Genomic DNA, 288,358 nt, shown 5'->3' with positions numbered 1-288,358 from the left:
GGTGCTTGTTACAGCATGTAACTGCTATTGTTAGCAGTTGCTATTGCTATTATTATTGCACGTGATTCGTTTCTCTGAGACTCTATTAGTTGTGGGAGTTCATCAGAGCAACAGCTTGGGGGAAGAAACTGTCCTTGTGTCTGGAGGTTTTAGCGTACAGTGCTCTGTAGCGCCGTCCAGAGGGGAGGAGTTCAAACAGACTGTGTCCTGGGTGTGAGGGTTCTGCAGAGATGCTACCTGCCCGTTTCCTGGTCCTGGACCGGTACAAGTCATCGATAGATGGGGGGTTAGTCCCAATTATCCTCTCTGCAGACCTGATTGTCCACTGCAGTCTGTGCCTGTCCAGTTTGGTGGCTGATCCAAACCAGACAGTGATGGACGTGCAGAGGACAGACTGGATGATGGCAGTGTAGAATGTGACCAGCAGTGACCACTTAATGATATTTTATTTACTGATTTTTTCTGATTTTATCTATTGTTCTTCTTTCTTTTATTTTTATGGTAACATTTTAAATCATGCTTTTTATTTTTTTTATGTGATGTTTTAATGTCTCTGTAAAACACTTTGAATCACCTTGTTGAATTGTGCTTTACAGATAAACTTGCCTTACCTAAGTTTCCTTAAAAAAGTCTACTCTGTCCTTTCTCATAGACAGTATCCGTGTCAACAAAAATAATTAGCACAGGAAAATTAATTCTCAAACATTTCCAAAATTAATAAAAACAAGGAAGAAAATTCAAAACAAAGGTTAAGTCAAGAACAACAGGCCAGAAAACCAAAATCTCAAATCATGTTAATGATTACTATATTCAAAATTGACTTTATTTTGTATTTTGTAATGCTTTTGTTTTGGAATGTCTTGAAATAAATGAAATGTGCACTACTAGTCAAAAGATTGGACACTTTATCATGCATTTGAAGGGGAAAAGTGTGTCCAAATGTTTGACTAGTAGTGCAAGTGCAGTGCACATATACACTTTAAATCAAAAATCAATTTTCTTTACATTCATTAACATCAATCTGATGTTGGTGCTACCAGCAGATGACTTAATTTTATTTTTCTCTTGTCTCCACACTACTCGTCATTTACCTCATCCATTCCTTTATTTTATTGGTCAAAGCATCACCTTTAATCCAATGAGTTCATTAAATGATAAAGAATGGCATTAATGAGCTTTCCTGCCTCTCCTGTCCATTCACAAGGGGGGGGGGGGGGAGAAAGAAAGAAAGAAAGAAAGAAAGAAAGAAAGAAAGAAAGAAAGAAAGAAAGAAAGAAAGAAAGAAAGAAAGAAAGAAAGAAAGAAAGAAAGAAAGAAAGAAAGAAAGAAAGAAAGAAAGAAAGAATGACAAGTAAACCGAGCCAAAGCATAAAATAGGTGCGCAATGAAAGTGAGTCAGCAGAAATAGATGGGGTTTGTGAGGGCATTAAAAAGTTTACTGATATTAACTCTGAGGAGTTAAAAAGTTTGAGTTGAACTAAATCTTATGTATGGCTTCAAAACTGTTCCTGTTATTGTTCATAAATGTCAATCCACGCTTGATGTCCCCACAGCCAGACCATGAAATACTGCAATAGTCTGGATCTAAAGTGATTACAGTCTCATTAATATAAATCCAGTTCTTATTGTCAACACTAATTAGCAAAGTTTGGCAGAACTGTTACAAGGGACAGAGCTTTAAACTTAAGAAAAAGTATGTCTGTAGTGTAAAGTGTCCACAGCTTTTTAATTTGTGTGTGTTGCAAAAGTGCACAGATGACAACTGTGCTTTTTACTGCTTATGTTAACTAATCTAAAACATGTTTACTATAAGTAGGAACAAATATTAAACTTGATGCCTGCCTCAATTACATATACAAATACAATCAGACATGATAACTAAAGGCTCTTAGCAAATTTTACTGTATGGGTGGGATTAAAGATGAGTAAGAAAGGCAGCTGAAAATGTTATGGTGTGCCTGATGTGGTCATGTAACACTCAGAACTTGTGTGGTGATGTGAAACGGTTTTATGACTTTTGAAAAAGGGTAGAAAGTTGGTCATGTTGGTGGAGGAAAAACAGATTCTTGGACTACTACAGCTGTTTTAAGACCATCATCTTTTAAAGCACTGAAAAATAGAGCTCTTGTCAATCTTGCTGTTCTTCATATGTAGTTATGGTGAAAGAAATTATTCTAAGGTCTATTTCAGAATCCAAGGCCTGCGTTGGAATTGGAGGTTTATCTCTTATGTTAAGGATAGCTCTATCTCTTTGAATTTGGGGATATACTTGTGTTCGTGTCATCATGACCTCTGAAGTCCCAAAAGGATCTGTGCTTGACCCTGAAGGCAGTTGTCTATAGAGTCTATACTCTCGATTTTGGTAGCTGTAGAAAGCTGTTTAAGTTAGAATTAAAGATTGATAAACACAATAACACTTCTTCTTTAAAGCTAAAAAAAAATCGAAATAATATTTTTGTTGAATAATGTAATATTTTGAAAAATTCCCACACATTGTCATTTCAAGACTCAACTTTTTCAGTGTATTTTATATGAGAGTCAGTTAATCTTCTCGTGCTTGTCTACAGTTGGTCCAAAATGCTGCCACCAGACTACATGTTCAAAGAGAAGACGACAAATTTCCCTAAAATTAACAGTTTACCATTGGCTTCCTGTGAAGTTGTGAGTTTAAAAAAAAGTGTCTGACTGTTTTGGGGCATTAAATGGTGGCACTGCCGCATATATAATTGACATGCTGTGCAGCTAAAACTGATCAGGGGCCCTCAGATCAATAACAACAGACGGTCTTGGACATTTCACATTCACTCGTCAGTCAGAAAGAGGACCGTGGAATCAGTATCTATGGACCTAGGCACTGGAATGGACTGGTTTGGGTGTATATGTTCTATATACAGTAAATAAAACATACTTTATTACATGATTTCTGTACTAACTGATCTAATTGCAGTTAATTTCTTACTGCATTTTGTGATTTATTTTTTTCTACTGTTCTCTGTATTTGCATGTGTGCTGTGTGTGCATGTTGTGCATGCCCTCTGACGACTGCTGTGTTGAAATTCCCACTTAGAGCATCACAGCCTGTAGAGCTTTCACATGAAGTTTGTTGCTGTCACTTGATGCATCAACAAACACCCCTGCTGCATCAACAGCTCCATCTTTCCATCACACACACAGACACACACACCCACACCCACACACATTACCACATGGGCATGACTCTTCCCTTTCCCTCACTTACATCACCCTTAACTCTCATCACTCTTTCATGCTGGAGTTTGCGGCAATGGCAATATTTTGAGAGATCAAGTGGGACTAAAAAGGGGACAAATGGTTCCGATTATTTTGAAAATCCTCCACAGTCATACTGGATTCAGTGATGATGGGCAGTGGAACATGATGTGCTTAATTTAACAAGAAAACAAAGGAGCTGGCCTGAGGTAACTCCTGTGGCCGCCATGTTTGCGTGCAAACTTCCACTTAGTGTTGATGTTCAAAGCAGTGTAAATGCAGAAGCTGAAGCAAGCCTCTGAGTGTGTGTTAATGTGAAAGCTGATGTGAGTGTTTGTTGGATTGTGTGTATGCCAGGGCTCATATTTTATTGACATAAAGTCCTCAGAGGGCAGCTAAAGCTGGCACTGTGTGTGTCTTCAGAGAGCTGTGTGTTTTGGCTGAGGGGAACTGTAGCAATCACACAGATAAAAACATCACAATACAGAGAACAAGGATACCTCAACACAAGAACAGAGGGGGAATTGGGAGGGGACTTTTTGGAAGACACGGTAAGAGGGCGCAGAAACAGATAGATGCTCACGTACACAAATCCTGAATCTGCAGTACTGTGTGCAAAACCTATCTTTTACAGGGATGCTATTTTAGAACGAAGTACCACAAGTAGACATAAGACTTAAAACCACACAGGCTGAAAGCATGCAATCATCGTAGATCATCAGGGTTGCATCCACACACATACTCACTCATGATGGAAAGGCTCATGCACTTACAACAATGCAAGTTTAGGGACAAAATGAAAAGCTTACAAGTGCAAACATAGCGTTGGCGGTTTATATGCCTTTAATTTTAACTGGGGCTTCTTTGAAGTCTTCTTCAACATGTAATTTGTACTTCGGCTGTGTCATAGGCAAGTGGACCAGGGTAAGTATAGTCACTCACTTGTTGTTGACCTGGCTGATACTCAAAGTAGCAGTGTACTTATTCGCTCTTGATTGACTCCCTATTATGTTGCTGTGGAGTACACAATAATCATACTCAAGCAGATAAAAAGCAAGAACTGAAAATTAAGCTCTGCTTGAAGTATCAATCATTTCAAATTGTATAATAAAGTTTGAGTGTAGAACCACTAGCTCAACAACTTGTTTTGACAAGAGAAAAGAGATCATTCCCCTTGATGTGGACTTCCAAAAACCAGAACTCTGTAACTCTCTGTACACAGTCTCTAATGATAAGTAAGTGTTGAATGTTTTCTATTCCTCCTGAAATCAACCACCAGTTTTTTGCTCTCAGGAGCTGGTTTTGTCTCTGTGCCACACATACAGTTGCTCCTGTCAGTCTCCCCAGTCTCACTACTGTGGTGTCTACAGCAATCTTGATTAAGTTGTGTGTGGAGGGTGTAAAGCAGGGATCCAGAACTGTTCAAATGTAGGAACCCAATCTAGCCCTCTGTGTATATTAAGACAGGAAGTCTTTTATCCAAAGACGTGGAGTGAAGCACACCCAGGTCCAACAGTTTACACACCAGTCTATGGTGGAAGATGGTGCTAAATGCAGAAAAGTAGGTAAGTGAAAAGTAAAAAAAGAAAAAAAAGAAAATATAGATGTCGTTATAAAACTTTAATAAAAAAAAAGTCCTAAAGCCCACAGTCCTAAAATATAATAGGCCAGATTTCAGATAAGAATCTTAGGCCCAGTATCGACTTGTGTGATACGAGAGTAAATTATGGTATAACAAATGCAGTAAGCAATGTTTGCATCTTAGACCTTGGTGGATTCTTGATGATAAACCAGTGATTGAAAAGCTCTTCACATTTAGGGCTGTAATATCTCAGGAAAAGAGCGCCTGTAGAATTTGATGCATGGACGACCTGGTGATATACTTAGGAGACAGGTGATATGTGCAGCAGAACTCTGCACAACTTCTTATCCTTGCAGTGTGCATGAATTGACTATGCTGCTATGCTGTCTCTGAAATAAACCCACTTACTTTTGCAGACAACATAGAAGCTGCATTCTGAGAATCTGAGATGGCGAGAAACATCAGGAAAGCAGGGTCAGACAGGAGGATGAAGCTTTCATGTGTTCTGAGCAGCTTAGCAGTTGTGCTTTGGTTTATGGGACAAAGATGGGCACCATTTTCTCCTTTTGTATAGTTCATCCGTCAGAAGAATGAGCTAGAGGGTATATTTGGAATAAACTAAGTATGAGTAATGTAAGTCAACGTAAAACTTTGAACCTTATCTTTATTTATTTGTACCTTTCCTACACAAGTGTAACGCAAAGTGATTAACAGAATAACCAAGTTTATTCTTAAAAGCTGACAGTGTCAGCACTTTATACCCCGGCTAGCAGCTAGTACCACAGGAAAAGAAGAAACTCTGCCTGCCATTCTGGATTTGGACCCTGGGATCTCTTGGTATTCTGCCCTCCAGGCATTTTTGTTGTTTATAGTGGCAGGTAGCACCCTTTAATGCCTTTTATTTGTTGCATGTGTAGCCCAGGCTTCATAAGCTGTAGAATAATTAAAAGAAAAAAAGAGTAAAAGTCTGTTTATTTAGACTGAATGAGTGTATGAGAGGGATAGCTGGCATTTACAGGGTTAACTGCACCACGCAGGGCAGACAGCAGTGCGTCATGACGTCACGGCCAATCGCGTTGCAGCCCGGGAAGAGAAGCTCGCGCTGTCCGGCTGTATGAGGAACGTTCTGCCTGAAAACTTATCCAAAGTGTTTAAAACAAAGTGAAATGATCAGAATCCACCGCGAGTTGAACCCACAGAGTTCACGGGTGATGATACAAGCTCGGCGGTGAGTTTATTGTGCATTTTGACGGAGTTAGCGTCGAGCAAAAGTGGGTTAGCCACCAGTGCTAATTTAGCTGCTAAATGCTAAGCTACCGTGTGAATGTATGGACGAGAGAATGTGTGTGTGGTTCGTGAACACCGTGTATCGGCTGTGCCGCGTGTGTGCCGTGTGTGTGTGTGTATTGTGTGCGTGTAAGGGAAAAAAAGGAGAAATTCATTTTATTTCTTTATTTCATCATTTTACCCAAAGAATTGATGCTAAAACGGTTTAATTTGAGTTATTTGAGGAATTTCATTTGATTTACACTTGATTTACTTCCCAAACCTGCGGTGTGGTAGGACAGTGAGACACACCAAGATTAAAGGGCCCCAACGAAATAAAACCACTGAGCTCATAACAAAGAAAGAAGACCATACAGACTGAACACAACACTATTTTTTATTTTCTTTTATTTTGCGCGCAGTTTTTTATTTTTCTACTTCATTGAAATTGTTGTCATATTGTTCTGTTGTTGACCAACAATACATTTTGAAACTAAAACTTGTGTGAGTGTATTCAATGTTGTTGTTCCATCCTGGGCTCCATGAGCGTTAACTTTAGACTTCTGATAACTAGTCCAAACTGAACGGAAACTGAAACCAAATATTAGCACATGTAACTTTATTAGGCAAACAGGGGTTACACATGCTTTTATTTCGACAACCACATGTCAGAGGCAGAGAAAGGCACATGTTGAGCAAAGCAGATCAGGAAAGTTCTTCCGTCGTCATCCAGCTGTGTGGTGCTGTTGAAAGCATCGTCTGTGAGTTATTTAAGTTGACATGCATTTTGTTCAGGAATATTGAAGAGTATTTTCATGACTTTGTGAAAGAAAAGAATGTTTTATTTCCATTTTAGTGTGTGACTGAAATGTTATTTTATTCGGTAAGGGTAACTTTCAGCCAGTTTGTAAACTAATTTGGATTACCTTTATTAATTATCTCTTGTTTACTGTAATGTAAAGCTGAAAATACCTCTGTACTTTGTTTTTCTTTACTGATTTTAACAATGTATGGCAAACAGTGATTTTACTTTTTTTCTTATGTTACAGTTTCATTCAAATTTTGCATCTGCATGCATCTTGATTCTGCATTAAATTCTGGAGCTGAAGGCTATATCCTGACTCATGTCATTTGTAAATGGAGTTTGGCTTGATGTCTACTTTTAGTCATCATCACACTTAAAGGAGGACAGTGCACTTGGCATGCTTGTAGACTAGAGCAAAGCGTTTTTGTGGGTTTTGTTTATGTGGATCAGTGAGACTGAACATGGGGCAACGCCATCAAGAGCATTATAATGTCAGATTTCCATTTGCCAAGGTCTTGGGTAAAACTTATGAGGCTGAAAGTGTAACAAAATTAAGGGTCAACCACAGTTAAATATCTCCGAGATAGAGCAGCAGCTTCACTAATTTGTTGATATCATGTAGCGTCCCTGATATGAAGATCTTGGTGTCATCAGTATGACAGTAAAATAAATGTCCTAATTTCTGATGATGTTACCTAAAGGAGGCAAGAGAAGGAACCTACTGTCTCTATAAACAATGGGCAGCATTGCTTTGCATAAGGATTCAACGCTGTTTTTCCTGACTAATGTTCAATTTGTACTGGACTAAAAATACCTGTGGACTTACTGTAATTCTACAATTGCAACCCAACATCTGTATTCAGTTTTATACATTTGTGCTGGTTAAGCAAAGTCTGTGTTTTACCATTAATTACAGAAATTGATACCAGAAGCGACGTCAATGCATTGAATATTGAATATTAAACGCATCTGATCAGAGAGCTCAACAGTTAGTTTTCAGTGACTACATGTCACCTTTTGGCAAGTGACAAAATTGGAAAAATAGCGTATAGGCACATGTTTTAAGTTACCACTGAAACGGTGAACTGAACTGCTTTTGTTGAAGCCCTAAAGGTTTTATACTGTCAGAGCAGCTTTAAGCTTGATGAAAGATAAAAAGTTCTTAGCGCATAATACAGCCACACTTGTTATCATCTCATTGTCATTCTTCTGCTGATCTGGGCTTGATTCAAACATTTGAATCAGTTTGTTTATCATCTAAAAATACGATTTTTAGAAATATATCATATCGCGTAATTCAAGCAATAATATTTCTTATTCCATCACCATTTATTAATAACTGACTTTTCCACTCTGGTACTATTTCAGTACTGGCATTTCAATTTAACATTGGACTTGTACAACTGGATCCTACCTGTCTGTTGCAAAAGGAGACCAGGGTCTCACTAACATTCAATCCAAGACTCCTCCTTTAGAGTTCATACTGAAAAGCAGCTACTCTATGGTTGTGACCTTGGTGGGATTGACAATGTCAAGGTGCTGTTGAGGAGATTTAGATTAGTCTCTGAGATCCATGATATTTGCTTGTTTGATAAACCATTGAACCTCATACTATTACTGTTTTATCCTAATAATTTTGCATAAAACGTCTATCCAAGGCATACCAAAAGTAAATTGAAAGCTGTTCTTGAACCGTTTGAAGTACATAGTGTAGATGGCTTTGGTCTCTTTTGAAAGTTAACACTCTGAAGTTTTTTCCCCAACTGTCAGAATCACTGTAAGTGCTACTATTGAGTAATCTAAGTTTGAACACACTGAAATAGAAGGCTTTTATTTCGGCCGGAAATTTGTTTTGTAATCAGATGTCTGCAGATGAGGGTAGCTGTTACTTATTAGCTGGAAAACACAATGGCACCACAGCATGAAGCCTTATATAGTGCAAGTTCAAATTTGATAACAATACCACACAAAATTAGTATTTTATACATGTTTCTGTAAGATTATGTCTAGACCTTTCCAAAAATGGCCACTTGGAGATGCCAAAAAGACACTTGGATAACCATGGGCATAACTCTTGAACCTTTCAACGTACAGTCATAATTTTAGCCTCTAATGAAAGCTGACACTTAGAGGTATCTTATCCCACATCAACATTCACTATCAATATTGCTGAGAAGAAGTTACTGAAAACTTTGCATATAAAAGAGTCAAAACACGGACGCACGTTCCATTCACTGCAGTGATTTCACTTTACGCATGGACTTCCTGGTTGTGGGTTTTATTCCTACCCCCTGAAGTGGCATATTGTTGTTTTCAGTATTTTGGCTATACAATGTGCCAGTGATCAGCACGATTGGTCCAATTGGCTCATTTTTTTTTCATGACAAAAGGGGGACATGCGCTTCATTTGCATACAGGCGCTCATTCGCTATTGTTGCTGTGGAGGGGACAGGGAAGCTCCTATATGGTCGAATGAGTTGTCAATCAAAAGGAGAGGGTACAGACTCCATTTTGAGACCAAGATATCTGGTGTGGAGACGTGCAAAGTGCAGTTACAGCCAACAACACGTTGAACATCCGGCTTATTTCAAATGATGCAGCGGCTGTTTGTGGATATTTACTGGTAGAATAATGTGTTTTGGACTAAATACTTTACTGGATTGGATCGACTGGATTTTTCTGACTGTAACCAGACCAGTTTTGTGGGAATATTTTTGACCGGACGTGTTCTATGAGGCTTCATCTGTAAGTTGCGCAAATGTTTGCTTGTTTGTTTGTGGTGTTTATGTACCAACTGCTATGATTGTATCCTGAAATGGTTTATATCTGTGGAATGACAAGAATCTTAGCTTTCCAAAAATATGTTGCATGAGTACCTCACGTAACATATGAGCTGTGTAAATGACCTAGTTTTGTAAATGATGGACTGATTATGGACTGACGGCCTGCCCGCGGGCCGTCAGAGCAGCAACGGGTGACTTTAAGTTTCAAGTACTGCCATCACTGCCATCACTGTTCATCCAAGGAGGCAGGCTATAACAAACTTGGTTATCTGCTTTTGACCACATCTTGGCTCACGTTGAGAGAGAAATTGACTTCACATCTGCCAGACTTATTGGATGCCAGACCTATTGAGAAAGTGTTAAAGGGAATCTGTGACACTCAACTAATTTAAATTTGTTTGTAAACAAGGGTATCAACCCTAAAGGTACTTAATCTAGACTCTCTGGTAGAAAGTCAAAAGTGAACCAAGCTTAGTACAGAGGCTTCCTTTTAATCTTCTGAAAAGGTGGTTTTACTTTTTTGTGAATTTTCCTTTTACTTTGCTCATGTACCATCCTAGATACAGAACAGAAGACTATGCATGCACTTATGATCTTTTCTCATCATGGTTCTGCTAACTCACATGAGTGGTATGGACTACTCATCACATTGTGGAGATCACAAAGGTCCGTCAAATGGATTGATGGGGGGTGTTTTATTTTTCTGTGGGGGGAAATGAGGGACTGTTTGATTACGAAGTATTTCCTCCCCTTTGGGATGTTTTAATAAAATGACGTTTTGAGCCTCTCCTCCCCTTACATCTGTGATAGCAGCTGGGTGCAGATTCTTCCTGATATAGCTGCCTAATATAATCACATCTAATAGCATTATACACACTATTTACATGCTGGCAGAATAAATTACCTTGCTCCAATCGAATCTGCTCAACCTCCTACAGCTCATCGTGCTACCCACTCCTCTGTATTTTCACTTCACATCTGCTTTTTGAACATCCCACCTTGCTTTCTCCTTTCCTTTTCCTTCTGGTCTTTTCCACTGTATTAAAGGAGACCTATTATGGCATCTAATACCTATTTTAAACAGGCCTTGAATGTCTTAAAAACAAGCTTTTTTTTGCTAAATAAATTAGAAATTCAGCCTATGAGCCATGTCTTCAGCATCCCATTCTCTAACCTCATTCTCTATGTGGGATTCTCAATGGGCGGCGAGGCTATGATAATGAGGCACTGTGCTGATTGGCTGCCTGAATGACGCGTAGAAAATGGCAGAAGCTCCAGCCTGCAGAGTTGTTGTTGTTCCGGCCAGAGTTAGTAGTGGGCGCGTGGTTTCACGCATCGCTCCCGTCGTTACGCAACGACGGGCGCAGAATCTGAAGTAGAAGCCACATCACACTGGATGGCTCATCCGGGCGGCTGTACAGACACTGCAGAATTTGGTTGCTTTCCTCCTTCTCTGAGTTGGCAGGCTGAGGGGAGACCACTTTATATATGTTAAAGCAAGAAAAAACTTGTTTTTCATAATAGGTCCCCTTTAAACTAATCGAACAATGTAAAGATGGAAAATGAAAAACAATTGCGATCTTCATGTGTATCACCCTTGCATCAGCTCATGAGATATACATACACGCACACACACGCACAAACACGCACACACACGCACACACACGCACACACACGCACACACGCGCACACACGCTCGCACACACACACACACACACACACACACACACACACACACACACACACACACACACACACACACACACACACACACACACACTCGTCTTATTTTGCAGGGCTATAACTCCAGCAGGTAACAGGAGTTAGAAGACGAGAGACAAGGCACCCGATATGTATTGGTACTTATAATATGTCTGCACTTGTGTCCATTTGACATTAACTTGAAAAACACACATTTATTATCTATTGACATTATTACTGTCATAGCCAGTGGGACAGACATTTGAAAAGGACCAATCTTTGATAAAACAGGAAAATCTTCTTTTGGATCCATACTCAGAGTTGACAGTTTTGTTTTATCATTCGTGCTTTCTTTGTAAACTTTTGAGAAGCCAGGATATTTAAATAATGAAGGTACCTGTGAGGAGGTGCTCACAGGAGGACAATACATTATTTTAATGATGTAGCTTGTCTCTGCACATACAAAGAAATGTCAACAGTTATGAATCGATTTTGAAAGAATTCCATAATGCACCATTTTACTCAACTCAGTGTTCTGGAGATCCAAAATATTTGTGCATTAACTGATGGCACTGAATCAAAAGTTGAAAGTCAAATGACATTTAAGTAATTAAATTCCTACTTTGCTGCAAAACATCAATGCTAAGGAGTGCAATTTATTGCAAAGAGACAAATGCTTTGGCAGTAATTGATTTATGTCTCAGAGATCTGTGGGCAAAAATGATGTTTACTTTCTTAAATACCCTTTTTATTTGATCAAATAAGTATCACAACAATTTCCCCTGCATTTCACACAATTTTAAATCAGGTACCATACTTTTATAATTTCTACCTGGTATATTATCACCTGATACAGAACATAAATCCAGAACATGAATCCTTAAAAAAGTATTACATCGGAAAATAATGCAGAACATGAGATAACGATGGCTGTTCAAGATAGTTTGAAATTAGTGGCAATTCAACAATTACAGCCGTTGTAAAGTGACTAGAGGCAACTCTTTTTAATTTATCAATTTATCTTTTATGCATAATAATTATTTTTGCCACTTGGGGACAAATAAAGCAGATGATTAGCAAAACACAATCCATTCTGGCCAATAAAAGTATTTTTACTAAAAAGGCCAGGAAGCAGCAAATTCTCAAACTGTAATTATTCTCAATACAAGCCTCATGTCTTGGCACCGGGACCTGACCTTCATCCTGAAGCTCTGTGAACATTTAATTTTCTTCACGTGTATGTGTGCGTGTGTCTGTGTGTGTGTGTGGGTATGTGTGACACAGGAGAGTTGCAAGAAAAGAGATGGATTTAGAAGATGACATGAATGGATGAGGCATGAATGGAGGTCCCAGGGTGTCATAGAGACATGACACCTCATTATTCAAGAATTGGTGTGTGTCTGTGTGTGTATGTATGTGTGTGTGGGTGGTGGAATAAAGGGCAGGGGGCTTCAGGGATGCCAGATGTCTTATGAATTCAACAGGAATAAGCACGCCAACAAACTCATGGCCAAGATGTTTGTTCACACACTGTTCTTCTGTGTGATTCCTAAATATTGCTCCATGGTTTGCTAGGTGTTCACAGCTGTTCTTTCTGGCATCAAATACTTTGATTACCCTGAAATAAAAGCCCCTTTACAGTGTATCTTATATAAATTACAGAAGCCTTGATTTTTGGTTGTATTACTGTTTATTCAAGTGTGCTATACTGAATGTTGAAACCTGGTATACTTCCAGAACCAGCTGTGAAACCATCTGTTATTGTGGAAAAAACGTCTACAAATATTTACTTTACATCAGTTACCAAGGATAGCTTGCAGAATTTCAAGTGGACTGGAGTTATTAAAATTCTCTAAGAATAAAAATCCATACAGAAAATGGATGAATGGATGGGAAATTTGATAAATCTGAAGTGTTTTACATGTTTTAATTTTATTTGACTAAGTATTAAAGCTCCATTTCCACAAAGACATAAGTGCTATGAAGCAGCTTTTTTTCTGTTTTACATTCATGACTTCAGTCCTTTGATGGTCTGGTGGTCTCTGAATTTGTAGCAATACACCGGGGTATTTAATAATTGAGTTCAGCTAAACAACCCTCCAGCCTTTGACACCACTTGACCTCTTGCCTTTTTTTTTCAATTATACTTTAACATTAATAAAGACAGGTTTTGCACACATTGAAAGTGATAAATATGGAGAACACATTCCCCAACCATTACAAAAGGGAAAAAAATACATAAAATATCCTGCACACAAGGTAATGGAGAGGAGATTACGGCCGACAGTTGAACCTGGGATTCAGGAGGAACAATGCGGTTTTCGTCCCGGTCGTGGAACACTGGACCAGCTCTACACCCTCCGCAGGGTGCTCGAGGGTTCATGGGAATTTGCCCAACCAGTCCACATGTGCTTTGTGGATCTGGAGAAGGCATTTGACCGTGTCCCTCGTGACATTCTGTGGGGGGCGCTCAGTGAGTATGGAGTCCGGGGCCCTCTACTAAGGGCTTTCCGGTCTCTGTATGATCGGAGCAGGAGTCTGGTTCGCATTGCCGGCAGTAGGTCAGACTTGTTCCCGGTGCATGTTGGACTCCGGCAGGTCTGCCCTTTGTCACCGGTCCTGTTCATAATTTTTATGGACAAGATTTCTAGGCGTAGCCAGGGGCTGGAGGGGATCCGGTTTGGGAACCACAGGATTTCGTCTCTGCTTTTTGCAGATGACGTCGTCCTGTTGGCTTCATCGGACCGGGACCTTCAGCCTGTGCTGAGGCGGTTTGAGGCCGAGTGTGACGCGGCAGGGATGAGAATCAGCACCTCCAAAACCGAGGCCATGGTTCTCCACCGGAAAAGGGTGGCGTTCCTTCTCCGGGTGGGTGGAGAAGTCCTGCCTCAGGTGGAGGAGTTCAAGTATCTCGGGGTCTTGTTCACGAGTGAGGGAACGATGGAGCGGGAGATTGACAGACGGATCGGTGCAGCATCCGCAGTTATGCGGTCGATGTACCGGACCGTCGTGGTGAAGAAGAGGCTGAGTCGAAAGGCGAAGCTCTCGATTTACCGGTTGTGGCAGGGTGGAGGAGCAGCCACTCAGGAGATTGGGTACAGGTGTATCTAATCAACCTCTCCACCCTGCCTCCCTTCATAAGGAGCAGCTGCACTCCAGAGAGGGGCTGCTGCTGTTGGGAGAAGGTTCTGCTGCGCACGTGTGTCTTGGGTGTGTCTGGTGAAATAAAGAGTTCCTGCACTGAAAACCTGTGTCCTCTGTCCTGTCGGTCGGCCCCCGTAGCACTAGCCCTGCTACACTGGCGACCAACGTGGGGCCCGACGGGATGGAGGAGGGGAGGGGGGGGGGGGGGGGGGTGTAGGCTCGACCGGACAGACCCTGGCGCGAGTTTGACGATGGGGGTGTGTGGCAGGGTGGAGGAGCTGCAGCCACTCAGGCTGATGGGACACGGGTGTGTCCCGTCAGCCTCTCCACCCTGCCTGCCTTATAAGGCAGGGCTGGCCGCGGGTCCCGCCGCCTCGGGAGCCGTCGCTTGGAGGCCCGCAGCCTCTGCCTCCCGGCCTGTCGGCTGCGGCGCCGCCAGCTCCTCCCGCGCTGCTGCAGCGAACCTCAGGCGTGGTGCTGGGGTGGGTCACTCCGCGGCCACAAGCGCTTCCAGCCTCGCCAGCTGCTGCCAGGTCCGCCATGGCATGGGCGAGCGCCTCCAGGGCCCGCTCCGTGCCTCCCTCCTCCATCCTGTCGGGCCCCACGTTGGGTGCCAGTGTAGCACGGCGAGTGCTACGGGGGCCTACCGACAGGATAGACAGGACACGGAGTTTAGTGCAGAACCCTTTTATTTAATCCACCGGAACCTCACACCCAGGACACACGTGCACAAGCACCACGACCAGCAGCAGCTTCCCAGTCCTCCTTGCAGCTTCTCTGTCTCTCCCTTATAAGGCTGGCAGGGTGGAGAGGCTGACGGGCCACACCTGTGTCCCGTCAGCCTGAGTGGCTGCAGCTCCTCCACTCTGCCACACAGGTCAATCTACGCACCTACCCTCACCTATGGTCATGAACTTTGGGTATTGACCGAAAGGACAAGATTGCGGATACAAGTGGCCGAGATGAGTTTCCTCCGCAGGGTGGCTGGACGCTCCCTTAGAGATAGGGTGAGGAATTCGGTCACCCAGGAGGAGCTTGGAGTCGAGCCGCTACTCCTTCACATTGAGAGGAGTCAGCTGAGGTGGATTGGGCATCTGTACCGAATGCCTTCTGGACGCCTCCCTGCAGGGGCGGGTCTAGACTTTTTTTCTTGGGGGGGCAAGCTAGGGGCACAGACTGTGGAAGGGTGGCACACCGGAATGACAATTTTTTTAAATGCCCCATAGTCTTAGATCATAATAAACGGTAGGCTGAGGTATGAATAATAGAACTATTTTATTTACCCAAATAATGCACAAAACAGTGTAGCATCCAGCATTTAGAAATCTTATCTGACTGAGTAAAATGTTTTTGTTTGTTTGTGTGGGTTGATCTGTGCTCCGGAAGAGTATACTGATGTATCTAGTACTAGTAACCTAGTAGTAGTATTAGTTTCAGCAAGATAAACACTTGTGTTTCATAGGTATCTAGGTATCTTATGTATGTATGTTAACTTACAGAGACGGAAACAACCAACTGAGTTTAATTATGAATGACTTTTATTTTTTTGACTTCAATTTTAAAATCATACAATCACAGATAGTTTGTGTATATTATTTACAGGATTATGACAGCTGAATACGCCTGTTTTGGTGTTGATTGGCGAAGCGTTCAACAAAAGCATCCAAGTTCAACGACCTTGCCCTCCTCCTCTCAATACTAAGCACTCCAATATTGCTAAGCCTGTCATCATTCATTGTTGTTCTCAAATGATTTTTTATCAGCTTAAGCGCTGAGAAGCTGCGCTCGCAACTGGCACTGCTAACAGGCAAAGCTATAGCTATCCGACACAAGTGAAAAAGCTGATGAAAAACCTCTTTGTATGTGTAGCAGGGTGGATGCTACGGGGGCCCGACCGAAGGATGGAGAGGACACAGCGTTTCGTGCAGACCCTTCTTTATTACTCACAGTTTCACCAAAATCACCACACAGTGCACAAGCATGGCACAGCAGCAGCTTCTCAGTCTCCCACCTCCCCAGCTGCAGTCTCCCAGTCCTTATCAAGGCTGGCAGAGTGGAGAGGCTGATGGGACACACCTGTTTCCCATCCACCTGAGTGGCTGCAGCTACTCCACTCTGCCACACACCCCCAACGACAAACTCGAGCCGGGGTCCCTCCGGCCGAGCATACTCCCCCCCCCGCCCCCTCGGAGCGGGAGAGGAACCCTCCGGGCTTCCCGGTCGGGGGGTCGTCCCCGGCGTCGGCCTGAGCAATGGAACGGTCGGGGTGGTCGCCCCCGGCGTCGGCCCGACCAGCGCAACGGTCGGGGGGGGGCGACCCCGGCGTCGGCCCGGTCGCCGTGGACAATGCTCTCCTGGCCGGGCCCGTGGTGGCCTCGGGCCACACGGTGCGCCCCGGACCGCCTCCTCCGTGGCGTAGTCCTGCGCCAGCTGCCGGTCCGCCTCCGGGACCGTCTCCTCCTCCTCCTCCGCAACGCAGCCCTGCTCTGGCTGGTGGTCCGCCTCAGTCCCCGCCGTCGCTGACGGCGGCTGCGCCTCCGCAGCCGCCTCCCCAGCCAACTCCGCCTCCGTCTCCCCCTCCGTCTCCGCCGCTGACTCCATCCCCGGAGCCGTCGCCTGGCGGCCCGCAGCTTCTGCCTCACGGCCTCTCAGCTGCGGCGCCACCAGCGCTGCCGCGGCGAACCTCAGGCGGGGTGCAGGGATGGGTCGCTCCGCGGGTCCCGTCGCCTCGGGAGCCGTCGCTTGGCGGCCCGCAGCTTCTGCCTCCCGGCCTCTCAGCTGCGGCGCCGCCAGCTCCTCCCGCGTTGCTGCGGCGGCCCTCAGACGGGGTGCAGGGGCGGTGGGTCGCCCCGCGGCCACCAGGGCTTCTATGGCGGCCAGCTGCCGCTCGCCCTGGTCCCGGAAGGCAGCCGCCATGCCCGCCATGGCCCGGGCGAGCGCGTCCAGGGCCCGCTCCGTGCCTCTCTCTTCCATTCTTCGGGCCCCACGTTGGGCGCCAGATGTAGCAGGGTGGATGCTACGGGGGCCCGACCGAAGGATGGAGAGGACACGGCGTTTCGTGCAGACCCTTCTTTATTACTCACAGTTTCACCAAAATCACCACACAGTGCACAAGCATGGCACAGTAGCAGCTTCTCAGTCTCCCACCTCCCCAGCTGCAGTCTCCCAGTCCTTATCAAGGCTGGCAGAGTGGAGAGGCTGATGGGACACACCTGTTTCCCATCCACCTGAGTGGCTGCAGCTACTCCACTCTGCCACAGTATGGTTCAAGAAAAGATGTTAAATCCAGGATACTGGATAGTTCAGTCCCACACTGTGCCTTTCTCTGAATGACCTTCTTTGCCTGATACAGCTCATGTTTTAGGTCCTCAACATCACAGTCAAAAAGACAGGCAAGACGCAAAACTGTTTTCTCTTCTAAAAAGCTTTCACCCTTGGGGTTAAGTGCCTGTATACCCCTCATTATATCACAGTTATTTTTGCTGAACCGTCTCTGAAGTTCTGCATTCAAATGATCCAGGATGGGGTAAAATACATCAATCTTGAACTTATCTTTGTCCCCTTCCTTGCATCTACGTTGACCAACAGTGGATTCTACAAGATACTCACTAAGTCTGGAGCTCCCTCTTTGTTTACTTTTCTCAACAGCCTCAACTGCAACATTACATTTCTTTGCAGTCTCCACAGTTTGCTGCCAAAGATCATCAAAACAAGATCCAGCTCTACAGTCCTCTAAAGTCTCCTGCAGGGCATGTATTAAGTCCACAGCCCTTGCAAGGTCAAGCGATGGTGCTTGAAGCATGTCAGAGGCACACTTAGCATCACCGAGAATCTTTCTGAATACTGCCAGTGTTGCAATAAACGTCAGGTCTATCTGGATGAGTAGTCCCCGTGCTTCCACAGATCTCTCACCACTCTTCTCTACATCTATCTCATGCAGAACACGCAAGACAGCTGGCAGTCTGTCCATGAGATTTTTGCAGGCATGGTACCGACATGCCCACCTTGTGTCACTCAGTCTCTGTAGCTCTCTGGGTGCATCTTTGTACATGTCCCTCTGAACTGACAACCACTTTTCATGAACATAAGATCCGGACATATACACATACAATTTTTGCAGCAATGCAAAAAAACAATCAACTTCAGGCACTGCTTTCACTGAATCAACAATGACGAGGTTGAGACAATGTGCGTTGCAGTGAACATAAAAGGCATGTTTAGCCTCTGCTTTGATCCTTGCTGCAACCCCATTGCATCTCCCTGACATCACCGCTGCCCCATCATAACCTTGACCTACAAGATTAGACTTGTAATCAAGGCCATATCTTTCCAGACACTGTATTATTTTCTGACTGAGTCCTGCTGCATCTAATTCACTGGCTCTCTGGAAATCTAAAAAGCTCTCATGAACTGCACCATTATAATAGTACCTCAGTACTAATGACAGTTGCTCACTTTTCTTAAGATCTTTTGTTTCATCTGCAATAACAGAAAAAACCTCACTTTCTTTCACTTCCTGTATGATGGATTCCCGGACCATATCTGACAGGCATTCCAAAATTTCATTCTGGATTGTGTTACTGAGATACTTGGCATTGCCTGATGCATTCATTTTTTTTGCAATCAGTGGATTGTGTCTTGCAATCAGTTCAATCAGTTCTAGGAAATTTCCTTTGTTTTGTGAGCCTTCAGTTTCGATGTGTCCCCTTTGAGCAATGTTCTGCATGGCTGTAAGACGAAGCACTTCAGCAATTGTTTTTATGTACGTCCGGTTTTCCTCAACTTTTTTTTGTAGGCTTGGTCCAAAGCATCTCGTATAGAAGAATCTCTGAGAATATTTTTTTTGTATTCACTCCAGGCAAACATTGCATTAACATGCCCTTCTGATTTCTCATGCCATTTAAACCCCCCATCTTTGTACATGGCCTTTTTCCAATTGGAGTAACCTCCCTGTGCTGTAAAGGGTGTTTCAGGGGTGTTGGGCAAGCTAAAGTGTCTACATGCAAAGCAATATGCAGAGTCACAACTTTGTGAGTACTCCAACCATGTGAAGTGCGTGAACCATGAGTGGTTGAAGGCTCTTTTTCTGTCCCCCTGCACAGTCCGTGGATACACCCTCAGGACAGGCTGTGTCGGTCCGTCTGCTGGACACCGGGATATGTCTTGGAGAGAAGGGGAACAAGAAATACAATTTTAAACTATGCATAATACATGGCTTTTCATTTATAAAACACAATGTAGAATTCAGTGGTACTGAATTCAAAACCAATCAAAAGCTTGGTCTCCTGTTGAAGTAATGCACTAGACTTGATCATCTTTCTGAAATCTTAAAGCAGCACAACGTAACTTTCAGCTTTTCTGAGTTTGGCGGCATCTTGTGGACAAAATCGGTATTGTTTTACCAGAAAGAACACTACGTTTCCCATGAGCACCAGCGCGTACTGCCGGAAAACTCCTGTCCCGTCGCTGCATTTGTTTTGATGAGAGAAGACAGGACGCTTTTCTATTTCACCAAGTGAACAGAAGGAACGCAAAAAAAAGATGTTAAACTGCTGGAAAGGAACTGGAATTTACCGGGATACCTTAAACAAGGAAGCCAGGGAGCGGTATATGGAGAAAATAATGATTATTAACGGTCTGGATCCATATGAAATCCCTAAGAGATCCCTGAATCCCTGAAGAGCCATGTGTTTCAATACATTTGTATAATAGTACAACATACAGTACATGTTTTGTATCCCTCTTACTTCACTTTTCTTTTTTTTTGACTGCTATATTATGTTGAAGAGGCGTGAGCAATATTTTTTTTTCCTCGTGAGATTATTTTTTTCCTCTGCAGCTACAAATAAGAGTTAATATTTTTTCCTCAGCAAACTAGTTTTATCTGAAGATTGGGGTTAATTGCACCGCAGAGAGCTGGCCAGCAACTGCGTTTAGCTGGAGAAGTGGGGAATAAAACCCGTGTTTTGATCCGACGCCCGTCTGTGTGAGTGTTTGTGGTTTAAGGCGGTTTATGGTCCTGCGTTAAATCGACGCAGGCCTACGGCGTAGGGTACGCGGCGACACGCACCGTACGTTGCGCGTCGCCACGTACCCTACGCCGTGGTTCTGCGTCGATTTAACGCAGAACCATAAATCATGCTTTACTGTGTGTTTGGTCGTTACAGCCGCGATCCAAAGCGAGCCGACGGCTCTTTCACTCTTTTACTTTGTTATATCAGATACTTGGCCTGCGTGGTTCTGCCTCCGAGCAGGAAACCGTTGAAAAGTTAAACCATTAGGATCTTTTCCCCACGTCTGTTGTGTGGAGCTGCTGCAGCCACAACACAGCAACAGCTTCTCCTGAGCTCTGCGCTCCACGCCCCGCCCATTTTCGTCTCGACTGCGAATCGGGAAGGAGGGGGAAGTGACGTATGCCGTAAAGCAGTCAAAGTCGTAACGATTTGTAGTTTTTTAGTGTGGCAGGGTTCCTACCATGCTCCTCAAAGTTACATAGTGCCAGTGAAGGTGATACAGACCCCCTCAGACCATGACAGAGGTGTTATTAAACCTGTTGGAAGTTGATGTACCATCACAATGACTCTGGAAATATGATATTAAGGTGGAAAAGTTACGTAGTGTCGCTTTAAAGCAAAAGAGATCAAATACCCAGTTGGTGGGATGGTGTGGGTTGCGAAGTATGGCTAGCCTCTTCAGTGTCACTGCCGCTTCCACCACTACTACAGAGAGTCTCCTGTTGGGTGGTATCTTCATGATATAACTGATCACTAGGGGAAGTGTCTGATCACACAAAGAAATATTCAATTATTGCATCAAGAAGTTATTTAAACACACACTGTTTTCATTTAATTGCTTAGAGCTATCCATTATGACTTAAATATTTAGCCTACCTGCAGAATGCTGAATTGTCGATGATGGGCCCGCAGTCTCATCATTGTGCAAAGTTCCTGGGAAAAGTTGTATCAGTTACTCAAAATGTCAATACAAGTATAACATTAACTGAACTTTTAATACTTATTCAAATGTGATCTATTTTAAAGACATCCTGCTACCTTTCTTGACATTGTGGACATATCTTATTCAGTTCATTTAAACTTCTTATGCTATAGGCCACTTATCTATTCCTTCCTATACGATAGATAGATAGATTCAACTGTCCATTAGCTCATAAAATCAACAACCACACTTCCACTCATCAACAATAAGGCGCATTAAAATAGACATAAAGTAATAAAACAGAATTGAATTAGATTAAATTAAAATTGCCCATTCCACAGTAGTCCAGCCCAATTGTGGCAGAGGTGGTGTGTGAGTTTGAGTGTGACTGATTCAGGATGCAGTGACTGATACCTTGATCACCAGCTTTTTTTTTCTTTATCAAGAAAAAGGTCTCAATGTTTTGTGTCCTTTTCATCCTGCTTTCTTTCACTGTCTCCCCCTATCACTGTCTGCCCCTGAAGAAATCATGCATATTGTTTGGTTAGAAATAATAGTTAAATCAGAAAATCACTTTACTTAAACTGAAACACACAGGATAGGTATCACATGCAATTATATCATCCTCTAATGATATGTTACAGCAGCCCCAAGCTGTCTTGTTTGTACATGTGTATGAAATAAATCTTTTTGAAGACTGAAAACGTGTAATACGTGACGCTAACGTAACGTCCTTTGGTCTAACCTCCATCCGAGAAAAGCCTCGCCTGGACACATGATATTGTATTTTGTCAGCTACACACACACACAGGCTGTGTGTGGACGCCACAACACGGCTGGTTGAGCTAAAAGCTAACGTTAAATGTCTAAAGTTAAACTCCACTCTAGAAAAGCCTCCACACTTGTATTTTGTGAAGTAACTTTTGTTTGAAAGGCGACAGACGCGCTCACACGCATGTTACACACAGTGAGTGTGTCTTATAGTCATTAAGTCTAGCTTGGGGTTGCAGTGACGTTCGTTTTTTCCACATTTACTGGCGCAGGCTAATGCTTCTCATAGACTTCAATTCATTATGCTAAGCTAGAGTACTGTGGTAACTCTATATACACCTTACTTATCAACTTAATTTAAACATTTGCGACTGTTTACTTACCCTTGTTTTCTCCTTTTCTGCAAGACAGAGTTAACGCATCCAGAGTGAATCGTCAATCCTGTATTTTTTTGAATGTCGACTCGGACAAACTGATTGGTAGCTCTGGTGGGGGTGGCCAGGCAGGGTGGCCAATCATATTCCAGGGGTAGCCGGTGCCACCCCCAGCCACCCCGGTGGCCACGCCCCTGCCTCCCTGGTGTTCCAGGCATGTTCCACCGGGAGGAGACCCCGGGGAAGACCCAGGACACGCTGGAGAGACTATGTTTCTCGGCTGGCCTGGGAACGCCTCAGAGTCCCCTCGGAGGAGCTGGAGGAAGTGTCTGGGGTGAAGGAAGTCTGGGCATCTCTGCTGAGGCTGCTGCCCCCGCGACCCGGGAATGGATAAGCAGCGGACGATGGATGGATGGATGGATCCTGCACACATTAAAGGTAGGGTAAGCAATTTTATGATAATTCTAGAACACCTTTTGTAACATTCAGTGGATCCACATAACATTTACCCATCTCTTGAATACACTGTAAAACATAGTCTTCATATAAGGAACTGGCTCCATAGAGTGGGGGCAGGCTTCCCCTCAAATAGTTCTTTTCACTGTGTAAATTCATGGAGGAGGCATGCTTTCTTGGGGGAGCACTTGGGGGACTGGAAGAAGAAAGGAGCTAACTCTTTGTTTTTTTTATTGTTTTTTCAAATATAGTAAATATAGTAATTACAACAGAATTCAGTGATTTGCAAATCTCATAAACACATGTTTATGCCCAATAGGAAATAAACAATAAGTCAGATATTGAAAGTGAGAGATTTTGCAATTTAATAGAAAATATTAGCTCATGTTGACTTGTCTCTGGCTGCATCCCCAAAAAAGTTAGTACAGGGGAAATAAAAGGCTGGAAAAATAACAGGCACAAATCTAAAAACAATAAGGGGATCATTTGACAAATAATCAGGTTAACTGGCAATAGATCAGTGCCATGAATCGGTAAAAAAATGAAAATTTCAGAGCGGCAGACGCCCTTAGAGAGCAAAGGTTCCCCAGTTTTTGACAGTCTACATCAGAAAATTGTGGAATAATTTCAGGAAAGGGTTTAAAGACTTTAAAGATCCCACTATCTAAAGTGTATATCATCAAAAGATTCAGAGAATAAGGAGGAATCCCTATGTACAAAAGACATGAACTGGATGCATCAGATCTTTGGGTCCTAACGTGGTACTGGATTAATAATACTTAATAATACTTTCCCTACTGGAAATACCAGCACAGGCTCAGGAACACTTGCAGGGATCCATGAACACAGTTCCCTCTGTAATATGCAAATGAAGACTGTGGAAAAATTATGCAACAAAATAAGCCATATATGAACACAATCCAGAGACAGCACTGTCTTCCCTGGACCAAAGCTCATTTAAATGCAATGAGGCAATGAAAACTATGGTCAGATGAATCCAAATTTGAAATGCTTTTGAAAACCATGGGGGCTGTGTTATGCACACTACAGAGAATATGGGCACATCCAACTTGTCATCTGTGTTTAGTTCAAAAATCTGCATCAGTCATGGTATCGGGTTGCGATAGTGCCCATCATTTGACTACATAGAAGTTTAAGAGCAACACATCCAGACGTCTCTTTCCAGCAATAAAGTGCTAAACCACTTATCGCATACATCACAACAGAGCGGCCTCGCGGGAGAAGAATCTGGGTGCTGAGCTGGTCTGCATGCAGTCCAGACATTTCACCAATAGAAAACACTTGGCACATCATGACAATTGACCTCTGACAGCAAATGCCCAGGACCACTGAGCGGCTAGAATCATGCCTCAGACGAAAATGAGACAATGTTCCTCACATAAAAGTTCAGGTCACAAGAGAAGGTGTTGGTACACAAAAGTAAACATAGCTCTGTTCCAACTAAATTGAGATGTGTTGCTGATGTCTCAGTTTCAACATCTGATTTGGTGTTCGTGTTTATCGTAGATAAAATATCAGTTAATGAGATTTGGAAATTCTGTTTTTATTTATATTTTAGAGAGAGTCCTAATATCTTAGGTATTTGGGTTGAATCTTATTATTCCGCTTAGGTCACTTTGGTGACCAACAGCTGTGTTTAAGTGCACTTAATGAACAAAATCTGCATTCTCACTTTCTTAAAAGAAACTGGGACTTCGTATGACCAAATGATGAAGTCATTTAGCCTAGAAGACAATGCTACCATATTTTCACTACTTTTTTATAATTAGGGCAATAACCAAATTTCCTTTTCTGAATGCAGTTTTATGATGAAATGCAAGTTTTTCTATGTCCTGAAATCTGTTTCTAATTGACAAACCACAGCACATCAGATGAGCTGACTTGATTCATTATTCATTAACTTTTTGCCAAGAAAACGCCTCCTACCAAGAGTAATTAGAATAAACACACTTGTCTTTCACCTCAAGATATGCATACTTAAACACAAGAGCAACTGTATATGTGCAAGATTCACTGCTTGAACACCGTAGTGTTTCATTGCCCTCTACAGGTTAAAGAAAACAAGAGAAATACTCAAGTAGTTCGTATTTACTATAAGTTGCACTGTGATTTTGCATATTCTATTTTTCAATAAAGATATTTATTAAACACTGGGGGAATGGAGAGTGGTGCTCCTCTGAGGAGTGATCAAAGACCTCTGGCTTACACACAAACACACACATACCCACAAATCCCTGTCCCTTCAAGTCAATTCAGCTTGCCAGACTTGTCTTTTACACATCTCACCGTATGCTCCGCCATCTGGAGATGTTTCCTCCATCCTTTGTTTCCTTCTTTCTTCTCCCTATCCCTGTCTCTCTCTGTATTCTTCAGTGGGAGTGTGAACAGTGTGCTGGGTCTCAGGTGAGTGCCGCCTCCCTCTGCGGGCTTGGCGAATGCCTGTGAGCTGTCCCTCTCTCGTCCTTTTGTAAGCCTCGCCACCCCTCTCTCGGAACATGTTAATTGCTTCTGGAAACCAATCAGTGTTCATTAAACAGGCCCGCATTCAAAACAGCAGATGCTCATTCACAGTGTTGCAATGTTCTTTGTGTTTCTTATGAGAAAGCTGTCTGGAGGACACATATATAATTACTTTCCATTTGTCTTTTTTTCTATTTGGCAAACAAGATTATTATTTTAATAATACAGATATTATCTCGCCATGGCAATCCTCCCACATCAAAATAACAAAATAAATGCTTCTTCTGTTTGCTACCTAATTGCTCTTATCTAAAGACAATTAGCCAGAAGTGTTTGCCGTAGTTCACAAATTAAGAGATACAGAAAATTCCAATGCTTACAACACCCTGAAGATATATGTTACATGATCATCTCTTGTTCCATAATACAGATTTCTTCCTGAATGTTATTTCTATATTAAAATTGTGATTAAAAAAAAAAAGTTTTTAAATGTGTGACACTTTCTATGGCATCATATTTGAAATAGTCATTCGATGATTTAGGTCCTTTTGTGTCTGCTATAATCCAAACCTAATAAGAGCCATTTCCCAGAGGACTAGAATAGTTATGGTTGGAGTTACATTGTACTGTGGTTGTCAGGTCTCCAAACCATGGATAACAGAAACATACTCTATTTGAGATGATTAACCTAAATAAAATATAAAGTGACAATGCATGTGACTCAAATCCTAAATTCTGAGAGAGAAAGCAGTTCATGTCTCTCATGATGATGTTGCGACACTCTTGAAAAACAGATGTTGCATCTCAACGAGTTTCTCCTGGTTAAATAAAGGTAAAAAAAAAAGAAAAAAGAAATGTTTACTCTTATTGGTGAAAATATCTGTGTGTTTAGTACACTATACACGCATGAGGTTTGTTTTATTTGGAGTAGGCATGACTGAGAGGATTCAACCAGGAAGAGGACAATCTTGCTATGTTTTGTTTTCATTTCAGACCCTCATGAACCCATGTTAACACAGAGAATCAATATTCTCAGGAGGGAATTTAACAAGAGAAACCATTTTCTCCCACATTTCCCAAGATATGTGGGAAACTTGGTTTCCAATTATTTGGTCCTCAACTTATTTTAAATTAGTTATCCTGAGCCATCCCTTTGTTTTAGTTTTGCTTGGCCTATGAAGATGTTATTGGTCTACATGTCATTATTCTTAGCATTACCTTTATGTTTTTCTTTTTTTTTTAATTCTTATATCTGGTATTTCTCCTAAATCCTGTCCTCTCAATAATTCAGAATGCTGAGAGTGATACTCAGGGAGTCCAGTTCATCTGGAGGTCTTGTCCTGCTCTTCCTGTTGAAGAGGAGATCTTCATGTCACCCATCCAGCATATTAGAAAAAAACTGAATTAAAGAGGCATTGATTTCCAAAGTTTAACAACTATATTTGCAGGAAATTTGGCAAGGAAATATTGTTCTTCAGTAAAAACAAAAAAGGCTTGCAAGAGGAGAATGCTGGAACACTCAGAAAGATGAACCAGAAGAGGAGATGAAGAGCACAAACGCTATATCCAAGGGGCTGTTTTTGAAACCTTGAGCTATACTAGCCTACTGATTCATACTGATTTAGCTAAACATAATGTACTGTATACGAACTGCACAGCTGCACAAACACAAATAAGTTAACATTTTTGTTTCATGACATTGCATTACAGATGGTAAAAAAATCCTATATGCAACTGAACAGTGTACCTGGCATGATGTATCCTATAATGTGATGTGTTGCTACAGTGGTCCAAAAGTCTGCCATCTAAAACTGGAATCCAGCCTTGAAGACTGCAGTATTATCACTTATATGTTGACACGCTGTATACTCACAATGCAGTTCGCAGTATGAGGTTTTGAAAAATGCTTAAGAGGATTAAAAAAACAGGTGCGATGAATCAGGGGAACATGACTTGGAAAAGATTTGACAAGACAAGAGAGAGACGCAGAAACAAATAAATCAAACCTGAAAAATAAAATACTAATCGTGGTACATTGACTTTAACTAGATAAGAAAAGAAGATTACTTTCTCTGTCCTTGGATGCCTTCTGTTGTGAATAGTCACCATATAAAGTAGATATGAACTGAAAATCATTGTCTTCTTTTATCCTGTTTCACTAAAAAAACAAACAAATAAGATTGGGTTTTAAATGATAATGTCCCACTGAATCTATAGTTTCAGGGATGAAATACAGAATCTAAAATTGGCAGGAAGTGTAAGTATTTGGAACATGTTCGATTAAATATTAACATTTTTTCCCATCAGTATTTTTCATGTTGTAGTGTGTCTGTAGGCTATATGTTTGTATTGCAGTTTTTCCTTAGTAGGCCAAGATAATAGTGAATCAATCCAAAAATGTTGACATATTTCACTCAAATCTATGATGGCACTCTCAATAATGGTACTAATTTACATAGAAAGTTATGCAAAGCAAGAGCTGAACAGTTCTTCATTAATAAACACTTTTAGATGCTTCACTATTATTCGCTGACTATTATACACCCCCCTCAAAGCAGCAGGTATATATGCAACTTTATACTCCTCAGAGTGTCAGAATAATTCATCCCTAGTTGATTCTTTTTTCGACGGCATAAATTTACCATCGGTTGATGAAGAGTTAAACTCTAAACTTGATAATCCCCTAACTTTACCTGAAATTACCGGAGCTATCACAGCTATGCAAAGCGGAAAATCCCCAGGCCCAGACGGATTCTGTGTCGAATTTTTTAAAAAGTTTTCTGCGTTATTGTCTCCACTACTTCTTGGTATGTTCACTGAGTCTTTTGACTGTGGGCACCTTCCAACAACTTTAACCCAGGCTTCTATTTCCTTACTGGCCAAAAAAGATAAGGATCCAACCCTCTGTGAATCTTATAGGCCCTTTTCTCTCCTTAATGTAGATTTTAAGATCCTTGCCAAAGCTCTTGCTCGCCGGTTGGAGACGGTGCTACCCTCTGTAATTTCCACCGATCTGGATTCATTCAGAACCGCAACTCCTTTCATAATGTGCGATGACTTTTCAATGTTATTTATACACCTTCCCGGTCTGGTGCTCAAGAAACAATTGTTTTCTTAGATGCTGAAAAAGCATTCGACTGGGTCGAGTGGACATATCTCTTTACTACAATGCAGAAATTCGTTTTTTCCCCTAGCTTTGTGTCCTGGGTGAAGCTGATGTACTCATCTCCGACAGCCTCTGTCTACTCTAATAATGTTCACTCTCGGTACTTTCAGCTACAACGGGGCACAAGGCAGGGCTGCCCGCTCTCACCCCTTTTATTTGTAATCGCCATTGAACCACTAGCTGTATCCCTACGTCAGTGTCCACACTTTAGCAGTATCACTCGGGACGACACAGAGCATAAGGTTTCATTGTATGCCGAGGATTTACTTCTTTACATCTCCAATCCCACTCTGTCTGTTCCACATATAGTATACTGTATACTGCAGTACCCCCAACGGCCGTCGTGGTGAAGGGTGGCGCTAGAGAGTCTCATTTCTTAAAAGGAGCCTCAAGCTCCTTTGAAAGACTCATTTTCTAAAAATATTTTCCTTTCCTTTGAACAACTTAGACAGAGGTTTAACCTCCCCAGAACTCACTTCTTTCAATGCAGATAAGACACATTGTACAGAAAAAATTCTGTTATTTCCCAAATTTACCTCCAGGCTCTCCAGTTGACCAACTTCTAGATTTGAACCCCACCACCAAGGGCCTAATATCTTCCATCTACACAATGGTTAATTCTATAAACACACAGATGCTGAGGCGAGCCTGGGAGCAGGACTTAGACTTGCGAGGTTGAATGGGATGGAATGACTGATCAAGTTCATGCCTCCTCACCCTGTGCTAGACATGGGCTTATTCAGTTTAAAGTCCTGCACCGACTCCACATTACCAACTCCAAGTTGGCCAGGATTTTCCCAAATGTTGATCCAGCTTGTAATAGATGCAAACACTCCCCATGCACTCTCGCTCACATGTTCTGGTTCTGTCCAGCTCTGGAAACATTTTGGAGGGAAATCTTTAAGTCCTTCACTGAGATTTCCGGTCTTTCTATTGAACCGAACCCACTCATGGCTATATTCCCCCCCCCCCACACACACACACATAGCAGATGGATTAAGGATGTTCTGTTATACATAAAATTAAAAAAGATCAAATTCACACTGAGAAGCTCCCTGGTGAAGTTTCGCAAAATATGGTTCCCCTTTTTAGCTTATTATGATAGACTACATGTATTAATAATAATTCTGAAATGGGTTTAGGACACACCCACACAGGGTTGTGTGCCCCCCCCCCCCCCCCCCTTTCTTTCTTTTTTGCCACAAAAGTCACCAAATTTTGCATGCAGGCCAGGCCTGGCGATAAATTTGATATTTCATGGTTTGCATTAATGGGCGTGGCCTAATGGCTCAACAGCGCCCCCTAGAAAACGTTTCTCTGCTATAACTTTTGAATGGTTTGACAAAGAGAGTCGGGGGTGGTGTCATCGGACTCGGTTTTGAGTCCTTGACCATAATTGGTGAAAATTAACCGCGCCTCTTCTTCTGATAGTTTCTCCCTATTTGCTGCTATAACTTTTGAATGGTTTGACATAAAAAGTCATGGGTGGTGTCATCGGACTCGGTATTGAGTCCTTGACCTTCATTGGCTTGAATTAGCACCGCCCCTTCTTCTGATTGGTTGTCCCTATTTTCTGCTATAACTTTTGAATGGTTTGACAGTCATAGTCGTGGGTGGTGTCATCGGACGCGGTTTTGAGTCTTTGACCTTCATTTGCCTGAATTAGCCCCGCCCCTTCGTCTGATTGGTTGTCCCTATTTTCTGTTAGGCCTATAACTTTTGAATGGTTAGACATAGAGAGTTGTGGGTGGTGTCATCAAACTCGGTTTTGAGTACTTCACCTTCATTGGTGCAAATTAGCCCCGCCCCTTCTTCTGATTGGTCAATATTTCATAGTTACTATTTTCGGCCATTTCTTTTGAATGGTTTGACATAAAGACTCCTGGGGGGTGTCATCGGACATGGTTTTGAATCCCTTGACCATAATTGGTGTGAATTAACGCCACCCCTTCTTCTGATTGGTCGATATTTCATAGTCCCTATTTTCTGCCATAACCTTTGAATGGTTTGACATAAAGAGTCGTGGGTGGTGTCATCAGACTTAGTTTTGAGTCCTTGACCTTAATTGGTGCAAATTGCACACGCGAGGGCCCGTTCATCGCTGCTTGCAGCTTTAATTTGTTTGTTTGTGTTTTTTTTTGTTTTTTTTCCCTCTGCACATCTATATATTATCTCGTACAGCCATGCAATTGCGCAGTGGGTTGGTAATGGGTTGGGGTTTGAAAAATGGCATACTTGATAGGGTTGGTTTTGATATCTGTGTTTTTACCATTTTGTTACTGCCCAAAAATACCAATAACAAGATTATAAAAAAAAACAGCAGGTATAAACCATGTTTGTGCCATTCATAAACAACGGTCAGCGTAGATTGACTCTTTTATTTCAATTTGGGTAAAAAGGGATAACCGAGATCCCCTTTTTGGTCAGTGCTTCACCTCTCCAGCAAATGTCTTATGTGACATGGTATATCTGAGACATGTTGATGAGTGATGTACATCAGTGTCAGTGATCACATGAATTTTGCTTTGGCTCCATTCTTTGTTGAAAAATAAATGCTAGAGCCCCAATGAACAGTTATGACCTGGATATACATGAGTCTGAATCTTTGTTCACCCACATTTAATAGCTTTCATCAACGTCTGGGTCCACTCCATTAATTTTTTGTACCAACGGGCTCATCAACTGACGACGAGACTGCAGTGTGATGAGTGCATCCATGTCCAGGTAGAACACTTTATATTAGAGTGACAGCTGGCACTGACTGACCTTAGTAATCATCAATGTCCGGATGCCCAAAGGGTAGGATTTTTTTCTTTGTGCGCCTTGTTCCTCCACTGCGTGATCACATTGTCCATCAGTGAGGCATAATTATCTTTCAACCCCTCAGGATTGCTGTCCAGATGAACAGGTTGGAACATACACTATCAGTGGTATATTAATAGGTAGACATTATTTCAGATTTTCTTCATTTATTATGCATTCCGGTCTCCAGAGCATGCCCATTTCTCAGTCTCATATTCCATGTCTCCAGGCTCATGATAAATGGCCTGTTTTTTTTCTTCTTCAATTTCCAATGTGAATAGTTGGGCTGTGAATTTTGAAGAGACGCACAAAGACATGCATCTAAGATGAGTATGCCTGTGTTGAAGGTGTTGCAAGCGTTGTAGGTTGAAGATTAGTTTGGTTCTTCAACGCAAAGGTTTAACTTGCTTTTCATTTCCTTTCATTTGCATTGTGTACCTTTTTCACAAAAGGGGGGGAACTTTAGAAAGATGCCCATTTAATTGGGAGTTATTAGGGCCTGAGCACTTACTTACTTACTATTGTATCTGTAGGAGTTCTCTTTTTTATTTTCCTTGTTTTTTTTGTTCTTTTAATTGTAACAAACACACATACAGAGGTTAGTTGGTGATTCTACATTGCGATCAGGCATGAATATGGGTGTGTGTGGTTGTTTGTCTATATATTGCCCTGTGATGGACTGGTAACCTGTCCAGGGTGTACTGCTCTTTTCACCAGAGAGCTAGGATAGGCTCCAGCAGACCCTGAACAGAAAAAAGTGGGTGTAGATGGATGGAAACACAAATGAATGCACTGTCACACAAAGATAAATAAATACTGGCTCTCACGTCATTTATCCAGATCGAGGTCAGCATTTGGCCTTTTCACTATACCTTGAAGCCATAAACACATGGCAAGTCGAGTACAACTTACTTTTCCCCAGAGGAGTAATCAGTAGCACAAAGTCAAAAACATAAAAGACAATAAAATGCAATAACAAAGAGTGATGAAAAGTGGTTGAAAAAAAGACAGTCCATCTGTCAGACTACAAAATCTGTTAAATTGCATTGATTATACATTGTGACTTCTATTTACAACCAAGTAACTCAAGTGGTTCATTATTCTTAACTTTAAAACAACAATCACAGCTAATAGCTCCAACTAGGAATAAAACCTTGCAATGCTGTCTTCTGATTGCAGTTTTCATGCATTACATGTAATCCAAAGGAGATGCCAGCAAACACAATCTGTAAAGACCAACTATCATGACGAGAATTCAAATCATCCATTTAAATAAAAATGTCTTTGTCTCTCTTAGAGGTGCAATGAATATTTAGCTAAGGACCAAAATTCCAATTTTGCTATTACATATCACTGAACCAATATCTCATAAAATGTATTAATCAGTTTCAGCAAATCTTTGACTGCTGTTGGGGTTTTGCATCTTAAGGCAAGGCAAGGCAAGTTTATTTGTATAACACAATTCAACACAAGGTAATTCAAAGTGCTAAATAACAAATAAAATGAAATAAATTGATAAGAAAAGAGGTAAAATAATAAAAAGCACAAGCAAAAGTAAGGGCAGTAGAGTACAGCAGATACATATCTCATTCTAAAAATGGCAAGAATTACTTATCTTAAAAAGAAGAAGAAAAACGGAAGAGAAACAAACATTTTGCAGGTGTTTGTTTAGGTCTTAAGCACAATATGAAACCGTTTGTCTACAGGTTGGATTCATAAATAATACTTATGAAATATCATTAAATCATTTTTATAACAATTGCAGGATAAAGAAATGTTGTACTGTATCAGATGGACAGAAGATTAGTTAATGACCTACTTTCAACCAAAAATACCAATTAAATCCATTAATGATCCTGGTCCAGCGAGATTCATGCCATTCCTTCAAATACCTTATATGTGTCAAATGTAATTTGTTGAATGTGCATTATAGCTTAGCAATCACATTTCTATATTGGTAGTAAAAAAGGCAACTTATTAATATTAATAACATGTTTTTGCATTCTTTGTTTATTTACTTATTTATTTTTAAGCTTTTTTTTTTTTTGGCATTGCACCAGAACATGTCTGCAGGACAATCATTAAAGATGAACTAGCGCCCTCCTCTGGCAACAAGGTAAAAATGTAATGTGGGGAAATGAAATACTGTATCAAGATTTCATTTTAATGTTAAATGCTTATCATTTGTCCCAAAATACACTAATAACAATGTCTGTCAATTATGTAACATAAGAGGAATACATTACTTAGGCAAATTTGAACATGCCTTTGTGACTTAAGCAACTTTAAACCTTCACCAACGATAAAATTCAACAGTAGAGCATACCTGAAAAGCTAATTAGGCATAATGAGGAGGAGGCAAGGGCAGCACGGTGGCTTGGTGGTTAGCACTGTTGCCTCACAGCGAGAAGGTTCCCGGTTCAACTCCCTGACCCCGGTACATGTGGAGTTTGCATGTTCTCCCCGTGCAGTGGGTTCCCTCCCGGTACTCCGGCTTCCTCCCACAGTCCAAAAACATGCATAGTAGGTTAATTGGTGATTATAAATTGTGAGTGTGTCTGGTTGTTTGTATATGTGGCTCTGCGATGGAATGGCGACCTGTCCAAGGTGTAACCCCTGCCTCTCCCTGAAAATTAGCTGGGATAGGCTCCAGCAGACCCCCGTGACCCTGCAAAGGATATAGTGGATGGAGGAGGAGGCATGCAGAGCTCCACACTTATTCCTTCAGCTCTTCTTTGCTGGGTTCTTGACTGATGCCTTGAAGTGACATTAAACATGAACATTATCACTGAAGGTGGTTATTTCTGTGCTTCGGCTTTGTTTTCCCGAGGATTGAGGCAAAAAGGTCTGAGGAAAATATATCGCAACCATGCTGTTTAAGAACTGGTTCCCTGAGTTTAGACCCAAGAGCCTAAAGCCTAAAGGTATGGGGTTAATGCATGTAAGGAGATCTCTAGTGGTTGATGGGATTTTTTTAAGCACACAGCAACTGAGATAATCTTCAGCTTCATGTTTACATGGTGGTACAAACAACGGTGCAGTGGTGGTAAAGGGGTCATGTGACTTTGTGAGGTCAACCAATGCTTCGGAAAGCCCTATTTTAATGTTCAACAAAGAACTCCACTAAAATAATTAAAATAGAGATTAATGAATCCCAGCCATGTCAATAAACAGCTAATGTTGATGTTTCAGCTTGGTGGTTGAAACGCTTGAAATAAAATTGAATTTACGTTGTTTCCACACAGGAGTTAGTAAATGGCTTCAAAGGTTGCATCATATTTAAGTTCCTGATGTCACATATCTTTCTGGTTTTATTTTTTTTTTTTAATGTTCTTTTTTTCATTTTCTTTCCATTTAGAAAACCAATGTAATCTGCAATGTGATATTTGTCTTATTTCTGGCAAGGTGGGATGAAGTTTATCTTTGATTACTTGAGCTCTTTCAAATGATGACCTTTAAGCAAAGACAAACCACTCCAAATGTAATGGTACTTGATGATTACATCCTGGACTTCCAGATTAAAGGGTTGGATTTAGCTGTCAAATATATTATATCCATATATATAAATATTATACAGAGGAACTTAAGAATCACATGACCTCAGATGGCCTATGTAATTTGCTGATCTCTTTGGTATAAATTATGCGATCAGCAGACCACCAAGCAAAATGAATAACATATTTATTGACAAGAACTGAATGAAATAATGAAACTGAGATGGCTGCTATCAAAACTCCTGAAATGCAGCTACTAGCCTTACCACTAGATGTCAGAAACAGTCCATCCACTGTGTAAGGTTGAACACGCATTGGCCTTATTTCCCTCAAGGACTACAACCACCAGCCCAACTTGTTATTCAAGATACCAAATTCCCTTCTAGAAATCAATTCATAGTTTGCATATTTTGAATGTATTTATGTTAATTTCCCAGAGTGACTAAGCTTGCCTGGCAAAGAGAAATACACAATTTGGTTTTTAATATATAATATCTGTGAAGGAAAATTGTGCTTTTTCATGCAGTGAAGTCCTGGTGTGATTAAATCTGGAGGGTAACGCTTGTAAAGGATTATACTGATCAGTCATAGCACGAGGAAAGGATGTTCAAACTGAACACAGTCGCCGGGTGAACTGAACAGCTGTGTTGTGGAAAGCAGCAAAAAGACAAAAAAAACCCAATATTTTCTTATTTAGCATTTTCCTGGAATCTGAGATAGACATATTAAAAGAGCTAAAGGGGTGATAATGTATATGTAATGAATATAAGAAGGATGTTTTTAAAAAAATCCCAAATCAATAATTTCTTGTGATGTTGCCTGCATATAATCACTAGCTATAATGAAAACCAGTTTACAAATAGTTGTGTTGTCTCTTTCCTTTCCAAAAATAAAAAAAGGCTTTTTCAGATTCTGTACAAAACCCGATTCAGCTTTGGTTCCTCCTTTGGACGCACGCTGCCCTGTGACATACTTCATAAACCCCACGTTATAACTAGAAAGCACTGAAACAACAGCTTTATACGCTCACAAAACACACACTCATGCTTATCATGCTGGTGCAGTGGGGAGTCATTTCTAATTCAAGCTTGGCAAAAGCAGACACAGTTGGTAACCACCACAGAAGCAAAATTGCAAACTACCAAATTGTTGTTTGCACAGATAGTAGCAAAGTGTTATAGAAAACCTCCTTTTAAATAAAGAGCATCATTTGGTTCTCTATTTTGAATGGCATACATCAGTTATATGAAATATTCCTTTATAGTGTCACAGCTTTAAACAACAGAACAATATTTGAAAGAGCAAGTGAAAGTGATGAACATTAACATTCTCTGCAGAATTATTGTTTTTAAACGCAGGCTCAAACTATTTAATTTGATTTACATCACATGAAGAATCCAAATACCTCACCGAAGTGGTGACACTTGGCGTGGGAATTTTTCACTTGTGGAAAATGAGGGAGGTATTATACAGTGTATTGTTGGGTGTATCGACGGCTGATGAAATGTGATTCTCTAACCAGAAATGTTGATCTACTGTGTAAGATCTCGATACTGAACACTGAAGAATTTAACAATCTCTATTTTCATAATCAGTCCGTTTTCTTCCATTTTATTTTATTTTGTTCCTCCAATTTACTTCTTTGATCATAAGCACGCTATGAAGATTGAAGTCATCCCATTAGCTTTTCATCAGAATTGATTCTTATATTTGTATTTCCTCACTTACTATGTAACAATGGATAAAATTCAACATTAATAATGTTGAATTTCATCAACATTATAATTGATAATGTTGATAATAATGTTGATTATTTTTAATGTTAATAATCTGGCAAATGTGCCAGAGTTGGCCCAGATAGAATTGTTGTCAGCTGCGTTTCTTTAGCAGAATGTTAAAAAGGAAGTTTCAGCAAGTAAAATTATACCTTCATTTACACATTAATTTTCAATGCTTATATGATGTTCAGCCTCGTGGCGTGCTGCAGCTCATCCCAGTAGTGACACGGTGTGAACCAGTAGACACACTGTACTACATTGTCGAGCATGCCCTACCTTTATAATCTTTAGAATTTTAAATCCTATTAATCTAACCATAGTATATTTCCTACATGAAACAACATTTCAGTCAATACTCCTTCAATCCCACTACTAATTCTTCTTATTTCTATTTAATGCATTTACGCTACTTTTCCATAGCTCCTGACAGAAGGAGCTTCAACATTGCCATGCGTTTTATTCTCATTTCATGTTTCTCTGCTTGTGACAATTCAGTTTCATTCTGTCTCTGATGATTTCACCTTGTCTCATTGTTTTTGAGCCTCTCTCTCTGCTACAGTGACTCTGAAAAGTTCTGCGGGATGAGATTAGTTTTTTCCTTTGTTTTTCATTGTCCCACTGTCATTTTCTTTTGTTGTGCTTGTCTCAGTTTCATCAATTATAACATATCACTGTGGGTCTCTGTCTGATGTGCTGGCATAAAGAATATCCACTGTGCTTCTGAGACATTGGAGGGTCACTACAGGTGATTTTGAACATTACATTGTAGCAAATAACTATTAACATGGGGAAGATATCCTTACCAGTGAGAAAAGCAGCGCTCCTAGAATGTGTGTTCTGTTAAGAGCTTCTCTGTCTTCTGTTTTGGCTCTGCATGTGCAAGTTACTCCATTTTTTTTTCCTTTTCAACTTCAGAGCTTGCTGAGGACTAAGCGATCTTTTAGTGATGAATTATATCACCTAGACTCCAATCCAGACAGCTGAGTTGCCCTCAGGCTGTGATGTGGGCTCAACGGTTCAATACAAATGCCTTAAACAAAGCATGCATTTGTACCACACACTCCAGTATGTTTTTGATGGATCTCACAATGAAGTCAGCAATCCAACCTACAAAAAAATATAAATGACACATTTTGACAGGCAACAAAAAAGCAATATATCCTGACATAACACCAGAGAAAGAGAATCAAGTCATTTATGATCTTCAAACTGAAACATATTTACTCTCCACAGTCACGTCTGTAAGACTCAGTCTAAGCTCGCATCAGGGTAAAATTCAACCCAGATTTCAGAGGATTCTGCACCAAAAACATCTGCTGGAATTCACGCTGTGGGAACACAAGAAGAAGGATTTTTAAATGTCTGGTCATGAGTCAGATATCTTAGTTGAGACAGATGATATGTTGGTGGCTTCAACAAACCAGCATGCCTTGTAAGTGTGGACATCTTATAGCATGAAAAAGGTCCTATATAATGCAACATCAATACATGTCATGCATAAGCCATCTGCCAATCACATTTCTCATTTGTGTTTGTCCTCCCTCTTTCCATTCTTTTACACCAGGGTTCTTCAATTCCAGTCCCAGAGGTCCAGTCTTCTGCATACTGTATTTAGATCCTTGCCAGTTCGAACACACCTGATTCAAATTAATGGCCATTCTCAGCATGTCAAGGTCTGCACAAGTCTGTTAATGACACAGTCATTTGTATCAGGGTGTGCTGAAGCAGGGAAACATCTGAAACATGCTGGACACCGGACCTTGAGGACCATAATTGAAGACCCCTGTTGTTCAGGGCCTTCCCCGTCCCCTTGACTATCAGGAAATGAACGGCAAAGCAAGTTTATTTGTATAGCATGTTTCATGTACAAGAAAGATTCAAAGTGTTTTACATAAAAGGATATATTAAAACGTAAAAGGGTTTAAGAGCAGAAATTAAAGACAGACAGATATAAGTAAAAAGGAATTAAGGTATAAAGGTTGTAGTGCATTATGGTGGATTACTGAAATGCAGCAGTAAATAAAAAGGTTTTCAACCTTGATGTAGCACCATTAACTGTGCCACTGGACCGGTTCTAGGCAAGAATAAAAACCAGAGACCGTTGCTTTATGTAGAAAAGGCAAGCAATTTACTGACTATAAACACACATACAGTGGGGAGAACAAGTATTTGATACACTGCCGATTTTGCAGGTTTTCCCACTTGAAAAGCATGTAGAAGTCTGTTATTTTTATCAGAGGTACTCTTCAACTGTGAGTGACAGAATCTAAAAAAAAATCCAGAAAATCACATTGTATGATTTTTAAGTAATTCATTTGCATTTTATTGCATGACATAAGTATTTCATCACCTGTCAACCAGTAAGACTTCCGGCTCTCACAGACCTGTTAGTTCTTCTTTAAGAAGCCCTCCTGTTCCCCACTCATTACCTGTATTAACTGCACCTGTTTGAACTGGTTACCTGTATAAAAGACACCTGTCCACACACTCAATCAAACAAACTCCAACCTCTCCACAATGGCCAAGACCAGAGAGCTGTGTAAGGACATCAGGGATAAAATTGTAGACCTGCACAAGGCTGGGATGGGCTACAGGACAATAGGCAAGCAGCTTGGTGAGAAGGCAACAACTGTTGGCACAATTATTAGAAAATGGAAGAAGTTCAAGATGACGGTCAATCTCCCTCGGTCTGGGGCTCCATGCAAAATCTCACCTCGTGGGGCATCAATGATCATGAGGAAGGTGAGGGATCAGCCCAGAACTACACGGCAGGACCTAGTCAATGACCTGAAAAGAGCTGGGACCACAGTCTCAAAGAAAACCATTAGTAACACACTACGCCATCATGGATTAAAATCCTGCAGCGCACGCAAGGTCCCCCTGCTCAAGCCAGTGCATGTCAAGGCCCGTCTGAAGTTTGCCAATGAACATCTGGATGATCCAGAGGAGGAATGGGAGAAGGTCATGTGGTCTGATGAGACTAAAATAGAGCTTTTTGGTCTAAACTCCATTCGCCGTGTTTGGAGGAAGAAGAAGGATGAGTACAACCCCAAGAACACCATCCCAACCGTGAAGCATGGAGGTGGAAACATCATTCTTTGGGGATGTTTTTCTGCAAAGGGGACAGGACGACTGCACCGTATTGAGGGGAGGATGGATGGGGCCATGTATCGCGAGATCTTGGCCAACAACCTCCTTCCCTCAGTAAGAGCATTGAAGATGGGTCGTGGCTGGGTCTTCCAGCATGGCAACGACCCGAAACACACAGCCAGGGCAACTAAGGAGTGGCTCCGTAAGAAGCATTTCAAGGTCCTGGAGTGGCCTAGCCAGTCTCCAGACCTGAACCCAATAGAAAATCTTTGGAGGGAGCTGAAAGTCCGTATTGCCCAGCGACAGCCCCGAAACCTGAAGGATCTGGAGAAGATCTGTATGGAGGAGTGGGCCAAAATCCCTGTTGCAGTGTGTGCAAACCTGGTCAAGAACTACAGGAAATGTCTGATCTCTGTAATTGCAAACAAAGGTTTCTGTACCAAATATTAAGTTCTGTTTTTCTGATGTATCAAATACTTATGTCATGCAATAAAATGCAAATGCATTACTTAAAAATCATATAATGTGATTTTCTGGTTTTTGTTTTAGATTCCATCACTCACAGTTGAAGAGTACCTGTGATAAAAAATTACAGACTTCTACATGCTTTTCAAGTGGGAAAACCTGCAAAATCGGCAGTGTATCAAATACTTGTTCTCCCCACTGTAGCTTTCTACTGTCTCTCTGTGTGATATGTGTGAGCTGGGACTGTAAATCAGCTATTTGTTTCTTTAGGTCTTGGATTTCAGACCTGTGATCAAGAGCTGGCTGAGGTAAGCCGCAGTCTTCTTCACTCTGCACATAATCATCTTGATAATGGGAAGACACTCTTGGCTTTGAAACATTGAAGTGCTGTTTCATGCATGATGCTTTGGAAGAACGCTTATCTTCAGCTGTGCGGAGTAACAGGAGAAGGCTGACTGACTGACTAACTTGAGACTTGACAGACTTGACTGATTGACTTGAGACTTGGTTGACTGACTGAATAACTTGAGACATAACTGACTGACTGAGCTCAATGTGAACCTCATTTGAGGAGGATTTTACATTTCAGCCAGGTGTGGCATCCCACCGTTGGTGTCTTGTAATTGTACACTGTTAAGTTAAATCAGGAGGATTTTACATTTCAGCCAGTGTGGCATCCAACATTAATATCTTGGAATTGTACACTGTTAAGTCAAATTAGGGTGCTGACTGTTAATGTGGCAAGAAGGTCATGTTTTATAATTGTAATAAATTGATGATCAATGTGTCAATGTGATCAATTGATGTCAATGTGTCATGAAAATTATTGAAGTATATTTTTTGATTAAACAAATTATTTTTATATAGTTGTATTTCTTAAATGATAAATATTTGTTTGATGAAATATATATATATATATATATATATATATATTTTTTTTTTTTTTTTTTTTTTTTTTTTTTTTTGATTGGATAAAACAAACAATTTCTATTTTGTTGTATTTATTAAATGATAAAAAATTGTTTGATAAAATCTAGATATTTTTGGTTAGATAAAACATACAATTTAAATTAATTGACTTCCTTTAACCAGAAAATATGATTTTGGCCAAGTCTTAAAATATAGTTTCCATGGACATACAAAATACAGTTTGAGACAAGATTTATTTTTTCATTGGCTCAACAATTGGATGAACTAAAAACTTTTTTCAGTGTATGCTTGCTGACATCCTGGCTTGGTCTGGCTCGCCATCTTGAATCTCGTCCGTGGATGTGTGCGCCCGCACATGGCAGACCAATCCTCTCTCCGACCGAGCTTACAAAAGTGCCAAAACACCTGACCGAAAACCGATGTGGCTTAGCTTTCAAAAATCTCTGTCAGCTCCCGACCAAGTTATGGTTTTATGCTATTTTATCGCCCTTTTTTTGGTCAATTAATCACTGCCCGCTTTCTCCGGCTTCCCCTCTGCCCTCTCCCCCGGGTCTCTGCTGCAGCGTCACTCAGGTGCTGCGTCTGTGTTGCTGGTCCCTTAAATGTCAATTTCTGCCAGAAGACTTTTTTTTTTTACCTTGAACATTAAATGATTGTAGGATTAACATTTTGAATTAACTCTGGTGATTACTTTATATTAATGTAGTCCCTTTTAACTTTAAAGCTTATTTATGCAGCTTTTATTCAACTATTTATTCTTATTTTGTCATGGTTGGTCCTCCGGCTTTCAGTACTTTTCCACTCACCTCTCTCCTGCTCACCCCATCTGCCAGCCACACCCGGTAACCCTTTCTTTTACAGTACAGTAATAACCAGGTAATACCATGGTAATTACACTGTAATTATCTAGTAGTACCTTGTATTTACAAGGTAATTACATGGTAACTACCGGGTAATTTATGCAGTAAGTACTAGGTAATTATTACATATTTTCTTGTACCATGTAATTATGTGTATTTACCATGTAATAACATGGTAAATACCCCGTTTTTTAAACTAAACATTACTAGGTAATTACAAATACATTAGATGGGAACTATGAGGGAAATTACAGGTATTTACTAGGTTAATATTGGTAACTACTAATGGGGAAATATCAGGTAATTATTTCTGTACTTAATGAGGAACTACCAGGTAATATTATGGAAACAACACACGCTTTCTTTTACAGTCCAGTTTCACTTCAATTAATGGGTAAAAGCCAGGTAAAAATTTCTGTACTTATTGGGTAAATACTTAGGAAATAGAATTACTGGGCAAGTAACTACAAGGTAAGTACCTGCCAATTGCCAGGTAAAACATGGTAACTATCAGGTTAATTACAAGGTCAATAGAGTCATTTACACCCCTCGGGGGTTCATGCACCAATCCAATACATAAATCAATAATGAATGGGTTAATACCCGGTAGTTATCCATGAAATGTATAGTAAATACAAGGTAACTACATGGTCGTTGAAGTGTAATTAGCTGGTAACTACCTCAAATATAGTTTATAATTTCCTGGTAGAAAAATACTTAGTAATTACCTGGTAATTTCAGAGTAATTACATCGTAAATTGACTGGTAGTTACCAATATTAACCTAGTAAATACCTGTAATTTCCCTCATAGTTCCCATCTATTGTCTTTGTAATTACCTAGTAATGTTTAGTTTAAACAACCAGGTATTTACCATGTTATTACATGGTAAATACACATAATTACATGGTACAAGAAAATACGTAATAATTACCTAGTACTTACTGGGTAAATTACCTGGTAGTTACCATGTAATTACCTTGTAAATACAAGGTACTACTAGGTAATTACAGTGTAATTACCATGGTATTACCTGGTTATTACTGTACTGTAAAAGAAAGGGTTACCCCACATCCACTTCGTCAGTCACTCCATTCACCTGCTCTCCCAGCTGCAGCTCCTCAGCAATCAAGAAGGTATATAAGCTCCACTCTCCTCTTTGCCATGCAAGACTCTCCAGGCTTCTCTGTCCTGACCTCCCGTTGCCGATCCTGCCTTGTCTCGTGATATCCGGTGCCTGACCTTGTCTTCCGAACCTGACACTGATTACTGCCTGATCCTTGTCCTGCATCCCTGTTGTGGGAAATAAAGCAAACCAGACAAGCTACCGCCGTGTGTTCTGTGTGCTGCATTTGGGTCCAAAACCTCACTTTAACCCTCATTTTAACATGGATTATATTGACTTAAAGCAAATAACAGTTTCAGCAGCCCTAATGCACTCTGGGAGTTTGTTCTACAGGTTAGGAGAATTAAAGCTGAAAGCTGCCTCACCATACTGTGTTCTAACTCTGAAAAGAAAGTTACAGAAAGTATGCGTGACCCTGACGACATGAGGGTTCTGGTTGGTTCATAATGGACCAGGGGCCTCATTTATGAAGCTCGCTTATGCACAAAACAGGGCTTGAAAGATGCGCAAGCCACCTTCTACGCAAAGGTTGTGATTTAAAAAGAAAAAACTAACTGAAAAATGTGCGTATCCCTAGCCAACCCTGACCCTCCCGTAGGAACAGTCTTAAGATATGGGGAACTGGCGACGCAGGCGGCGACGTGGTGAAATGAAGCCAGATTCATGTCATACTATTAATGTCATCACATATCAGACTTATAATATAATAGCGCTGATCGTGTCACTCTGTGTTTGAAGCAGAGCGTCAGTCAGGACGCTTTGGTGCTGCTGCTGCTGCCGCAGCCGCGGTGCAGGACACGCCGTGAACCTCCTCGTCACCCACCGCTTCCAACTGTAGAGTGACTGAGGACAGGACAAATGAGTGTCGGGCCACTCTACGGAGCCCCTAAAGGGACTCAGATTTTTTTAAATATATATAATGAGTTTTACGCGCGTGTGAAACCTTTACGCGGGCGCGTAAGCCTAAATTATGGTTCCGCGTTAAAACGACGCAGAGCCTACGCCGTAGGGTACGCGGCGACGCGCACCTACGCCGTAGGCTCTGAGTTGGTGTAACGCAGAACCATAAATCAGCCTTAAAGGTTTCACGCAGGCACGTAAAATTCATTATATATATAAAAAAAAATCTGTGTCCCTTTAGGGGCACCGTACCTCTTGGCCTCCACCTTCAAATCACACCAATTCTTTTTTTTTCTGCACCATCTGTCCGTGGCACTCACGGCGTTTAGCGCAGCAACGACGTGCTGCCACTCACTCGCTTTATTTTATACTATTTATATACTTTTTCTACTTTTACTGTGACCACCAAATCATGTCGTTTTCCTGGCCTCCACCACATCCACAACATCTCGATCTCACTCTCCGTGAAATTTAGTGGCACGGTTGCCTGGCTCGACACGTGTCATTCATCCAGACGCGCAGCAGACACAGGCTGCAGGAAGCCACTGCGCATGCTCAGCAGGCTCAGCCATATGCAAATACAGTCATGAACTACTTTGCATTGCCAATTTATGGTATGAAGTGGGCGTGTAGAGGGCGGGATATGAGGCGAATTCACCTGCGCAACCTTTCAGCTGGACTGTGATTTATAAAGCGAACATTGCGTGCAAGTGTGCGTGCACACGGTTTTATAAATCCGGATTTTATTTTGGTCCAAAAACATTCAGAGATTTAGAAACCAACAGCAGGGTTTTAAAAGCTAGTCTGTGACACACAGGAAGCCAGTGTAAAGATTTAGGAACTAGAGTCATATGGTCCACTCCCCTGGCATTAGTGAGCAGCGTTCAGAACTAACTGCAACTGTGTGATTGATTTTTGATGGAAATGAGGGATTTTTATAGGGGGATCTGTTTGAAAAGCATTACAGTAGTCACGTTTTTTGAAGTCCTGGTGAGACATCAGTCCTTTAATCCTCAATATGTTCTTTAGGTTATAAGAGGCTGACTTGACTACTGTCTAAATTGGGCTGATAAAATTCAAGTCTGAGTCCAGAACCACGCCTAGATTTCTGGCTTGGCTACTGGTTTTTATCTTTACTGCTCGAAGTTGATTGCTAACATTTAATCTTTCTTCTTTGGCTCCAAACCGTATTATTTCTGTTTTGGCTTCATTTAACTGACAATTCTGGCACATTCACTCTTTAATTTGATCAATCCATTTGTATCAATGTTGGAATTGGATAGTCTCCTGGTGAAATGATTATACAGATTTGTATAATCCAATGCAGCACTGAGATCCAGTAAGACCAAGACTGAAATGTTGCCACTATCAGTTTGGAGCGGATGTCATTAAGAACCATTACTAGAACTGTCTCAGTGCTGTGGTGTGCCTGGAAACCTGACTGCAAGACATCGAAACAGTAATTTACTGCCAGAAGGTTATACTGTTGAAAAAAAGCTTTTACTACGATTTTACTAAGAAAGTGGAGGTTTGATATGGGCCTAAAGCTGTTCATGAGTGACCTTTCCAGACGATTCTTTTCAAAAAGTGGCTTAATAATGGTTGTTTTTTGGCACTGAGAAATGCACGGGATGAGAATTTCCACTGAAGAGTCACATGTTCAAATGAAACATATGTAGTGGTGTGATGTTGTTGCGCCATATAATGAATAAGGCAGTGAAGTGCACGCTTTTATTTTGAAGGGCAATGTTTTTGCTGTCATGTTTTCTTTGAGAGCTGTTAATATGCGGGGAGAAAAGGGTATTAGGGTACATGTTCTTGTTAATGTTCATAATGTTCAACACATATATGTCAGCAAATAGGTTCTGAGTAATACCGGAAGTATAGGGAATATTTTATTTTTTCTTAAAGATTTTTTGGGCTCTAGTGGCCCTTTATTGAAGATGCAGACTGGAAAGGGGTAGAGAGAGAATGGGGACGACACGCAGCAAAGGTGCGCAGGCCGGGATTCGAACCTGCGACCGCTGCAGGAGGAGGACTGTAGCCTCAGTATATGAACCGCTGCTTAACCCACTGCGCCACCGAGCGGCCCTTATTTTCTATTTTCTAAACTGCACTTACCGCATGCGTAGGGTTTTGCTTCCTCTTTGCTCCGTGACTTTAACCAGTAAGGTATGCATTTTTGCTGCTCTCAGTAATTTCATTGTTTTAGTAGTAAGAGTGAATTCATGTTACTTAAAATATTTGTAAGGTTGGTGTAGTCATTTTGTTATATCGCAGAACTGTTAAAGTATTACCTGTCATGCATACATTTGTAAGTAGAGGAGAAGTTGTTGCAGTCTGTGAGTGCTGCAAGGCTACGATGTAGATAGTCACGCTAGAGGGTACTGTTGAGTCTGGTTGCTAACGGGAGACATTTTGTGATTTTCCTTATGTTGTTACAGAGCACAGAGAGCGTGCATGAGAAAGTTTGTAAACATTCAATGTTCTTCTCCATAATGCAGGTATGTGAGTTAGGCTAAAGTTATTTTGTACTTTTCTGATAAAAGTTTCTTTAAACTGACTGTCATTTGCATTTGATTTATTTTTGGTTATTCTATGGGGCATAATACCGCTCTTTGCTCAGTGACTTTAACCAGTAATAGCACAGAGAGCGTGCGTGAGAAAGTTTGTAAACATTCAATGTTCTTCTCCATAATGCAGGAGAATCAATTCAGCTGAGACCATTCCAGAGTGTGTAAGTTACTACTGGAAAACAATGCAGAATTAGACCCACTACACATAGTTGTCACAACATTTTTCTTACGTTGAAGGCAGTCACTAAACAGAGCAGCTACTCCCCCTCCTTTCTTATTCTGTATAGATTTACTCATTTACTTGTCTAGGTAGTTGGGAGGGGTTGTTACTAGAACAACTGCTACATGATTATCCTGATTTAACCATGTTTCTGTCAAAACAGACCTGACATTTAAAATAGCTAGTTTCAGTGTTTTATTCTATTTTTTTAATTTCACCTTTATTTAACCAGATAAAAAGACCCATTGAGATCAAGACCTCTTTCACAAGGGTGACCTGGCCAAGGAAGGCAGCAGCACACGTCCACAAATAACTGAGTGTTAACTAACTGAGTTAACACTGATAAATTAGAGTGCATGTTTAGCAAATAAAGTGCAATAGTGGTGACTTCAGTAATATGTAAAACACAACAACTTCAGTAATACTTTAAAATTGAAAAACACAGGCACATGTAGTTTAAAAACACAGGCACTGCCGAAATGATTCCCGTTGTCGTTTTTTTAGAAATGAGTGAAAGGCAAAGTAAAACAAGTTCAGGCAAATCGATACTTGGCCCTCCCCCTCCATGTTTTTATGGCATTAATCACATGCACTCAACACCAGGGGCGGGAGGGGGTCCCACATCACCCGCGTTCCCTCGCTGGCCTGGGATAGGTGGGTCGGGATACGCGGGCCTGGCGGGGCTCGCCGTGCAGCCTGGGGTGCCTTCTGGCGGTGCTGGACCCCCCCGGGGAGGGGGAAACGGTGCGTGATTATGTGTCTGTGTCGGTGAGAATGCGGTGTGGAAGGGTCCTGCCATGGAGGATTTGAGCCTCCATTGGCAGGACAACAAAACTTAATAATTTATCAATATTATATTATACAAAGATGGTTATTATTATTATTATTATTATTATTATTATTATTATTATTATTAGTATTATTATTATGTATAGTATATCTTATTATCAGTATAGGTATCGGATAGGTTAATGGATGAATGAATGGGATGCCTGGGTCTGGGGCCCTCCGTTGTCGGGCCTGCGCGGGTGTCGCCCTGTTGGGGGGCTCCCTCTCTCCGGGCCCGTCTCCGGTCCCCCCCGCTGCCTCCACGGCGGGGCACCCCTCTGGTCTTGGAGGGCCACTTTCGTGGGGGTGGGTGCACCTGCCCGCGTCGGCGGCCAGGGCGGCTTTGTCTCTCCGGGCAGGCTGGCCCCCTGACGGGTGGGGGTCGTTGGCCTGGAGGGTGAGGGCCTCCTGGCCACGTGTCCGGCCCGGACCGGGTGGCCGGGGATTGCCTGGGTCGCGGTCCGACACCGCGGGATCCCTGGCTGCTTCTTCCCGCGCCGTGGGGGCCCCGCCCGCGGGCTCGCAGGCGGTGGGTTGCCTCCCTCCTACTTCTCCCCTCTGTGGGGTTGCTGGTGGCCTGGGTTCCGGGTTCTTCCGTGTCGGCCTCTGGTTTCGTGGGTGGCGGGGTTGCTCACCTCCCTCCCCCACTATAGACACACTTCAGGTGGAGCTTTGTTTGGTTTATTACACACACACACACACACACACACACACACACACACACACACACACACACACACACACACACACACACACACACACACATACACATACACATACACAGCCACACAAACATATACATACACACATACACATAGCCACAAAGACATGTACACACACACGTACGCACACACACACACACACACACACACACACACACACACACACACACACACAAACATATACATACACACATAGCCACAAAGACATGTACACACACACGTACGCACACACACGTACGCACACACACACACACACACACACACACACACACACACACACACACACACACACACACACACACACACACACACACACACACACACACACACACACATACACATACACAGCCACACAAACATATACATACACACATACACATAGCCACAAAGACATGTACACACACACGTACGCACACACATACACACACACACACACACACACACACACACACACACACACACACACACACACACATACACACACACACACGCATGATCATATACATACACTCATACACACACATAGACATACACACTGGCTTGTTCACCTGCATGCTTGCTCTGTAGTTTTTGGGGTTAGGTAGCGGTAGCGGTAGCGGTAGCTTAGCTCAGACTGTGATCAGATCTCAAGATTTGGGTCGATTGCTGTTCGTGTTTTGGTCGGCTCCGTGCCGGTTTCGTGTTTTGTTTGTGGTTTTTTGTTGCAGATTTCCAGTGCTTGACGTGTGTCTCCGTGTGTTCCTGCTTCCTGGATTGGCAGTGGATGTCGTCACCCCCCCCACCCCCCCCCCCCCCACAAAAAAAAAAAATCACTGGGTTTGTATGTGTATATTTATGTATGTGTATGCATATGTATGCGTATATATATGTATATATATTAAATATAGTAATAATGCACATATATATACCTTTGGTTTCTACCGTCATGGTATCAATCATTATTATGTGTGCACACAAGGTTTAAAAAAAAAAAAAAAAAAAAATGAGGAGGGAATGCAGCATTAAAATATACCACAATGTGATGCTGTCATAAAGAAGTCAGTGTAATTAAAAAGATGTCAACGTTACCAAATGTTAATATTAGCTTAATAGCAAGTGCGACATCACTTTCTTTTTAACTTTATGCAGGGGATAATAATAGAAAAGAACTGTCATATTGTAATTTTTAATTCATATCCAAGCCTAAAAACATTTAAAATTTGTATTTGACTCATTACTTTTGATATGTGATTCTGTGTTCATGTGGGCATTCATCTTATCATGACCTAAAGAGTACATGACATTTTGGTGACGTTAAAGGTTTCTTGTCAACTGTATTTATTTGTATTTGCCTGTAAATGGGTGTTAACAAGTGGATAATCTGTCTTCTCCATCTTTCTGTCTCCTACAATGAACACACAGGACTATAACACAGTGCATTCATTTTGACATATTTGAAAAATATCAGCATTGATATTGATTTGTATATAATTAGTGTAACTTTGTGCGTTAGTGCTTTTCTAAATCATAATTCAATGAGCAGTGTTTCACATCAGCCCACCTGTCAATCCATTATCCAATTCATTTTCTCTCATGGAGTAATTCATTGCAATTAATTACTTACAGTCTGGTTCATGTTTAGTTACATGTTGCGTGGGTGTGTGTGTTTGAGTTTGTGTGAGAAAGAGAGACACAGGGTGAGCCTGAGAGAGAGAGATTGCTCCACGGAAGATGCAGATTTGATTTTTTTTCCTATAGGACCTGAGGCATTATTCTATTTCTCATGACATTTCCATCTTCTTTCCCTCCCTTTTACATATCCCCACATCAGGTTAAATGGTGTGTTGTCAACATCTAACATTCCCTTTGTTTACTTCATGGGAATAATCGAAAGAACATTTCCAGAGACACTTAGATTGGCCCTTCATATAGAAATAAAAAAGATTAAAAAACAAGAAAAGAAACCCACCCATACAAGCTGCAAAGTTTAAAAAACCTACAGCACTTTCTACTGTGGGGCTCAATAGTCCTTATTCTTGAATTGCCTCTTTATACAAAGATCTTCTCTTTTTTGGGTCAAGGCATAAACATGGGTTAAACAAATTATTATTTCGTTTATTTCGGCATGTTTATATAGACACATTTCATCTCCAGAACATTATACATTGCATACTCAGCACATGACGAAAAGGGTACGGGAGAAGCTGACGCTTATCAAAGTCCCGCCCCGTTCTATGTAAGATTCATGATCACATCAACAACAGAATTCAGTAAGATACATAGTTTACCACATAGCAATTTGTCTAATTTCATCCTTCACAGTCCAGATAGCATGTATGTTTGTACACGTGTCCAGTCCACTCATCCTGATCACCGTTCCTGTGATTTACTACTGTGTCCACAATGGCATATAGCAATGGAATGACTCAAGCTATGTGGGTCAGACAAAATGCATTGCTGACTGTCACGACACAAAAAACCACTCACAGCAGCTGGGATGACATGCTGATTTGTCTTAACCTTTTGGTTTTTGAACACAAAGAAAACTCCGGCTGCCTTTAGCAAGTTAACAAATCAGTAATGTCATGCTGGACAGCTCCTGTTTCAGGTGTCTCTCCCCAGCCGAACACAACGTGCTCTTCTCTAAAATTTTGACCCCCTTTATCAGTAATCTTACTGACATGGGCAGCTGTGGCACAGCTCAAACTGGAAAGTTCCCTAATTCATACATTCAAAGTTCCCATGTGCCAAAGTGTCGTTGGGCAGAGAACTGAACTCCACATCTCTCTGATCACTACAGTGTTCTCCAAGTGTTTTTCCCAAGCCCAGATAACTAGTTAGGGTTGTGCCAGGATGGACAATCGATGTAAAACCTACGACAAATAATTATGCGGTACACAGTGATTTTCTCCTATAAGGAAAAAGCTTAAAGAAGTTCCTCAGTAATCCCTTTACTGTTTACATTTACTGTTCCTTATATATATCAAAGAACAAATGTAACTGGAATGAACCATTCAGAGGGGCAAATTTAAGCAGGCACACGCACTGCAGAGAGTGCCTGTCTGAAATAACGGGGGTTGTGTCATTTGTTACAAAGTAGCACGTTGGAGTGCCCAAATAAAATTCTGCTGTAATTATTAAGTAATGTAACTAACTGGTAAGTAGTTTATTTAGCAAGTAAAGAGGTTACTGTATCTTTTTCACAATTTGCATTTTATTACCAGAAAAGGAAAAAAAAAAAAAAAAAAAGAAAGGGAATCACAGCATGGGAGATTTTGTATAATTTAAAATTTTGTATAAAAAGCACACGTGGAAGCATTTGTAGGCACACTTCCATTAAAGAAAGAAAAAAGCATTATGGTCCCTAAAGAACGCATATTGCTTTTGAACTGTCACTCAAAAGAATCACAAATAAAAAAGAAAAAACATAAAAAAAATTCTGATGAAACTGGCCTGGACAAATTAGTTTGGTACCTCTAAAATATGATTTTAAGTGATATGATATTAGTGACCTATTAAACTAAAGGGAGTTGTTTAATTAGCATCACAAGTCAGACTGTAATAATGTGTAATCATAGTTAAATGTTGAAAAGTTGTCACTCTGCTGTTTGGTATCAATAGGTGAATTTCCTTACACTTTTTCACAAAACAAAGGACAAACTGAATTTGCAACAAAGGTACTGGTAGCTGTGTTTTACATTGAACTGTGCTTTTCTTTTCATGAGCGTAACTATCTGTATCTCTCTGTATAATACTCTTCTGTATTGTAACTGCTGCTACCACTGTTGGGAACAGTCAACAGAAGATAAACGCAGCAGATGATCATTCAAAGGATTATTCAAAGGAACCCTTATGCAATCCAGTAAAACATAATGATTAAGTAGTGTTATAGTGCAACAGCATTGTATTAATGAAGCCAAAAAGAGCTGGAAACTAGATTTAATGACATAAGATTGACCAACTATGTCACATCCAGTGCTGCTGGAGACATGCAAATACGAAAACTGTTTTCATTACATGTTTGTGATACATTGGATTATCAACATATCTGAAAAGTTATCTTGTGAAAATGGAAAAACTATTTTGGGATATTTGGCAGTTTTTTCCACATTATAAGTGTTTCCATTACAGTTTTTTTATTTTAATATTTAAGTGTTGCACAAATCTAGGGATAACTGGAACTGTACCATGGTGTTCACCACACTGAATCTAGACCAGAGAAAGCAGAAGAAAGAGTTTCTAAGGAGATCAGAAAACAATTTCTAGTCATGCATTTTAAAGGTAAAGGCTATAAGATGTATATAGAAACAACATAAGAGTGAACACACAATGTGTTTGCAACACAGTAGCCTAAGTGTCACTAAGCAGTGAAAAACTGTACTTTAGGCTTGAAGAAGCACCTGTGCCATAAACGAGTTACCAGAGGAAGAAGATGAGCTAATTTACATCGTCAAACATGCAGAAAAACTAAGTTAGGTTAAAAGCGTATAAGACATGAAACTAATAAATATGATTAAGGTACATCAGTTTTTAGAGCTCTAATCAAAAGCTGAGAAATTATTTTAAATGGAAATGTGAACTTGTTACTTTCAAGGAGTGTATTTGGCATCCCTTAGGACACAGGTGTCCAACTGAATCCCAGAAGGGCCGGTGTCCTGCATGTTTTAGATGTTTCTCTGCTTTAACACACCTGATTCTAATTAATGATCGTCACCAACTTGTCATCAAAGTCTGGATAGTTCTGTTGATGACACAGTCACTTGTATCATGGTGTAATGAAGCAGGGAAACATCTAAAACCTGCAGGGACACCGGCCCTCGAGGACTGGAGTCCGACACCGCTGCCTTAGGACATATGGGAGGGTTAGCTAGACGACCGATTAATATGTTCTGTTATGTCTTATTCTGTATTTTAAAAGTTTCACTTGTCAGAAGACTTTCAGACTACTTCTTTGGAGTTTGCATCTATCAGTAGCGCGTTTTTAACTTTTCTTACTAAATGCTTAAAATAATCAGCTCTTCAGTAGCTCTTCTCCATCATCTCCTCCATCCTGCCTTGATGGTGAAATAAACATCAATTGGCCAGAAAGGACCTGGATTTCTGATCAGTAGAGAGGTGAGTCTTCAAAACATGAAACACTCTAGCAGAGCATAAACATCTGCTTATTCCTGAGCAGATTACTCTCATCATCCTTCGTGGATTGCAGCCTTTGTTTGTGCTCGCTTTTTTTCCATTTTGACCCTCATATGCATGCTGTCTTTTTTTATTTTTCTCTGTAACATAATCCAGTTTTGACTTCGCCTCTCAAACTGTTTACACTCTTTTGAAGTGTCAGCATTGTCAATGATATGTCATTTGTCAATCATTTTAAGCAGCTCAGCAGGCAGAAGCAAACACAAACACATTTATGCTTGCATATAAAAATACAGAATTTCAAGATTTCTCTACACAGAAGTAGACCGCACTGCGGTACACAATCCAGCATGACTCACCACAAACTATCACACAATAGCACAGTCTTGGTCCACTCAGCATCAGTAAGTTGCTGCATTTTTGGTTCCCTTGAGACAGGTCTGAATAACAGTGTATTACAGAAAATAGGCCTCTGCGTTATTAACGGTGGTTAATTACCCAGGATGTAATACTGGAAATCATGCGTTATAGAAGGTCACTAGCTAAGTGTTGGAAAATAAAATAAAGTTGCAGACTTTTTATGAGGTTAGAGATTCATTCTTATTCTGCAAGTTACAGTGTTTCACAATGGTATGCTGAGATTTCCAATACGTTACTACAGCCTGTTGTAGCTTTGATTTTATTCTGATAGAGATACATATGGCCACTTCAGGTATTTGTTTTGTCTTTTCTCATATAGAGGACAATGACTGAGTTCTGGAAATGGAAAAAATGCTATACGTAGAATGCAAACAACTGCAAATTCTGCAGCATGTAGAGCCTTACAATTTTAGTTTGCAGGAAAATCTGTGGCATTTTTCATGAACTATGATGACAATTCTTTTTTCAATGTAAAATTGGTGACGTACTTTTTAAAATACACCCTAAATTTCAAAATAAGACTGGAATTGTAAAACTTAGTCCCATCAGGTGTGGTAGTGCTGCAAAAATGGCCGCAGTACATAGGCCACTGTGAAGTTACTGCAAATCACATCACAATCAATGATCCGGGATGAATAAGCTTGTAGTTCTGATAGGAAACCGCAGGGGCATGAGACTGCAGGAGCATGGACTGGACACCAGTATCTCTGTTCATGGACTTCAGACAATATAGATGGACTAAAGACTTAAGAAGAACGGATAGAAGTGGAATAACGCTGCTTGTTGACGACAGGCATGGTATTCCTGGACATTCAACTGTGATAGAGCACATCTGTAGCCCAGATGTTTACATCCATGCCAGCTACTGGGAAAGTTCATCAGCTTTACTCTACAGCTGGTGCTGCATGTGATATTATCGCTACGGTTGTTGCCTGGTGACAAGCGATGCATCATGATTATTTCAACCACACCTACCATCCATTTCACATCTCATGTTATTTTAACCCAGTGCTGGCCAATCCTGGTCCTCGAGGGCTGGTGTCCTGCATGTTTTGGATGTTTCCCTGCGTTGACACACCTGATTCAAATGAATAGTTTTCATCAGTTTGTCATCAAGATTTGCAAAAATCTGTTAAAGACAGTCATTTCTGTCAGGGTGTGTTGAAGCAGGGAAACATCTAATTCATGCAGGACACTGGCCCTGAAGGACCAGGATTGGCCACCCCTGTTTAAAGTTAACTTATCTTTTTTGTTTTCTTGTATACATGCCCAAGTGATTTACACCACAACAACACAATTGCCCTTTGGGAATTGATAAAGTATTGTTCAATTCAATCTATTCAATCAGAATAGTCCCAGCAGTATCATCCTAGAAATGACCTTCTGCTCTGCTCCCGGAAATGTCTTGTGATCTATACGAGTCTGAAGCCATGCCAGACTGCATATCAAATGTTTACCATGGGATCTCAGGTTGGACTAATGATGAAGGAAAAATGCTAAAAAACCAGAATGCAATGCTCCCACTCCCAGGGGGAACAAGCGGTGAGGGTGTTGTCAAAGTTGCCTGCCAGCAGCCCAGCAGGCTGATTTCACATGGTGTGTAAGTCCAGTCCAGAGAATGACATTGAGGCTTGCAACGCAGTAGTCCATCAACATAAAAAAGGTCCTGGTAATTATTCTAATTGACGTTTGGTGTCCCATGGTGTCTTTCCTTTTTTTTTTGGTTTAAGTTGTGATTCTTTGCCCACTTAATTGTTCAAGGACTGTATTCCCTGAATATGAAAAAATATCTGGATTGTTTGCTAATTTGTGGAAATTAGCAAACAGTCCATGCCATGTTGAATCCCATAATACAGTGAACCACTAAAGAGCTTTGCCTTAGCATAGCTGCTTTCATGGTAACATAGCCTACTTATAGTTCCCACTGTAAACTGTGGGACCATTTTGCAATACATACTGTACACTACATTATATGCTATTATATATAGTATGCATGATGCTGTAACAAACTGCCTCCTCCAATACCCAGCTGCCTTAATTTGTAATTAGGGCCTGAGCACTGACAGTGTGAAGGCCCTATAGTATCTGCAGGATTTTTTTTTTCTCGTTTTTTATTTTTATTTTTCCGACGAAATGAGGGCCTTTTTGCCCCCCTAAACATGCCCCAAAAGTCACCCAATTTTGCATGCAAGACAGGCCTGGTGAAAAACTTGATATTTAATGGTTTGCACTAATGAGCGTGGCCTAATGGCTCAACAGCGCCTCAGCCTCAGTTTCTCAGTCAAAAGCGTTACCATGGCGACGATAGACGCCAAAAAGCGCGCCCCCCTTCATCTGATTGGTCCATATTTGATAGTTCCTATTTTCTGCCATAACTTTTGAATGGTTTCACATAAAGAGTCGTGGGTGTTGTCATCGGACTTCGTTTTGAGTCCATAATTGGTGGAAATTGGTGGAAATTGCACGCACGAGGGCCCGTTCATCGCTTGCAGCTTTAATTAGCTGTAGTAATTATACTTAAACTAGAAAAAAAATGCTGTTACAATCTTAATATTTGATGAAGTTTTGAAAAAAAAAAAAAAAAAGGAATAACTATTTTGTAAATGCTGTACATCACGGTTGATCCGTGCTGTTAAATTGTTGATTCTGACACTAATATGTATGAGAACGGCCAATTCCTCTTACTGAGTGGTTGGAAGGAGCAAATGAAAAGAGTTTGGTGCTATAAAAATACGCTTAATGTACCAGTTATGGATGTGTCTTTGTTGGATTAGGCCCCAAACTTCCCGAATCATCTTCCCACGGATCTGCATATGCAGGAGCCTTGCTGTAAACCCCTACAATGTTGCAACTGTCTACAAAGAAACAACACTTGTTCACCCTAAATGGAAAGATATACTATTTTGACTTCAAAGTTAAACTGTGTTTCATCATGTTTTTACAATTTTTCTCTGCAGTCCCCATATATTGTGTCGTGATTGCATTTCATCATATTTTATATAATCTGTTACTTCCTTTAATTAGCTGTCTTCCTCCCTTTGTGTCAGCCGTGGGATTAATGACCGGACACCATGAGAGGATTAAGGTTTAATGGGCCTCTGGGTGTTTACTGTCAAATGGCTTCAGTACACAGATTATCAGTAACAAACAAGCAGTTTTTTGTGGTTTAATTTGTTTTTGTAAGTTTGCATGTGATTCAATAAACCATCAGTATATCCACATAACAATAAGCTGTCATCAGTTTACATAGTAGAACATATTGATCCTGATTGTTTTATTCCAGTCCTGCAGTCTTATAACCTGACAAGGATATGCAGTAACTACTCATTCAGATTACTCCAGAATTTGTTTCTCTTTTTGTCCTGTTGATTAAGAAGTCACCCAGTGTACTCAGATTGCTTCAGCTTGCTCCAATGACTGGATTTATAGGCAGTTGAATCAAAATTAAACATTGTCTGAAACCAAGGACAACAAAGTCAACAGTCCCCATGTTGCTGTTTAAACCATTGTTAAGGCGAGTGCATTATCTTCCAGTCTCGGTCCCATGATAAAAGCTTGGCAACTCAGACAGGGGCCTGCATTGACCATGAAGAGCAACTTTAAAGGCTTTCAGTTTTACTGACCTACATGAGAGAGCAGTCCTGGTGTTTGAAAATTGAAACAGGGAACTAGTAAACCAACATGAATCCTACTTAATTTATCAAACTTTATTAAAACTTATTAATATCTTATCTGAACATAGTTCTAATATGAACTGGTTTGAGTGCGTCAAAAGAACACCACAACGGATTCATTTAAGGAACATTTATTAAAATGCTTAAGCTGGTTATATATGTGCATATACTGTATGTATGAGTGGAGGAGAAAAAGACTTAATAAGGTGATAACTTACAGTATAGGAGAATCTAGACTAATCTGCTGAACATCAGATAAAAAAGGAGGAGATGAAGGGAATAAAGTCAGTTTGCGTTTGTGTTATTTAGACGCTACATCGTCTGTGTCCCGCTGTGCCCCCGTTCACTACTGTTATATGGAGAAGCGGCTCGCAAAAAAAAACCCCTAATATCTTCCGAAGGACTCCAAATGACACCAAACTTGCCTGGGTGAGTATACGACCATAAAAAATGCCAGAAATAAGGTCCAGGTTGTAAAAAAACGAACTTTCCCTTTAATTCCCACAGCGTTGACAACCTCAGGACCCTAGCATTATGCAAGCTCCCAGGCAGTCCAGCAATTATGTTCCAGAACATCCTTTTTCCATCTACCACATCTTGAAGGATTATTGAGTGCCAGCCTTTCTTGTTGAAAGAATTTGTGTGATAGTCCTTTGGTACAATGATAGGTATGTGAGAACCATCAATAGCACCCACGCAATGTTGCATCCCCCACTTACTCTCATTGTAGGCAGCGATTTCTCGCAACCTCCTCTCACCAGGAAAGCGGATTTGTTTTGGCAACAATAACATGTCCACTGCAGCTCAAAAGTCCTGCACACACATCCACACAGTTGTGATGCTGACTCCAAAAAGGTGCCCAATGCTCCGATACTCTGAGCTGGTGAAAAGCTTCCAGAGTGCAACAGCCACTCTCCTTTTTACGGCCACACACTCACGGAAAGTTGTGTCCTGGCACTCCATGACAGGGCGTAGCTTGTTGCAGAGGGAGTTGTTTCATCGGACATCCTGAAGTTCTCTATACACTACTGGCGCGTGAAGCTGGGAACAATAACATCCCACCACTCCGAGATTCGGTTGAACTTCCAGGCTGACGGTTTGCGCTGAAAAAGTTGGTCTAGCACAGCAAGCTGAAACACGCAGCAGATAATTAGGGCCCGAGCACTGACAGTGCAAAGGCCCTATTGTATCTGTAGGAATTTGTGATTTAATGGTTTGCATTAATGGGCGTGGCCTTATGGCTCAACAGCGCCCCCTAGAAAACTTCGTGCCTCAAGCCCCACAATACGGTTTGACGTACATGCACGAAAATCGGTACACCCCTGTATCATTTCCCAACTTAAAGAAAAGTCTTTTGGCGCCATGGACGAAACCGAACAGGAAGTCTGCCATTTTGAATTAATCGTGTAATTTTGGCGCAATTTATGCCATTTCTTCGGCCATTTCTTCGCCCGAACCATAACATGCAGCCAGGTGTGTTATACATCAAAATGTGCGTCTCGATCCTGCAACGATTCACATTACGTTTCTCAGTCAAAAGCGTTACCGTGGCGCGATAGACACCAAAAAGCGCGCCCCCCCTTCATCTGATTGGTCCATATTTGATAGTTCCTACTTTCTGCCATAACTTTTGAATGGTTTGACATAAAGAGTCGTGGGTGGTGTCATCTGACTCGGTTTTGAGTCCTTGACCATAATAATAACCATAATTTATCATCCCATTCTCTCACCTCATTCTCTATGCGGGATTCTGAGTGGGCGGGGAGGCTATGATAATGAGGCACTGTGCTGATTGGCTGCCTGAATGATGTGTAGCAGGGGAGGGCACAAAGCATCGCTCTGGGCAGAAGAGCAGCCGGCTGCGTACACTATTAAACTGTGTCCTAACTGCATGCGATGCGAGCGAGCGTCAGCGACAAAATCAATTCCATTGCTTTATATTCTATTGGACTGTCCTAACTGGCTGCGAGTGACGCAGAGCTGTGCGCCGTTTTAAGCTGAACCTTTGTTGGACGCCCTGCTTCTATTTTCGTCCTGTCGCTCGCGTTGAAAGCGCTGTAGGAAACAGTCATGGATGAGGGATGGCTGATCCAGTTAGTTGAAATGAGAAGTTATCTCTATGATTCCTCCTCATTTCACTACAAAAACCTCAATAAATTGGCAGCTGCTGGAGGGAGATGGACAGAGAGCGTCCGATGTCACGCAATGCGACGCAATAGTCGGACGCTCGCATGCAGTTAGAACACAGTATTAGTTGTGGGCGTGGTTTGCATTTTTGTTACGTAATGAAAGGGAGCAGAATCTGAACGGCTCGTAGAAGCCACATCAGACTGGATGGTTCATCCGGGCAGGCTGTACAGACACTGCAGAATTTAGTTGCTTTCCTCCTCTGAGCTAACAGGCTGAGGGGAGACCTCTTTATATATGTTAAAGCAAGAAAAAATTAGTTTTTCATAATAGGTCCCCTTTAAGTAGACAGTTCCTCCCTGATGTGTGAACTTTTAAAAAGGATTCATGTGGATTCCCTTCTCTAACTCGCTTACTTGAACTTTGCATGGAGGGGTCCTAAGAGTTTTTCAGGGGGTCCAGGACCCCAAAAAGTTTGAGAACCACTGCTCTACTTGAAATTAAATAAAAAAATGAAGAAAATAAAGCTCCTGAATATTACAGCGAACAACCACATATAAGTATATATTTCCCTTTTTTATTGCTGGCTATGAAACTAATCGCCCCAAGGGGAAAATAAAGATATATTTAGATTAAAGGCTGAAAAAGTTGGTCATGGTAGAGTAATATTAAACCAATAACCATTTATAGAATAATTAATGAGTAGTATGCTTCAGTTTACATAATAGGGCCGAGAACCTTAGTTTATGTAGCGATAATATAGTACAATGAAAAATAAGGCATAATTTGTGCATGGATGTTTGTGGGAAAGCATATCTCTAAACTCATGGCGAAACGTAAACGCTTCATGATGCCTTCAGTGATGAAACAAAGACCAGATTGAAAAGAATAACTCAGTGATGACAGGCTGTCCTTGGAGAGGATTGTCTGTGAAGGAGGGATTTTCATCTTTGGCTCCTGTCACACAAATGCATCTGTGGGCGCCCATGCAATACCCAACATGCACTATCCAGAGATAATGAAGATCTGATGACAATTCATATTTACAGTATGTTTATGAAATGCACAGCAGACTGTTGAACAGTTTTGTCTTTCCTAAAATCCATCCAGTCTCTAAATGATCATTAAAAATTAGGTTTAGGAATTTTGCAATACCCCCAGTACTGGCACTCATTACACTTTATCTATTATATAGCACTTTTGCCCACTTTTTATCTAAATGTTGTTGTTTGAATGTTCACTTTTACACCAGATTTGATTTGGGTTTGTGTATAAGGCACGTTTGCATGTTTTTTCTTTGCCGTGATGGGAATTTTTCCATTTCACTGCATCATTGAGGCTGTGACAATAAAAGGCATTTTATTGGCTTTCTTCAAACAGCAAAACTTACTCTGAAGACATTTTTTGCTTCCATTGCTGCGTGACAGCCTTAGAGTGAAAGTGATGGGATGATTTTCAACTGTCATTGCAAATATTTCACTTTGTAGTGCAGGACCCAGTGCCACAGGACAACTTTGACAACTTTTATTGCCAGCTCAGATTCTCCAGAGATATCCAGAAAACACATTAGTACATATACATAATAAATCAGTCTTCGTTTTTTGCAAGGACACGGGTCTGCAGAACCTCTCAGAAATCTATGTTACCAACCATTACACACACCGTAGAGATGTCCATTTGTGCGGCTTTGCGTCTCAACTTGAACATTTATTGATCCATATACATTTAAACATGGTTCAGTTCTGTTTTGTAGGAGGGTCAGATTTCAATTTGATATTCATGGGTTTTTAAATTGTTGGGCCACAGTACTATGTGAACATGAGAAGCCTTATTTTCAACTTTAAGGTCCAACTCTGAGGCCTCACTCTGGGACCAGCCTTTCTTATAGCTGACCGCACGGTTTGAAACAAAGAAAATTAAGGAATGACTCCAAAGCCCAGCGGGCTTTGGAGTTTATTGCCCTTAGAGGTGTCAAAAGGGGGCAGGATGAAGTCACACAAGGACAGTAAGGACAGTGGATTTGTCCGCTGGCCCTGCTGATGTGAAGCGTGTCCCCGCTGGTGGTTAAATAGCAATGGCTTCCTGAACCTCGTCCTCTTTTCTTCCAGGCTTCCAAGCTCTCCGTGAGCTACACATTTAAAAAAAAAAATATTTCACCTTTATTTAACCAGATAAAAGATCCATTGAGATCAAGACCTCTTTTACAAGGTTGACCTGGCCAAGAAAGGCAGCAGCATACGTCCACCAATAACACACAAATAACAGCAATCACAAAATAAACATTAAAATGAGAGTGCAAACTGTTTTAGCAAATAAAGTGCAGTAGTGATGACTTCATGACATGGAGACGAGCAGAGTTACCTGCAAACGTTCCGACTCTTCGACAAAGGGAACGTGGACCATGCGCAACAAGAGGAAGTGTCCAGGCTAGGATGACCAGGAAAGGGTGACAGCCTGGCTGCCAGCGGCGCTGCATCATCTGTCTCCGAGAGACAGAAAGACAGAGAGAGGGAAAAGGGAGTGATACTCCAATACTTTCAGTTACCACTGGGTGGAGGAAAACTCCCCCCGCAGTTTTGAGGAGCGTGCATCCGCTATCTCTCTTGAGGTCTTTCGTGACGTGACGTTATTCGCCATTTTTTTTAGGTCCACATGACCTGGCGTGTTCTGACACACGCATGCACACAGATGAACTCTCTGCCTTTTGCATCTTTTGCGACATCAGCAGTCAACTTGTAAGGACTAATACGAAGACTGCAGTGACCAGACACAAAACGCCTGAACCAATTTTCCTTTTTATATATTTAGGGCCGAGCACTTACAGTGCGAAGGCCCTGCCCTAAGGCCCTTTCTTTCTTATTTTCCTTCTGACGAAAGGAGGGCCTTTTTGCCCCCCTAAACGTGCCCCAAAAGTCACCAAATTTTGCACGCAAGCCAGGCCTGGTGCAAAATTTGATATTTAATGGTTTGCATTAATGGGCGTGGCAAAATGGCTCAACAACACCCCTTAGAAAACTTTGTGCCTCAAGCCCCACAATGCGGTTTGACGTACATGCACGAAAATCGCTACACACCTGTATCAAGCAACTTAAAGAAAAGTCTCTTGGCGCCATGGCCGAAACCGAACAGGAAGTTGGCCATTTTGAATTAATCGCGTAATTTTGGCGCAATTTATGCCATTCCTTCGGCAGTTAATACGGCCCGAACCGTAACGTGCACCCAGGTGTGTTATACATCAAAATGTGCGTCTCCATCCTGCGACGACGCTCAATACTTTTCTCTTTCAAAAGCGTTACCGTGGCGACGCTAGACGCCAAAAAGCGCGCCCCCCCTTCATCTGATTGGTCCATATTTGATAGTTCCCCAAAAGTCACCAAAGTTTGCACGCAAACCAGGCCTGGCGATAAATTTGATATTTCATGGTTTGCATTAATGGGCGTGGAAAGATTGGCTCAACAGCGCCCCCTAGAAAACCTTTCTCTGCCATAACTTTTGAATGGTTTGACATAAAGACTCGTGGGTGGTGTCATTGGACTCGGTATTGAGTACTTGACCATAATTGGTGCAAAGTAGCCCCGCCCCTTCTTCTGATTGGTCAATATTTTCATAGTCCCTATTTTCCGGCATAACTTTTGAATGGTTTGACATAGAAAGTCGTGGGTGGTGTCATTTCTGATATGCTTATGGGGGGCGGTGGCCATGAGTGCGAGGGCCCGTTCATCGCTGCTTGCAGTTTTAATTTTACAATTGAAATGTTCAAAATTACCCTGGTTTGTCTCTGGGTATCCTATCCACACTATCAGTTAAGTGGAATGACATTTTGAGTCTTGTAAGAGGCTTAAAATAGCAATGTATCCTGATTTAGGTCTGTTCCCCTCAGGGCTAACATTAATTGCCATTTTGATGCACACATTCAGTGCGCTCTCAAAATTGCTTCTGTTCTCATCATTTGGGTCTCAAACAAAGGTTTATGCCTCTTACCATCTCATAATAGATAACGATTGTTTTATCTCTTGAACGTTCCTTTAATCTTTATTGAAAAAGAAGTCCTCAAATTTGATCATCTTTGAAAAGAGTTCACACTGCGACTAACTTTCTTAACATTAACACGACCAGTTCAGTTCTGTTCCAATTCTGGTTTGGTAAACATCTCATTTGACTGTAAAAATGTTAAAGACAATGATGCTTTAAAGAACAGAACGCATTCTCTGCTAACGCACTTTAAAAGTAGCAAATTACAAATAAATATAGTTAATTATTGAGTTTATTGTGATCAATTTGTGGCAATGATACTTAATGTCGTACATTGTCAGTCTCGTGAAACTAATTTACAGCTCTCTCTGGCAGCAACTACTATTTTAGTGACGTACATAGTGTCATGCCCCCCGCACCACGGTCAGCATCACCAGCCTTCTGATCAGCAGTCCTGACACTACAACCCCCAGCATTCCTCAGTTCTCCTCATTATGGAAGTCATCTTTGCCCTCATTATCACCCTTTCACCTGTTATCCTGCCTACTAATACCCTGCACAGACCCAGCTCGCCATGTAGTATTGTTTGGTCCACATTATTTGTGAGGTTCAGCTCACACCAACTTACCTGTCTGCGGGCGGCTTTATGCAGTGTTTTCGTTATTAAACCCTACACGTCTGCAATTGCTTTAAAATCTAAAAGACCTAAAAAAGAAGTATACAAAATAGCAGATTTGGTCATACCACCAGAAGTAAAGGTTTTACAATGAAAGTGTGAAAGAAATGGGACACTATATCAGAATGATTAGCCAACAGAACTTAAAGTGCTGCAGAAAAATTGAAGTAAATTGGAAGTGTAAGCTTTATGCTTCAATACTCACCATGATGGTCTTCAGGAACAAATCTCAATAGTGATTTTACGTCAGATCTAGAAGGGAAAAAAAACACAATTCTGTCCATCATTTTGATCATGCCACAAGTCTCAAGTGTATGCATTTAAAAGACTCAATGAATGAGTCTCTTGAGTCTTACAAGCCACAATATGTTTTTTTTCAACTTCATCAATCTATTGGTGATGTGTTTGACATGACTAAGCCATACTGAAGACAAAAGGCAGTTTAAAATGAATAAACAAACACAAGTAATGACATAGCATTATAGTGTCTGTGTCGCAGTTTGTTACTTCCTGTTATATTTTGAGTCCCATGTCTTTGAAGCTCCTGAAGTACACGGACGACACCACCGTCATCGGCCTGATACGGGAGGGAGACGAGTCCGCGTACAGACAGGAGGTGGAACAGCTGGTCCACTGGTGCAGTCAGAACCACCTGGAGCTGAACCCGCTCAAGACCGTGGAGATGACATAAAGCATGTAGCTTTAATTATCATGCATGTAGCTAAAATTATCATCCAATTCTTCGTTTCACCTTGTTAGTCAACTTCGCTCCAACTCATTACCACCAATTTTGAACTTATTTTTGGAATGTATAGTCAATAGACCTCATTTACATAAAATTATACCCAGTACTCGAGTTGTAAAAAAAAAAAATCAGGGGGGATGGTGGATTTTATCATATGGGGACAGATAATTTGTGCTGATTACAAATAATATAATATATTACAAATAATAGCAGTGACCAAAACACCTGCAGAAATACTACAGGAATGACATAGCAGCAGTTAAATGCAGCCTTCTGTAAGCTTTAAATATCCACTGGGCTTACATCAAATACATCAAAACACAACAATAAAAAACAGTTTTCTGAACTTATCAATATGATTCTGTCCTTCACAGGATAAGTAAAATGGATCACTGCAAAACTCAAAATAAGAATATTTGTCCTATTTCTAGTTAAAATGTCTCATTTTAGTAAAAAAAAAAATCTCATTACACTTAAAACAAGACTCATCACTGGAAAAAACAACAATTTTCACCTGTTTCAAGTAGATTTTCACTTGAGTAGAAAAATCTGCCAGTGGAACAAGATTTTTTTGCTTGTAATGAGAAGATAAATCTTGGCACAAACCTGTGAGGCATAAACCTGCCTCACTGGCAGATTTGTCGACTTATTTCAAGTGAAAATTTACTTGAAACAGGTGAAAATTGTCAAAAAGTTATTTTTCTGGTGATGACTCTAAATGTTGAAATAGCAGTAAAACCACATTCATTGATGAAATGACATAAGGGATGGAAAGGGAGCAGTTTTACAGGGGGGATGATTTTGACCGTTTTTATTTCAGGGGGGGTGCCCTCCCCCCTCATCCCCCCTCAACTCGAGTACTGATTATGCCTCATTTTTGAATAAAGATAAGCAGAAATTCTGAATTATTTTGACTATAGTTAATCTCGGAGGCATATAAATAGATGGATTATCACAGACTGGTATATGTGAAAATGAAATGAAATCATTTCAAATGTTTGGACCACCACCCAGCACCAGCTAGTGGTTGGTGGGTCAAATTGAATATCACAGGAGGGGAGAAATTGAATAAAATATCCATAATTCAATGCAAGTAGTGATCATCAATTGTATTTGAAATGAGTGTAACAGCCGCAGTTATATGGAAGAAAATCATATTTGTGATATAAAAGAAAAGTGAACGCGGGTCAATTTGACCAAAAGACCACACTGAACACCGACTCCTGGCCGACTAGCAAAACACCAGTGTGCACGCGGTGTTTCCAACCAGATGGAGGGACAGTGGGGACGGCCAATCACACGTTAGCAAGAAACGGCAGAGCCAGCCGATGAGCTTGTGGGCGGTCTAAAGGGAATGAGCGGCCGTTTTCCGCTTGGTCCTAGTGCTTGACCTGTCTCCATTTAATATAGTGTAACATTGTTTTTGGCAGTAAAAACTGCAGGGGACCAAAACTGCCTTTTGAAAAAGTGCAGGGGACATGTCCCCCCTGTCCCCCCCGAAATTACGTCCGTGATTAAAGCTGCCAGCAGCGATGAACGGGCCCTCGCACCCTTGTGCACGTTCAGGTGTGCTGCAGTGGAAGTGCTTGTATGACTTGCATGTAGATGTATTCAGGCCTGGACATTTAGCGGATGACACCACCCACGACTCTCTATATCAAACCATTCAAAAGTTATGGCAGAAAGTAGGAACTATCAGATATCGACCAATCAGATTAAGGGGTGGGGCTAATTTGCACAAATTATGTCAAACCATTCAAAAGTTATTGCAGAAAATAGAAACTATCATCAGCTTTAACAGCAGAATCAGTTTCAAAATAGGGATAATTCTGCCAGAATAGCAGCAAAGGCTATTATTTCTGCAGAATAATGTTGAAGGCATTTACGAGTTCGGCTTGAGCTCTGGCAAATCAGCCATTGTGACAAAATATGTGCAAGACAACACAAACAACTTCTCTCATCAAAATCAATCAGAATATATTTACATTTAGGTGTCAAGCAGGTGGAAAAGCGACACCTTAAATAAATGCTCACGGCATACTACATAAAACGTATAAAAACATAAAACTACAAAAAGCATAAAACACTAACCATAAAGAAAAACAACAAGAATAAAACGTTAACTGCATAAAGGAAACAAAATCAAAAACAATAAACACGTGGTACAAATTATCTGTGTCTCAAAACAACGTGGCTCAATAAAGATGGCACCGCCCTCATCACACCATGTGCAGTAAGGGAAATGGCGATCACGGTGTTTAAACCGTGATCAACTGGCGAAACGGCGCCACAAAATACACAAACAACAGTAATATGCATACAGTAACTTAACATTAAACACAAATTTAGCTCTGAACCGCTCTAAATTAAACTGATTGCCCAACAACACATAAACCTCTCGCCTCTCCCCCTCCGGATCAGGAAGGACTGCGGGTTTTCCGGATGCTGATCAGGTCTCTGTCGGGGTTTCTCAGTAGCGAGCGGCCGCTCGGCCCCTCTCCTGTTCCTAACTTTGAAATATAAAGACAGTTTTGCAGCGTGCAACAGCCGGGGGCGATTACTCCCGATCACGGAGCCTCTCACGCGGCCTCCAGGCGCGCAGGTCAGTCCACTGTAATCAGTGCCGCTCCCGTTTCATCACCGAGGCGCGGGCTCACGGACGCAGGATGATCTAGCTTCTCGGACTGGTATGGGAACGCCACCGGAGGATCGGGTCCTCCTGGCGAAAGGGACTCAAAACAGAGAAAAGGTTAGTGAGAGAGAGAGAGAGCCGGGAGCGCTGCAGCGCTTCTGGGGCCGCAGCTGCTCGTACGGATCCCCAGGTAGGATCCATGATCCGGGCGCGCCTCGGATCCCCCCCCCCCGACCGGGGAGGGGAGGAGACGTGATCCCGATGGGCTTTTGTCAAGAAGCCAGGAGCTGAAGAGCGAAGCAGCGAAGAGAGAGAGCTGAAGCCAAAAGCGGAGTTTTGTCCACCAAGGTGCGGTGACGTCATCAGCACCTGGCCAGTGATTGGACGTGCGCACTTCAAGCGCCACCTTATTTCACACCTCCAAAGCATGCTGGGCTTTGAACTTCTTACAAAGCGGCCATTTTAGGAGGCATTCAAAGCTGATTTCAGACTGGAGGATTGAGCCAGCTTTAAAGTCGAATTTCACAAATTCACAAAATGTTCATAAGAGTTCAGAGTTCACATGATCACATGACAGTGGTCCAACAATATCGACACGACAAACAAACAAAGAAAGATTTGCGCAGATGACGCAACTTACCCTTGTAGGCTTCTGGAACAGTCCAGGCAAAAATATTACCACAAAAATCGTCTGGTTACATTCAGAAAAGGTCCAGTAGATCCTATTCAGTAAAGTATTTAATCCAAAATACATTATTATACCAGTAAATATCCACAAACAGCCGCTTTTCATGTCGACCGTCGTCGGAGAAGCACATGTTATGTTTACAGGTCTGTAACTCCGTCCTGCACGTTTTCAAACGGGAGACCGCAATGGTAAAATGGAGCGTACACTCTACATTGATTGACAGGTTATCCGGCAATACAAGAGTTTCCTGTACCCTCATAGCGAATGAGCGCCTGTGTTGGGGAGGGACGAGCACGTCCGGCTTTTTGTCATGAGAAAAACGTAGGCAATTGCAGCAATCGCCCAGAAGATGGTGCCATTGTTGAATGCTGAAAACAACGATGTAGACCTTGAGATTGTATGTTCAACGGTTCAAAAGTTATGCCCATGGGACATTATTGTTATAATAAAAATTTTGTGTAAAATACAAATTTTTTGTGGTATTGTTATCAAATTTGAACTTGCACTAGATAAGGCTTCGGCTGTGGTCTCAGTGTGTTTTCAAGCCAATAAGACACAGATTCACTCATCTGCAGACATCTGATTACAAAACAAATTTCCGGCTGAAATAAAAACCTTCTATTTCAGTGTGTTCGAACTGAGATTACGCAATAATAGTAGTAGTTACAGTGATTCTGACAGTTGGGGGAAGAACTTCAGAGTGTTACCTTTCAAAAAAGACCAAAACCTTCTCTGTACTTCAAACGGTTCAAGAACAGCTTTCAATTTACTTTGGGTATGTCTTGGATAGGCTTTTTGGGCGACTTTTACAGGAGTGGGAACAAGTTAGGTATTAGATGGCATAATAGGTCCCCTTTAAGTTAAATTAATAGATCTTCAGGAAGTACCTATCCAGTATTGTCTTATTTTGTCCCTCTATACAATTATTCTTCAGGAGTTTTTGACTGTTACCATAGTTATGATTATAATTATCAGTTTTGTTATCTTTTATTTCTATCATGAGAAGAACAGAAACACATCTCTGCATCACAGCAGTAGAACCAATTAGCTTAAAAGGGCTTTGGCCGTGGACTGACTTCGTACAATGTCAGGAGAGAGTGTATAATTGCATGAGTGTGAGTTGGGAGGTTCCTGTTTGCATTTGTTGTGTGTGTGAGAGAGTGTGTATGTGAGCAGGAGCTATAGTGTTGTGTCAGCACAGATTCATTAACAGATTGCATATACACACGCACACACACACTCAGTCAGTTGCAGTAGCGTACATGTTGGGGTTTTCTCTCATCTGTATGACTCCTCCTCTTTACTCTTCCCACCAACATCATCACACACCTTTTTAACTGCCAAATAAATCAGAATGGAGAACCCGTAATTCTACTCTGAACTGAAACTTTTAAAGCTGAACTAACTAAATTAGTTTAGTACAACCAACATGATTTATATTAACGTTTTAGTGTTACTAATAAATGGTCAAATTACTCTATTTAAGTTGCTATAACTCTTTTCTTTTACTTTCCTTCTACTCAGAAAAGTCTAGGCAAATTGTTGCCTCAATTGTGTTGAGTATTAGCAACATATTTAACTTAAATCAGAATACATTAGACACAGTAATTCCAGTTTTACTGTCAAAATGTATCTAATGTAACCAACTTATATCAATAACCTTTTTTTATTGCAATCAAACAGCAATATCAGATGAAGGACATGGTTGCACATGTGATAATAATAATAATGACTTGGATTTATATAGCGCCCTTCTAGGCACCCAGAGCGCTGTACAGAAATCATTATTCATTCATACACATTCTCACCAGTGGTGGTAAGCTACATTTGTAGCCACAGCTGCCCATGGGCAGACTGACAGAAGCGTGGCTGCCATATCGCGCCAAACGGCCCCTCCGACCACCACCAACATTCATACACATTCACACACACTCACATAAACGCTAAAGCCCTGCCTAAATATTCTGTTTCAGTGCGAAATATGTTAGCACAGTGAGAACTTGAAAAACAATATATATAAATACGCAACATTTCCTGAATTAGTGGACAGCCTAATTTTCCACATATTTAGTACAGCAGTTTATTTTTCAGAAACATTACTTTCGGGCTTGCTTTCAGACAATCCAGCTCAAGACCTTTTTGAAAAAAACTTTAAAAGTGTTTTGTAGTTCCTTCGGTTGGCTGAGATTAAGTGAGTAGATCACAAAATACAGGCTCAGGGTACGTCTTAATCTTCCAGGACTCTGTTTCCCTCAATCACAATCCGTGCGCTGGCTGGATCAGATGTGGCACCTCTGGTTACAATCTTGACCCTTCATTGATGAGATCCCCATCAACCTAGCATAAATAGGGGGCACGGTGGCGCAGCTGGTAGTGTAGCCATCTCACAACAAGAAGGTCCTGGGTTCAATTCCTGATGGAGACCCTGTGGGCGCTGAATGCGTGTTAAGTTCCCCCATGACTTCAGTGCCCACACCCTGGGTGGGGTTGGCGAAAGAGCCTTTCTGTATGGAGTTCACATGTGTGTGGAGTTCTCCCTGTGTTCCCTTGGGTAGCTAATGTGAGCTACCCTCACAAACACATACAACAGTCCTGGGCTATACATGCCCCTCCGGCCGGCCAGAAATAAGGTCCAGGTTATTAAACAAAAAAGAGAAGTCACATTAAAGCTGCAAGCAGCGATGAACGGGCCCTCGCGCGTGCAATTTGCACCAATTATGGTAAAGGACTCAAAACCAAGTCCGATGTCCGATCCAAATGCGACATCCTCCTCAGCCTGCTAACTGCAGCTAACAGCTAGCGCCTTTTAACAACATATTCCTCACCAATGTCAGCTATGTGTCTGCAAACAGGAGGGCTGAAGGTTTGTGTCTGCAGCAGTTCTAGGACCGCAAGTTGAGGCACCTCATACCGACTAATTGCATTTATAAGTTAGCTAAGTTACCTTGAAGACATTAGCTACCTTATAGATAGCTTAAAGCTGAGGACAAAGCAGGCTGCAGATATTTGAATTTTAGTGTTGTGTAACTGGACTGGACTTCACTCCCTACTGTCTCTGCCCTGCTGTTGCTGGTGAAGTCTGGTAGGTAGTTTCTCTGTTTTAATGCATGCACACATGATAGGAAGCTGCACTAACTTACTATTATTATACAGTATTAAGTTTCACTGAATTAACAATTAAATTAATAAATTAAATTAATTAATTAATCCCCTCCTTGAACCGCCACCTTACTGTGGTGGAGGGGTTTGTGTTGCCCGAGTGATCCTAGGAGCTATGTTGTCTGGGGCATTACACCCCTGGTAGGGTCCCCCATGGCAAACAGGTCCTAGGTGACGGGCCAGACTAAGAGCGGTTCACAAGCTAATCATGGTGAAGAAAAAACCAAGGACCATTTTGTCGCCCGGATCGGGGTCACCGGGGCCCCTCCCTGGAGCCAGGCCCAGGGTTGGGGCTCGAAGGCGAGCGCCTGGTAGTCGGGTCTTTGCCCATGGGACCCGGCCGGGCGCAGCCCAAAACGGCGACGTGGGCCCGCCTTCCCGTAGGCCCACCACCCGCAGGAAGGTCCATGAGAGGCTGGTGCATTGTGAACTGGGTAGCGGTTGTGGCGGGGTGCCTTGACGACCCAATCCCTGGAGCAAAACCTTCTCAGTAGGGACATGGAATGTCACCTCGCTGGGGGGGAAGGAGCCGGAGCTTGTGCGTGAGGTTGAGAGATACCGGCTAGAGATAGTCGGGCTCACTTCCACACATAGCTTGGGCTCTGGAACCCAGCTCCTTGAAAAGGGCTGGACCCTCCACTACTCTGGAGTTGCCCAGGGTGAGAGGAGGCGGGCTGGTGTGGGCTTGGTTATAGCCCCCCAGCTCTGTCGCCAGGTGTTGGAGTTCACCCCGGTGAACGAGAGGGTCGCTTCCCTGCGCCTTCGGCTCGGGAAAACGGCCTACCCGATCTGAACCCTAACCGTGCTTTGTTGTTGGACTTCTGTGCTAGCCGCGGTTTGTCCATAACAAACACCATATTCAAGCATAAGGGTGTCCATCAGTGCACGTGGCACCAGGACACCCTAGGCCGAAGGTCAATGATCGACTTTGTTGTCGTTTCATCTGACTTTCGACCGTATGTCTTGGACACTCGGGTGAAGAGAGGGGCAGAGCTGTCAACTGATCACCACCTGGTGGTAAGTTCGATGTGATGGCGGAGGAGGAAGTTGGACAGACCGGGCAGACCCAAACGGATTGTGAGGGTCTGTTGGGAACCTCTGGCTGAGCCCTCTGTCAGGGACGTCATCAACTCTCACCTCCGAGAGAACTTCTCTCGGATCCTGGGGGAGACGGGGGACATTGAGTCCGAGTGGACCATGTTCTCTGCCTCCATTGTCGACGCGGCGGCTCGAAGTTGTGGACGCAAGGTCTCCGGTGCCTGTCTTGGCGGCAATCCTAGAACCCGGTGGTGAACACCAGAAGTAAAGGATGCCGTCAGACTGAAGAAGGAGTCCTACCGGGCTATGTTAGCCTGTGGGACTTCTGACGCAGTAGATAGGCACTGGCAGGCCAAGCAAGCGGATCTCAGCTCGGGCAGTCCTGGAGGCAAAAACTCGGGTCTTGGAGGAGTTTGGTGAGGCCATGGAAGAAGACTTTCGGTCGGTCTCGAGGAAATTCTGGCGGACCGTTCGGCGCCTCAGAAGGGGGAAGCAGTACTCTGCCGGCACCATTTACGGTGCGGGTGGGGAGCTGTTGACCTTGACTTGGTTCCACCGTCGTCGGACGGTGGAAGGAGTACTTCGAGGATCTCCTCAATCCGACTGACATGCCTTCCATTGAGGAAGCAGAGAGGGAGGACTCGGGGACGTGCTCATCCATGAGATCCGGTTTGGGAACCTCAGGATTTCATCTCTGCTTTTTGCGGATGATGTTGTCCTATTGGCTTCATCAGACCGGGAACTTCAGCATGTGCTGGGGCGGTTTGAGGCAGAGTGTGACACGGCAGGGATGAGAATCAGCACCTCCAAGACCGAGGCCATGGTTCTCCACCGGGAAAGGGTGGCGTGCCTTCTCCGGGTGGGTGGAGAAGTCCTGCCTCAGGTGGAGGAGTTCAAGTATCTCGGGGTCTTGTTCACAAGTGAGGGAACGATGGAGCGTGAGACGGACAGATCGGTGCAGCGTCCGCAGTTATGCGGTCGGTGTACTGGACCATCATGGTGAAGAAGGAGCTGAGTCGAAAGGCAAAGCTCTCGATTTACCGGTCAATCTACGCACCTACTTTCACCTATGGTCATGAACTTTGGGTAGTGACCGAAAGGACAAGATTGCGGACACAAGCGGCCGAAATGAGTTTCCTATGCAGGGTGGCTGGACGCTCCCTTAGAGATAGGGTGAGGAGTTCGGTCACCCAGGAGGAGCTTGGAGTCGAGCCGCTACTCCTTCACATTGAGAGGAGTCAGCTGAGGTGGCTTGGGCATCTGTATCTGATGCCTCCTGGACGCCTCCCTAGGGAGGTGTTCCAGGCATGTCCCTTCGGGAGGAGACCCCGGGGAAGACCCAGTACACGCTAGAGAGACTGTGTCTCTCGGCTGGCCTGGGAACGCCTCGGACTCCCCTCGGAAGAGCTGGCGGAAGTGTCTGGGCTGAGGGAAGTCTGGGCATCTCTGCTGAGACTGCTGCCCCCGCGACCCGGTTCCGGATAAGCGGCGGAAAATGGATGGATGGATGGATGGATGGATAAATTAATAATTTTCCTGGTTAAGTGAAGGCAGAAATGCTAAGCCCATTTTGTCCCCCAGTGTTCCTACCTAAATGACAGTCCTGGACATTGCTATCCTCTACCTGCCATCCCCTCTTGTTTTTATTTTTATCAACTCAACAAACAATGGACATGTAACTTTTTTTTGGCATTTTTTATGCTGACAAAGCTCATGTTTTTTAGTCTTACTAAATAACCTCCTGAATACTTTCTTAGAGTGTATGGCAAGAGGTTACTTGTTTGTTGAATTACCCTGTTTGTGAATTGCCCTGGAATCTCTTTCATTGTCAGGCACCATATAGATCAAGTTAAAATTAATTAAATTGAAAAGTTGGATTGCAATGGTCTCGCGTCTCCAGTGTATATCCTGCTGTATTCCCTGTGATACCAGGGCACCACTCCAGGAAAGCCTTGTGATCCTGAATAAGATTGAAACAGGCATCAATAATAGATGGACGAATATTACACCTATTTTTCAAAAGTTGGTGTCATTTCATGAAGCCCTATTTAAAGAGCATATTACAGGTTGGAGACCCCTGTGAATCAATGTGTAGGAAAATAATGTAGGAACTGAATTTTCATTGAAATACGCATAAATATATACTACAGTGACCTCCGGAGTTGTTTTTGTGAGAGTATTTTACTTCCGCATCTGAAAAAGCTGAACCGGGAGTGACGTCACACTGGGCAGCGCGGTGAATTCAACAATAGGAAAAATAATGGATCTTAATGTTAGTTGTGACACTGAAGAGGTTGTGAATGTGTATTCACACCAATATGACTAAGAACCCGTTAGTCCCCCCACGTTCTTTTGATTGACAGCTGAAACTCGCTTTTTAAAAGGCTAATTTATGGGTCCGCGTTACACCAACGCAGACCCTACGGCGTAGGTTACGCGGCGACGCACCGAACGCTGCGTGCGCCGCGTACCCTACACCGTAGGCTACGCCGTCGATTTTACGCGGAACCATAAATCCGCCTTTATTCACTGCAGCACCCGCCCGTGCACTCCTGAAAGAAACTCTGAAAATAACTCCTTAAAAACGGGTGAGTACTTGTAATCTGTCTATGTTTGTACTTTCTAAACAGAAAACAGGCTTATTATCTTCTCTTTTTTTTTTAAAAGCATCCGAAATAGCCGGGTAGCCTATTTTTAAAACCGAATATTTCCCCTCCTTCGTTTATAAAATAATTTGTATCCACATTACATCGTTGTTAAAAAAAAAAAAAACCTTCCACACAGAACCGAAGATCTGCGTTTTCGACCACATTCATAAGCACAGACCTGTAGATCATCTGGTCTTCCAGCCTCCGGGCCGCCTCCGCGGCGCAGTTACCCCGGGATCAGCGCCTCCTCTTCGGGCAACGAGCTCGAGTTCCCCCCGGTGTCCGCCGCGGAGCTGCCGCGTTAATCGACCCAGCCCGGCTGCAGCCCTGCTGCAGCCGGGCTGGGCAGCTTTCCCGGGTCCGGGAGCCGCGTCTCATTCTCGGGTACGAGCTCGACTCCCCGTGTCAGATCCATGGTCCCACCGCGGAGCTGCTGCGTTAAACCGACACAGCAGGGCTGCAGCTGCTGCGCGTCGCCGCGTACCCTACGGCGTAGGCTCCGCGTCGGTGTAACGGTGTCAAGAGCAGAGACCATTTATTTAATAAATAGCTTGGAGAACAGATGGTGGATCATCTGTAGAACTGTAGTAAACAAAGGTCGCACGTTAGACGTCAGAATCAGAGCAGATTTGTTGTTGTTTGGAGCATAATGTGACGTTCGAAAACGCAAAACTCCGGTTGTCTCTGTTTACACCAGGTCTACACGCATCTACATAAACAGAGTTTTCAAAAATCTTCCCTTTGCCCGGAGTTTTTTTAAACATTGGTTTATTTGTGTTTTCATGTGGATGACAGGTCCACACCTAGGAAAATACCTTTGGTTTAGCAGATACCGGCTACGTGTGTACGGGGTCTGGGCAGTCAGATGAGGCAGAGCTGTGGAGATGCTCCCTGGCGTGACGTCATATGACGCGGTGGTCAAAAAAAAAAGCGTTTGTACGAGCTTGGCTAAAATCAGCCACTTTTTCCTCTGAATAAGTGCCCTTATGTCTTGTAAAACATATTAAATCCTACATTAACTTCTCACATAGTCATTTTCACATAAGGTCAGGTATCATTTTTGAAAAAATTCTAACCTGCAATATGCTCTTTAAATAACTGTTACATTGTGATTTGGTCAAAATACCTCAGAGATACAGTACAAGAGTTCCCTTGTAGCAATTGCATTTTACCTCTGTTCACAGCAGCAAGCATTAAGGGTTGTAATGGAAAATTATTGAGCTGAAAGCAATAAATAGTTGCAGGTGCTTTCTCGATGTCTTACCATGCCTTTTGTTAACAGAAATTTCTTGCACAGGGTGCAATGAGTGCACTCCACTCCAAGTCACTCATGGCATCACTTTAATTTTGAGAGTGCAATAAAACATGCTGGTGAGCCAGCTTCATTATTCTCCAGGACAAATTGAGAAAACAAGTAGCTGTGCCAGCAACAAAGTGTGTGGGAATTCTGCATTTCCAGAAATGTCCAAGTAGGGACCATTGAGTATGTTGTCCAGTCCAGTTTTTTTTTTGTTTTTTTTTCAAAATATGCTGCCCTTTTGGGCTTTCTGTAATGTTATCTGTCAATGTAGGTTTCCATTAGTGGGGTCTTCTTTACCAGGAACTCTCCAAAAAAGGCAATTTCTTAGAACTTCTATGGAGCCAAACTCGGGGCTGACCGATATAATATATATAGGGAATGATATCCAACCCTGTACCTATTTGAATTTGAGTCTTTTCTTTTTATTCAACAAGACCGGTACCATGAAAGCAAACACAGCAAACAGAAATAAAAAAACACGTAATACTTCCACGTTGATGTCGTCCAAATTTCCTGTTTGTGCCTACTTGGTTATGTTGGTGTCGAAAGATGATTTTATCCAAACCCAAAACTGTCAAAGAATGATCATGTCACTACCAAAGGTCAGTGTACCCATTATACAGAGACAGAATGCCTGAAAGGAAGAGGTAAGCCTAATGTAAGCCTGCAAAAGTAAAGGTACGGGCCAAATCACCCTCAAAATGACCAATCATGGTCCTCCATCCCTGAAATCTCAAAAGTCAGTTTAAATTGAGTGAAAATAAATCAGCTATAGCAGGTCCATTAAATCTTAACAGCTAAATGAGTGGCATTCTTTCAGACCTTGGTGGTTCCAGTTACAATGAAGGGCTTGTGAGTTTTTGATATATATATCAATCACATCAATAAAAAAAACAAACAAACTTGCTTTCTTCTTGATATGCCCTTTTTAATTTTACTGTACCAGTGTTTGTCTATAGATACAGACGCTTTTCACTCACTACGTAATGCTACAATTCATCACATGGTTGTAATAGTAGCTCTGCAGGTAGAATATAAAATGGACCAAAAAAGACAAACACTTTGATAAAGCTAAATACCAAAGGGAAAAATGAGGTATCCTCACCTCCCTCTCACTTACTGACACCCTGATGATTCTGTGTTGAAACTGTTATAACAAGGAGAGTGTAGGAGCCTTACATGATTCTGTGAGGACATAAAAAAAGTCAGTATCTTTGATTAACAGCCCCGGAAGGCAGAGAGGAGCACTAACTGCCTCCCATATATCGGCTTCCTCCAGCACTCAGCCGGGACATACTTAAACATCACTATACATGAGAAAGCAGTCAACTAAAACAACCATAAAAAGATGACAAGCTGCCAGAGGCAAAGCAAGCAGAAGAGCAGACAAGATAGCCTGAAGGTGGACATACAGAGTGATGGGCACCTAAATGGGTAGGAATGCTGTCAGAATTACTGATATATAAATAGTTTCAATCAGGTTGAAAAGCAATTAGAAATACAATGAAGCAATCATTGTGAGGGAGACTAGAGCATAAACATTTGATATCAAGAGCTATTTAAAAAAAGGTCAAACAATAAAGTACATATGCTATGGGGTATTATTATGCATGTCTCTGTATGATGCGGGTCACTTGGTCATAACTATCAAGCCAGTTCAACTCTATCACCTATCGCCATAATCACTGAGTTATTATGATGGCTTCAGTCACACTTGAGTAGTCTGGGCTGTAGGTGCAGCACAAATCACAGTGTGTAGTTCACTGACTGAAGCATAAAAAAGCTGACAACATAGTTGCATAAATCCAACATGACACTGTGAGTATATACATTGCAGGATACAGAGGTTTTAAGGCAAAGCTATGGATTTAAAACAGGAAAACTGAACAAGCCAGTATAGTAAAGATTTAAGTCTCGACCTCCAACACATTTAAATTATGTTAATAGTAATGTTTTGGTGTGGATCTTCTTTGATCAGTGTTCAAGAAACAAGGTGACTGATTAACAGACTACGGTGCATACTCATGTTGTCTAGAGGCATATCTGAACATCAAAAAGCTACTTTAGGAAAGTTCAGTGCTAAGATCTTGAGTCCTAGATGTTGAATTGAAAGAAAATATCTCTCTTTCTGCCTCATTCACACATTTCAATCACTTTTCTCACACAAATTCTATATAGCACTGTAAACATAGTTCACTTGCATGCACATGTATAGCAATCCCTGCTGAACTAAAGTAACCAAGATATATTTTTAAAATGCCATCCAAACTGTTCGATCTTTTCCTATATTTGGTTTTCCTTTTGGAAATATGCTGTTCATATGTGCATTTGCTGGTATGTAAACTTTTTTTTTGCCACTTAGTGTTGATCTGAAATTACGTTAAAACCCAAACCAGTAGTGTCACAGATGCTGTTTTGTGTTTGCCGTAATACATTAAAGCTTTTGGGGAATTCTTGGATTCACCAAGGTATAAAATCTCTCAGTAACACCCTTTTCAATAGAAAATACAATAAAACATTAAGTCTTGCTGCGCCGCGGTGTCATCTGCAGTTTCTCAGATTTAAATGCAGGAGAGGAAAGAATAAACAACTGAATCAAATCCAGTGGGTTGGATCAAAAATAAAAAGAAATGTTTGCCTTTTTTTAAGCACCTGTGGGATGGTCGATAATTCCGACTTGTTTTTCGCTTCCTTTAATCCAGTGTCATGAAGTGATTTGGGAAAAAGGCACAAGGGAGTTTTCAAATGAGCCAGGGGGATTTGAGCGAAAGCCGAGAACTATGCGTGGGAACATGAGCTCTCCAACAGCTGCAGTAGAATGAAGGACTTTTATTCACGTTAAAATGTAAGTGTCAATTTTATTTGCTTATTTTCACGAAGCGATATCTAGCTCCTCTGTCCCAAAACTAAAGTTGTTTCTCCTGCCTCCGTCAGACAGCTGCATATCGCTTACAGTGGTATGTCACATACCAACAACAATGGGACTAGCTGACAGCGCTACAGTGAACATCTTGGCAGAAACAGCTAAGAAACTTAAGAGAGTAATGATGGATGACAAAAAGACACCAAATAAAAATAAATCTTATCATAATGTTGTCAAAGTGACTTAACCTCTACCTCGATAAAATTGCTAAAAGTCTGTTGGTGCTGCTTTTAACAATTTTACTTCATCTTCTATAGCTGCGTCCTCCTGTTTTGTATTACCATGGGGATGTTAGCTGCTTCAGCTGTCAGTAAAAAAGAGGAAGAGTTCACCTTGGACAGGTGACCAATTCATGATAGGGTGAGACATTCTGTGAACCTATAAAACTGAGTCAATGCATGGGCAATTTCTAAGTCACTGCTTCCAAGACATGGCATCTTCAACCTGCTGGTCTGATCAAGATGTCCAAGATAGCAAGCTTAAAATGAAATTGAAGAGACTGTATATGCATCTTTCCAAGATGGTGTTTTTTTTTTCTCTATACTCTATCGGGCGGCATCATGTTTGAAAAAACAGTGAGGCTGGCCCTTTTATTCTTACTATTTTTCACCTGGTTCATCACCCCAGCGACCACCGAAACAGGAAGTAAACGCTCCATTGTTTACACCCGTGATCAGCTGTTAGCCCTCTGTAGCCAAGGGGAAGCTAACCGGCTACAAGCCCGATGTTCCCCCCGAGCTGAAGAGGAGGAAAAGACGACAACGCTCGGGTGTTATGTGCCGGAAAAAGAAACGCTGCTTCAAGCCCACACTCCCCACCATCATCACCGGGAATGTGAGATCCATCGGGAACAAGATGGATGAGCTAACGGCGCTGGCAGGGCACCAGCGGGAATACCGGGAATGCAGTCTGATGCTTTTCACGGAGACCTGGCTAACAGAGCAAACACCAGACTCTGTCGTCGCTCTGAACGGATTTAATCAGATAAGGGCAGACAGGACACGGGAGAGCGGTAATAGGAAAGGAGGGGGGCTTGCTGTGTTTGTGAACGATAGATGGTGTAACCCTGGGCTCATCACTATCAAGGAGCAACTCTGCAGCGTGGACATTGAGCTGCTAGCCATTAGCATGAGACCACACTACCTGCTGCGGGAACTCTCGCACGTTATCGCGATAACTGCGTATGTCCCGCCCTCTGCTAATGCCGACGCAGCCCGCGATGTCCTGCACAGCAGTGTAAGCAGGCTGCAAACACAGCACCCACACGCCCTCCTCCTTATTACCGGGGACTTTAATCATGCCCCTCCCTCATCCACACTTCCAACTTTCAGCCAGTATGTCACCTGCAGCACCAGAGGAAATAAAACACTGGACCTTTTTTATGCCAACCTTAAGGAGGCATATACATCATCCCCCCTCCCCTCCCCTGGAAGATCTGATCATGATCTGATACACCTTCTCCCCCTGTATCAGCCTCTGGTGCACAGACAACCAGCAGTCACCCACACCAGACAGATCTGGTCTGAAGAGTCTCTGGAGACTATTCAGGACTGTTTTGAGACCACGGTGTGGGATGTGTTCTTTGAGGACTACGGGGACGACATCGACAGTCTCACAAGCTGTGTCACGGACTACATTAACTTTTGTGTAGACTCCACCATACCCACCAAGACAGTTAGAGTGTTTGCAAACAGCAAACCTTGGATCACCCCTGAGATTAAAGACCTGCTCAGGGACAAAAGGAGGTTCTTTAAGTCAGGAGACAGGGACCTGCTGAAGACGGTGCAGAGGGACCTGAGGAAGAAGATCAGGGAGGGGAAGAGCAGCTACAGGAGGAGGATGGAAGACCAACTGCAGCGGGACGACGTCAGCAGGGTCTGGAGGAGCCTGAACACCATCTCAGGACGTAGCAACTCCAGACCGGCGCTGGACAGGGACCAGGAGTGAGTGAATGACCTGAACCAGTTCTTCAACCGGTTTGAACAACCAGACACCCCTCCTACCACCCACCCAGCCCTGCTGCAACTTCCCCCGACTGGAGCCTCTTCTGCTCCGAGGACTCTCACCTCAACCCCCCTCCCTGCTACTCCCCCTCCACAACCCCCCAGCCCACTCTCAACTCCACCGAACCCACCAACCCCCCCCCCTGCAACCCCGCCCAGATCAGGGCGAGTCCGATGACACCACCCACAACTCTATGTAAAACCATTCAAAAGATCCTTCCATCCATCCATTTTCCGCCGCTTATCCGGAACCAGGTCGCGGGCGCAGCAGTCTCAGCAGAGATGCCCAGACTTCCTTTAGCCCAGACACTTCCTCCAGCTCTTATGAGGGGAGTCCGAGGCGTTCCCACGCCAGCCGAGAGACATAGTCTCTCCAGCGTTTCCTGGATCTTCCGCGGGGTCTCCTCCCGGAGGGACATGCCAGGAACCCCTCCCTAGGGAGGTGTCCAGGAGGCATCTGATACAGATGCTCAGGCCACCTCAGCTGACTCCTCTCAATGTGATTGTTTCTCCTGAATCCGAGGTTCAACTATCGGCCGTATTGTCCTTACCAGTACCCTGGCGTAGACGTTCCCGGGGAGGCTGAGAAGTGTGATCCCTCTATAGTTGGAACACACTCTCCGGTCCCCCTTTTTAAAAAGAGGGACCACCACCCCGGTTTGCCACTCCAGCGGTACTGTACCCTTCCTCCATGCAATGTCGCAGAGGCGTGTCGACCAAGACAAACCTACGACATCCAGAGACTTGAGGTACTCAGGGCGAATCTCATCCACCCCCAGTGCCCTGCCACTGAGGAGCTTATGAACTACCTCAGTGACCTCGGCTTGGGTGATGGATGAGCACGTCCCCGAGTCTTCACCCTCTGCTTCTTCAGTGGAAGGCATGTCAGTCGGGTTAAGGAGATCCTCAAAGTATTCCTTCCACCGTCCGACGATATCCCCAGTCGAGGTCAACAGCTCCCCACCCACACCGTGAATGGTGCCGGCAGAGTACTGCTTCCCCCTTCTGAGGCGCCGAACGGTCCGCCAGAATTTCCTCGAGGCTGACCGAAAGTCTTCTTCCATGGCCTCACCGAACTCCTCTCAGACCCAAGTTTTTGCCTCCAGGACTGCCCGAGCTGCGGCTTGCTTGGCCTGCCGGTACCTATCTACTGCATCAGAAGTCCCACAGGCTAACATAGCCCGGTAGGACTCCTTCTTCAGTCTGACGGCATCCTTTACTTCTGGTGTCCACCACCGGGTTCTAGGATTGCCGCCACGACAGGCACCGGAGACCTTGCGTCCACAACTTCGAGCCGCCACGTCGACAATGGAGGCAGAGAATATGGTCCAGTCGGACTCAATGTCCCCCGCCTCCCCTGGGTTCCGAGAGAAGTTCTCTGGGAGGTGAGAGTTGAAGACGTCCCTGAGAGAGGGCTCAGCCAGACGTTCCCAAAAAGACCCTCACAATCCGTTTGGGTCTGCCCGGTCTGTCCAGCCTCCTCCTCTGCCAGGGCATCCAACTTACCACCAGGTGTTGATCAGTTGACAGCTCAGCCCCTCTCTTCACCCGAGTGTCCAAGACATACGGCCGAAAGTCAGATGAAACTACAACAAAGTCGATCATTGACCTTTGGCCTAGGGTGTCCTGGTGCCATGTGCACTGATGGACACCCTTATGCTTGAACATGGTGTTCGTTATAAACAAACCGTGGCTAGCACAGAAGTCCAACAACAAAGCACCGTTGGGGTTCAGATCGGGGAGGCCGTTCCTCCCAATCACGCCTTTCCAGGTATCGCTGTCATTGCCCACCTGAGCGTTGGAGTCCCCCAGTAGAACAATGGAGTCCCCAGTTGGAGCACCATCAAGTACCCCTCCCAGGGACTCCAAGAAGGCCGGGTACTCTGCACTGCTGTTCGGCCCGTAGGCACAAACAACAGTGAGAGACCTTTTCCCGACCCGAAGGCACAGGGAAGCGACCCTCTTGTTCACCGGGGTGAACTCCAACACATGGCGACTGAGCTGAGGGTCTATAAAGCTGAGGGTCTATAAAGAGCGTTCACGCTCTGCTGTCAGCTGTTAACGCCACTGCTCTGCTGTCAGCTGTTCACGCCACTGCTCTGCTGTCAGCTGCAGCAGGAAACCACCAACACTGTTTGTCAGTTTGACAGCTGTTAGCCAGGAAGCTGGGCCCGTGTCTGTAAGTGTCGTCCTAAGCCAGGACCTTTTATGACTGTGATCCCTCCTTTAACTGCTTCGAGTCTACTTAACGCGGCGGGCTACCTAGTGTAGCCCTCGCCGGTACGTTTACATACAGCACCGCTATCCACCTACAGCGGCTCTTAAGAGCCCACATCAATTTACCATTACACTTTTACTGGCCATATTTGTTTCTTATCCCCAGCTCTCTCCACCACCGTGAGTCCACTCACCACATCATCCAGATTTGGGTAAGCTGTAACTGCCGGCGCTGGTTAGCAGGCAAGCTACGCCAGCCAGCCAGCTTGGTAGCATTCCAGCTACTTGGCTAGCTCTGGTTGGACCTCCTCTCGCCCCGTTTCTCCTCCACCTGGTCTGTTCCACTCCATCTGCCTAGACACGGATCTCTTCGTAACCTGGATTTCGCCGTGACCTGGCCTGGTCTCTGGCGGCATCCCTCAGCTCACCATCAGCCGGACTCTTCCACGCTGGGTATGCTCGGCGACAGCCCAGCTGATTGAGGACCCACAACAACGGTCTGGACCCCGAGGTGGCCGCGGCGCCGGCTCAAAAAGGTGGTCACCTTTTCCTCAGCGTCTCCGTCCCTCTGGTTCGTAACACCATGCATCTTTACACTAGATCCCTTACGACCCCCTGGCTCATACTTTTCATCATTTGTCTTCTTGCTGTGGCCCAGTCCCCCTGGAGCTGCAAGTAGACTTTCGGACAGGCCAGCAACAACCATCTATGGTGGTGGCACGCTGGACTTCAGACCGTTGCCTAGAGACGCTTCCACATTCTGGATCTCTTTAAATACTGGACTTCCTAGTCTGACTGTGTCATGCTCTCCACTGTACTCTTTCATACTACTGCATCAATTTACTCTCTCTGCCTCCTGCCTCCCACAACATGTCAATTCCTCTTTGGAACAAAACATCACTATGCGAAAAGCATGCTCTCGCTCTGTTCTTAGGCGCATCATAATCATTCTCATGTTATTTATCTCAGGGAATATACACCCCAACCCGGGCCCAGTTAGTGCTATGCATGCTGTCCCTATCCTGACATTTAATGATTTCTGTGATCGCACATGTATGGGTTTCATGCATATTAACATTCGCAGCCTGCTACCCAAACTCGATCTGTTGAAAACCTGGGTTCACACTGTTACACCTGATGTTCTTGCTATCTCTGAGTGTTGGCTTAAGAAAAACATAGCTAATTCTGACATTTCAATACCAGGTTATAATATTTTTCGCCAGGACAGAGCTACTAAAGGAGGCGGGGTCGCTCTCTACGTTAAAGATCATCTGCAATGCACTGTTTCTCTATCAAAATCTGTTCCTAAGCTACTTGAACTGTCAGTGTTAAAGATCAAATTGTGCAATAACTTCTCTCTCTCAGTTGCTGTCTGCTACAAACCACCCTCTGCCCCACTTTGTTCTCTAACTGTTCTTAGTGAACTTTTGGCCCCTCACATATCTTCTGAGTTCATTTTACTAGGGGACCTGAATTGGGACATGACAAACCCCCCTGGTCTGGTTGTTCAGCAATTTGACGCCCTAAACCTCTACCAAATTATTTCTGAGCCCACCAGATTCAATCTAAAATCTCCCTCATCTGCTACGCTGATTGATGTTATACTCACGAACACCCCCTCTAATTATAAATCTGGTGTCTTCAGTCAAGACCTGAGTGACCACTGTGCTATTGCCTGCACACGCTCCAGCCAAGTCAGTCAAGCGCCCACCTGTTATCGTATCCAAACGTTCCCTGAAGAACTTCGACCCAGAAGCCTTTCTCCATGACTCTGCTGCAGTGAGCTGGGATAAAATGAATTCTCTCCCTACTGTTGAGATGGCCTGGTCCTTTTTCAAATCAACCTTCAGTCAGATTGTTAATAAACACGCCCCTCTTATAAAATTACGGATTAAGAATCGCTTCAGCCCCTGGTTTTCCCGTGATCTTGCTGCCTTAATCCGCCAGAAGAACACCTTGTGGCGAAATGCCCGCTCTTCCCAGTCTCCAGCTGACTGGCTCGCCTTTCGGCAATGCAGAAATAAATGCACTCAGGCCGTCAGAAAAGCCAAAGTCACTCATTTTCTAGATAAATTTGCATCCTGCGGCTCTGACGCCAAGAAGTTTTGGAAAACGGTTAAATGCATGGAAAATAAGCTCACTTCTCCCCACCTTCCCAATGCTTTGACCTTTGATAACACTGTTGTTACTGACAAGTCTCTTATGGCCTCCCTCTTCAATCAGCACTTTGTTAATTCAGCTCATGTTTTCTCTACTAAACCCTCCACTGCTGCTCACTCTCCTCCTCCCCCACCCTCACCCACATCCACCAGCTCTAGCACTTTCTCCTTCAGACCCATTTTGACTTCTGAAGTCTTAGAGAATCTCTCCAAACTAGACTCCAATAAGTCAGTTGGTTCTGATGGGCTCGACCCCAGATTTTTAAAAGCAGCTGCTCCTGCCATTACTGTTCCCATCACACGGCTCTTCAACATGTCTCTGGATCAGTCCACCTTTCCCATAGATTGGAAATCTGCTCTCGTTTTCCCCCTCTTCAAAGGGGGCTCCAGCTCTGACCCCAACTGCTATAGGCCTATCTCCATTCTGCCGTGCCTGGCCAAGGTTTTCGAGAGAAACTGGTCCATAAACAACTCAGCGACTTCCTAACCTCCAACAACATCTTGTCCTCCTTACACTCTGGATTCAGGCCAGGTCATGAATGTACCACTGCTACGCTGAAGGTCCTGGATGACATTGTCTCCTCTCTGGACTCCAAGCAGACCTGCATCGCTGCCTTCATTGATCTTTCCAAGGCCTTTGACTCCGTCACCCATCCCATACTCCTACAGAGGCTCTCCAACATTGGTCTTTCACCCCACTCCTGCAACTGGTTCTCCAGCTATCTAAACCACAGAGTCCAGCAAGTCAAGTCTGAAAACATCATATCAGCCCCTCTTACCATCACCAAAGGGGTGCCTCAGGGTTCTATTCTAGGCCCAACACTATTTTCCATCTACATCAATGACACAACCAGGTTTGCCGGCAACTCAAAAATCCATCTTTATGCCGATGACACCATCCTTTATTCTGAGGGCCCGTCCCTCCAGTCCGCTGCAGCCACACTACAACACAGCCTCACTTCCGTTGAACAGCACTTCCACAGTCTCCAGCTCCTCCTCAACACCAAAAAAACAAAATGCATTGTCTTTGACCGGAAACACACTCCCACCACTGTTCCTAAATTGTTCTGCGCCGACGGCTCTGAACTAGAGTTCGTATCTTGTTACAAATACCTTGGCCTCTGGTTGGACTCATCCCTCTCTTTCTCCACCCACATCAAACACCTACAGTCTAAAGTCAAAGCTCATCTGAGCTTTCTCTACCGGAACAAGGCCTCCTTCACCCGTGCAGCCAAACACACACTCGTCAAAATGACCATTCTGCCCATTTTCGACTACGGTGACACCATTTTATAGAATCGCACCTCACTCTACTCTCAGTAAGCTGGACCCACTCCATCATTCCCCCATCCGTTTTGCAACTGGGGCTCCTTTCACCACTCACCACTGCGACCTCTATAACCTGGTAGACTGGACGTCCCTTCACACCAGACGGCTCCATCACTGGTTTTTTCTTCACCATGATTAGCTTGTGAACCGCTCTTAGTCTGTCCCATCACCTAGGACCTGTTTGCCATGGGAGACCCTACCAGGGGCATAATGCCCCAGACAACATAGCTCCTAGGATCACTCGGGCAACACAAATCCCTCCACCACAGTAAGGTGGCAGTTCAAGGAGGGGCCTTTCAAAAGATATAGCAGAAAATAGGAACCATCTACTATCGACCAATCAGAATAAGGGGCGGGGCTAATTTGTACCAATTAATGCTAAAGACTCAAAACCGAGTCCGGTGACACCACCGACGACTCTTTATGTCAAACCAATAAAAAGTTACGGCAGAAAAAAACAAACTATCAAATATCGACCAATCAGAACAAGGGGCGGGGCTAATTTGCATCAATTATGGTCAAAGATTCAAAACCATGTCCAATGACACCACCCACGAGTCTTTATGTCAAACCATTCAAAAGTTCCATCAATCCGTCGTCCCCCGCTTATCCGTTGCCCGGGTCGCGGGGGCAGCACCCTCAGCAGAGATGCCCAGACTTCCTTCACCCCAGACACTTCCTCCAGCTCCTCCGAGGGGGAGTCCAAGGCATTCCCAGGCCAGCCGAGAGACATAGTCTCTCCAGCGTGTCCTGGGTCTTCGCCGGGGTCTCCTCCCAGTGGGACATGACTGGAATACCTCCCTAGGGAGGCGTCCAGGAGGCATCCGATACAGATGCCCAAGCCACCTCAGCTGACACCTCTCAATGTGAAGGAATAGCTGCTCGACTCCGAGCTCCTCCCGGGTGACCGAATTCCTCACCCTATCTCTAAGGGAGCGTCCAGCCACCCTGGGGGTTTCCTGAGGAAACTCATCTCGGCCGCTTGTATCCGCGATCTTTCAAAAGTTATTGCAGAAAATAGGTACTATCACATATCGACCAATCAGAAGAAGGGGCGGGGCTAACTTGCACCAATTTAGGCGAAGGAGTCAAAACCGAGTCCGATGACACCATCCACGACTCTCTATGTCAAACCATTCAAAAGTTATAGCAGAAAATAGGGACGATCAAATATCAACCAATCAGAAGAAGGGGCGGGGCTAATTCAGGCTAATGAAGGTCAAGTACTCAATATCGAGTCGGATGACACCACCCACATGTCTTTATCACAACCCGTTCAAAAGTTATGGCAGACAATAGGATCTATCAAATATCGATCAGCTATCAGCTACTAGTATCACTTCCTGTTTAACGTTGAAGTTTGACCTGGCGCCACGCCATTTCAGGAAAACTCCGGACTTTTCATCTTCAATGTCTGAAGATGATTCTGAGCAAATTTGAAGTTGGTGTGACAATGGCGAACAATCGGTCATTTCATCCAAGATGGCCAACTCCTGTTGGTGTTAGGGTATTGGTCCAAGAGACTATCTGGTGCGTCTTGACATATTGTACATGTGTAGTGAATTTCATTTTTCTATGTCAATCTGGGGCGATGGGCTCGATTGTATAATTGTATACATTTTCAAAGGGGGGCTACAGAGCCATTTTTCCACGCCCATTAATACACACCATTAAATATCAAATTTTTCGCCATGCCAGGCTGGCGTGCAAAATTTGTTGACTTTTGGGGCACGTTTAGGGGGCAAAAGGCCCTCATTTCGTTGGAAAGAGGAAAAAATATGTAGTATGTCATACCTTTCAAAAGTTATGGCAGAAAATAGGATCTATCAAATATCGACCAATAAGAAGAAGGGGCGGGACTTATTTGCACCAATTATGTTCAAGGACTCAAAACCGAGTCCGATGACACCACTCACGACTCTTTATGTCAAACGTTATGGCAGAAAGTAGGAACTACCAAATATGGACCAATCAGATGAAGGGGGGGGCGCGCTTTTTTTGATGTATAATACACCTGGGTGCACGTTACGGTTCGGGTTGCATCAACGGCCGAAAAAAATGGCATTAATTGCACCACAATTACACAATTAATTCAAAATGGCCGATTTCCTGTTTGGTTTCGTCCATGGCGCCAAGAGACTTTTCTTTAAGGTGCGACATGATACAGGTGTGTACCGATTTCCGTGCATGTACGTCAAACCATATTGTGGGGCTTGAGGCACGAAGTTTTCTAGCGGGCGCTGTTGAGCCATTAGGCCACGCCCATTAATGCAAACCATTAAATATAAAATGATTGGCAAGGCCTGGCTTGCGTGCAAAATTTGGTGACTTTTAGGACACGTTTAGGGGGGCAAAAAGGCCCTCCTTTCGTCGGAAGAAAAACGAGAACGAGAAGGGAACGAGAAAATTCCTACAGAGTCAGTGCTCTGGCCCTAATTATACAGTGTATTGTTTAAATGAAAGCTTTTATACTCTTAAAATCAAACTATATATAAACCAATGCATATATATATATATATATTTTTTTTTTTTTTTTTTTTTTTTCCCGTTTATTCTGCTTCCTTAAATTTTAATGCTGTGTTTTTAAACTGATAAAAACGGTGACTCAATCTCTATGTAATAATTTATTTTTCGAAATCTGTTGAAAACTGTAATGTCTTTGTTTTGGAGGGACGTGTTGTGTATTGGTACAATGGTGTTAAGAACATCACTGTGTTGCAGCAGCATTAATTACAGGAAAAAAACTCTATTCCAACTAGTGTGTCTTACATCACAGAAAGATGATGGGTAGTTAGTTACTGTAAATGTAAAATTACGTATGGCTGTAAAATCCAAAAGCCCATGCCACTTTTCTCCATTTTTGAGCCAGCAAATTATAAAAAAAAATGCTTCTTTAAAATCACAAACCGCTATTCACGTTACAATCAACACTGTTTTATTTTAAGCAACCATATCTAAGCATATTATCAACAAGAAGCCATCTACAGAATCATGTTTTGACTAATAAGTATATGCCATGAATTCTGTTTTAATCAACTATGAAACAAAATGTTTTAATAAAAAAAAAAAAACACTCCTAATAAGTAATCAGTGTCTCAGTGTGGTGTGTCTGTAAATGTGTGCCTATAGGGCTAATTGGAGGACACCATGAAGAATGTGCATGAAATTAATGTTATCAGTTAATAATACTAATGAGATTTAAGCCATAACCGACGATGGTTACAGTTATCAGCCAGAGTGACACTTTCCACCTTCCTCTGCCTCTAGACCAAGGTAACACCACATAAACGCACACCACACGCACCCCCCCACACACACCCCCACCCCACACACACACACACACACACACACACACACACACACACACACACACACACACACACACACAAACTTCCAAAATTTATTTCCAGACATTTTTCACAGGAAGATGGCCGTTTTGATTCCAAACAAAGCATGTAGGCTGCTTGATCATTTACAGCAGCAGTTGTGCAATACTGTATGTCCCAATACACAGCTATACAATCATTCAACGGTTGAGCTGCAATTGAGGCACCAGCACCACCACAAAACTACAACTTACTAAATTGGTACTAAACATATTTTATCTTTCTCTTAAAATTAATTAATGCATATTTAAGACAGAGAGAGATACACGAAACTGTATGAAATGCTCATTGAAGAAACACAAAAGCCTATATTTGATGTATTTATTATCTACTGAAATTAGGGCAGCACGGTGGCTTAGTGGTTAGCACTGTTGCCTCACAGCAAGAAGGTCCCCGGTTCGACTCCCAGGCCCAGCAGGTTCTTTCTGTGTGGAGTTTGCATGTTCTCCCCGTGCTTGCGTGGGTTTTCTCCGGGTACTGCAGCTTCCTCCCACAGTCCAAAAACATGTATATTAGGTTAATTGATGATTCTAAATTGCCCGTAGGTGTGAGCGTGAGTGTGATTGTGTGCATGGTTTGTGTGTCTATATGTGGCCCTGTGATGGACTGGTGACCTGTCCAGGGTGTAACCCCTGCCTCTCACCTAAAATGAGCTGGGATAGGCTCCAGCAGACCCCCGTGACCCCGCAAGGGATAAAGCGGGTAAGATAATGAATGAATGAAAAATTATCTACTGAAATTATATTGGGTAATTTTCATTTTTATTTTCATTTCTATTGTTCAAAAATATTGTTTTGGATTATGAGGTTGGTTCAGAGGCCTCTGAAATCTATGTATAAAATATGATACATATGGCATTATATATAATGACATATGTAACATATTTATGTGTATATGTATATGTATCACTATAGGGTTAACCTTCACGTGATGGACTAAACTGCTGGTTTTTCATGCAATCCTAAATTTGACATTATTTGGGACAATTCTTTTTTTATATATATTTTTATTTCAATTTTTCCCCATTTTTTTATCCATTTTTTTCAATGGATCAATCACTGTTGCCCATAAAGTTGGAATCTTTTTTTTTAGAGACATTTCAGCTTTCAAAATGAATAACTTATTTAAATTAAATTGGGTTTCAAAACTGAGAGAAATGCTAAGAGACCACAGTTGGATACAATAATGGTCATACAGTGACCCTCTGTGACTACCATAGACAGTTGTGAAAGTATTTACTGTATCCTAATATATACATTTATTGCATCACAACTAAGTAATTTTGGCTAGAGTGGCAATTACATAAAAAATTTAGTCTTACGAGACTGGAAAATAAGCCGAATCCTGAAAATCTGACTTAGGTTCAGGTGGCCATGATGAAAGACTGTGAAGTCATATCACCACCAGCTTTTGTATCATCTGATAATTAGGTGGTTGTGGACAAACATATCGGCAAAGTTTGAGGAGACATATGGTGAGAAATGTTATCCTTGGTGACTGAACTGAGTAACAATGCAGAGACGCCTCAACTGCTCAACAATCCTATTTCACCTCTGATTGTCCATCTGACTCTTGATTGAGCTGTCAGTGATCTCAGAAAGAAGATACATGAAACCACTACACCAATGACCCCTGCCTCAGCCGCATGCCATTACAGGAATAGACTTATGAGTCATCATACTTTGAGGTTATGCACGACCGACTGCGATTAGAGAATTCTTATGAATAAGTAAAAACGCATCTTACCTTGTAAGCAAAAGATAAAAATCAAGCTTTTTGACAGAAAATATCAAGATCCATCAAGTCATTGGCTGATTGATAGTGGGTGGCAGTACCGAAGGAGGGGAAGCTGGTCAGGGATAGCATTGTTTTCAACACCCTGATGACTCCAGCTGCTTGGCCAGAGCTCCTACGGGGGTATGTGACAGCATCTGGGGGGTGACATGAGCATCCGTGTGCGTCAAAGCCCCCAAGAAAAGCTCTAATTTGACAGGTGAAAGGAAGTAGCTGTCAACTCTATGTGCATCAGAGGAGAGCCTACACTGTCCAGACTCTCAGTAGAATAACTAGGAGTTGTGTGATAAAATATGACACACACATGGCCATTTCGCGCTTGTCTTGACTCAGCCAGTGGCATCTCTGAGGTACATCTTTATGTCTTTTTGCCAGGACACACAAGTAGCAACTATTTAACATCTTGTGAATGATCAAAACACACCACTATCGGTCCTGCCTCTTTATGTGGCATAAATTGTTACAGTTCTTGTGTTTCAGATACATGGGCCAGACATCGCCATCAAACAGGCCAGGCGGGTCAGGCACTGTGTAGTTCCTTGAGGTACAGGTACCAAAACGGTTACTGTTTAAGGTTAGAAAAGAGTTATCTTACTCGTACACACTTTGAAAAAATAAAGAGCTGCTAAAGGCTCCTTGGCTTTTTACAAAGTGTCACAAGTGGATCCAAATAGTGAGGATAAAATTACATGAATAGAGTAAGTTTGTGCTCATAGGGTAAGGATCCTTACATCTTGAAAAGAAAAGGGTGACAAAATGATCTAGCACAGTGGTTCTCAACTCCGGTCCTCGGGACCCCCTGCCCTGCATGTCTTAGATGTTTCCCTGCATCAACACACCTGATTCTAATTAACAGTCGTCACCAGCTTGTCATCAAAGTCTGGAAAGTTCTGTTGATGACACAGCTCCTTGTATCACGGTGTGCGGAAGCAGGGAAACATCTAAGACATGCAGGGCAGGGGGTCCCGAGGACCGGAGTTGAGAACCACTGATCTAGCAGATAAAACACTGAAAGAATCAAAAAATACAAAAAAAAATCTTGTCCTATTGTGAATTGTGAAAAAAGTATTTCTCCCTTCTTTCTAGACACATTATGAGCTTATGTTAAGCTTTAATATGATGCGCTCAGCTTGTGATGCAAACTGCTGTCTTTAGGACGTTAGATGCCAGAGGGCAAGAGCCGTATTGTGAACAAGGTATTGGAAGTGTCTGCTAAATAGGTAATAACAGCAATCTGCAAGGTCCTATCTGTTTGGGAAATTGTTTTGAAATGAAGAGCTTTGACTCTTGATGAAAAGTGAAGCAACAACTGTACAGTGCTGCTTTTAATTATTGTGTTTGATAGAATCTGTGTGACAGTGGTCTGTCGTTTTATTCAATCTGCCTAGTTTAAAAGAGAACTTTCACCCCATATAAAATCATGTCGTGGTCTTCAACAAATCATGCTTGGCTCAAAACTACACGACAGCTGCTTAATTCAGAGTTGTTGCTCAGTAACAGAACTTCTCACACAGTCTCTGAGGGAGAGTCCAGCCACTCAGCAGAGGTAACTATTTACTGACACTTGTATCTGCAGTCAACATACAGGTACAGCTTTTTCATTTATACCAAACCAATCCACCTGGCAATCCACTCTTCCATTCTTCCTTGACTCATCAATAAGACTCCAAAGTACTTAAGTACATTACTCAAAAAGAAAGGACATTCTCTCCTTTTTCAACTGAGAACCAGGTTGGTCTTAATTGAAAATGGGTCCCTTCATTTTGCCTCGAAATCAAAGTTATGAATAGAAACGTTGACAAAGGGCAGCTTCCTGTGGGTTTACCACCTACAGGGATGGACACACAGGTCAGGTGCAATAAGTTGTGGGCAATGTTGGGCCACTGTCCTATGTGAACATGGGAAGCCTTAATTTGAACTTTAAGGCCCAGCTCTGAGGCCTCATTCTTAGACCAGGCTTGATTTTCTTACAGCTGACCACATGGTTTGGAACAAAGGAACCTCCCTAATGACTCAAAGCCCGAGCAGGATTTGCATTTACGGCCCTTCGGTGATAAGGAATAGCCCCCTCATTGGGCATGGACCCCAAATCGCAGGAGGGGCCGCAGTCGCAGCCTGGGCCCAGCTATAAAGAGCAGGCTCCACCTTCTCTCTTCCTTTTTCTCTTTTCCTCCTCTCTTGCTCCCAAGATCTCTTCTACCTCGGACCTGTCCGCGGTCCCATGGAGTTTTCTGTGAGCTATTAAGAAGGCCACAGCTCCTATTTTAGCATGAAGAGCTACTAGCTATGGGCTGGCCTCCTCCATTATCGTGATTGAAGAAGTGTCTGGTTTCCATGGAATGGCAACCATAGTCTACAGCGCTGCAACGAGTGACCGGCTAACATTCCGAGCCTCAGATGAGCCGAACGAGGGACCCTTGCATGCCTCGATGTGAATGCCTTTGGACCGACCTAGAGCTGAAGGAGGCCCAGCTGCTCTGCCCATGCATTCCCTTCATCCACACTGAGATGAGGAGAGCAGGAGAGAGAGAGAGCCGCTTTATCAGGATCACCTGCGGAGTCTAACCATCCAGCTGTTAACCATGGAATGCTGACCGGCCAGACCAAACTACTTTTTTCTTCAACTACAAAGATCCACGTAAGAGGCGGTTTTGTGTCTGGGCAGAGAAACATAGTTAACACATTTAACTAGTGTAGTTTTGCGTTGTGAGCCGGACCGCTGATCCGTTCACAACTGTGTTTATTATTTTAAGTGTTATTGTTTGTCTACTGTTGCATCTGCGTTGCTGGATGTTGATGACATGTTCTTCCGCAACAGAAAACAAAGCTCTTCCTCATTTTCCAGTTGAATGACCAGAGCGCGCATGTGAAGTTAGTTTCACATTGGTGCATCTTTGTGTGGGAAACATCAGAAGAGCTTGGTAGTGAGAAGTTATTCTAGTTTTTTGGGTTTACTTTTCACCTCTCATCCTCTCCTACTAACTCCCCCCCCCACACACACACTCTTATCTTGGTCATAAAGCCTCCGAGATTGTTTTTCTCACACACACACACACACACACACACACACACACACACACACACACACACACACACACACACACACACACACACACACACACACACACACACACACACACACACACACACACACACACACACACACACACACACACACACACACAATCTGAGGTTTGTGTTAATGTTGAGTTAGTTGTTCTTTATGTGTAGTTTAGGCATCGGAATTCATCCCAAGTGTTGTTTCACTATCTTTTAACACGTGTAAATAAATTCTGATTAATTTGAATGAGATAAGTTGTTTGTGTTTATTTTATACACCCCTCATGCTCTACCCCCACCATGGGGGGTAGAGCTTTCAGCCGCTCTGCCCCTCGCCTCTGGAACAGCCTCCCCCCCGACATCAGGAACATAGACACTCTTCCCACCTTTAAATCACACCTCAAAACCCATCTATTCAGGCAGGCATATGAACATCTGGATTAGACTCTGCTGTCGACAATGTGTTGTATTTTTTTAAACTTGTTTTTTTACTGTTGTCACTGTATTTCTTGCTCTGTCAGGCGACCTTGAGTGTCATGAAAGGCGCCATATAAATAAAATGTATTATTACATATTTGTCACAGCTGCTGGTTGCAAAGGTCTCTGCTCGAACTCCATCCTTCACTGTTACTCTGTAACGCCACCCCTGGCAACAGGCTGGCACGTACGGAATAACAGCTATCTTGAGGCTGATTTTGCTGTTTTAGTTATTATTTTCCTGTAAGTCAGGTGGTGCCCCGTTTTGATTGATTCATTTTGATAAGTATTCTTCTTTATAAATTATTAATAACTATCAAAATATGATTATTAATAACTACTTTAATAACTTCAAGTATCAACCCTCGACTTTTGACAATGGATCTGGGACATGGAACATGCTTTTTTTGTGTGTGTTAAAACATATTTGAAAACATGTCCCAGGGACCCCTAAAAGGAAGTGACATCAATATACATGACAGTAGATATTTCCTGTTTAACTTTGAGTCTTTCATGTCATTCTGGAAGTATTTAGTAGTTTAGAACAGTTTAGAGTCCACCATTTGGTTGCAGCCTACCTGCTTAAATCCTAGGGAGCAGTAAGGGACTACTTATTATTGCCAACATGGTTACATTTTTTTTATTCATTTTTGTTGAATAAATAATGGGTAGGGGAGGATCTGGCTGAAATAACGTGATCCTTCCACGCGCTAAGACCAGAGCATTAGTTGTTTTTATGTTATAGTCCTCTGTCAGACAATCAGGCACTATTTCTCTCTCTCTTTCTCTGACCACTTTCTTTCATTTAATTTCCAAATCAGATTGCAACATACAAGTCAGGTAGTCAAATGAAATTATTCAAACAAAAATAAAACTCATTACATGGCAAGACCTACTTATAACACAAAGTCAAAGAATATTGAAATAATTTTAGTTTTCCTTTTTATATATAACTAAATTGTTTTCCGTTGTAATTAAAGCAGTGAACTGTGATTTTAATTTGTTAATTTACATTAGTGCTACTTATGTAACACCCAACAGCCACTGTGGAAGAAAAAAAATTCTGCCTTTAAAATGACATTTTGAATATCTCTCTAAAAATAACATTCCTATATATATTCTTTAGAATAGGGTTTGGGAAACAAATAAGAAAATATAAAAACATACTTGATATATACTGATGTGCCAAGTCTACAAGACTTTTCTTTTTGAAAAGAAAATTTAAAAGATGTGAAGACGTCACAAGAAAGAAGGAGTGGTTTACTATTGATTCTGGGTAAAAAAAAATGCAATTAGTATTTACTGTAGAGTAGTAATAGTGGTTAGTGTTATTGATAATGATTGGAAGAAATGTAAAACAACTTCTAATCTCTCCATAAAGAATGTCATCTAATACTAGATGCATCATTTTGTTTTTCTGTTCCTTTTTTTGAATGTGGCAAAACTACTCAATTCCCTTAAAATGACATCATCATTTTCTGATCTGCCCCATATTTATTAAGCAAAAGTAAACCAATTCTCATTGTGTGGTGTTAAATACTGCTGTCAAATCCAGTGAGATATACACAAGGTGTGTCTGTTAGTGTAATGCATTGGGCACTGCTATACAAAATATGAAGTGGCAAATTCCTCATGAGTAGATTGGTGAATGATAAATATTAAAACTCTGAGTTCACCACATGTTAAAAAAGCTGCATCCTCGAATTGCCTTTTCCTTCTAATTCCACTGTTCACAACAGTTAGACAGCAGTTTTTAACCGTTATCCTTGCTTAATATTTAGGTACATTAAGGCTGAAAAACTGATTTGAATTTAGCAAGTAATCCTTTTCGTGCGTGCAATTTTCACCAATAAAAGGTCAAGGACTCAAAACTAAGTCTGATGACACCACCCATGACTCTTTATGTCAAACAATTCAAAAGTTATAGCAGAAAATAGGGACTATCAAATATTGACCAATCAGAAGAAGGGGCGGGGCTAATTCAGGCGAATGAAGGTCAAGGACTCAAAACCGAGTCTGATGACACCATCCACGACTTTATGTCAAACCATTCAAAAGTTATGGCAGAAAATAGGAACTATCACACATCGACCAATCAGAAGAAGGGACGGGGCTAATTAAGGCCAATGAAGGTGAAGGACTCAAAACCGAGTCTGATGACACCACCCACAAGTCTTTATGTCAAACCATTGTCACACACCAGGCCAGTTAGTGACAAAGAGGGAGTCCACACATGAGTCACCAAATTCAAAAATGTAATTTATTAAAGCAAAAATTAAATCAAAATAAACCAAAAGTATATGTAGGTTTAAATGTAGAGTGTCAGTCATGTATGCTGTGTGTGGGTGAATGAAGTATGCTGAGTGCAAGTGTTGTATGCAGGAGGAAAGAATACTTAGTTCCCCATTGGCAAGTGGAAACCCAGAACCAAGCCCAAGTCTGGGAGCAGCAAGAGAGAGCAAGAGCAAGCAAGAGAGCCCCTAAATACCCTGGCTCCCACACACACACACACAGGTTAGACCAATTGGGCTGACGAACTGCCACAACTTCCATCCAGGAAGCAGAATGGCCAATCAAGAGGGAGAGGGGCTGGCTGTCACACCCCCCTCCTAAAGAATGTGGTCCCACCACATCATCTTTCCACTCCTCCACCTCTACATCCATCCTCCACTCTCAGCAACCCGGATCCTAGGAGCAAATTAAGAGAGTAGTGAGCAGGCAGAACTGTAAGCAGCAGAATAGACAAACCAGTAAGAACACAAAGCTAAGGCAAACGAGAAAGGGCATGCTATTACATTTTCTGATCCCTTAATATGACGAATATCCAAATGGTATGGCTGCAAAAACAATGCCCACCGCATCAGCCTCTGATTTGGATTTTGAAGCAACCACAAGAAAGTCAGAGGATTATGATCTGTATACACAATCAACAGAGTTAAACCAGATCCCAAATAGACATCAAAATGTTGCAGCGCCCATATCAATGCTAGTGCCTCTTTCTCAATCACAGAATAGTTTAGCTGGTACTTGTTAAACTTCCTAGAGAAGAAGGCCACAGGATTGTCAACCCCATGTTCTCCAGCCTGTAAGAGTACAGCCCCTGCTCCCACATTAGAGGCATCCACCTGCATGGAAAAAACCCCATCCAACCGGGGAGCAGCTAGAACCAGTGCTGCATACAAAAGTGCCTTGACATTCTCAAACGCCAACTACATCTGTATGACCAGACAAATTTTGCCTCTTTTTTTCAAAAGTGCTGTCAGCGGCTCTACCACAGATGAGAAATTTCGACAAAAGCTTCTATAATATCCCACCATCCCTAAAAAGAGCATTAGCTCTTTCTTGGTGGTTGGAGGGGGATACTTTACTATTGCAGCCACTTTATCCTGCAACATACGCACCCGGCCCTGACCGACTACTTAACCCAAATAGGTGACTGTGGCCTTTGCAAATTCACACTTTGCCAAATTAACAGTCAACCCTGCCCAGACCAATTTATCAAACAAAGCACGAATGCGGTGAATGTGTTCAGACCATGTATCACTGTATACTACCACGTCGTCAAGGTACACTGCACAGCCATCCAGCCCCGCCACAACCTGATTCATGAGGCGTTGGAATGTTGCAGGTGCGTTGCGCAGGCCAAATGGCATAACCGTGTACTTTTACAGACAAGAAGGTGTAATAAACGCACAAATTACCTGTGCCCGCTTAGACAGGGGAACCTGCCAGTAACCCTTCATGAGGTCAAATTTACTCACATAAGTGGCAGACCCCACCTGATCTATGCAATCTTCCATGCGTGGAAGAGGAAACGCATCTGGCTTCGTAACGTTATTAACTTTACGAAAGTCAGTACATGGTCTAAAAGTTTTGTCCGGTTTACCGACCAACAAACACGGTGATGCCCAACTCGAAAAACATGGCTCAGCAATATGATTGTCCACCATATATTGAACCTCTTTGTCTAACTGTTTTCGCTTATCTGATGAAACACGATAAAAGCGTTGTTTTATTGGTGCCGCATCGCCAACTTCCACATCATGTTCAATAAGATTCGTACGAGAAGGCACATCTGAAAACAGGGCAGGATAACTTTTAACAAGGGTAATCAATTCAGCACGTTTCTTGTCATCCAAATACGCCAACATGCCATCCAAACTTTGAAGCGACTCTGAATTTTTCAAGCACCCAAAACCTCAGGAGTCGGACTCCCCTCCAGGCTGACTGCTGGAGATGAGCTCAAGGTAACTGCAGACATACAAGCAAAAGTACTAACCACACGTCCCACTTTCCCCTTTTTCCTCTGTCTGACGTGCATAAAAGGGTTTCAGCAAATTCACATGACACAATCTAGTGGTTTTCCTAGCATTTGGAGTGGCAATAATGTAATTCAGGTCTGACACCTGCCGTACCACAGTGTAAGGACCTGAGAATTTTGCCTCAAAAGGAGAAGTCACCATAGGCTGTAAAACCAAAACCTGATCACCAGCCTGAAACTGCTTAGGCTCTGCACGCCGGTCATAGAGAGTTTTCATTTTGTGCTGTGATTTTACCAACTTCTCCCTTGCACTTTCAACTGCCAGAAACAACCTATGCCTGAACCCATTGACATAGTCAAGCAGATTTTGGGGAGATTCTGCTATTTCCCAACTATCTCTCAAGACAGCCATGGGGCCCCGTACCTCATGAGCAAACACCAAATCATTGAGGCTAAAACCTGTGCTCTCCTGAACCACTTCTCTGGCTGCCAACAGGAGCCACGGCAACCCCTCCTCCCAGTCACGCCCCAACTCTGTACAATAAGAGCGGAGCAAAGACTTCAATGTTTGGTGGAAACGCTCTAAAGCGCTTTGCGATTGTGCATGATAAGCCGAAGCTTTATTGTGCTCAAAATGAAGCTGCTGGAGGATTTCTGCAAACATATGGGACGTGAAATTAGAGCCTTGATCGCTCTGAATGATTTTTGGTATCCCAAACACCGAAATGAACTGTGTCAAAGCTTTTACTACTGACTTAGTAGTGATGGTTCCGAGTGGATATGCCACCGGATACCTGGTTACTTGGCACATGACAGTCAACAAATAAGTATGGCCCAGTTTCGAAGGAGGCAACAGCCCGACACAGTCAATAATCAAATGTTCAAAGGGCTGCCCCACCACAGGAATTGGACAAAGTGGAGCCGGTCTGATTGACTGGTTTGGCTTACCGGTTAATTGACATGTGCGACACGTTTTGATATTTGCAGATATATCACGCTTCAAGCGGGGCCAAAAACAGTACCGCAACACCCGGTCATATGTTTTCTTTACCCCCGGATGCCCAGCTACATTATCATGACAGGTTTGCAACATCAAGTCCCGAAACTTACTCGGCACTACGAACTGAAAAATAGGTTCCCCAACCAAAGCTTCTCCATGAGGCACCCATTTACGAAACAATAAGCCCTCCTGAATAAAATATCCGTGTGCAGAACTACTCATCTCCCTAAGTGGAAGCACTTTATCAAACAGTTCCTTTAAGCTTGAATCATTTTTCTGTTCTGTAACCAACTGAGTCCGTGACAGACTTAAACTGCTCAGGCAAAGTCACAGAAACCTCGGCAGTTTCCAACTCTGTCTCCTTGACCATACTCTGCGTATCACGCGCATTGGTCATGGCACGTGTAACGGCACAGGCTGGATACACAATGGAAGCATCCGATACGCTTTCCGACTGACCCTCACTAGGCACTTTCTGAGTGACTATATTAGGAAGAGGACCATCAGACCACACCCGCACTCCCGCAAGACCATTACCCAGAATTATGACCACCTCATCCACAGGCAACTCCTTGCGCACACCCATCTCAACATCTCCATTCACTAAACCTGAGACGAGAGCCAAAGTATGCACAGGCACAGGGAACACCAACATCCCCATCCCCCTGACCAGCACACTGTTTCCTGTGTCAGTTTCAGATGAAAAGGGTAAAACAGACTTGCGCACAAATGAGTCAACAGAGCCGGTATCACAAAGTATCTTTACTGGCACCTGTTCATCACTACCGGTTAAATACACAAAACCGTCAGAAATAAATGACTCATACTCCTTCATGCTCTTCAGCTGCATGGGTTCAACCTGCTGCGCTTCTCCCACTGCAACTGGGCTGAGCGAAATGGCCAAGGCAGCTGGTTTTACTTGTGCATTAGAGAATTTATTTTTTAATTTAAGGAGCGGACACTCCTTTTTCCAATGCCTGCTGCAGAGTACACTGCTTTGAGCGTACTCTGCTCAAAGCAGAGTACGCCTCCTGGGCTCTACCGGTCAGGACGCATTGTAACATTAATGCCTGATCACCCTCAGGCCATTGCCTGGAATCTGCTATTCGCTCAAACAATGCAAAGAATGAATCAGGATCTTTTTCATTGAACTTCGGAAGCAGACGCAAATTGCTGATTATATCAAAAGATGGCACTGATGCACCAGACTGATACCGAGGGCCTTCACCATCAGCTGAACCTGAAAATTTACCCTCTTGAATTAAGCTTAGCTTTCTATGCTGCAATTCCAACTTATCCCTCTCAGTCTTTTGCCTCATCTCTTCCAAAGCCATCTCAGTCTTTTGCCTCATCTCTTCCAAAGCCAGTTCTTTTTGCCATTCATGTTTTTGCTTTAACAACAAAAGTTCCTTTTGTTGCTCAAAACAGTATCTGCAGAAACTGAAGAATGAGTCCCCACACCAGGTTTAAGAATTCCTTTCTCTAACAAACCTGCCTTCACACTGACTTTAACAGACTCCTTTAATTTTCTATCTGCTACCTCAAGCTCATACTTCTCAACAATTAGCAGCAACTGGTCCTTAGTACACTGATCTAATAGTGCTGCTGACGGCAAATCAACAAATTTATCCACTACAGATGCCATGCTACACTATCTACACAAATTGATAAAGAAAAAATAAATAAATCAATACTTTAAATGTTGAAACCACAAAAAAAGTCTGGGGGAAAAATTAGACAAGGGAAAAAGGTTAACCCAAAAGTAATGAACCAAAAGGAGATGGAGATCCCGGCCAAAAAGAACAAAAGAGGGGTAAGTACAGGGCCAGCCACGCAATGGGCCGTCGGACCATGCACTTTCCCCAAAAACAGGTAAATCTATAACCTTAAACAAAACCGACAAAACAGGACTACCGGCAATCTCCAACTCAAACTAAAATAAGAAAACTCTGCCAATATGGACAGAGGAAAACAAACCTTCCCCAAGACCAGTCTCAAAGTTCCAATCCTCACCTTATTTATTGCAACCAAAGCATTACAAACCACAAAAACAAAACGTAAGGACCAGGGCTTGAAATTAGCAGTCGCCACTCGCCATTTGCGACCTAGATTTTGCTGTGGCGACAACATATTTTTGTCTGTCTCGCCACTTGGCGACCTAGTAAAATTATACCACTCCAATCCAGAGGGTGGCGGTAATGCTCATTTTCGTTGGTTGCCAAGCGCCGCTAACGGGTCAGAAGAAGAAAAGTAAACGAGGGAACATAACAACTACAAAACTAAGAAGAAAGAAGCTAAACTAAAGCTAAAGAAGAAGCTAAAGAAAACTAAACTGATCATAGGAAACGACATGTGGAGATATATATCAGGGTGCCAGCCACCACCCAAAAAGACAAATGTGTGTGAGGTCAGGAGGGAGGAGGAGGAGGAGGGGGGAACAGCCTTGAAGGCGAAATGGCGCCTCGGGCTCCCCCGCCGAAATCTAACGTTAAACCCGTGAGGAAGTTTAACCCTAATTGGTACTACAATGAGGCTGGTGGGAAAAGACAGTGGCTCGGTTACAATGATGGAGTCATGTTTTGTAACGTTTGCCGCTCGCACGCCCGGGATCAGAAGAGTCGAGCAAGTGCATTCGTCGTTGGCTGCAAATCAATGAAAGTTGAAAGTATAGTTTCACATGAAAATTCCGCCTGCCACCGAGATTGCGTGGCAGTTTTTAAGGCGAAATCGGTGCCGCTGGAAAATACGCCCACACTACAAGCACTGACTAAGCTTTCGGATGTCAACAGAAAGAAAATGCACTTACTTTTTAACAATGCGCACGCCATCGCGAAGCAAGCTCGACCCTTCACAGATTATGTGTGGATGTGCAGGTAAATTACTTTGTTTACGTTATCTTTCTTGAGTTCATGAGAGTTCATGGAAGGAGGGAAGAGAAAGGACCAGTGCTTTAGAGATGAACTGTCTGAGGACTCTGAAGAGGAGTCTGGACTAGGCTGCAGCAGCAGAAGGCCTGATGTCATGGTAGGAGAGGTAGAACTGCCTGACACTGAGCCTGAGGACGACTGAACAGTGACTCGGCCTTTAGAGAGACACACCTCAGGCCTTTAGACACACACACACACACACACACACACACACACACACACACACACACTATTGTCTAATGGAATGTATTTAATAAATAGTTTGTATATTTGAATCTAATGTACTTCATGCATCTTCTTACTGCTGCATAGGGATTTATACTGTTCTTCCAGAATAGTTGAAAGGTCCTTTTACACAGCACATTTGATTGAGAAGAACGGGATGACTGTTATATGGTACTACTATGACTGCTATATAAGTAGTGATGACGAAATACTCTAGTGAAGCAACTTTTTGGTTTTGGCGAGTAAAAAATCTGTTTGGCGAGTAACTTTTTTTGACCTACTAGCCACTTGGCTAGTAGATCAAAAAGTTAATTTCAAGCCCTGGTAAGGACAAATGCTCTCCTACTCCCAAACTCCACCGACCAAAACCTCCTTCAAAACTGAAAATCAGAAAGAGAATAATCACATGTGGAACTCCCAACACTGGCACCTAACTAATTGGCTTCAACAGGTGCTACCAATAAGCCAATCTGAAACCAAATAACTTCAAATACAACTAAGGCCAAACTAAAATTCCTAACAGGGACACAAACCATATTCCAGCATCAAAAACCAATAGTCAGACCAAAGGACGAGCCCCCATTTTGTCACACACCGGGCCAGTTAGTGACAAAGAGGGAGTCCACACATGAGTCACCAATTAAAAATGTAATTTATTAAAGTAAAAATTAAATCAAAACAAACCAAAAGTATATGTAGGTTTAAATGTAGAGTGTCAGTCATGTATGCTGTGTGTGGGTGAATGAAGTATGCTGAGTGCAAGTGTTGTATGCAGGAGGAAAGAATACTTAGTTCCCCATTGGCAGGTGGAAACCCAGAACCAAGTCTGGGAGCGGCAAGAGCGAGCAAGAGCAAGCCAGATCAAGCAAGCCAAAGACTGCAAGGCTAGAAAGCCCCTAAATACCCTGGCTCCCACACACACACACACAGGTGAAGCCAATTGGGCTGACGACCTGCCACAACTTCCATCCAGGAAGCAGAATGGCCAATCAAGAGGGAGAGGGGCAGGCCGTCACAAGAGTTAAAACATGTCCATGGTTAATAAATGCAATTTAAAAAAAAAAAAAAATTACATTCTTAAAATATTTAAATAAATTCCACAGACTAGAATATGACTTGAATATATTTTTATATATTTCAATATTATTTAATGTTTCATATATATTATAAACCATTATGGCAATGAATTATATGAATGAATTATTATTATATTGAAACACACTTTTGTAAAACATTCCATTAGCCTACAATATCTAATCATATCCTACAGAACTGTCTCAGAAAATTAGGAAATTAGGATATTTTGATAAAGTTCTTTATTTTCTGTAATGCAATTAAAAAAACAAAAATGTCATACATTCTGGATTAATTACAAATCAACTGAAATATTGCAAGCCTTTTATTATTTTAATATTGCTGATTATAGCTTACAGTTTAAGATTAAGATTCACAGAATATTCTAATTTTTTTAGATAGGATATTTGAGTTTTCTTAAGCTGTAAGCCATGATCAGCAATATTAAAATAATAAAATGCTTGCAATATTTCAGTTGATTTGTAATGAATCCAGAATGTATGACATTTTTGTTTTTGTAATTGCATTACAGAAAATCACAATATTCTAATTTTCTGAGACAGTCCTGTAGATGATAGAATGAGCCTCAATTTATTTTTCTAGTTATGCCCATTTAATGTTTCATGTGGCCTATAGTTTCAAAACACAAACCTTTTGAACAATGAGAACAAGTAAAATAAAGCAATGGCATTCAAATTAAAATGACCATGTTAATTAAAATACTGTACCCCCTCCCTCCCCGAATTACAGAAGTCTAGTGCTCCTGGCAGTATCTGTGTATTCCAGCATCAAGCTGTGCATCTGAACGTGTCTTCTAGGGCTGAAACGATTACTCGAATAATTCGAGTAATTCGATTACAAAAAATGATCGAGGAATTTTCTCTGCCTCGAGGAATCGTTTAATTAATTAATTAATTAATTAATTTATTTATTTTTTTCGTTTAATTTCACCAGCTCAAAGCCTCGTATTACGCCCGGACCACATTTAATGCGACACAACACGCTGACGCTGCGCACGTTAAAGGGGGGAGAAAGAGGCGGCGGATATGTTTGTTTTGTAACATGCCGTGCTCAGGCAGTCTGCAATGGCCCAGACGGGAGACACATGATGTAGTTCAGTGCTTAACTTTTATTTTTAATCCACGCTATATTCTTCTGGTCCGTTCTCCTAATGTTCCCCCTCTAAATGTTCCGCGTTAAATCGACGCAGAGTCTACGCCGCTCTCTGGCGAGGGCGGAGAGCGGCGGTCCGGCTGGCGGTGCTGCGCTGACGTGCAGGCTGTCCACGGCTACGCCGCAGTCTACGGCGTAGGGTACGCAGCGATGCGCACCATACTGCGTTGTTGTAACGCGGAACCATAAATCAGCCTTTACCCAGTATATAAACCTCTGTTCCCGCTACAGTTTTAACTAAAAGAAAAGGCAGAAAATGTAAGAAAAAAAAAAGGAAAAACGTAATAAAGCTAACTGGGTAGTTTTCATTTCATTTTATCTCTATAGTCATTCATGGATAAAACAAGCAGCACTGGTGTCTAATGTGCTCCAATACAGCAGGTCTCATAATTTTATTTTGAACACTGCCAAAACTCTAACTTAAAACTTAACTAGAACTTAAAATTTGCTTGACACAAATGAAAGTTCAATTGAAACACGTGGGAAAACACCTAACATTTTAAGTTATGTCTGATATCAGGTGTAATGGCATTTTTAGGTTAGAAATAAGAACATTTCTTGGTAAGATCCTTAGTTTTTTGAGTGAATCAGTGAATATGGTCGACTGGTGTAAGTTCAGGGTTTTTAAATGCACAGCCATGAACCTACTGTATTATATAATTGAGTCTTGATGTCAATTAACATCTAACATCTTATGTACATTTATAATTGCTCTTTAACTAAACAAATATGTTTTATCCGATTACTCGATTAATCGATGGAATTTTCAGTAGAATACTTGATTACTAAAATATTCGATAGCTGCAGCCCTAGTGTCTTCAGCACATCTGGGAATATCTGCAGTCCAAGGCGTTCTAGACTGACCGAGGAAAATGTAGACATTCTTGTTTTCTTGGCTAGGAACCTGAAAAATGAAAAACAGTGATAGCCCGCCAGCCACCCTAGGAGGAATTTTTGCTGCTACAGTATTTTATTTAACATGGTGACTTTAATTTGAATGGCATTGCTCTATTTTACTTGTTCTCACTGTTCTAAAGGTTTGAAAATTTTAATATCCCATGCCAATTATTTATTTTATTCATTGTTATTATTGTTCCCAAAGTCTGCTTTAAAATAAAGGAAAATATTGACATTTGAGAGTATTCCACCTTTTTACAAAAAGTATCGAAAAGTATCGAAATACATATTGGTATCGGTATCGAAACAGAAATTTGGTATTGTGACAACCCTAGCAGGATGATGTTGAAAGATTTAGATGAGGTAGACCTTTTGTATCAAGTAGTTGCTGATTTTTTTCCTAACCTGTTAATCTCTAGGGATTTTGGAGGTCTAATTTTTTTTTAGTTTGCACAGTGGAAAACACCATGATAGCAATGAATATATGCATAAAGATACCATTGCCTGGATTCAGCAACTCATGGACACTAACTGTACCAAGTTACATGAGAATAGCTTAAAGCACATAGATTTTACAAAGGTTTTAGTGTGGATAATACCAGGCAGACTCTCCATTTGGCCACTTGGATACCTATTCATGTCCCAAATGTGTTTCTTACCCTTTTTGAAGCGAATCTGGCTATAAAATACGTTGATTATTTGATTATACATGATTCCGTAAATGTAAAATCTCAATCCAAAAATCACTGCGCTCTGTGCAGGTCTCTCTGTGGGTGCTCCTCTACAGTATGTAATGTGCGTCACCGATTTAAGATGGCTACCGCGCTCCAGAGTTTAAGTGTAATATATTGTTTGAAAGCTTGCGACATGTAAAATGTCAACAAAGTTTAAGTAAATCCCCAAAAGCCACTAGAAGTCAAAAAATGGCCGTGACTGGCATGAAATGACGGCGGATGAAGCAGTTTCACTATTATGAAGGATTAAATCGTGAATTTTGGTCAAATAATGGTGTGTATAGACTGAAAATGACAAAGAAACGGTAAGGAAATAAAATATACTGCTTTTGGTGAGAATAGCTTTGGGATTTGCGGACGTACTGTGCAATGAACATGCAACCTGATGTGTTGTCTGTGAAATGTGAAATTTGACTTTTGGTTTGTTTTGAAATATGCATGAAGTGGTCGGGGGGACGAGAACACAGAAATACAGTAACAGGCAGCTGTAGAGAGAAGATTACGGTCTACGTGCCCACAGCAGCAAGCGTATAACCAGATGTTTTTGCAACTACTGAACATTCTTGTCAGTGTGCCCCGTTCTGGTCAGTCATCAGAAGCAAGCTGGACCAAAACAAACCCACCAACATCAAACCCTGGTGCATAGACCACGTCACTAATGTACTAGCTGACACAGCCTTATGTCCTGCCTTCTCTGATGTCTCCACATCAGCATCACATGCAAACACCATCCTCCCAAGATTAAATTCACTCATTCATTCACTCTACATGATGCAGAGTGGAAAATTAGCCGATTTGCAACTTGTTCCAAGTAATCAATGTTTAACATGCAAATTATTTAATATGGAAGAGTTATGTGTTATTAGTCATAACAAATTACATGACTGCTCAATGTGTTGACATTTTTAAGCTGTTAAGTACCTAATTTTCAAGGATTTTCACCATTTTTTATGAGTTGCAAATTTACATTTTATTATTGCTAAACTGCTCAAATGTTATTTTGTACTGTATTAATAAGTAATCCAAGATAAAGCGTGTTTTAAACTGGTTGTTTCTGAAATATTAATTATGATTATAGAGCAAACATTGACATTTTGAAAATAATTGATAAATCCTTCTGATATTAGACAATTTCCAAGTTTTGGCCTTCATCTTTCTAAAAAAACACTGAAGAATTAACATTCAAACTCACGCTGCTGCATACTGCATTTCTTTTTTTTTTTTACATATATATGAGGGGGATAGGAAGGGGGGTGAGGGCTGGCATCTGCTGCAAGTTTTGAATGAGAGAAACACACAACGGGCACACAAGCCATTGGGATCTGCAAGAGATTAAAACAAACAAACAGAATCGGGAACAGGCAGAGGCACAAACAGCAACCATTACAGGTCTCTAAAACTAAATCAGTACTAGGATACCGCGGTTATCTGTCCCCAAAACTGTGGGGTGAGCATGAAGGTGAGTGAACAGTGGGTATGTCTGTTTAAATGTGTGTGTGCAAGGTGAAAACACCACTGCAGCAAGAGTGGAGGAGGGAGGGCACAACCACGCCACCCAAGAGACCAGAAGTCAACCAGGAAAAAACCTGAGCCCAGGCCACCAGCAGGCGAAAGGCCGGCACCCAGGGGCACGGTGGCACAGCTGGTAGTGTAGCCGTCTCACAGAAAGAAGGGCCTGGGTTCAATTCCCGCCAGGGGCACTGTGGGCGCTGAGCGCATGTTAAGTTCCCCCATGACTTCAGCGCCCACACCCTGGATGGGGATGGCGAAAGGGCCTTTCTGTGTGGAGTTTGCATGTTCTCCCTGTGTTCCCTTGGGTATAATGTGAGCTACCTTCACAAAAACATGCAAACAAACAAACAAAAACATGCACACAGTCCTGGGCTACACTGCCCCCTCTGGCCAGCCGGGGCGCCAGATGGGGTGGGGAGGATCTGGTCGGAATAACGTGATCCTTCCACGCACTACGTCCGGCCGGAGAAGCCCCACCCTGTCTGGTGAAAAGAAGTGGCCTGCTCACTCCTCAGGTTAAGGAGGAGAAGCAAATTAAGGTGTGAAAACATCCTTTGACAGTCAGTGAAGAAAAGTTATTTGTGTAATTTTAGTGTAATTTGTGTAAGTGTAATTTTAACAGTGTTCACTATATAGCATGTAATATGGTGCCAAGAAATAATTGCATCACTCTGTGCCCATATTGAATGGGCTGAGTCAAGAGTGAAACTGAGAATTGTCTTGGTGACAGCAGTGCACTGGTGAATCAAGAAGGAAACGCAACAATGACAAAAATAAATAAATAAAAAATAACCTCAAAATAATCCCATGAAAAATTCAACACAATTTCTGTCAGAGAAAAATGACCCCTGGTATTTCTACCTTCCTGCAGTGAAATTATCCAGGCAATGAGAAATTGTTGGCATTGTAATGAAATGGATAATATAAGCAGAAACGGAAATCGGAGCACAGGTTTTTGTTGTTTTTTTGTTTCTGTTCTCCTCTTGGGGGGGGTTGCAGTCAAACAAATAAAAAATAAAATCCATCAAAACTACACTTATAGGCTAAAAAGACAAAAAAAACAAGTATAATCCATCTCGTTAAACAGTGCCCACATCAATAGTTACAACTTTGCCATTTTAAACCACAAAGTTATAATCAAAGTAGTTTTTCCTGGGCGTAGACACAGAATTGGCAACATCATCAACTTTCTTTGTATCTTTCTTTTACTCTCTCTCACTCATTTCACAATAAAAAAAAACATGCTTCCTTCCCATCTCTGTCTCACACGTATAAACTCAGGCACATAAATAATAACAGCTGTGTTAAGACTGTGGTAATAAATTATAACATCATAAATCTGTTACTTCTTCTTCTGATGGGCCAGGCGCCATATACCTCACATGCATCAACAAATCAGCAAAAAGGTGATCAAACATATGTGAAAGCACACGAGTATCCAGGTATGCTTTTGGTGCTGAACTTGTTGCTGTATTAAAACCAATACCAATAAAAAGGTCCAACTGCCAACGGGGGGGTTGATATGCTATTACATCCAAGGGTCCACTTACCTTTTCCACTGGCACTGCACATGTTTAATAAGTGTGTTCAATATAACTACAATTATTTGTGTGTCATCAGGAAAGCATTGTGTTTTTCTATTATTGTGATTAAGATGAAGACCAAATCAAATTTTTGGACAAATGAATTCAGAAAACCAGTTAATTTCAAGGAATTCACACTGTTTCTTGCGACAGTACTACTCTGATACTGTACTTAAGTACAGAAATGAAAAGCTTCCTTCCACCAGTGTATATAAACTTAACTAGTTGTACTATAAATTATAAGACAAAAAGGACAAATCATACTTTAATACTATTTTAATGGGGGAGGGGCTCATACTATAATATCAAAAGGTATCAGGGACGGACCACAGTCCCCGTACTTATGTAAGGAAATGCTTAGGCAGTCTTTTGTGCTTGTGTAAGTGTTTGGGCCATAGCCATATTGATTGGTTTACAAAAGCTGCATGCTCAGGGTTAGTTGTGTATTTATGTTGCGAGTCTGTCATTCTTTGGCATCTCTCTTAAAATATGCATCTGGGTGGAAAAAAAAAGCTGAGACACTGTACAGATGGATCACATTACACAATGAGAGAGACAAAGAAAAAAGGACTGAATGAGGGGCTGGTAAAGGAGAATAGATTGTAGAGGGTAAGAAAGAAAACAGGGTTTTTGATGAAGGTCCAGATGTAGAATTGATTTCTCTTATTTTAGCTTTTTAGTATGCTAAACACATCGTCAATCACTCATCACTATCCAAAAGCCTTGGCACTCATGGCAGCTCTCTCTCTCTCTTTTTCTCTCTCTCTCCCTCACTTGTCTTTGATGCCAGTTGACTTGGAGATCAGGATGGGACATGAGGAGGAGGTGGGAGGAGCTCACAGTGCAAATGTTGAGTGTGAAGTAAGATTTATATGCTGCGTGAGAAATAGCTTGCATGTTTAACCCTGTGGGTTGCAGAATGCGACTGTTGTGGCAATTCCTGCAAAATGAGAAATGGTGCATTGCTTTGCAGATGACGAGTGACGGGATGTGTCATCATCAAGTGAATTGGGGGTTTTGAGGTGATTTGATCTATAAAGCCTTCATAGCTTGAAAGCAAAGAGATAAATAAAATATTTACGTTGTAGAAAGATATACATTGGCAGACTTGACTTGCAAAATATTGAAAAAACAAATCTATTTCACAGTTTGGTAACAGTTAACCGTTATCAGCCTGTTTACACAGTTGGTGAAGTATGTACCACTTAGGATAAGCAACACTTTATTTTTTCTGCACTGGACTGAGCAATCTAATAAATATTCACAGGCACTCTACATCCCCTGTGTTCCCCAAAATAAACAAGAATGTATATAAGCTGCTCTGGCTGGTCGTCCTAATGAGGCCTTTTTCTTTCTTTTTTTTTTACCTATATACTGAATTGGAAGTGAATCTCTGCATACGTATCTCTGTGCTGCATGTACCAAATTGAAGTGAAGCTCAAATGCTGCTACAATGGCATATAAAAGTTTGGGAACTTTTGGGAATACATTCTGTATGTCAATACCTAATTCAGCAGAAGATGAACTGATCTGCAGAAGTCATGGAGTCAAAGATAACTGAGCTGAAAGCACACTCGCTGCATATACTGGTTGCTGGGATGCACAGGATGTCTCTATCCAGCATGAGCAGGAGAGTTTGTGTGTCAGTTGACAGTGATTCCCCCCAAAAAAAACAAGAGGGACCAGCTCTTGGCAGTAAATATTCCATAATACCTCTAGTCCTATAAACCATCTTGATGCAGGCACATATAAAACACATATCATTTTAGATATTTTTCTGGGTAAATTTATATTTTACTTCATACATTGGCACATTGTCTTTTAATTTGAATTGGCAGGTTAACAATAATCCAAGTCATAAACTAGGGTTAATAGATTAAATAAGATTAAAAAAAAAAAGTTTACTCATTTGTTTCATAACATTCAACTCAATCATGAGAAACTAACATTTAAGCTTCAATACCTTTTTAAAAAAAGTCACATATTGTTTTAAATAATGAAGGACAAGCAGGCACCAATCTATCCTTCATGCTAACATATCTAACATATTCTCTATTATCAAGTTTGTAATTACAGTGGTGTTACACATTGGTGTTACATACGGAAGAGTATTAGGGCCAGGCAGGAGAAAAATAAGAATAATATTTTAGAGGAGGGAGATTTTTTTTCATTATGCACGTCGAAATGTCGAGAAAAAAAGTTGAAATGTCGAGAAAAAATTTGAAATGTCGAGATTAATGTTGAAGTACAATTTCGAGAAAGAAGTCGAAATGTTGAGAAAAAAGTCAAAATGTTGAGAAAAAAGTCAGGATTTTGTGAATAAAGTTGAAATGTTGAGAAAAAAGGCAAAATTTCAACTTTATTCTTGAAATTGTATTTCAACATTGATCTCGACATTCCGACTTTTTTCTCAAAATTGTATTTCAACATTAATCTCGACATCTCGTCTTTTTTATCCAAGTGCACAATAAAAAAAATCTTCCCCTCAAATATTTTTCTCCTGCATGGCCCTAAAACTCTTAGTTACAGTAGTTACAGGACATTTTTGTGCCAGCTTAATTTTTAGCTCCCGGTTCTGCAGATGTGATGCTCTTTGCAGCTGAATGTGACATTTTACAGGCTTAGAGAGGTTTTTACTTTGATACTGTTAGTTCGTCTACGATTTAAAAATAATGCCATTACTTCCAGCGTATAAACCCCACCTCACTGTACTAGTTTTTTGTTCTTCCTCTCTTTTTCCACTGAAACAGTTGTAGTAGAGAAGGGCAGGTTGATCGCCACTTTGTATTGGGATCTTCAATGGGAAACAGTATAATGGGCTAAAGTGAAAAGTTTAGAGTAAATTTAGATTTCCAGAGGGAACTGAAGTGCTCAGATGAGTTCAGTGGTGCTAATCAGCACAAGAACAGACCAGAAAGATTGCATCTTCTTCTTGCCTGACAGCTGTTATTATAACCCTGGAAAAAAAAAAACTTCTGCTGTAGTAATTATGGCCCAATTAAATCCAAAGAATGAAGTGTCAACTGAACATGTTAAAATGCATAATAATAAGAAATAAGAAACAAACAAATAAGAATAAGAGTTACAGGGAGCTAGAAATGGATCAAAGGACACAGACAGCTGTTAACGTTTGGTCGAGTAAAGTAGAATTTTCTGACAGGCTGGAATTTCAATTGGTGCACAGGGGTTTTCAAGTAGCGGTTAAAAAACAATCTAATTACTGTTTGAAGCAGATGTTCTTTCTTTACAACAATACAGAGCCTGTAACAATTTAATGATTAGCGGTGTGGCTTCTGGCGAAACATCTACTCATGTTTAAGGCTCCTTTCATCGTTCGGCAGTAAATAGCTGTCTTTGTCATTTAGTTTTTTTGCCCCGTTATTCTGTTTCTCTCGTTCTTATTATGGATACACAGATTGCTGCGTTGACCAGAATCAAAAGCAAGGCACATAAATCGTGTCAAAGCATGCGCAAGTGGTAACCAAAAGAAAGACCAGCCTTGGCAGTATCACTGACTGGATTTTACAAAGAAGTGGAATTTAGAGGCATGTACCCTACTGCTCACAGTAGTTTTCTATACATTCTAAAGAAATCCTGGTTAAACAACCAGCTCAACTCAAACTGTCAGAGACTCAATGATTTCATAGTTTAATAGTTAGATTATTATCTTCTTTTTAACCACGTGTAGGCTACACTGTTCCTACTTGCTTTAACGTCAAAACAATGTTCATTACAATATGAAAATTACACCAGTGTGTCTCAGTCATGTAGACACAAATCTTAGTTGAAAGTTGAAAGTATGAAAGTAAGCAAATCGCATACAGTTAATTTTGTGCTGTACATAATCAGCTTTAGTGGTATTTATCAAATAATTGGCATAAAGAGTCGTGTGAAGAAGTCGAATTGTACACTGTATCCCAGCTATGTCATGTAAGTAGTGGCTACATTCTCGCCTGTTACCACAGTTAATGCAAATATAAAAATGTCATAAATGTCAAATGTCAAAGATTACTGGCAGTCGGTATGAGCTCAGGATAATAGCAGTTTTAAAAGTGCAGTTCAAAAAGTCACACAGGGAATTATAACTACTGACCTGGGGCCTGAACTGGGGAAATATTCTAAAAGAAATGTAAAAAATATTCTTTAAAAACCATGACTTTCACATTAAGGCTGCTGAAGCTTCACACTTATTGCAATGTACAAACAAATGAACAATGGCAATACAAATATGTAAGGCCCCATGAGAACACTCAAACTGACAAATAATTAGTCAAGAACATACTAGAGCTCTAGAAAGTGTTTACTTATCGATCGGTGATGCTCCAGTGCAATAGCTTTACTTCTACTATTCCACACACACACACACACACACACACACACACACACACACACACACACACACACACACACACTCTATCTACAAATCACATCTCCTCCCTCAGACACGCACATGGTCACTAACAAACCATTTCTTTCTGCCTGGGATGTTATAAACGACAGAGATCAAGACCCCATTTCACTTCACCGGGGATCCCATAAGACTTTCCAATTGCTTGATAAAGCGTCTCGTACTGTAGGTTTTAACTCTCATATCAACTCCAGCTCTCACTTGTTATACTGGCCTATAGGGCAGGCTTGAAGGTTGGAAGTTGGAGATCACATAATTACCACAAAACAAGGGGGCAAGGAAGAGAGCAAAATATGGCATCTATAAACACATAACATACACTCACTCAAAAAGTAAAAAAACTGAAAAATACATTTACAGAGACTAGAGACTCATGAGAGTAAAAGGTAGGCAGAAGCACTTTCTCAGTCAGATACAAGAGATGTCCATGTATAGTCAGGGAATTATTTTTTTTGAATGTGTTGGTCTTATAGTAACTTATGTTATCTATCTTAGGGGTGTCAAGTTAGCATGTTAATTGCAAGTAATTAATTTCAGGCATATTTAGCACTTTATGTTTTTTTAATCGGTTAATCTATTTTTTAATATCTAACTTTACTTTTTCTGTTTGCGAGTTGCCTTTATTATGAAATCTGTGTCTGTCTAGTGGGCTTCTTGTGCTTGAGTTAGGGGTGGAAAACAATGGTCAGTCACACCTTGAAGTGGACTGGCTGTCACTCTGTTTGGGCTTGTTTAGCATAGACTGGTAGGGTCTCATTGTAGCTGGACTGGCATGGGGAGAAAATGGAGGAGCATGTGAAAGTTGTCAGTCCAGTGAAATGGGAACTTACATCTCAAAAACGCCCCGACGACACCATTGATAAAGGTTGATTGCTATGTGTTCTTTGTAAAAAGGACTTAGCTTACCACCGAAGCAGCTCAAGTTTAGCCACATAAACGCAAAGCATCCGGTCACGAGTGCAGCCACAGCTAACGTTAGCAGCAAAGACGTTAGCTATTTATCAAGCCAGAGCAACGCTCTTCCCCAAACTAGACTCGAGGACAGCACCACGCACAAGTGCACGTCTGACAAAGAGACTCGCAAATGTTTTTGCCAAGTGGATGTAAATAGATAGGACTGCATCTATTCAAGTTTGTTAAAAAAAAAAATTACTTCATAAAGCCACTTTTTTTGTTATATATATATCAATGTTTTGATCATCCACAATAATGTAATGAATCTAAAAGGAAACACCTCTAGTTGATGACTTTTCTCAGCAATTTTTAGGTTAGACTAATGTAGCGCCCTCTTTAACCATCCTCTGTTCTAAGGGCGCTCCCCATGCTCACTAACCCCTTTAAATCACACTTCTTGGATAACTAAAAATAATAAGTGATATGGATGTTGATAAACACTATCAGATGCTTCCATTTACATACATTTATTACACACAATAAATGAATATAACAATAAACCCAAAATAATAGTTTTCTTAATAATAAGCCTTTTTAGAAACAGACAGAAATAAACCAATAGACCAGTCCACTTCAATACCGTGTGAGCCGATTACACAAATGGCTCACCTCAGAAATACCTTCTACCAACAGTCTAAACCTAAAGCCGGGACTCTACACTCTTAGAAAGGATGTGTGGGAAAAAAAAAAAAAAAAAAAGGATGTGTTAAAAAATAACACAAAAATTGTGTTGTAATATGTTTAACACATTTTGTGCTGATTTCAACACAAAATGTGTGAAGAAGCCTAAAAAGATTAACATATTTAATATTTTGGACAATTTAACACAATCTGTGTGTTATTTTAAGTGGCTGGAAGCAGGGGTGGATTGGCTAAGGGAGTACCGGGAGTTTTCCCGGTGGGCCGTTCAATAATGGGCCGCCAGTGGCTGCCGTTTTTTTTTTTTTTTTTTTTTGCTTCGTCTTGCCATGATCTGTCACACATCACTCATAGGCCCAGTGACTTGTCTGTCATACCTGGCCGGCCCAATGACAGGCTACAGAGGCCCACCCATTCATGTACTAGACCCCCCCTCGTCCAATCACCTTTAATGATGGGCAATCGTTGTGAGCGGTAGAGAGCGAGAGAGAAAGAAAGAAAGAAACAGCACACAGACAAGCAAAATGGAGAAAAAACTAAAAGGGGGTGAAAAAGTTGAGAGAGAGGGAAAAAGCACTCTCTCATGATGCTGCTACCAGCAAAAACATTGTAACCATGTTTGCTGCGGGGGCCGGCCTGGCCTCCGGGACTTCAGCTGTGCCTGCGGGTCTGTCTCAGCAGCAGGTGATGATGTCGGAGGAGGAGGAGGAGGGTGAAAGTGAGGCTCCCGCTGCCATGGTGGTACAGGAGCAGGAGTTAGGTGCTGGTGATGGCAGGTCAGTGTGTGCTAGCCTAACATGCTGTGGATAAACACTTAATTGCACCGTTAACACCGTTAATTGTCTATTAACGTTACTTGACATAATTGCAAAATCTGCATAGTTTGGTGTGTTAGCCTACAAAATCAAGTTATATAAAGTATTGGAAAATAACTATATTCATATGATTAATTAATAGTTGCTTTTTGTACTATTTTATACTTGAAGTGGTTTGAGCATAGAGATCTGCTAGTTTCACAATTTTTAACCTATAATTACATCCCCCAAATCATGTCACCAGAGTTTTAGTGTTTTAAGTATAAATATGCACCTTTCTTCTGCCCACAGTCCTATTTGTTCATTAAGGACATTGATCTAACAACATACCAAATATGCTTTACATATTTTTTTCAGTCAGTGTTTATGGTTTAATGACTGTTTCACATTATGCAGTTAAAACTAATAAAACACTGATTAACTAATGTTACATAAAACATCTGCATTTATATTTAGGGGGGTCTCCAGAAGTCCTACAATACAATAATATCATATAACATACATATGTCTTTACACAATATTTTTGTGACATTAAATAGATTGCAATATGCTGCAATTTATCTGCAAATTATTTATCAAAATGAAAACTTTAACAATAAGATAGGCTATGTCTGTTCATCTGTTTTCATTTTCATTGATGCACAGTTGTCAAACAAACCTATGCTTATGAAAACTTATGACAAACAACTGTTTGTGTTAAATACAGTAAGAAAAGGTTCATTTCATGTTTAGTAAAATATCAATTGTTAAGTATAGTAGTGTTAATAAGGGCTTGTGTGTTTACGGGGCGAGTTGGCACAGTATCTGCATGCGAAATGTAATGGGCCGTCTGGACCAAAAAGTCCAGGGCCGAATTTTTGTTCCAGTCCAGGCCTGGCTGGAAGGGTGAGCCCTTTCTCCATTGTTCGCCGTTCGCGCCACACAGGGACAAAGAAGACAAAGCAGACAGACATGGAGGCTGCATCACTGGGTGTGCTCCCTAACCCTTCGTTAAAGGGAAAGTTCGTTTTTTTACAACCTGGACCTTATTTCTGGCATTTTTTATGGTTGTATACTCACCCAGAGGTGTTTGGTGTCATTTGGAGTCCTTCGGAAGATATTAGGAGTTTTTTGCAAGCCTCTTCTCCATATAACGGTAGCGCATAGGGCACTCGCGGGACACAGACGATGCAGCGTCTAAATAACACATGATTGCCGCGAAACTCTTCATTTCTTTTATGAATCACTAGATCTGCTTCCAGGACCTGTTGTAACATTGTGGCGCTGTCTGTGTAATAAATAAATCCGTTTGTAAACAAGACCTCTGAACTCATGACGTCATCTCTGTGCGCGCATCGCAGACACAGCTCCGTGTACAGCTGGAGTTCGCTACTGTTAGTTTACTGATAGTTATTTGAAACATGTCTGAATATTTGTCAAATTCTGAGGTTGTGGACGACGACTTTGAATATGATGGACGTCCTTACCGTTTTGAGCCAGAGTATACGGCTGAAGAGCTCACTGAACGGAGGACAGAGTGCACGCACAGAGATGATGTCATGAGTTCAGAGGTCTTGTTTACAAACGGATTTATTTATTTTATTTATTACACAGACAGCGCCACAATGTTACAACAGGTCCTGGAAGCAGATCTAGTGATTCATAAAAGAAATGAAGAGTTTCGCGTTATTTGTTATGTGTTATTTAGACGCTGCATCGTCTGTGTCCCGCGAGTGCCCTATGCGCTACCGTTATATGGAGAAGAGGCTCGCAAAAAACTCCTAATATCTTCCGAAGGACTCCAAATGACACCAAACACCTCTGGGTGAGTATACAACCATAAAAAATGCCAGAAATAAGGTCCAGGTTGTAAAAAAACGAACTTTCCCTTTAAGTAGGCCCTATCCATTAATTTTAATATATTTCATCAAACTGTAAAGTTTGATGAAATAAATTCGGCATGTATATAATCCAACAACTAAATCGTATTTTTAAGAGAATTCATGATAAATGTTACGTTTTGTTTAGCAGGGCTGCTTGTGAGCTAGCTACCACAAGGCAGACTTCCATTGTGGTTTTGAAGTTTATTCCTAGCATATTCCCAAAATTACACTACGTAAAATTCAGTTTGGGACATTAAACAGTCGTTTGTTTAAACTTGGCATGAAACCCGGTGAAGGTTACCCCTCCTATTGTCCTCATTTTCTGAATACAATCCATGTCCTCCGGGTCAAAATTACCTGTCTTCAGTAAACCCCCATTATAAGCACCTTAATTGAATTTTAAACACCAAATTTCTTCTTGCTTGAAGAAACAACTTGTCATTCATCACAAAATGCGTGAATGCTTAAGTTTTCCCTCTTCATTTGTATTTCTATAGGTAAAGAAAAAAATTTGCAAAAGGGAGTTTTGAATGCATTATTATTCATCCCAATGACTCAGTTTCTTTTTTTTCTACAGTGAACAATTTTAGATAATGTACAATACAAAAATCCCATTCAACTAATTAGCACATATAGGGCAGTATGCAAGTGCACAGGCTTTGTAGATGTATTTATTACAACTGCAGGACACAGTATAGTCCTTCTTTTGATGGCAGAACTCACATCTCTTCCTCTTACTTGCCCTAGCTGGGGAAGTTAAATTTCAAGTAAAAAAACATAATTTAAAGGATTTTGGGTTGATTTTTAACACAGTGGCGGGTCATTGTGACCCGAGGACAACAGGAGGGTTAACAATTAACGTTAGATAACTAGCTATGTTTTAGCTAACTTGCACAGCAATTCATTAACATTAACACCGCCATTTTGCTGCAGGTGCACGCGGAGTTTGGATTGGGAAGGGAGAGACTGTTAGATATAAATTACTTATTGGGCATCTAAACCCATTGCGTAAGTCGTATTGTATTTTAACAAACATGCAATACTGTGAATATAGATTTGTATGTCTGTAGGCTATGTGTTGATCATTCAAATTATCAGTAACCAGTAACCTGGGGCTTTATTTGTGAGAGTGAGAGAAGGTACTAACAACTAACAACTTTTCTAGGGGAAACCGTGATGCATTGTAACACAAATATGATGTATTCTGTTACAAGCCTTGTATAGTTTTCCATTTTTTTCTACCCTCAAAATCCTCCATTTTGCTTTCAGTTACCCCTCAAATACTGACAAACTGATGTTGGCTAAAAGCATAACAACAGTCTTCCCATCACTAAAGATCAAGATACAAATAGAGAATGAAGGATTTGTAAGTGCGAACAGATGTCTTTCAGTAGATGACAATTTTGCATAGGAATATTTGCTTAAGCTTATTGACTGACTTGTTATAAAGCCACTGTTAGAGAGTAGTTAAGATTAGATATCTTGGTTTTGGAGGGTAACCACTGTTTTTGATGTGTTTTCGCCATGTTATTCTTCCCTTGATATATTTGATAGATCGAATTGTTTATCTTTATGTTACATTTGAAAATGAAACATGTCTTTGGGTTTAGATTAGATTCAGAGTTAGTAATGTAATTGTCTGTACACAAATGTTTTCACATAATTTTAAGCAAAATTTAGTAGCAGTCAAATGGTCAATATCAAGCAAATTAGTCATTCCTGTGTTCGGTTTTGGAAGGCATATTGTCTGAAATGAGCTCATATTTAAGGAAAGAATAGCATGGGACTCCATAAAAATGGGGGAATTATCCTTAATTAAACAATTTCCTTTGTTTAAATGTGGTCTAGGAGCACTTTTATGATCCAGTGTCCCACTGTGGATTCATTGAGATGAAACTGAGGAACCTACGGAGGGCCCTACATGATGATCAGCGACGGTATTGCAAGCCCAGGAGGTCCAGTGATCCTTCCGGAGTTGGTATAACACTGGAAGTGATTGCAGAAGGGGAAGAAGAGTCCACGGAGGACTGGATAACGGCCACCAAAAGGCTGAGACCATCTCCTGAGAACCTCGCATCTATCAAAATGGGCATGGAGAAAACCTTCACCAACCGAAGGTTCTGGATCACAAGCAAGTCACCAACAGTAGCAGAGATTTTTCAGCAGTACCCTTGCTTTGTAGACCTGCCATGTTTAGTAAGTATTCAGCATATTGTATTGTAGATGCACATCTGGAGTCTAGAAAACAGGCATAAATACACTTTGTACCTATATACATGTACAGAAAATGTACCCATGTACTCAGAAAAGTCTTTGTGTCCCTCACTGTCATCTATAACATATTTTCCTGTTCATCGCCTTTGGAGCAGTTCAAGAGTTTATACTTGGTGACATCACAAATTGGAGTTTTAGTACTTTAGTTTTTAAATTTAGAGGATAGTTTTTCATATTTACTAATATTATGGATTGTATTAAACCATAGGAGTAACATGAATTGTGAAAACGGGCTTAGTTCACCTATTAATATCATTACTGTGTTATCTGCTACTTTTCAGTTTGATGCAGAGTTTGGAAAAATGTTTCCAGGAAAGGAAGACCTCTTCCTTCGGAAATGGGAAGGACATATCGTTCCGAAACTCCTGAAAGTGGCTACGCTTGAAAATGACCTCAATGTCCTGTCAGCTGGTGAGCAGTGGCTGCTTGTCAATAGGGGGCGCCCGGGCGCCGCCCCCATTAAAATTACAGGGGAAAAAAATAAAAAATATAGACACAGTACACATAAATTACGTAATAAAAAGTAATTATCACATCTGTGCATTCATAAAATGTGACAGTGTAGACGCGCGACTGCACCTATCCGTATCCACCCCATGGAGCTGCTGCGATACGTCAACGTCGCCGCCATATTGGATGTGGCAAGACTGCGCTGTAAACTAATACAAGTAAATGGACTTATTTTCATAAAGCGCCTTTCTACAAAGAAATGTACGTTTTACGTCTCATTTATTCATTCACACGTGCACTAATATACTTGGGAAACAGTTAGGCACCAAATATAATATATTAAATTTTCTGAGATGGCAAAAATAAGAACTTTATTGATCCCACATAGGAGTAATTCATGTTATATCAGCTATAGAGAACAAGGTAGTGCCGAAAAACAATATATATCGCCCCTCACAAAAATAAAGAAAATAGAGAAACATATTTTCTCATCAACAAAACAAATTTTACATTTTTCAAATAACAAAATAACATATTTGAACCATTTTTCTGACAATATCTGTCAATATCTCTATATAATAACTGAAAAAATCTGAAAAATGGTTCAAATATGTTATTTTGTTACTTGAAAAATGTAAATATGTTTATGTAAAATATTCTACATGTATATGTATATGTAGTATATGTAGTGATATGTAATAAAAAAAAAAATGTATGTTCAAGTAGAGTTTATAGTTGTGTTGTAATCTCCACTCGCCAGTGCGCCCCCCCCAAAAATTTTTATCACCAGCCGCCACTGCTGGTGAGGAGAGCGATGGTAAGTTACCTTCCATGTATACCAGATACAATGATGTCAATTTATCGTTTTTATTTGCTGGGCCCTAGGCCTGTGCCATTTATTTTTGTTAGACATAGTGTCTGAGGGGAATCCTAGGGCCTCGTGACCATATCATACAATATCAAATTGTGTGATTCTAATTCATATTCCCACTAGGGCTGAATGATTAAAAAAATTCTAATTGTAATTATTTTGACTGATCGGTCAGAGGTGGAATCAGTAATTGTATGTATGACAATTTGTTTTTGCGTTCTGCTCAGAGTTACTTTGCTTCAGAGCCCTTCAGTTGCTCACACGTTATCTACCTCCGACTGCATCAGGGAGGACCAAAGGATGGACCAAATGCAGCGTTAAATCGGCCTTATCTTACATCTTGGACATGAAACCGGTAGGAAAGCTGCCTTTGTCTATGAATGCCCCACATTTTTTTAGGCTGGGTGAAATAGAGATACTTAAATGTAACAATATTAAGGAAATTTTCATCACAGTATATGCTTTGATATGGAAAATCACATTTTGGTAATCCAGTTGATTGTGTGACGACCCCTCCATCCACTAGTTGTCCCTGCCTTTTCTGCTCTGTGTTTTTCCTTTGCAGGAAGCAGGGTGGAGAGGTCGGCTGATTAGCTGATGACCCACACCTGGGCCCGGTGTGGGTCTCTCTTTAAAAGGCTTCACTCCTGCTTGTCTTCTCTCTCTCTCTCTCTCTCTGGTCTGGTCGGGCATGGCCGCTGCTGTTTGGATTTTGGTTGTCCTTTCCACACATTCATACATGCTCACACTACTGATTACTGACTTATCTTAGTTCATTATCTTTTGTTAATAAATTTCCTTTTTGATATACCGTCATCCTCGTCTCGTCTCCCTCCTTGTCGCTGCCTATGAGCCGGGCTGTGACATGTGGGGGCTCGTCCTACTCTGGCTGTGGGGGCTCGTCTAGTTAATTCGGTGACGTCAGATCAGCTGTAGCTGTAGTAAGCGGTGCGCCTCGTTTTTATGAATGAGTTGCGTAGCCGGTTTTGTGTGGAGACGTTTGACTAGCATGGTAAGTCTGTTTGTTTTGGTTTGGGTAAGCAGCCAAGTCTGTTCTGAGGAGATTGTTTTGTGCCAGGCTGTGTTGTGCTGGTGGTGTTTTTTAGGCACTGAGTTTGTGGGGTCCTGTGTGTGCGCAGCTGTATTAAGTCGAAATAGGCATGAACTCTGTGGTGATGCAAGGTGTGATAGTCCAGGTAAATATCAGATTGTTACCAATATTACACAATCGTCTCATACACCATCATGAACCCGCTGGGAAACTGAACCATCCCTGTTTTTTCTTTCAAGGTTACAGTGCAAAGTACTCAACCTACTCTTTCCAAAATGACGCCACCAAGGAAATAGTCCATTTTGAATTGGTCCAGGTAATTCATCTATGCAAAACTAAAATGCATTCTGAAAGAAGACTGCTTTCACTAGGAGAAAAACACCTGTGTATGTACAACTTCTGAATATACATTATGCTCTAGGTGACAGAAGCAACAAGCTCGGTCGCGATGGAGGTGATGGGATTCCAGAGGGGCCTGAACGAGTTGCTGGATTGTGGGGTGGATGTGGCCGTGATGACCACTGACCGATCGCCTTCTATCAGGAAATTACTGAGAGAAGAATATGCCCAAATCCGACACGAGTTTGACCCCTGGCATGTTGTCAAGGGTAAGTTACTGTTGAAAGCCCACAGATTTTATTATCTAACAAACAGCACTGAATTTAATATTGATTTATGGAAAGGGGAAGTAATTTCCAATCCGATTCCTTCATATTATATTTTACTAATTGTTTTATGTGTGCGAGTATTTTCTCAGGTGTCAAGAAGAAAATTGTTGCTGCATCAAACAGGAAGGGCAGCAAAGACCTCCTGCCTTGGCTGAAAGCCATTACTAACCACCTTTATTGGTCCTGTGATTCGTCAGAGGGAGATCAGGAGGTAAGAATCAAATATTTAGAAATTCAAAATGTATAAAATAAAACAATCTCTAAAAACATGCTGTTTTTGTTTTGAAAATTCAGACACTATTCAGGATCAGAATAGGATTTGATTATTCCCACATAACAACTGAAAATAAGAAAAATCTTGTCCATAATCTGCTAGATACATACTGTAAACATAGCTTTACAGTTCTCTATTTCATAATTAGGTTTGAAGAGAAATGTTTGGCTGAGGGTCCATTTTCATCATTTCAGATTTGCATCCGTCGATGGACTTCGGTGCTGCATCACATCAGTGGTGTGCATCGATGGGAAGAAGACGGTGTTGAGTACACCTGCCATCATCAACCTTTGACGGACGAGCAGCAGGAGAGAAAGAAGTGGATTGAACCTGGTTCACCTGCTTTCAACGCCCTCAAAGACATCGTGACAGACAAAAATCTCCTGCGGGATCTGAAGCAGATGGCACTTTTCAAACACACTGGTATGTCCCTTTTTCAGAGTTATAATGTTAATGTTTAATAATTTCTCATTGTTTATTCTAAATGTGTGGAACTGCAATCTGACGCGGTGGGCTTTGAATCACTGCTGTTTTTATCTAGTCTACCTGTTTTGCATAAAGGTGGCGCCCTGGCACAGAAAAAGCTACAGTTCAAATAACTTTACAGTTCACCAGATAATCTAAAATATACTAATCAAATAAACACATATATATATTTATCTGTGGTTGTCTGTCATTCACTAACAGGATCTCTGGAGGCGTATCACTCCTTGGTGCTGAAATACGCTCCGAAAAGATTGCATTTCGGATATGACTCCATGCGCACACAGTCTCTCATTACGCACACAGTTGGCAATAATGGACCACAACGATAATGTAGGCAGACCCCAGGCTACTACTAAAATAGGTAATGTGAGATTGACATAAAATATATAGTGATTGATGTACCTAATTGTGTTATTTGGTTCTCTACAAGCAAGAATACACAAAGCAACTACTGAAGGTTGTTGCAGAAAGCAGCACTGATGCCAGAGACGCACCCAATCACATGAGAGCAATAGATATTTATGATGAGCCACAAAATGATAACAAATGAAGGGCTGCACATTTTTAAAGGCCTCCTTGTGTTCTACTGTCTTCGACAATTGACAAGCTTTATATATCTTTGCAAAACCCTGTTATTAGCTGTAATATATTTCCTGGAATTCAAATAGTTATTCACATAAAAATAATGAAGGTCTTAGCCAATTATATGGTAAACTATAATAAGAAAATGCTTTCGTTTTTTACCCAGGACAACCCCGCTGGAGTTTTCAAATGTATAAAGTCCATGACTTAAAGATATAGAATACAAAGATTAGTAATTGCCGGTGATTACAGCTGGAGGTTCCTGTGAACAGTTTTAGAGGCTTCTCTTTTACTATTGCGGTCTATGGGAAAAAGCTTTCTGGGCTCCATGGGATTTTTTGTTGCAGTACCGCGGCTGGCCACTGGGAAAAATCGGCGTGCTGCGGAGTGGAGACCGGGGGGCTGGAATGTCCCCGGTCGGTCCTCAAGATGGCGCTGACAACAAAAAACGTCACGTGACTGATACCCGAGTTCTTTGTATCTGCACTCGATTGCTGTTCCTCCAGAAGACCCGGATGTCTGGCACAGTATTGAAATTGAATTTCAAGAACTGAATTTGAATTGTGAGAGCTGAATGTAGATTCAGTTTTTCGGAATGTAGATTCAGTTTTTCAATGCAATGATTCAAATTAAACAATACAAATTCAAAGTATGTGATTCAGATTCAGTTTTTTAATGCAATGATTCCAATTAAACAATACAAATTCAAATTATGTGATTCAGATTCAGTTTTTTAATGCAATGATTCAAGTTGAGCAATTCAAATATAAATGATTCAAATTCAGTTTCTAGTGGCACATATTTCTGCCCATAGACAAGGCCCATCTATGTTCAAACAGCGCAGACTTTCCGGAGAGACCTTATGGAGTGCGTACTGCAAAAGAGGGATGATCCAAATGTGCTTTACACAGTGCCTAGCAAGGAGAAGAGACCACATCACAAAAGACTGCTTCAGAACATTGCTCCGGTTCCAAGACCAGACAAAAATGTGTTACTGGCTAGACGCAGCACTCGTTTTGGGCGTTTCTTTAGAGCTAAACCATATTAGCCTCCGTGAATGTGGATGGTGTTTACTGACGGTGCATAATGCCAGAGGAGTGTCTAATGGCTTGTGTAGAATGGGCAACACACTGCAAAAAAATCAGAGGCAATTTGTAAAGACAATCTTCTTTACAACCTGAACGTTTACCTTTTTCTCACTGAGCACTATATGTAGTAAATCCACGTTTTGCATAAGTGCCTCTGATTATTGTGCAGTGTACGTGTCGTTCTAGGAAAATCCATGAGAATATACCAAATAGAAGTAAATTATTATAGTTATTTACTTATGAAGCAAACATATTCAAGGCAAATAAACACTTTTATGCATGTGTGTAGGCTACTTACTCAATCGAAAGTTGCCCGTTCGGTCCTGCAGGCTTTGGCTGGTTCTCCCAGTTTACTTTCGGGACCCGAAAAAAAGTCTTTACCACTGCCCGGTTGATCATGGACGTGAAATCCTCTGTTGTTGTGATGCATTCATTTATGGAAAGATCCAGGCGTGCATCTCCTGGCCTCAAATCCCACTCGGAGCAACAAAGGCATTCCTCCTCTGTTGGCAGAGGCGAACATTGTCCACACGAGCACCACCAGTTACTATCTATTCGTGGACGTGCATGTTGTTCTCTGGCCAGCTGTTCCTCTCTCTGCCTCTGCATCCTCCGTTCAGTGAGCTCTTCAGCCGTATACTCTGGCTCAAAACGTTAAGGACGTCCATCATATTCAAAGCCGTCGTCCACAACCTCAGAATTTGACAAATATTCAGACATGTTTCAAATAACTAACAGTAAATTAACAGTAGCGAACTCCAGCTGTACACAGAGCTGTGTCTGGGATGCGCGCACAGAGATGACGTCATGCAGGTCAGAGGTCTTGTTTACAAACTGATTTCCTTGTTACACACGCAGCCCCGGATGTAGACAACAGGTCTTGGAAGATGCCCAGAAGCAGATCTAGTGACTCATAAAAGAAATGAACGAGTTTCGCGGCAATAATGTGTTATTTAGACGCTGCATCGTCTGTGTCCCGCTGTGCCCCCATTCGCTACCATTATATGGATAAGCGACTCGCACAAAACTCCTAATATCTTCCGAAGGACTCCAAATGACACCAAAATTTTCTGGGTGAGTATACGACCATAAAAAATGCCAGGAATAAGGTCCAGGTTGTAAAAAACGAAACTTTCCCTTTAAACCTAACAGGGACAGAAGCAACAGCGACTTAATATAGCTGCGCACACACAGGACCCCACAAACTCAGTGCCTAAAAAACACCACCAGCACAACACAGCCTGGCACAAAACAATCTCCTCAGAACAGACTTGGCTGCTTACCCAAACCAAAACAAACAGACTTACCATGCTAGTCAAACGTCTCCCAACAAAACCGGCTACGCAACTCATTCATAAAAACGAGGCGCACCGCTTACTACAGCTACAGCTGATCTGACGTCACCGAATTAACTAGACGAGCCCCCACAGCCAGAGTAGGACGAGCCCCCACAGCCAGAGTAGGACGAGCCCCCACATGTCACAGCCCGGCTCATAGGCAGCGACGAGGGGGGAAGAGGAGACGAGGATGACGGTATAACAAAAAGGAAATTTATTAACAAAAGATAATGAACTAAGATAAGTCAGTAATCAGTAGTGTGAGCATGTATGACGAAACGAAACTTTCCCTTTAAGAGCGAATTCCCTTTGGAGTTCGTTTGGGGGGGTGTTAGTGTGGTGTGAAAGTGGCTGGAGCAGTTGTCTCGGGGGCACATCCGCAGCTGCAGGTGAGTCGCCATTTAGTGGTTGCTTTGCCGGACTGACGGGCTTTAGTGCGTAAATACCCACCACCAAACACCTGAAGACTAGGGAGGAGCTTAGCTAGATTCTGGTAAGGCAGTTAGAGGGACGGGGCTACGGTGACGTTTTGGCTGTGAGGGGACTGTTTGAGCTCAGTGTGCTACAAGTTAAGCACTGCAGTCTGGTTTTTTTCGCATTGGTTTGAATAGTCTGTGTTTGGACAGGTAATTGGGCTGGTTGATAACCATGGCTAGTGTGGAGGATTTTTGAAAGCTCCATCAGGGGAGTCTTTGGAGTACTAGACACGTGATCAGTTGTTGAGGATTGCTGACCATTTCAAGTTGGAAGTGAGTGATAAACGGAGTAAGGATAGCATTAAAGCTATTATTAAGGCTAATCTGTCTGATGTGGGTATTATCAATCCTGGTAAATTTCAGGCTGCCGGTCCTGTGGTGGAATCTGTTGTGTCTGGTGATGCTGGGTTAAATTTTGAACAGAGGCGGGAATTGCTTCTGCTGCAGACTGAACTCAGAAGGCTGGAGGTGGAGGCGTGTAGACTGAACTCAGGTGGCGCTGGTGCAGGCCATGCTCTTTCAGCTGCTCCTGTTAGATCAGCCTCTAGTTCTTTTGATGTTGCCAGTAATTTGCGTTTAGTTCCCCAGTTTTGTGAGCGGGATCCAGATACATTTTTTTCGCTGTTTGAGCGTGTTGCTGAGGGTAGAGAGTGGTCAGATTTAGATTGCACACTGCTTTTGCAATGTGTTTTAACTGGTAAAGCGCAGGAAGCCCACTCTGCTCTCTCAGTAGGTGAAAGTAAGGTGTATGCAACTGTCAAGGCTGCTGTGTTGAGGGCATACGAGTTGGTGCCGGAGGCATATCGGCAGAGGTTTCGGACCTGGGAAAAGACTCATGTTGAGTTCGCCAGGGAGCTGGTGACTCATTTCAGCCAGTGGTGTGTTTCCTTGCAGGTCAACACTTTTGATGACCTGTGCGATTTGGTGGTTTTAGAGCAGTTCAAGAACTCTGTTCCCAGTCATATCGCTGTTTATATCAGTGAGCATAAAGTGAAGACTGCTGCTGAGGCTGCTAAACTGGCCGACGAGTATACTCTTACGCACAGGTGTGGCCGGGAGCATTACTCTCGGGATGACCGGGCAAATGGTAAATTTCGTGTGTCAGGTCATGTTAAGGGGGAGGACGAAGTCAGTCCTCGCCTGGGTAACATTAAGCCAGAACGTGTTGTACGGGGTCAGGTACAGTTTGACTCAACCAAAATATGCAATTATTGCAAAGGCAGGGGACATTGGAAAGCTGACTGTCCTAAGCGTGGTGCCCAGGTTAAATCTGCTGCGTTTGCTGCCTCTGTTAAACATGTTGGTCCTGTCATTTCTTCCTCCCAGCAGGTAGCTGCTGGAGTCAAGTGCAGTTTGGATAAGGCAGATGTCTCAGCTTTTGTGTCTGACGGTTGTGTGTCTCTGGTGGGGAGTGATGCCACTGTGCCGGTAAAAATTCGGAGAGATACTGGGGCTGTTGATTCATACATTGTGAGCTCTGTGTTGCCTTTTTCTGAGGAAACTAGTACTGGAGATTATGTTCTGATGCGAGGGATGGGGTTAACGGTGTTGCCGGTTCCATTGCATCATCTATTGTTGAACTGTGGGTTGGTTCGAGGTGAGGTAACCATGGGTGTGCGCCCTGCACTGCCGATTGAGGGTGTGGACATTATTTTAGGTAACAACCTTGCTGGTGTGGGCTGATGGTGTGCCACCTCCACCCATAGTAAAATCTTCACCTGTTGTTACAGGAAAACCAAATGAGAGTGCTCAATGCTTTCCTGAGGTTTTTACAGCCTGTGCAGTGACTCGAGCTATGTGCCGTGCAGAGTCAGAGTCTGAGCCTGAACTTGAGGGTGGGGGACCAGGGGAGAGTGAGTTTTTCTCTGTGGACATCCCTTACTCTTTGTTGTCTGTTTCTCGCAGTGACCTGCTGGTGGAGCAGAGGGCAGATCCCTCTATGAGCCAGTTGTTTGACCGAGTTCTCACTGTTGAGGAGGCTAGGAGCGCGATAAGTGGTTACTTGCTGCAGGATGGATTGTTGGTGAGGAAATGGTTGCTGCATGGGGAAAACTTTGTTGGTGACCCGGTCTGGCAGATTGTTGTTCCTTCCAAGTTCCGCAGTGAGGTGCTGAGGGCTTCTCATGATCAGTCTGGGCACCTGGGAGTCCGCAAAACGTATGATTACATTCTGCGATACTTTTTCTGGCCTCAGTTAAAGAGGGATGTGTCCAGGTACATTAAAACATGTCATATATGACAGGAAAGCCAAATCAGAGTATTAAGCCAGCTCCTCTGTGCCCTATTCCAGCAATAGCGCAGCCATTTGAACATCTGATTATTGACTGTGTTGGTCCTTTACCTCGTTCCAAGTCTGGTAGCAACTATTTGCTTACCGTAATGTGTCAGAGCACAAGGTATCCAGCTGCATATCCATTGCCTACCATTACTGGTAGATCTGTGGTGAAGGCTCTGACGCAGTTCATTTCCAGCTTTGGCATCCCAAAAGTAATTCAGAGTGATCAGGGCTCTAATTTTTCATCTCATCTGTTTGCCCAGGTTCTGAAACAGTTACATGTTGAACATAATCAGGCTTCTGCGTACCATGCTCAGAGCCAAGGGGCTCTGGAAAGATTTCACCAGACCCTGAAGTGTCTGTTGCGTGGCTACTTTGTTGAATTGAATCAGGACTGGGAGCAAGGGCTGCCGTGGCTTCTGTTAGCTGCTCGAGAGGTTGTGCAGGAAAGCACCGGTTTTACCCCAAATGAGCTTGTGTTTGGACACACAGTGCATGGGCCACTCACTCTGTTGCATGATGCTGTGGGGCAATCAGAACCACCCAGTAATTTGATTGACTATGTCAATGGTTTTCGGCACCGATTGTACGTGGCTGGGGAGATGGCTAGGGAGAAGTTAGCCTCTTCCCAGGGGAAAATGAAGCGTCTTTATGACCGCCAAGCTGAGCACTGTCAGTTTAGTCCTGGTGATCAGGTACTTGCATTGTTGCCAATTGCCAGTTCCCCTTTTCAAGCCAAGTTTACTGGCCCGTTTATAGTTTTACGCCAGCTGTCAGACCTAAATTACCTGTTGTCGACACCACGGCGTAGGAAATCAACCCAACTTTGCCATGTAAATTTGCTGAAACCTTATTACACTCGGGAGTCACAGGTCTCTGCATCTAGTGGTGAGGGGCAGAAAGAGTCTGTTAAATCCCTTGCAAAAGAGATCTCGTATATCAATGGGACTTCCTGGTTAAAGAAAGGTTAAATAAAAATAAAAAATAAAAATCGGTGGCTGCTGCTGTCGGAAGTTCTGTGTTTCTATCCGTGCCAGAGGATGATGGGGTTACTCCACCGGATGAGAGTGTGTTGCGTGGCAGGTTAAAGAACTCTGAAACCTTGGAAAATCCGGAGTCTCTGTTTGGTCATCTGTCTGAGGAGAGGGGCACTGAGTTGTCGGCTCTGATTAATGGTTATCTATGTCTGTTTGGTGATGTACCAAGTCGGACGAATTTAATCGAGCATGACATTGATGTGGGGGAGGCGCAGCCAATCCGTCAGCGTTTCTACCGGGTGTCAGAAGAGAAGCGAAAGGTGATGGACAGAGAGATAAAGTACATGCTTAATAATGGCATTGCAGAACCCTCATCATCTAGCTGGGCGTCACCTTGTTTATTGGTAGACAAGTCTGATAAGAGTCCTAGGTTTTGCACAGACTATCGGAAGGTAAACGGGGTCACTAAACCAGATGCTTTTCCACTGCCGCGCATGGAAGATTGCGTCGATCAGGTCGGCTCAGCTCAGTTTGTGAGCAAGTTCGATTTATTGAAGGGTTATTGGCAAGTGTCCACTGTCCAAGAGGGCTAGAGATATTTCAGTGTTCATAACACCTTCTGGTTTATTCTCATATTCAGTGATGAGTTTCGGGTTGTGTAACGCACCGGCAACGTTCCAGCGCCTTATGAACCTGGTTGTGACTGGGCTGGAGGGTTGTGCTGTTTACTTAGATGATGTTGTTATCCACAGTGATACGTGGGAGGAACATCTGGTCCGTATTGAAAAGCTGTTTAACCGTCTAGCTGATGCACACCTGACCGTGAACCTAGCAAAGTGTGAGTTTGCTAAGGCCACCATCACCTACCTGGGTAAGGTAGTGGGGCAGGGAAATGTGCAGGCAGTACAGGCTGAGGTGGCTGCAATCGGGCAGTATCCAGTGCCAGCAACCAAAAAGGAACTTCAGCGCTTTCTGGGTCTTGTGGGGTACTATCGCAGTTTTTGTAAAAACTTTTCGACTGTGGTAGCTCCCCTGACAGATGAAAGCTGAAAGGGAAAACAACATACATCTGGTCACCATCTTGTCAGCGAGCTTTTGATAACGTTAAAGCTATTCTCTGTTCCCCTCCTGTTCTCGCAGCTCCACGCATGGACCGTCCCTTCCAACTGCAGGTAGACGCGAGTGACGTGGGTGCAGGTGCCGTGTTATTACAGAGTGATGATAGTGGTGTTGACCGTCCCGTGAGTTTCTACTCTAAAAAGTTTAACGCGTTCCAGTTGAACTATTCCGTTATCGAAAAAGAGACGCTTGCACTTATCTGGGCTCTTCAGCATTTTGAAGTGTACCTTGATTCTGGCAGTGTTCCTTTGGTGGTCTATACAGACCATAATCCGATAACCTTCTTGCAGTCCGTACAGTGTCCAAACCGCAGATTAATGCGTAGGATTTTGTTTTTGCAAACTTATTGTTTAGATATCCGCCACATTAAAGGAGTTGATAACATTGTGGCTGATGCTCTATCCAGAGCACCTTATTCTTAATCATGTGCCATTTATTGTTTGATCCCTCCGGTCTGTTTTTCCTTTCGCTGTCGTTCTTAAATGCTTTTCCAGGCGCCGGAATTGCTGGGTTGCAGCGTGGGGGTTGGTTTGATTGTAATTGATGAAATGTAATTGATTAATTTCATGTAACTAGTGACGGTGGTTAAGTGTTTCAGTTTTGTGCAATGTAGTTGTGCCATTTCCGGTGTTCCAGTGGGAACCCCGTTTTTATGGGGGGGGGGGGGGTGACGACCCCTCAATCCACTAGTTGTCCCTGCCTTTTCTGCTGCTGTGTTTTTCCTTTGCAGGAAGCAGGGTGGAGAGGTCGGCTGATTAGCTGATGACCCACACCTGGGCCCGGTGTGGGTCTTTCTTTAAAAGGCTTCAATCCTACTTGTCTTCTCTCTCCGGTCTGGTTGGGCACGGCCGCTGCTGTTTGGATTTTGGTTGTCCTTTCCACACATTCATACATGCTCACACTACTGATTACTGACTTATCTTAGTTCATTATCTTTTGTTAATAAATTTCCTTTTTGTTATACCGTCATCCTCGTCTCGTCTCCCTCCTTGTCGCTGCCTATGAGCCGGGCTGTGACATATTGGACTGCATGGTAAGGAGACGTATGATACAGTGCTCAGTGTTTCCCCCACAGGTTGAGAATGTACTTGATGGGATGGGGAGATGGGATGTGTGACATGCAGTGTTTATTGGCTTGGTTCTTTAATTAGGCCCTCCAGAAAAACGCAATTACGCGATCGCATAATTCATTGCATAATCAGCCAAATGGCGCAGATTACGCGGGGATACATTTATTCCTAAAAGGGTGCATATTTCCCACGATGATCGCATATGTCCGCGCTGAATATGCAAATTATGCGGGGCTCGCTTGATTTCACAATAGCCGCACATTTTCGCATAAAGTTTGGAAAAAGGGGGAAGTGTTGTGAGTGACATGTCGGGACGCCCGGTCGCGACTTGCGGGACCCGCCCGGGGACCTCCGCACCCCTCGCAGAAACCACCACCCCCCAAACAGCAGCTCTCACCCGCGGGGGTGAGAGGAAAAAAGGAGTGCCGTCTCAACCTCAGGATCCGCGCTGACCGCGTACCACTGCGCCTGTGAAGGCCGGCGGAGGCGGACGCACGCTCCCATCCACTTGGGGATCTTGTGGAGCGTGGGGGCGGACGCGTGGGGTGACGGAGCTCCGGCTTGCCCCCTCGCCGCCCCGGCGCGCCCGGCAATCACCCGAGCACTGAGCCGCGGGCTGGAGGGAGAGAGACGGCTGGCCTCCGGGCCACCACTGCCCCTCTCCTCTCCACCCGTGCTCTCCTTTTTTTTTTTTCGCCTACGACCTCAGATTAGACGAGACAACCTGCTGAATATGCATATTACTAAGCGGAGGAAAAGAAACTAAACAAGGATTCCCTCAGTAGCAAAGAGGGAAGAGCTCAGCGCCGAATCCGCAACCTCCTGCATATTTCGCATATTTTGTAACTTTCCGCATATTCCACGACTTCCCGCAATTTCCAGCATATTCCGCAATTTCACCGCATAAAAGCACATAAAAAACCTGCACATTTAATCGCATAATCAATGATTTTAGCCCGCAAAATCAAGGATTTTTGCCCGCGTTTTTCTGAAGGGTCTATTTAATAAATAAATAACTATTTTCATTTTCAAAATATATTACAAAAAACACAGATTTTAACTCTACTTTTTGATGAACATGTCAACATTAACTATTTACATACTAAAACACTTTCAAAATATAAGATCAAGCAAAGCAAATAATTTTAGGTAATTAGCTGCTCAGCTACAACACATTAAACAGCTGTAAGCATGCCTGCAACAGTCACTTCGGACCCGTTTGATGCTGGTTTGGTCATTGCTCTTCAACATCCCTGTTGGCAACATGCTGTCTGTTCATGACTTTGCTACAGCAGTTTGTTTACTTTGTATCTGAAAATCTGAATTTATAATAATAATTAAAGCTGCAAGCAGCGATGAACGGGCCCTCGCACTCAAGGGGCGGGGCTAACTCAGGCCAATGAAGGTCAACTACTCAATACAGAGTCTGATGAAACCACCCACGAGTCTTTATGTCAAACCATTCAAAAGTTATGGCAGAGAAAAGTTTTCTAGGGGGCGCTGTTGAGCCATCTTGCCACGCCCATTAATGCAAACCATGAAACATCAAATTTATCGCCAGGCCTGGCTTGCGTGCAAAATTTGGTGACTTTTGGGGAACTATCAAATATGGACCAATCAGATGAAGCACGTTACGGTTCGGGCCGTATTAAAGGAGCCGTCTGTAAGAAATGGCCAAAACTGGTACTGCAGGCACTTTCAAAATACTGTTGAGCGGCGTGTACGCTGTTCGGTTTCGGCCATGGCGCCAAGAGACTTTTCTTGTGTGTACCGATTTTCGTGCATGTACGTCAAACCGTATTGTGGGGCTTGAGGCACAAAGTTTTCTAGGGGGGGCTGTTGAGCCATTTTGCCACGCCCATTAATGCAAACCATTAAATATAACATTTTTCTCCAGGCCTGGCTTGTGTGCAAAATTTGGTGACTTTTGGGGCACGTTTAGGGGGGCAAAAAAGGCCCTCCTTTCGTCAGAAGAAAGAATTTTTTTTAAATAAATAAAATCCTACAGATACAATAGGGCCTTCGCACTGTAAGTGCTCGGGCCGTAATAATTACCATTGCTTTTTGTCATGAATTTTTGTCATGAATTTAGAAATTGTGTATTTGACAAATTGTATATGATTTCTCAGACTGGAACAAGCATCCCCAGCCTTCTAGAGGGATCTTTTGAAGGAGCAGTGGGTCCATCAGCCCAAGCTTGTGTGTTTAGGAGACTCCAGTACAACAGCTCAGTACATCATCGTGGCAAAGAATGACAAAGTTGCCATCCCACTTCAAGATTAGGGTTTGACATGCGCCATAGACAAGTATGGAGCCAAATCAAGGCCAAGTTTTGCTAATTTGAAAATAAAATTGTAATTGAAAAACTAAGATTTGAACCTGAAAATTCAAGTTTTGATCATGAACTTATTTTTTTACAGTTAAAATTTGTTTTTTCAGTTTCAGATCTTTTTATTTCAGTTTCACATCTTTTTTTTCAAGTTTCACATCTTTTTTTCAGTTTCACATCTTTTTTTCAGTTTCAGACTTTTGGCCCTGATTTGGCGTAGGGGGCGTCGCATCAACTGAGAGGGGCGTGGAATCATGAGTGACAGCATAACAGAGAAGGCTAGGGACCTTCCTCAGTCATGTTGCCTTCAGGAAACGTAGGTTGCAGAAGTTATCAGTAGAAGTATGATTCAACACTGTATATACACCATATGTGCGTGATTGGCAGTGGAAAAAACTGATATTAGTGACATATTTCTGTTTAAAAAGCTGTTTTAGACCGTACTTGGCACCAATCGCAGTATAAAAGCAATAAACTATGCCAGACTGTACAGTTCAACAGCCACACTTTAAAGTTTGACATTTCCCACTTCCACATACTACTGTGAACGCATCGCAGTATCGTTTGCGATGGCGTCCGCTCCGCCAGGACAAGCCGCGGGCCCCAGCACTCAGGTAAGAAATATTAGCTACTTTTTCAATAGATGCTCTGGGAAAATATCTTAAAAATTATAATGATGTGTGGCGTGTGTAAATAGGTATATAAAGGGAAAAGACATCTTCGGGAAAGCTGGAGATTAAGCATATAGCTAGCATTAACTAGCTTTATGCTATTAGCTAGTGCAGTGGTTCTCAAATGGGGGTACGCGTACCCCTGGGGGCACGTGAAGGCACTCCAGGGGGTACGTGAGATTTTAAAATACACATATATTTAAAAAGTAGCATCCATGCAAAAATCCTTTAAAAAATAAATATTTCATAAATAACTGAGGAAAATATATGTCTAAATTCATAAAATGAATTTTATCTTCAGGAGTAGGTTATTCAACTTATTATCCTAAAACCCCAGAGTATCCCCCACACCAGGATGGTTCCACCTAACCTGTCAAATGGCTTCACCTGTCAATCACTTGGACCAACGATGGAGTCGTGGTTGAAGCATAGCAGCAATATTTTTATGTTTAATAAATCAGTTACTGATGGCACGGTGGTCTGTTTTAGGTCTTTTTTTTTTACAACCAAAAGTGCTTTGCGCTGGTTAGGGGTACTTGGCTGAAAAACAATTTCACAGGGGGTACATCACTGAAAAAAGGTTTAGGACCACTGAGCTAGAGGTTCTGAGTTTTACACTCCTTACAGTATACAGCTCAGGTATTTGTCTCTAATGTGTATCGTCTTTGTTATCAATATCTGTGTTTGCCAGAATGTCGACTATAACTCGACAGTGGCCGCAGCTGCACAGAGCCTTATAAATGTGCTCTCACAGAACCTCTCTCAGGGACAGCAAGTGCAAGGAAGAAAGCAGGAACAGGGACTGTCTTCTGTAGAACAGGAGATGGCCAGGTTATATATTTTATGAGTTTTATTTTCATGTTAATTTAAATGTAATTTGACTGTTTATGTTTAATATGTATATTTAATATCATGTTTTAAACAAATATATTATTTTTTTTAATTATACAGATCTTTCCCTGGGTTTTTCACAAGGAAAAGTCACTTTGGAATGCGAAAGAATCAGGGTCTAAAGACCTGTGGCACAGCATCTACAAAAACCTGGAGGCCTTTTAGTGTCTTTGTATACCTGTTAAACATCAATTCAGAGATGACCCCAACCTCATCTGAAGAGTTTGAACTTGCCCAGGCAGGACTTGGAAAAAGATATCTCAACTTGTCCAAGGATATGAGCCATGAAGAGGTATTGCATAAAGGAAAACACATTAGTTACAAATTGCACCCAAGTGTTTATAATTGAAGCATCCCACTTTATCTTTGTATTAGTCTTTTCTTTAAACATGTAGACATCACCTAGTCCACCATCACCTATGTTACTGTTTCCTTAGTTCTTCACACTACTACAAAATGAGTATCCTAAGATGCAGGAGGTGACAGGAGGATGGCTACTCTACAAGGCTACAGGTGGAGAAAACTTGTAATATAACATCCATTGTAATGTACTGCCATTCAAATAACTTGCCCAAACAAACAACTGAAATTGTCTAAACAATGTTGCATTTACAGGTGGTCAGGGTAAAAGGAGACTGACTATGATTCCTCCTGATTCTGATGGATACACTGGGACCCTAATTCGCAGTGTTACAGGAACAGGGAAAAGCACCCTGTATATTGTGCCTTTGCAACATATGTTTGACCTGACTCCATTACCTCCAGATGCCATTGAATTCCAAAGTATGCCAAAAGCACAATGCCAAACGTGCAAAGTGAGTTTTCCTTTGCAGATTTTGGCCCTTCATGTTCAGGAGTGCATGGAGTCTCAGTCGGCAGCAGGAGATATTGAGGTAAATGTGGCTATGAAATATATGTGATGTTGTATTGTGCTAGTACAATTTATTTTAGATTTTGATTGTTGTTCATTGAGTTATTGCAGAATATATGTGGGTCATTTGTAATATTTTAGACATGTCAACTTGAGGTCCAGATAGTGTCCGTGACAGCTCCTCCTGTGCACTGTGACACAGAGACATTAGTTGAAGAGGTACAGTACTTAATGTTATTGTATGCACTGTGAAATGCCTACATTTTTGTATGGGACAGTTGTTAATATTCAAACCGTTTTATCTCCATCAGAAGGTTCCGTGTCTTATCTGTTTCTTGAAATTCACACCAGAGTGAGTTCCATGCTAGCGCATGTGGAGAAAGGTATTTGAAAGGGTTTATGTTAATTTTAAATGTATATGTTACTTATAGTATTTATTTTGTTATATTAGTACCAAAACATGTCTCCGTTGTACTTTTTAGAAAGGAATATCTTAGGATGGCAGAGACATCTGCCATGAGCCAGGACAATGTGGAGGAGCAGCTCAAAAGAAAGTACTGTTTCATTCTACAAGGATCTCTACAGAGCTTTTGTAGTCAACATTAGTAGTTCTCATCCGTTAATTTTGAGTTTTGTTTGGCAGTGGTGATGATGTATTGGACACCATTTGTCGAAGAGTTGATGTAGAGAAACAGTTCAACATCCAAATCTCAAGAACAAACATTGTGGAGAGAGGCCTTCTGCAGTGGCAACGTCAAAAAAAAAAAAAAAATCACCCACTGCTACTCTGAAAGTGACCTTCTTTGGGGAGGCAGGAGTGGACACAGGTGCTCTCCGAAAAGAATTTCTCACAGGTAAAACAAAAACGAACATATTTACATTCTCATATTGACTCTTAAGCCCCTTATAAATATAAATCAAGTGAAAATCAGAGTCCATATAAACAGTTTTTGAATGATGTTCTGTACTTTGGTTAAAAGGGCAGCCAACCCAAGATTTATGAAGAAAATTTACACTTTTATCATTAATATATCCTACTTATCGAAGGACCTCTGTCCTTGAGTTGTGTGTTATGCTGTTAATTGTTGTAGTTTTTCTATAACGTAGGCCTATTTAAAAAAAATTTATATAACCCCATTCATTTAGAGTAGTGGCTGTCTTAGACAACCAAATTAAACAACCCCAACTAAAACTATCTGGATGGCTACATAAAAATATGGTTAGACAAAACAAAACAAATATATATATATTATTGTTTTGTGTATGTGACAAACTATTCTGTGTATAGAAATGGTGGCAGGAATTAAGGGTCGTTTCTTTGAGGGACCACAGCATCAGAAGAGCTCACGATACTCTTTGACTGACTTTGACAGTGGCCTCTACAGGTGTGTTTATTTTTATGCAAGTAAGGACAAATTGTCCCTTTTTGGTAAATGTTTTCTAACATATATAATACATTAATGCTCAATTTGTTTAAATAGGACTGTTGGAGAGATTTTGGCTGTTAGTTTGGCTCAAGGTGGCCCAGCTCCTGCCTTTTTCAGCCCATGGAGTTACAGTTACCTCTGTAGTGGGCAGATAAACCCGACAGTTATCAACATTGATGCAGTGGCAGATGTCCAGTTGCGAGAATTAATAAATAGCAGGTATGACCCTATATGATGGAAATGCTGAGTTAATGAAAAAAAGCATTCCTTGTCAAATGATATTGTTATATGTTTATGTTATATGGAATATGGCAACGATGTTCTTCCTGTTTTTTGTTGTTTTTTTTTTTTTTTTTCAATTGTCAGGTTAAGTCGACTGAACATTCAATTGGAGGCCGATCTCAAAACCGAGTCCGATAACACCACCCACGACTCTATGTCAAACCATTCAAAAGTTATAGCAGAAAATAGGGACAACCAATCAGAAGAAGGGGTGGGGCTAATTCAGGCCAATTATGGTCAAGGGATTCAAAACCATTTCCGATGACACCACCCACGAGTCGTTATGTCAAACCATTCAAAAGTTATGGCCGAAAATAGGAACTATGAAATATCGACCAATCAGACTTCCTGTTCGGTTTCGGCCATGGTGCCAAGAGACTTTTCTTTAAGTTGAGACATGATACAGATGTGTACCGATTTTTGTGCATGTACGTCAAACCGTATTGTGGGGCTTGAGGCAAAACCTTTTCTAGGGGGCGCTGTTGAGCCATTTTGCCACGCCCACTGCAAGTGCTCGGGCCCTAAAAAATGTGTCATATAGAAAACAGGGGACATACAGTAAAACTAAAAGGATAAGTAGATATTAAGTAGATCAACATGTGAACAGAACTGATACTATGCTGATGCAAGTAACAACATAGTCAGTTCTTTTGCTTTTTTCAATGTGGTCAAAGAAATAGAAGCCTCATTCAGCCTTTGAACAGTTCACCTATCAAAAGAGGTTATTCAGAGGTCTAACTTTATAATGCATGTTTAATGTAATTATATACAGTGCATTTTTTTTTAATGTTATCTGCTATTTGTATTTGAATAAAATTAGCTCTGTTATCTTTCATTTACTTGATGCTGGTGATTGGAAACCACTTTGAAACATCTGTTTTTATAAATGAGAAAAAGGATAATACTAAAATATTAATATTAAATTATCCTTCCCCAAATTTTAATTACTAGTGTAAAAATACAGTTGTACTTCCAGGTTTCTTTATGATACAAGTTTTGAGGGCTTCCTTTACAGTGTTGTAAAGCAGTTTTAAGCAACGCTTGTCTAAAATCTTTCAAATTAAATGGTGTGAGCATTGTAATTATATGATATAGGAAAACTGGACAATAATAATGAATAATGTTTTTATTTAAAGTAACTAAAAAGTTACTTTTCATAGTAACGCATTATTTTTTGGTCTAAGTAGCTGAGTTACTGAATTACTTTTTAATGAAGTAACTGGTAACGGTAAGTCGTTACTATTTTTCAGTAACTAGCACAACACTGGTGGAGACACGCAGCGCTGCTCCTCAATGCACTAATTCCCTGTCATCACACATATAGGTGCGCTCGGGCACGGCGCAGGAGGATCGGTGTCACGGCTGCCGCACTACGTGACACCGACGCCTTGCTCAGTCCGGTGCCGTCCCCCACCACCTCCAGGAAGCTCCCCACTGCGTAAGAACGCAGTGCAGCCAGTAACTGGACCTCCGGGCTCAGGGCCAAATTGCACCGGGTTTCCCTCCGGATATGTGGAGACACCAACGTGATGAGGCATTGTATCTCAGCCCATGGTAGCCGGTACCTCATCTGGACAGCCCGGTCCGACAGCACGTCCAGGGGATTGAAGTGCTGACGCACAAATGCGTTCATATAGACAGTTCTGCTTCGCGCACGGCGACGCAGTTGATTTGCAGCGAAAATATGCTGTATAGCAGCCATGGTATCTCACACGTGTGATAAATGATAGTTATGATGATTGTTTTATTTGTGCGTAATGCATAAAGCATATACAGGAACACACTTGTTATTCCTTATTTTTCTTTTTTTTCCCTTTGCTGTCACCAATGAATGCTAAACAATATAAATATAAAATATAAAATAGATAAAAATGTGTGCGGGGTGCATTGTTTTAATATCTCATTGCTTGGTGTGATATTGATTTGCCTGACGCGCCTGGATCTGTGAGTCTTTGTTCACTAAGATGGTTGTAAAGACTGGGTCAGCAGCATCTTACATTTCCTTCTTAATGAAAGAGATTCTTAAGCTAAGAGCAACTCTGGGAAACGCGATTTTCTTTCACAGGCTCCTTAAGAAGGTTTGAAAGAAGTTTTTCGCTGTTAAGAGCTACTTAACTGATCTGGGAAACCGGGCCAATGGCTGTAGAGATGTTTTGTAATTGTTGCCCCAGATTTCTGCACAGTATTTAAAATATGGTGAGACCAGGGAACAATAAAGAGTGTGGAGTGATTTCTGATCCAATACCTTTTTAACTTTATTTATAATGGCAATGGTTCTTGATACTTTACTTTGTACATGTTTGATGTGTGATTTCCAGTTGATTTTATCATCTATGATTACTCCCAAACATTTTATTTCATTAACTCTTTCTATTTCAACTCCATCTATTTTTATTATTACCTTAGTATTTAATGTATAATTGCCAAACAACATTATTTTAGTCTTACTCAAATTTAATGATAATCTGTTTCTGTCGAACCATTCTTTCAGTTTGTTCATTTCTATGGTAATATCCTCTTGTAGCTTTTGTAAATTATCCCCGGAACAAAAAATATTAGTGGCGTCTGCAAATAACACAAAATGCAATAACTTAGAGATCTGACATATATCATTGATGTACAAAATGAAAAATGTAGGGCCCAAAACTGATCCCTGGGGTACCCCACATGCAATGTCTAAGCATGGAGAAACACAGTCACCCAATTTCACAAACTGCTGTCTCCCGCATAAATAACTTTTCACCCAATCCAACACTATTCCCCTGACGCCATATTTTTCCAGTTTCTTGATTAGTATTTCACGATTGATCGTATCGAAAGCCTTTTTTAAATCAATGAATATCCCAACGGCATACTGTTTGCGATCTATTGCATTCGTTATTTCTTCTATTGCCTCTATTAGTGGGTCATTCCAGAATTGGAGGACATTTGACGTCCCACCCATGACATTTCAAATAAACTGTGTACAAAATACATAATCATCAAATTTTTGTGTGAGTTTTACTAGTCCTTAGACCAAATCTAAATCATCTGGGAGAAACAATGTTTTGAAAATATTTTTAAAAATACCAAATAAGTTGGGAGTACCCCCTAATATGCCATTTCCCCTTGTCCCAGCCCCTTGGTGACCAAATTGAATATCAGATAAAACTGTTAAAATTACATTTAAATCTACTTTCTTTTGTATTTGTTTGTCCATAGATGTCTGTTGTAGATGTGGAAAGCAATTTTTTCATCAAAAAAATATTTTAAATAAGTATTATTACGAATGGAATCTGTGTCCCACACTTTGGCTGCAATCCTGTTACCTTAAGCTTTTTAGCATGGTAGAAGAAGAAGAAAGGTGTGCGTCACATGACACATTGGAAATTACATCATCAAACACTTTACCTTCAGCATGGGTAGAGCACAGGTATGTCCTCTCTTCTATTTTTTATATTTTTATAACATTGTCAGCCTTGTTTGGATGTCTCAATCTACCACCAAGAACCCTGTTACGCATATTTCCAGTATAATATGAATACTTTAAAAAAAGTTTTTACTTATTTACTTATGTAAGAGTGTTCTCTTGGTAAATGCTAACAGTTAGCTAAATAGCTAGCTTCATCTTTTGAGAAAAAGCTAACATTAGCATGGATTTGCAACCCTGTTAGTGGCAACCCTGTTACTGTGAGGGGCAACCCTGTTGCTGTGATTAGAGTAACAGGATTGCCCTGCAGTAACAGGATTGCAACTCCTCAGTTTACTCAGAATTCAAAACCATTATTCATGGTCCAAATAAATATTTTACACATGGTAAACTAATTGAGTTTAGTCTACATATTTTAAACAATTCAATTGTATTATTTTATTTTTCTTTCAGAGTGATGGTCCACCCCTCAGCGCTGCTGAAAAGCAAAGGCGCTATCGCGCTAGGCGTGATGCTGATCCAGAGAGGAGACAGCAATATTTAGAAAAAGAGAAACAGAAATGGAAGGAAGACTTTAAAATAGGGAAGAAGCTATTGCAAAAAGACCGCACGGAGAGAGCACAGCGTGCCCAGCGAAAGAGATGGAAATAGGCACATGAGAGGTGCAACGCAAGGAAGAAGACGCTCAAAGCATTGAACACCCCTCCTATGAGCCCTGCATCTCCAGTCACACCAGAAAACCCATTGAGGGCCCAATTGCCAGATTCTAGCTCCACCTCTCAATCTGGGACTTCAAGGCAAGGGTACAATAAAGTAAATGAGGAATGCATGTTATTGTAAGCACATTCTGCTAATGGTTGCAATGTTCAATTTGCAACATGTAAACATGTTTTTCTGGCCGTTGAGGGATGATCTCCATTGGTATCCATTTGAGGATATGCTGACAATAATTCCTCCACCAGCAGGGCTGTACAGTGCGACAGTTTTCATCGCATTTGCGAATAAAAATCATCCGGTGCGAAGAGAAATATGTATCCACTCGCATTTGTGCGAGTGAGTTGCGCTGGGGTCATGTTAAAAAAAGTGTGAAAATCATTATGAATGTCTCTTGACCTACATCAGCCTTTCTCAACCGGGGTGTCGCGGCACCCTGGGGTATAGTCAAAAAAATTACCTATTCTGACATTTCATATATAAATACCGTATTTTCGCGACCATACGGCCGGGGCGCCGTGTGGAAAGGCTATTAATACTATTAATACATCCATGATCCGACCGCGCGCGCCGACTGCGCCTCGAAACGCGGACCAAAATCTTACTCCGCTCAGAAGAAAGTAGTACCTTTTTGCGGTCCCGATCACAGGACTCTAGCAGGGTTTTGAGCTCTGAACTTTTAAGTCTGGTGTAGAGTTAAGCCTTACCTTATTAAATTAAACCTTTTTCGGGTCGTGAGTAGGATAAACAGAGGACAACTTCTGCTGAGTTTGAGAGTACTTTACTGTCCGCTCAACAGTGTAGGATTTTAGAACATCAACACAGGAGCTAGTGCTGTATCACTCCGCCCAATCTAAAACATATTAACAACTACAGATAAACTGACTAGTGTAATTATAGTCCCTGATTTACATCAGAATATAAAGAATATATTTATAAAATAATGAACCCTGAATCACCAAAATAACCAAAATAAATCTCCTCTTACACTTATAAGGTGAGCATGAATCAATCTTTTTTATGATGTAAAATTGTATGTATTTATTTATTTATTTAATTTTAGTGGTTAAATTTCTGGAAAAGAAAAAAGTCAAATCATACATGAGAGAAATTATTCAGTTTGTGGCAAAATATTTTCATTGTATGAAACTGAAGATGCATAATGCAAACCTGACCTTTACTTTTAGTTCAGTTTGTGTAAAAAGGTTGGCCTGGCTTTCTCTTTAAAACTTAAACAGTTATAAAGCATTACAAACTGTAACAATAGGGCAAACGCACAGTATTGTTTTGTATTTTGTGTCTTTCAAATAAAAGACAATTTTTTCCAGTCATATGTTCCTCATTCAAGGTTGTTAAAAAAATAATGCTATAATATCGTATCGTTATCGTGACCTCAATATCGTGTATCGTACCGTATCGTGAGATTAGTGTATCGTTACACCCCTACTAACTGTCCATCCGGGTGTGCTAGTAAATTTTTATTTGTGCTACTAAAATTTTTAACTTGCTAGCACCAGTGCTACCATTCAAAAAAGTAAGCGTACAGCCCTGACCAGAGAAGGTCAACTCCCGCCACTTGGCCATTGCAAGCGAAATATGGAATACCCTGGTCAGCCATGAAAAGTAAATCTGAAAATGAGGTGGCAGAAGTTAGCCAAGTGTAAATGTGGATCTGTTGAAAAGCTGTCTGTTTTTGTTTGCAAGTTGAGATAATTGCTGTGGGACGTTCTACCATGACCCCAATGTTTACAGTGCCAATGCACCAATGTGCCAATGTACAGAATGTGTACCATTTGTTGTTGTTTCCAGTTTTGCACTTTTTTCCGCACTTTTTTGGGGGGCTAGAAAAACAAATATTATATTATTTCATGAGAAAAAGAAAATTCAAAGAATTAAAAACATTCAAAGAATATCTTTGTTGTCTTGAGCATTTACTTTACACGTTTATTTAATGATCTATGCTAAAAAATAATGTAGATAGCAAACCAGTTACTTAACCACAACCCTGTTACACTAATTTCAACCCTGTTACCATATAATTTTAATCAAAAATAATAATAAATGGCTTTCTCAGCTTACAAGGGTTTGACCTATTGTCATTTAAGCTCTTTAACCAACAATATGCATGAAGTTGTAGAGCAAATATCTTAAAATACATACTGATATCAGTAAAGTGAAACATGTCCTTATTGAAAAGTTGAGTACAATAGATTTTGAAAGTTTCTTAAATGAATTTAAATCAACTCATATCTGAAATCAAATAGTTATTTAGAGAGAATGTTACTTATTTCACCTAATGGTAAAGGAATTATATACAGGTCTGTAGTTTGTGAATTGATGCTTGTTTCCAGCTTTGTACAGAGGTATGACTTTAGCTATTTTCATTTTTTGAGGGAATGAACCAGTTTGAAATTATAAGTTACAGATGTATGTTAATGGCTTTGAAATTCCCCCAATGACCCTTTTAACTAGTGAGATATTAATATCATTTAAGTCAGTGGACTATTTATTCTTACACTTCTTAACAACACTCAAAATTGAATTTCCATCCACTGCTTGTAGGAATAATGAGTTATGATTCCTCTCTACCACGGATTCATCATATGTACCTGAGTCAGGGATTTCTTTTGCAAGGTCAGGTCCCACACTTACAAAAAACTCATTGAGGCTGTGTGCCACCTCTTTCATGTTATAGTTTTTAATATCCTAATCCATAAAATAGTTAGGCAGACTATTATGTTTAGAGCCCCTATTTATTATATTATTTAATATTTTCCATATTCCTTTAATGTTATTTTTATTATCATCTAATAACCTCTTATAATAATCTTTCTTACTTGCTTTTATAATAGTGGTTAACTTATTTTTATATTGTCCTTAACTAGACACGCTGGGGGGTATTCCAAGAAGGAGGTTTACTGGTTAAACTGGGTACGTTAACCCAGGGTAAATGGTAAACCTGGGTTTTCCGTTCCAAAATGGTCAGGTAAAGTAAGTCACCATGGTAACATAGGCTCTGAACCTAACCTGGTAGGGGCCGGGGGTAGGTTTTATGCCAATTTTGTTCAGGTTTTGTTCAGATAACCCAGTTTTGTTCGGGTATTTAAGTGCTGCGTAACTTGTTACACAATGGCGTTTCCTTTTGATGAAGGTCCCATTATCGATATAGAAGCCCAAATTGTCCGTGCAATTCACCGTGAGAGGGTGATAAGACCAGGGTATGACATTTTGGCTTTCCCCGATGAGTATTTGCAAGAGTGCTACTGTTTTTTCAGCAGAATCCCTGATTTATTTGAGTAAGCTTCTCCATCCATACACTGTAAACCCTAATTTTTTGTAACTGATTACCCAAAAATATTTTAGTGACATTTTTAAATGTTTTAAGTTTATATCAAATAAAAATTACACTTACAGTTGCCTTAAATTATTTTAATATTATCTTTAAAAAAGTAATATTCCACAACTTATAGTTTGAATATACACTCAAAATTTTCAATTTTTTTCAGCTCATAGTCTGTGGGAAATACAGTCACAATTTTCTAAATTCCTCAACTCATAGTCTGTGAGACATACACTCAAAATTCATTCTAAAATCAAATACTGATGCCAGCCCACTACACATATAATCAGCTAATAATGTTAGAAAAAATGAAAGCGACACCACTGTTTAGTGCTGGGCGGTATACCGGTTCATTCCGAATACCGGTGTTTATTTTTCTTATGATATGAATTTTTCATATACCGTAATACCGGTGAGTATGTACAGTAGCGTACACAACGTTGGGAACGCCGGGCGGCGGAACGTAGCGCCGCTGGACACTGTTTGTGAGGGGACTGTTTAGCAGTAGTGATGCACCGATTGTTCGGTAACCGAAATTGTTCGGCAGAAAATGGCAAGAAAAAACACTTTCGGTGTTCGGTGGAATAAGTGGGAAAAAAAACGAACAATTAATAACGGCGTTGTAATATAAGGAAATAGACTGGCCGCTCCCGTACCGGTTGCGCACCACAAACATAAATCGTTGGCCAACCAAAAAGTAACCACATAAGAATTTTACCTAACATTCACCAGGAGGTGGAACCAAAACAACATAATGCTGGGAAATAAAAAAATTTTCAGTTTTTTATGTTCAATAAATATTTTCTACCTTGTCATTTTGTAAAAGATTTTTTTCTTTGAAAGGCATGCCTAATTCAAATGTATTTGATTTATGCCATGGTGAAAAAATTGGCAAAATAAATGAAAAACTGCAAAGAACCATGTCCGGTATTGTTCGGTATTCGGCCAAGTGTTTATTATTATTTTCGGTTTCGGCCACAAATTTTCATTTCGGTGCATCACTATTTAGCAGTTGCATTGTTTACAGCAGACATATGTGGGTGAAGATGGCTGAAAACAAAAGTCCCACAACTGTTCCAGAACATGACACAGGGGAACTTGTTCCGAAAAGAGGAGCCGTGTCGGTTGTGTGGAAATTCTTTGACTTTAAAAAAGACGACGTTCAACAAACAACAATCATCTGCAAGTGTTGTAAAGTTAAAGTTGTAGCCGCGGGAGGCAACACTAGCAACTTGCTCCACGACCTCAGCCGCAAACATGTGATAGAATATCAAGAATGCATGAAGCTGAGATCTGCGTCCACCACGTCTACAGGTAACACTAGAAGTGCGGGAGAAAAGTCAAGTCAGACAACGCTTAAAGTATTTAAGTGTTGTCTGACTGATTCTCTCACTTCATCAGAATCATAAGTGCTGCCACCTCATTGTAAACGGCATCATTTTGTGAGGCCATGCAAACCTGTTATACTAGTGTGGACATTAATGTTTTTCTACAATATTTCCTCTCCATGACAGTAAAATAGGCCATTCTAAGCCAATTTACTGAAGCAATTCCTTTCCAAATCATTAGAAAAATGTGGTTAACACCCGTGCATGAAAAAAAAAATACAGTGATATACCGTGAAACCGATATAATTTTGAAAAATACCGTGATATAAATTTTTGGTCATACCGCCCAGCACTACCACTGTTACAATTCAACCATTTTTAACGTTTAACGTTTGCAATGTATACATTGCAAACGTTACCCATCGTGGGTCTGCCCTCTCTTCGCTGCAAACAATGTGCATCGCTCTCCGTTTTTTTGCATCTGGCAGTTTCCTGTACAGTATTGGAGACGCTGAACGTATCGGGAAAGCAACTGCCTGTCGGCCGGTGCGTAAAGTGTGCCTTGCGCTAAAGTGCTTCATGCACAACTTTATTCGTTTTCCTGGCCACAAACCTACGAGGGTCATTAAGACGGAGGTTCCACCAACTGACAGTTCAGCATTGCTTAGTTTTCTCAAATATGCACGGAAATCTTTGCTGGTGAGATTACATTTAATGAGCATTGGCTATATTGCAGGCTTTCCAAACGTTATTGGATGCATCGATGGGACGCTCGATGGGACGCATGTGCCAATTACAGCACCTCATACGCCTCGAGGAGGACTTGCTGCTCCATTTCTGTGAAATATGTTGCCATTCGTTTAGCCATTTTTTCAGGTTTCGACCCTCGATAGACGATGTCTTTATAAATTCACCAGAAACGCGCACAACTCTAGGTTAACCAACTCTGGGTTAGTTGAGTTAATTCATAACCGGTGTGTTGGAACCAACTGAGCGGGTTTAGTCGTCATGGGTTCAGACAACCTCAAGATGAGACTTTAACTCAGTGTTTGTTAAACCTCCTTCTTGGAATACCCCACTGGTGTGTTAAAAATTAACACATGATGTGTTATTTTTAACACATCTGTTTTGAGAGTGTAGCTTTTTAAAATAAAATTATAAAACCAAAAAAAAACAGTCACAAGTATTGGGCACCCAATTGTGCAACGTTGCAGGCCTGTTTCAATCCTTAATTGAGCTGGTAGTCAGAAGCTCAAGATGGTGGGTGCGTCTCAGCACAGAAGAAAAAAAAAACCCACACAACCTGAAATGGCGTCGTCCCGACACGTGCGGCACCGCATGCTGTGGAGCGGCAAGCCGTAGACAAGTCCTCAGTCCCATAGACACATATACGTAGACGCCGCATCGAGTGGTCTTGCCCGCTGCTGCGATACGTCAACGTTGCCGCCATATTGGATGTGGAAAGACTGCGCTGTAAACTAATACAAGTAAATGGACTTATTTTCATAAAGCGCCTTTCTACAAAGAAATGTACGTTTTACGTCTCATTTATTCATTCACACACGCACTAATATACTTGGGAAACAGTTAGGCACCAAATATAATATATTTAATTTTCTCAGATAGCAAAAATAAGAACTTTATTGATCCCACATAGGAGTAATTCATGTTATATCAGCTATAGAGAACAAGGTACTGCCGAAAAACAATATATATGCCCCCTCACAAAAATAAGAAAAATTGAGAAACATATTTTCTCATCAACAAAACATATTTTAAATTTTTCAAGTAACAAAATAACATAAAAAAGAAAGTCCAGAGTGCTCAGAAGGTTCATCTAAATCAGGGGTAGGCAACTCTGGTCCTCGAGTGCCACTGTCCTGCATGTCTTAGATGCTACCCTGCTTCAGCACACCGTGATAAAAGTACCTGTGTCATCAACAGAATTGTGCAGCCCCGGATGACAAGCTGATGACGATGGTTAATTAGAATCAGGTGTGTTAAAGCAGGGTAGCATCTAAGACATGCAGGACAGTGGCACTCGAGGACCAGGGTTGCCTACCCCTGATCTAAATCATGTGATGAAGGTGCACTTTGGTGTCAAAAAATAAGAAAAATCCAAGGCACTCTTCTTCAAATATAAAAAACCTTTATTTGAAATGGCTATTTCATGTAGAAGATTTTAAAAAGTCATTTTCTACATGAAATAGCCATTTCAAATAAAGGCTTTTTTTATTTTTTAACAAAATAACATATTTTAACCATTTTTCAGACAATAAAATAACATTTTAACCATTTTTCAGACAATAAAATAACATTTGAACCATTTTTCAGACAACAAATAACATTCTTATTTTTGTGAGGGGGGGATATACATTGTTTTTCGGCACTACCTTGTTCTCTATAGCTGATATAACATGAATTACTTCTATGTGGGATCAATAAAGTTCTTATTTTTGCCATCTGAGAAAATTAAATATATTATATTTGGTGCCTAACTGTTTCCCAAGTATATTAGTGCGTGTGTGAATGAATAAATGAGACGTAAAACGTAAATTGCTTTGTAGAAAGGCGCTTTATGAAAATAAGTCATTAGGCCTACTTGTTTACAGCGCAGTCTTGAACATTCAATATGGCGGCGACGTTGACGTACGGCTGAGCGCTCGATGTGGCGTCTATGCTCAGTCCCTGGTGGCGTCTGTGATAAACACTCACCCCGGTCCCCTCAGGTAGGTTGATTTTACAGCTGGGCCACGGGCTTCACCTCGTGGAGTGGCGGGTTGCGCTGCTCGATAATTAATACGAGCTGCACTAACTTCCAGCCGCACTTTTGCTGAGATACTTTTCCAGAGTCCTCGTTAAACGTAGGTCCGATGCTGCGTTGGAGGGCGCCAAAAGACTCACTGTCCGTTCACCTCTTTTACCCGCTCCAACCAACGTGTCTTTGATCCCCAGTCTTTCTTTCTTTATTTTCTCCATCTCGTTTTTCCTCCCGGCCGCTTCTCTCCTCCGCTCTCCTCCGCGTCTCCCCGACACCTTCTCCTGGCTCCGCCCACTTTGATTGCTGATTGGATCCCCACAGGTAAGTTAAACTTAAACTTATTTATATTTTTACATTTACACATCACATTTGTCTTCTTTAACAGTTTTCTTTAACAGACAACAAAGAAAACAAATTAAAACAAATAAACAATTATTTAATAATTGTACCTTTCGCATTGGTCAGCTCATTTTGCTTAACAAAGAAAGATATAAGTACATTTACAGGTATATATATATATATATATATATATATATATATATATATATATATATATATATATATATTTTTTCCCCTCAATAATAAAAACCTTCATTTAAAAACTGCATTTTGTGTTAATTTGTGTAATCTTTGTCTAATATTTCAATTTGTTTGATGATCTGAAACATTTAAAGGGGACATATTATGGCATTTAATGTATATTTTAAAAAGGCCTTGAATGTCTTAAAAACAATCTAAAGCTTGTTTTTTCTACATAAATCAGAAATTCAGCCTGTGAGCCATGTCTATAGTTTTACCGCTTCTAACCCCTTTTTCTGTGCTTCATTCTAAGGGAAGGGGGGGGCATGTTAATGAGGCTCTGTGCTGATTGGCTGCTTGAATGAGGTGTAGCAGGGGAGGAGACAAAGCCTCGCTCCGGGGAGGAGAGCAGCCGGCTGCATGTCCCATGCCAGGGAGCTTCTGCGACAAAATAAAATCCATTGCTTTATTTTTTTTGTATTGACTGTCCTAACCGAGTTTAACGGTTTCAGTGTGGACAGAGAGCGTCCGATGTCACACGTGATAGTCGGACGCTCGCATTCAGTTATACGTGTAAACCGATCTTAAAGCCTGATTTACGGTTCTGCGTTAAATCGACGCGTACCCTACGCCATAGGCTCTGCGTTGGTGAAACGCGGAACCATAAATCAGCCTTTAGTCACCTCGTCTTCACACAAGATTTATAAACAGGTACACCACAGTTCTTTACTCCAATTCCTCAAGACAAATGAATCATGTCAACTGTAAAGAAATCACAACACTGAATTTTCACACATGACAACTTTATTGTTAAAAAATAAAACATACGTTGTATATAAATAACATGTATGCACTATTGCTGGCTCAAGGAAGGACCGTGCGTCTTCTGAAGGTGTCTGAACAGCTTCAGGTGCTTGGAAGATCTGAAATGAACAGAAGAAAAATATATTACGGTACCCGTCGGGGCTCCTCACCGGTCCGGTCCGTGAGCGGCCCTGGAGCTCCGAGCTAAGCTAAATACTTAGCCCATGCAAAGATCATACTTGTAGACAAATATAAATAACATAAAAAAATAACGTCACTTACCGCTGACTCGTGTGCAGTTGCCGGGTCCATACTGTTGGTACTGATCCTTTTATAAGGGTAAATGTCGACGCAAAACCTCATCTTAACTGTCCCCTCGCTGTGGAAACAGCCACCGCTGCTGAACAATGGCTGAAGCTCCAGCCGGCTGAACTGGTTGTGGGCGTGGTTTCAGCAGCGGAGGCCGAACCTCTGCGCCTAGGGTGACGTCACCATAGGCGCAGATTCAGACTGGCTCGTAAAAAAGTCACGTGACCCTGGAAGATTCAGCGGGCGGGGGTACAGACCTTGCAGATTTTCATGGGATTTCATCCTCCCTGTGTTGGCAGGGTGAGGGGAGACCACTTTATATGTGTTAAAACAAGAAAAAACATGTTTTTCATAATAGGTCCCCTTTAAGTGTGACAAACATGCAAAAAAATAAGACATCAGGAAGGGGGCACACTTTGTCACACAACTGTAGCTGTGTCCAACAACTATTTGCTCCACAAGGAGCTCTATGGCAGATTGATGCAGCAGCCCATGACACACCAGGCCTTCCAGGAAATGCTGACAGCGGAGCTCTGTGGAGCACCCTTACATCCAGTCCTTGAGAGCATTCAGCTCATCGCTGTGGCCATTGTTGAGGGAGCATCTGGTGCAAAAAAGGCCACACAGAGGTGCAGGAAGTGCAGGCTGTGTGGAAAGTGCACTCGCTTCATGTGTGAGGCATGTAAAGTGGCTCTGTGTGTCATCGTGGACCTGCTACAAGGCCTATCACAGCCCAACTGTGGAAGAGTAATTTTCAACTTTAAATGCACAATTTCATTAATAATCAATAGTTCAATCAATAGTTAATTAAATGTTTATCTTTTTAGCAATTGTGCCTTTATGTTTATATTATTATATAATTATAAGTATCTTATATCCATCATTGTTCTCCATTGTTCTTGTAGTTTGTTGTGCTGGTCTGCCCCCTCTTTTTCTCTTCTGTGCATGTTTGCCGGCCAGAGCTTCCAGACTGCTAACCTGCAGTCCCCCTCTCTGATCATCCCAATGCTTGCTCCCACCTGTCTGTGTTGATGTCTGGTAGATGCCTGCTGAAATCCTGACCTGCAGTCTCCACCCTCTGACCACATCAGTGTCTGCTGTCTACGTCTACTTGTGTGGTCATCCATGTAGTGCACCAGTTAGCCATTGTGTCTGTCTCTCCTTTCTCTGTTCTTCATTCTCTTTGTCTGTTTTATTTTTTCCCTGCTGTTTGGCTTATGAGGCGGATATACTTGCTGTTAAGCCTCATGTAACTGCCATTGTTTGTTATATTTATGTAATAATTGCTCACGGGTCATGTTCTGGGTCTCTGGAAAGCACCTAGAGACAACTTCTGTTGTATTAGACACTATATGAATGAAATTGAAATGTATATATTTATTCATGGTTGCATGTTTATTCTGGTAATAATATATTATTTCATTTGTCTTCATCTGTTCTGAAGTTTCAGCACACACAATGATTTTATTTTTTGGGTTATTAATTGCATTTTTTGATGAATTAACAATTATATACAAACATTTTTATGGTCAAAGGTATCTGGCACACTTATATATTTGATTGCAGTTTTGTAAATAGTCTATTTTGATTTGCATTTTGTCTTTTTGCAAATGGTCCACAATGTGCATTTTTGTTTTTGTTTGCTCTATAAAAAAAGAGATATATCTAAAAACTAAATAATGAATTTGTCATGGTTTAGGTTTTCTTAGGACCCAAGTGCAGGAGACAGAGGGAGGCTGGAGTCAGGAGTTCTCAGAAACAAAAAGGATTTAATCCATAAAAAGGCAAAAACAAGGCGCTGCAGAGCAGGATCAAAAAACACAAAAACCAGGATCAAGACAAAAACTACAAGGAGACATGGAGGAGAGAACAGTACGGACCGACAGAGCACAAAGGAATGACAAGACAAGATATACTGAGGGGATAACGAGACATGACGAGACACAGGTGCAGACACAATCAGGGCAGATGGGACACAGGCGGGGCAAGACAGAAACTGAAGGCAAACTGGAGGCTGGGGGAATGTCAACCTTGACAGAACCCCCCCCTCAAGGGACAGATCCCAGATGTCCCATACGGCCTACCACCCAGGGCGGGCGGAGGGGGCCTGGAGGAGGGCCCAGGCCAACACACGGCCAACGTTCCGGGGGCCATCCTGGGGACTGTGCAGACCTGCGAGACAGCTCCGGGGGTCGCCCACGAAGCCGGGCAGACCGGCGAGAACGCTCGGGGGGACGTCCACGAGGCCGACCAGACCGGCGAGAACGCTCCGGGGGCCGCCCACGAGGCCTAGGCCTGGGTCTTGACGTGGGTCTCGGCGTGGGGCTTGGCGCGGGTCTCGGCGTGGGGCTTGGCGGTCTTGGCGTGGGGCTCAGCGTGGGGCTTGGCGTGGGGCTTGGCGGTCTTGGCGTGGGGCTTGGCGGTCTCGGCGTGGGGCTTGGCGGTCTCGGCGTGGGGCTTGGCGGTCTCGGCGTGGGGCTTGGCGGTCTTGGCGGGGGGCGTGACAGGGATTCCTGGTGGGACTCGGGAACCTGACGGGACTCGGGAACCTGACGGGGCTGCGGGACCGCCTCAGGAACAGAGGGCTGCGGGACCGCCTCAGGAACAGAGGGCTGCGGGACCGCCTCAGGAACAGAGGGCTGCGGGACCGTCTCAGGAACAGAGGGCTGCGGGACCGCCTCAGGAACAGAGGGCTGCGGGACCGCCTCAGGAACAGAGGGCTGCGGGACCGCCTCAGGAACAGAGGGCTGCGGGACCGCCTCAGGAACAGAGGGCTGCGGGACCGCCTCAGGAACAGAGGGCTGCGGGGCCGCCTCAGGAACAGAGGGCTGCGGGGCCGCCTCAGGAACAGAGGGCTGCGGGGCCGCCTCAGGAACAGAGGGCTGCGGGCCGCCTCAGGAACAGAGGGCTGCGGGGCCGCCTCAGGAACAGAGGGCTGCGGGGCCGCCTCAGGAACAGAGGGCTGCGGGGCCGCCTCAGGAACAGAGGGCTGCGGGGCCGCCTCAGGAACAGAGGGCTGCGGGGCCGCCTCAGGAACAGAGGGCTGCGGGGCCGGCTCAGGAACAGAGGGCTGCGGGGCCGGCTCAGGAACGGGACACGGCTCAGGAACGGGACACGGCTCAGGAACGGGACACGGCTCAGGAACGGGACATGGCTCAGGAACGGGACATGGCTGCGGGGGTGCCCGGGTCCGAGGCGCTGGCTGCGGGGGAGCCCGGGTCCGAGGCGCCGGCTGCGGGGGTACCCGGGTCCTGGGCGCCGGCTGCGGGGGTACCCGGGTCCGTGGCGCTGGCCCCCCCTCGAGGGGCGCTGGCCCCCCCTCAAGGGGCGCCGGCCCCCCCTCAAGGGACAGATCCCAGATGTCCCCAGAGTCCACATCCAGGGCGGGCTGGGGGGGGACACGGGTCCTCGGAGCTGGCTGGGGGGGGACACGAGTCCTCGGAGCCGGCTGGGGGGGGACACGAGTCCTCGGAGCCGGCTGGGGGGGGACACGAGTCCTCGGAGCCGGCTGAGGGGGGTCCGAAACCATCACCGGAGGAGGGGCTGGTGCTTCCGGGACCACCACATGAACGTGGGGAGGTGCATCCGAGACCACCACAGGAATTGGGACAGGTGCAGGAGCCGGAGCCGGAACAGGCTGGGGCTGGCGCTGGCGCTGACGCCGTCGCCGTTGCATCTGCAGGCTCCTGGGCCCACCCAGAGCCAGGCGTGTTCCCCAAAAGGGGTCCCAACACTCACGCACGTTTTTAGCCGCTTCACGGCAGAGGAAGTCCCACATGGTGAGGTACTCTCCCGCTGGGTCCACCTGGTCGGTCCGTTCTGTCATGGTTTAGGTTTTCTTAGGACCCAAGTGCAGGAGACAGAGGGAGGCTGGAGTCAGGAGTTCTCAAAAACAAAAAGGATTTAATCCATAAAAAGGCAAAAACAAGGCGCTGCAGAGCAGGATCAAAAAACACAAAAACCAGGATCAAGACAAAAACTACAAGGAGACATGGAGGAGAGAACCGTACGGACCGACAGAGCACAAAGGAATGAAAAGACAAGATATACTGAGGGGATAACGAGACATGACGAGACACAGGTGCAGACACAATCAGGGCAGATGGGACACAGGCGGGGCAAGACAGAAACTGAAGGCAAACTGGAGGCTAGGGGAATGTCAACCTTGACAGAATTCATTCCAAATAAATTTCATGTGGTTTGAAAAGCTTCTGTGTTACATTTTTCCATTGACAATTTTGAGGGATCTACCTATGGGATTTCTGTATTTAGAATAATATGTGTAAAATAAAAAAAGGATTTACATTTTTTTGGTAGTTATTTGCACTTTTTAGCAATTTATTTAGTTAGTATGGACTTGTAACATACAGATTATTAAAGATTGGCTTATATGGGTTGTTTTGATGCATAGTCAATAAAAATTCTCCATAAAATGGCAGTATCACATGCAAAAATGTAAAAATATGCTTAGGCACTTGTTCTATGGTAGGTCATAAAGGATCAAGCCGCATACTGGCCCACTTAAAGCACTGTTTGTGGCTGCAGTATGTGTGCATGAATTTGTGACTGCACTTTCTAACCAGTTTGAAATGATCTTTTCCAGTAACTTATTTTTATTTCTTTTTAAATAACCTATTTACTGTATATATTTTTCAGCACAATTGGCTGGCCAAAAGAGATGTTATTTGTAATGTTTTAATTTTATAAATTGATAAAAAAAGAGGGCATCCTATCATTCGTAAAATTGAAATGGCAATCAACTTTTTGCTGATTGTCTGGACTTATCTGAGCAGAGTTGTTATCTTCTCCTCTTGAGAGCTCTGCAGATTTAACTCATTGCTATGTATTACCACATTATGTCGTGTATATAAAAAAGTCAACAAGATGTATCTTTTGGTGTTTGTTTTTTTCTCTTCATGCTAATGTTGTGGCACATGCCTGAATTGCCATGGCAATCTGTTGTGTTTACATCAAATGTTAGAGTGAAACAAATTGACATGGAATGCAATCTCTGTAATATTAGAATTGCTTGGTTATTATTTATTTATTAATAGTTTTATGCACCTAGCACTTTGGTTGGTAGGCTGAGCAAACTGACTACACAAAATTACCCACATTTGGAGGATGGCAGATTTCAATTTGTGTCTCCTCATGCCTAGTGATGTAGTGATGAGGTTGTGTCAGCTGTGTTCCACCCACTCTGTCTTTCTTTCAGGTGTTTTCACACCCTGGTCTGCCACTTCTTAAGCTTGGTTAAGAGTAGGCACTAAGCATTCGCTAAAAGCAGCAGTTAATACTGACTTCAAGTCTGAAACGACATCTGAAATGGAGTGTGGCTCAGCTGAAAAAGTAGGAGCAGCAGAGGATTATTTCAGGGTCATTCCAAGTGGAAGTCTGCTGGCATGTGCATTATATTGTCTAAATTTTATATCGCAAACAGTTGAGTGATGGGGAGTCTAAGCAGAGTTCCACTAGTCTTTGTTTCAGCTAGTTTTAATGCAACACCTGAAATAATTATGTTTTGATTGATTTGATCAGAATGAATGTATCATAGGTTAGTATAAAAGGAAACAAGCTAAAATGACTATGATTGACATAAGGTGGGCGCGATCTAGCTGGCTTCCTACGCCTGTTCATTCCATCCATTTGCAACATGGTGCAGTGCAGAGGATAAAGATGCCCCAAAACCACTCTTCAGAAAACGTATGGGTGACATTGCATAGTGTTTATCCAGTAATTATACAGTCTGTGGTTGCTCCATACAAAAAGAATGGAGGTCAACATGTTGTCCTTTTTTGGATAGTGGTACGAATAGAAGGTAGATGGCCTTCTCACTGTGTGTTGATTGACCACACTTTATTCTGCTACACTTTTGTAATTGTGTCGCCTGTGTGGATGACAACTATATGTGCCCACCTTCTTCCTCCTGTCAGCTCTAAGTTCGTCCTGTTCCTTTGTGATCGTGTTCCAGCCTGTCTTAGTTCCAGTGTGTTTTCTCTTCGGACTTGTTTCTGTCCTGAGCCTATTTATTTACCTGCCATTTCCTGAATTACTTTTGCCCGCTGTCTTCTGATCTCGACCCTGATTACCTGCCTGCTATTACAAAAACCTGCCTTTGGGTTTTTCTAATAAACCACTTCAACTTTTATCTCTGATTGTCTGATAGGAGTGCAAAGACTAATTCAAACAATTTGGAATCTGGTGTGAATGTTAAAGATGTACCTGAATCAATACAAAGCTTTAAATCCATGTATATGGCAGTTGATGGCCCAATTATAATCTTTACAAATGGTTGATTAAGGTTTTACAGGAGAGGGTGCACAGTCAATGCAAGATTTGAGAGGAAACCATGAACTATGCACCATGAGGTAGTGTAGTCTGCACATTCCATAAACAGAAAATGTGATGGCCCACAATCAAAATTCTCTACTCAAATGTAATTATTAAAGCAATGGGTATTGCTTGTGGAGTAAAAATAAGTACACCATGTCCTATAACCAACATTGACATGGTTACAATATACCATCACATCTGAAGACTGAAAATCATTGAAATTTATGAGAGCAAAACTACAGTATATGTATACATTTGAGATGTACTAAAAGCTGGCAGTTATTCTCTGTCAAATTTGTGTCAGGCATTTTTATATCAAAATGAACACCTGGTATTTTTTTTACTATGCTTTGATTTATCAAAATGCTTTTGATTATCTAGTCTTTAAAACTATATTTTTGATGGTTTCAAGTAATGTCACATTGTCTTGTTTCCAATTAGAATGTATTCAATTACAAAACCTTAATAGTTGATCTTGATTTGGAATTTTTCTTTTTGCAAATGGTCCACAATGTGTATTTCATTTTCATTTTTGTTTACTCTTTAAAATAAAAGATATATCTCAAAAACTAAAGTATGAATTCATTTCAAATACATTTCCTGTTGTTTGAAAGGCTTCTGTGTTACTTTTTTCCATTGACAATTTTGAGGGATCTACTGTAGCTATGGAATTTTTGTATTTAGAAAAATATGTGTAAAATTAAAAAACGCTTTACATATTTTTGGTAGTTATTTGCACTTTTTAGCAATCAAGTTAGTTAGTTAGTAGTTAGTATGGACTTGTAACATACAGATTATTAAAGATTGGCTTATATGGGTTGTTTTGATGCATAGCCAATAAATATTCTCCATAAAATGGCAGTAGGCTATAGCATGCAAAAATGTAAAAATATGCTTAGTTGGAATTGTTCTATGGTAGGTCATAAAGGGTTAAGTGGGCCGCATACCGGCCCACTTAACTGTTTGTGGCTGCAGTATGTGTGCAGGAATCTGTGACTGCACTTTCTAACTAGTTTGAAATGATCTTTTCCAGTAACATTTTATATTTCTTTTTAAATAACCTAACAACTTATTTACTTTTCCAGCACAATTCACTGTCCAAAAGAGATGTTTTTTGTAATGTTTTAATTTTATAAATTGATAAATAAAGAGTCATCCTGTCATTCGTAAATTTGAAATGGCCATCAACTTTTTGCTGATTGTCTGGACTTATCTGAGCGGAGTTGTTGTCTTCTCCTCTTGAGAGCTCTGCAGATTTAACTCCAGCTATGAATTACCACATTATGTGTAAATAAAAAAGTCAACAAGACGTATCTTTTGGTGTTTGTTTTTTTCTCTTCATGCTAATGTTGTGGCACATGCCTGAATTGCCATGGTAACCTGTTGTGCTGTTGTGTGTTTACATCAAATATTAGAGTGAAACAAATTGACATGGGATGCAATCTCTGTAATATTAAAATTGCTTGGTTATTATTTATTTATTAATGGTTTTATGCACCTAGCACGTTGGTTGGTAGGCTGAGCAAACTGACTACACAAAATTTCCCACATTTGGAGTGTGGCAGATTTCAATTTGTGTCTCCTCATGCCTAGTGATGCCTAATGATGAAGTCATGTCAGCTGTGTTCCACCCACTCTGTCTTTCTTCCAGGTGTTTTCGCACCGTGGTCTGCCACTTCTTAATTTTTTTTTAATTTTCAGCCAGTCTGATTTCAATTTATTAGTGCACTTTAAATAATTGTCCTTTTGCATTACTCAATTTTGATCAAACTTTAGCAATGGAAGAAATCGCTACAGATTTGTCTCTAAAATACTAAAATACTGGTGAACAGAGTTCATGGTGAACTCAGTAATTGCACGGTTCCCAAGTCCTGTAGGTGCAAAACAAGTCAAGCTGCTCACACCTCCACTGTGCTTGACAGTGTGTGGGAGATGGTTCTGCTGTAATGCTGGTTGGTCTTTGCTAAACAGGCCTCTGGCATTAAGCTCAAACAATTCAATTTTGGTTTTGTCTGTTAATAAGACATAATTCCAGACTTACATCTGTCTTGAATGCTTTCCACTTGCCATCAACTGTTCTTATGGAATAATGCTAATTGATGCTGAACAACCGCTCATTCTCTAAAACCAGTGTTGATATCTTGGCATTGTGTTAACAATTCTTCTGACCAGCAAAACATCTTGGATTCTTAGAATTCCACACATAACTATTTTTTTTAACTTAATTTAATATAAGCAAAAATGAGGAAATAAAAGTAGATGTTGCTCATCTGAGGTTACATTGTCGAAGTGTCTGCACGTTTGAAAAATCTATCCATGTCTCAGTGCGCTTATGTACATGTGCGTTAGCAGGGCCCCAAAAGGAAAGTCCACTGTCTATCACACCGATACAATCCGACAGCACGTTCTTCTTCAATGTGCTTATTGGAGCTCAGCCAACACCTGCTCTCTACCTCAGTTAGTACCTTTTCCCCTCTGCCCTTTCTCTCTTCTCCTTCCCCGTCTTCCTCTTGTGGCTCAATTTCTTCCGTTCTCATCTATATTCTCTTTCTTCCTGCTTTCTGCTTTTTCTCTTTTAATTTTTGTATTTATCATTTTGAAAGATAATCTACACGGGTATTTTGAGTGTTTAAACAGGGGAGGAGGAAAAGTGTTTTTTTTGTTTTTCTTTTGTACCCATAATAAGTGAAAAAATACCAAAAGGGACATTTGCACTAAAAGCAGCTGAAACCTGAGAGGAAGTAAACACCAGAAAGTCCCACCAGGGACAAGGCTTTGAATCTTTTTAACACCTTCCCCTTACACCTTTGCAATTTCTCTGGATGTCCCATCAGTTGCTCTTTCCTGTCTACACTTTTAGCGCACTTAGTCCTATTCCTTTTATGGTTGTACATATTTTCCACCCCACACTGGCACCACAGGTTATCTGTAAACAACACAGAACATGATCCCTGAGCAATTATTACATAAACATAACAAAGACAATGGCAGGTAAAAAAAACTCCCCTAGTGGAAGAAAAACCTTAAGGGGGTGAATATACTTGCTGTTCAGAATTGGTACGCGAACACATCATGGCCACCACGCGTATCCTATGTTAATTTGACTCGTCGACAGGCACGTTCTCCAAATACACTGAATGCTTACGCGACCTGCAGTTCTCGCTTTACCTGCGAGTGGCTCTGGTCCAGGTCCGAGAACCAGGTGACCACAAGTGACTTGATGTGGAGGTTGGAAACTTGTGGACTATTTTGAAGAGAGGCTGAGCAGGTGTTATCATCACATTTATGATGTGATATTGCCACTGTACAGTGACAAACATGTGTGTCAAAACAGCGGGTGGCAGATCAACACAGTCCTGGGTGCAGATAGAGTCGTGCTCGTTATGTCCGTGCTCATCAGAAGATGCAGGGCAAACCCAGCGGTGATGATGCTGGTAGGCTGTTTTGCCCACTGGTCAAACGTGCAAGCTGGATACAGAGGTTCTTCAGTCAGCGCTCAGCCAACACCGACATTGCTCCAGATATTTCGGTAAATTAATCTCCTGACGACATGCGCGGGCACGCTCCAAGCTTGTAACTGGCTGCTGCAGCTTGACAGCTCGTCCCCATGAGGTAGCACAGGATGACAACCAACTCTCTGCTGAGGTCTCGGACTCACAGGCATCTAGAACACATCCACGCAGACAAGTGGAGGAAAGCAGTGGGATGATCAGAGGGTGGGACTGCAGTTCCTCAGGTGCTCTGGCCTGCAAACATGCACAAAAGAGAAAAAGAGGGGACAGACCAGAAAAAAACTACAATAACGATGGCCAATTACTTCTAATTGATAAATGAGAAAGGTAGAGAAGAAGAGGAGAGAAGGAGGGGTGACGGACACCGCTCAGTGGATCATGTTGGTGCCCCCCTGCAGCATAGCTCTAAAGAAGCATATCTACAACGAAGCTATATTTTACATAAACTATTATAGTCTTGTCCTATAGCTGCAGCTATGACTACTGGCCCTAACACACTAGAGTTTACACTAACTATAGACTTTACTAAACAGAAACATTTTAAGTTTGGTTTTAAAGATGGAGGTGGTGTCAGCCTCCTTAACCTAGATTGGAAGTTGGTTCCACAGTAATGGTGCAGAAGGCCCGTCCTCCAAATCTACATTTGGATACTCTAGGAACTATGAGTAAACCTGGACTGAGAATGGAGAGCTCTGTTAGGAACATAAGGTACTATCAGGTCTTGCAAATATTGCAGAGCTAAGCAGTTTTGGGCTTTATACGCAAGTAATACAATTTTGAATTGGATTCTGAATTTTACGGGGAGCCAATGGAGTGAAGCTAACACAGGAGAGACTTGGGCTGCGTCCCAATACTCCCCCTCGCCCTCGTTTTCTTCACTAACCCTAACTTTTGCGCGTTCCCGTGAAGGTAGTGGTGTCCCAATTCCTCTTTTCACCTAGGGGGAGGGGGCATAACGAGGGCTAGGGGCTGAGAATAGCCCCTTCAAATCGAGGGATTTCAGATGCTGACTTGGCGAGCGAGGGGGTATGAAAATTTCCCAGAATGCTTTTGCCGTCGGCTCTGCGTCGATTTGACTCGCCGACCAAAGGCAAACAGGCAGACTTGTCTCAGAGAAATACAGAGAAATAATCCTGTGACTCGTCAGATTTGTTTTGGATGTTTCTGATATAATAGTCTTCAGAAACCACAAAGTAATCCAGCTGTTATCTGGGTAATTTACACACTTTCAGATAAAGTTGCGGAAGATCACGCCAGAATAAAGGGATTTATGGTTCCGCGTTACACCAACGCAGAGCCTACGGCGTAGGTTACGTACCCTACGCCGTAGGCTCTGCGTCGATTTAACGCGGACCCAAACTCCGGAGCCGGCAGACAGAGATCTCTAAATTTCGGAGCAAATCTCTTAACAGGCGTAGCTACAACTGTTAGATTTCATCTATTAAACCAACATCTTCCTAAATGATTTATTTCAGCCAGCGTAATTCTCAACAGAGCTGCTCTCTCCCGGGACGACGGAGCAGTTTGACCCGGCGGACACGTCTGTTTTCGGGCTGTGAGCTGAGGCTGCTCCCCGGGGGCAGCGGCTCTTCTCATCTCCGAAAACATCGGGTCAAATTTCTTAACAGCCGTTATTTGGATAAACTGAGCCCCGGTTGCGGATCTTAAGGTTACCTTTATACCTGAAAAAATATTAAAACGTAATAAATTGCCATATTAACAGCGCTACAGCTGAAATTAAAACAGCTTTTGGCTCTCAGCTTCCTGATCAGGTTAGGGATGAAAACGAGGGGGAGTAGGAGAAATGGGACAGGCACCTGGGTCAAGTGCCCTAGATTTCAAGTGCCCTAAAATCTCCCCCTTCTTTTTTAGGGGTTAGGGAAGAAAAGAAGGGCGAGTGGAGAAAAGAAGGGCGAGTGAAGAAAAGTAGGGGGAGTATTGAGATTGGGCCTTGGTCTCTCTTGCTGATTCCTGTCAGCACGCATGAATTAGCTTTTCCGCATCACTCTGCGAGAGCATGTTCCTAATCTTTGCGATATTACTGAGATGGAAAAACGCAATTTTACAAACCTGATTAATATACGGCTTAAACGACAAATCGAAAAAAACACCAAGGTTTCTCACAGTTGCACTGGAACTCATTGCAACACCATGTAATCCCTTCCTAAAATGCTTGGGACCAAAAATAATTAAAGCTGCAAGCAGCGATGAACTGGCCCTCGTGCGTGCAATTTTCACCAATAAAGGTCAAGGACTCAAAACTAAGTCCGATGACACCAGCCATGACTCTTTATGTGAAACCATTCAGCACATTGTCACAGGATTGAGACGCACATTTTGATGTATAACACACCTGGGTGCACGTTACGGTTCCGGTCGCATTAACGGCCGAAGAAATGGCATAAATTGCGCCAAAATTACAAAATGTATTCAAAATGTTCAAAATGGCCGACTTCCTTTTCGGTTTCGGCCATGGCGCCAAGAAACTTTTCTTTAACTTGCGACATGATACAGGTGTGCACCGATTTCCGTGCATGTACGTCAAACCGTATTGTGGGGCTTGAAGCACAAAGTTTTCTAGGGGGCGCTGTTGGCCATTAGGCCACACCCATTAATGCAAACCATTAAATATCAAATTTCTCACCAGGCCTGGCTTGCTTGCAAAATTTGGTGACTTTTGGGGAACTATCAAATATGGACCAATCAGATGAAAGGGGGGCGCGCTTTTTGGCGTCCAGCGTCGCCATGGTAACGCTTTTGACTAAGAAAAGTAATGCGCATTGTTGCAGGATCAAGACGCACATTTTGATGTATAACACACGTTACGGTTTGTTGGGTGCACGTTACGGTTCGGGCGAAGAAGCGGCCGAAGGAATGGCATAAATTGCGCCAAAATTACACGATTAATTCAAAATGGCCGACTTCCTGTTCGGTTTCGGCCATGGCGCCAAGAGACTTTTCTTTAAGATGCAACATGATGATGGTGAATTATAGGATGGTCCTGAACATCTCAAAGACCAAATCTATTGTATTTGGATCACAGCATATGCTCAAGTCAAAGCCCAAACTGTGTCTGCATCTGAGAGATGTGGAAATTGAGCAGGTAGATGAAACAAAATTACTTGGGGTCACACTAGACATTCAATTAACATGGTCCACTCATATTGAAAACATAACTAAGAAAATGGGAGAGGGATTATCGATGATTAGGAGATGTGCTGAATTTTTAACTCCAGCATCAGCTGTCCAGGTCATACAGGCACTAGTGATATCCCACCTTGACTACTGTCCAGCTGTGTGGTCCGGTGCAGCTAAAAAGGACTTGCGTAAATTGCAAATAGTCCAGAATAAAGCAGCTCGCCTTGCTATTAAATCCACTACTAGATCTAATACACTGTTAAATCACCGGAAGCTGTCATGGCTGTTTGTGGAGCAGAGATTAGCTTCTAGTTTGGCTGGATTTTTTAGGAACATTTGTTCAAATAAAAAGCCAGAATGCTTATACAGAAATATTAATTACACTAGTGATAGACACAGACATAACACTAGACATGTTGCAATGGGTCGATTCACAATGCCTAAGCCGAGAACTGAGGCAATGAGGAACACAGTCATGTACAGGGCAATGACTTTCTGGAACTCTTTGCCAGCATGTATTACAGAAATTAACGATAAAAGGCAGTTTAAGAAATGACTGAAGGACTTTCTTATACACAATGAAAATATTGTAATTTAACTTTTAACTTTTTTTATGCTGTAATGAATTGTTCTCTCTTGCAATATTTGTATTTTTATTTTTAATTCAAAAAGGGACATTTTTAATAATAATAATAATACATTTTATTTATATAGCGCTTTTCAGGGCACTCAAAGACGCTTTACATTAAAACAAAACACATAATACAATTCACAATTACACAGGACAGTACAAAAGGACACAACATGAGACAGGACATTAATCACACATTAAAAGCAGTTCTGTAAAGGTGAGTTTTGAGATGGGATTTGAATGCTGGGAGGTCAGTACAGTCACGGATGTTTTTGGGGAGGGAGTTCCAGAGGGTGGGTGCAGCGATGGAGAAGGCCCTGTCGCCCCAGGTCCGGTGCTTGGTTTTGACTGGAAGGGACAGGAGGTTGGCGTCAGAGGAGCGGAGGCTGCGGGAGGGAGTGTAGCGGTGGAGCAGGTCGGTGAGGTAGCAGGGGGCCTGGTTGTGGAGGGCTTTGTGGGTGAGGAGAAGGATTTTGAAGTGGATCCGTTGAGAGATGGGGAGCCAGTGGAGCTTCTGGAGGACTGGGGTGATGTGATCTCTGGAGCGGGTGTGGGTGAGCAGGCGGGCGGCAGAGTTTTGAATATATTGGAGTTTATTGAGGACCTTGGAAGTTGAACCGTAGAGGATGCTGTTGCAGTAGTCGAGTCTTGAGGTGATGAAGGCGTGGATCAAGGTTTCAGCGGTAGAGAAGGAGAGTGATGGACGGAGACGGGCAATATTTTTGAGGTGGAAGAAAGCAGTCCTTGTGATGTGGTTGACATGGTGTTGGAAGGAGAGGTTGTTGTCCAGGATAACTCCGAGGTTGCGGATGTGAGTGGAGGGAGACAGAATGGAGTTGTCCATGGTGAGGGTGAAGTTGTGAGCGGTTTTGGTGAGGGATTTTGGGCCGATGATGAGCATGTCCGATTTGTTGTAGTTGAGTTGGAGGAAGTTCGAGTGCATCCATGACTTGATTTCAGCGAGGCAGTTGGTCAGGGTAGAGTGGGTTGCAGAGGTGAGGGATTTGGTGGAGATGTACAGTTGGACGTCGTCGGCGTAGCAGTGGAAGTGGAGGCGGTGGCGGCGGATGATGTTGCCAAGGGGGAGCATGTAGAGGATGAAGAGTAGAGGACCAAGCACCGAACCCTGGGGGACGCCTTGTGACAGAGGGGCAGTGGAGGAGGAGCAGTTGTTGATGCTGATGAATTGATGTCTGTTGGTGAGATAGGATTTTAACCAGGAGAGGGCGGATCCGGTGATGTAGAGAGATGATTCCAGGCGGGAAAGGAGGATGGTGTGGCTGATGGTGTCGAAGGCTGCTGTGAGGTCCAGGAGAAGGAGAATGCTGAGGTTGCCGGAGTCGGAGGAGAGAAGGAGGTCATTGGTGACTTTGATGAGGGCTGTTTCTGTGCTGTGACGTGAGCGGAAACCAGATTGAAATGTTTCAAACAGATCATTGGAGGTGAGGTGGGTCTTGAGCTGAGTGGCGACGGCACGTTCCAGAATTTTTGACAGGAAAGGGAGGTTGGAAATGGGCCGGAAGTTGTTCATGGTGTCAGGGTTGAGTCCAGGTTTTTTGAGGATGGGGGTGACAGCTGCCAGTTTGAGGGTGTCCGGGACTGATCCAGAGCTGAAGGAGGAGTTGATGATGTTGATGATGAGTGGGGAGATGGCTGGGAGACAGTTTTTTATAAATGTGGATGGGATGGGGTCCAGAGCACAGGAAGAGGTTTTCATGCCCATCATGACAGTTGAAAGAGACGCTGAAGACATGGGAGAGAAGTGAGACAGGGGCTGAGAGGTGGAGGGGGGGGAAACAGGTGGGGAGGTGGAGGGGGTGGAGGAGGTGGTCAGGTTACTGTAGATGGTCTGGATTTTGGATTGAAAAAATGAGAGGAAGTCGTTGCACTTAGAGACAGTGAAGGAGTTGGAGATGTTGTCACTGGGTTTGAGAAGTTTGTTGATTGTGGAGAAGAGAGCCTTTGGGTTGGAGGAGTCGGAATGGATGATGTTGGAGAAGTAGGTGGAGCGAGCTGAGTTGAGGGCATCCTTGTATTGGTGGAGATGATCAGTGTAGGCGAGTTGATGAACAGTTAATCCGGATTTCTTGCAGAGTCGCTCGAGTTGACGTTTACGGGATTTCAGTTTGCGGAGTTCAGGGGTGTACCAGGGTGCTGAGCGTGCGAAAGAGACTGTTTTGGTTTTGATGGGAGCCAGTTGATCAAGACAGGAGGAGAGTGTATGATTGTAGTAATCCACGAGGTCCGAGGGGTTGTCGGGTGACGGGGGAGGGGAGGCGGACATCTGAGTGGCAAGAGAGGCTGAGAGGGCAGAGGGGGAGATGGATCTGATGTTGCGGAAGGATATTTTGCGTGCTTCTTTGGGGCTGGGGATGGGGATGTTGATGTCCATAATGATTGCCAGATGATCAGACACGTGGAGGTTGAGGCTGGAGAGCTGATTTATGGTGAGGCCGGTGGAGCAGACGAGATCGAGGGTGTGGCCGCGGGCGTGAGTGGGGAAGTCGACGTGTTGAGTGAAGTTGAGGCAGTGTAGTAGGTCCAGGAATTCAGCAGCAGGTTTACAGTTAGCATCGTTGATGTGGAAGTTGAAGTCACCCAGGAGGAGAACAGAGGGAGAGATGGAGCAGAGCTGGGTCAGAAAATCCGAGAGATCCGAGAGAAAGGAGGGGTTTGGTTTGGGGGGGCGATAAATGACGGCGGTGACAAGAGGAGTGGGGCCAGGTAGTTTGAAGGCAGCATGCTCAAATGACGGAATGACAGGAATGGGGATGGAGGTTGCTTTAATGTCCTTTCTGTATATTGCTGCAACACCGCCCCCCCGGCCCTCAGCACGAGCTTGTTCCATGTAGGTGAAGTTGGGGGGAGTGGCCTGATTTAGTGAGAAATAGTCCAGGGGTTTGTGCCAGGTTTCTGTTAAACAGAGGAAATCCAGATTATTGTCCGTTATAAATTCATTCAGCAGCAGGCTTTTGTTGTTGAGTGAGCGGGTGTTGAACAGAGCCAGTTTCAGGTGGTGTTGCTTGGTGATTGGCTGAGAGGACTGAGGAAGTGGACGGAGATTGGACAGATTCACATGCTGTTTGTTGTGGTGACGTAACGAAGTTGCAGGACGGCAGGAAGACCAGAAGGAAGGAATGGAGTTTGGCGACGTGAAGTTGTAGGAAAACATGCGTCCTGAGCGGCTGTGTGGAGGATGGTTTTGCCAGAGTGGACCAGGTGTCGGGCGCGGGTGGTGGGCCGCGGCGGAGTGGAGCGGCGGCATGGTCCGGGTCGAGAGCGGTAGCTGGAAGCTAACGAGAGCTAGCGTCGAGGAGCGCTAGCTCCTCGACGCTAGCGACATTCATTTTGTATGTATTTTGTATGATATTTTGAGGACTCCAGGAAGAATAGCTGTTGCCAAGTGTAACAGCTAATGGGGATCCTAAATAAACTAAACTAAACATGATACAGGTGTGCACCGATTTTCGTGCATGTACGTCAAACCGTATTGTGGGGCTTGAGGCACAAAGTTTTATTTGTATGGACCAATCAGATGAAGGGGGGCGCGCTTTTTGGCATCTAGCGTCGCCACGGTAAGGCTTTTGAATGAGAAAAGTAATGTGCATTGTCGGAGGATCGAGACGCACATTTTGATGTATAACACCTGGGTGCACGTTACGGTTCGGGCGAAGAAGCGGCCGAAGAAATGGCATAAATTGCGCCAAAATTACACGATTAATTCAAAATGGCCGAGTTCCTGTTCGGTTTCAGCCATGGCCCCAAGAGACTTTTCTTTAAGATCCGACATGATACAGTTGTGTACCAATTTTCGTGCATGTACGTCAAACCATATTGTGGGGCTTGAGGCACGAAGTTTTTTAGGGGGCGCTGTTGAGCCATTAGGCCACGCCCATTAATGCAAACCATTAAATATCACATTTTTCGCCAGGCCTGGCTTGCGTGCAAAATCTGGTGACTTTTGGGGCACGTTAAGGGTGCCAAAAAGGCCCTCATTTCGTCGGAAAAAGAAAAACGAGAATAAGAAAAACGAGAAAAAGAAAAAAAGAAAACATTTCTACAAAAAAAATAATAAAATTCCTACAGATACAATAGGGCCTTCACACTGTAATTGCTCGGGCCCTAACAAGGAAAATTCCTACAGATACAATAGGGCCTTCGCACTGTCAGTGTTCGGGCCTGAGAATGCTATGACTGGGAACTGTCAAAAACCCACATTTTATTCATAAGATGTTGAAAGCGAGACATTTTACCAGTTTACGAAAAATATTAGCTTATTTTCAATTTGATGGAAGCAAAATATCTCAAATAAGTAAGGATGTGGCTATCAGGATGCATAACAACAGCTACAATAATGTTTCTCAGCATAAGAATGCAGACTTTGAATATCTCATCATCTATAGTGCATAATGTCATCACAAGAGTCAGAGAATTTGGAGGAATCTTTGTGTGGAAACAACTAGGCCAGAAATTGATTTTCAGCCTTGTCCTAGATCTTTGGGCCCTCGGGTGGGATTGCATTAAAAATAGGAATGATAGTGTAATATAAATCACGGCATGGGCTCAGGAACACTTCCAGAAATTACTGTCTGAGAACAGAGTTCACAGTGCAATTCACAATTGCATGTTAAACTTGTATCATGCAATATGTAAACATGAGCCAAAAAACACTGCAATCTTATTTGGGCCAAATATTATTTAAAATGCACTCAAACAAAGTGGAAAACTATGCTGCAAACAAGCAAACTGAAATTTGAAGTACCTTAAATTAGCACTAATTTCATAAGCTTACATCTGTGTTAATATAGGACTACATGTCTTTAGGATAGGTGGCTCGCACACCTGAAAGGAGACATTCTTGCTGAAAGTACACAATTTTTAGAGAAACATATGCTTCCATCCAGATGTGTCTTTCAGGAAAGGTTTGGCAAAAATTCAGCAAGACATTGGTAAAACCAATACTGTATTATTTCGAAAGCATGGCTTTGTCAAAAAAGACTCCTGAACTTGCATGCGTGCTGCCAAAACCAGCAATCAGCAGCTGAGAACTTCAGAATATCATGATGAATATCATCATGATATCATCATGAGACAAAAAAAATGTGACAAAGTAGACCTAAGACTGGGACAACATTTGTCTCCCAAAACGGCAGGAACTGTTCTCTTCAGTTCCCAGATAAACCAAGAGCAGTTGTCATTAAACATAGAGGGTATAATAGACAGTGGTTGATTTTGCCAGTCGACCCTGAGCCGAGCCATGCCAGCTGTGTGGGACGGAATTATCCGCATGTCAGTCAGGTATATCAAATTCCCATACAATGCAGTTGAACAGGCCAACATTAAAGCGCAATTTGCAGCGAGAGCCGGTTTTCCTGATGTAATCGGAGCTATCGACTGCACACACATTGCTATAAAAGCGCCATCACTGGATGAATATGTGTACGTTAACAGGAAGCATTTTCATTCCATTAATGTACAGATTATATGTGATGTGCAAATGCAATTAACAAACATTGTGGCGAGGTGGCCTGGTTCAACACACGATTCATTTATTCTAACTAACAGCATAGTTGGGAACGGACTACAAGCTGGCACCATGTGCGATGGGTGGCTTCTTGGTGAGTAAATAATTCATCCGTTTAATTGTCCTAATATTAATCCCCCAGATGCGCATTGAGCATGTGCGCACCCAAATATCATCCTGTCAGCATCATTACTAGTCAGTGGTTCAAGTTAGTGACTTGCTGTGTTTTGCTGGTCAAACTACAGCTTCGGAGCTTTCTAACAAGCCCCTGATTGTCTCTGTGTGTAAAGTACTTATGTCAATAAACACATGCGTAAAGTTTGAAATGACTATCAGCCTCTCCTTTCCCCCCGCCTGTTTTGGCCACACTTTGGCGGTGGGCAGCCGTCCTCCGGTTCACCTCCACTTTAATGTCTGACCATTTTTTTTTTAGTTCTGCGTGTGTCCGCTGCTCCGACCCCACAGCATTGACCGCCTCACACACACTGTCCCACTCACTCCTCTTGCGTTTACTAGTTATGCCCGAGGACAGCGTGCCAAAAAGGACTCTCTTTCTCGCCTCTACCTCACTGAGGAGCGTCTCCACCTCACATTCAGTGAAATTCCTTTTCTTTCCAGTCTTACTCATCGTTTGTTTTGTCTTATCTGATCGCGCAGAAAGGGGAATCTCACCTGCAGGGCCTATTTAAATACATTTGCATATTTAAATGGGGGTGTGGACAGGGAGGAGTCTGGTACTCCTACATGTGCGCTCAATTCCACGTTGATTGGGATGTACAGAGAGAATGTGCTTGGATTCATGCCTATGCACAGTTTCATACATCTGGATTTTTTTGTGCGTAGGATGTTTTCTGGATTTAAGCGTACGCCATGTTTCAGTAGGAAATCCACGCAAGTCTTTGTGCACGAGGCCCCTGCTGATGCATCAGATCACACCGATCTGGTGGTCCAGGACTAAAGGCCCTGACACACAAAGCCGATAATCGGCCGTCGGTGAGCGTCGGTGCTCGTCTGTTGCTATAGTTTCCCCGGTGTGTCCCGCAAGTCGCCACAGGTCGGCCTCCCGTCAGGAGCTTTTCAGCCGATTCGACATGTTGAATCGGTGTCGGCCGTCGGTCAAACAGCTCACCCTGTGATTGGCTGTTCCTAGAATTTCCCAGAATGCTTTTCGTCATCATTTGCGGACTGAATAAAAAAAAAAACATGGCAGACTTTTCTTATGAATAAAATCAATATTTTGAGTTAGTTTCTGCATAAAAATGCGTTTTGATTACATTTGTAGCGAGAAATAAATATTTTACTTTCATAATATTCACTCAGTGAATGTATATAATCACTCGCTTGTCTTTTTCAAACCGCGGCAGAATAATGGCTGATTTATGGTTCTGCGTTACACCAATGCAGAGCCTACGGCGTAGGTTACGCGGCGACGCACGCCGTACGCCGTACCCTAGGCCGTCTGCAGAAATTGGGCATTATAGAGCCTGTTCAGTTTTCCAGGTGGGCAGCTCCTATTGTTCCAGTATTAAAGGAAGACAAAACAGCGAGGATATGCAGGGACTACAAGATGACAGTGAATCAAGGTTCTACGCAGGAGGAGTATCCGTTGCCACGCGTCGATGACCTTTTCGCGACCCTGTCAGGGGGGAAGCTCTTCACGAAGCTGGACATGAGCCATGCCTACCAACAGTTGCTGCTGGACGAGGAGTCAAAGGAGTTTGTCACCATCAACACATACAAGGGGTTATTCAAGTACAACCGCCTAGTGTTTGGAGTGGCATCCAGCCCTGCCATTTTCCAAAGAACCATGGACACTTTGCCGCAGGGGATTCCTCATGTGGCCGTGTTTCTTGATATCTTGATCACGGGGGCCATGGAGGAAGAGCATCTGGCCAACCTTGAGCAGGTGCTGAAAAAGATGCAGGATGCAGGCCTGCGGTTGAAACGTCGCAAGTGTGTGTTCATGGCACCCAGTATGACCTACCTTGGTCACAAGGTCACAGCAGAGGGGCTTTGGCCCTTGGAGGACAAAGTGCGAGCCATTAAGGAGGCGCCAAGCCCAAAGTCTGTACCTGAACTCAGATAATTTCTTGGTCTAGTGAACTATTATGGCAAGTTCCTGCAGGACCTCTCCCAGGTCCTGACCCCACTGTACAAGCTGCTGCACAACGACACTAAGTGGCAGTGGGGGAAAGATCAGGAGAGAGCATTCAGAGAAGTGAAAGGGCTCCTCCACTCTGAAAAATTGCTTGTTCACTATGACCCAGCCAAAGAGATCACGCTTTCCTGTGATGCCTCGCCCTATGGCGTGGGGGTGGTTCTCTCCCATATGATGGAGGATGGATCTGAGAAGCCTATTGGGTTCGCCTCCCGCACCTTGAATACGGCCGAGAGAGGGTACTCTCGGTTGGACAAGGAGGGGCTGGCCATTGTGTTCGCTGTGAAACGGTTCCATCAGTACCTGTATGGCCATTCATTTACCATCTACACGGACCATAAACGGCTGATGAGTCTGTTCAGCGAGTCTAAATGCATTCCACCGCTGCTCAGCGAGAATACAGTGTTGGGCCCTCACCTTGTCCGCCTACCAGTCCACAGTTGTGTACAGAGCAGGTAAAGATAATTCAAATGCAGATGCACTGAGTAGACTGCCTTTACCTGATACACCTGCTGGTTCATATGTGCCGGCCGAGACTGTGTTTTCCTTGCAGAGAGTGGCGGAGACACCTGTGAAGGCAGCCTAGATCAGACAGTGGACGGACAGAGATCCAGTGCTGTCTCAAGTAAAGACTTTCTTGTTGCAGGGGTGGCCCGGTGCGGTGGAGAGTGAGGCTCTCAAACCCTATGCAAAGCGAAAGACTGAACTGAGTTTGCAAGATGGATGCATTCTGTGGGGGCGCGAGAGTGGTTGTGCCACCCCCAGCTTGTCCACAGATTGTGGAGGAGATTCACGAGACTCACCCAGGGGTGTCTCGGATGAAGAGCTTTGCAAGGTCCTATGTATGGTGGCCGAAAATGGATCTGGAGTTAGAGTACAAGGTTAAATCATGCACACAATGCCAGATCAACCAAAACCTGTCACCACCAGCACCACTACACCCATGGGAGTGGGAGGAATGATGCCTGTACCTGAGAGAAACACCCTGGCAGAGCTGTCTGTGCCCCCTGAACAAAAAGACAATTCTTCTACACATGCACAGACTCCTCTCATGTCCCCATCACCAATCCCTCCAAAACCACCATCACCAGTGACTGTGAGAACACATGTAGTGCGCAAATCACAGCGTGCTCGTAGACCTCCGGACAGACTGGTTCTTTAAGTGTTTATTTAAAAATAAACACTTAAACTGATATAAGTGAATTAAAAATAATTCACTTGTATCAGTTTGGGATGTGTAAATATTAATTATGCACTTGAGTAGACTAAGGAAAATGAAAATGGTTTTTGTTTTGTTTTTGCAGTTTGAGGTTGAAATCTAAGGGTGGAGAAGTGTGGTAGCCTATATGTATTTATGTAAGGGTCTTGCTGTGGGATTTCTATAGGTTGCTATATATGCATCATGTCAGGAGATGGCGCTGTTGGCAGGTGCCTATGGTCTTTTATGGCCAGGTTGAAAAGGCCCACTTCCTCTTCCTGCCAGGAGTGTTAGGCCGTTTTCGAAATCAGAGGCCGTTTTCGAATTCGCATACTGTACTACAAGTATACACTGATTTGGCCAAAGTGTAGTAAGTAGTATGCTGTATGTGAACAGAAGGAAATCTGCAGTGTGCGAAAAATACCCGGATGTTGTACTGATCTGGAAAAAAATCCGCAGCATGCTTCAGACAGCCTACCTCGCTTACAATATCCCAGAATGCAATGCGGCCTCGGCCGGGCAGCGCTTTTTTCTTTTTTTTCTCAAAGCTTTATTGAGAAAACAGCTGCAATCGGACAGTGATGTGATGTGAAGGCAGAAAGGACTAATTGCACCGTGGAGAGGGAGAAGGAGGAATATAAATGTAAGTAACTTTAATATATAACCTTTTTAATTCAATTTAGTGTAAGGACAACGATTAAAAATTGTGGGTTTTTAATAGTATGTTAGGTTTTTGTTAGTTATCTTAGCATGCTTGCTACGTAAATAAAAGTGAACTAAGTGTTATGACAACGTTATATATCGGTAGTTCGTTGTATTTTCATGAAATAACTTTCATTTCTGTGTTTTGACAGAGAATTTGTCCGGGAGCTGAAATAAATAGATGCAGAGAGAGGGTTTGGACAAGGAGGAGAAGATGGAGAGAGAGCTACTCGACAGAGAGGAGAAGATAAATAAAATAAAATTAACTTCAATAGACTGATATGTTCATTTCAATACATTTATTAAAATCCATTTCCATCCCTTATGTCATTTCATCAATGAATTTGGTTTTACTGCTATTTCAACATTTAAGATAAGATAATCCTTTATTAGTCCCACATCGGGGAAATTTGCAAAATATAGCCTGACTGGAATCGAACCCCCATTCGCTGTACGAAAGTCGCTAATCAACCCATTGAGCTATAAGATATACAGCTCTGTTCTGTCTGTGGTATATATATATCCATCTAGTAACAACACGAAGATTTCATCTATTAAACCAACATTTATTTCCTAAATGATTTATTTCAGCCGGCGACAATTCTCCACAGGGCTGCAGGTTTCTCCCCGGGACGAGGCCGTGGGTTGACCCGGCGATCGCGTCTGTTCTCCGGCCGTGAGCTGCTGATGCGGCCGGACCGGCGGCTCTTTTGATCCCCGAAACATCGGATCAAATTTCTACGCCTTACTTTTACGCCTGAATGTTAAAAGATGTTAAAACGTAATAAAGTGGCATATTAACAGCGCTACAGCTGGAATTACAACAGCTTCTAGTCCAGTGTTTCTCAATCCTGGTCCTCCTGCATGTTTTAGATGTTTCCCTGCTTCAGCGCACCGTGATAAAAGTAGGTGTGTCATCAACAGAGTTGTGCAGACCTTGGTGACAGCTAATTAGGACCTTTAATTAGAATCAGGTGTGTTGGTGCAGGGAAACATCTAAAACATGCAGGACAGGGAACACGAGGACCAGGATTGAGAAACACTCTAGTCTGCTTTTAAATCTCATCTTTCGCTGACGTTTTGGTGCGAGATGCATTCTGGGATACACTGTAGCACACTGCTGTGTGAGCGGTCTGCTGGAGCAGCGTACTGAATCCTTCATTCAGTAGGCAGTATTCAGTGCATACTTTGCAGTATGTAGCATGTAGTGCGGTAGTGTCTGAATTCGAAAACGGCCAGACACTACCGCACTACATGCTACATACTGCAAAGTATGCACTGAATACTGCCTACTGAATGAAGGATTCAGTACGCTGCTCCAGCAGACCGTTCACACAGCAGTGTGCTACAGTGTATCCCAGAATGCATCTCGCACCAAAACGTCAGCGAAAGATGAGATTTAAAAGCAGACTAGAGTGCTTCTCAATCCTGGTCCTCGTGGGCCCCTGTCCTGCATGTTTTAGATGTTTCCCTGCACCAACACACCTGATTCTAATTAAAGGTCCTAATTAGCTGTCACCAAGGTCTGCACAACTCTGTTGATGACACACCTACTTTTATCACGGTGTGCTGAAGCAGGGAAACATCTAAAACATGCAGCAGGACCAGGATTGAGAAACACTGGACTAGAAGCTGTTGTAATTCCAGCTGTAGCGCTGTCAATATGCCACTTTATTACGTTTTAACATCTTTTAACATTCAGGCGTAAAAGTAAGGCGTAGAAATTTGATCCGATGTTTCGGGGATCAAAAGAGCCGCCGGTCCGGCCGCATCAGCAGCTCAGGGCCGGAGAACAGACGCGATCGCCGGGTCAACCCACGGCCTCGTCCCGGGGAGAAACCTGCAGCTCTGTGGAGAATTGTCACCGGCTGAAATAAATCATTTAGGAAATAAATGTTGGTTTAATAGATGAAATCTAACAGTTGTAGCTGTCACGTTAGTTTGTCTGAACATAAAGTGAAGCTTCGTGTTGTTACTAATATACCACAGACAGAACAGAGCTGTATATCTTATAGCTCAATGGGTTGATTAGTGACTTTCGTACAGCAAACGGGGGTTCGATTCCAGTCAGGACATATTTTGCAAATTTCCCCGATGTGGGACTAATAAAGGATTATCTTATCTTAAATGTTGAAATAGCAGTAAAACCAAATTCATTGATGAAATGACATAATGGATGGAAATGGATTTTAATAAATGTATTGAAATGAACATATCAGTCTATTGAAGTTCATTTTATTTTATTTATCTTCTCCTCGAGTCGCTCTCTCTCCATCTTCTCCTCCTTGTCCAAACCCTCTCTCTGCATCTATTTATTTCAGCTCCCGGACAAATTCTCTGTCAAAACACAGCAATGAAAGTTATTTCATGAAAATACAACGAACTACCGATATATAACGTTGTCATAACACTTAGTTCACTTTTATTTACGTAGCAAGCACGCTAAGATAACTAACAAAAACCTAACATACTATTAAAAACCCACAATTTTTAATCGTTGTCCTTACACTAAATTGAATTAAAAAGGTTATATATTAAAGTTACTTACATTTATATTCCTCCTTCTCCCTCTCCACGGTGCAACTAGTCCTTTCTGCCTTCACGTCACATCACTGTCCGGTTGCAGCTGTTTTCTCAATAAAGCTTTGAGAAAAAAAAGAAAGAATCGCTGCCCGGCCGAGGCCGCATTGCATTCTGGGATATCGTAGGCGAGGTAGCTGGTTTGAAGCATGCTGCGGATTTTTTTCCAGATCAGTACAACATCCGGGTATTTTTCGCACACTGCAGATTTCCTTCTGTTCACATACAGCATACTACTTACTACACTTTGGCCAAATCAGTGTATACTTGTAGTACAGTATGCGAATTCGAAAACGGCCTTAGAGTATTGCAGCCATCTTGAATGCCACATGTTTTCTGTACTGTTTGTTACTGCAAGTCTTTGAGATAAAGCATCAAAATATGACGAGTGAGTTTTTGGTCCTTTTTCATGTGAAGTTCCCATAGTGACATTCAGCGGGTTACTGCAGAGACCCAGGCTGATCCATTCCAGGCCGACAGTCTACAGCCCAGGAGGGAAAGTTATGTGTGTGGGAAAATTCCTTGCCACTACTATGTAACGGGGGCAGAAATATCAGTACTGGATCACAGTTATTCAAGACCGCTATGCAAGCAACCTGCTGAGCAGGACGGTGGCAAAGTGTATGGGACTGGTCGCAAGAGTCTATGTAATTGACAGTGACTTTACAGGAAATGTGTTTGGAGAGATAGGATTACAGAACTGTGAGCCTGTTAAAATAGAGCTGACAGACGACGCAGTTCCATACAGTGTAAATACACCACCAGTTCCTTTTCCCCTCCTCCCAAAAGTCGAAAAAGAGTTAAAGCGCATGCTCCGCCTGGAGATCATAGAGGATGTCACCGTGCCCACAGACTGGTGTGCACCAATGGTGCCAGCTCCAAAATGTAATAAAGATGAGGTCAGGGTGTGTGTGGATTTAAAACGGCTGAACAAAGGAGTAAAGCGGGAGCGTTTCATCCTGCCCACACTGGACGATATAACACCCAAGCTGGCCGGAGCTGGGATTTTCTCTACCTTAGATGCCTCAAGTGGGTTCTGGCAGATCCCATTGGACCCCAGCTGCCAGAAACTAACCACGTTCATAACTCCCATGGGCAGGTTCGGCTTTAAATGCTTACCATTTGGGATTACTTCACCGTCAGAAATTTTTCAGTGGCTGATGAGCACACTGCTCAAAGGCCTGGAAGGGACTGTTGTTGTGATGGACGACATTCTCGTCTATGGGTCAAGTAAAGAGGAGCACGACCGCCACCTGGATGCAGTGCTACGAACTATCCAAGCGTCAGGCCTAAAGCTCAACAGAGCCAAGTGCCACTTTGGAAAGACTGAACTCCAGTTCTTCGGGCACATCATCAGCGCTGTTGGCATAAAACCAGACAAGAGCAAAGTGGAGGCCATTTCCAAAATGCCCAGCCCCACAAATGTGGAGCAACTTCGCCAGGTGCTTGGACTAATAAACTATGTGGGTAAATTCCTACCTGACCTGTCCACCATTCTGCACCCGCTCACCGATCTACTCAAAAAAGAGACTGCATGGATCTAGGGTGAGCCTCAGGAGCAGGAGTAGCAACAGCTACGCTTGTGGCAGCACCAGCACTGTGTGACTATGACGTGTATGCGGCCAACGGTGGTCAGTGCAGACGCCAGCAGTTATGGCCTGGGTGCTGCGCACCCCCTTCATCTGATTGGTCCATATTTGATTTTTGTGCATGTACGTCAAACCGTATTGTGGGGCTTGAGGCACAAAGTTTTCTAGGGGGCGCTGTTGAGCCATTAGGCCACACCCATTAATGCAAACCATTAAATATCCCATTTTTCACCAGGCCTGGCTTGCGTGCAAAATTTCGTGACTTTTGGGGCACGTTTAGGGGGGGAAAAAGGCCCTCATTTCGTCGGAAGAAGGAAAATAAGGGGTGCATTAAATATCCAATTTTTCGCCAGGCTTGGGTTCCGTGCAAAATTTGATGACTTTTGGGGCACGTTTAGGGGGGCAAAAAGGCCCTTATTTCGTCGGCGAAAAAAACGACGAAAAAAAAAAATTCCTACAGATACAATAGGGCCTTCGCACTGTAAGTGCTCGGGCCCTAATAAGACACAACCATTTCCCAATTTTCAGCCTTTATTGTTGTACCATTTTATTTTTGACCTTACAGCAAAAAAGGAACTATGTACAAAGAATGAGGTGAGAAATTACATCTGATGTTCCCGAATTTGTGCTGTTTATACTCAATTCCATAAGACCATATTAACCCGACCACGATTGTACTTCTTTAGGCAGTGCTGCAGGTACAAAAAAAAGACACTCTAATGCCGTCAGTATTCTGCATGGTAACTGGGTCTCGGGTGACCCTGAACTATCCCTTTGGTTATGCTGCTAAAAGGCCTAAATTGCATCCAAAGAAAAGCAGATGTCCCATGAAGCGCCAGGCACCTTTTGTCATGCTGCACTGGGTTATGTGTATGTATGTGCAGTACTTTTAAATAACTTTGTGTTTCTTTCCCTCATTATTTTTTCATGGCAGGTATTCCAGCTTTGTATTTCTCTTTGTTTGCATCTCTGTCCTCTCACTGCAAAATGGTGATGGATGCCAGCTTTCTAATTGATCTGAATTACTTCAGTTGCCTATAGAAAAAATAATGCAAACACAAAGTACAGCAAATTCTAAACTACTCGTGGTCAGGTCTCATAATCAGTATGGTTGTTTGTCTACTTTTGTAAAATGTAGTATTTATCTGCAACTAAATGTTCTTTTTCTTTTTTTCCCATTGTTAAACTACTCCCTCCACCTTCTCAGAAATTCTGTCTCCTTGTTGTGTCATCCAATTCATCCATGCTTCTATGCACATTAACAGGACCATTTTATGATAATATTAGCAGTCAATAATCAGCAGAGTAAGGCTTGTAAATTGATTACCTGCTTGGCTAAAAAGGAAGTTGTAAAATAATAATTAATTGTATTAAAAAAACAAAAATGACTGTAAGACAAATTGAGCATTAAATGAAATGCATGACTGGATTGAAGCCCAGTGTATTTTCTACTGTTGCTGAAGTTGCAGGAAGGGGATTAAGTGAAGAAAAACCTAAAATGCATGCTCAGTCACACTTTTTGGCCATTTTTTTATAAACCCTTTTCTGGCTAGTCAAACGATGTATACATTTAGCTGACTTACAATTCTGGACTCAATTACGTCTTAACGCTAGAGGTAAGTAATATAAATAAATGTTTAAAATATTTGTTTGAGATGCATAATTTTTTTGCCCACAGTTGCATGGTGCATCAAAATGTTGGGTGATCATTCTCCTACAGGGGATTATGCAAATACAGCATTGTAAAGTTTTAATTTGTCATGACTTTTAAACATGGCCATGTCAAAAATGATAACTTACTAGAGTTGTTTTGTCACTTAAAAGATTTGCTACACTTGTAACCATTTCAAGTACACAGAGAGCATCAATTTCGACCTGTGAAAGGAAATGCATTCATAAGCACTCTGCTGGTTTGTGGATGATTTTCTTGATGATGTACAGTAGAACGTTAAATACACAGGATACTAAAAACACTTAAACCTGCAAAGAGGTTGACTTCTGCTCTAAAGACACTGTTTTGATCTACCACTCAAGTACTACTCAAATCATAAAGGAAAAAACAATTGTAATTGTCATTTTACTGCTCTTTGGATACCGTGTTGGACAGTTCCTCATCTAATCCTGCATGCTCCTTTGGTTGTGCTAGCTTTCCCAGATGCTGTGCGCACAAGGCAGCACTGGAGACTAGATCTATTGTTGCTCACAGATGAGAGCTTTCTCAAATTATATGCATATTAAACATTTTTGCGCATCAACAAAACACCAGATATGTCCAGTAAAACAGTCTGGGAAGCTTTAAAAGCTTATCTAAGAGGGGAACTCATGTTGTTTCCACCATCTAAAAGGGTGTTCACAGAAAAAACAGACAGACAATGCTAATCAAATTTTAAACATAGACCGGCTGTATGTGAATTCACTCTTCCCTGAACTGTACAAGGAATACCTGAAACTCCAAAAAGAATTTTGCTTTCTTTTTTCTCGCCTGGTTGAAAGTCAATTACTTCGTAGTAACTGCATCTACGATGTGCACGGTAAAAAAAAAAAAGGTAAACATCTTGGTAACCAGCTGCATGGGTTGAGAACAAAGCCCATTATTCCTGAAGTGCAGACAGATAATGGAGGTATAACAACCAACCACAAAGCAGTTAATTATAAATTCAACATTTTTTTAATAACTTTTTTTATAAGATTTTTCAATATTTTCTAAGACAAACAACCCCACATATATACCACCCTCCCCGGTTCCCACATACAAAGAAGATAATAGCAATAAAACAGAATATGCAAACAAGGAAATAAAGATAAAATAAAATAAATACATAAATAAAATAAAATAAAATAAAATAATAATAATAATAATAATAATAATAATAATAATAATAATAATAATAATAATAATAAAAACAAAATTTCTTTCTGCAATGTATACACCTTTTATTGCACAACAGCCTCAAGTATTATGGTAAACTTTTTTAATAACCTGAATCTACCATCCTTTTCTCAGGGCTCTGGGGCTTCTGGGGTGTTCGCGGTGACGGCACGGGGGGTGCGCGGGTTGGCGCGGCGGTGGAGGGAGTCATTTCCCAGGTTTCTATGTTTTTTGTCGTAAGTGTGAATGGAAGACTTGTAGGGGCGGATGCCGGCCCACCGGTGTCGATGGTCGGGGTGGCTCCGTCTCTCCGGGCGGACTTGCCTCTCGCTGGGTGGGGGTTGTGGGCCTGGAGGGTGTGGACCTCCTGGCCGCACGATCAGCCTATGCCAGGTGGCTGGTGCTTGGCTGGATCCTGGTCCATCACCATGGGCTTCCTGGCTGCCTCCTCCTATGGTCAGGTGTGCTCCGCCCGGGGCTTCCCTCTGTCGCCGCTGGGAGGGGTTGGGCCTTGCTGGGGGGGGGGTTCCTCCCGCCCTCTTCTGGCCCTCCGTTGGGTGACTGGTGGCCTGGGTTCGGGTTTCTTCCTTGTCAGCTTCTGGTCTCTCGGGTGCCGTGGTTGTGCCCTCCCTCCTCCACTGTAGTTGCAGTTCAGATAAAGCCTGGTTTTCACTTTGCACACACACAGCTACACAGACATACACACCTGCTCACTTCCGCAGTTTTGGGGGACAGATAATAGCAGTAGCCTAGTTTTGATTTAGTCTCAGGGACCTGAAATGGTAGCTGCTTGTGTCTCTACCTGTTCGCCTGTCTGTTTGTTTGTTTTCTCTCCTACAGATTTCAAAGGCTTGTGTACCCGTTGTGCGTTTCCCTGTGTTTTTCTCGTTTCAGACTAGCAGCAGATGTCACCCCTCATCCTCACCTCCCACCCCCCCCCCTTCACATTTAAAAAATAAATAAATAAATAAATATATATATATATATATATATATATATATATATATATATATATATATATATATATATGATATATTAAAATACATATTACAATACATATTAAAAATGCATATATATGCCTTAGGTTTTTACCAACTTGGTATTAACCATTAATATATATGCAGACAAAAAAAATTGAACCCATCCCTCTGTATGTAATATTTGGCATTGCTCCAGATTTTATATATGTATATATATATATATATATATATATATATATATATATATATATATATATATATATATATATATATATATATATATATATATATATATTAGGACTGTCAAAGTTAACACGTTAATAACGCGTTAACTTAACGTCCTCTTAACGCCGACAATTTTTTTAACGCGCGATTAACACGCAGGATAAAAAAAAAAAAAAAAAGGCGCATTACTCCGCGTTCCAAATTATTATGCAAATTGTATTTAAGTGTCATAAAGATTACATTTTTTGTTTTTCAATTAAACTCATGGGTGGTATTGTGTGTCAGGGCTCTTTGATCACTGAAATCAATCTCAGACACCTGTGATAATTAGTCTGCCAGGTGAGCCCAATTAAGGAAAAACTACTTAAGAAGGGGGTTCCACATTATTAAGCAGATCACCATTTCCAAGCAACATGGGAAAGAAAAAAGATCTCTCTGCTGTCGAAAAGCGTGAAATAGTTCAATGCCTTGGACAAGGTATGAAGACCTTAGATATTTCACGAAAACTTAAGCGTGATCATCGTACTGTAAAGAGATTTGTGGCTGATTCAGAGCACACACGGGTTCGTGCAGATAAAGGCACAACGAGGAAGGTTTCTGCCAGACAAAAACATCGGATTAAGAGAGCAGCTGCTAAAATGCCATTACAAAGTAGCAAACAGATATTTGAAGCTGCTGGTGCCTCTGGAGTCCCACGAACATCAAGGTGTAGGATCCTCCAGAGTCTTGCAGTTATGCGTAAACCCTCTATTCGGCCACCCCTAAACAACGCTCACAAGCAGAAACGGCTGCAGTGGGCCCAGGAATACATGAAGACTAATTTTCAAACAGTCTTGTTCACTGATGAGTGCCGTGCAACCTTGGATGGTCCAGATGGATGGAGTAGTGGATGGTTGGTGGACGGCCACCATGTCCCAACAAGGCTGCGACGTCAGCAAGGAGGTGGCGGAGTCATGTTTTGGGCCGGAATCATGGGGAGAGAGCTGGTTGGCCCCTTTAGGGTCCCTGAAGGTGTGAAAATGACATCTGTAAAGTATGTGGAGTTCCTGACTGACCACTTTCTTCCATGGTACAAAAAGAAGAACCGTGCTTTCCGTAGCAAAATCATCTTCATGCATGACAATGCACCATCTCATGCTGCAAGGAATACCTCTGCATCATTGGCTGCTATGGGCATAAAAGGAGAGACTCATGGTGTGGCCCCCATCCTCCCCTGACCTCAACCCTATTGAGAACCTTTGGAGCATCCTCAAGCAAAAGATCTATGAGGGTGGGAGGCAGTTCACATCCAAACAGCAGCTCTGGGAGGCTATTCTGACATCCTGCAAAGAAATTCAAGCAGAAACTCTCCAAAAACTCACAAGGTCAATGGATGCAAGAATTGTGAAGCTGCTATCAAATAAAGGGTCCTATATTAAAATGTAACTTGACCTGTTAAGATGTTTTTGATTGAAATAGCTTTTGATTTCAGTAAATATGACCTCCTAATGCTGTAAATTCTAAAGATGAGCATTTCAGTTCATAACAACCTATAAAATGTTATAAAACTCTGTTGTGCATAATAATTTGGAACAGTGCATTTTAAGTTTTTTATTTTTGAAAAATTCTATTATCATTGGGAGGTTTGTTCAATAACATTCGAATTCATTAAACTAATGGTTGATGACTTGAAAATTATGCTGACTGTCATTTGCATCGACTATTTAGGAAAGTCTGAAAAAAATATCATTTGCATAATAATTTGGAACACAGTGTATATAAGTTCGACGGCACCCGTAGCCTGAGGAAAAGTATGGTGAACTGAAAGATGGAGAATGAAAAGGGACTTTTGAACGGCTAGTTCACTTTCAAAAAGATGCCCAGATGGTTCGCTGGACAAGAATAAAGTTATTTGCATGTACTGTCGATTTGAAATGAATTACCATCGAAGTACGTCGAGTCTCACTTGCATCCAAACACGACCAATGCAGAGAGCGCTGCGCAGCGCAGCCGCCCCCGTCGCCCCCTCGCCTCGTCAAAAGCAGACAACGTGAGGGAAGGAGGTTCCTCACCTGAATACATTAGATGAGCAAAGAGAGATCTGTTCCAAAGAATCTGAAGTATTAGCTAATTATAGCCCAACTGCACTTTGGGGATCAATAAAGTTCTTATTTTTGACATCTCAGAAAATTAAATATATTATATTTGGTGCCTAACTGTTTCCCAAGTATATTAGTGCATGTGTGAATGAATAAATGAGACGTAAAACGTAAATTTCTTTGTAGAAAGGCACTTTATGAAAATAAGTCCATTTACTTGTATTAGTTTACAGCGCAGTCTTGCCACATCCAATATGGCGGCGCCGTTGACGTATCACAGCAGCTCCACGGGAGGATACGGATAGATGTCTATGGCTGTGACTCCGTTTGTATGCGAGTGACAGATGCAGTCGCGTGTCTACACTGTCAGGGTTGTGACTTTGATTGACAGGTCATGAATCAATCAGATTGGATGAAGAATGACAGAAAACACGCTGATTGGCCACGCAGAGAGCTGTGCCCGGAGGAGAACCTTTGAGTAACCAATTAGAATAAGCATGAAGTCAAATGGAAGAAAAGTTTAAGAACATGCAATACACACTCATTTGGCCGGCGCCCCTAGCCATTGAAACCTATGTATTTCGGTCTGCACAAAAAACAACTCTGAATAAACCCAGAATGGGATGTGAAGGCTTGAAAAATTAAGTCAGACACATTTTATGAGTGCACAGATGTGATAATTACTTTTTATTACGTCATTTATGTGTACTGTCTATATTTTTGTTTTCCCTGTAATTTTAATGGGGGCGGCGCCCTAGCGCCCCCTATTGACAAGCCGCCAGTGCTTGTTTTGATCCCACTTAGGAGAAGGGGATATTTTTTGAGCCTTTTATTTTCCTCCATATGAGGTTAGACATAGTTACATTGAAAATTTAACTGACCAATGCACTTATTGTACAATGTTTGTGATTCATATGGTTCATTGTTTTATATCGAGCTGCTTAAAAAAACTAGGAATCTTAAGTTAGTCTTTACAAGTGTAGAGTTGGGCACTACATTGTGTTTGTATTTATGAAGGAATGTTACATTCAGGTCAAAAGATTTTTTTGTGGAAAGTTGAATAAACATTGGCATAAAGCAAGCATATTTGCCCTTTCTATATATATATATATATATATATATATATATATATATATATATATATATATATATATATATATATATATATATATATATATATATATATATATATATATATGTGTGTGTGTGTGTGTGTGTGTGTGTGTGTGTGTGTGTTATTAAGGTGTTAAGGTGTAATGATATCTAAGGAATAAAGTTTGGGTGAAGGTCAGGGTAAAAGTTCTGATAAGGGTTTGTTGAGGTCACAGTAAGAGGCTAGAGAAAGCATTGTGTCAACACTTGTCCCCGAACGGAAAAGCTTAAACACTTATGGCCAGGTGTGCGTGCGTGCGTGCGTGTGTGTGTGTTCAGGCCTGAGAACCCCATTATTTTTCTCTGACCTTGAAACCCAAGTGTTTTGTTGTGTTGTTTCATTCGTTTTGGTTGACAAATGTTGCTCAGTTCTGTGTGGTCATCAATTAAACAAAAAAATGAAGGGAAAAGGTGCATTTGCATGCAAAAGCCATTACAACAAATGTTATGGGAAGATTTATTGACACTAGCTTCAATACTTATTTAATTATCAGAGAATTTTGAACGCAGTCGTGTAAATGTATTGTTTTTTTATGTGATTGATTTTTCGTATGTACACCCTACTAGACAGTAGTGACACAAACCTGATTTAAGCACAAAAAGCACATATCAGTTTAAGATAAGAGTAATGAAAGGTTTTCTTATATATTTTTTAGAATAGTTTTCAGGATAAAATAGTATTCCATTTTTTCACATATTTATGCAATATCCTGAGGTTTTAATAAAATATTTATGACATTTTGTAAGACAGACAGTAGAGCACAGCCAAATTCAGCCATGTATTTACACCCTTTGTTCAGTTAGTGCCAAAATTGTGTACTCAGCATGCAGAATGTATATTCTGCCATATGCTAAAAAATTAAAAAATACCTGGATGGTTTGCCACCCCCAGAACAATGTCAAGTATACAGTGCATGGTGGTAGCGCATTGTGGTGTATGTCATAAGTCACATTTCCATTACACTTTTTCACAAAAGAAAATCAAAAAACGAAAATGACTATCTTTTGCCTTATCTGGGCATAAAAATATATCTATTTTTTCCTCCTGTATTTTGGCATAATTTACTTAAATGAATTGTGGCACTGTGTGATATGGTATGTGTTGATGATTTTTTTCTGTTATTTTCTTGATTGTTTTCCTTTTTTATTTTTTAATATGTCTGGATACATAAAACCTTAAAGCTGAAAGAGGATGTCTTTTCTGTTTCACATGACTCTCATATAGACATTCATTTGCAGGACATTGGTATTTTGCAAGAGGTAAATGGAATTAAAGAAAAAAAAGCTTTTTATTATGCAGTGATAGACAGTGTAAAGTTAAACACGAGTCAAACAAACAATCTCAGTTCCTTTCATTAGTCTGTGTTCTACCTGCAGCTTAAATTTGTGAGCACGGTCTGACAGCAGCGTGCACAGCATAGCAAGCTCGCTTCCCATGGGTCAAACAAGAAGGTTAAACAGGGAAAGGGGAAAAGGAGAGGAGGGAGGTCACCACAGCTTATCATCTTCGCTGGCCCCTCAGGCTTAACAGACTACCCAAACCAGAGACACATACGCATACGCTTCAATACCATGGTAATGACCCATGAGGATACATAATTTAGTGCGACTTATCTCATAGTGTATGCCCATGAACAAAGAAGAAAAGCCTATTTTTCCATCACAATTGGAAACCATTTTGTGTGTTTGCATCCCACTGGCATATGTCTTCATCAACATGTTTATTCATAAACCAGAAGAGAGGGCATGCTGCTCACAGCTTGCCCTCTTTTCAGCTTGTGTTCTAGCACCATATTTATTGACAGCCCCAATAAATGTTTTAATAGTTAATGGTGTTTTTTTAGAGCAGCTGTTTGAAGGAAATAGCACATCTGGCTCCATGACTTTGCTCCATGTTGTTACTTTGATTATGACAGGCAGTCAGAGCCATCATCTCACACACATCAGACTACAACATCAACCAATGATCTGCTCATGTTTAAAGCTGAGGCTGGTCTTTTAAACAAAGCAAACCCTTTTACCCACTCTTGTGAATTGGTGACTACAATGAGGTTAGATAGTCAATGTTAATAGAGGGCATATGAATTACAGAACTTTTTAAAGCTCAATAATGAGTAGATTTCTCTCTCTCTCTCTCTCTCTCTCTCTCTCTCTCTCTCTCTCTCTCTCTCTCTCTCTCTCTCTCTCTCTCTGTATTGGGACCAAGGTCTTTCTCTACCATGTCCATATGAATCATATAACACAGGAAAGAGTCATAGAATGAAATAGCACAACATTTTCTGGCACAGTGTTTTAAAAGGCAAGGTAAATGATTTCTGGATTATGTCAAATCTGTTGACATTTGTAATAAAATACAAAACTACCGTAACTCATTTTTCTGCCTCCTTTCAGTGCTCCCCAAGAAAGCATGCCCCATCATGTACTTTGCTTCTCCAACACTCCTCCAAAAATTAATGTGGACAAGGATGGCCATGAACCCCACCCCTCTCAGTGACTGACTAGAGTACTATTTCTCAGGTACTATCATTTCAGAAAACCTTAAGCACTATGTTTTTGTCTTATATCAAGCAAACTACCTGCACTCTTTTACCCCTTTTCCACCAAACTGGTTCCAGGCTGGTTCTGGGCCAGTGCTGAGTTTGGAACCAGGCTTTTCGTTCCCACTGACAAAGAACTGGCTCTGGGCCAGAAAAACTGGTTCCAAGGTGGCACCAACTCTTTGCTGGGCTAGAGGAAAGAATCGCTTACGTAAGCGAAGGGGGACGAAGTTGTTAAGACCAACGGCAATAGCAAGACTGCGAGATTGCAACATTTTCAAATAAGCGACAAATTAATATGGATACACCAAAGCAGCAGTGGTCTGTTGAGGAGACAACCTGTCTTTTAGCGATATGGTCCACAGAAAGTGCTATATAAAGTCTGTATTAGAGCAAATACGTTGTTGTTTCAACTTTCGCGCCAATGTAAACGCAACAACGTAACTGACATTTGCAGCGATGTAACTGACGTTCGCAGCGATGTAACTGACATTTGCGGTGATGTAATGAAATAGCTCACATCATAGCTCATGAGCTATGAAAAAGCAAACTGGTTTTCAGCTGGTTCGCAAGTTGAACAAGTTGTGAACCAGCACCCACACTGGCCCAGAACCAGCCCTGGAACCGATTTAGTGGAAAAGGGGTATGTTTGGTTCCAGTTTATTGAGCCACGACTGTGTAGTAGGACCATGGGCCTCATCTACAAAAACTGGTACACAACAATCTTGTGTACACCATTTTCCACGCTCACGGATGGGTGTTCAAAAATCAACTTTGCGTGGAATATCTTCATACCGTCGCACATATTTCCAACCTGGTATAAAAACGTGCATACTGTACCTACAAGCAAATTCTATCAGTTGACAGTGCCCAACTATAAAGTAATGAAACTTACTTTATACATCAAAATATGTTCCTCTAGTGTACATAGTCGTACTTAAAGGGGGTTTTAAAAAACATTTGAATAAAAAAAATGCTAACAACGACAGAAAACAATGTGTAACCTAATTTTTCCACATATATTATGCCTCAAAATGGCTACAACAAAAATTAAAAGTAGATTGATACGTTTCTCTGTTTGTGTCACATTAAGATGTTAACAAACAAGAGTGATCGGTGTGAGGCACACAGATGAGATGAACTCTCATTCTCACTAAGAAGAAAACCCAGGAAGAAAAAGTCACATGAGATTAGCTTTGGCACATCTAAAAGAAAGAGGGAGTGTCTCTTCAGGGACCGCACTGACCTGCTGATCCAGGATGATGACTGGATCATCAGCTGATTTATGTTACCAAGAGTATCCATCTGGATAACTGTGCTGAAGTGGTCGCAGCCATGCTCCGGTTCCGAGCGACATGTAAGAGCTGCCCTCAGGTCACACATCTCGCAATCATCCCTGAGCAATGTCATGCCAGCCGGATTAGACAACTAACCGGGATGAAACCCAGATCCTTCAAATATCCCATTACTGTAAGTGAACAGATAAACATTAGAATCAGAATCAGGTTTATTGGCCAAGTCAGGTCAAACAAGACAGGGAATTTGACTCGTTTTTTTTTTGCTTACTGTACAGTAAATGGACAAATGACAACTCTTATTTACATAGATACAATTTAAAATTAAAGCTGCAAGCAGCGATGAACGGGCCCTCGCACTCATGCCCAACGCCCCTCCTTCCAGCCCCCCCCAAAAAGAGAATATTAAAAATACGATAAATGTAAAAAAAAAAAAAAAATTAAACAAGATTTATCTTCTCATTACAAGCAAAAAAATCTTGTTCCACTGGCAGATTTTTCTACTTATTTTAAGTGAAAACAGGTGAACAGGTGAAACAGATGAAAATGGTGTTTTTTTTTTCCAGTTATGAGTCTTGTTTTAAGTGTAATGAGGTTTTTTTTACTAAAATGAGACATTTTAACTAGAAATAAGACAAATATTCTTGTTAAGATTGTGAGTTTTTGCAGTGATCCATTTTACTTATCCTGTGAAGGACAGAGTCATATTGATAAGTTCAGAAAAGTGTTTTTTATTGTTGTGTTTTGATGAATTTGATGTAAGCCCAGTGGATATTTAAAGCTTACAGAAGGCTGCATTTAACTGCTGCTATGTCATTCCTGCAGTATTTCTGCAGGTGTTTTGGTCACTGCTATTATTTGTAATATATTATAATATTTGTAATCAGAACAAATTATCTGTCCCCATATGATAAAATCCATCCCCCCTGATTTTTTTTTACAACTCGAGTACTGGCTGCGGTTCTGTTTAAAGCCGGGCAGACACTGTGCCATTGCCGGCTCGTTTTGAACCAATTTTCCTCTTGTTTCAATCATTAATATGTGTGCAGACAAGGTAAAAAAAAAAAAAAAAAGAAAACTCAAACTCTTTCAGTTCACTGTGTTTTCTAGTAGTTCTTCTAGTTTTCTATTGTTACTTTTAAGTTTACTGTTCCCTTTGTGGTTTTACTGGTTGTAAAGCATGTAGCTTTAATTATCACCCAATTCTGTGTTTCACCTTGTTAGTCAACTTCACTCCAACTCATTACCACCAATTTTACACTTATTTTTGGAATGTATGGTCAATAGACCTCATTTACATAAAATCCTAGCTCATTTTTGAGATAGATAAAGATAAGCCGAAATTCTGAATTTTTTTGACTATAGTTAAACTCAGAGGCATATAAATTGATGGATTATCACAGACGGGTATATGTGAAAATGAAATGAAATCATTTAAAATGTTTGGACCAGCACCAGCCAGTGGTTGGTGGGTCAAATTGAATATCACAAGAGGGGAGAAACTGAATAAAATATCCATAATTCAATGAAAGTAGTGATCAGAGGTGGGTAGTAACGAGTTACATTTACTTGAGTAGATTTGTGAAGGACAAACTGTTCCTCTTACTCCGCTACATTAGGCTACGTTGAGCTGTTACTTTTCTTTTATCCTTTTTATCCGTGTACGCGTCAATCTCATGACATCACTCAGTGATTCTTTGGGAAAAAGGTTTGTTTTTGCATGTTTTGTCACATTTACACAGACTCAAACACACACAGAGTTTCTATGAGTTCATGTTTGTTCTAGTTCTGCTGGTTAAAAAAGAAAAGTACAAAGGCTGGAAATTTTGTGCTACTGGTGCTTAATTTATTTTTTTATTCTGTTATTTTATTATTTATTAAAGTTCTTGAATTTACTTTACGCTTATTTTAATTTAAGCTATTTTTCATTTTTTTATTAATTTTAATTTATTTTATTATTTTATTGATTTTAATTTGCCTGAAGGTGATTATTTTGTACTTTTGTCTTTTTGAATGGGTGTGTTAAAAAAATAAATCAGACGTTACTCAACAGTTACTCAGTACTTGAGTAGTTTTTTCACCAAGTACTTTTTTTACTTTTACTCAAGTAATTATTTGGATGACTACTTTTTACTTCTACTTGAGTCATATTATTCTGAAGTAACAGTACTTTTACTTGAGTACAATTTTTGGCTACTCTACCAGCTCTGGTAGTGATCATCAATTTTATTTGAAATGAGTGTAACAGAGGCAGTTATATGGATGAAAATCATATTTTTGATATAAAAGAAAAGTGAATATGGGTCAATTTGACCAAAAGACCACAGAAGGGTTATCTATTAACATTTCAACATAATCAACTCATCCAAGAGATATTCAGAAGAGCTTCTCTTCTGCAAATGGTACAGTAGATGAGCTGCCATACAAAGGAATTTCCCTTTGGGGATTAATAAAGTAATTCTTATTCTTATTCTTAAAATCCGTCTAGCTGACGTGACCCAGGCAGACCAAACAACAGGCTTCAGCTTGAGCGGCCGTTTTCCGCTTGGTCCTAGTGCTGACCTGTCTCCATTTAATATAGCGTAACATTGTTTTTGGACGGTAAAAACTGCAGGGGACCAAAACTGCCTTTTGAAAAAGTGCAGGATACATGTCCCCCCCCCCATATTACGTCCGTGTATGAACGTACAGTCAGTGTGAGCAGAGACCTGTCGCATCAGAGCATCAGGTCCGTCCCAGCCGGTGTTCTGCCAATTTCTGCTCCCTGCCGAAAAAATGCTACGTTTGGGTTCTGCGCATGCGCACAGTCGATTTTCAAAGTTTGCATCATTTCTTGCACGATGTAAAATGGATAATGGGATGTTGATTATTTGATCCTTCAAAATACACGACCCATGACATGAATGCATTACACTTTGTGAACATTATACGATAAAGAGAAAAAAAAAACAATTTTATGGCTTTATTTGATATTCATTCAGTCATTCGCCTTTATTTAACCAGGCAGGTCATTAAGAACATTCTTATTTACAATGACGGCCTGGCAAGAGACAAGGACCACTTGGGGGTGAAAGGAAGTGGTTTAGGGAGTAAAACACAGTAAAGTTGTGGCTCTACAAAGGTGGAAAACCTTTAGGTAGCATTTTTTGGCAAAGCTGCAGAAATGGGCAGAAACTGGCTCTCGGCTCTGCGCGTGGCCGCGCGCGGCCGCGCGCTCCTGATCGGGATCGCGGATGGAAGCTCAATAATAATATAATAATATAATAAAATAAAATAATTGCAACACGCATTAAAAAACCACAATACAACTTACGTGACGTGACGGCGTGACTCCACATGTTGCAGCAAGTTGCAACAACCCCCCTCCCCCGCCCCGCCCCCGGCAGCTTCCAGGAGCTGCGGCTGCGCGTTCCCGCGGTCTGCGCGCACGCGGCCCGCAGACAGCTTCATGCTTCTAATCCAACTCAAAACATTCATTATAAATCGCCTCTTGCACATACAATGCTCAAATCATATTATTTTCAACAATATTTTTACGAAGTTATAAGTTAATTCGACATTGCATGACAAAGTAAAGATTTATTTCAAAATGAGTTCATATTTTGAATAAAGTCGGTGACAAACTGTCCCAAATATAGAATGGATATCAGAATGGAAGCCTGATTAAATGTATTGATTTTGGGTCAATTTGGACCAAGTATTTGAAAGTTAAAACAACTTTTATGTTCATGGCGAGACACCGAAATTTGACAACCTCTAACAGCGACGCCCTTTGAGAAAAACTTACAGTTTTCTCTGTCAGCCATCGTCAATGTCTTACCTATTTATCTGACCAACTTTGAGATCCATCCGCTCATCTCCCTTTGAGCACAGATGCATACTAGAAGACATGACAATTCCTGGTGCCAACAGGTGGCGCTACAACCGATCCTGAATATTCCACCATAGATGTCTTCAGGCTCAACCTACAATCATGCACATACGTTTTCAACCACATCAAATCATGTATTGCTGAATTACAGCCAATTGGTGTTTCATGGCGAGCCTTAAAAATGACCCCAAACTTCGCCGGATCACTACGGTCAAGCCCTCTGGTGAAAACGTAAAAGCTTCGCAATTTAGCGTCGGCCATGTGTCTAGATTGTACAAACCAAGTTGTGAGCCAATCTGATAAAATCTCTAGGAGGAGTTCGTTAAAGTACGAGGCCTAGAAATGATCAGAATTCATAAAAAATGACATTTTCTGTTCAAAATGCCGGACTTCCTGTGTAACTTAGAGCATGGGTCCAAGAGACTTTTTTGTAGGGCTTTGTCTGATATAATAGACACATAAAGGTCATTGCTGTAAGTCAAACCATATTGTGGGGCTCGTCAAAAACATAAAATAGGTGGCGCTATAGAGCCTAATCCTTTTTGACCCATGCCTGTCGCCCATAAAATACGTAATTTTAAGCGACTCTGGAAGCGTGTGCAAAATTTGGTGAGTTTTTGAGCATTTTAAGGCCTCCAAAAAGGCAATTTATTTATGGCGAGAATAATAATAATAATTAAAGCTGCAAGCAGCGATGAACGGGCCCTCGCACTCATGGCCAACGCCCCTCCTTCCAGCCCCCCCCAAAAAGAGAATATTAAAAATACGATAAATGTAAAAAAAAAATAAAATTAAACAAGATTTATCTTCTCATTACAAGCAAAAAAATCTTGTTCCACTGGCAGATTTTTCTACTTATTTTAAGTGAAAACAGGTGAACAGGTGAAACAGATGAAAATTGTGTTTTTTTTTTCCAGTTATGAGTCTTGTTTTAAGTGTAATGAGGTTTTTTTTTACTAAAATGAGACATTTTCACTAGAAATAAGACAAATATTTTTGTTAAGATTTTGAGTTTTTGCAGTGATCCATGTTACTTATCCTGTGAAAGACAGATGCATATTGATAAGTTCAGAAAAGTGTTTTTTATTGTTGTGTTTTGATGTATTTGATGTAAGCCCAGTGGATATTTAAAGCTTACAGAAGGCTGCATTTAACTGCTGCTATGTCATTCCTGCAGTATTTCTGCAGGTGTTTTGGTCACTGCTATTATTTGTAATATATTATAATATTTGTAATCAGAACAAATTATCTGTCCCCATATGATAAAATCCACCATCCCCCCTGATTTTTTTTTACAACTCGAGTACTGGCTGCGGTTCTGTTTAAAGCCGGGCAGACACTGTGCCATTGCTGGCTCGTTTTGAACCAATTTTCCTCTTGTTTCAATCATTAATATGTGTGCAGACAAGGTAAAAAAAAAAAAAAAAGAAAACTCAAACTCTTTCAGTTCACTGTGTTTTCTAGTAGTTCTTCTAGTTTTCTATTGTTACTTTTAAGTTTACTGTTCCCTTTGTGGTTTTACTGGTTGTAAAGCATGTAGCTTTAATTATCACCCAATTCTGTGTTTCACCTTGTTAGTCAACTTCACTCCAACTCATTACCACCAATTTTACACTTATTTTTGGAATGAATGGTCAATAGACCTCATTTACATAAAATCATAGCTCATTTTTGAGATAGATAAAGATAAGCCGAAATTCTGAATTTTTTTGACTATAGTTAAACTCAGAGGCATATAAATTGATGGATTATCACAGACGGGTATATGTGAAAATGAAATGAAATCATTTAAAATGTTTGGACCACCACCCAGCACCAGCCAGTGGTTGGTGGGTCAAATTGAATATCACAGGAGAGGAGAAATTGAATAAAATATCCATAATTCAATGCAAGTAGTGATCAGAGGAGGGTAGTAACGGGTTACATTTACTCCGTTACATTTACTTGAGTAAGTTTTGGGAAATTTTGTACTTTTAGGAGTAGTTTTGGATAACTGTACTTTTTACTTTTACTTGAGTAGATTTGTGAAGAAGAAACTGTTCCTCTTACTCCGCTACATTAGGCTACGTTGAGCTGTTACTTTTCTTTTATCCTTTTTATCCGTGTACGCGTCAATCTCATGACATCACTGAGTGATTCTTTGGGAAAAAGGTTTGTTTTTGCATGTTTTGTCACATTTACACAGACTCAAACACACACAGAGTTTCTATGAGTTCATGTTTGTTCTAGTTCTGCCTGGTTGAAAAAGAAAAGTACTAAGGCTTGAAATTTTGTGCTACTGGTGCTTAATTTATTTTTTTATTCTGTTATTTTATTATTTATTTAAGTTCTTGAATTTACTTTACGCTTATTTTAATTTAAGCTATTTTTCATTTTTTTATTAATTTTAATTTATTCTATTATTTTATTGATTTTAATTTGCCTGAAGGTGATTATTTTGTACTTTTGTCTTTTTGAATGGGTGTGATAAAAAAATAAATCAGACGTTACTCAACAGTTACTCAGTACTTGAGTAGTTTTTTCACCAAGTACTTTTTTTACTTTTACTCAAGTAATTATTTGGATGACTACTTTTTACTTCTACTTGAGTCATATTATTCTGAAGTAACAGTACTTTTACTTGAGTACAATTTTTGGCTACTCTACCAGCTCTGGTAGTGATCATCAATTTTATTTGAAATGAGTGTAACAGAGGCAGTTATATGGATGAAAATCATATTTTTGATATAAAAGAAAAGTGAATATGGGTCAAATTGACCAAAAGACCACAGAAGGGTTATCTATTAACATTTCAACATAATCAACTCATCCAAGAGATATTCAGAAGAGCTTCTCTTCTGCAAATGGTACAGTAGATGAGCTGCCATACAAAGGAATTTCCCTTTGGGGATTAATAAAGTAATTCTTATTCTTATTCTTAAAATCCGTCTAGCTGACGTGACCCAGGCAGACCAAACAACAGGCTTCAGCTTGAGCGGCCGTTTTCCGCTTGGTCCTAGTGCTGACCTGTCTCCATTTAATATAGCGTAACATTGTTTTTGGACGGTAAAAACTGCAGGGGACCAAAACTGCCTTTTGAAAAAGTGCAGGATACATGTCCCCCCCCCCCATATTACGTCCGTGTATGAACGTACAGTCAGTGTGAGCAGAGACCTGTCGCATCAGAGCATCAGGTCCGTCCCAGCCGGTGTTCTGCCAATTTCTGCTCCCTGCCGAAAAAATGCTACGTTTGGGTTCTGCGCATGCGCACAGTCGATTTTCAAAGTTTGCATCATTTCTTGCACGATGTAAAATGGATAATGGGATGTTGATTATTTGATCCTTCAAAATACACGACCCATGACATGAATGCATTACACTTTGTGAACATTATACGATAAAGAGAAAAAAAAACAACAATTCTATGGCTTTATTTGATATTCATTCAGTCATTCGCCTTTATTTAACCAGGCAGGTCATTAAGAACATTCTTATTTACAATGACGGCCTGGCAAGAGACAAGGACCACTTGGGGGTGAAAGGAAGTGGTTTAGGGAGTAAAACACAGTAAAGTTGTGGCTCTACAAAGGTGGAAAACCTTTAGGTAGCATTTTTTGGCAAAGCTGCAGAAATGGGCAGAAACTGGCTCTCGGCTCTGCGCGTGGCCGCGCGCGGCCGCGCGCTCCTGATCGGGATCGCGGATGGAAGCTCAATAATAATATAATAATATAATAAAATAAAATAATTGCAACACGCATTAAAAAACCACAATACAACTTACGTGACGTGACGGCGTGAATCCACATGTTGCTGCAAGTTGCAACAACCCCCCTCCCCCGCCCCGCCCCCGGCAGCTTCCAGGAGCTGCGGCTGCGCGTTCCCGCGGTCTGCGCGCACGCGGCCCGCAGACAGCTTCATGCTTCTAATCCAACTCAAAACATTCATTATAAATCGCCTCTTGCACATACAATGCTCAAATCATATTATTTTCAACAATATTTTTACGAAGTTAGAAGTTAATTCGACATTGCATGACAAAGTAAAGATTTATTTCAAAATGAGTTCATATTTTGAATAAAGTCGGTGACAAACTGTCCCAAATATAGAATGGATATCAGAATGGAAGCCTGATTAAATGTATTGATTTTGGGTCAATTTGGACCAAGTATTTGAAAGTTAAAACAACTTTTATGTTCATGGCGAGACACCGAAATTTGACAACCTCTAACAGCGACGCCCTTTGAGAAAAACTTACAGTTTTCTCTGTCAGCCATCGTCAATGTCTTACCTATTTATCTGACCAACTTTGAGATCCATCCGCTCATCTCCCTTTGAGCACAGATGCATACTAGAAGACATGACAATTCCTGGTGCCAACAGGTGGCGCTACAACCGATCCTGAATATTCCACCATAGATGTCTTCAGGCTCAGCCTACAATCATGCACATACGTTTTCAACCACATCAAATCATGTATTGCTGAATTACAGCCAATTGGTGTTTCATGGCGAGCCTTAAAAATGACCCCAAACTTCGCCGGATCACTACGGTCAAGCCCTCTGCTAAAAACGTAAAAGCTTCGCAATTTAGCGTCGGCCATGTGTCTAGATTGTACAAACCAAGTTGTGAGCCAATCTGATAAAATCTCTAGGAGGAGTTCGTTAAAGTACGAGGCCTAGAAATGATCAGAATTCATGAAAAATGACATTTTCTGTTCAAAATGCCGGACTTCCTGTGTAACTTAGAGCATGGGTCCAAGAGACTTTTTTGTAGGGCTTTGTCTGATATAATAGACACATAAAGGTCATTGCTGTAAGTTAAACCATATTGTGGGGCTCGTCAAAAACATAAAATAGGTGGCGCTATAGAGCCTAATCCTTTTTGACCCATGCCTGTCGCCCATAAAATACGTAATTTTACGCGACTCTGGAAGCGTGTGCAAAATTTGGGGAGTTTTTGAGCATTTTAAGGCCTCCAAAAAGGCAATTTATTTATGGCGAGAATAATAATAATAATAATAATAATAATAATAATAATAATAATTAAAGCTGCAAGCAGCGATGAACGGGCCCTCGCACTCACGGCCACCGCCCCCCATAAGTATCAGAAATGACACCACCCACGACTTCCTATGTCAAACCATTCAAAAGTTATAGCAGAAAAAAGGGACAACCAATCAGAAGAAGGGGCGGGGCTAATTGAGGCCAATGAAGGTCAAGGACTCCATACAGAATCTGATGACACCCCCCACGACTCTCTATGTCAAACCATTCAAAAGTTATAGCAGAAAATCGGGACAATCAATCAGAAGAAAGGGCGGGGCTAATTAAGGTCAAAGAAGCTCAAGGACTCATTACAGAATCCCATGACACCACCCACGACTCTCTATGTCAAAACATTCAAATGTTATAGCAGGAAATAGGGACAACCAATCAGAAGAAGGGGCGGGGCTCATTTTCGCCAATTATGGTCAAGGACTCAATACCTAGTCCCATGACACCACCCACGACTCTTTATGTCAAACCTTTCAAAAGTTATGGCAGAGAAAAGTATTCTAGTGGGCGCTGTTGAGCCGTTAGGCAACGCCCATTAATGCAAACCATGAAATATCAAATGTATCGACAGGCCTGGCTTTTCTTTAAGTTGCGACATGATACAGGTGTGTACCGATTTTCGTTCATGTACGTCAAACCGTATTATGGGGCTTGAGGCGCAAAGTTTTTTCTGTCTGAACCAATCAGATGAAGGGTGGGCGCGCTTTTTGCCGTCTAGCGTCGCCACGGTAACACTTTTGAAAGAGAAAAGTAATGCGTGGTGTCGGAGGATGGAGACGCACGTTTTGATGTATAACACACCTGGGTGCACGTTACGGTTCGGGCCGCATTAATGACCGAAGAAATGGCATAAATTGCGCCAAAATTACACGATTAATTCAAAATGTTCAAAATGGCCGACTTCCTGTTGGGTTTCGGCCATGGCGCCAAGAGACTTTTCTTTAAGTTGTTACATGATACAGGTGTGTACCGATAAAGGAAGATAAAGGAAGCTCTGAAAACCTCTGAAAAAAATTGTTAACCAAAATTGAATCATTATCCAGGTTAATCTATCCAGCATACTCTCTTGTAATCCCACCAAAGATTATAAAATAAATGAATAGAATACATTTTAATTTCATATGGAAAAATAAACATCACTATTAGGGATGCACCGATCCAATATTTGTATTTTTGTTTCGGGATCGATATTAAAAACAACTCTAGAACTCGGGTATCGGTAACAATGGGCCAATCCATAGGAGCAGATCTATTCAATTCTAATTCTATGTGTGCTCTGTGAGTGTTGTCACACGCTAGTCACGTAATGTCAGCACGCCGTGCGGAAGTCTACACTTTTCAAAATGGAGCGAGCTAAAGGATCTGCGATATAGAATTTTGTCACATTACCTCAGCCAGCACATGCGACTGCAACTTGCAATACTTGCAAAGTCAGTGTTTCGAGGAGGTAGTAAAACGTTTTTACTTTTAAGTTTAACAGCACACTGGATGGATGAAAGCTTCGTGCCACACAGTGCAATTCTAAACACAACCTTTATCTTATTTATAAAGATAAAAGAAGCTCTGAAAACCTTAACAAACCATATAGAACTTAGGAAATTCGCTATAAGGAAAAACAAGCTCTATAAATCAAGGTTATCCCTCTTTAAATCATTTTGAACCAATAAAGCCTTTGGAGGTACTTGATATTAAGAACCTTAAAACTTCTTCTGCTGGCCATGATGATATTACAGCCTATCTGATCAAAAAAGTTGATCAATTATTGATCAATTATTGTTCCTTTAATGTGTACTTTTTCTTTGTCACTTGAATCTGGTATTATCCCACAACATTTTTTTTGCTAATAATGAGAAGATAAATCTTGTCCCACTGGCAGATTTTTTTTTTACTTATTTCAAGTTAAAATTTACTTGAAACAGGTGAAAATTGTCAAATAAGTTATTTTTCTGGTGTTATTTTTCTGGTGATGACTCTAAATCAGGGGTATTCAACTAAAACTTTAGGTCCAGTCAGAGAAAATGTACTTAAGCGGAGGTCCAGAACATCATAATACATCATAATAAATAAATAAAAAATCTATTGCAGTAGTTCAAACATTAAGAATATTGTGTACACATAAGTTCATATAAAAAAGTTCTAATCGAGTTTTTTGTCAAGATGAATTGGCACTAGCCTTAAAAAGGGTAATGTGGTACAACCATGATTCATATTAAAATAAATTAATTTCCTTAACATCTTTTTTTTGTACAAGTTTTCAGTATTTTACAAAAATGGTTGTTTTTTTAATGGTCGCGCCAGATGCCATGCCAGATTGAGCAGAAGATTGATTTAAATACATTAGTGATCTCAAAAAAAGTTTTCAAAACCAGAGTCCTGGTCGGACGGTCGCACCACATGACATTTTGACGCTTAAAACAACAACAAAATCCCAAGTAACTAGTATATTTTGTAAAATTCAAGTGAGTCCATATGTGGGACAGGTAGTTCATATATATGATATGTTTATATCCATTTAAACCTTTTTTGAATCGAAAAAAAAAAGTTTTTTTCAGAAAATATAGGCGTCACGTCATTGACCCAGTCACGCTGTTTACACAGATCTGATTGGCTGAGCAGCATCACGTGGGATGGCTTAACTCGTATGCAATTGGTCTGTAAGGTCTGCTGAACAAATGCCATAAAGTAACGCTGCGCTGGTTAAAATAGAAGTGCCTGGGTCCGCGGAGGACGGCGTCCGGACTGTTGAAATAGCAGTAAAACCACATTCATTGATGAAATGACATAAGGGATGGAAAGAGGGGATGACAGTTTTACTGGGGGGATGATTTGGACCGTTTTTATTTCAGGGGGGAGGCCATCCCCCCTCACCCCCCGTCAACTCGAGTAGTCCTACTGATTATATATCCCATTTGTTGCAAGAATAACTTTCAAAATCAGTAAATAATAATTATAATGAAGTGTCTTGTAAATCAGTCACTTTAAAATCTAAATCCTTATTTTAATTTCAAGTTAACTTACTTTATCTTTGGAACGAGCTCAGCTTCATGTCGAGCGCGTCTCCTCTCTGCTAAACACATACACACACGCACAGACGCACACACCTTCCTCCACGCTGGTTGATACGGGCTGTTGGGGCGGGTGTTAATCGGAACAAACCAATCATCTTGCCCTACTCACAAGCTGCTGGCCTAAGTGGCCTCTGATTGGCCTGGCCCGACTCTCTAACTTAGAAAAAAAGTCAGAGCCGACTGCAGGGAAAACTCAGCCCCGCCTCCCTCTCCAGTGTGAGAGCTGCACTTCTCACAGGGATGAAAACTCAGCTTTCAATTCAAACCAGAAAAAATCATTACAAATCGCCTGTTTGATCTAAACTGCTCAAATCGACATTGTTTTTATATCACAATAAATAACATATTTGCAAAGTTGGAAGTTGACTGGACATTGCATGACAAAATTATAATTTATTTGGAGATTAGTTCATATTTTGAAAAAAGTGAGTGAGTTCACCCAAGATTGTCATATCCACTTGTTCAGAATGGAAGCCTGATTAAATGTACGGATTTTGGGTCAATTTGGACCAAATATTTGAAAGTTAAAACAACTTTTATGTTCATGGCGAGACATCGAAATTTGACAACCTCTGACAGCGACGCCCTTTGATAAGAACTTACAGTTTTCTCTGTCAGTCATCGTCAATGTCTTACCTATTATCTGACCAACTTTGAGATCATTAATCTCATCTCGCTTGGAGCACAGATGCAAACTAGAAGACATGACAATTCCTGGTGCCAACAGGTGGCGCTACAACCGATCCTGAATATTCCACCATAGATGTCTTCAGGCTCAGTCTACAATCATGCACATACGTTTTCAACAACATCAAATCATGTATTGCTGAATTACAGCCAATTGATGTTTGATGGCGAGGCTTAAAAATGACCCCAAACTTCGGTGGATCACTACGGTCAGGCCCTCTGGCAGAAACTTAAAAGCTTCGCAATTTAGCGTCGGCCATGTGTCTAGATTGTACAAACCAAGTTGTGAACCAATCTGATAAAATCTCTAGGAGGAGTTCGTTAAAGTACGAGGCCTGGAAATGACCATAATTCATGAAAAATGACATTTTCTGTTCAAAATGACGGACTTCCTGTGTAACTTAGAGCATGGGTCCAAGAGACTTTTTTGTAGCTCTTTGTCTGATATAATAGACACATAAAGGACATTGCTGTAAGTCAAACCATATTATGGGGCTCTTCAAAAACATAAAATAGGTGGCGCTATAGAGCCTAATCCTTTTTGACCCATGCCTGTCGCCCATAAAATACGTAATTTTACGCGACTCTGGAAGCGTGTGCAAAATTTGGTGAGTTTTGGAGCATTTTAAGGCCTCCAAAAAGGCAATTTATTTACGGCGAGAATAATAATAATAATAATAATAATAATTAAAGCTGCAAGCAGCGATGAACGGGCCCTCGCACTCACGTCAACCGCCCCCCATAAGCATATCAGAAATGACACTTACGACTTCCTATGTCAAACCATTCAAAAGTTACAGCAGAAAAAAGGGACGACCAGTCAGAAGAAGGGGCGGGGCTAATTAAGGCCAAAGAAGCTCAAGGACTCATTACAGAGCCCCATGACACCACCCACAACTTCCTATGTCAAACCATTCAAAAGTTATAGCATGAAATAGGGACAACCAATCAGAAAAAGGGACTGGGCTAATTGTCACCAATTTTGGTCAAGGACTCAATGTTGAGTCCCATGACACCACCCACAACTCTTTATGTCAAACCTTTCAAAAGTTATGGCAGAGAAAAGTTTTCTAGGGGGTGCTGTTGAGCCATTAGGCCACGCCCATTAATGCAAACCATGAAATATCAAATTTATCGCTAGGCCTGGCTTGCATGCAAAATTTGGTGGCTTTTGGAGAACAATCAAATATGGACCAATCAGATGAGGGGGGGCACGCTTTTTGCCGTCTAGCGTCGGCTCGGTAACGCTTTTGAAAGAGAAAAGTAATGCGTGGTGTCGGAAAATGGAGACGCACATTTTGATGTATAACACACCTGGGTGCACGTTACGGTTCGGGCCGTATTAACTGCCGAAGGGATGGCATAAATTAGGCCAAAATGACACGATTAATTGAAAATGGCCGACATCCTGTTCGGTTTCGGGCATGACGCCAAGAGACTTTTCTTTAAGTTGCGTACTGATACAGGTGTGTACCGATTTTCGTGCATGTACGTCAAACGTATCGTGGGGCTTGAGGCACAAAGTTTTCAAGGGGGCGCTGTTGAGCCATTAGGCCACGCCCATTAATGCAAACCATTAAATATCACATTTTTCGCCATGCCTGGCTTGTGTGCAAGATTTGGTGACTTTTTGGGCCGTTTAGGGGGGCAAAAAGGACCTCCTTTCGTCGAAAGAAAGAAAGAAAGAAAGAAAGAAAGAAAGAAAGAAAGAAAGAAAGAAAGAAAGAAAGAAAGAAAGAAAGAAAGAAAGAAAGAAAGAAAGAAAGAAAGAAAGAAAGAAAGAAAGAAAGAAAGAAAGAAAGAAAGAAAGACACATACAGAGACAATCATGGCGGTACAGATGATAGGATAGTAGTTAAAATCAGATCACTCAAATGAACGACGATCATACAGTACAGCTGTATCTCATGGTCCAGAATGTATGATATTATATTAATCTATTATACCATATTATATTACATGTTGTTATATCATATTAGCATACCCAGTAATATAGCATATTGTATTATTGCATTGTATGTTGCTTCATTTCATATATTTTTGACTGTATTATATTGTAAAATTATATATCATAGCGATTGCATTATTATATACTATATATATATATACTATATATATATATATACTGACTACCTGCAGAACGTATTTTAGCATGAAAGCTTTCATATTTAACGTACATCAAGCATCCTGTATCATAGCTACATGTCTGCCGTTTGTAACAAAGCAAACCGCGTGAAAATCGGTTGAAAATTAAGCAAGTTATAGTTATTTTACTTATGCAGACACCTCCTAGCGATACCGATCCAAGATGGCGGCCACGCCCGACGTTCTCAGGCAGTCAATTCGGCGCCTCGACCAAGATGGCGGCCGCGCTGAACATCAGCCCCTCCCCCCGCGGGAGCTGCAGCCCCTCCCCTCCCCTCTCCTCTACTCTGCTGACAGAGAAGGATCAGACCAGCCTGTCAGACAGACTGATCGAACATAAATATTATTTAAAAATAATAATGTTCGACACAATTTCATAGAATTAACTGTAGCTTTAAACAACACATTAAACAATATATTTAGGGAGTTACGGAGGTGAAAGGACATAAGAAAAAAAAATGTGATTTATTTTAAAATAAGTTCATATTTTGAAAAAAATAGAGTTACAAACTTTAAAAAAACCTATAGGTACCAGTGTATGATTTTTTAGTCATGTTGAAAGGTATATAAATCTGACATTTAATTGACATTTAACAAAACCTCTGATTTTAAATTATTATTTTACCAAAAAATTCAGAGTGACGAAAAATGCCAATTCCTTTCAAGTTCTGACCACAATACGCGACACGGTCAATAAGGAACATACTGACAATCATATGTGTCGATTGCTTTAACATTGGATGAACGAAACAGCAATGACAGCACATAATTTGATGAAAAATGTATACCTGACCAAAAGGTGGCGCTATGGATTTCAATCCAAGATTGTCATATCCACTTGTTCAGAATGGAAGCCTGATTACATGAATTGATTTTGGGTTAATTCTGACCAATTATGTTTAAGTTACAACAACTTTTATGTTCATGGCGAGACACCAAAATTTGACACCCTCTAACGGCCACGCCCTTCGATAAGAACGTACAGTTTTCTCTGTCAGTCATTGTCAATGTCTTACCTATTAAAGTGACCAGCTTTGAGATCAATACACTCATCTCGCTTGGAGCACAGATGCATACTACAAGACATGACAATTCCTGGTGCCAACAGGTGGCGCTACAACCGATCCTGAATATTCCACCATAGATGGGTTCAGGCTCAGCCTAAAATCATGCACATACGTTTTCAACCACATCAAATCATGTATTGCTGAATTACAGCCAATTGATGTTTGATGGCGAAGCTTAAAAATGACCTCAAACTTCGCCGGATCACTACGGTCAAGCCCTCTGCTGAAAACTTAAAAGCTTCGCAATTTAGCGTCGGCCATGTGTCTAGATTGTACAAACCAAGTTGTGAGCCAATTCGATAAAATCTCTAGGAGGAGTTCGTTAAAGTACGAGGCCTGGAAATGATCAGAATTCATGAAAAATGACATTTTCTGTTCAAAATGCCGGACTTCCTGTGTAACTTAGACCATGGGTCCAAAAGACTTTTTTGTAGAGCTTTGTCTGATATAATAGACACATAAAGGACATTGCTGTAAGTCAAACCATATTGTGGGGCTCGTCAAAAAACATAAAATAGGTGGCGCTATAGAGCCCATTCTTGTGGACCCATGCCTGTCGCCCATAAAATACGTAATTTTACGCGACTCTGGAAGCGTGTGCAAAATTTGGTGAGTTTTGGAGCATTTTAAGGCCTCCAAAAAGGCAATTTATTTACGGCGAGAATAATAATAATAATAATAATAATAATAATAAACATCACAGATACAATAGGGTCCTCGCACTTTCAGTGCTCGGGCCCTAATAATAATAATAATAATAAACATCACAGATACAATAGGGTCCTCGCACTTTCAGTGCTCGGGCCCTAATAATAAACATCACAGATACAATAGGGTCCTCGCACTTTCAGTGCTCGGGCCCTAATAATAATAATAATAATAATAATAAACATCACAGATACAATAGGGTCCTCGCACTTTCAGTGCTCGGGCCCTAAAAAGTGAAAGGTGCAGCAATATGAGGTAGACATGGTTATTGAAGGGTGCATTGTTAAAGCATATGATTGTGGTTATTAGGGCCCGAGCACTGACAGTGCGAAGGCCCTATTGTATCTGTAGGAATTTTTTTTTTCCCTTGTTATTTTCCTTCTTTCGACGAAATGAGGGCCTTTTTGCCCCCCTAAACGTGCCCCAAAAGTCACAAAATTTTGCACGCAAGCCAGGCCTGACGGAAAATTTGATATTTCATGGTTTGCATTAATGGGCGTGGCCTAATGGTTCAACAGCACCCCCAAGAAAATTCATGCCTCAAGCCTCACAATACCAACCCAGTCTCACAGGAAAATGTGGTAGAGGCTACGTTGGTCCACATTGCAAAACGTGGCAATGTTATAATTTGCCCTCCTAAAACGTGAGATGTGAATGCGTTCCGTGGCCCATTAATTTTAATGGTTTCGTTAAGTTTCGTTTCTGTCACGTGACTTTCTCTACCGTCTCTGCTTTAATTAACGTTAACGTTCGAGACATCAGCTGTACAGCACTTCCTGTTGAACAGTCGGGGCAAAACGTTACCATGACAACACAGGAGGGGGCGGGGACTCCCACTATAACAGAATCCCATAACAGATGTTGACATTAGGGTTCAGAAATCATATATCCGCTAGTTTTTCAACAGACAAAGTGTGACCATAAAATGTATATTTATATTGTGAGTAGATGTATGTGATGGAAAAGATCAATATATGCAAACTGGACAATTCAGTCTCTCTCCCGATCTCCAAGTGGGAGGCGGATCTCTCTCTTAACACCGACCAGTTTTCTTGATCACAAATATGCTTAAATACGTTTACTATGACTAAGAAACCAAACTTACAACTTATACAGTACAAAGTTCTTCATAGAATACACTATACTGGACAAAGGATGTTCCAGATGGGCTTTGTCATCTCTAATATCTGTTCACAGTGCACAGAGAACACCCCAGATAATTATATGCATGCTTTATGGTTCTGTACACCGGTACAGTGGTTCTGGAAGGAGATTTGTGAGGATTTATCCACATGGATCAACTACAGAATCCCAGTGTGCCCCACGATATGTATATTAGGTCACCTGGGGTGGGTGGGTTGCCTCCCTCCAACTTCTCCCCTCTGTGGGGTTGCTGGTGGCCTGGGTTCCGGGTTCTTCCTTGTCAGCCTCTGGTCTCGCGGGTGGCGGGGTTGCTCCCCCCCTCCCCCACTATAGATACACTTCAGGTGGAGCTTTGTTTGGTATATTACACACACACACACACACACACACAGACACACACACACACACACACACACACAAACACACACACACACACACACACACACACACACACACACACACACACACACGCACATACACATAGCTACATAGACATATACACACTCACGCACACCACACACACACATAGCCATGTACACACGCATGCACACATACACATACACACACACACACACACACACACACACACACACACACACACACACACACACACACACACACACACACACGCACACACATAGCCACTCAGTCACATAGATATGCACACACATACACAGCCACACAAACATATACATACACACACACACACACACACATAGCCACAAAGACATGTACACACACACGTACACACACACACACACACACACGCATGATCATATACATACACGCATACACACACATAGACATACACACTGGCTTGTTCACCTGCATGCTTGCTCTGTAGTTTTTGGGGTTAGGTAGCGGTAGCTTAGCTCAGAATGCGATCAGATCTCAAGATTTGGGTCGATTGCTGATCGTGTTTTGGTCGGCTCCGTGCCGGTTTCGTGTTTTGTTTGTGGTTTTTTTGTTGCAGATTTCCAGTGCTTGACGTACTGTATGTCTCCGTGTGTTCCTGCTTCCGAAGGAATGGTATAAATTTCGCCAAAATTACACGATTAATTGAAAATGGCTGACTTCCTGTTTGGTTTCGGCCATGGCCTGGCTTGTGTGCAAAATTTGATGACTTTTGGGGCACGTTTAGGGGGGCAAAAAGTATTTTTCGTCGTAAAAATAAAAACAAGAAAAAAAATGAAAACGAGTAAAAAAAAATAAAAAAAAAATTCCTTCGCACCGTAAGTGCTTGGGCCCTAATAATGAATCAGTATTGGACTGAAATTAGCTGGTGCAAAATAGGAGTAAATACAGCTTTCTTCCTTTTATGTAATGTTATTTTCTGCTTCACGATCAGGTGATATCTTTGCCTTTCTTGCTATCTGTCTTTCTCTGTTCTTCTCTTACCTGCAGCATCAGCAGGATTTGCCACAATAGGTCAGGAGTTAAAGCGAAATTCTTGAATAATCCCCTTCTTACCTCACAGAGGTATAGACACTGACAAACAGTGATTGTCCTACTCTGCTGAACTGGATCCTGTGTTTGGTGTTTATTACAGCTGGTAAATCGAGCCTGGACACCATGAATGTAAAAAGGGTGTAGTGTGAACCAAGTATATGACTTGTCTAATGCTATTAACATACTGACCACTGACAAAAACCCTTTGACCCACAAACATATGCTTCTGAAGCTGTGTTCATGTCTTGAAATATGTAATTTAACCTACAACCATCCTCTTTGGAAGAACATTTGAAATATTTACCTGCAGATATGCATTAGATTTGATACACCAAAGGTTAGCTGACTCTTGAATGGGGTATTTCAGGAGGCTTGTTCAAAGATTGAACATATTAGGATTTAACTATAATTTGAGATTTTTAAAAGCATTTCTCATCAGGGGCTGCATAGTTCCCATTTAGAGTGTTGCAGATTAAATCTTCATCTACTGAGACTTCATCAATTTTATGAAGTGTTGCAGCACTTATATATGTGAGATGTACTTTAGTGCTGAAATAAACAAACTCCTCCCTGCACATTTACAGATTTTACTCCCTCAAAAGAGCTTGGAACATTCAAAAAGAGCCATCACACTTTGGACATCATCTGTTTCAACAGCTGCCCCCCAGGATGTTTTACAGGACAAAGTGGCTAAAGCACAGTTTTTAAGTCAGGACATTTTCTGAGGTGAACACATACACTTAAAATGGTTGAGATTACATTGAAAAATGACAATGACCATGTATTACATAAATGTGCTTTATTAGAGTGAGGTTGTACATTGTTGTATTCTTCTTTTTTAATGTCTATCTTTCTCATAGTATTATTTTTTTATTTATTTTGCGCTGGCGAGCTTGCACCCATCTTTCCCCCCGATCTTCAACCCCTCCTGTCCCCTCCTGTTTCAAATGCTCCGCCGTCATACCAGTTCCCAAGAAGCCCTCCATCAGAGGACTAAATGACTACAAGCATGTTGTTCTGACGTCTGTAGTCATGAAGTCCTTTGAGACATTAGTGTTAAGCCATGTGAAGGACATCACAGACTCCCTGCTGGACCCCCTACTATTTGCCTATCAGGCAAACAGGTCAGCAGATGATGCAGTTAATGTGGGCTTACACAACATACTGCAACATATTTACTCCCCAAGGATATACGCCAGGATTATGTTTGTGGATTTCAGCTCTGCATTTAACATCATCATACCTGACATCCTCCACTGAAAATTAATCCAACTCACCTGTCAGTTGCTCAGCAGCTGACTAACTGGAGCCAGCAGATGAGGTTGAGAAGTGTCACCTCCCGCACCCAGAACATCAGCACTGGTGCTCCCCAGAGATGTGTCCTCTCCCCACTGCTCTTCTACCTTTACAACAAGGATAGGGAACCCTGGTCCTTGAAGGTCAGTGTCCTGCATGCTTCCCTGCTTCAACACACCATGATACAAATGACTGTCATTAACAGACTTTTACAGATCTTGATGATAAGTTGATAATGACCATTAGTTTGAATCAGGTGTACTGAAACAAGGACATATATAACACCGGCCCTTGAGGACCAGGGTTCCCCACCTCTGCTCTACACAATGACTGCTTCTTAGAGCAGCCTTCTGTGATACTCCTGAAGTATGCAGATGTCATCTGCCATTGGGCTGATCCAGGGCAGCGATGAGTCTTCATACAGACAGGAAGTGGAACAGACTGTCCCATGGTGCAGTCAGAACCACTTGGAGCTGAACCCAGCCTCTGGACATGGTAATTCGGCTGGGTGATCTCACCTGGATGATTGACTGACTGGCTAGTTGGCTCCACTCCTGTGCCTGTGTGACTGTGCCATCCACCGATCCGGGATTGGCCGCTTCCTCTTCCTCTTCAGCTAGTCCTGGTTCCAACCATCCACCCATTGTCTATACCAGCTTTATCCTTTTTCAGGGCCACGGGGGTCTGCTGGAGCCTATTCCAGTCCTTGTTCATCAGCCCTATTTAAGGAGCAGGCTGATGGCAACTCAGGTCAGCTGTGTGTGTGTGTGTGTGTGTTTCATACTCATCTTGCCTCATTCTGGGTTTTGTTGTCAACCTGCGTAGAACTTGTTTGTGTAAACCCGTTTGTTCTGGATTGTGAAAAAATACTGTTTATTGGGGCCATAGTTCCAAAAAAACTCCTTGCCATTATCGGTTTGGTTTGTGTTAAGAATGTCTTTGATTGATCTCAATGATAAAATTAAATATTTACAAATGCCTTCTTTTCTGCCTTTTTTCCTTCTCTAATTTTTTAGAACTGTCTGCAGATGTATGATGGGTCAGTCCTGGGATTGCCAAATGAAACCATTTTTTTTTATTTAGGGAGGATAGTGACACTCTTAAGCCACAGCCTTGTCACCATTTGTTCCCCTCTACTGGGTAAGCACCTGCAACCCTAACGAACAATCAAGTGCATAACCTCCGTAACCCTGTGTGAAAGTGCTCTCATCTCGTGATGTGTGTGGAACCCTTAGACATTCAATGTACTCCCACTATTTTCACTTTTAAGTCTAGATTAAAATCTCACCTCTATTCACTAGTTTTCCCAGTCCCCTAATCCATATTTTGTGATTTATTTGTTGTTACTGGATGTTCTTTCTTCCATTTTTCTTCCTTTTCCCTATTGTATCTGTAGGAATTTTTTATTTTTTTTAGGGCCCGAGCACTGACAGTGCGAAGGCCCTATTGCAGGGTTATTCAACTAAAACTTTAAGAGGTCCAGTTAGAGAAAATTTACTCAAGCGAAGGCCCAGAACATCATAATATATATTATATATATATATATATATATATATATATATATATATATATATATATATATATATATATATATATATATATATATATATATATATATAGTGAAGGTATTGAGGAGCTGTTTGGGTAATTGTTTGGTAAGCCAGAAGCAGAGCTTTGACGATGCGTGCCGCAACTGGAAGCCAGTGCAGAGAGATTAGCAGCGGAGTGACATGAGCTCTTTTCGGAAACCAGACGTGCTGCTGAATTCACTAATCGCATTAAACAAACTCTGCCCAGACACAAGCCTCTTACTTTGAGCTGTTTTGGAGGTAGTCGGCGACGTCCTGGTGGTTGTGGAACTCGTGGTTCTGGTCACGGTCCACAGGTTGATTTTTCACTTCACCGGTGGTTCAACTTTGTCCTTGTCCTCTCCCCCTCTCTGTCGCTCTCGTCGATGGAGAATGCAGCGTCGCTGGCAGCCGGGCTGTCCCCTTTTACCAGGTAGTCGTAGCCTGGTCACGTCGTCTTGTTGCGCATGGTTCCCTGTTCCGCTCGTCAAAGAGTCGGAGCGTTTGCAAGTCACTCCGTGGTAACACGGGTGGACGAATGATGTGTTCACTGGTTCTTGGTAACCAGTGGGTTTTTATGAGCGGAACTGGTGTGATGGCTCCTCGGCTGATGCCAGTTGCGCTGATCGGAGATGAGGTGTAGTCCTTACAGAACGTAAGGACAGTAGACGTTTCTCTTGTGATGAAGAAGGTCGGAGAGCGATTCTCTCCGTTGCATGTAGTATTTGTAGCTCACAGAGAGAAAAGAGGACGAGATATACACATGGATTAACGAGACACAGGTGCAGACGATCAGGGCCGATGGGAAACAGGAAAGTCAAACCAGAACTCAAACACACTGGTTTCAAAATAAAACAGGAAGTATCAAACCATGACATTACCCTCCCCCTCAAGGAACAGATGCCAGAAGTTCCAAAAACGCAAAAAAAAAACAAATCAGGGTGGGCGAAGGGGGTCCGGAGGAGGGCCCAGGCCAACATATAGTCAATAGTCAGAGCTCAGCGGGCCTGGACACTGGCCGGGTAGGCCGACGAGAAAGTTTAGGGCAGGGGTTCCCAACCTTTTTTGTGCCAAGGACCAGCAGAAGTATAAACAAAAAGTTCAGGGACCGGTTGACAATTTATGTCAATTTTAATAAACATTTTAGAAAAAAACTATGCATTTTAAAATGCAGGCTATCATCAGCGACGTTAGCTGATGTTGTGGCCTTTAAAACTTGCTTCTGCAAATCTAACTCACGTTTTTTCCTTTCTAAAAAATCCACTAGTTTGTCTTTGAGAGACGGATGTTTTGTATTTAAGTGTATTTGGAGCTTGGATGGCTTCATTGCTTCGTTGCCGCGCGTTTCTCCACATAAAATACATAGTTGGTTTGGCGCCTCCAAATCGCCCGTTGCAACAAATCCGTATTTTATATACATAATGTCGTACTTGCGATTAAAGCTTTTGCTTTTCTTTTTGGTAGGATTTTCCACTTGTTCATCACTATTTCTTTTACTTGAACAACCAGTAAAGTAAACGGCTCATGGAGGTTTGCTGAGGTCCGCTCATCTCTGCAGCTGACTGAACCTAACCTGCATACAGCACCTGTGCATTGCGCTGTTCAGTCCGGTCGGGTACCAGAACTTATTGTCCGCCAAGCCATGGCTGCCACTCAAAGAAACACATTTCGATTTATACAAGTTTTGGATGAAATTATATGACCAAAAAAATGCAAAAATTGTTTTCTTAAATTTAGTATGAGGATGCTTTAATTATGTGGCAAATGATAATAAACACGAGAAAGATGGCTACTTCAATGAAAAATAGATATTTTATTCAACTTTGCTGCTGTTCATACAAAAAGTAAATAAAAAACAATAGTTTTCACCTGTTTCAAGTAGATTTTCACTTGAAATAAGTAGAAAAATCTGCCAGTGGAACAAGATTTTTTTGCTTGTAATGAGAAGATAAATAAGTAATTTTTCTGGTGTTATTTTTCTGGTGATGACTCTAAATGTTGAAATAGCAGTAAAACCACATTCATTGATGAAATGACATAAGGGATGGAAAGGGGGGATGGCAGTTTTACAGGGGGGATGATTTGGACCGTTTTTATTTCAGGGGGGGATGATTTGGACCGTTTTTATTTCAGGCGGGATGCCATCCCCCCTCAACTCCAGTACTGTTTGTTGCTAGGCGACCGAAAAAAGTTTTTCCGATCTGGCGCCCTTTTCCCACTGGTTTGGACATACAGTATAGCTACAGCTCAATTTGCAAAATGTATCTGTCCCTGCTTCAAAGAAAAGCCCTGGCTTTAGTTCTTCTGAGGAGGAGACGAGCAGCAGCAGCAAGGAGGGTCCATGAAATCCTCATGAGAAGACAGGATTTGGGGGAATCCAGGCTCGTTGGAGCTACAGCTCCATGATGACCAGGTCTACTTCAGATTGAACAGGGAGCAGTTTGACAGCCTGTTGGGGAGTGGGTCCTCAGCAGGATGACAACCATCATCTCTCCTATTGGTCCAATTTGCCGACAATTTTGATTATCGCTTTTTGTCGACAACGTCGACGAATCGTTGCAGCCCTAATTATGATCGGAACACAAGCCATTTCACGGCCCAGTGGTAACAGCTCTACGGCCCGGTATCGGTCCGGGGACCGGGGGTTGGGAATCATGGGTTTAGGGGACGTCCTCGGGGCGGGGCAGACCGGTGAGACAGTTCAGGGGGCCGTCCTCGGGGCCGGGCAGACCGGCAAGACAGTTCAGGGGGCCATCCTCAGGGCGGGGCAGACCATCGACACAGGTCAGAGGGCCATTCTCGGGACTGAGCAGACGGGTCAGAAGGACACTCTCGGGACTGAGCAGACGGGTCAGAGGGACTTTTATGTGTACTAGTATGGGGGGACAGTTTGGTGTTTTCTCCTCTTTGCTCCTGCTCCTCTCTCGCTCTCCCTCCATTTCTGTTTCATATTCACAGGTCCGGCCCGTTCCCTCCACTCGGTTCCACCCCTCTCCACCGGTTGGGCCACCACTCAGCGGTCCCACCAATCATCTCAGCTCGTCATAGTATATAAAGCACCTGTGTCCTAGCCATCAGGCTCTTCTCCAGCTGCAATCCTCCTGTGCTCCAAACAGCCAACATTCTCAGTAGTTTGTTCATTTCTCAGTTCATAGTTTGTTCAGTCCTCAGTTAAACTTCCCAAGCAATACATTTTCAGTTTACTACCTTTTCCACTCAGTTCTTTACGGGGAAGGGACAGGGTAAGATGGGGTACCCTGTACACCTAGCATCACGTAGGTAACGTTCTGTTATATACACCAGGTTAGAAGTGAGTGCCACATGTTGTAACTTCTTTATTTAGGTAGAGTAGGAAGTTTTGTTTTGACTAGGTAGGTTAGATTTTTGACTAAACTTAGATAGCATTGTTTGATTGTACTCTTTACTTGGCACCACCAGTCCCTTCCCTTAACCTTTTGTATTGTTGGATTTTCAGTTGTTTTAGTTAATAAACAAGTCTTTTCTGTTCACTTTAACCATTTGTCAGTTTCCATTTCTTTCATTTTTGGTTATACACGTTATTGTCCCAATTAAGCTAATTACCACCACCTTGGGACATTACAGGGACACTCTCGGGACAGAGCAGACGGGTGTTCCCGGGACTGGGCAGACGGTCGATCTTGGGACAGGGCAGTTTCTAGGGATGGGGCAGGCCGAGCCCGGGGGGCCACCCTGGGGGCAAGCAGAATCTGATTAGCCGGCTTCGGGGCAGACAGAATCCGAGGGGCCGGCTTCGGGGCAGACAGAATCCGAGGCGCCGGCTTCAGGGCAGACAGAATCCGAGGCGCCGGCTTCAGGGCAGGCAGAGTCCAAGTGGCCGGCTGCAGGGCAGACAGAATCCAAGGGGCCCGCTTCAGGGCGGACAGAATCCGAGGGGCCGGCTTCGGGGGACACCGGGTCCTCGGTGCCGGCTTTGGGGGACACCGGGTCCTTAGCAGGGGCCTGGGTGTCGGCTGAAGTGTGTCCAGGACCACCACTGGAACAGGGACAGGTGCGTCCGGGACCACCTCGGGAACAGGCTGGGGCTGCCGCCGCCGTCGTTTCCCCTAGGGCTGGAAACACCTGGGCCCGCCTCGAGCCAGGCGTGTTCCCCAGAAAGGGGACTCCTCTTCCTCTACCTCCTGCCCTCCAAGAATTGTGAGTTCTGCCTCCCGGTAGACGTATTGCCAAAAGGCAAAACTTTCTCCTGCTGGGTCCATGCTGGCTGGTCCATTCTGTCAGGGAGCGGTTGGAGTAGGACCCAGATGCAGGAGACCATAAGGCAGGAGTTCCAAAAAGTAGTGATTTATTCGTCCAAAACAAAACCAAAGTGCTGCCGAGCAGGATACAAAAACCAGAACATGAACGTGACAAAATTACCAAAACCTGATGTGGAGAACACGGAGGGAGGAAACAGTACGGACCAGCAGGGAGCAAAGGAAAGACAAGACCAGATATACGCAAAAGTTAACGAGACACAGGTGCAGACGATCAGGGCCGATGGGAAACAGGAAAGTCAAACCAGAACTCAAACACAAAGACACAGGCTTCAAAATAAAACAGGAAGTATTCATGACAGAAAGGAGAAGAAGAAGATACTACGCTTTGACCTAAGTTTGCAGTCATTGGATTTGGAAGATATTTATTATGAATAAATGTCTTAAATATCCAATCTAAAAGCACATCCACCTTCGCAGTGAAGATGAAGTGTTTCTTTGCATATAGGTCAGACGGTTAGATTTGTCCTTCATGATGCATTTGAGAACACATTTTAAAAACCAGGTGTAATGCACATGCTCAGCATGGGCTGCTTGTGACCAGTTTTATGGGGACAAATTTTAATGCAAGATCTAAACTTGGCCTTTGTAAATACAGTTCAAGAAGTGTAAGTTTATATCATCTAAAAAAGCGAGCAATACATGGTCAAAGAATTTTCTTCAAGAAAATCTGGTAAGAACAGAGCAGTTACTGTTTCACTGCGATAGCAGCTGTAAGATGCGCTTAGATCATTTGGATAATGCTGGTGCTCTCTCATCACAGTTTCAGCCAAAATGGAACAAAGTGGAACATGTAACGATGAACTTTGTTTCTGAATTGCTTTCATAAATCTTCACAGGGTGACATTGTGCACCCATAAAGTAACATCCTATCAAATCACTCTTGTGCCGTCCCTCTCCTGCCAAACAATGACTGCTGATGCTTTAAAACCTAATGTTAACTGAGCTGTAACAAATAATTATAAATACATGGTGTCATTCATGGTTCATAAAGTTTAAGGTTGTCAGTTGTCATAGCTAGTATTGTGTTGAGCATAAGTTGCCTTTAGAATCTAAAGGCATCTAAAGGCATCTAAAGTTTAGATGTTCATTTATGTAATGGTCTTTCCATAGAGACATAAGTAAACTGAGAAACCATCAAACTGATAAACTGTCTCCTATACAGGGACTCACTGGAATGATAGTTCCTTGGATTTTTGCACCTTACCTACATATACTTATGCACCATAAAAGCTGCTTTTTAGCTACACAGTTAAACTGTTTTACTGTGCTTATAATTGTAAAGGCGGGTTTTAATCCCTTAATCCTTCCAGGGTTTGGACCTTACTCATTGAGTCTGAAAAACTGCTGTAACAGCATATGTATATATGTATGTATATGTATATGTATGTGTATGTATATATATATATATATATATATATATATATATATATATATATATATATATATATATATATATATATATATATATATATATATATGGTTAAGAATGACTTTTCTCTCTGGGTTAAACAATTTCTTCATGGATAACCAAATACATTTTTTTGTGCTTACTTGGAAGTAATTACAAAAAAACAAAGCTTTTGAAAGCTACTCTAATGATTATGTTAAATCAATCAATTGCCTTAAAATTTGAAATTAATTAAATTATTCTATGCTGAGTTAATTAACCCCCCAACCCCACCCATTTTATTCTGTCTATCGTGCATGACTCCCCCAAAAGTCATCTAAAGCAGTAACAGGAATGTTCATCTGTTATAGAAGTCCCACTTAGCCGGAGGCGAGAGATGTATCCTGAAGCAGTTTCTCATCAAAGTTCTTTTGATGTCAGATTTAAATGGAAAGGTGGAGACTGTTATCATTCTGGAGGAAGAATGTCAATTTTTGAAGTCAACAGCCAAACACACCCCACCTCTCAGTACTTCTGAGATAGTGAGCCACCAAAATATATGGACGTATTTTTTCAGCGCATTAACAGCAGAAGTCTTGTTCCATGGTTTAATCAAAACAAATAGGATACAAAGTGCAATTTTTTCCCTTGTTGCTTTGGGCATCTGTTAAGAAATTAAAAGTGAGGGGGCACGGTGGCGCAGCAGGTAGTGCGGCCGTCTCACAGCAAGAAGGTCCTGGGTTCGATTCCCGCCGGGGACGTTGTGGGCGCTGAAGTGCGTGTTAGTTCTCCCATGACTTCAGTGCCCACACCCTGGGTGGGGTTGGTGAAAGGGCCTTTCTGTGTGGAGTTTGTATGTTCTCCCCGTGTTCCCTTGGGTAGCTAATGGGAGCTACCCTCACAAAAACATGCAACAGTCCTGGGCTATTCATGCCCCCTCTGGCCAACCGGGGCGCCAAAATGGGTGGGGAGGATCCGGCCGGAATAACGTGATCCTTCCACGCGCTACGTTCGGCCGGAGAATCCTCCTTCTGTCTGGTGAAAAGAAGCGGTCCTCCTCAGGATAAGAAGGAGACCTGAGCTCAGTGTAGGGCCCTCCTTGGGTTGGCAGAGGGGAACAATGCCAAGGACTGTCTAGGTATGAGCACTGGGTGATGAAATGGGTAAAAAATCGGGGATAAAAAAAAATATTTAAAAAAAAAAAAAAAGAAATTAAAAGTGATAATATAGGTGTGATGTCCACATGTGTGTACACCAGGTCTTAGGAGGTAAGTGAGTACAAAGGAAAAGTTAAGTATCAGATTATTTTTTTCTCATCAGCTGTACGAGTGAGATATATATCCCCTGTAATGGCTACTTTGGGATTTGTTGATTTTTATCTTTATATTTTGCCCTATTTAGTAAGTCCATATGTGATTTTTATTCATTTAATTTTAAACAATTATTAAAATAACTATTTGATACAATCAAGACCACCTCTCACAGACCAGAAATAAATGCAGGATGTGTCTTAACAACGAGAGTCACATGTTTAAAGCTCTCAACGATTTTTGATTGTTTGTTCTTATTTTTGCAAAGGCCATTCTAATTCCATTAGCTAATTTCATAATGTTCTGATCAGTGTTATGATGGCCAGTACACTGTTCGACTTAATTCAATTCACCAGTACCAATTTCTATTTAGTTTTCTTTTCCTTTTTTTTTTGTTTTCAAATAAACCATATTGAGAGCACTAAACAATGCATCATTCTGAAAATTGAATGCTTGGCCCATAAGTTTCTATTGATCTGAACTGGGAACCCTTTCATTGTAAGGTAACAGTGCTACTGTGCTTAGACATTATTTTATATAAGTAAATAACATTTAAAAAACTTTTTTTTTTAAATCTTGTTTTTTTCTTAAAAAAGTTTGTGAGATCATGAAGCCAAGTCACATATTTTCTGGGTACTTTGGTGAGTGCCCTGTTTGGTCTCCCACTGGTGACTACTACTACACTCTGCTGTTACCGAGTTACCTTCCTCAACCAATCAGACACGTTACTACCAACTATGTGTCACAGTGATGGAGACAATTGGATGGTGTCTAATTTTGAACTCAATTGCATTTAAAGGGGGCAAGGTGGAGAAGAGTATTTGTTCTCTGATCTCAGTACTGAACAAGAGACAGGTAGCAGAGCAAGTGATGGCAAAGCTCTTTTAGATTGACAAGGATGAATGGGGGTTACAAGCACATCACTAGAACAGCCAACACAGACTGAGATAGATAGAGATGATTTGGACACATAACGAAGAGGGATACATTGGTAGAAGGACATGGAGTTGGTGAAAAGAAGGATGACCAAAAGAAGATATCTGAATGTAGTGAAAGAGGATATGCAATTTTGTGGGTATGACAGAGATCGATGCAGAAGATAGGGTAAGATGGAAACAGGTGACCCACTGTGGCGACAACTAAGGGCAAAAGCCAAAAGAAGAAAAAGGCCGCTATCAGACATCTGAAGGGACATCTGGGTCTCTGGAAACTTAGAGACTTCTTTTGTAATAGACGCTATATAAATACAATTAAATTAGAAAAAATTGAATAGCCATCACCCCCAAGATGTAGTAGTATATTTGATAAAGTAATAGCAGAACTTAGTCTTTCAGCAAAAATCCACACATTACTTATACTAAGTGCAATAATTTATTGTTATCACTAAAAACTTTGATGCCAAGCATGCCGCCAGCCTTTATCTTTTTTTTTAAATAAACATTTCTAACATGAATTACAGAACATTTCAGATGGTAGTGTTAGGCTCGAGGGAAGGAGGTTGGACCCAAATGCAGGACAACACGAGCAAGGTTCAGGTGTAATAAAGTTTATTTAACAAAAGGCGCTCCACAGGAGGGAAGGAATGCAAACACAAAATCACAGACCGAAAAAACACGGCTGGAAAGTCCAACTAAAAGCGCAGACCGGAGGGAAGCTCACGGCTGGAGGATCCAAACAAAAGGCGCAGACCGGAGGGAAACTCATGGCTGGAAAATCCAAACAAAAGGCACAGACCGGAGGGAAACTCACGGCTGGAAAAAGTAATCCCAAGGACCCAGGAAGGGAAGGCCCAAGAACAGGAGACCACGGAAGACCAGGAAAACAGGCAGCATACAGGGCTCTGAGCTGGAGAGAATAATCCGACACCACAGCTTGTGGGAGGCAAGCTTAAGAGCAGACTGGGTGAGGAGGCTGAGTGGTGTCAGGTGTGGGGACGAAGATAGGGATCAGCTGTGGTGCTCTGGCCAAGCCTGACCAGACTTTGGCGCCATCTGGTGGAGGAAGGGTGTGCCAAACCCTAACATCACCTCCCCCTCAACGGGCGCCTCCCGGCGCCTTACCTGGCTTGTCAGGGTGGTCGCGGTAGAAGGCCCGGAGGAGATCCTTGCACAAGATATGGCATCGTGGGATCCATAACTGCTCCTCCGGGCCGTACCCCTCCCAGTCCACAAGGTACTGGAACCCTCGACCTCTGCGGCGGACGTCCAAGATCTCCCGAACGGTGTATGCAGGCGCTCCATCCACGATCCGGACCGGGGGAGGATCGTCGGCTGGGGGTGATAGGTCGGACTCCACCACTGGCTTGGTAGGTGAGGGTGAAGGAAAACCGCCCGAGGAACAGGGACCATCTGGCCTGGCGGGAGTTGAGGCGCTTTGCCCCACGGAGGTAGGCTAGGTTCTTGTGGTCTGTCCAGATGACAAAAGGTTCAGCTGCCCCCTCAAGCCAGTGACGCCACTGCTGGAGCGCCAGGACAAGGGCAAGAAGCTTGCGGTTCCCCACGTCATAATTTCTCTCAGCAGGGGAGAGACGCCGACTAAAATAAGCGCAGGGATGCAGCTTCCCGTCCTTTGCTTTCCGCTCGGAGAGAACGGCTCCCACCCCAGTATCCGAGGCATCCACCTCCACCACGAACTGCCGGGTCGGATCTGGGTGGGAGAGAATAGGAGAAGAGGTAAAAAGCACCTTAAGCTGTTCAAAGGCTGCCTCGGCCTCTTCAGTCCAACAGAAGGGACGGAGCGTGGAGGTGAGTCTGGTTAGCGGCTCTGCCACTCTGCTGTAGTCCCTGATGAAACGCCGGTAGAAGTTTGCGAATCCCAGGAACTGCTGGAGGTGTTTCCTGGTGGTGGGAGTAGGCCACCCGGCCACAGCCTGGATCTTGGAAGGGTCAGGTAGAAGCTGACCCTCCCGGACTATGAACCCCAGGAAGGACACAGAGGAGGCGTGGAACTCACTCTTCTCGACCTTTATAAACAGACTATTCTCGAGCAAACGTCTCAGAACCAGGCGGACATGCTGAATAAGCTCCTCCTCTGTCCCCGAGAAGATAAGAATATCGTCAAGCACATCATTGACGAGCGCTAGATGGAAGCGGAGCCCCAGGACGCAGGTCGATCGCACAGTCGTAGGGTCGGTGTGGGGGAAGGGAAAGGGCCCGCTGTTTGCTGAACACCTCCCCCAGGTCGTGATACACCTGCGGGACCGTGGCGAGATCCACTGCCACGGAGGGGGAGGTCAGGTCCCGAGGAGACGGAGGAAGAGCTGAGCGCAGGCAGCGTGAGTGGCAAGCCACGCTCCATGCCGTGATCGTGCCCGTCGTCTGTCTGGGGGTTATGAGTGGCCAGCCAAGGAGAGCCCAGGACCACCAGAGCTGCAGAGGAAGGGATTAAAAACAGATGAATGCGCTCCCGGTGGTTACCTGACGTGAGCAGGGTGAGCGAGGTGGTACGGTGCGTGGAACGGGCGAGTGTGCGGCCATCGAGGTCCTGGACGGTGCGGGGTTCCGGGAGTTCCACAACAGGAAGTCCAGCTTGTTTCGCCAGGGCCTCATCGATGAACGAGTCGTCTGCGCCTGAATCCACCATCAGGGGAACCGGAAGCGAGGAGTTCCCCCAAAGGAGCACCCCCCGCAGAATCAGACGCGACGACTCTGGGTAGGTAGAAACTGCGCTCGCCAGCACGCCTACCTTTGCTGGCGAGCCTGGTCTTTTAGGGCGCAACGGACAGGAGGCGATGAAGTGTCCCGTCTTGCCACAGTAGAGGCAGGAACAGGAGGCAAGACGGCGGCGTCGCTCTGCCGGCAAGAGGCGAGTTCCCCCCAGCTGCATCGGCTCCTCGTCGCCGGACAGCGCGCCAACCGGAGGCCGCTCACGGTTCGGCGAGAGTTGGGGTCTTGGAGGAGGGGAGCGAACCCGCTCTCGCTGTCGCCCTCGCTGGTAGTTGTCCAAGTCGATTGCCCAGTCAACCAATCCGGAAAGACCCCCAGGTCGGGACCCGGTGACGAGGACATCGCGAACCGCGTCATTGAGTCCACGGCGGAAAACGCATAAGAGCGCTGGCTCATTCCACCCACTCTCGGCGGCCAGGGTGTCCAACTCCACCGCATATTCCGCCACCACTGGAACAGGGATGGGTGCTTCCGGGACCACCACTGGAACAGGGATGGGTGCGTCCGGCACCACCACTGGAACAGGGATGGGGTGCGTCCAGGACCACCACTGGAACAGGGACGGGTGCATCCGGGACCACCACTGGAACAGGGATGGGTGCGTCCGGGACCACCACTGGAACAGGGATGGGTGCGTCCGGGACCACCAGTGGAACAGGGACAGGCTGGGGCTGCCGTTGTCGTTTCCCCTGGGGCTGAAAACACCTGGGCCCGCCTCGAGCCAGGCGTGTTCCTCAGAAGGGGGACACCTGCTCCTGCCAAAAGGTCCTTATCCTTTTTACCTCCTGGTGAAAGAACTCCATTCTGTCAGGGTAGAAGAACTCCCACAAATCAAAAGTCTCTCCTGCTGGGTCCATGATGGCTGGTCCGTTTCTGTTGGGAAATGGTTGGAGTAGGACCCAGATGCAGGAGAGCAGGAGGTAGGAGTTTGCAAAAATAGTGATTTATTTAATCAAACAAACAAACAAAAAGCGCTGCTGAGCAGGGTTGCAAAAAAAAAAAGGATTAAACAAAAACTACCAAAAACCTGACATGAAAACACGGAGGGAGGAAACAGTACGGACCAGCAGGGAGGAAGGGAAAGACAAGACCAGATATAAAGAAGGGTTAACGATCAGGGCAGATGGGAAACTGGAAAGTCAAACCAGAACTGAAACACAAAGACACAGACTTCAAAATAAAACAGGAAACTATCAAAACCATAACAGTAGTGTTACAACGTATAAACACAGTTACACTAAAAAACGACTCCTTCAAACAAAAAAGAGGGTTGTTGGTGCTGATCTTCCTTTAATTTATCTGCAGCTAAAGTTATTGCCTAGCTTGGAATAGGCAACGGAGCAAAACTGGCAGACCAAAATAAGATTAAATATCTGGGTAGTCTCTACTGAAATACAGTACCTAGTGTAAGCTTTATGTATAAGCACAATTTAAATGTACTTCACACAAGTAGAATTGATTAAATTAGACAGAAATACAAACAAATATGACAGTATGTCACATAAATGTTTAGTGGTATGTGGTGGTAATGGTGTGGTACAGTATGTTGCAACTGTAAAATATTGAAAACACAACTCCTTGTTGTGTCATCAAAAACGAGTAGGTAAGATTTACTGAGAAAGGCTCATGGCAAAAAAAGGAATAGACAAAATAACTCCATGACAACAAAACATAATCACTGTAAGTGGGTAGAAGTTCTTAAGAATAGAACATTGACGAAATGAAACAAGCAGCTAAATGTCACGGACAAATTATACCAAAAGCCAACATTGCAGAAACTACTCTGGGCCATAGCCTGAAGGGCACAAAGGCATATTTGACTTAACAAATGACATTCATAAACGTACAACTTGTGTAATTGGGAGTTGTGTGGCATTAATAAAATTTTAATTATTGCCAAGTTTCTTCGTCATGATTTTCTCTTTTCCTTTTTTAAAATTCCATCCATAATCTTGTTAGAAAAACGCTGCATAAATAAAGCTAACTAGAGCCGATGTTCATTCACCACTCCATTTTCCCTGAACTTGTTTGAGTTAAACTGATAAACAGTAAAAATAAAGCTATGAAATACTGGACCATGCTGTCTTTTTTTTTTACATTTAATTTAATGCAATTATTAACTCTTTCCTCCTGCTCTCATCATACCTCCATTTGTTTTATTTTCCAATAGAGCAGAACAAACAACTTCATGTCTGAAAGGGGTGATCAGTGGAACAATTTTAGTGCTTTACTGTTCATCAGAATTTCTGCCCCTGGCCACACAAGTTGGTGTGGAGATAAAGCTAATAACTGCGAGTCAGAACTGAGTCCAAATCAATAAGACACTGGAATTTATTACGCCTGCAGTCATGCATAGACTGTACAACCCACTCTTGCTATTTTCCACATACAGACATGTGCAAATGTAGGTATCCCTTCTTCTACCCTGTTTATCTTTGTGTGTATCTGATCTTGCGGGGTCATAGTATGAGAAAAGGAGTCCTAATTCCTTTTAGATCCCCCTTTTAGTACTTCTTGAGCATTCATCTGCAAAGCTTTCTTATAGTCCTGCCAAAGCATTTCAATTGGGTTGAGGTCTGTACTGTGACTAAGCAATCTAAATCCTTGATTCTTTCATTTTTTTATCCATTTGATGCAGATTTTCTGGTGTCCTTTTAGATCATTGTCATGTTGTGTGAACCTGACCTCCGTGCAAAGTGCCTAGGTCCTGTGGCTGCCAAATACTGTAAGTTCAAATCACTACCTTTCCACTTGCTTCTCCAAGAACATTAGTTATGTCTGCCCTTGCGGCTGTTAAAGGGGACATATTATGACATTTAATGTATATTTTAAATAGGCCTTGAATGTCTTAAAAACAATCTAAAGCTTGTTTTTTCTACATAAATCAGAAATTCAGCCTGTGGGCCCTGTCACTAATTTTACCGCTTCTGACCTCTTTTTCTGTGCTCCATTCTAAGGGAAGGGGGGCTATGATAAATAAAGAAATAAATGAGAAATAAAGGCTCTGCACTGATTGGCTGCTTGAATGACGTGTAGCAGGGGAGGAGACAAAGCGTCGCTCCGGGGAGAAGAGCAGCTGCTGCGTAGCAAAGCGTGTCCACGGTTCTGCGTTAAATCGACGCGTACCCTACGCCTTAGTCTCTGCGTTGTAACGCGGAACCATAAATCAGCCTTTAGTCACCTCGTCTTCACACAGGAAGATTGAATTGAATTCTAAACAGGTACACCACAGTTCTTTACTCCGATTCCTCATCATTTCACTTCTTATGTTACAAGACAAATGAATCCTGTTAACTGTAAAGAAATCACAACACTGAATTTTCACAAATGGCAACTTTATTGTTAAAATATATAAATAACATGTATGCACTATTGCTGGCTCAGGAAGGACCGCGCGTCTTCTGAATGTGAACAGCTCCAGGTGCTTGAAAGATCTGAAACCACAGAAGAAAAATGTATTACGGTACTAATAGAGCCCCGAGCCCGGGGGAGCCGGCCCGCCGGAGCCGGCGGGTTCGGATCTCCGGGCTCGGAGCTCCGGGTTCAGAGGTCCGAACCCGGAGTTCCGAACCCGGAGTTCCGAACCCGGAGTTCCTCGACGGCCCGGCCATGAGCAGCCCCCGCAGCTCCGTATGCAGCGCCGGGGCTCCGGAGCTAAGCTAAATACTTAGCCCATGCAAAGATCATACAAATATAAATAACATAAAAAAAAGGAACTTACCGCTGACTCGTGTGCAGTTACCGGGTCGGTACTGTGGGCACTGATCCTTTTATAAGGGTAAATGTCAATGCAAAACCTCATTTCTACTCTCCCTCGCTGTGGAAACAGCCACCGCTGCTGAACAATGGAGGAGCTCGAGCGGGCGGACAGAGCTGGTTGTGTCACCATAGGCGCAGATTCAGAATGGCTCAAAAAAAGGTCACGTGACACTGGAAGACTCAGTCAGGGGGGGGAGCAGACCCTGCAGAATTCCATGGTATTTTATCTCCCCTGTGCTGGCAGGGTGAGGGGAGACCACTTTATATATGTTAAAACAAGAAAAAACGTGTTTTTCATAATAGGTCCCCTTTAACAGATGTCTGGATGCTCCAGACCAGAAAACTGTTGAAATCCCTACAGTTATGTATTAAAAACAGCATGGTCAAGAAAACAAACTTCAGGATAATTTAAAAAAATGTTATTATATTTAGAATGATTGACATGATTAAAGAAGATCTGAAATATCAAAATGAAAAGGTGAGATTCGTTTAAAATTAATCCAAGGCGCTTAAACTCCATTGAACATGTCCCTCGGGGTATCCTGCGGGGGGTTCTCCTGGAGGATAGGGCATTGGGTCCGTTACTACAGGCTGTCCAGGTTATATATAATGGAGAGAGAGTTTGGTCCAAAGGGCTGGTAGGAAGTAAGATTCATTGCAGGATTTGAGTTGAAGCTGGAAGAGACCATCTCTCCAGCTCTTCCTCCCAAGACTCCGAGCTGTTAACATTTTTTTGATGATGATTGCAGCCTTGCAGTTATGTAAAAGAAAAATTATATTCATTGAAACAAATAGACAGTACACTATTTTGGCCCAGAATTGAACAAATAAGAAACCTCATCTGTACAGCCGCTGAGAATGCTCACCAATTTGACAGAACACCTATAGCTTCAATCCAGAAAATCAATAAATAAATAAATAAAAACTTGAATCAAATACGATTGGACTGATTAGGAAAAAGAGCGTAAAGATAATGGCTGACATACCACATTTTGGGGTAAAATATAGCAGTGGTTCTCATTCACACCCACTGTTCTTCATGTTATAGATGTTTCTTTGCTCTAGCACCGATAATTCAAATGAATAGTTGATTAATAGACATGTGCAGATCTTTGATGACAGAAAAACAGCAGAAAAAAACAGTTAAAATATGTAGATCGAGAGCCACTGGTTAACAGAAGTGACTTCTCTTATCATGACCCTCATGGCCTTCCAGGAGTTTGGTGTTCTTAATAAATCTGATCCTCATCTTCAATGGCATAATATTTTTGCCTAAATAACCAAATTTTCACCAACATTCATATAGTATAAATGTATTCACCATGTAATGAATACACACAGCTGCATATAAAGCAACAGTTTGTCTGATCCATCTCCCTCAGAAACATCTAAGAAGAAGCATGACAGTAATGTCTCTATTCAGCTTCAGATTTCTGTGTTTTTGCGTGGGTTTGTGTGTATGTTCGCTGGTATGCATGTGTTGACTTTTAGAGGGGATTTAAGGAAGAGATAACGGATGCTAGAAGGCTGAGATGTTGTATAAAAGGAGCAGTGAGGAGAGAGCATCTAGGTAAAGAAAGGCTAAGAAACTGTCAAATGCTTTAAGGGACTGGACCTAAAATAGTATCCTGGATGAAATGTTCTTTGTAGAGAAGGTCAGCTTCACTGGGAGTGCCACAATTATTTTCATCCTTCCCTAGGAACAAATTAAACCAACTCTGTCTTTCAATCTTTATCCTTTTGTTGGTGTCTTTCTATGATTTCTTCTTTCCACCAGGTTTTTCTTTTAACCTCTGTTTAGTTTGTTTTTCCACCTTTGTCTATTTTTTTCCCTCTTTGTTGGCCTTCTTAAGATTCCCTCAACCTGTGTTTTTGTTTGGAAGCTCTGCATGTAGCTGTCTGCTCAGCATTCACAGCTATGGATATTTTTCTCTGTGAGTGCCACTGAAGATTACGCACTAAACAACAACAGTTGTGTTTGCTTGCATTTGTCCTCTAGAAGACAAAGTGTGCGTACAATTGTTTGTTTGTCTTCAAATTTTAACTGTTCAATGACTGATGCGTTGTGGGAATTCAGAGAAATTCATAACCATACACTTTCACTATGACAGCAGGCAATAAAAAAAACCCTTCTCTACTAGCAACCACTACGGACATGGCCTCCTTTTACAACCATCCTTGTGTCAAGTATCACAATACTCAAAATGAATGCACAGTTTAGGACTTTAGTACCATGGACAGTTAGTACTGTGGCAACTCTAGAGCTGCATGTACACAACAATTAATTGTATCGAAACTGGTGAGTTACAAAAGATTTTAATGAGATTTATAACGTTCAAATCTTTAGAGAATATCCCCTGTATAAATTTGTGTCTACCTGGCAAAGTGTGCACTCATGAATCAGCTTTATTTCCCACCTTCTTCACACTTGCATTCAAACAAAAACATAAAACTCATGCAGATGAGCCTGCTGATCTCTGTTCTGATGATTCAAGGCAAGACAAGTTTATGTGTATAGCGCAATTCAACAACAACAAAAGTGCTTTACAGAGACATTACATCAAATAACCGGTAATAAAAAGCATGATTAAAAGTTTAAACAAAAAAGAAAAACAGAATAGAACAATAGCTAAAAACAGTAGTTAAAATATGATCAAGTTTTGAGACTCAAGTGTAAAAGTAACAGAGCAGATTTGGAACTTTATTCAAATGCAGCTGAAAACAGTTTATCTTCAGGTGTGCTTCAGCTGATCCGAGGCTTTCTGGGAATTTGTTGCAGACATGTGGAGCATAGAAGATGACCGCAGCTTTTTCTATGTCTGGTCCTGACTCTGGGAACTGATGAAGAACCAGGGACCTCATGTAAAAAGAGTGCACCTCACAAAAAAACGTGCGTACACCACTTTCTAAGCTCAGGGTCGGATGTTCAAAAGTGACTTGAACGTGAAAACTTGCGGTCCTTCATGCACAAATCAAGTCTGGCACATACACATTTCTAAGGTTTTGTCTGTTGGCGACACTCAGCGGCGATGCAGTGAAGTGAGTGGAAATTATTGCTGTTAAGAACCAAGAGACAATAAATCTGTCTTGCGTTTTGCAAAATAAATAAATAAATAAGATAACACTGCCTCAAATTTATCACTGCCCGGCTAACTTGGCCACACTTTCCTCGTCAATTGTAGTAATTTCAGCTTAATTTCAGCTATAGATTGTATCCTTGTCCAGGGACATAATTTGAAAACGTGAGTTTGATGGTTAAACACATATTTTTAGACTTTATTAACTTCATGACAACAATATTCGGACCCAGACTGAGAATCTGCAGTGCAAACGGCTATTTCTGGCTTTAATTCAACACTTTGCTTCATTAAACAATCAAAATGTGCAGGTGTAGAAGACATTTGGCAAAAATGCATGCTGCCTCTGTGTTGTGTCCAGAGGGCTTTCTGTATCTAACAACACCAAAAACAGCAAAGAATATGCTGTTAATTCTGATCATAAATTCATCCATTTAAATAGCATTCTAAACAAAAGCCAGATGTTTGATAGATGTACATTGTTTAAAGGTATTGTGACATGAAAAACAAATTTTTCTTGATTTTTTGTGTTTTTTTGGGTGTCTTGACATCAATTACACCCAAAAAACAACAAACTTTTAACATTCAGTGTATTGTGTGCTTTCTGGGATTTTCCGCATAACTGTGCAAAAACGGCGCACCTGGTTTGGTGGCGGGCCGTGACGTCAGGGCCCGCTAAATCACCGCCCCCTCCACCCAGCTCCCTGCCTCCTCTCCTCTCCAGCGCACCATAAAGGCTGATTTATGGTTACGCGTTACACCGACGCAGACCCTACGGCGTAGGGTTACGCGGCGCCGCTGTGAGCGTATTGCTCGCGGGGAGCTGCGGTCCCGGTCCTCTGGTCCCGGTTGGACTTAATCCCCGGGCTGTAGTCGCCCTGTCTGGGCTGTGTGTCGGTGTTTGTGGTGTGCGCGCGTGTGTGTGGAGCGTTTTATAATAGATCCATGGTGTGGAGACGGCAGAAGTGTGTAGCGGTTGGTTGGAGGAGGTTTGGAGGAGGAGCGGGGCAATGATTGACAGGAAAGGGGAAAAAGGAAGCGTTTTTCACAGCGCAAAAAAAGACTGTCATAAAAAGGACAGAATAGAGTACTAGAGTGAAGTTTTTCTTGTTACACTCTTTTAGACACATTTGAGGGATGTTGGCCAAGACTTTTAATAGTGTTAAAAGCATGTTAAAAATGATGTCACAATACCTTTAAAAGAATTAAATGCTACTGATGTTCTATTCTGTATGTTTAATACAATGCCATGTTGCGTTTCTACCAGAAGTTATGATAATTTAATTGATTAGTCTTGTTACTATGATTGAAAGGACTGAATAAATCCACATTCCTCCACCTGCCACATTCTGCACCATCCTGCATTTCAGTAGTTGCAGTAAAGTCTGTAAGGACTGTAGACCTCCACTATGGGGTCTCCTCCAGTGCAGGAATCTTATGTTGCCTACAATGTAAGACCGAGACATAATGCAAAAAATGTAAATCGAAAGCATGTCAGACCTGGAAACAACATGCAAATTAAAATCATGTCAGAACTGGAATTAACATGCAAATTACAAAATAAAAGTCTCAACTTTAAAGTGGTGCAAAGTGGGCTTTGAGTAACATGCTATCTCTGAGACTACTAAAAATGTAGAGTAAAGCATTAGCAGCTTTTTAATTCCTTAAAGGAGCTTGAGGCCGGATTGAGGCAGAATTTATGAAAAAAATTTGTATACGTTTTAAGTTTTCTAGTAATAATGTCAGATGAAGCGTTCCAAACCCAAAAGAATGAGCCCTCTAGTGTATCTCTCCGTTGCCTTGAACAGGCTGTGTGCTGCAAAATGTGCTGCAATTCGGGCCCAAATTTCCCGCGCTGGGCTGTGGATGTGACGTCACATGACGCTGCATGAACGTTCTCCCCGTTCTCCCGTGCCGGCTTCGCTGTTGGCTGCAGTACCCCCAACGGCCGTCGTGGTGAAGGGTGGCGCTAGAGAGTCTCATTTCTTAAAAGGATTTTTAAGGTCTTACCCGTCAGACCCGTCCTGTTTTATTTTGAAGCCCGTGTCCTTGTTCGAGCTGGTTCGACCTTCCTTTTTCTCATTGGCCCTGATCGTCTGCACCTGTGTCTCGTTATCCCTTGTGTATATCTGGTCTTGTCTTTCCCTTGCGCTCCCAGCTGGTCCTCCCTCCGTGTTTTCCATGTGTTTTGTACTTTTTGATTCTAGTTTCGAGTTTTTGCCATCCTGCAAAGCAGCGCTTTTTTTTTGATTAAATAAATCTTTGCTTTTTGGAACTCCTGCCTCCTGCTCTCTCCTACATCTGGGTCCGACAACAACCGTTTCCTAACACTTTGTTCTGTTTAAAGGCAGAAATGTGAGCTTTTACTTAATAATTTGCAAGTTATTTCCTGCCTTAACATGCTTCTACTTAATTTGAAGCTGAGAACGAAGTAGCTTTTTTCATTAACAAGTGAAATATGATTTTGGATTAGTCACGGGTCATTGGCAAAACACATAACGTTGAGTGCGGATGTGTGTGATAAACTGGAGCTATGAATATTGTAGGACATGAAACATGAAGGTATTTGGGAAGCACTCAAATTTAATTTCTGCAACATGACTTCTATTTACTACCTCTGTATTTCTGTTCTCCGCAAAATATCTATACATGTATGTAAGAGTTCCTGCAGGTGTTCACTTTCTACCAAAATGTTTTTTTTTTCTTTCTTTGAAGAACTCAGCTTTGTGAATGCCGCACACCTTCATCTATCCATGTTTTGGGTGTTGATTACAGTTGCAACTGTGGCTCCTGAACACTTATGGTGAGTGACAATGCACAGCCTTGGCATTTCTTTCTTTGAACATCAGTTGTATTGAGTCTTCATTAGTATGATTAAGTTGTACAATGTGCAAACATTAATGGTGTAAACTAAATTTAACAAATTAATCAGTCCAAATTAATATGTCGCTTACACATTCAACTGGGTAGAGTGTACTACACTCATCAGCGTGCTTGGAAGGTTGTGTTTGAGTGACTCACCACGACAACTCAAGAGCTTTGAGATAACGCAATCTTGTCACCGTTTTGGGGCCACTTAAGTCTGAAAATATCTCCTTCAGATTTGCAGATTACTGAGACATCACAGACCCAGATCGGAAAAGATTTATCCGGCTTCCCCAGAAAAAATCCCATCCCACCTTCAAATCTTATTGCATTTGCTGTATCACTGAAATAGTTAGCATAAAGCTGTGGCTCTTATGGTCGATGGTTTGTTATTTCTTGTTTTCCTGTGTTCTTTTCATCATAGTCTCTGTTCTATATAATTCTACTGCCTTTAGCTTTGTCGGTTATCTTCTGGCCTTTTTCTAGATTAGTCTTTATTTTTTATTTTTCTAATATTTTTTTTTACTTTGTGAAACCTGTGCAGGCATCTTTGCTAGTGTGTGACTTCTGATTTGACATCCTTTGCTCTGTCTAACATCTCACTACCTGCGCAGTGTTTATTTAGGATCGTCTCTATGCCAAGCCGAGTATTTATTCCATATCCAATTTGCACTTTGACTATAGGCTACTAGTTGAACAATTTTGCACTAGTTAGGGCCCGAGCACTTACAGTGCGAAGGCCATATTGTATCTGTAGGAATTTTCCTTCTTTCTTTTTTTTATTTTTCCCACAAAATTAGGTCCTTTTTGCCCCCCTAAACGTGCCCAAAAAGTCACCAAATTTTGCACACAAGCCAGGCCTGCCGAAAAATTTGATATTTAATAGTTTGCATTAATGGGCGTGGCCTATTGGCTCAACAGCGCCCCCTAGAAAACTTTCTTCCTTAAGCCCCACAATACGGTTTGAAGTACATGCACGAAAATCGGTACACACCTGTATCATGTCGCAACTTGAAGAAAAGTCTCTTGGCGCCATGGCCGAAACCGAACAGGAAGTCGGCCATTTTAAACACTTTGAATTAATCGTGTAACTTTGGCTTTATGCCTTGTCTTCGGCCGTTGATACGGCCGAACCGTAACGTGCATCCAGGTGTGTTATACATCAAAATGTGCGTCTCGATCTTGCGATGATGCGCATTGCTTTTCTCAGTCAAAAGCATTACCGTGGCGAAGATAGACACCAAAAAGCGCGCCCCCCCTTCATCAGATTGGTCCATATTTGATAGTTCCCCAAAAGTCACCAAATTTTGCACGCAAGCCAGGCCTGGCAAAAAATGTGATATTTAATGGTTTGCATTAATGGGCGTGGCCTAATGGCTCAACAGCGCCCCCTAGAAAACTTTGTGCCTCAAGCCCAACAATACGGCTTGACGTACATGCACGGAAATCGGTACACACCTGTATCATGTCGCAACTTAAAGAAATGTCTCTTGGCGCCATGGCCGAAACCGAACAGAAAGTCGGCCATTTTGAATTAATCATGTAATTTTGGCGCAATTTATGCCATTCCTTCGGCAGTTAATACGGCCCGAACCGTAACGTGCACCCAGGGGCCTGTACTACGAAGCAAGTTCAACATACCCAGGATATCTTTTCCTTATCCAGATTCACTAACCCGGACAATTGCAATCACGCTAAGCGGTCACACGACGGTGGTTATCAACTCGGTATATCAACCCAGGTTTCTCCAATCTGGATATGAGCGCGTGCACATAAAAGGGGCGGTGTTTTCAGCGCATGACCAATCGCAAGCATGGAGAAGTCCGCTGTCAGAGCCGCTTATTTCAGTAGCGAAGAGCAAACAATCATTTTACGGAAATATGATGATAGACGTCGGAACTAGGGGTGCGGGGGGTGCAGCCGCACCCCCTCCCATCAGCCTCCCTACCCACAGCATTATGCTTAAAAAATAAAAATAAAGAATCTGAATTTAAACTGAATTTGTCTGACTTACTACATTTATCTCATAATGCACAGATCTAGGCTATGTGACACCCTGGACGTGGTGCGCTCAGAGGTGGAGCGGCGTTTTGATCAGGAGGGACTCCGCATAGCTGCAGGGCGAGAGCAGGCAGTCCTTGAGGCGGCCCAAGGGAAACAGGTTGATGTGGGTTCCCCGGAACTGAGCCCCTTCTCACGAGAGCAGCTAAGCATTGAGCTGGACATACTGAGGGACGTGTGTAGGGGGCGAGAAGTTATCACCATTCAGGATGTTGTGTCCATCCTGCACACCTTGCAGCCCCAAACCCGCTCCATGCTGTCGGAGGTGGAGAAGCTCATAAAGCTCTGTCTGGCCCTGCCCATATATGTCGCGGCATCCGAGCGCTCTTTCTCTGCCTTGCGCAGATTGAAAACCTGGCTGCGCAATACTATGAAGCAGGAAAGACTCACGCATTTGGCCATTATGAATGCGCATAGTGACCTTATTGATGAATACGATGTTTCGGCCCTGCTTGAAGAATTCATCAGCAGGTCAACTGAGAGAAGGTCCACTTTTGGAAAAGTGTGAAAGCCCTTTGGAGCGCAAACTGTTCTTTTTCTGAATGCTGTTTTTATAGCCTAGTGTTATGTGTCTTAATAAAGGCTTGATTTATTCATTCATTTATTTCGTTTAATTTTCTTAACAATTAAGATGCTGCATTATAGTTCGTTAATCATTGATACTGTAAGTGTGCGTCTCTCCCCCGACCCTCCCAAAAAAATCCCGCCCCCCCTCTCAGAAAATAGTTCCGACGTCCATGAATAGATAGGCATATAATACAGGCAAAAAGCAACACAGTTGCAGCTGCAAAATGCAGGAAAGACAGCTGGCAAAAGATCGCTGACTGTAGCCTATAAATGCGTAAGTTCATAGGGATATAAACATCAATGCCCCATCATTAGGGCATAAGTAGATCTGACTATATTTACAGTTGTCTATTCTGTTAAATGCATGTGTTGCTTAGATGTAGCCTATTCGTATGGCGTGTATGACAATTGTAGCCTCATTCCTTCCTCCTCCCCAGCGGAGTGAAACGCACATGGGAGCAAATAAAAAATAAATATAAAAACATAATTCAAAGCGGTAAGTAGGCTCACTTTCATATCTTAGAAGTACAACAAGTACAAGGCTTTAGTGTTTCTATCACTCTCTGTTTTAGGATGATATCAGTATACAAAAGCACAATGAAATAGCATTGACATTACTTGCAGCAAACAGAAAAAAAAATGACAAGAAGAAGATCGGAGGGATCCTCTCACGATCCGCGCACCGAGCTCCACTGGATTCTCTTCAAAAGGGCATGCCATTTTCCAAGAGAGCTGATTGGTCAGTGGGCGGTGCTTTTATACCCGGCGATCTGTATCTCGAACATAACCTGCTCCGGAGCAGGTTAGCTGTTCAGCATAAGTTACCATGGCGATGTACCCCGGTAAGAAGTGAACCACCGTCGTAGTCCTGAAAACCCAGGGTTAAACCTGAAGTTACCTCGCTAACCCCAAATCCCGCTTCGTAGTACAGGCCCCAGGTGTGTTATACATCATGTTTACCCTTTTGAAAACAAGAAAAAAGGGAAAAGATTAAGTCGTGAAAAGAAATTTAAAAAAAGATTCTAATTGAAGGGAAAAAATGAAAATAGTCCAACTTAAGTGCACTCACAGACCAACACAGTCTCACTCCGGAGGCGTCGGAATCCGACGAACGGTCAAGAGCCTTTGGCGACACCTACTGACGCACAAGGTACCCTTCTGCGTCTCTTTCAGACGCAAATAGGCTCCTATTGGCTGCAATTTCTATAGCGAGAAATATGCATTTTTTTCCCCACAATCTCTGTTCAGTGAGTATATCAGTTATTAAAAAGCATTTTTCCACTTTGGATTTGGCCAGAGTGAAATGGGGATGGGACCAACAACAGCAGCCTTTTTGAAAAATATATTTTTAGTTTAATGCATTGCATGCATGCGTTTATAATTCCCATATATTCTGTGACTGTATAAAATAAATTTGGTGAATAATTTTTTGCCACAATTCCTCTGAGATCGTTTCATCCAAATCAGTTTCCCACTTTATTCTAAGGCTATCCAGACTGTTCATGTTGTGTGTATTGAGTAATGTATAGATTCTGCCTATTATTTTTTTCATGTTAACTTTACATTTTAAAATTATATCAAGCAGAGATTCAGGAGGACTCAGTGGGAAACAGTCAGAGTTGGAAGCCACAAAACCTCTGAGTTGCAAATACCTGAAGAAGTATGATTTGTTAAGACCATACTTCTGTTGTAACTGTGCAAAAGAGGCAAAATTACTTTCAATGTAGAGGTCAGATAGCGTACCTATCCCACTTCTTGCCCAGACATTAAACGCTTCATCCATCATTGACGGGACAAACATATGATTCTTTATCAATGGTGTAACAAGTGAAAGATCAGTGAGATTAAAGGTCCTTCTAAACTGGTTCCAGGTTTTAATTGAATGGATAATGACTGGGTTAGTAGTGAAGGCTGAGATAGGCTGTTCCAGAGGTAATTTGGAACCCATCGCCTTTACTCTTTATTTTGTATATAAATGACATCTGTAAAGTTTCAAAAATTATGAAATTTGTACTTTTCGCCGATGATACCAACATGATTTGTTCTGGTGAGGGCTTGCAGCAGCTTTTACAAGAAATCACGCAGGAAATGGATAAATTGAAAAACTGGTTTGATTATAACAAATTGTCACTTAATTTAGAAAAAAACAAAACTCATTTTATTTGGCAGACGTAAAGTTGACATTCCAGTGCAAATAATAATAGATAATATAAGTATCGAAAGAGTGGATCATGTTACATTTCTTGGCGTGATAATTGATAAAAACATTTGCTGGAAAACTCACATTGGCTATGTATGTTCCAAGATTGCAAAGAGTGTGGGTGTTATGAGGCGATCTAGGTTCATACTTAACCAACAGTCTTTACTTATTTTATATTATTCTTTTGTTTTGCCATATTTGAGTTACTGTGTGGAAGTCTGGGGTAATGCATATAAAACCAACCTGTTGCCTCTTTACATATTGCAAAAAAGAGCCATACGTATCGTTTTCAATGTCAGGTTCAATGATCACACTAATTTACTTTTTCTTAAGGCCTCTGCATTAAAATTTTTTGATTTGGTAAAATTGAAAACTGCACTAATTATGTATAAAGCTAAAAACTATCTTCTTCCAAGTTTAATTCAAAAATTATTTCATGACAGGGAAGGTTGTAAAAGGTATGACTTAAGAGGAAAACTTAAATTGCAACAACAAAGTGTAAGATCAACTCTTAAAAGTATGTGTGTTTCTGTTGGAGGGGTTATTCTGTGGAACAGTTTAGATGATGGAATTAAACTTAGTCAAAGTGTCGGTCAATTTAAAAGTAAGTATAGAAAAGCAGTCTTTGTAATGTATAAAAGGGAAGGGGAGATAAACTGATGTAAAGAAATGAAATGATTGAGGGGAAGAGGGGTTAAGGGAGTAACTTTGTGTTGTTGTTGTCTTTGTTATATGTGTGTTGGCGGGGGATGGAAATTAATAAGCTTTGCTTCTGCCATCCCCTTTTCAAACAGTGTTTGTTTTGTTTTGTTATAGTGTCTGCTGTTGGTATTGTTGTTTGTTCTGTTCATTGGTGTCCTGTAACTTTCTGTTCTTATTTTGTAGTACGAGAGTTGTGGTTTTGTTGGTTTGAAATAAATAAAATGATTGACATTAAAGCTTTTAGGAAGGAAGATCCGATGGATGCCCTCTCCAACCCTGTCCGTTCAGTACTATTAACATCCGAGCCATCATCTCTCAACCAATACAGCAAAGCTCTTATATTGGCAGCCCAGTTGTAATACATAAAATTTGGAAGAGCCATACCGCCCATCGTGCGAGGCCTCTGTAATATATTTTTATGAATCCTCGGCTGCTTTTTATGCCAGATAAATGATGAAATTTGACTGTTTAAATTGGAGAAAAAAGATTTTGTTAGAAAAATAGGGAGACATTGAAATAAATACAAAAACTTAGGGAGAACGTTCATCTTAATCGTATTGATCCTCCCCCCTAAAGAGAGAGGGAGAGGGTCCCAACGCTCAAGGTCTTGTTTGAGATTATTTAAGAGGGGAAGATAATTAGCCTTATAGAGACCTTTGTGATTACGTGTGACCCAAATACCTAAATATTTTATTTTGATGGGGCTAAATTTAAAAGGGGTCGTCCCAAAGTATGATCTGTCTACAGAAGAGATGGGCATAAGTTCGCTTTTCTCAAAGTTGACTTTATAGCCAGATAATCTTCCGAATTTTGTGAGTAGAGTTGATAATTCAGGAAGGCTCAAGAGGGGATCAGATATAAACAATAATAACATATCATCGGCATAGAGTGAGGCTTTATGTTCCAGACCGGACCAGTGAGATTTACGCTTTCTAACAAATTTTATGACACTTTTCTAATGGGAATTGTAGTTTAATAAATTAATCTATTCCCCTTAAAAAGACGTTGACAGTATTAAATTGCAGGTACACCTGGGGGGTTTTAGGAGTGAGAAACACATTGGTGTTATCTGATTTTAAAAATCAATTTGTTAAATGTGTGAAAATGTTTTTTTTTTCCATATTTGACAGCGCCCCTATTTGGTGACCATGTTGACCAAACCCACATGACAGCTGAGGTCAAGAGCTTTCTATAACACCTGGGGTCCGTTTCACAAAGCAGGTTCAACAAACTCTGAGTCTAATCCTGAACTCTTAGTTGATCTACTCTGAGATCGGAAACTCTGAGTTTTTGGTTCCAGAACAGCGGATTTGAGGTCATTTACTCAACTCTAAGTAGTTTCACCTGGAGTTAAACTCGTGCGTGAGGGAAATCAAAAGCCATCATCAGTAGAGCGCTGATACAAGGATTCACCATGGCAAACGGCGACAACAAAAGAGCGACATACTTTTTCTTTTTTTTATTTTAAACTTTATTTATCATTTCAATTTACAAAAAATCCCTTTGAGGAAACGTTAGTTTGCATCTGAAGATCCACATACTTCACGCAGTGTCCTTTTTCACCCGAATGGAATTAGAGATTTTAATGCGCGCATACGGTGAATTTGAACATGTTTTTCGAAAAAAGAGTAACACCGCAGCACAGAATATAATATAAAATTAATTTAACAGATCTCTACATCATTCACCTGCAATCCTGTGGAACCCCTTGATGGCTTGGACAGGTTTATGTAGGCTTGCCACCCGTCCCTTGAAATACGGAATTGTTCCGTAATTGGGAATTAAAAGTTGCGTTCCGTATTGAACCAATACAGACACATATTATGCCAGGGTTCTCCAACCCTGGTCCTGGAGAGCACCTATCCAGCATGTTTTAGATCTTTCCTGCTTCAGCACACCATGATACAAGGAGCTGTGTCCGCAACAGAACTGTCCAGACCTTGATGACAAGTTAATGACGACCATTGATTAGAATCAGGTGTGTTCATGCAGAGAGACACCTAAAACATGCTGGATAGGTCTCTCCAGGACCGGAGCTGGAGAACCCTGTATTATGCTCTTATTTATTCATGTAATAATATACAGGTGGAGGTCGGAAAATTTGAATATATTGCAAAACTTAATTCGTAGTAAATTCAACTTAAGGTGAAACAAATATTATTTCCCACTACATTTTTATATTATATATATTTCAAGCCTTTATTTGTTATAATTTTGATGATTAGCCTATGGCTCACAGTTTATAAAAACCCCAAATAAAAAATCTAAAAAAATTAGAATATATTATGAAATCATTAAACAATTAAATCATCAAAATTATAACAAATAAAGGATTGACATATATTGCTTTGCCTGTAATGAGACTACGTATAATGTACATGTATTACGCGGTCTGATAACCATCTCCCGACGAATTTTTAATTCTCTGCGCATTAATGCTGCACCTTCATCAATTGTGTCTTCATCAAAAGGACATGCCATGTTCGTGACAATGGACTTCTAATATATATAATGACTCTGTTTTTAATGACAGACGGCAGAACTTCGCCAAAACTCACCTGCTGACTGAATGAATGAATGAATCAAATGTGCGTGTGTCTCTGAAAGAGGCGGAGACGCAGAAAAACTCCAGGTTTCACGATATAAACCTCGTCCCGACCAGGTTAGATTCAGAGCGTCTGTTACTACGGTAACTGACCAGGTTAGGTTCAGAGCGTCTGTTACTACGGTAACTGACCAGGTTAGGTTCAGAGAGCCTGTTACTACGGTAACTGACCCAGAGCTTAAGTTACCTCTCTTTGTGAAACAGGCTAGAGTTACCTCTCTTTCTCTGGTTTGAGTTACCTCCCTTTGTGAAACGGAAAACTCAGAGTTTCCCTCATTTCAGGGTTAACAGACTCCGAGTTTTCACTAAACCTGCTTTGTGAAACGGACCCCTGGTCCTATAGATTATATTAAAAGTAAATGTACTTAAGTATACTTACTTATGTACAGTTTGAGGTATTTGCACTTCTTTTAACAGGAACCCGCAAGCATGATCACATCCCGTTCTGGCCTCCCTTCACTGGCTCCCTGTCTCTTTTAGAATTAATTTTAAAATACTATTGTTTGTTAGGCCACGTTTACACGTAGCCGGGTATTTACAAAAACGGATATTTTCCCCTCTACGTTTTCAAAAAAATCCTCGTTTACACGGACCCGCATGAAAACGCTCTTAACGTCATGCAAGCCAATCAGAATCCTGGAAAAACATCAACAAATGACACGTGTGTAACTGTGTGTAAGGCTGATTTATGGTTCCGCGTTACATTAACGCAGATTCTACGGCGTAGGGTACGCGGCAACGCGCACGTACCTTGCGCGTCGCCGCGTACCCTACGCCGTCGATTTAACGCGGAACCATAATTCAGGCTTCATGCTGCTGGCTGACGCGCTCACAGGCTTGAATGAGCAGGAGGCTGGACGGGGGGGTTACTTTTAAGTGTGACTTTAGAATATTAAACAGGTAAAATACAAGAAAATATTGACGGTGGCCAAACTAATTGTAAACACAGGTCGCACACATGACGCTGGTGAGTTTCTGGTGCATAATGTGACGTTCTGAAGCTTAAATCTCCGTTTTCCTCCGTTTTCCTCTGTTTAGACGCAAACGTGAAAACGGAGTTTTTGAAAATCTCCACTTTGGCCGGAGTTTTCAGAAATGATCGTTTTTGGGGGCTTTGAGCTGCGTTTTCGTGTAAACGAACGACCAAAACGCATGAAAACGCATCCGTTTTTGCTCCGTGTAAACGGGGCCTTCACTAAATGGGTTGGCACCAAAGTACATCTCAGGCCACGTTTACACGTAGCTGGGTATTTACAAAAACGGATATTTTCCACTCTACGTTTTCAAAAAAAATCCTCGTTTACACGGACCCACATGAAAACGCTGTTAACGTCATGCCAGCCAATCAGAATCCTGGAAAAACATCAACAAATGACACGTGTGTAACTTCCAGTTAAGGCTGATTTATGGTACCGCGTTACACCAACGCAGATTCTACGGCGTAGGGTACGCGGCGACGCGCACGTACGATGCGCGTCGCCGCGTACCCTACGCCGTCGATTTAACGCGGAACCATAATTCAGGCTTCATGCTGCTGGCTGACGCGCTCACAGGCTTGAATGAGCAGGAGGCTGGACGGGGGGGGGTGGGGGGGGGGGGGGGGGGGGGGGGGAGTTACTTTTAAGTGTGACTTTAGAATATAAAACAGGTAAAATACAAGAAAATATTGACGGTGGCCAAACTAATTGTAAACACAGGTCGCACACATGACGCTGGTGAGTTTCTGGTGCATAATGTGACGTTCTGAAGCTTAAATCTCCGTTTTCCTCCGTTTTCCTCCGTTTAGACGCAAACGGGAAAACGGAGTTTTTGAAAATCTCCACTTTGGCCGGAGTTTTCAGAAATTATCATTTTTGGTGACTTTGAGCTGCGTTTTCGTGTAAACGAACGGCCAAAACGCATGAAAACGCCTCCGTTTTTGTAAATACCCGGCTACGTGTAAACGGGGCCTCAGACTTCGTACTGGTTTACACTCCCTAAGTGCTGTGCAGATACGTATACGTATAAGTATAATATTAAGTATAATAATGGTATTATATAATATGAATATTATAATATTTGTATTTAATAATATTATATAATGTCATCTTGTTTCGGCCAGAATAAACGGGAAAGAGCGGAGCGGAGCTGCTGCTGCCGTGACAGGTTACCATGGTAACAACCCCCCCCCCCTTCCCTACGGCAGGAAGTGTGCGCTCTTAATAGTACGTCCGAATTATTGCACACTACTGATATTCACTCAAAAGTGTGCCGAATTTAAGTATACTTTTTAGTATATACGTTTTAGTATGGCATTTTGGACGCACCGTATCTTAAAATAACAAGATAGAGTATATCAAATACAAATTTCTGGCTAAAACCTTAATAAAATGCATTTTAATGCCGAAACTATCTTGAAAAATATTGCATTTTCCAAGAAAAATAAAATGTATGTTAGCTTCTGACATGTTAGTACGTTACTCTAAACTTAACTATCTTTAAATATTAACAGTTTACTTCCACGTCCATAGCAACAGTAACCATTAAACACATCCGGGTCCCTACCTACTAACAACCAGCCCCCTGATTGGCTGAGACTTACCAAGCGTACACTTCATTCCTGGGCTACACAAACAAGGGATTACTCAAACAAATGGCTGGTAACTACTAGCAGGTTACTAGCCCCCCACTAGCCTATACTTATGGGACTAAATAATGCCTCATTCAATGGGCTGATAACAGTCAATGGCACACGATCGGGGCATCTGTCACGTGTCCAGGATCCCCCTCGTCACTATGACGTAGAGGGAATTCCCAGAGGGTATTCCCCGTGTCAATCATTCCGCATATAAATAATAATAATTATGTAATAATCCTAGCTGCTCCCGCTTGCCAGGCCAGCGCCGTTGTTCTGGCAGCTACAGTCTACAATGTAAAGCACTTTGCGGCTGTAGGAGTACAGCTGGAAAGCGCTATATAAGTGTGAGCCATTTACCATAATAATGTAATAATCCGTTTATATATCACGACCACGTATCCCAGCACCAAAATGTGCAATCTTGAAAGTCAGAGACTTGGTCGCAAAAGGAATAATCAGACAAATGTAACAGTTATACAATTCAAGGGCTATTATTGTAACCCCTCTACGTTTTTGCACTTTGGAACAAGTAGGCAGGGTACGTTTTTATGTGAGAGGAGTCGGGAGTGAAACTGTGTCGCAAGAGAATGACGCTCGTGGCGTAGTCTTTGGTTGTCATGGTGATTACTTGCCCTGGGCGTCAAGTAATGCCGCAGAGGGGATTACGTTGGTAGATTAGGTCAGTGTTTCCCAACCCTGGTCCTCGAGGCACCCCTATCCTGGATGTTTTAGATGTTTCCCTGCACCAACACACCTGATTCTAATGAATGCCCTATTCCCTATTTTCATTCTTTTGAGTTAGGGGATGTCATAGCTTCCCTGAATGTAAGCGGTGCATTAGACAACCTGTAGCAACAGTCTACATTCACCTGAACCTGGTCTTCACTTTCATCAGTCACATAATCATTCAAATAAGATGGTCTCATCCTCACTCTAGGAGGGTAACGTGTAGACTGAGGTTCAGACTCATCTGACTGCACCTGGCTCTGTGATGTAGCCACTGCAGGCTCGAGAGTCTGCTACTGAGCCTGTACTTTTGGTAAGTGTGAATGATTTGGCTTAGATCTGTTGGGTTGTCTCTGCACATCAAGATCATCACAACCAGGCTGGTCTGTTTGGGTCTGTCTCTCTGCAATGGATGGGGTCACACATTTTATCAGCCTGTGCTTCAGCACTTTACCACTGTCGGGAAAATAAACCAAATAGGCTGGACTGTTTTTGTCATACCCGACGAAAATTACCTTGTCACACTGGGAGTCAAGTTTCTTCTTATCTTGCATACAAGCATAACACATGGACCCAAACTTCTGCATCCTAGAAAGGTTTGGTTGTTTCCCAGTTAACATAAAATATGGTGTCTGTTTAGTACGATTGTTAAAACATCTGTTTCTCACAGTGGCAGCAGTCTGAACTGCATAAACCCATAACTCTTTAGGTAAATTGCTTTCAATCAACATACATCTTGCCATTTCAAATAAGGTACGCCAGTTTCGCTCTGCTGTGCCATTCTGGTGTGGCGAGTATGGAGCAGATGTCTCATGTCGAATACCATTTCTGCTAAGTAATGATTGGTAATCTTTGCCCATAAATTCTAATGCATTATCAGATCTCATGCGTTTAACTTTTCCAAAAGGAGCTGTATCTGCAAAGAATTTCTCTGTGGCTTGTACAACATCACTTTTATTCTTCAAGAAATAGACAAATGCTGCACTAGAATAATCATCTGTAAATGACATTGCATATTTGTGGCCATCTTTAGAAGTGGGATCTAGTGGCCCAGCCAAATCAGTGTGCACCAAATCAAGAGATGCCTTGGCTCTGACATCTGATTCTCTGTTTCTGGTTTGAACAAACTTCCCTTCAATACATACATCACATTGCAAGGCAGATTCACTATTTTTGTCAGAGATTGTCATCCCTTCAACAACACTTGGTAATTTCTGAATATCACCATAATTGCAATGGCCTAGGATTTCATGCCATGTCTGCATACTGTAGCAAGCATTACACTGATCATTATCACAGTCATTCACAGTCTTCAAATAGTACAGTCTGTTGTACACATGGATGTTGAATCTTGTACCATCTTTGTACTTCAGAACATTGTTACCTTTTGTGAAGATGACAGTAGCGCCTCTGGTGGTTGCTGCTTGAACAGAGAAGATGTCCTGAGGATAGGTAGGGATGTATAGCGCCTGGGTCAGGGTGGCTGTGTGGTGCTGCCCCCTGCTGTCTACCAGGATCACCTCAGCATCTCCTCTGCGCTCTGCCACTCCACTGCATCTCGTGCCATCAGCCAACTCCATGCAGTGAGTCTTTGACTGGAACGGGTTGTCGAAACTCTTGAACTTTTGGATGTCTGTGACGATGTGGGATGTCGCTCCCGTGTCGACCATTAGACCGGTCTGCGTTACACGACGTCCTCGTTGAATTTCGGCATCACAGTCACTCACTTTGAACGAGAACTCACTGCTGGTTGCGCCACCACCGTCGTCCTCCGACACTCTCTGCACGTCATCTCGCCGCTGCTGTCGTCTTCTGCAGGCTGAGTACCGGTGAGTTGAACTCTGGCAGAAGTTGCACCACTGCTGCTCGCGGCATTCTCTAGCGATGTGCCCCCTCACGCCGCATCTGTAGCATACCGCGTCGGTGCTCCCTGCTCCTCGCCGGTCACCTGCACTCGCCCGCTGCACAGTCAGCTGGACCCCCCGGCTCTTCATGACATTATCACTGGACGCTGCTGCTCCACACACCCTCTCCGTGTCCTCGAAACTCCTGAGCTTAGTTTTAAACTCGAAAAAAAAAACATGGTGTCTTCACTTTGAGATATGTAAATTGCAAATGGCTTGAATTCATCTGGAAGCCCTTTCAGAACCATTGCCACCAATAGTCCATCACTCAAAACTTCGCCAGCATTTCTCAAAGCAGTGATGTACTTTTCAGCGCGGATCACATAGTCAGTCACACTTTCACCGCTGATCTTTTGCAGGGAAGTCAGTTCGGTGTATAAACTGATGATCCGCGGCTTACCTTTGTCCGCGTAGTAGTCTCTGAGGATTCGGAGCGCCTTGCGTCCATCGTCGACTGCTTCACGCATAACAAGCGACAAGCTCTTGTTGTCTAAAACTTGGATCAACTCGGCATATGCTAGAGCATTTTTGTCTTCGTCGCTTGTCTCGTCTTTACCGGGGGGCTCGGGCTCATTTAAGATGGTCTCCTTCAATCCTTGGAGCCTAAGGTGGGCCAAAAACTTAGTTTCCCAAAGTTCATATCTCCGTTCGTCTCCATCGAAACACAGCCGCGACCACCGGCTTTGTGTGTCACTGCGCGTTGCCATGCTGCTTGCTGGTTAGCCTAGCACGCACAAACGCCAACAAAAATTCACCTCAAAGTTCTGGAAGACTGGGCCCATAACCTGTTAGCAGACAGGTCGCAACATCTTCAGCGTGTACCCAACATGAGGTGAACAAAAGAGACACGGAGACCACAGCACTTGCGTTCACTCAGTCAACTGATCTGAGTTAGGTTTAGTGAGTCAGTGAATATATACAATATATATACAATGTCTAACAAGCACTTCCGGGACTTCCGGTCTAGCGCTTCAGAATAAGAGTGCAAGTAGTAAATACAATGAAGAGATCATTATCTCAACATCCCAAAAATGTCAGACAACTAGTACAGTCACAGAATATATGGGAATTATAAACGCATGCATGCAATGCATTAAACTAAAAATATATTTTTCAAAAAGGCTGCTGTTGTTGGTCCCATCCCCATTTCACTCTGGCCAAATCCAAAGTGGAAAAATGCTTTTTAATAACTGATATACTCACTGAACAGAGATTGTGGGGAAAAAAATGCATATTTTTCGCTATAGAAATGTCATCAAACCACACTTTTAAATTGAAGTACTGCTCTGAGCGTCACATATAGATGGGATTACATTGGAGATGTCATACAATTTGGTGTATTCTATTTGTGTCTGAAAATTTCTCGCTAGAAATGTCATCAAACCATCTTTTAAATTGAAGTATATTCATTTTAAAAAAAAAAGAGGAATGAGGAAACCGCTCGCGGTGATCAACTACTCCGAGCGTCAAATATAGCCGCAGACGGGATTACATTGCAGCCAATAGGAGCCTATTTCCGTCTGAAAGAGACGCAGAAGGGTACCTTGTGCGTCAGTAGGTGTCGCCAAAGGCTCTTGACCGTTCGTCGGATTCCGACGCCTCCGGAGTGAGACTGTGTTGCACAGACATGAGCTTTAATTAATTTATTTTTTTCAATCTCATGCTCTAGTGTTACACACAGACACAAAAAACAAATTCAGTCTTTTCTTAAAAAACACATACACACAGTGTTTTATACTTACTTATACACTTGTCTCACTTGTAGTGTGAGACCAGTACGATACAGTGTATGAAAACAGTCACATTTTGCCTTGTAAAACTGCACACACCAAAGTGAAACAACATTGGATTCAGCTCGTGCTTGCTCAGTTAATTCATGGAGCATTTTCATTATTACACATGTAAACATTCACAAGAGAAAATTGAAACATGTTGCTTTTCAACAATTTTGTGTTGATTTTCAGAACAAACGCTGTTTGTTCTTTAGAGAGTTGCCAACAGTGATGTTCATAGTGCTGTAATGTAATAATTGTTACCAGCAGGAATGAGCAGAGTGATAGTGGTTATGTGTTGATGCAATGTGACAATATAAACCCGCAGGGGGAGGGGGGGGGGGTATTCTTGAATGGTTTGTTACATATTTAAACTCCATCTGTTGGTTTTAGATAATACACTGCTGTGCTGAGATGAGCATGAATCTCCAAAGGGGATTAAACTTTTTTCATTTCAAGATTCAGTTTTTCTTCACAGATGCATGCAAATGCGCTTTGGTAAACAAGGGTATCCTTTCACACATATAATGGACCTTTTGGAACATAAATGTAATTTGTATTTGCAGATCCAATGTCCTCCATTTGTTATTGTGCCTCTTTTAATGAGCTCTGCATCCAACATGCTACTGTGTCCGGACAGAGTAAATGCTCTTTGCAATTATATGGGCCTTGTATTATTTGTAAAGTGTGTCATAGAAGAATGTCACTGTCACATTTTCTGTCAGGACACGTGACAGACATTACTGCTTCCAGAAATAGTAACAGATCTTTGTATTAGAAGGCTTATGGGGATGGTGACAGTATCAGACTGGTGTCTGAATTTTAGTTAGTCAGTAGAAAAAGAATTGGAAGTGATGTCACCAACATGTTTCTGAAGAGGGGATTGGAAACATGTTTATGATGGAGGTTAATACGACATTAGCTGAAATAAATGGTTGAAAATGGGCATGGACCTTACTTCAGGTAAAACAGGCAAGCTATTGTAGCTCAGTAGAGATCATGGTAACTAATGTCACCTTTTGAATATTGTTATGCGACTGAGACAACATCTCAAAGTGAGCTACCATGGCCATCCATCACTAGCCACATGGTCGTGGCTAGCCAGGCTATTGCTACTGGTCTTGGCTGTAGCGACAGTCAGCTCCAGCAGGTACACTGCAGTTTTTTGTTAGCCTTCACCCCTAGCTAAAGGCGTCAAGCCAGGCAGATGGAGGATGTTGCATTCATTCAAACACTGCTTCATTTCCCAGTGCAGCCACTGGTCAAACTGGCAACCAGGTGAGACAACTTCACTCCCAGATTCTTCCAAGTCAAACTGGATCATGTAGCAGTGGTCTTAACAGTATTAAGAGCACAACATGCTATATTACAGGCTTCCGTTGTACATAGTGATAATGACAATAAAGATCTATCTATCTATTATTATTTTGAAGATAACTTGCCTAGTTAAGATAACTTGCCTAGTTTGATGAATATGCTAATAAAGTGATGTCTTCACTTTATAAAGTGATGCCATCTTACAGCTTGACACAACAGATTGAAATGTAGTTGATTTCACTCAAATCATTAAATCACAAAAAAGTGCGTTTGTGTTTTATAGTAATGTCACTTGACCAAGTACATTAAACCCTCCTGCCTCCTCTTGTGAAATCCATCTATTGAGACCAAAACTGTTTTTTGAATTGGGCTGTAAATATATTAATTTCTGATCTAAATATGGGTTTAACATATGGGTCCGTGGAGACTGATTCGCTTTTGCAGCCAGCTCCTAGTTGAACTGTGCACCTTCCCACTTTTTCACTGACGAGCGTTTAGCAAGGTGGATATAACCACCTGTTATGACATTTTACGTGGAACAAATACATTTTGACTCATCTATTTCTATTTTGCATTTTAGATTTTCAGTCAGTCAGTTGTGAGACAGGACAATATATTCAGAGAAAGGTAAACGCCCACACGCTGACCTTTGGTGAGCTATCGGTCAGTGCGTCTGTCTGTTTTGACAAAGGCTTCAGTACTGGGTGGAGAAAATGTTTTACAATTGCACTTATTGTGCTAAAAGGGACCCAGGACAAACTGTGAGTGCCACATGGATCATTTTTAAATGATTATAGCAATTTAGTGGCTGGACTACAGTGATAAAAAGCAGAGAAAAACTTAAATGTTCCTGTCACTGTAGTTCCTCTCCATGTTGGGCCTTGTGCATCTGCTGAATATTTCCATCAATGTCAAATGCATAACACATTTCACAGACTAAATTGCAATAGTAGCTCTCTTCCAATCTCCTCTAAATTATCTGACCTTCTTTTACCAGCTCCTTTTTACTTCTCCTTGTCAGTTCCTGTTTTTCATTCCCTCCAGCCTAATTTCTTTTATTTTCTTCTGTTCTCTCTTGCTTTATTGTCTCCTCTTGCCTTTTGTGCAACTGCTTCATGGCTAATTTAATCTCTTATGGTTTGCCAGTTCTGTTATACATCAAACATTGCTGTTCAAGAATCCTATCAAATTTTCAGATTTTACAAATAAATACTTTTCTCTCAGTGGGTGTCCTTTCAGGCATGCCTCTTATTAAATGTGTTAAAGAGATGAGTTCTGTGATACGACATTACTCTTTTATCAAAGAAAATAATATCCTGGCATCCATAAACTTATTTAAGCATTGGAAATATGTAAATTTGGATACATTGTACATCATATCTCTGTCATTATTGAACTCACTGCTGTAAATTTAGGACATAAAAACCTTCATGTTGCCTGCAGTAGCTCAGTAGGAAGATGTCAAAGTCACTCGACCCTGTCTCAAAGGATGGAATGAACAATCACACAAAATCATTTTTTATTGACTTTTCCAAAGCTTGTGATTTTATACAGCTCCATGTTCCCAGAGGCTCATATCCAACATAGACTGTTTCCTGGAGAGGAGATCTTTGAACAACTCCTGGCCAGTCTACCTTACTCATTTATTGCATTACCAAGAATACAGACCACTTCATTTTGTTTAATCTCACTTTATTTTGGGACTTACATGAATATAGAATTCTACACTAGTGTCTGAAAAGACAATGATTTTTTTTCAGTTCAGTATTTCACTTGACTCTGATGCTGGCTTTGTTTCACAGCAAAATATTCACGAAACAGAAATGTACTATTTAACTTCTAACAGAGAAATGTTGTGTATTATGCAACATTCATAACCAGATAATAACCCGAGTATCTTTCAGCATCAAAATAATTCACAAATGCAAATTAAAAACATACCAACAGTTCCTTCAAAGGCAATCTTGAGGCTCTGGGAAGTGTCAAGCGCTCTCTCTCTGGATCGCGTTACCGTTGCTAAGAGCGTATCCAAGTATGTCACGTGATGATGACATAATGCGACTTGCCGAATACCAACGGTCCAACCAACGGTCTAATGCTGCCATCTACTGGCGACCGTTGGTTGCCAGTAGATGGCAGCATCAGACTAAGAATCAATGAAAATAACATAAAAGAATAATGCTGTGCTTCACAAGAGTAAAACAAACTGGACATTACAGTTTTTTACGATTGAATAAACACAATTTTGATTGTTTTGTTTTGTTTAGCAAAACCCAACACACGAATAGCACAACCACATACCCAATTAGCAAAACACCTTAGCTCCTTTGCAAAATGAACCACTCTTGTAAAAACTATACACTAACTTATCAAAACCATATTTTTTTACCATATGAAACACACACGTTGCATATGACTTAACTCTGTTTGCACCAGTTACACTCTGCTGTTGAAAACCTTAAACACTTTCGGCTAATTCTGCTTCTAAGTGCATAGAGTAGTATGGGTGAAGCACACAGTGAATTTGCAAAACATTGCTCGGATTTGCACATCTGTAAACACAATGTCTGCTCACACTTTTTGCAAAACAATACACAGTGAACACTAAACACACTTGTATGCATTACTGTAGACACCACACAGGAGACAAGACTAATGCTGTTGACAATGTTATTTTTTTTTTCCCATATACTCAAGCCAACATGGCGAAAAAAAAAAGCATTTCCCAGTTTTCATGAACATAACATTTTATCCTGTACAACCCCCCCCCCCAAGAAAAGAAAACACGGCACATAAATTGCTACTGTTGGTCTCTTCTCCTAGCTGGATCTGGCCAGAGAATTTCATCCACATCACAGGCGATATCCTCATTCGCAAGACAGCGGGGAAAGAATCGCCGTGCATGCCGTATCCACCCCTGTATGGCTGTGGCCTCAATCTGGTCACAGGCCTCCTCCATGGCCTGAATGAGGGCTACCCGAGCCAGGGGGTGCAGATCTCAAACCTTCCACCGCCATGCAGAGAAAAATTCTTCAATTGGGTTAAAAAATGGAGAATATGGTGGCAGGAAAAGGACTGTGTAATGTGGGTGCTGCGTAAACCAGTTCTGAACCAGTGCAGTGCGGTGGAATGAAACATTGTCCCAGGTGACAATGTATTGGATCTGCATGTTATTTATGATTGTGAGGTTGTATACTCTGTCCAAAAATGTAAGGATGTGAGGTGTTTTATACGGACCCATGTTGGCATGGCGGTGGAGGACCCCATTCTGGGTGATTGCCGCGCAAAAGGTGATGTTACCCCCACGTTGCCCTGGGACACTAATGATTGCCCTCTGGCCAATTACATTTCTTCCCCTCCTTCTGACCTTTGAGAGGTTGAACCCTGCCTCGTCTATGTAGATGAACTCATGCTGAATGGCCTCAGCATCCATTTGTAAAACTCTCTAAAATACAGTGAAAGACAAGATTGTGTAGTTCAGCATAGATTTAGTGTACAGTACATTTACATGTAAAAAAAAAGGTTATGTGTGCAGTATGCACTCTGGCACGGCCTCTGCCTCCTTCTCCTCCTTCTCCGATTCCCCCTCTCATCCTCACTCTTCCTCTTCCTCTTCCTTCCATTTTGGTTAAGTTTGGTGAAATCACCTGCTGCATTTTTATAGTGCTTAAAACTGATTGGTGTGTCTACAATTAAGCAATCTTGTGTTTGCATACCTGATGGCAGTGTTCAATCAACTGGCTCATAGGTGTGGTAATTTGACAGTCAGTGCTTTAGAAGTGCAAGGAAGTGACATCTTGATATACTTCTGTGTCTAATGCATAGACGTGTGTGTTAGTGTTTCAAATCACTGTGTGTATTGTTTTGCACAAAGTGTGAATGGACTCATTGTGCTTACAGTGGTGCAAATCTGGGGCTGAGTTTTGCTCCTTGAGTGTAAGGTGTTGATAATTGGGCAAAACTTTAGATTTTAGTGTTTATTCAATCGTAAAAAACTGTAAACCGAACACTCCCCGTCTGATACCCAGAGGGTTTCAACTTCTTTCTTTTCTCTTAATATCAAAATAAACTCGAGTAGCTCAGTATTGAAATCAATTGACCTTTACAACTATTTTCCTGTCAGTAAACATCTTTAAAGCATCAAACTTATTTATCTGGAGAAATGAGTAAAACCAGTTCATTGACAGATCTAAGATACAATCTTGTACCATCCTTATTTGCCACTCTCAGCGGAAACTTGCGTACCCGTCCATGTTCACTGGGGTACACCTCTGTGATGATGCCAAGCGGCCAGTCACTTCTTTTAGCTGCACTGTCCTTAAAGCGACACTACGTAACTTTTCCACCTTAATATCATATTTCCAGAGTCATTGTGATGGTACATCAACTTCCAACAGGTTTAATAACACCTCTGTCATGGTCTGAGGGGTCTGTATCACCTTCACTGGCACTATGTAACTTTGAGGAGCATGGTAGGAACCCTGCCACACTAAAAAACTACACATTTTTACGGCTTTGACTGCTTTACGGCATACGTCACTTCCGCCTCCTTCCCGATTCGTAGTCCAGACGAATATGGGCGGGGCTTGGAGCGCAGCTCCGCAGAAGCTGGTAACCCGTTGCTGTATTGTGGCTGCAGCAGCTCCACACACAACAGACGTGGGGAAAAGATCGCTAAAGGTTTAACTTTTCACCGCTTTCCTGCTCGGAGGCAGAACGACCGAGGCCGGCCAATTATCTGAAATAACAAATTAAAAGAGTAAAAGAGTCGTCGGCTCGTTTGGATCGCGGCTGTAACGAGTCCGACCAAACATAACGTTCCTCAGTAAACAAACAAACGCACACAGACGGGCGTCGGATCAAAACACGGGTTTATTAAACCACAAACAAACACTCACAGACCGGGGTCGGATCATTCATACGGGTTTTATTCCCCACTTCTCCAGCTAAACGCAGTTGTTGGCCAGCTCTCTGCGGTGCGATTAATTTTGTTGAGGAAAAAATATTAACTATTTGATTTGTAGCTGCAGAGGAAAAAAATAATCTCACGAGGAAAAAAAAATATTGCTCACGCCTTGGAGCCTCTTCAAAGCAGTGTAAAAAGAAAAGAAAAGAAAAGTAAGAGTAATACAAAACATGTACTGTATGTTGTACTATTATACAAATTTATTGAAACACATGGCGAGTCAAACATTTACCAAAGCAGCTGACAAACACTCCTAAACAAGGTAGCCTAAGACGTGGGTTGTGCAGAACTGTGGCAGTAAATCCTTCTAAAGAGTGGCGCTCCGACGAGGAGCTCCATTCTTTAATAGGGATTTCATATGGATCCAGACCGTTAATAATCATTATTTTCTCCATATACCGCTCCCTGGCTTCCTTGTTTAAGGTATCCCGGTAAATTCCAGATCCTTTCCAGCAGTTTAACATCTTTTTTTTTTGCGTTCCGTCTGTTCACTTGGTGAAACAGAAAAGCGTGCCGTCTTCTCTCAAAACAAATGCACGCGACGGGACAGGGGTTTTCCGGCAGTACGCGCTGGTGCTCATGGGAAACGTAGTGTTCTTTTTGGTAAAGCACTACCGCTTTTGTCCAAAAGATGCCGCCAAACTCAGAAAAGCTGAAAGTTACGTTGTGCTGCTTTAAGAAGCACCACACTTCCTTCCTTGAGGTTCGGCTGGTCAGATGTCTTGGATCCACTTTCTGCGGGGTTGAAGCGTAGACAAGTACTGTTTGCGCCACCTGTCCCAGAATGTGTTTGACAGACTTTGGCTCTGCACCACTGCTGCTTGTACAGGTCCTTGAGATCAAACTCACCAGCTGGAGGTGGACAAGGGCCCACCTTTTGAGTCAGCAGGGAAGCAGGCGTGAGGATGAAAGGATCTGTAGGGTCAGTGGACACAGGTACAAGTGGGCGATTGTTCACAAAGGCGGTGACTTCGGCTAGAGGTGAGCACCTCGTGTGTGAGTTTGGAAGATCCCAGCTGCATGGGCATCGACTCTAGGATGCGGCGTGTGACCCCGATCATCCTTTCCCAAACCCCTCCCATATGCGAGGAGTGTGGAACATAGAATGTCCATGTGGTGCCTTGCTCGGAGAGGAATCTCTCTACTGTCTTCTCATCAGCGTTGGAGGGGATTTCCAGTTCTTTTGAGGCTCCAATGAAGTTTGTGCCCCTGTCAGAGCGTATATGCTTCACTGGTCCTCGGATTGCCTGGAATCGTCAGAGTGCATTTATAAAGCTAGAAGAGTCCATAGACTCTATAACTTCGATGTGAATAACTCTCACAGATAGACAAGTGAAGAGGACGGCCCACCGTTTACTCTCGGCATATCCTCCTCTTGTGCTACGTGCGGCCACAGTCCAGGGGCCGAACACATCCAGGCCCACGTTAGTAAAGGGCAGTTCAGTGCTGAGCCTGTCCGGGGGCCGGTTGGCCATTTTTTGCACTTCACATTTTCCTCTGAGTTTGCGGCGGACTACGCATTCAAAAATCACTCTATTGACACATCTCTTTCCGCCCAGTATCCAGTAGCCAGCAGATCGGATGGCACACTTAGTAAAGTAGCATCCTTGGTGTTGTGTTTGTTCGTAGAAGTGGCGTGCAATGAGGGTGGCTACATGGTGACGTCCTGGTAAGATCAGTGGTCTCTTTTCCTCAGGTCCTAAGTCAGAAGCTGTGAGTCGTCCCCCAACTCTCAACAGACCTGCTTGGTCGAGGAAAGGGTCCAGGGTCCAGAGTAGTGTCCGACCGATCAGCCTTTTTTTCGATTATTTCGATCACCGATTAGGGGAAATCAAAAAGACCGATAGCCGATATCAGCCGATACGATTATTACCCTTTTTTATCTTTTTGGGAGAAAACAAATTTCAATACAAGAATTCATTTAAATGAATGGCGAGCAATTTATTGCTTTAACTAGAACATTCTTAATACAAAAAGAAAATGCAGTATTTCAGTAAATGATCACATTAGATGCAATCCCCCCCCCCATCCCTCTTCTTTCACATTAGCATTCCTCAATAATGATAAATAAAAACAAAGCTGCATGGGAGAACTTAAATAAGAGGAATCTTCATACTGTAACTCAAACTGTGTAAAGTGTAAACAATAAGTCAAAGAACACCACAAGTCAAACCCTCAGGTTCATAATATTATTGTTTATTTATTTATTGTGGAGTAAATGTCCAAAAATGCATGTTCTGGTCCTGGTTTTACCTGGTTTTACCTGGTTTTACCAGGATGAGCTGCTCTGAGCAGGAGGGGCCCCTTAGAGCACCTTTATATTAAATTGTAGGTGCAGGGACTGCAATGTTTCATCCTCTCCTCCTTTACTTTCCATCACTTTCATTTATTGTTAGAAATATGACGTCATAAAGTCTTGTTTGACTTTGTTTTGATGATAGTGAATGATTTCATGTGGCCACATTTAAGCAACACTAGGTGACGTTTCTCAGCTCTGAAAGAGAAAAAGCCTGAATTATGGTTCCTCGTTAAATCGACGCAGAACTTACGCCGTAGCCTACGGCGTAGGGTACGCGGCGACGCGCGCTTACGCCGTAGCTCTGCGTTGGTGTAACACGGAACCATAAATCAGCCTAAATGCTGGGCTGCGCGTGTCGCGCTGAGCACTCCTCCGCTCTCCGGAGCCGTGCGAGGAGAAAACATCCTTCCCGTCTTTACTAAACCGGTTTGCTTTGAAAAGAGTCGCGTAACAACCGCGCGGATGAGCTCATGGCGCAAACAGGCCGAGTTTGGAAAAGTTAAAGCGAGCGGCGGTCCCGTCAGCAGCGCCGACACCTGCAGCTGGTCGGGGGCCAATGATAATGCACACACGACAGCACGTGACTGACATGTGTGACAGGGTGCGCTTGTTTTATGTCTCAGAGAAGGAGAGACGAGACGAGAGAGCGAGAAAAGCCTGTAAGCGTGGCGGCTATGATTTAGCAGTGGCGGGCCGCCACTGCTAAATCATCAAAAATGTAAATATAAGATATGCACTTTATGCAGCCGATTTTCTTAAAAAAAAAAAAAAAAAAAAAAAAAAAAATCGAAATTATTTTTTTTCGATTTTTTTTTGCGGGGGCCGATATCGATTATTAATAAAATTATGAATATCGAGAGGCATTGTACCGTATTTTCACGACCATACGGCGCACCGTGTGAAAAGGCGCACCCTCAGTTTTGTGTGTCCTTTTTGGTTTTAAAACACACATACGGCGCACCGACCCAAAAGGCGCAGTCTACAGACACGGAGCTGCACACACGCGCGCTGCAGAACACACACACAAGAGTGCTTATTTAAAAGTAGAGCAGGAGCAAAACTTAGTTTGATATTTTATTTCACTTTTCACATCAATCAAACCCTTCAAAGGTTCATCTTCTGTTTCCGCATTAAAGAATTAAAAAAAACCACGGGGTCGCCGCACATAAACCTGTCTCAGCCACCAGCCCTTTTCATTTCACTCTGGCTGGAAAAGTCTGTTTAGGCAACGCTTTTCTTTTAAAAATCACCATAGCCGGCAGTTTCTGTCCATCAGCGTGGCAGGCAAGCACAAGAGTAAATAAACTTTTCATACCCCGTTGTGCTGCGGATCCCGACCGCGGCGGTCCCGGGTCCCGCTCCCCCGCGCTGGTCCCGGGTCCCGCGTCCCGCGTCCTGGGTCCCGCGTCCCGCGTCCCGCTCGCTGGTCCCGCTCACACACACGCGCATGTCGGTACCGGGGTTTGTATCCGACAGGAGCTCCGCTCCACTAATTCAGCTGCGCCAGTCCGAATTTCCAGACCTGTCTCAGCCACTTGATCATCATCCCTTCATCCCATAATGACTCCGGCTGGAAACGTCTTATGCAAAGTTTTTCTTTTAAAAATCACCATACAGTTTCTGTCCATCAGCGTGGCAGGCAAGCACCACATAAATGAGAATGTGTGTGTTTCGCGCTGCGAAACACACACACGCGCATGTCGGAGATCCGGTACCGGGTTTGTAACCGACAGATTTCGCTGAAAATCTCGGAGGGGGAAGCTGATCAGACCTGGGACGTACCCCAGAAATCCCTGCTCCCAAAGCGGGCGGGAACCAGGTCGATCGGACCCCGCTTGGGGAAACAGGAAGTCGGGCTGGAGCAGCGCGCATCACCGCGGCTTCAACCCACACACACAAGTGTACTTATTTAAATAGAGCGGGAGCAAAACTTAGTTTGATTGTATTTTATTTCACTTTACACATCAAGCAAATCCTTAAAAGTCTTCATCTTCTGTTTCCGCATTAAAAAGCTCAGTGGATAGTCTCATTCACGTCCGCAACTCAAGGCTTCACCCGCCCCCTTCTCTTTTTACCGTTCTCATGGTGGCCGGCCTTACATTACCGTAATTCAGGTAATAGATACGGCGCATCGTTTCATAAGGTGCCCGGCACATTTAAAAAAAAAAAAAAAAAAATGTATGTGCGCCTTATGGTCGCGAAAATACGGTAATTCTCTCTCATAGGTTTCACGCTGGACTGTTTTAATGATGACCCTTGTACTCTGGTCTTTAACATACACTGTTGCAGGCTTGTGGCAGAGATGCCATTTCTGACACCGTCCATTACTATTTTAAATTAGTTTTTTATCCCCGATTTTTTACCCATTTCATCACCCAGTGCTCATACCTAAGTAACAGTCCTGGGCATTGCTCCCCTCTGCTCAGGTCTCCTTCTTAACCTGAGGAGTGACAGGCCGCTTCTTTTCACCAGGCAGGGTGAGGATTCTCTGGCACGTAGCGCGTGGAAGGATCACGTTATTCTGGCCAGATCCTCCCCACCCCATCTGGCGCCCCGGCTGGCCAGAGGGGGCATGTATAGCCCACGACTGTGTGCATGTTTTTGTGAGGATAGCTCACATTGCTACCCAAGGGAACACGGGGAGAACATGCAAACTCCACACAGAAAGGCCCTTTCATTACTCTTGTTTTTGAAGCACTGAATGATGTGGATCAAAACAACAACAGCCCGTGTGAGAGAGGTCCATTCTGAGAAACAGCTGAAGCGCTGTGAGCCAAGGTGCTTGAGTACTGACATAGAAAATGTAGTCACATGTGGCCGGATTTCAGTATCCTGTTCTGGCTGTAGGAGGTCAAAGGCCTGCTTGGCAAACAGCATCTCAGTAGGCTGAGGCAAAAACTCCGGCCCAGTAAACCACATTGTGTCTTTCAGGCGATCTGCTGCGATTGATCGTGTTGCGATGTCTGCAGGATTGTGTTGTGTGTGAACATACCTCTGTAGTGGCTGTGTGCTTCGCCTGATATGTTGAACTCGGTTGCTAATGTACATACAGCTCCAAACGGGGTATGGTGTGCTCAAGGCGCAGTGCGAGTCTGGTTTTGCTTGAGATCAATCCGGTGTAACACTCTCCATCTGCCTCTACAGTTCTTAAATAGGCGACTGCAGCCTCTGCCCTTTCTGATGCATCTGAAAAGACATACAGCTCTGTTCGCTTGGCTGCGGACAAGGATATGCGAGTGTACTGTAAGCTCTGGGGATTCTTGATTTTTCCAGTTCTTGTAGAAAATCCCTCCAATCTTCCCACATTTTATTTTTCTCTGCAGCCAGCGGAGCATCCCAGTCAGGAGAGTCAGCTGTGAGTTCGCAAAGGAGTACTTGAATTGTCACTGGAGAGACGAGTCCAAGTGGATCATACAGGCTATTCGCCGTGGAGAGTACTCGCTGAGTAAAAGGCTTCCTCTCGTCTTCCACATGGTAAGAAAAGAACTCCAGGTCCCAGAGTAGCCTGAGACTCCTCTGTGTAGGAAGGCTGTCAGCGGCCAGGTCAAGGTCCTTTAGGTCAGTGGCCCGATCTTCACAGGGGAAGGCCTCCATGACTGCTTTGTTGTTCGAGACCAACTTGTGCAGTCTGAGATTTGAACAGGCCATCATACTTTGAGTCCTCTTAAGCAGACTGATCGCGTGTTCAGCTGTAGCAAGGGATTTCAGTCCATCGTCCACATAAAAGTCTCTGCCCACACACTGCTGTGCGTCCTCTCCATACTCACTCTGACCTTCCTGAGTTCCACGCCTGAGACAGTAAATGGCCACGGCTGGGGAGGGGCTATTCCCAAACACGTGGACATTTATTTGATACTCAGCTACCTCCTTTTGTTTTCTAGAAGAACCTAAGAAAGCTGCGGTCCTCAGGCTTGACCTTGAAGCAATGGAACATTTGCTGTATGTTCACGGAGAAGGTGGAAGCTACTTTCTGAAACGAAGAAGGACGTCGATCAGGCTGTTGTTAAGATCAGGTCCAGTTAAAGGAGCTTGAGGCAGGATTGAGGCAGGATTTATGAAAATTTTTTTTATACGTTTTAAGTTTTCTAGTAATAATGTCAGATGAAGCGTTCCAAACCAAAAAGAATGAGCCCTCTAGCATATCTCTCCGTTGCCTTGAACAGGCTGTGTGCTGCAAAATGTGCTGCAATTCCGGACCGGAATTTCCCGCGCTGTCCTGTGGATGTGACGTCACATGACGCTGCATGCGCGTTCTCCCCGTTCTCCCGTGCCGGCTTCGCTGTTGGCTGCAGTACCCCCGGCGCTAGAGAGTCTCATTTCTTAAAAGGAGCCTCATGCTCCTTTAAGAGCACTTGGTTCAGAGACAGGCCTTTGTGTTGCGCACTGGAGTTAAACACAACTCTTATCTGAGAGGGCTTTTTTGGGTGATAGACACCGAAGCACGGTAGGTAACAATGCTCTTCTCTAGGTTTCAGTGGTGGGGCTTCTTCTGCATGTCCATTCTCCAGTAACTTTTCCATGAATGTGACAAATTGTTCCTTCATTTCAGGCTTTCGTTTGCAGTGAGTTTTTTTTTTTTTTTGGGCTCTAGTGGCCCTTTATTCAAAGTGTACAGACAGGAAGGGGGTACAGAGAGAATGGGGATGACATGCAGCAAAGGTGCGCAGGCTGGGATTCGAACCTGCAACCACTGCAGGAGGACTGTAGCCTCAGTATATGAGCCGCTGCTTAACCCCTACGCCACCGAGCGGCTCAGCGCTGCCGTGAGTTCAGGCGTTCCTGTGCCTGGACACGATTGTCAGGCAGCTGTGGCCGGTGAGCTCTGGAAGACAGAGAAGCCACCCAGCTGTTTTCCTCATAATTGTAGACCCCGTGGTCCATGATGCTCAGAAACTGCAGGTCCTCGATAGAAGGTTGTCTGGAACATGTCACTGCCTGAAGTGTTCTGTACACCTTTTGCATGACTGCCTTGACGCTGGACGGGCTGTAAGAGGAGTTCAGTGTCACAATATTGTGCAGAAACTGAGATTTTACCTGCAGGAGATGTGGCTCACACAAGGTTACAACTACAAACAACAGTACAAGGCTCCCTATCCCCCATTTGGGTTCTTTGTGGACTTTGTGTGTCATCAGGCAAGGATGCGTAATGACCCTGGCTTTATGCTGACAGCAATGAACAATGAACAGCCTGGTTATAACAAGCCAGCTTGGGGTCAAAGAACAGTGGCCGTTCTCAAGATTGGCGTGTCTGTAAGCACCCTACTCATGCATACTGACTCCTCGTCTGCGAGTAAGCTCACCAACAGAGAGGACCCAGCAAAATACTGCCTGCTGCACAACAAACCCCACCTCCTACTGCCGTGGGTTCAGAGACAAGGCCATAGAGGATAGAAAGGCACTCTTAAAGAAATATGGAGTGTGCTACAGGTGCTGCAGAGCCCTACACTTGGCAAAGAACTGTGGTGAAGAGGTAAACTGCACAGTGTGGAAGCAACAAGCATGTTGCAGCGCTGCACCCTGGCCCAACCCCGACAGCCAACAGCTCAGCGGACCCTCTTTCCGAGGATGGCGCGGAGCCTCCTGTCTCAACCGCATGCAATAAGGTATGCGGCGAAGGCATATCGGGGCGCTCCTGTTCAAAGATATGCCTAGTAAAGGTCTACCCAGCCACTCACTCTGATGCTGCAGTCTGTATGTACGCCATACTAGATGAGCAGAGTAACCAATCGCTCGTGCGGTCTGAGTTCTTTAGTGTTTTCAACATCTCAGGACGTCCCTCACCGTACTCACTGAAAACTTGTGCAGGGACAACAGAGACTGAGGGCAGACAAGCACGCGGTTTTGTGGTATAACCTATAGATGTCATTCCCACCACTGATAGAATGCAATGAACTCCTGAACAACCGGTCAGAAATTCCCACTCCTGAGGTCGCCTACAGTGACGCCCACCTAAAACTCTTGTCAAACCACATCCCAGACATCCACAGACTTCCATCTTGCTCTTGTTGGGTTGAGAGATTATCAGAGCCCACAAAGTGCAAAAACAAGTGAATGGCCCACACAACGCGCCCTACGCCCAAAAGTTGGACCTGGGCTGGGTGATTGTGGGTGATGTGTGCATCGGGGATATGCACAGGCCGCCTGTTGTCCATTTCTACTACACCACCATATAAAGTAACGGACGCCTGTCGCTCTTTCAGCCATGCCCCAACCACTACACAGTATCCAAGTAGCCTATGGCTACGTTCACACTGCAGCTCCCAAGTGACCCAAATCCGATTTTTTGCTCATATGTGACTCAGATCCGATTTGTTTATGACAGTGTGAACAGCACAAGTCACATGGAATCTGATCTTTTCAAATCAGATTCAGGTCGCTTCCATATGTGGTTCTAAATCGGATACAGGTCTGATGTTTTGCAATGCGACCTCAGTGTGAACAGGCAGGTCGGAATTAATGCGACTTTGACGTCACACGCAGAGCCCCGAGCCGCGGGGGAGACACGGAGACGGCGGGGGTCGCTCCGGGCCGCCTCCGCCTCTCCTCCTCCCCGCCTCCACCTCTCCTCCTCCCCTCCCCACCGCTCACCTCTTTTTCACCTACGACCTCAGATCAGACGAGACAACCTGCTGAATTTAAGCATATTACTAAATAAAGAAGCTAAGGATTCAAATCAGCGAAGCGGTCGTAGTCGTATAACCTGCCCGTTTTACAACGAGCTGGACCGTGTGTTATAAACCCAGCTGAACGCCGGAGAGCAGAGCTGACACTCCGGGGAGCGGAGCTAGAGCCCTGCTATAGCGGGAATGTTTTCTTCATCCCGCTCCCGCTGCATTTCTGACCATTACCGCCCGCACCCGCAACGTGTGTTCCAATCCCGCCCGCGCCCGCAGTGTTTACATCCGCTCCCGCCCGCTCCCGCAAAACTCTGAGAATTCATGTCCGCACAATGATAGAGATGCAAGAGAAACGTCCTTGACAAATCTATCTGATTTAATGTTAACATGATAATTGTGGAGCTTGATGGATAATTGGCAGTTCATAGTCACCTGTTGGATGCAAATCCATCATTGTCATCATCACACGCCTCTGCGCATGCGGGTCAGTTCTGGGCCGCGATGCGTTCACACTCGAGTCGGATATAGGACACATTTTAAAAGATAATGTGAACAGCCACACAAAAAAATCGGATATGGGAAAAAATCGGAATTGAGCATTAAGGACTGCAGTGTGAACGTAGCCTATGTCACGTGATGATGACGTAATGTGACTTGACAAATACCAATTGTCCAACCAACGGTCTAATGCTGCCATCTACTGGCGACCGTTGGTTGCCAGTAGAGGGCAGCATCAGAATAACAACAATGAAAATAACATAAAAGAATTAATGCTGCAAGCAGCAATGAACGGGCACGTGTAATTTTCACCAATAAAGGTCAAGAACTCAAAACTAAGTCCGATGACACCACCAATGACTCTTTATGTCAAACCATTCAAAAGTTATGGCAGAAAATAATACCTATCAAATATCGACCAATCAGAAAATGGGGCAGGGCTAATTCAGGCCAATGAAGGTCAAGTACTCAATACTGAGTCCAATGACACCACCCATGACTCTTTATGTAAAACCATTCAAAAGATATAGCAGAAAATAGGAACTATCAACCAATCAGAAGAAGGGGCGGTGCTAATTTGCACCAATTATGGTCAAGGACACAAAACCGAGTCGGTTGACACCACCCACAACCCTTTATGTCAAATCATTGAAAAGTTATGGCAGAAAATAGGAACTAGGGATGCTGTGATCCAACTTTTTCACTTGCGATCCGATACCGATACCACAGCCATAGTACCGATCGGATACTGATACCAACCTGTGGTCTGTTTGTGAGGAAGTCCAGGACCCATGATGTCAGCTGGTGGCAGACTCCAGCATGGTGCAGTTTGCCCTCAGCAGTTCTGACTGGATGGTGTTGAAGGCACTGGAGAAATCATAAAACATGATCCTCACAGTGCTCCCAGCAGAGGTCCCTGGCCCAGGTGGGCCAGGGACCTCTGCATCAGGAAGATAACGGCATCCTCAACCCTGATGTTCGGCCGGTAGGCGAACTGCAGCGGGTCGGCGGAGCAGCTCACCAGGGGGCGCAGGTGGTGGAGGACCAGTCTCTCCAAGGTCTTTGCCAGGTGCGATGTTAGGGCCACCGGCCGGTAGTGGTTGAAGTCGCTGGGGCGAGATGACTTGGGCACCAATTTTTTTTGCACGGTGCAAAGATCTCAGATATACATGTATCAAATATGACACATCTGGTGTTATAGGGTTAATATTTTTGTAGACATTTAAGAAATCTAACAGTAACAGAAGTTGCTGTTTACGTGTGCCTTTTTGCATTTGTCTACATAAAACAACAGCTCTGTGCACACTCGTGAACTTGAGGTGCATGACTATTCTGCTGTTAAAAAAAGGTTGCATCTTGCATGTTGGAGGATCAAATCCCACCTGACACTAGCATGATTGCGCAGCATTGTGGTACAAAAACAACACAGACGACAAAGAGGGGTTGTGACCCAATAAGACAGCAATCGCCTTTTGTTCCCACACAGTCTTTTAGTTAGAATGTATTACCTGACACGCCCAAAAAAGGGACAAATTAAGGTTTCACTTCCATGAGATTGCATGTTGCCGCATATTTGCTAATCTTTAAATCTAAGGCAAATGGACTTCACTTCCTTAAAGACATTTTACCTTCCATGCAGAAAGTGTTGTCAAAGTTGAATGAAAATCACCTACCCTCCTGTCACTTTTTTGGCCCATTCAAATTTTCGGTTCACTGCAAGTTTTAGTGGTTCAGAGTTTCTGAGATGTTTTGGTCACATGAATCAAAGTGCAAATGCCTGTGAAGCTGTCTGGTTGAGACGCTCAAAACTGCTTAGTAAATGTTGGAACGGTGAAACGCGATTCCTCCTCCACTGTTGAACATCGGTACTAGTTGTCTGACATAGCTGCCTTTTTTGGGGGTTTCTGCTCTGACACCATCCGTCTTCTCTGTAAAATGTGTAGGTACATTACTGCTCTCAAAAGAGTTCCCCTTATCAATACGATCCAATTGGACTGCTGAATCTTGACCTCAAAAGGTCCGTGCACTTAATAACCAAGGGAAAGAGGTTTTGCCTTTGCCTTTGTGGATATCCATCAGACCTCTACTATATTTTCTCTGCTACTCAGGATATTGTGGTAGACATGTGACATTTCCATATCTGCACTGCATCACTATATTCCTTCTTTCATGGAAGAAGTAATCCTCACTGAAAAGAACCGTGTAGCAGAACAGTAGAACGTTCAGACACTCCAATCATCTCAAATTGTGTTGAGTAGAGTAGAATCCATTTTAATTTGAGGAAAATATTCAGTGTCCACAAAAAAAAGAATTCTATAAAATGCTTGTACTCCAACTCTGCTTGGTCTTTTATGTTACGTGTTTGGCTGTGTTGGGCCACAGTCCTATGTGAACTGGGGAAGCCTTAATTAAAAGCCTTTAAGGTCCAGCTCTGAGGCCTCACTCTGAGACCAGCCTCGATTTTATTACAGCTGACCGCATGGTTTTGAAACAAAGGAATTAAGGAATGATTACAAAGCCAAGCAGGCTTTGTAGTTCATTGTCGGAGAGGTGTTTAAAGGGGGTGGGATTGAGGTCATGCGCGTACAGTAAGGACAGTGAAATGGTCCGCAGGCGCTGCTGATAAAAAGTGCATCCCCGCTGGTGGTTCAATAGCAGTTGCTTCCCAAACCTCGTTCTCTTTTCCTCCAGAGCCGAGGAAAAAGGCCGCTCTTCACCAGGACCCCCTGCGGAGCGTAACCACCCCGCTGTTCAACAAGGAACGCTGTTTGGCTCTCGGCTTTCTTTCCGAGTTTCATCATTGCACGAGAAACGTCTACTGTCCTTACGTCTGGTAAAGACTACCTCATCTCCGATCAGCGTGACCAGCATCAGCCAAGAAGCATCCCGCCAGCTGTACTCGTGAAAGCCCACTCGCCCACCTGTGTTAAAACGGAATTACCCGCAAACGTTCCAACGAAGGGGACTGGAACCGTGTGCACCGAGACGACGTGACCAGGCTGGGATGACCAGGAAAAGGGGACCTTTGAGAGGGAACGGGAGCCGCTCACACTGAACCACCAGTGGGAGCGTAAAATCAGTACCCTGTGGACCGGGACCTGAACCAGGAGTTCCACAAATCCCAGGACGCTGCCGACTACCTCCAGGGCATCTCAAAGTAAGAGGCTTGTGTCTGGGCAGAGTTAATTCAAAGCGGTTAGTGTTGTTTGTTGCTGATTGTTGCTGTGTTTGTTTTGCAAATTACTGTATAACGCGCCGACGGTCTCTAATGCAGACTGACGGTCGTTACGTTTGTGTAACGTGTTCCCTCACTACCGAAGCGGTTCGTGCTCCTGTTTCCCATCAAAAGCTTAGAGCGAGTGTGGTGGGTTAAACCCCAGACACTAGCTTCTGAGTGGGAAACAGCAGAACGATAAAGGTACTGGTGGTGAGAGATCAAGCCAGTTTCCCAAGCTGTTGGCGAGATTATGTCCGCATTGTTGTTTTTGCCTATTCCTGTGTAATGTGCCGACGATCTCTCATGCAGACCGGTGGTCGTTAGGTGTGTATTATATTGTGACCGTTTTCCTTTCCTTCTCACTAACCCACACGGATTCGACTATGAGGCCTCCAATACTTTCAGTATCTGGGTGGAGAAACCTTCCCCCCTAGTTTTGAAAAGCGTGCGACTCAGTCACCACGTGACTATGTCCGCCATCTTTTCTTTTGCCTCAATACGTGTAGCCATTGTGACGTTGCCCGCCATTTTGTTGTAGGTCCACGTGACGTTGTTCGCCATTTTGTTTTGGTCTGCATAATGTTGTCCGCCATTTTTCTTTTGGTCCACGTGATGTGACGTTGTTCTGACACACACACACACACACACATACTGACACACACACATACACGCTGACACCCACACACACACGTAAATGATCTGAAGATTGTGTTCAAGTTTTTGTTCATGTGTAGTTTAGGCATTGGAAGTTATGCTAAGTGTTGTTTTATCATCTTTTAACACTTGTGTGAATAAATTCTGATTTATTTGAATGAGAGAAGTTGTTTGTGTTTATTTTATACATATTTGTTACATCTGCTGGTTGCAAAGGTCTGGGCTCGGACTCCTTCCTTCACTGTTATTCTGTTACGCCACCCCTGGCAACAGGCTGGCACGTAGGGAATAACAGCTATTTTGAGACAGATTTTCCTGATAGTTATATTTTCCTCATAAGTCAGGTAGTGTCCCGTTTTAATTAATTAATTTTGATAATTAATTTTGATAAGTAATCTACTTTATTAATTATTAATGATTATATAAGGATAATTATTAATAACTCTTTAATAACTGAACCAGCACCACCTTTGTGGCACAACAGCTGACTTCACATTATTTATCAACATCTCCTTCTGTGTCAAATCTACAGTGACTGGGGGAAGGCCTTGCACTACAGCAGAACCCCCGTTGATGTATAAAAGTCCTGGGAGCTGTCTTGAGTGGTATTTTGGTGACAGTCTCACATTTTTCAGCTTTTTGACTGGCCTGCAATCCTTAATACTGTCATAAACAATACCTAGAAAAGTGCACAGCTTGGATCTCAACCGATGGATCCTGTTAGAGACGGATTAGAGCTGTTGGTGCAGGTAGTGGCACACACAGCTCTTAATGTAAGATACAGATGAAAAAGGCTATGAAAACATTCAAAGACTGGTTTCTCATTCTTTTATTCCTTTCTGTGATTCTGTTCACATTTCTGTGATCATGATTTCTTTTAATAAGGCCATGTTTGAGATTTGTTGATGGCCCTAGCTGAGACTACCCAATCACAAAGAGATATGGAATCTTTGGCATACTTTTCTTTTTTTTATCATCATTTTTAATATACTTTTCAACTCTAATACTGATAATAAACTACCTTGACCACATGTCAACTCAAACCTATATACTATACTCCTCTTCTCAACGTTGCCTCCAGGAATTGACATTAGAGAGTTTCCAATAACTAATGAGTAAGTCCGACAACTTGCCAGTGTAAAATGCAGCCAAGGGGAAAGAGGAAGGATGAGCAGCTAAGACATCAAACAGCTTCCTCATGCCCCTATGGCTTCCAGTCCCCAAACAATCTACCAGCCTTAAATACACACACACACACACACACACACACACACACACACACACACACACACACACACACACACACACACACACACACACACACACACACACACACACACACACAGGAAGTTGTATTATTTATAGCAAATTGAATAAGTTCACATATTCTCACACTGACAAAGGAATCCTGTATCTGCCTCATTCTCCTCCCTATATTTAGTTATTCTCCTTTTTTAAAACTGCTTTTAAAACTGATTTTACTACAGCCACTGTAGTGTTTCAAGACTATTAAATGATACTAATTACTGCTGTAAATGCAATCTTGAAACATGTACCCATAGGACTTCATGTCTTCTGCTAATTCACATTGTAAGGCGTTTGCAAATTTCGCCTGTCTTGTCATCTTGACATCCATGCTAATGAGATACAGTTTATGGTTTCAGGGCAATTGGACATCGCAAAATAATTCAAACTGGAAGTTTCAAATGTAGTATTGATCTTAATCTAATGCACCTGAAGAAGTTAAATCACATTAGAGTTTTTCTGCATTTTCACGCAAAAATTCCAACGCAACAAAGTACGTTTAAATTAGTATTGATGCCAACAACGAGATATAAAGTGTTGCATCATTGAATAAAAAGACAAATGTACATGGGACGTCACAATAAAACTGGTGACATTATGGCATATTAATCTACTTTAGATACAGGCATTGGTGATTATTAACCATTTACAAAATAAACTGTATTAATTTAATGTGACTTATATGGAAAGAGGCACCCATAGAGTAATTTCTTTTCTGAAGCAACATTTTTCACCGTGGACCTGTTTCTAAATTGCATGAGTTACATTTAAAAGTCAGGTTAAAGGAGTCCTACTAAGGCCTGTGAGACTCCTGAGGCAGTAGATAGATACCGCCAGGCCAAGCAAGCTGCAGCTTGTGCAGTCGTGGGCTGGAAAAACTCGGGTCTGGGTGGAGTTTGGTGAGGCAATGGAGGCCACGAAGAAATTCTGGCAAACCATTGGATGTTTGGTCTCTACTCCTACAATGCAAAATCCATGCACAAGAAGCTGTAGCTGCGCTCCCACTTATGGCCCTTTTTTACTCAACTCGCTTCTACTCGCCACGCCCCCGTCTTGCACTTTTCCCCTACGGGCTAAGGCGGGTGGAGCCGTGCCAAGCAGATACTTTTTCTGTAACCATTCTGTCGAGGTTCTAACCGGGCTGAGACGGCACTATATCTGATGTCATCACTCTACACGCCACCGATGGTCGGGGGGCGGGGCCGTCAGATGTTTGAATCAGGAAGCGGGAGTCAGTGAGAGAAAGACTCGCAGCTCGCAGCGATTTTATTATACAGCGCAAACGTCTGTTTGGTGATCCAACTCGGAGGTGCAGATGTTCATAAACCTGGTGGCTGACGAGAGAATTAAAAAAGGGATGTAGACGGGTGATAAGGAATGATCAGATCCACAGGCGCTCTGTTTTACTCTCAGCCGCTGTTTACCTGAGCGCATTGTTGTTTATAAAAATGAAAAGAAGGTAGAAACTGTTTCTGCTGCTGCTGTGCTTGCTGTTGAGTATGTGCTCACACGCAAAACATCACAACAACAAAAACCTTCTTCCCCTGGTAATAGTTTGGATGAGAAGTCAATACCAAAAAGAGATACTTCTACTTCTGCTAGAGCACCCACACAGCTATACAATGGCCTGAATGGGAGTTGCAGTTAGTGGCTGTGGGATGTAACATCTACTTTGAGAGATCCACTGAATGTAGTGCTTTCGCCATACTACGTGATTTTCAATATGAGCTGACACTAAACATATTTTTGCCAACTATCTTGTCCATTTTCCAGACCAAGTACACCCACCCATACGCACACACACACACACAAAGTCTCACAGGAAGAATGAACTGACACATTCTTAGATCTATGGGCTGTCTTTTTATAACCTCCCAGTGCGCTAAAGAGAATATGCAATGCTGTTTATATCAAAAAGCAGCACTGCCTCAGAGGCAGATATCATTTAGTCTTAGTAACTCAATGTCTTAAGTCCTCAGTGTTCCAGAAAAAAATTACGATTTTCATTTTATTTGTATTCTTTCCATAAATACAAACAATAGGCTCTGTGCAGAAATAGTGGGGAAAAAGGGAAATATGTTAATTCAACGGGAGATATTTGAAAAACTACCTAAAGTTCAAAGAGAGTTTTAGAAACAAGGGAGGGTAATGAGAAAGATGCCTATGGGAGTTGAAGTGCTGTGCAAAGAAGACAAAAAGGGAAAGTCAGAGGTGTGGATGGAATGCAGCAAGACGGAAACATGCAGACCCAGAGTGACAAAAGATGGAAACAGACAGAGAGACAGATGCTGCAGGACGGGAGAAGCAGGCAACGGCCCCTGTGGCTTCACCGTGTCAACAACGACCTAATTGACATCTCTTGGTGGACAGTCTGGGTGGGAGGGTGGCAGTGGGGAAGGACGAGAAGACAAGGAATGTGGCTGAGATAACACAGTGAAAGACAGAGGAAGGGCACTCGGAGCAGCATGTCTAGTAGGATTAGCGTCTGTGTGGACTGAAGAAGCATGAGATTATGACATTGAGGAAGGAGAACTCACCAATATTGCTATCACTGGATTGATATTCAATGTTTTTTGCTGGATTTTCAGTGCACCTTTGGTTTTTTTTTTCATTCAAACAGACCATTGCAAAAAGACTCACTAATTTAATCGCTCAACGTTTAAATTGTGGCACAGCCGTTTTGCCAGTTATCCTGGTTTTTAGTCATAGATATTTGGCCAGGACACTACCTGGATTTAGCTCGTAGCAATTATGAAAACGTTTCTTTTTCTTTCTCTTTCTCTGATGACTAGTCGCAGTTGAAATGTGCACTTACAGTGCGAAGGCCCTATTGTATCTGTAGGAATTGTTATTAGGGCCCGAGCACTTACAGTGCGAAGGCCCTATTGTATCTGTAGGAATTTTTATTGTCGTTATTCTTTCATCTGACGAAAGGAGGGCCTTTTTTGGCCCCCTAAACGTGTGCCAAAAGTCACCAAATTTTGCACGCAAGCCAGGCCTGGCGAAAAATTTGATATTTAATGGTTTGCATTAATGGGCGTGGCAAAATGGCTCAACAGCGCCCCCTAGAAAACTTTGTTCCTCAAGCCCCACAATACAGTCTGATGTACATGTACGAAAATTGGTACACACCTGTATCATGTCGCAACTTAAAGAAAAGTCTCTTGGCGCCATGGCCGAAACCGAACAGGAAGTCGGCCATTTTGAATCAATCGTGTAATTTTGGCGCAATTTATGCCATTCCTTCGGCATTAATACGGCCCGAACCGTAACGTGCATCCAGGTGTGTTATACATCAAAATGTGCGTCTCCATCCTGCGACAACGCGCATTACTTTTCTCTTTCAAAAACGTTACCTGGCGACTCTAGACGCCAAAAACCGCGCCCACCCTTCATCTGATTGGTTCAGACAAAAAAAATTGTGCCTCAAGCCCCACAATACGGTTTTACGTACATCTACAAAAATCGGTACACACCTGTATCATGTCGCAATTTAAAGAAAAGTCTCTTGGCGCCATGGCCGAAACCGAACAGGAAGTCGGCCATTTTGAATTATTCGATATCTGATAGTTCCTACTTTCTGCCATAACTTTTGAATGGTTTGGTATAGAGAGTCGTGGCTGGTGTCATCCGCTAAATGTCCAGGCCTGAAGACATCTACATCAAGTCATACAAGCGCTTCCACTGCAGCACGCCTGAACGTGCACAAGGGTGACAACGATGACACCCCCTACGAGTCTCTATGTCAAACCATTCAAAAGTTATGGCAGAGAATAGGGACTATCAAATATGGAACAATCAGAAGAAGGGGTGGGGCTAGTTTGCACCAATTATGTTCAAGGACGCAAAACAGAGTCCGATGACACCACCCACGACTCTTTATGTCAAACCATTCAAAAGTTATGGCAGAAAATAGGAACTATCACATATCGACCAATCAGAAGAAGGGGCGGGGCAAATTCATGCCAATCAAGGTCAAGATCAGATGAAAGGGGGTGCGCTTTTTGGCGTCTAGCATTTTGACTGAGAAAAGTAATACAGTAATAATACGCCGCAGGATCGAGACGCACATTTTGATGTATAAAACACCTGGGTGCACGTTACAGTTCGGGCCGTATTAATTGCCGAAGGAATGGCATAAATTGCGCCAAAATTACACGATTAGTTCAAATTGGCCCACTTCCTGTTCCGTTTCGGCTATGGCGCCTAGAGACTTTTCTTTAAGTTGCGACATGATACAGGTGTGTACCGATTTTCGTGCATGTACGTCAAACCGTATTGTGGGGCTTGAGGCAAGTTCTCTAGGGGGCGCTGTTGAGCCATTTTGCCACGCCCATTAATGAAAACCATTAAATATCAAATTTTTAGCCAGGCCTGGCTTGCGTGCAAAATTTGGTGACTTTTGGGGCACGTTTAGGGGGGCACAAAGGCCCTCCTTTCGTTGGAAGAAAAACGAGGATAAAAATAAAAACGACATCTCCTACAGACACAATATGGGCCTTCGCACTGTAAGTGCTCGGGCCCTAATAATCTAATCACCCAAGCAGAAGTATGCTTTGAAGCTGCTTTGTCCATCTGACCATAAGTGAGGAAGAACCCATTAAAGTTTGGTAAAAGTCCAGAGGACTTTGATAAAAATTAAAAGTGCACTGGCTTTGGCAGAGCACTGCGTTCCCTAACTGCCCTAATTATTGCTATTGGAACACACTTTAGGCCAAAAAACAACTTTGATTTTGTCATAAACTGCAAAATAAGGGAAAGATTTAAGGTTTTCTATACTGTCTGACACCTATATGGTGTTACAAATACAGTACACTGGCACAAAGTTAACTAATTTTCTGTTTTTTATCACATTTTATCACAGGTCAAGCGTGTGTGTCTGTGTGTGTGTGTGTGTGTGTGTTTTAAGAAGTATTGTTCCCCAGCAATCACTTTATCCTGCTGACTTATACTGCTGTCTGAAATTTATGCAGATAAGATTTTTATGGCTCACAGGTTAATAGCTTGCTCACAAGATTAAAAATTCAAATGTAGAACAACTTGTGAAAGCATGTAATCTGTGATACAAAGAGATGCCGGGAAAAAAGGTTTAAAGCCTCAATGGAAATGTGAATACGAGGGTCAGTCCATCTGCTTTTATCTCACAAAGTGTGTACATATACATGTGTGTATGTACATACATACATACATACATACATACATACATACATACATACATACATACATACATACATACATACATACATACATACATACATACATACATACATACATACATACATACATACATACATACATACATACATACATACATATATATATACGTATATGCCCGATCACGTCATTTTCAAAACATCGGTATCGGCCAAAAAAGTATCGGGACATACTGTTGTATGCTGGGCTTTCCTCCGCAACCCTGGAGTCAGGTTCGTGCGCAGCGAGGACAAGTCGGGCGCGCTCGCGCTCTGAGCCGCAGCTGCAGCTCAGAGCGGGGCTGCAGAGGGGCTCGAGACGAGTTTGTCTTGTTTGTTTGCTTGTTGCTCTGTGCCTTATGATTTTGGTGTTCCCTGTGAGTAGGCTAAGGAGTTATTTGTACATCTCTCTGTGGATTCCCCGTGGAAGTTTTTTGTGTTTTACAAATTAAACTACGCTGTGTTTTTGTAAATCCATAACACATACCTAGTTATTAATGTATATTAATTATTAAATCGTTTTATAATTGTATTTAACAACTGTATTTAACAATACAGACAGTTGATGTGTCTTTATTAAGATATTGCTTTTGGGCAGAGAGTTAACAACAGCTAGCCTACGCTCAGATAAACGGAGACAATGTCTGAAAGTTTTAAAAAGAAAGAAAAGCTGTCGGATAAAAGTGACTGTAGTGTTATGTAAATGATTATCCGTCACTCGTTAATCACCTTTTGGTCACTTTATTGAGTCGGTGACAACACAACACAGGCATGACTGACTGCTATTTTGCGGGACCGACGTTACGGTCTAAAGGGTCCCTCTCTGAACAACCACACTTGGTTCCTACGCTCTGCGTGACATCATTACAACACAGTGACAGGGCCAAAACTAACAGCCGTGATGAATAGCTGCTGCTATTCATTTCATGCTGTTGAGAATTCTGCATTGTGAGTTTGGCTGGATTTCATTCAAATTTTTAACCTAGTAGGTAAACTACTTCCTTTTGAAGTTAAATTTATTTAGTCCCTATTTTCTGGCATAACTTTTGAATGGTTTGACATAGAGAGTCGTGGGTGGTGTCATCTGACTCGGTTTTGAGTGCTTGACCTTCATTGGCATGAATTAGCCCCGCCCCTTCTTCTGATTGGTCGATATGTGATACTTCCTATTTTCTGCCATAACTTTTGAATGGTTTGACATAGAAAGTCGTGGGTGGTATCATTTCTTATATGCTTATGGGGGATGGTGGCCATGAGTGCGAGGGCCCGTTCATTGCTGTTTGCAGCTTTAATTAGGGCCCGAGCACCTTCAGTGCGAAGGCCCTATTGTATTTGCAGGAATTTTTATTATTAGGGCCCGAGCACCTTCAGTGCGAAGGCCCTATTGTATTTGCAGGAATTCTTTGTATTATTAGGGCCCGAGCACCTTCAGTGCGAAGGCCCTATTGTATCTGTAGGAATTCTTCGCGTTATTAGGGCCCGAGCATCTTCAGTGCGAAGGCCCTATTGCAGGGGTTAATTTGTGCCGGATCCTGCCGGAACAAGATCCGGCACCTCTCGATTTTGGCCTCCCTGCGTTCCGGGACTTATTTGGGCAGATCCGGCACCTCTCGTACATATATAAAACAATAATAATATAAAAAAGTTTTTTTTAATGTATAAAAAATAATAATATGCATAAATTCATTTACAGAACAAATCCCAAGCATTTCATGTTGTTTATAAAGATTTAACGTCATTTGAAAGAGTCGGAGATTTGTTGATGCAATGAAAAGCTGGGCCAGCAAACCACGCCCCCGACCAAAAAAACTTTGGAAATTTGCTGGATCTGGGGAGCCAGCAGCGAGCAACGCAAACATGTCAAAAAGACAGCTGAATTTACTGTCTTTTTTCAAAAAGAAGGAAGGGTTGGATGATTCTTCAAAACGAATCAGAAAAGCAACAAGCGGCGATGAGTGCAGCTGCAGCACAATCAATGTGGTCCTTGCGCCGCGGACACATACACGTGAATGGATTTGTGTCGGTTGCTGTGGATTATGTTCTCACTACAAATAAAAAAACGGGCTGAAGCCCCCCCAAATTTGATCTCAGCCCCCCCAAAATTAAGAGGACATTTTTCCCTTTCCAACGATACCAATATTGTGTTTGTACAATTTAAAACTGCGTTATTTTGGAGTTGATGCAGCAGCACTGTGTCCAGCAATGTCCCGCCCACAGCACCATCTGATTGGTTACACACAGAGACAGGCACGGGAAACAGCCAATCAGCGGTGAAGGCTGTCTGTGCTCATGCCGCGTTCCATTTACCTCGGAAATCGGAACTGGGAACTGGGAATGGCAGCGATCTTGGAATGGTAACTCGGGGGTGGTTAAGCTTCTCCCACTTTCCCAGTAGGAAATCCGACTTCGAGGGGCGTTCCAGTTGAAAATTCCGACTGGGAACTGGGAAACTCCGACTTCCGAGGACAAATGGAACGCGGCATCACACACAAACAGAGGAGCGGAGAATAGTTTAGCCGGGTAGAGAAGCTCCGGAGCTATGTTTCCAAGGTAAGTTAAGGCAGCAGACACCCTATTATTTCCAAAGTGCACCAGATTGATGCATTTAAATGCATTATGCTCAAAAAATTTCCCGGGGGGGAACGCACCCCCCCCCCCCGGAACCCCCCAGCCCGGTACCCTCTCGATGTTCCGGGACCTCTTCATGGACAAATTAAGCACTGCCCTATTGTATCTGTAGGAATTTTTCTTTTTTCTTTCTTTCTTCTGACGAAAGAAGGGCCTTTTTGCCCCCCTAAACGTGCCCAAAAAGTCAGCAAATTTTGCATGCAAGTCAGGCCTGGCGAAAAATTTGATATTTAATGGTTTACATTAATGGGCGTGGCAAAATGGCTCAACAGCGCCCCCCGGAAAACTTTGTGCCTCAAGCCCCACAATACGGTTTGACGTACATGCACGAAAATCGCTACACACCTGTATCAGTACACACCTTAAAGAAAAGTCTCTTGGCGCCATGGCCGAAACCGAACAGGAAGTCGGCCATTTTGAATTAATCGTGTCACTTTGGCGTAATTTATGCTATTCCTTCGGCAGTTAATACGGCCCGAACCGTAACGTGCCCCCAAGTGTGTTATACATCAAAATGTGCGTCTCCATCCTGCGACAACACGCATTACTTTTCTCTTTCAAAAGTGTTACCGTGGCGACGCTAGACGCCAAAAAGCGCGCCCCCCCTTCATCTGATTGGTTCAGACAGAAAAAACTTTGCGCCTCAAGCCCCATAATACGGTTTGACGTACATGAATCAAAATCGGTACACACCTGTATCATGTCGCAACTTAAAGAAAAGTCTCTTGGCGCCATGGCCGAAACCGAACAGGAAGTCGGCCATTTTGAACATTCTGAATTAATCGCGTAATTTTGGAGCAATATATGCCATTCCTTTGAGAATTAATACGGCCCGAACCGTATCGTGAACCCAGATGTGTTATGCATCAAAATGTGCGTCTCCATCCTGCGACTACCCGCATTACTTTTCTCTTTCAAAAGTGTTACCGTGGCAACGCTGGATGCCAAAAACCGCGCCCCCCCCTTCATCTGATTGGTCCATATTTGATAGTTCCCCAAAAGTCACCAAATTTTGCATGCAAGGCAGGCCTGGCGATACATTTGATATTTCATGGTTTGTATGAATGGGCGTGGCAAAATGGCTCAACAGCGCCCCCCGGAAAACTTTGTGCCTCAAGCCCCACAATACGGTTTGACCTACATGCACGAAAATCGGTACAGACCTGTATCATGTCACAACTTAAAGAAAAGTCTCTTGGAGCCATGGCCGAAACCGAACAGGAAGTCAGCCATTTTGAATTAATTGTGTAATTTTGGCGCAATTTATGCCATTCCTTCGGCAGTTAATACGGCCCGAACCGTAACGTGCACCCAGGTGTGTTATACATCAAAATGTGCGTCTCCATCCTCCGACACCACGCATTACTTTTCTCTTTCAAAAGCGTTACCGTGACGACGCTAGACGCCAAAAAGCGCGCCCACCCTTCATCTGATTGGTTCAGGCAGAAAAACCTTTGTGCCTCAAGCCCCAGAATACGGTTTGACGTACATGAACGAAAATCGGTACACTGCTTTATCATGTCGCAACTTAAAGAAAAGTCTCTTGGTGCCATGGCCAAAACCGAACAGGAAGTCGGCCATTTTGAACATTCTGAATTAATCACGTAATTTTGGAGCAATTTATGCCATTCCTTCGAGAATTAATACGGCCCGAACCGTAACGTGCACCCAGGTGTGTTATACATCAAAATATGCGTCTCCATCCTGCGACTACACGCATTACTTTTCTCTTTCAAAAGTGTTACCGTGGCGACGCTAGACGCCAACAAGCGCACCCCCCCTTCATCTGATTGATCCATATTTGATAGTTCCCCAAAAGGCACCAAATTTGGCATGCAAGCCAGGCCTGGCGATAAATTTGATATTTCATGGTTTGTATTAATGGTCGTGGCAAAATGGCTCAACAGCGCCCCCCGGAAAACTTTGTGCCTCAAGCCCCACAATACGGTTTGATGTACATGCACGAAAATCGGTACACACCTGTATCATGGCGCAACTTAAAGAAAAGTCTCTTGGAGCCATGGCCGAAACCGAACAGGAAGTCGGCCATTTTGAAATCTGATTGGTCCATATTTAATAGTTCTCCAAAAGTCACCAAATTTTACATGCAAGCCAGACTTGGCGATAAATGTGATATTTCATGGTTTGCATTAATGGGCGTGGCCCAACGGCTCAACAGCGCCCCCTAGAATACTTTTCTCTGCCATAACTTTTGAATGGTTTCACATAGGAAGTTGTGGGTGGTGTCATGGGACTCTGTAATGAGTCCTTAAGCTTCGTTGGCCTTAATTAGCCCCGCCCCTTCTTCTGATTGGTTGTCCCGATTTTCTGCTATATCTTTGGAATGGTTTGACATAGAGAGTCGTGGGTGGTGTCATCAGATTCTTTATGGAGTCCTTGACCTTCATTGGCCTAAATTAGCCCCGCCCCTTCTTCTGATTGGTTGTCCCTTTTTTCTGCTATAACTTTTTAATGGTTTAACATAGGAAGTCGTGGGTGGTGTCATTTCTGATATGCTTATGGGGGGCGGTGGCCGTGAGTGCGAGGGCCCGTTCATCGCTGCTTGCAGCTTTAATTTTTTTTTTTTTTATTATTATTATTTTTCTGACAAAAGGAAGGCCTTTTTGCCCCCCTAAACGTGCCCAAAAAGTCACCAAATTTTGCATGCAAACCAGGCCTGGCGAAAAATTTGATATTTTATGGTTTGCATTAATGGGCGTGGCAAAATGGCTCAACAGCGCCCCCCGGAAAACTTTGTGCCTCAAGCCCCACGATACGGTTTGTCGTACATGCACGAAAATCGGGACACACCTGTATCATGGGGCAACTTAAAGAAAGTCTCTTGGAGTCATGCCCGAAACCGAACAGGAAGTCGGCCATTTTGAATTAATCGTGTCATTTTGGCGAAATTTATGCCTTCCTTCGGCAGTTAATACGGCCCGAACCGTAACGTGCCCCCAAGTGTGTTATACATCAAAATGTGCGTCTCCATCCTCCGACACCACGCATTACTTTTCTCTTTCAAAAGCGTTACCGTGGCGACGCTAGACGCCAAAAAGCGCGCCCACCCTTCATCTGGTTGGTTCAGACCGAAAAAACTTTGCGCCTCAAGCCCCAGAATACGGTGTGACGTACATGAACGAAAATCGGTACACACCTGTATCATGTCGCAACTTAAAGAAAAGTCTCTTGGCGCCATGGCCGAAACCGAACAGGAAGTCGGCCATTTTGAACATTCTGAATTAATCACGTAATTTTGGAGCAATATATGCCATTCCTTCGAGAATTAATACGGCCCGAACCGTATCGTGAACCCAGATGTGTTATACGTACAAATGTGCGTCTCCATCCTGCGACTACACGCATTACTCTTCTCTTTCAAAAGTGTTACCGTGGCGACGCTAGACGCCAAAAAGCGTGCCCCCCCTTCATCTGATTGGTCCATATTTGATAGTTCCCCAAAAGGCACCAAAATTGGCATGCAAGCCAGGCCTGGCGATAAATTTGATATTTCATGGTTTGGATTAATGGGCATGGCAAAATGGCTCAACAGCGCCCCCCGGAAAACTTTGTGCCTCAAGCCCTACAATACGGTTTGAAGTACATGCACGAAAATCGCTACACACCTGTATCATGGCACAACTTAAAGAAAAGTCTCTTGGAGCCATGGCCGAAACCGAACAGGAAGTCGGCCATTTTGAAATCTGATTGGTCCATATTTGATAGTTCTCCAAAAGTCACCAAATTTGGCATGCAATACAGACTTGGCGATAAATTTGATATTTCATGGTTTGCATTAATGGGCGTGGCCTAACGGCTCAACAGCGCCCCCTAGAATACTTTTCTCTGCCATAACTTTTGAATGGTTTGACATAGGAAGTTGTGGGTGGTGTCATGGGACTCTGTATGGAGTCTTTGAGCTTCGTTGGCCTTAATTAGCCCCGCCCCTTCTTCTGATTGGTTGTCCCGATTTTCTGCTATAACTTTGGAATGGTTTGACATAGAGAGTCGTGTCTGGTGTCATCAGATTCTTTATGGAGTCCTTGACCTTGATTGGCCTGAATTAGCCCCGCCCCTTCTTCTGATTGGTTGTCCCGATTTTCTGCTATAACTTTTTAATGGTTTGACATAGGAAGTCGTGGGTGGTGTCATGGGACTCTGTAATGAGTTCTTAAGCTTCATTGGCCTGAATTAGCCCCGCCCCTTCTTCTGATTGGTTGTCCCTTTTTTCTGCTATAACTTTTGAATGGTTTGACATAGGAAGTCGTGGGTGGTGTCATTTCTGATATGCTTATGGGGGGCGGTGGCCGAGAGTGCGAGGGCCCGTTCATCGCTGCTTGCAGCTTTAATTATTAGGGCCCGAGCACCTTCAGTGCGAAGGCCCTATTGTATTTGCAGGAATTTTTATTATTAGGGCCCGAGCACCTTCAGTGCGAAGGCCCTATTGTATCTGTAGGAATTTTTAGGGCCCGAGCACTTGCAGTGCGAAGGCCCTATTGTAATTGCAGGAATTATTCTTCTTCTTCTTATTGTTCTGACAAAAGGAAGGCCTTTTTGCCCCCCTAAACGTGCCCAAAAAGTCACCAAATTTTGCATGCAAGTCAGGCCTGGCGAAAAATTTGATATTTAATGGTTTGCATTAATGGGCGTGGCAAAATGGCTCAACAGCGCCCCCTTGAAAACTTTGTGCCTCAAGCCCCACAATGCGGTTTGTCGTACATGCACGAAAATCGGTACAGACCTGTATCATGGCGCAACTTAAAGAAAAGTCTCTGGGCGTCATGTCGAGAAACCGAACAGGAAGTCGGCCATTTTGAATTAATCGTGTCATTTTGGCGAAATGTATGCCTTCCTTCGGCAGTTAATACGGCCCGAACCGTAACGTGCCCCCAAGTGTGTTATACATCAAAATGTGCGTCTCCGTCCTCCGACACCACGCATTACTTTTCTCTTTCAAAAGCGTTACCGTGGCGACGCTAGACACCAAAAAGCGTGCCCACCCTTCATCTGATTGGTTCAGACAGAAAAAACTTTGCGCCTCAAGCCCCATAATACGCTTTGACGTACATGAACGAAAATCGCTACACACCTGTATCAGTACACAACTTAAAGAAAAGTCTCTTGGCGCCGTGGCCGAAACCGAACAGGAAGTCGGCCATTTTGAACATTCTGAATTAATCGCGTAATTTTGGAGCAATTTATGCCATTCCTTCGAGAATTAATACGGCCCGAACCGTATCGTGGACCCAGATGTGTTATACATCAAAATGTGCGTCTCCATCCTGCGACTACACGCATTACTTTTCTCTTTCAAAAGTGTTACCGTGGCGACGCTAGACGCCAACAAGCGCACCCCCCCTTCATCTGATTGGTCCATATTTGATAGTTCCCCAAAAGGCACCAAATTTGGCACGCAAGCCAGGCCTGGTGATAAATTTGATATTTCATGGTTTGCATTAATGGGCGTGGCAAAATGGCTCAACAGCGCCCCCCGGAAAACTTTGTGCCTCAAGCCCCACAATACGGTTTGATGTACATGCACGAAAATCGCTACACACCTGTATCATGGCACAACTTAAAGAAAAGTCTCTTGGAGCCATGGCCGAAACCGAACAGGAAGTCGGCCATTTTGAAATCTGATTGGTCCATATTTGATAGTTCTCCAAAAGTCACCAAATTTGGCATGCAAGACAGACTTGGCGATAAATTTGATATTTCATGGTTTGCATTAATGGGCGTGGCCTAACGGCTCAACAGCGCCCCCTAGAATACTTTTCTCTGCCATAACTTTTGAATGGTTTGACATAGGAAGTTGTGGGTGGTGTCATGGGACTCTGTATGGAGTCCTTGAGCTTCGTTGGCCTTAATTAGCCCCGCCCCTTCTTCTGATTGGTTGTCCTGATTTTCTGCTATAACTTTTGAATGGTTTGACATAGAGAGTCGTGGGTGGTATCATCAGATTCTGTATGGAGTCCTTGACCTTCATTGGCCTGAATTAGCCCCGCCCCTTCTTCTGATTGGTTGTCCCGATTTTCTGCTATAACTTTGGAATGGTTTGACATAGAGAGTCGTGGGTGGTGGCATCAGATTCTGTATGGAGTCCTTGACCTTCATTGGCCTGAATTAGCCCCGCCCCTTCTTCTGATTGGTTGTCCCTTTTTTCTGCTATAACTTTTGAATGGTTTGACATAGGAAGTCGTGGGTGGTGTCATTTCTGATATGCTTATGGGGGGCGGTGGCCTTGAGTGCGAGGGCCCGTTCATCGCTGCTTGCAGCTTTAATTATTATTATTATTATTATTATTATTATTTTCCTGACAAAAGGAAGGCCTTTTTGCCCCCCTAAACGTGCCCAAAAAGTCACCAAATTTTGCACCCAAGTCAGGCCTGGCGAAAAATTTGATATTTAATGGTTTGCATTAATGGGCGTGGTAAAATGGTTCAACAGCGCCCCCTTGAAAACTTTGTGCCTCAAGCCCCACGATACGGTTTGATGTACATGCACGAAAATCGGTGCACACCTGTATCATGGCACAACTTAAAGAAAAGTCTCTTGGCGTCATGCCCGAAACCGAACAGGATGTCGGCCATTTTGAATTAATCGTGTCATTTTGGCGAAATTTATGCCATTCCTTCGAAAGTTAATTCAGCCCGAACCGTAACGTGCCCCCAAGTGTGTTATACATCAAAATGTGCGTCTCCATCCTGCGACAACACGCATTACTTTTCTCTTTCATAAGCGTTACCGTGGCGACGCTAGACGCCAAAAAGCGTGCCCACCCTTCATCTGATTGGTTCAGACAGAAAAAACTTTGCGCCTCAAGCCCCATAATACGCTTTGACGTACATGAACGAAAATCGGTACACACCTGTATCATGTCGCAACTTAAAGAAAAGTCTCTTGGCGCTATGGCCGAAACGGAACAGGAAGTCGGCCATTTTGAATATTCTGAATTAATCCTGTAATTTTGGAGCAATATATGCCATTCCTTCGAGAATTAATTCAGCCCGAACCATAACGTGCACCCAGGTGTGTCATACATCAAAATGTGCGTCTCCAACCTGCGACTAAACGCATTACTTTTCTCTTTCAAAAGTGTTACCGTGGCGACGCTAGACACCAACAAGCGCACCTCCCCTTCATCTGATTGGTCCATATTTGATAGTTCCCCAAAAGGCACCAAATTTGGCATGCAAGACCGGCCTGGCGATAAATTTGATATTTCATGGTTTGCATTAATGGGCGTGGTAAAATGGCTCAAAAGCGCCCCCTTGAAAACTTTGTGCCTCAAGCCCCACAATACGGTTTGACGTACATGCACGAAAATCGCTACACACCTGTATCATGGCACAACTTAAAGAAAATTCTCTTGGAGCCATGGCCGAAACCGAACAGGATGTCGGCCATTTTGAAATCTGATTGGTCCATATTTGATAGTTCTCCAAAAGCCACCAAATTTTGCATGCAAGACAGACTTGGCGATAAATTTGATATTTCATGGTTTGCATTAATGGGCGTTGCCTAACGGCTCAACAGCGCCCCCTAGAATACTTTTCTCTGCCATAACTTTTGAATGGTTTGACATAGGAAGTTGTGGGTGGTGTCATGGGACTCTGTAATGAGTCCTTAAGCTTCGTTGGCCTTAATTAGCCCCGCCCCTTCTTCTGATTGGTTGTCCCGATTTTCTGCTATAACTTTGGAATGGTTTGACATAGAGAGTCGTGGCTGGTGTCATCAGATTCTTTATGGAGTCCTTGACCTTCATTGGCCTGAATTAGCCCCGCCCCTTCTTCTGATTGGTTGTTCCTTTTTTCTGCTATAACTTTTTAATGGTTTGACATAGAGAGTCATGGGTGGTGTCATTTCTGATATGCTTATGGGGGGCGGTGGACGTGAGTGCGAGGGCCCGTTCATCGCTGCTTGCAGCTTTAATTATTATTATTATTATTTTCCTGACAAAGTGAAGGCCTTTTTGCCCCCCTTAACATGCCCAAAAAGTCACCAAATTTTGCACCCTAGTCAGGCCTGGCGAAAAATTTGATATTTAAAGGTTTGCATTAATGGGCGTGGCAAAATGGCTCAACAGCGCCCCCTTGAAAACTTTGTGCCTCAAGCCCCACGATACGGTTTGACGTACATGCACGAAAATCGGTACACACCTGTATCATGGGACAACTTAAAGAAAAGTCTCTTGGGGTCATGCCCGAAACCGAACAGGATGTCGGCCATTTTGAATTAGTCGTGTCATTTTGGCGAAATTTATGCCATTCCTTCGAAAGTTAATTCAGCCCGAACCGTAACGTGCCCCCAAGTGTGTTATACATCAAAATGTGCGTCTCCATCCTGCGACAACACGCATTACTTTTCTCTTTCAAAAGCGTTACCGTGGCGACGCTAGACGCCAAAAAGCGCGCCCACCCTTCATCTGATTGGTTCGACAGAAAAAACTTTGTGCCTCAAGCCCCATAATACGGTTTGACGTACATGAACGAAAATCGGTACACACCTGTATCATGTTGCAACTAAAAGAAAAGTCTCTTGGCGCCATAGCCGAAACCGAACAGGAAGTCGGCCATTTTGAACATTCTGAATTAATTGTGTAATTTTGGAGCAATATATGCCATTCATTCGAGAGTTAATTCAGCCCGAACCGTATCGTGCCCCCAGGTGTGTTATACATCAAAATGTGCGTCTACATCCTGCGACTACACGCATTACTTTTCTCTTTCAAAAGTGTTACCGTGGCGACGCTAGACGCCAACAAGCGCACCCCCCCTTCATCTGATTGGTCCATATTTGATAGCTCCCCAAAAGGCACCAAATTTGGCATGCAAGCCAGGCCTGGCGATAAATTTGATATTTCATGGTTTGCATT

This window comes from Cololabis saira, chromosome 11, assembly GCF_033807715.1.
Source record: "Cololabis saira isolate AMF1-May2022 chromosome 11, fColSai1.1, whole genome shotgun sequence".
In the NCBI taxonomy this organism is placed as follows: domain Eukaryota; kingdom Metazoa; phylum Chordata; class Actinopteri; order Beloniformes; family Belonidae; genus Cololabis; species Cololabis saira.
Note: the sequence above shows the minus strand (reverse complement) of the source record.